At 44.7% G+C, this 272,578-nt stretch overlaps 28 protein-coding genes, 2 long non-coding RNA genes and 7 other non-coding genes across 56 annotated transcripts; 19 read left to right on the top strand and 18 right to left on the bottom strand.

Annotated features, from left to right (window-relative positions):
* Positions 1-15,858: 15,858 nt before the first annotated feature.
* Positions 15,859-15,940, top strand: Trnas-aga. The gene has a single exon. It is a non-coding gene; the product is annotated as a tRNA-Ser (tRNA).
* Positions 15,941-26,903: 10,963 nt separating this feature from the next.
* Trnas-aga lies at positions 26,904-26,985 on the bottom strand. The gene has a single exon. It is a non-coding gene; the product is annotated as a tRNA-Ser (tRNA).
* A 23,549-nt stretch (positions 26,986-50,534) lies between these two features.
* Positions 50,535-50,616, bottom strand: Trnas-cga. The gene has a single exon. It is a non-coding gene; the product is annotated as a tRNA-Ser (tRNA).
* Positions 50,617-50,822: 206 nt separating this feature from the next.
* On the bottom strand, positions 50,823-50,904 carry Trnas-cga. The gene has a single exon. It is a non-coding gene; the product is annotated as a tRNA-Ser (tRNA).
* Positions 50,905-51,091: 187 nt separating this feature from the next.
* On the bottom strand, positions 51,092-51,164 carry Trnar-ucg. The gene has a single exon. It is a non-coding gene; the product is annotated as a tRNA-Arg (tRNA).
* Positions 51,165-51,907: 743 nt separating this feature from the next.
* On the top strand, positions 51,908-51,989 carry Trnas-aga. Its single transcript has one exon. It is a non-coding gene; the product is annotated as a tRNA-Ser (tRNA).
* Positions 51,990-56,943: 4,954 nt separating this feature from the next.
* On the bottom strand, positions 56,944-57,025 carry Trnas-aga. Its single transcript has one exon. It is a non-coding gene; the product is annotated as a tRNA-Ser (tRNA).
* A 4,980-nt stretch (positions 57,026-62,005) lies between these two features.
* Positions 62,006-64,229, top strand: LOC26514084. 5 transcript variants are annotated; one of them, XR_004310290.2, is made up of 13 exons: positions 62,007-62,167; positions 62,260-62,333; positions 62,396-62,539; positions 62,590-62,762; positions 62,824-62,874; positions 62,933-63,063; positions 63,125-63,199; positions 63,257-63,332; positions 63,398-63,485; positions 63,541-63,655; positions 63,714-63,775; positions 63,814-64,020; positions 64,079-64,229. It is a non-coding gene; the product is annotated as an uncharacterized LOC26514084 (long non-coding RNA). The 5 variants fall into 5 exon arrangements; XR_001408301.3 differs by having other exon boundaries at positions 62,008-62,167; positions 63,824-64,020; XR_001408302.3 differs by having other exon boundaries at positions 62,010-62,167; positions 63,834-64,020.
* A 33,177-nt stretch (positions 64,230-97,406) lies between these two features.
* LOC26515498 (angiopoietin-related protein 4) lies at positions 97,407-99,032 on the top strand. The gene is made up of 3 exons (XM_014904223.3): positions 97,407-98,194; positions 98,253-98,754; positions 98,826-99,032. The coding sequence occupies exons 1-3, from the start codon at positions 97,603-97,605 to the stop codon at positions 98,869-98,871; spliced, it is 1,140 nt and encodes a 379-aa protein (XP_014759709.1). The 5' UTR covers positions 97,407-97,602; the 3' UTR covers positions 98,872-99,032.
* Positions 99,033-105,213: 6,181 nt separating this feature from the next.
* On the top strand, positions 105,214-105,787 carry LOC6501997 (MICOS complex subunit Mic10). Its single transcript, XM_001966807.3, has one exon. The coding sequence runs from the start codon at positions 105,377-105,379 to the stop codon at positions 105,599-105,601; it is 225 nt and encodes a 74-aa protein (XP_001966843.1). The 5' UTR covers positions 105,214-105,376; the 3' UTR covers positions 105,602-105,787.
* A 14,546-nt stretch (positions 105,788-120,333) lies between these two features.
* Positions 120,334-121,971, top strand: LOC6501998 (spidroin-2). 2 transcript variants are annotated; one of them, XM_032452278.2, is made up of 3 exons: positions 120,334-120,459; positions 120,558-121,439; positions 121,560-121,969. In XM_032452278.2, the coding sequence occupies exons 1-3, from the start codon at positions 120,457-120,459 to the stop codon at positions 121,926-121,928; spliced, it is 1,254 nt and encodes a 417-aa protein (XP_032308169.1). In that variant the 5' UTR covers positions 120,334-120,456; the 3' UTR covers positions 121,929-121,969. The 2 variants fall into 2 exon arrangements, with proteins under 2 accessions (XP_032308169.1, XP_032308168.1); XM_032452277.2 differs by having other exon boundaries at positions 120,558-121,971.
* A 2,015-nt stretch (positions 121,972-123,986) lies between these two features.
* LOC6501999 (cuticle protein 16.5) lies at positions 123,987-124,980 on the top strand. The gene is made up of 2 exons (XM_001966809.4): positions 123,987-124,096; positions 124,250-124,980. Exons 1-2 carry the CDS (start codon positions 124,094-124,096, stop codon positions 124,850-124,852), a joined length of 606 nt encoding a protein of 201 aa, XP_001966845.1. The 5' UTR covers positions 123,987-124,093; the 3' UTR covers positions 124,853-124,980.
* A 1,981-nt stretch (positions 124,981-126,961) lies between these two features.
* Positions 126,962-127,936, top strand: LOC6502000 (calcium-binding protein P). The gene has a single exon (XM_001966810.1). It carries the CDS (start codon positions 126,962-126,964, stop codon positions 127,934-127,936), a length of 975 nt encoding a protein of 324 aa, XP_001966846.1.
* Positions 127,937-135,636: 7,700 nt separating this feature from the next.
* Positions 135,637-138,097, top strand: LOC6502001 (skin secretory protein xP2). Its single transcript, XM_032452276.2, has 2 exons — positions 135,637-135,884; positions 135,999-138,097. Exons 1-2 carry the CDS (start codon positions 135,786-135,788, stop codon positions 137,733-137,735), a joined length of 1,836 nt encoding a protein of 611 aa, XP_032308167.1. The 5' UTR covers positions 135,637-135,785; the 3' UTR covers positions 137,736-138,097.
* Positions 138,098-139,690: 1,593 nt separating this feature from the next.
* LOC6501828 (moonshiner) lies at positions 139,691-141,216 on the bottom strand. 2 transcript variants are annotated; one of them, XM_014904101.3, is made up of 2 exons: positions 141,086-141,216; positions 139,691-141,030 (listed from the first exon to the last, which is right to left on the bottom strand). In XM_014904101.3, exon 2 carries the CDS (start codon positions 141,022-141,024, stop codon positions 140,380-140,382), a length of 645 nt encoding a protein of 214 aa, XP_014759587.1. In that variant the 5' UTR covers positions 141,025-141,030; positions 141,086-141,216; the 3' UTR covers positions 139,691-140,379. The 2 variants fall into 2 exon arrangements, with proteins under 2 accessions (XP_014759587.1, XP_001966848.1); XM_001966812.4 differs by having other exon boundaries at positions 141,082-141,182.
* A 1,527-nt stretch (positions 141,217-142,743) lies between these two features.
* LOC6502002 (cuticle protein) lies at positions 142,744-144,178 on the top strand. The gene is made up of 2 exons (XM_001966813.4): positions 142,744-142,939; positions 143,050-144,178. Exons 1-2 carry the CDS (start codon positions 142,937-142,939, stop codon positions 144,082-144,084), a joined length of 1,038 nt encoding a protein of 345 aa, XP_001966849.1. The 5' UTR covers positions 142,744-142,936; the 3' UTR covers positions 144,085-144,178.
* Positions 144,179-145,272: 1,094 nt separating this feature from the next.
* On the top strand, positions 145,273-146,096 carry LOC6502003. Its single transcript, XM_001966814.3, has 2 exons — positions 145,273-145,498; positions 145,717-146,096. Exon 2 carries the CDS (start codon positions 145,719-145,721, stop codon positions 146,073-146,075), a length of 357 nt encoding a protein of 118 aa, XP_001966850.1. The 5' UTR covers positions 145,273-145,498; positions 145,717-145,718; the 3' UTR covers positions 146,076-146,096.
* Positions 146,097-147,404: 1,308 nt separating this feature from the next.
* Positions 147,405-149,417, top strand: LOC6502004 (prisilkin-39). Its single transcript, XM_032452411.2, has 2 exons — positions 147,405-147,535; positions 147,625-149,417. The coding sequence occupies exons 1-2, from the start codon at positions 147,533-147,535 to the stop codon at positions 148,654-148,656; spliced, it is 1,035 nt and encodes a 344-aa protein (XP_032308302.1). The 5' UTR covers positions 147,405-147,532; the 3' UTR covers positions 148,657-149,417.
* Positions 149,418-157,950: 8,533 nt separating this feature from the next.
* LOC6501827 (prisilkin-39) lies at positions 157,951-158,848 on the bottom strand. Its single transcript, XM_001966816.4, has 2 exons — positions 158,703-158,848; positions 157,951-158,444 (listed from the first exon to the last, which is right to left on the bottom strand). The coding sequence occupies exons 1-2, from the start codon at positions 158,703-158,705 to the stop codon at positions 158,103-158,105; spliced, it is 345 nt and encodes a 114-aa protein (XP_001966852.2). The 5' UTR covers positions 158,706-158,848; the 3' UTR covers positions 157,951-158,102.
* Positions 158,849-160,451: 1,603 nt separating this feature from the next.
* Positions 160,452-167,024, top strand: LOC6502005 (putative vitellogenin receptor). Its single transcript, XM_001966817.4, has 5 exons — positions 160,452-160,975; positions 161,038-161,442; positions 161,586-164,129; positions 164,197-166,598; positions 166,724-167,024. Exons 1-5 carry the CDS (start codon positions 160,597-160,599, stop codon positions 166,868-166,870), a joined length of 5,877 nt encoding a protein of 1,958 aa, XP_001966853.2. The 5' UTR covers positions 160,452-160,596; the 3' UTR covers positions 166,871-167,024.
* A 360-nt stretch (positions 167,025-167,384) lies between these two features.
* Positions 167,385-174,950, bottom strand: LOC6501826 (alanine--glyoxylate aminotransferase 2-like). Its single transcript, XM_001966818.4, has 4 exons — positions 174,621-174,950; positions 173,604-173,722; positions 169,014-169,248; positions 167,385-168,957 (listed from the first exon to the last, which is right to left on the bottom strand). Exons 1-4 carry the CDS (start codon positions 174,707-174,709, stop codon positions 167,913-167,915), a joined length of 1,488 nt encoding a protein of 495 aa, XP_001966854.1. The 5' UTR covers positions 174,710-174,950; the 3' UTR covers positions 167,385-167,912.
* Positions 174,951-181,837: 6,887 nt separating this feature from the next.
* LOC6501822 (zinc finger SWIM domain-containing protein 8 homolog) lies at positions 181,838-197,192 on the bottom strand. 4 transcript variants are annotated; one of them, XM_032452427.2, is made up of 9 exons: positions 195,362-197,192; positions 188,307-188,549; positions 188,080-188,243; positions 187,709-188,019; positions 183,162-187,650; positions 182,801-183,108; positions 182,391-182,729; positions 182,170-182,319; positions 181,838-182,107 (listed from the first exon to the last, which is right to left on the bottom strand). In XM_032452427.2, exons 1-9 carry the CDS (start codon positions 195,708-195,710, stop codon positions 182,041-182,043), a joined length of 6,420 nt encoding a protein of 2,139 aa, XP_032308318.1. In that variant the 5' UTR covers positions 195,711-197,192; the 3' UTR covers positions 181,838-182,040. The 4 variants fall into 4 exon arrangements, with proteins under 4 accessions (XP_032308318.1, XP_032308319.1, XP_014759586.1 ...); XM_032452428.2 differs by having other exon boundaries at positions 188,307-188,546; XM_014904100.3 differs by having other exon boundaries at positions 182,801-183,087; positions 195,362-197,191.
* LOC123257697 lies at positions 191,717-193,045 on the top strand. Of its 2 annotated transcripts, XR_006507809.1 has the most exons (3): positions 191,717-191,865; positions 191,946-192,691; positions 192,758-193,045. XR_006507809.1 is itself a non-coding variant. In XM_044717570.1 (2 exons), exons 1-2 carry the CDS (start codon positions 191,861-191,863, stop codon positions 192,442-192,444), a joined length of 504 nt encoding a protein of 167 aa, XP_044573505.1. In that variant the 5' UTR covers positions 191,717-191,860; the 3' UTR covers positions 192,445-192,735. The 2 variants fall into 2 exon arrangements, 1 of the variants encoding a protein (XP_044573505.1); XM_044717570.1 differs by lacking the exon at positions 192,758-193,045 and having other exon boundaries at positions 191,946-192,735.
* A 142-nt stretch (positions 197,193-197,334) lies between the features above and the next one.
* Positions 197,335-200,020, top strand: LOC6502007. Its single transcript, XM_001966823.4, has one exon. It carries the CDS (start codon positions 197,507-197,509, stop codon positions 198,980-198,982), a length of 1,476 nt encoding a protein of 491 aa, XP_001966859.1. The 5' UTR covers positions 197,335-197,506; the 3' UTR covers positions 198,983-200,020.
* LOC6501821 lies at positions 199,258-200,755 on the bottom strand. 3 transcript variants are annotated; one of them, XM_032452429.2, is made up of 3 exons: positions 200,493-200,755; positions 200,028-200,438; positions 199,258-199,959 (listed from the first exon to the last, which is right to left on the bottom strand). In XM_032452429.2, the coding sequence occupies exons 1-2, from the start codon at positions 200,643-200,645 to the stop codon at positions 200,037-200,039; spliced, it is 555 nt and encodes a 184-aa protein (XP_032308320.1). In that variant the 5' UTR covers positions 200,646-200,755; the 3' UTR covers positions 199,258-199,959; positions 200,028-200,036. The 3 variants fall into 3 exon arrangements, with proteins under 3 accessions (XP_032308320.1, XP_014759585.1, XP_001966860.1); XM_014904099.3 differs by having other exon boundaries at positions 200,041-200,438; XM_001966824.4 differs by having other exon boundaries at positions 199,258-200,438.
* A 64-nt stretch (positions 200,756-200,819) lies between these two features.
* LOC6501820 (U4/U6.U5 tri-snRNP-associated protein 2) lies at positions 200,820-202,724 on the bottom strand. The gene is made up of 4 exons (XM_001966825.4): positions 202,578-202,724; positions 202,462-202,515; positions 201,254-202,406; positions 200,820-201,192 (listed from the first exon to the last, which is right to left on the bottom strand). Exons 1-4 carry the CDS (start codon positions 202,597-202,599, stop codon positions 200,937-200,939), a joined length of 1,485 nt encoding a protein of 494 aa, XP_001966861.1. The 5' UTR covers positions 202,600-202,724; the 3' UTR covers positions 200,820-200,936.
* Positions 202,725-202,981: 257 nt separating this feature from the next.
* Positions 202,982-204,816, top strand: LOC6502008 (L-xylulose reductase). The gene is made up of 3 exons (XM_014904212.3): positions 202,982-203,085; positions 203,155-203,775; positions 204,326-204,816. Exons 2-3 carry the CDS (start codon positions 203,468-203,470, stop codon positions 204,744-204,746), a joined length of 729 nt encoding a protein of 242 aa, XP_014759698.1. The 5' UTR covers positions 202,982-203,085; positions 203,155-203,467; the 3' UTR covers positions 204,747-204,816.
* Positions 204,817-204,822: 6 nt separating this feature from the next.
* Positions 204,823-216,622, bottom strand: LOC6501819 (proline-rich protein 36). 2 transcript variants are annotated; one of them, XM_014904098.3, is made up of 6 exons: positions 216,523-216,622; positions 216,184-216,443; positions 214,164-216,012; positions 205,539-210,827; positions 205,250-205,480; positions 204,823-205,188 (listed from the first exon to the last, which is right to left on the bottom strand). In XM_014904098.3, exons 2-6 carry the CDS (start codon positions 216,187-216,189, stop codon positions 204,998-205,000), a joined length of 7,566 nt encoding a protein of 2,521 aa, XP_014759584.1. In that variant the 5' UTR covers positions 216,190-216,443; positions 216,523-216,622; the 3' UTR covers positions 204,823-204,997. The 2 variants fall into 2 exon arrangements, with proteins under 2 accessions (XP_014759584.1, XP_001966863.1); XM_001966827.4 differs by lacking the exons at positions 214,164-216,012; positions 216,184-216,443; positions 216,523-216,622 and adding exons at positions 211,099-211,233; positions 211,784-211,906.
* LOC6502009 (sulfite oxidase, mitochondrial) lies at positions 211,921-214,144 on the top strand. The gene is made up of 2 exons (XM_001966828.4): positions 211,921-213,165; positions 213,219-214,144. Exons 1-2 carry the CDS (start codon positions 212,262-212,264, stop codon positions 214,037-214,039), a joined length of 1,725 nt encoding a protein of 574 aa, XP_001966864.1. The 5' UTR covers positions 211,921-212,261; the 3' UTR covers positions 214,040-214,144.
* Positions 216,623-216,737: 115 nt separating the features above from the next.
* LOC6501817 (platelet-derived growth factor subunit A) lies at positions 216,738-226,531 on the bottom strand. Of its 2 annotated transcripts, none has more exons than XM_014904097.3 (6): positions 226,235-226,530; positions 220,392-220,745; positions 218,968-219,055; positions 218,880-218,906; positions 218,331-218,821; positions 216,738-217,357 (listed from the first exon to the last, which is right to left on the bottom strand). In XM_014904097.3, the coding sequence occupies exons 2-6, from the start codon at positions 220,677-220,679 to the stop codon at positions 217,265-217,267; spliced, it is 987 nt and encodes a 328-aa protein (XP_014759583.1). In that variant the 5' UTR covers positions 220,680-220,745; positions 226,235-226,530; the 3' UTR covers positions 216,738-217,264. The 2 variants fall into 2 exon arrangements, with proteins under 2 accessions (XP_014759583.1, XP_044573504.1); XM_044717569.1 differs by lacking the exon at positions 216,738-217,357 and adding an exon at positions 217,630-217,860 and having other exon boundaries at positions 226,235-226,531.
* A 341-nt stretch (positions 226,532-226,872) lies between these two features.
* LOC6501816 (zinc finger protein CKR1) lies at positions 226,873-228,337 on the bottom strand. Its single transcript, XM_001966831.4, has one exon. The coding sequence runs from the start codon at positions 228,211-228,213 to the stop codon at positions 227,149-227,151; it is 1,065 nt and encodes a 354-aa protein (XP_001966867.1). The 5' UTR covers positions 228,214-228,337; the 3' UTR covers positions 226,873-227,148.
* Positions 228,338-228,824: 487 nt separating this feature from the next.
* Positions 228,825-232,300, top strand: LOC6502010 (ubiquitin carboxyl-terminal hydrolase MINDY-3 homolog). Of its 2 annotated transcripts, XM_014904213.3 has the most exons (7): positions 228,826-229,639; positions 230,071-230,204; positions 230,261-230,563; positions 230,642-231,092; positions 231,152-231,311; positions 231,381-231,540; positions 231,707-232,300. In XM_014904213.3, exons 1-7 carry the CDS (start codon positions 229,243-229,245, stop codon positions 231,851-231,853), a joined length of 1,752 nt encoding a protein of 583 aa, XP_014759699.1. In that variant the 5' UTR covers positions 228,826-229,242; the 3' UTR covers positions 231,854-232,300. The 2 variants fall into 2 exon arrangements, with proteins under 2 accessions (XP_044573503.1, XP_014759699.1); XM_044717568.1 differs by having other exon boundaries at positions 228,825-229,639; positions 230,261-231,092.
* Positions 232,301-232,859: 559 nt separating this feature from the next.
* LOC6501815 (fl(2)d-associated complex component) lies at positions 232,860-237,098 on the bottom strand. The gene is made up of 4 exons (XM_001966833.4): positions 235,608-237,098; positions 234,372-235,545; positions 233,911-234,304; positions 232,860-233,850 (listed from the first exon to the last, which is right to left on the bottom strand). Exons 1-4 carry the CDS (start codon positions 236,921-236,923, stop codon positions 233,252-233,254), a joined length of 3,483 nt encoding a protein of 1,160 aa, XP_001966869.2. The 5' UTR covers positions 236,924-237,098; the 3' UTR covers positions 232,860-233,251.
* Positions 237,099-238,394: 1,296 nt separating this feature from the next.
* Positions 238,395-244,757, bottom strand: LOC6501814 (succinate dehydrogenase [ubiquinone] iron-sulfur subunit, mitochondrial). The gene is made up of 3 exons (XM_032452358.2): positions 244,278-244,757; positions 243,395-244,223; positions 238,395-239,274 (listed from the first exon to the last, which is right to left on the bottom strand). The coding sequence occupies exons 1-3, from the start codon at positions 244,696-244,698 to the stop codon at positions 239,067-239,069; spliced, it is 1,458 nt and encodes a 485-aa protein (XP_032308249.1). The 5' UTR covers positions 244,699-244,757; the 3' UTR covers positions 238,395-239,066.
* A 3,504-nt stretch (positions 244,758-248,261) lies between these two features.
* On the top strand, positions 248,262-257,349 carry LOC6502011 (dual specificity protein phosphatase 3). 4 transcript variants are annotated; one of them, XM_014904215.3, is made up of 7 exons: positions 248,262-248,387; positions 248,711-249,025; positions 253,552-253,611; positions 254,803-254,972; positions 255,044-255,172; positions 255,552-255,676; positions 256,105-257,349. In XM_014904215.3, the coding sequence occupies exons 2-7, from the start codon at positions 249,008-249,010 to the stop codon at positions 256,308-256,310; spliced, it is 708 nt and encodes a 235-aa protein (XP_014759701.1). In that variant the 5' UTR covers positions 248,262-248,387; positions 248,711-249,007; the 3' UTR covers positions 256,311-257,349. The 4 variants fall into 4 exon arrangements, with proteins under 4 accessions (XP_014759701.1, XP_014759702.1, XP_001966871.1 ...); XM_001966835.4 differs by having other exon boundaries at positions 248,263-248,387; positions 255,579-255,676; XM_014904216.3 differs by lacking the exon at positions 253,552-253,611.
* LOC116655143 lies at positions 250,738-251,204 on the bottom strand. 2 transcript variants are annotated; one of them, XR_004310308.1, is made up of 2 exons: positions 250,950-251,204; positions 250,738-250,899 (listed from the first exon to the last, which is right to left on the bottom strand). It is a non-coding gene; the product is annotated as an uncharacterized LOC116655143 (long non-coding RNA). The 2 variants fall into 2 exon arrangements; XR_006507808.1 differs by having other exon boundaries at positions 250,738-250,880.
* An 8,740-nt stretch (positions 257,350-266,089) lies between the features above and the next one.
* LOC123257695 (fibrinogen-like protein 1) lies at positions 266,090-267,877 on the bottom strand. Its single transcript, XM_044717567.1, has 3 exons — positions 267,692-267,877; positions 266,641-267,632; positions 266,090-266,555 (listed from the first exon to the last, which is right to left on the bottom strand). The coding sequence occupies exons 1-3, from the start codon at positions 267,761-267,763 to the stop codon at positions 266,501-266,503; spliced, it is 1,119 nt and encodes a 372-aa protein (XP_044573502.1). The 5' UTR covers positions 267,764-267,877; the 3' UTR covers positions 266,090-266,500.
* Between the last annotated feature and the right edge of the window lie 4,701 nt (positions 267,878-272,578).

The following is a 272,578-nucleotide window of genomic DNA, read 5'->3' as shown; positions in this document are numbered from 1 at the left end:
CTTTAAGCCATTAAGTCACCTTTGTGTTTAATCTAGAGCTTTTATTTTTTTACCTCTTGCCCCTTTGACCTTGAGCGGACTGGGTTTAATTCATTTAATGCCTCTCGGCCACAGCGATTCATGTGTTCCACCTCCAATGATCTGTCCCATAATCGGGATGAGCTCCTTAGCCCCAGGACTTAACCCTCTGGTGCCCCCTGTCTTTGTGGTGGCAGAAACGGGTTGAAAATAGAGACGAAACGAGGCCATAAATATGGCATTATTTATGGCCAGAAGTCCACCACCAAAGTGGACAGTGCTGAGGTTTTATTCAAAAAGTTACTAACTTAATATAGATGTTTTTCAAAATGATTCTTATTATTATTTTATTATATTATTTATTGAGTAATTTCTTAATTATATGTCTAAAGGTCTTAAAATGACATTCTTTGCTACATGTTTAACAAAAAAAAGATAAATTTTATAGTTTATAAATAAACTAAAAGAGTAAAAATTATTAAATTATAAATTATATAATATTTTAATATAATCTGATGCCTAATTAATATTTTCACAATTTAATTTAAGCATATTAAAAAATAAATACTACTTTAAGACACCCTTAAGATACAAGAATTCTGTCAAAAATGTCTCATTTCAGTGTTTGAAATTCTTAAAAAAAAGAAAACCGTCCATTTGTCAACACTGGCAGCCCCTGTCCGCCCCCTGGCTGCCCAATTTCCTCCCGTCTTCTTATTGGGGGTGCGTGCGGCCAAGGCAAAGTAAAAGGATATGCCCCTAAAATGTAATGTATTAAATTGTTTTGGCTGAAACCAAAGCATAAATATGGCCAAGAAAAAAAGGGCAATAAAAAGGGGGGAAAGGCAGGCAAGAAAATGGCACAAATACACACACACACACACACACAAACACACACACACTTGAAGGAAAAAACTACCCTTGGCCAGGAAAAAATGCGTTGCGGTAGGTCGGAACTTGGGTCTCACGACTACAGGACTTCAGGACTCCAGGACTCCAGGACCTCGACGCTCCTGCTGTTATTTCTCATTTTCGAGCTGTTACTTTACCTTATTTTCCATTTTCTTTTCGCCGGATTTTTATATACGTTTTAAGTATTTTTTTTCTTATGCTATTTTTGTGTGTGTTTGCTTCTTTTTTTCTGTTTTTTTTTTCGTCAGGTGGGGGTAGGTCGTCAGGCAATGGCCACCCCATGTCGGCCCTTATCCTTTTTGCCGTTTCGCCTAATGGCAACGCAATTTCCGCCCGAAACTGTTTAAAAACTCTGCTGCCGCGCCTATGAAAACAGCTCTGGAGAACAGGCACTGAGAGAAAATCTAGGTGCTACAAAAATGGCACCTAATAGCAAAAATAATATTTATTAATATTTTTATAAGAGCCTTTTTTTGGGACTGCCTTTAGACTCTTTTTAGGTTAATATTTTAAACTTTTAAATACTAGTGCTATTTTTTATTAATCAACCTGTAGATTTCATAAAAATTATGTTCAATAGAGGTCTTTTTCCTTTCTTAAATAATATTTCATAATATACCTTAAGTTTTTCTTGAAATTCCTATGATTTTTATCCTGCTAAAAATGTTGCTAAAAATGCTTATAAATTGTATTTTTAAGGAAAAAATATTTAAAACACAAATTTATCAAAAAGAAGAGGTAAACGATAAATAAATTTAACAATAATAATATAATAATAATAATAATAATAATACCAATAATCAATGAAAATTAATATAAAAGAAATTTAAGAATTATGTTTATTTTTCTTTGAAAACAGATTCCCCCTCCTTAAGTGTTCTTTTAAATTCAAAAATATCTTTAAAAAAACAAAACCAATATTTTTTTAAATTTTTCTTATTTTTTTGTTAGGCTCTTATATTTATTTTTTGTATTAAAATTATTTTAGAATTGAGAAAGAAACCCTTTTTCATTGGAATATTCGCAGTGCAATTGGCAGCCATTTTGTTTCTGGTGCTGCAGCCCTGACAAGTTGCAAGATGCACGGCGCACAGACACCACCGCCACCCGCCACCCGTCACACGCCCCCCCTTTGGCCAGCCGCCCTTGCAACAGAGAACCACCCCCCAACCCCCCGCATTGGCGGGTACAAATGACATGCATGCAATGCTCATTCCCACAAAGGCCCCGCACCCAAAATGGTCGCCTCGCAAATGGCAGTTGCAAGTGGGTGGTGGGTGGTAGGATGGTCTTTGGACTTGTGGGTGGCTGGGTGGCTGGGTGGCTGGGTGGATGGGTGGTGCGACACCACGTGCTTCTAACGGCGCCGGCAGTCGACGCCTACATGTCGGAAATGTTGGCATGTCGTTGTTGTATTTCTGCTCTAATATCCTTTATAGCAAAAGTGCTTGACGTAAATTGACTTGTTTTTACTTTTGACTTTTAAGGCAACTCCCCCCCCCTCTTTACACCCCCCCTTTACCCCCCTTTAGTAGTCACCACCATTTGTTTGTTTGTTTGTTTGTTGTTGTTGTGGTTGCAATTTGAGTACACAGGATGTGCAGGATATACACAGAGCCCAGAGAGACACACACCACACACATGTACATACATATGTATATGTTGGAAATAGAAAAACATTGCAACGAGTCCTTTGCACAGGAAGGCCGTTTAATATTTATTCTATCCATTCATGTTTTTTGTTAGAAGTGGAGCAGGTAGTGCCGGTGGTGCAGGTGCAGGTGCGAAAATCCTGTAAATAGCTGATATGAATATGCCGCACAGCAAGGATATGGGCGAAGGACTCCACCTCGAAATGTGCTTTACAAACTAACGATCTGCATATATTCTATTGTCTATTGTATGTGTGGCTTTTTGGCTTTATTGATTTATATATTTTTTTTAATAAATAATAAGTAAGAATTGAAATTTAAAGCAGTAATCTCTATCTCTCAGCCCTAAAAATCATCTCAATAGCCTTCTCTAAACTATATTAATTTCTAATAATTGGCTCTTACTACATATATATATATAATATATCCTCTGTATGGTATAGGCTCTTGGCTGAAACCCCGAGGGCCCTGGTTTCGGCCAACTGAGCCCGTAGCAAAAAGTTAATTACGTTCAACTGGCTGCAATTTGGAGATGATCTTAATTGAAGGCGCGCGCGTTGAACTCGATGAGAAAATGCAGCTCGAAAATTTCAACACTTCAAGTGGCTGGCTTTGGGCACTGAAAAAAAAACTAAGAGAATATGTTTTAAATAAAATATAAATATATGAAAATAGAAATAGAAATTTCTAAAAATTAAATTTGAAATGATTTGATTTCTCTTCTTAAAGCCTCATGTGTGACCTTTAGTTTCAAATTCTCTATTTAAATACCACCTTTTTCTCTCAGTGCCGCCGTTGTGGCTAGTTCTTGGCCTGCTCGGGCCTGCAGTTTACACGTTTTAAGTTAACAACTTACAGCAACTGCCTATCGGCCAGCACCATCAATTGACCTTTCGCATTGCCCAGTCGTGTCCCCCCCTCCTCGCCCCCTGAAAAGGGGGGTGAAAGGGGGGGGGGGGCATAGGGGAGCTGCACCAAAATGCTCTAAATAAAAAGTCGAAAGTCAGAAGTTCTTTGAGGCTCTGGGTCTCTGAGGTTCCAAGTTCCAAGTACCAAGTACCAAGTCCCAGAGGCTTATCTTCTTAGCCGACGTGCTGGGGGAAAAATCTTCCGGGGGCTGGGAAAATCCACTGCTGTTTTCTTACTCTTCCCCCTCCTCTTTCCCTTTTTCCCCCCTTTTTTGGGGTCCAGCTTCCCGGTCAGGTTTCGTTTCTATTCTTCTCACAGAAATGCAACAAAGTTCGCACAAACTTACGCGCCAAATCAATCTTCCAACTAAAAAATTAAACAAAATACAAATGAAGAGAAACTGTAACTTAAAAGTGATCGATTAGCAGAATATTTAAGTTTAAATTAGAAGAGAAAGCTTACTTGCAGCTGAGCCGGTTCTTAGCAATTGGGCTATATGGGCTATATAGCCTCTTGATACATTTTTGAAGGGGATCCCCCAGAAAATTTGATAAAAAATCGAAAAAATATTTTGATTTGAGATTTTGATGCAGAATGACGGAGAATCGATCCACAAATCTATTAAGGTATTCCGCTCAGGAATCCGAAGGATATCGGCTGAGATATAGCCATTCCAGTGGGCCATATAGCCCCTTCATGGCTTCCTGAAGGGGATCCCCCAGAATATTTGAGAAAAAATCGAAAAAATATTTTGTTGTCAGATTTTGATGCAGAACAATGAAGAATCGATCCACAAATCGATTAAGGTATTCCGCCCAAGATTCGGATAGAAATTAGCAGAGATATAGCCATCCCTATGGGCCATATAGCCCCAGCAAGCATTTTTGAAGGTGACCCCCCAGAAAATTTATGAAAATATCTAAAAAATATTTTGTTTTCGGATTTTGATGCAAAACGATATAGAATCGATCTACCAATCGATTAAGGTATTCCGCTCAAAAATCGGATGGGAATCGGCTAAGATATAGCCATTCCAGTGGGCCATATAGCCCCTTCATGCATTTCTGAAGAGGATCCCCCAGAAAATTTGAGAAAAAATTGAAAAAATATTTTCTTTTAAGATTTTGATGCAGAATGACGGAGAATCGATCCACAAATCGATTGAGGTATTCCGCTGAAGAATCGGATGTGAATCGACTGAGATATAGCCATCCCAGTGGGCCATATAGCCCCTCCATGCCCTTTTGAAGGGGATCTCCCAGAAAATTGCAGAAAAAATCTAAAAAATATTTCGATCTCAGATTTTGATGCAGAACGATGAAGAATCGCTCCACAAATCGGTTAAGGTATTCCGCACATGAATCGGGTAGAAATTGGCCAAGATATGGAAATTCCTATTCTATATACCTGGTATCCCCTGAATTTCAGAAAAAGAGTAGAAATTGTTTTGTTTCTGGCTTTGATGCTTCTCTATTGCGCTTCTCCAAAACTTGGGGTTAAGAGAGTCTTTTAAATACAGAAATATATATAAAAACTACCACAAAATAAGCTCGCTTAAAGGAAATTATGAAAACTAACTCCGCTCACCTTGAATTTCTTTTAGTTTTTCATTATTTTCTCGCTCCCGCCTTGTGGCAACATTAATAACAATTAATTTGTATTTATGGTTGGGCGTTCGAGGCGTTCGCAGTGTGCCCAGAGCAAAATGCAATTGCACAAGTAAATCCTTGTAATCCCCACATTAGTCTCGTCCTTTTGCTCCTTTTCCCTCGTCTCTTCTCTTCTCTTCCTTTTTTCTTGTAAATTTTCCATCTTATACTCCTTTTTTTTGGCTTGTTTTTCTATTTTGGCAGCAGTTTTTCTACAAACTTTCCTCTTTTTCTTTTCTTAGCAAATTACCTTCAGCAGAGCCAGAAGCACATGGGCGTGGGGCGTGGGGCGTGGGTGCTGGAGGGGGGGCCTAAAGAGACGTTTGGTAACAAATCGCTGAAAATATGCGATGCGTGTGTCGCGTTGCCTTTGAAAAGTAGAAACTGCAACAAGCATCAAGGTGATGGAGACTCTTTCCAAAAAAAAAAATAGGTACAGTGTACACCAAATAAAGGGGAAACAAAATAAAAATATTTCAATATTTTAAATTTAAATATTAAATGAAATTTAAGCCAAGTAACCAAGTCATAAAGTTTGAAGTCTAAAGTCTACATTTTTGAAGCTGTTTTAGAGTGACTGTGTGTTTAATATTTGTTTCTAAGACAAACCTGGTCACTTTAATTTTGATATTCTCAGCATTTATCAAGTTTTCCACATTCTCTGCGATATACTTGACAGTTTATTTAAAAAAAGAAACCCACGCTGGCGAGGCAAACAAGTAAAAATCGTTGGCAATTTGAAGAAAAATATGCGAGGAGTAAACTTTTGAAACGACGCATTTTTCCAGCTTAGAGGGGCGGTCTGGGGGGTCTGGTGGGTCAAGGGGGGCTGCCCCCAGAAGAGGGAGGTGGCAGAGGGGAGGTGGTTGGTTGCTCATCATAGCCATGAAATGTGCAAGTGCGTTAGCCCCAAAACCAATTTTCAGTAATGACTGCATTTTGCCGTCGTCTCAGCTTTTTACCCACAAAACTCCCCACTCCCCACTCCCCAGTCCCCAGCCCGGCCCCCAATGTTGTCGGTTTAAATGCACAAAAGCGCGCCAAAGGACATGCCAAGGACAAACGTTAGTTGAACCGAAACAGGATAACCAAGAAGGAGCCAAGGAGCAGGCTGAAGAGACGACGACGCCTTGCGTAATTTGCTGCGGCAATGGCGGCAAAACACATCGCAAAATGGCGACAGATCCAAAAGGGAGCCTCCCCTGCACTACCCTACCCTCCCTTCCTCCCTCCCTCCCTCCCTCCCCCCTAGTTACACCCCTACAGAGGGGAGGAACAAAAAAAATACAAACTGCACCACCCCCTTTGGCCTTTGCGGGTTCTACAATTTTAAGATTTATTTACGTGCTTCGGGGAGTTTTACTTGCATACTTGAAGAAATAGGGGGGAAATCAATATGACAAATCAATGGGGCTTACAAGTTTTTCATTTTAAGCAAAAATTGCTTAAAAGTGTAGTGCGAGATATAAATAAAATATATTTTAGAAATATTTTAAATATTTTCTATCTAAAATAATAGATAGATACAAGGAAGCGCTTGGAATAGGTTCTTAAATTTAATTATATTTAATTATATTTAATATTTTCATATCTCGAATCAAAATGTTAAATAGTTACCACAAATAGTAGGGCCAGGTTTTAATATACTATTAAGTAGTGTGACCATGTAAAATAATAATAGAGAAACTGGTATCATTATTAAAAAGTTTCAAAGCTAAGATTCTAAAGAGTTAAGGATTGTATTACAAATATTCCGTTTCTAGCCTTAAGCCTGAAATAAAATCACAAGATTTAAGCTTAGACTTAAATAATCTCCTATTTAAACTGCCTATTATTTTTGTTCAGTGCACTTTCCCCCACTCATCTCTTGGAGCGGATAAATGCATGCGTTTGTTGGCCGAGACGCGCCAAAAAGTTTTTCCCCAAACACAGGCCCCCGACGACCCTCTTTGGCAGTCGAACGCCAGCTGCATACGAATTGGTGGAAATGGCAACCCTATTTACCCCCCAACCCCCTCTACACCAAACCATTTCTCATCTTCTTCTTGGTGGTCGTCTTCCTCTTTTGGCTGGGACTGCCACTAAGCCAGGGTTGCCATGTGCGTGTGTGCAAAAGTCAGCCTGTGACCTGTTTGTCCTCTAAAGTGAAATATTTTGCAGCAGGCGAAATGCAATTTTCTGTGTGTTGTGTGGGCAGAACTTGCACACTTCCAACTCCATACACATATACATAATATATATATATATAATATAGATGTGTAAGGATGTAGATGTGTATGTGTTTGTGGGTGTGTGGCTAGGAGATGAAAGCCGCAAGGACCAACGTCAAGGGGACTGAGAGCGTGACACGTGAGATATATCGTTAAGATTTGTTTTGTTGGAGAAAATAAATCTTTTAATGAAAATTATAGAGTAATTGTTTGTAGAATTTTATATAATAATTATTTCATTAACTCTTAAAAGAGTTCTAGAAGAATATTGAACTGAAAAATCAGTTTTTGAAATATATTCTTAACAAGAGAATCCTAAACTGTTTCTCTGTGAATGAAAAATAAAGCCAAACTATGATAGTTTTTGGGTACAACTTTATGTTTATTTTGTCACTAGTATTATTTTCTGATTTTTAATATTTTGTGAGTACTTATTGGGGTCTTGGCCACCTCTATTAGCCTTATCCTGGCGCGGCATCGGGCATCCTCGGCCATTGCGTAAGATGTCGCTGGAGCGTCATTTAATGCGCCGCCAGTTGTCTTAGCAGTCGGCACAAAAGGGGCCGGGGGTTGGGGGCCGGGGGCTGGTTGGTGGCCAATGGGGCGCCCAGGGGCTTAGGGTAAAGGGGAGAGGGGGGGCAGAGAAGCTGGCAGACCGGAGACGTCGCTGGCATATTTCATTTTCCAGCTACTTTTTTGCCGCTTCATTTGACAGCGAATGCAGGAGGGACGTGGCCTGGGCATGGGCGTGGGGCAAAAGGGATCTCCATCATAATCTTACCACTGCACAGCTCCCCACCCCCTTCCCCTGCACAGCCAGCCCCCCCCCTCGGGCATTGGGCTCCCCCTTTTCTGGTAGATTTTTGCTCTAAAAACGCAGAATGTATTTGAAATGTTTCAACATTGATAAATAGTTTTTGGCTGTCCTGCGGGGATGCAGTCAGTGCTGTAGCTTTACCAGGACTTTCACCCCTCCTCCCCCCCCTCCCCAAGCCTTGCAGGATGTGTGGGTTGGCTTTCGAAATTAGGAAAATTAATGTGGCAAAATGCTCTGTGCCCCAAAAGTGAGGCAACAGAACGCATTTCATATATCAAGCCAGAGAGTAGGAGATGGGGAATGGGGGTTGGGATGGCCCAGTATTTGGGGAATTTATTCACGGCATTGATTTTCCACTGAGCTATTTCTTTTCCCGAGTCTCTAGTCTAGTCCGACAAGGAAGCCAAATAAAATCATAAATTTCTGTATTATTTTAGCAGGATGTGGTTATTGCAGGAAGACTGGAACAAAAATATTATCTCAATTATTAATAATTTTTGTTAAAGTAAGAAAGAGTAGTGGCTTCCTTGAGCCATTTTCATAATTTATTTTTGAGCCACTCGGCTACTGTCCTGGCCCTCTTCCTCTGGTCGCCTCTGGGCCCGACTTTCAGACCCCAATCTTATTAGCCGTGACAGGTTTTCTCGTCTTCAGTTTCTCGGCCTGACCGCTTGTCAAATCCAATAATCGCTCGCACCTCAACACCGATGGCAATAAAACAGACTAACCAGGCCCGTAAAAAGTCCAGAAAAGTAAAAAAAAAAAAGGAGTTACAAGAAATTGTACTCCAGTTTTGTGGCAAGACAGGGAAGGCAATCGAAAGCAAAAGGAGAAAAAATTGTAAGCAATTTGCACGCGAGGCGATAAAAATCATCTTAAACGCGCGATTAATGTCAATTTTATCAATAAAATTATAAATAAAGACATGAAAACGAGCCGAGTGCGAGATAAGCGCGAATGAAATGCGAACTCAAGTCACAACAACCCGACACTAAGATACAATGCAACAAATGCAACAACCACAGCAACATCATGAGGGGCAACAACAACAACAAGAAGAACCAGCGGAACAGCAGGCAAATTATGGAGTGTGTGGCACAGCTCACGTTGCATGGGGCACAAACCAAAGAGCTTGAGCGAAAAGAAGCTCTTTTTTCAAATACTCTTTAAATTAAAACATTTTAGAAAATATATATTTTAAATAATAATAAACTAGAAACGCAGTTTTAAGGATTATGAAGAACAAGAATTTTAAAGAAACACCAGTGACGAAAGCATCTTCAATCTTTTTGAGACAAAGATCTAGGGGTTTAAGGCACTCTAAGATATAGACTAAGATTCTTGAATTATTTAGCTAGAGCTATAATTTAAGGCTAAAAAACAAACTTCTTGATGAGTTTAAGAATCAGTGACGAAAGCACTTTTAACACAAAAGACAGAATTCATTTAATAATGAATCAAAAATATACCCCTAGTCAGTGTATGATCAGAAAATAAAACGCAGCTGGGCCGGCTGTTAGCCTTAATCCTGGGGAGATTAATCCCAAGAATGGAGGGGCAAGTGGAGTGTGCAACATGGAGTTGCATGCAGTTGGCAGTCTGCAGTTTGCACTTTTCGTTTGATGCAAATGCGCAGCTGCCACATGATCGGGACTCCGGAGACCCTCAGTTCGCTGGTTTTTTGTCTGTTTTCTGGACCAGAAGCCAAGAAGTCAGTTGCCAGTTGCCAGTTGCATTGCGGGTGTGTGTCTTTTTTTCTCCTCTCCTCTCTCTATCTTTTCTTTATTTGCCACCAGAGCGGGGGGGAGGGAAAGTGCCAAAAGCGGCGATTCGGCTAAAAATTTATTTCATTTTATTCAGCATGATTAGCACTGTGGGAGAGAGGCCTAGAGACCTTTTTCTAATAATTATTCACTTTACTCATATTCTAGATTTTATTTTAAGAAACAAAAATATTAAGGAATTTCTTAAAAGGTCTATAATTTTTGTGAAAAATTTAAGAACTAAGTAGACGGCAGTCTACTAGAGAATTCTAAGAGAAAATCTTAAAAAAAATTACCAAAGAATTAGAAAATTAATTGTAATAATTCATTTCCCGGTCTCTCAAGCCCCTATCCATAATTTAAATTATTTAAAGTCCTGTATTAGTTTCAAGATATATTTAGAAAATCAATTGAAACCACAGTGCCTGGAGTGTCTTTCGCATTTCCCACGCCAAACCGCCAGCCAAATGGGCGAGTTCAAAGCGTTTTGTGCCAAGAAAAGGCCAACAAAGATTCCGCTTCCCATTACAAAAAAAAAAAAATAAATAAATTAAATAAAATAAAAAAAGAGTGAAGCAAAAAAAAATTGCTGAGAACTGAAAGTCTAAAACAATTTTCCAGCGAAATGTGCTGCAATGTGTCAGCTGAACTGAAACCAGAACTACCAGAAACACAAAAATCAAATCCCAAATGTAATAAAAAAATATATATCTGCAGAATATATATCTGAAGAAGAGTGATCCGATTACAAGAACAATGACGTCATGACCAGACCCAGACACTTGTTGCAAATTGAAAAATTGCGAGTGCTCGCATGCCAAAATGCCTTTTTCCTACCGATTCGTATTCGTAATTTAAGCGATTTGCATAAACTGTGCGATTTTGGCCTCAAATTATTATGCCTACCTTGTTTTTTGTATCTGCTGTAGTTGAAGTATTTTCCTCCTTTGTCGGCAAGGCGTTTGTCGTCGTTGAAGCGCGCAAAATTTCCTTAATGAGCTACAAACAATGCTCGTAAAAAACGGCCAAGAACTGAAGGAAAAAAAAAAAAAACAGGCCAAAAGAGCCGGTCTACGGATAAATTAATCGCCGGGGAGCATGCGATGCTAATTTGTTATTGTTATGGTTATTGTTGTAGCTAGTTTGTCCGGAGGAGTATGGAGGAATCCGGAGGACTCACACCCCACTCCGGACTCCGAACTCCGGACTCCCAAAGTCAGTGTCGAAATCGGAGTTCTTTGAGTTTTGGTTGAAGGATTTGAAAAAGGAAATTCCAATGGAAATTGCCAAAAAATATGTAGAGCAGAAAAGTGTCACAAAGAAATGTTAATGGGGCTTCGGTTAAGTCATTAAATCATTAATATTTATAATATATATAACTCGATATGACTAGAAATTATATGACTATAAACTTCATAAGACAATATTTAAAAAAGAAAACTCATCAAAGATATTCCAAGAAGGGAATTGGATGTTAAGGAACTAACTAACTAATATTAAAATATTACTTAAATAAAGACAACACAAATGTTTCAAATAATGTTTTTTGAAAAGAGTAAGGAGTAGTCTTTTATTTCCTTGATATATTTATAGACATTGCTATTTACTTGTAATTTCTGTTAATTATTTGAAGAACTAATAAGAAAAAAGAAAAAAAATATAAGAAACCAATTCCAAAACATTCTTTTTTCATTAATCAAAATCCTGAAAAAAGACTAGCCCCTTAAGGAGCATCTCCCAGACACCTCTCTCCAATTGAAATTGGGTTTCGCTTTTTTCGCTTTTTTTAAACCCACTGGCAGCTCAACTGTAATTACACTTTACTAAATCAAAGTGAGGAGGAAACCGCCTTCCCTTCCAATTCAGTTGACAATCGAAAAAAAAAAAGGAAGAAAACTGAGGAGAATCTGAATCAGAATCGGAATCCGAATCAGAAGCCAAAAGATCAATGGAGCAAATGCCGACGATTCGAAGGGATTTTCTTCTAGGTGCGATCCCCCAAACTAGTGGCAACAACGTCAACTGCCACAAGGAAATTGCAACTGGCAGACTGGCAAACAGGCAAACAGGCAGACTGGCCAACTGGCAGCGTGGCAGCGTGGCAGCGTGGCAGGCTAGCCAACTTGCAACGTGCCACATTCAAGTCGCAAAAGCTAAAGCGCAGCAGCAAATTAAAAGCCGATGGCGGGGCGATGGGAGATGGTAGATGGTAGATGGGGCTGTGGCATATTGAAATAAGATCAATATCGCTGTGAGCAGCGCGTAGTTGCGTTTAAAAATATAACTACGATTGTTTCTGCCAACAGCAGGAGCAATAGCAATTGATGTACACTGGAAGAAAGAGGGTTAGTCTTCAAATATCTATCATCTAATAGAGATATAACTGGGTTTCTATAGAGTCTTCGCTATAACTCTTTAGTATCTGGTAGTGAGTGGTACTACTATATATGATCTAAAGTACACCCCCTTTTCTCCCAGTGCACTTACAGCAGCAACAACAACTGTCAAACAAGCAACAAGACATATTACGGGCGCGGGCTGAGAGGTCAGGCCAGACAACGACCCTCGAGACTCATTTACAACTGACCGAATGAGAGCTCTCGAGTATCTTTGTATCCGTATATGTTCGGGCCGAGTATCTAAGTATCTATCATGTGCTAGTGCGCTTGTGTGTGTCCAACACTTTGCGCCAAATCGATTGTCCTGCACCGAACAGATGTCGAGCATGGGATCTTACCAAGGTGTTCCCTCCGCCCATTCGCCAGTGATGATGAGCTTCTTCTTTTGTCTAAAAACAAATAAAAGCTAGAACTGAGTTTAAAGATAGTATACATGTTTGGATTAGGAAGTAGTAGCTGCATTTTAGGGGACTGTAGTCTATAATGATACCTGGTACTCGGCAGAATCAAATTCTCCTTCAGTTGGCTGTCTTTTGGGCCTTTCAAGTTGTTTAATTTTTAAGGGTTTTGATTTATTTTTCATTTATTTAAAATATAATTTGATGTTTAATATGTATGATATTAATATTGAATTTATTTTAATCTTTGAATAACCCAAGAAGGAGAGACTAAAAAGGGATTATATTATTTTTAATCATTTTGAAAGAGGTTTCTATTTAAAGGTTAAATAATCCCTCATCTTAGAAAACGTTTATTTATTTTTTAAAGTTAAGGGAATATTAATTTATCCTTTATTATAATAACTATCTCTCCCATATCCTCAAAACCTTAAACTCGGATTTTTGGCCAGAAACCCTCCAAAATAGTACGAGCTTCTCCAAAGGAAAGAGATATAAAATCCTCTTGTTTATATTTTTTGCTTTTATTTTTATTTCTGGCCTTTTATTTTTTGTGTATGGTTTTTATTGTATTTTTTTTTGACTTTGTTGTTTTTTTTTTTAAGCCGCTTCAGAGGGAATCGCCGCCAACGCTGCCAACGCTTTCATAAAAACAATTGCTGGTGTTGCCAGTGTTGTTTTTGTTGATGTTGCTGCTCTGTTGTTGTTGCTACTACTGTTGGTGTTATTGTTGTTGTTGCTGGTACGCAATTTAAATGGAATTTCTGCTACTGCTACTGAGCCTGGACCTGGGCCTGGGCCTGGGCCCACGAACGCTGATCGCCATAAATAATCGCGCAGTGGCTGCAACTTCAGCTTCAGTTCAGTTCCTGCCTCAACCTGAGCATCAACCAGATGCAACACAAAAGCAACAATTCAAGCAGCAACTACAAGAAATAGCAATAAAATAATATCGCCCCCCAAAAATATCTAAAATATTTCAATAGCTTAAATAAAATGTAAGCTAGAATATCATCTTAAAAGTAGAAGTCTTAAACAATCATAAAATCTATATCTTAAAGATATAAAATTTAAATACGATAACTATCGTAGCAACTGCTTAGCCGATAGTTTTGCCATCTCTAACTGTGGCAGCAGCATGAACAACGTGCAACTGCAACGGCGACCGCATCTCAGATCGCGCGATAAGGTAATTGGACTATTATGTCAAAAAGTATTTGGCGTTTAAGAAATATGGCCTGGCATTTGACATTTCGGCAGCCAGTAGTCGTTGGATACCCCCTTGGATCCGCCGCCCCTGCCCCTGCCCCTGCCGAAGGGGGGGAGGGTGGAGGAACTGTGTGCAACTGATGTTGCAACAGTGGCAGGAGCCAGGAGAGGAAATGCAATTGCCACAAGAACAAAAGGTGCACATTAAAAACTGTTTCGATATCGAGATTGCATTGATCCAGGCGATCCATGGCGAGCTGGGGGCTGTGGAGGGTTAAGGGCAGCGAACGCATTGTCACCACCACAGTCGGTGGCACAAAGTGTTAAGGGGGGGAGGGGTGACGGGCCACCGAAATGATCAAAGCCAATGTGCGTGGTCATGTAATTGATTACGTTGCGATCCCCAGATCCTCGCCAATTCAATGGGAAATGGGCAATGGGAGTCGAGTTTGCAATCGGCATCGGCATCGGCATCGGATAGGATCGCCTTGGATAGGATAATGGATAGTGGAAGGAAAACAAAAAACGGAGGAACTATATAAAACAAGGAACAAGGAGGGACTGCTCTTCCCCCCCCCCCCTCCTCCCAGATTACCAAGATTAATCATTGAATCTCCCCCAAGATCAATGGCGTGTGGAGTTCGGGAGCTTCTGGTTTCAGTTTCTGGCTCTGGGAGGGAGGGTTTTCATTGAACTTCGAGTTGAGTTCCAATTAATAGAAAAGGTGTTCAATAATGCAATTTATTTAATTTATTCTTGAATTCTAAACATATAGGTAGCACTATTCCGATTGGATATTGCAGCCAAACCTGCAAATTATTTCAGGGATTATAATCCCATCTTATTTCTCATGACTGCCGTATAACTGAGCGATCGGAAGCGGGACAACATTGGAGGACTTTATGGCCCACTGCGATGGCCATATCTTGGCCCATTCACATTTGATATGTGAGCGGAATACCTTAATCGATTTGTGGATCGATTCTCCGTCATTCTGCATCAAAATCTCAAAACAAAATACATTTTTTCTCAAATTTCCTGGGGGATCCCCTTCAGAAGGGCATGGAGGGGCTATATGGCCCACTGGGATGGCTATATCTCAGCCGATTTCCATCCGATTCTTGAGCGGAATACCTCAATCGATTTGTGGATCGATTCTCCGTCATTCTGCATCAAAATCTGGAAACAAAATATTTTTTCGATTTTTTCTCAAATTTTCTGGGGGATCCCCTTCAGGAAGGCATGGAGGGGCTATATGGCCTACTGGGATGGCTATATCTCAGCCGATTCCCATCCGATTCTTGAGCGGAATACCTCAATCGATTTGTGGATCGATTCTCCGTCATTCTGCATCAAAGTCTGGAAACAAAATATTTTTTCGATTTTTTCTCAAATTTTCTGGGGGATCCCCTTCAGGAAGACATGGAGGGGCTATATGGCCCACTGGGATGGCTATATCTCAGCTGATTCCCATCCGATTCTTACACGGAGTATCTTAATCGATTTGTGGATCGATTCTCCGTCATTCTGCATCAAAATCTGAAAACAGAATATTTTTTAGATTTTTTCTCAAATTTTCTGGGGCATCGCTCTTTGGTAATTTATGTTGTATCAATATGGCACCTAGCGATATATGGATCTGAATACTTTCTTTGGTACATGAGCCTATATTCTCATATATACTGTTGTCCAATTTATAAGGAAACTATAAATAGCCACTTTAATTCAATTATTAGCTTAAAAATACTTATCTTCCAACAAATATGTTCCTTAATCTCATGAGCCTCTTGAAATAGCCGCAGGAATGAGATATAGAATGCCAGGCCATAGATAATAATGACAATAGTTACATTTATAGATTCTGGCATTAGCCTTGGCCCTGTTAGCAAAAGTTTGCTGGCCGTTTTATGGCCAACACCGAGGCAGTCGTGGCCGAGTGGTTAAGGCGTCTGACTAGAAATCAGATTCCCTCTGGGAGCGTAGGTTCGAATCCTACCGGCTGCGTTAGAGGATTTCATTTTTGATAAAAATTATTTTAAATGAGCATATATTTTTACTAATAAATGAATATTTTGTGGGGCAACCTTTGGACTTCTTGGAAGCCTATAATTTTGTGAAAATGCCTCGCCCGGCCATTTAATTATCCAGAGAGTCGGGGGCCCTCGCCAAATACATATATCCCTCTATATATAGAGTGGAAGGAAGGTGTATGTGTTCGGACTTGTATATATTTTGTATGGGAACAAGATGAATTACCTTTTGCCACTGCACGTGAAACTGACACGCCAAGGTGTGTGTTCTGGCCACTCCAAGTGTGGCAAGAGGGGGCTTTTAAGTGGCAAGTGGGGTGGGGGGGGGGCACACATGGCTTTCAACACGTTTTTGGCCATTTCTTTTAGCCACTGCGTGACGACTGCTGAATGATGGCTTAATTCATTTCAGCTTGCCCGGATCGCCCAAAATGCATTTTTAATTTAATTTCGCTTTGTCCCAGGAGGGCTAAACAAAAAAAAAAAAAAAAAAAGGCAATTGAATTATTTACTTTGCCTCAAAAATAAAAACAAGAAAATAATTTACAAAACATTGCTCTTGTGGAATCCATTAAGAGCTCCGTATACACTTTCGATTTGGATTAAGAAACTAAAAGGCAGGCGGGGCAGGCGGAGCAGGCGGGGCAGGTCGGTGCAACATGGGCAGTCTGGCGGAGACCCTCCTTCCTTCCTCCTCCCTTTGCGGAAACTCCCTTTCAAACTCCAACCCTCCCCCGACCCTTTTAATTGGAAGCCTCAATTATGATAAATAGAAGTTGTGCCTCTTGTGGGGGGAAACTCATATTTTTGCATAATATTTCCTTTCTTGGATTATACGCAAATCGTCATTGTTGCCCCCAGCCTGGGCTAATTTTCATAATAATTTCTGCCCCTTTCGCTCCATATTTTTTTTCGCGTTTTCATGCATTTAATTGGGTTTGGAACCGACTGCGATTACATTCTAATTACAACAAAAAAAAAAAGACTCTTAATAGCCAAATGATACAAGGCGGCATGAAGTCCAGCAAAAACTATATTAATTTGTGGAAATAAAGACAGAGAACAGAGTGGCTAGACTTGGATAATAAAATACTTAAATAACTCATTTGACTAAAAACACAATTGGGCTTAAATGTATCTATAAGATACTGTTTTTTAGCCCCTCGCTTAATTACGCAATTGAAAGTCAATCAAAGACTGGCCACAGTAGTAGCTTGTTGTTATTTTTTTTTACCATGAAATTGTTTTGGCCATTTATGAACTCAACGAAAAAAACTAGAAGTGGCTAGTACTTTATGTATTTGGTCAGGTTGACGTGTTTTTCCCCAAAAGCGCATATCAAGCATCAAACATCAAAATGTGCAACATTTCAACTTCAACTCCGAGTCTGAATTCGAATTCGAATTTAAATTTGAATTTGAATTTGAATGCAACTGCCAAACCATTTGAATATCATAGCCAATGAGTTGAGTTTAAGCCAAAATATTGTCATTTTTTTGTTGGTATTTTGCTTTTTTGGTCCAAATGGCCATTGAATGTTGCAGCAACATGTTGCAGGTGATCTGCACAAAAGTCTATAAATATTTTAAGATTTTTAGTTGATACTCTTTAAAGTGTGTTTTAAAATTAAAAGTAGGCATAAAATATATTTAAAATATAAATTTTTATAAATAAAAAACTTGAATTAAATTTTTATACATTTTTTTTTAGTTTTCTTCCAAGAAAATTAATACTAAAAACTGAGATGATTACTTGGATGAAGATGGCATAAAAATATTAAAAAATAAATGTATACTAATGAACTAAATGAACTAAAGTATTTATTGTTTAATTTTTTATGCAAAATATTTAATAAATCCAGTTGAAATTAAATGAAACCTTTAAGGAAATAAAGCAGCTACTTCTCTCTTTAGCTTCCAATTAAGCTATTTATTCCTTAATAAATTTTATAAAATTTTAAATTGTTATTTAAAAAACGAAATAACTCGGCAAATTGTTAAATAATTCCCATAAGCACTTTAAATAATATTTAGTGTATTCCGACACACGACAATTTCCAATTGCATAATTTCCAAACATTTGACAATTCGGACAAAAAAGCTGGGAATTTCGGACAATGGCAGCGATGACAACGACAAAAATACAACAACTTTTGTGGCAATGTGGCCAAAACAAACAACAACAACAACAATGTGCGTAGCCAGAAGACTTTCAATTCCTTTTAGCGATTTCCTTGCGATTCTGTTCGAGAGAGGTTCGATTTAATTGAAAGATGTCAATTTGCAAACGCACCAAGTGCGTTGCGCAACAGCCAGCAACACAGAGGTAGTGGCAGTGGCAGTGGCAGATGTTGTTATTGCAACTCCAACAACAATAACAAAAACAACAGCAAAAACAACAACAACAACTGAGAGAGCCACAAAGTTGGAACAACAAACGAGGCGACGTCTGCGGGCTCCAAATAAATTTCAACCAAATTGCCAACGTCAGCGACGCTATCAGCGGCATTTATCAGCTGGCCAGCTCCACAGATGAGCATGTATGCACTGAGAAAAAATATGGGAGGGTTAAGAAACATGTCAAGAATAAGAGAAAATAATTATAGATTTTTTGGTTGAGTTTTAAAATATTTTAAAAGGCTTCTTAGTTAAACTTATACATTAATGAGAATAAATAATAATATGGAGGCGTGGAAAATAGAGTATTAATTCTAAATTAAACTTAAAAATATATAAAAAATATAATATCAATTGTTAAGTTATTAAAAAACTTGAGAAATAATCAAGAAAGTAATTCCAATTAGTAATTAGTAGAAATTTAAATATTAAAGGGAATATACTTCACATATCATATACTCATATATACAATCATTTATGCTTCTTATTTCTCTTTACAAATAGCTCCCCAATTTTTCTTCGAGTGTATCTGTGTGTGCGTGTATTTTGTGTATAGGCTGCATGCTTTATCGCAATATTTAATTGGCAAAATATGCGTCTAAACGCACATAAATTGCATTGCTAACGCGTTTGTAGCATCTTCCCCTTTGGCTCTTTCGCCTCCCCCCCTCTCGCTCTCTCTCTTTTGGGGCCATCACTGTTTGTGGTGCCACCGCACGCCAATTATCCGCAGCAATAACAACAACAACAACAACTATAGCAACAACAACAACTATAGCAACAATCTTAACAACAACATCCACACGCAATGTCAAGGCATTTCACTCAACTGTTGCTGCTTTTGGCCATTTTACAGTGATCCTTCGCTAAGATGTCTTAATGTTAAAAATTACATTTAATTCTGGTTAGTGTTTAGAATTTTTTCAAATATTTTTTGGCATAATTTTAAAGTTAGTATTGCTGATAGCTTCTTGAAATCCAACCTACAACTTGAATAACTTTCCCATACAAGTTATCTTTAGGGAATGTTCACTGTACCCATATAGCTTCGGCTATTCCTAGCAACTGGAACTGCTGTTGCAGCGGCATTTGCTGTGTGGTTTGTGCAACAGCGACATCGGCTGTGGCATTAGTCCCTGCTGCTACCTGGGCGATATGGATGGGAGCCGAGAGCTCCACTAACCTGCCGCAAAATGTCACATTGCTCTGAGCATTAAAAAAAAAAGACATGATTCTAGTTATGGTGATAAGTACCGAATTATAGCATACTTTTTCCCAGTGTAGTCTTCTCCCATACGATTTCTGGCCTTTGCGGCTTTGCGGGCTTGTTAAATTGTTGCAAAGTTATGACTCGGACCGAGTTCTCTCTATGTTTTCCGATGGACAGAAAATTATTGGAAGAACTCCAGATCCAGAGGACCTCCAGCTTCATCTAAGAATAACCTTGAAAGCGGTTACTCTTATTTATATAAACTTTATGTATTGCCGACTGGAAAGTGAGTGAGTGAACTTGCCCCCAAAAAACTTTTAACCAGCACAACGACCTTCGGTTAAAGTTGTGAAAAACTGGCAAGGGGATGATGGGAAGGTGTGTGCGGAAAAGGAAAACTTTGTCTTAAAGTCTCAAAACTAGAGCAAAAACTATTTGCCCCAAATGCGGCGGCCACAATGCATTCCGCCAGTTCTTCCATTCTTCCCTCCTCCAGCCACCACCACCGGGATGTGCCCCAAACAAATATATATAGTCTTTCATACATATGTGCCGCACAGTGTCTATATAAATGTGTATATATTTTTATACATATCGGGGGTATATAGCATAAAGCTTGTGCTCCCGACGCGCTTCTCTCCGTCTGTAGTCTGGAGGATGGAGGATGGAGTCTGGAGTCTGGAGTCTGGGTCTGGAGTGTGTATATAACTCTTTTTTATTTGAATGCCAGACAACGGAACAGTGGTCGAGATCATCCTAATTTATGCTTAAAATTTAGTAAAAGGGTGGGGGGTTTTACTTTATATATAAAATAAAATATAGAAATATTTTGAGATAATTTTACAATCGAGATTAGCTTCTATATATTTTCTAATAAAGCCTTGACCGTTTGTTCTTGGTTTTTAAATATAAAAAATATATGATAATTAATTTTGATTAAAATATACTAGAAGATGTTTAATTTGTAATATTTCTAGATTTTTAAACCTTTAATAGAAATCCATAACTCCATTTATTAAAATCTTGACCATCTGTCCCTTAGTTTCTCTATTAATTTGGAAATAAATTATATTTAAATATCCTAATTAAATATTTTGAAGAGTTTTCTTTGCATTTTGAAAACACTGTTCCACCGGCAGAGTCGCAGCTGTTTTCGCGAGCAACGTCCTTGGCCATTCTCCTGCTGGCACTTAAGCCTTTCTCCAGCCACCCCATACCGCCCACCCCATGCCCCATGCCCCATGCCCCATACCCCATCGCAAGGCCCTGGTGTTGTTGGCTCTCTGGCTGTCTGGCGTTGTCTGCAAAGTTTTCCATATTTTTAGTGCCAGTGGGGGAGAGTGGGTGGGGAGTGGCAGTAGTGGGTAGTGGTGGAGTTCTCCAGTTTCCCACTTTGCAATAAGTTTCAAACTTAAATAAGGATAATAAAATGCTGTCGACTGCAGAAGCATCCTGTGACTCTCTCACTATGTATGTGTGTGTGTGTGTGTGAGTGTCTCATTTGTTAGGTACCCGCCATCCAGCCATCCTGCCATCCTGCCATCCTGCCATCCTGCCATCCTGCCAACCACCCACTCTGCCAACCCACTCTCCACCCCACGGAAACGTCCTTGGGTTTGTCTGCGCGCTGTCTGCTGATTTTCTGCTGCTGCTACTGCGAGGCAACAACAACAATAGCAACAACAACAACTAGAGTAAGGAAGAACAAGGACACTGCCTCACCCACCGCCCCCTCCTTCACCCCTCCTCCCCCCGTTTGCCGCATGATTCACAACTTGAACAACTTTTTAACATAATGAAATCAAATAAAATAAAATGTAGGTAACAAGCTGATGCAGCCAAAGATACATTTGTATCTGTGTGCCCCTATGACAGTGGAGGAGGAGCTTTCCATATAAAAATATATATAAATATATATATATATATATATGTATATTTATTCCACTTGTCTGCGGTTCCCAGCTTCAGCTGCTTATTCTATGGAACACTTTCACTTTCCCGCCAAGTGGCTGGGCTTCAAGACCGCTCCCGCAGACACCGATAGGGTTAAAGATATCCCACAGATACATTGGCAAACACCAGATAGAGATACAGTTGCACTTAATGTAAGTCGTTGCGAGGAAGTTATAGAAGGCCAAAAACTTACTATATATTTGTTTATATCTTATAGGATAAGTATTTCTTCTCATGATACTATGATATTATGAGTTTAGTTAGTTAGTTAGTTAGTTAGTATGTTAGTTAGTTAGTTACTTGGGAAATACAAAGATATAATATCCTACATAAAATATAAATGAAACATAACCCCAAGGAGTAACCTATATATGTATATTCTTTATGAGATCCAGAGCTATACGATTTTTGGTACAACTCCTATTCTAATCTATTAGTGCTATTAGTTCTAAGTTTTCCCTGAAACCCCTTGAAGTATGCAATTAATTATTATCCTTAGGAAATAATATTCCAGTCAGGAGTACCAGGTATCATTCAGTAAAGGAACTCCCATTTTTTGCTAAAAACAAAATAATCAGTAACCAAGATAAATTTGATTTTATTTAAGAACTAATTTGTTAGAAATGTTCAATAACAAAAAATGAAACTCGCAACAAGAATTAATGAGAATGAGAGAGCCTTTGTCGTCCGTCCCACAGGGCGTATACTCGTCATTATCCTTTTGCAGCCGTCAGTTGTCCTTCCTGGCAGATGCCTCCAATTGAGCCTGGCCAGAAAAGGCACAAAAGCCAGTTCAGTCTGCAATTTAAATATTTTCCAACAATTTGTTCCACCCCCCCTTCCAATCTTTGAAACAAAAAAGGTTTCAAAATGAAAATTAGAGTGGGTGGCAAGTGGGCGGCAGTTGGCAGTTGCCACAGCTTCCACTCCATCGCTTCCCCCAATGACAATTGCAGTGCAATTGCTACAATTGCCTTCAATGCCTAATATATATATATCTCTATATATATACCCATTCCAGAACTAAATCATACCCAATTCCTAGTTTGTAATTAACTCTTTGAAAGGCAGGAGCTGGCTTGGAGGCTTTGGTTGAGAAGTATTTGATGATTAGACTCTTAAAAGGTATTTAATAATTCCTATAAACATTTAACATTAAGTTTTACTTAATTTTTAAGTAATAGTCTTAAATAAATCAGTTTTTTAAATCCAGTTTCATCTTAGAAGCTGCAGTAAAGATTCTTGAAAGTTTATTTATTCCTGACCTCTTCCAGCTTCCAGTTGCGTGCTTCTCGTTTTAAGCTTGATTTGGCCAACTCCCTGTTGACCCCTCCTCCCTCCTCCCTCCTCCCTCCTCCAACCACCCCCTCCTGCAACCACCCCCCTTGCCCGACCTTTTGGGCCACCCATCCTCCGCTTCATTTCGTGCACTGTCGTCCATCAGTGAAATAAAAATGTCACTCCCATTGCAATCCATCACGTGACAAATGTCCCTCCTCTCCCTTCCCCCCTCTCGTTCTGCCTCGGGGCGTAAATGTGTTGCACAAAAAAAAAAATGAGCAGCTCTGGCACTGAGAAAAATACTTCATTTTTTAATAATCAAGTAAATAATAAGAAATTTATTTAGAAAACAAACTTTTCACACAATAATCATAAAAGAAAGTAGTTACTAAATTAGTTACTCTGCTATTTTAGTTACTATATTAGGCTATACTAATTATAAAATATTTATATATTAATATTTTTTTGTTGTAATAATTTATTTTAATATTTTTAAAAATTAACAGAAACATTCTAGAGCCAACTTTGAGGCCCAAAAACCTCTCTACTCCCCCTTTTTATTAGTGTAGAATCGAAGGGCAGTGAATGGGCTGTGCGGGTGGTGGGCCAGTATCCTAGGGGGCGGTGTGGGCGTGGCAGGCGGCCAAAAGCCAAAAGCCAAAGCCAACAGAAAAGGGAAAATAAAATGGAAAAGAAAGAGCCAAGCCCAACGAATGACGTGACATGGCGAAAACTTTTAGTTTGCCAAAAAGCCAGGCAACACGCAGTGGGCGTGCGACAGGGGGCGTGGCACTCACCCACTCACCCACACACCCACACACACTTACACACAGTGCATTGTTTTTTTTTTTTTTACACATTTTTTAAGTCCATTTTTTTTAGCCCGGTCTGTGTTATTTTTTATTTTTATGTGCCTCATAGTCTGAGTTTGTCTTTTTCCTCGTCCTGGATTTTATTTTTTTTTTTTAGTTTTAGATTGCATCCAAAATTTATGTTGTGTGTGCGGGTGTGTGTGTGTGCGGGGGAGGTCCTGGGCAGGACTTGGCCGCTCCAAAATGGCCGCTCCAAGTCGATTATTTATAAGCACTGACAGCGTCGCGTCAACTTGATGATAAACTATGTTTGCCGCGGCGTCCTAATTGAAAATAATGTTAGCCTGCCCGTCACCCAAAAGCGGAAGCAGCCAGCCCCAGCGCCACGCCCACGCCCAGCCCGGCCCCCTGCACCGCCTACCCCAAACGCCCCCTGCAGCTGAACACTGTAAAATAAAGTTATTGGCTTTTTTAAGAGGTTTTTTTTGGAAAATTAGTTTTAAAATACATTTTAGACTCATTTAGACCTTTTTAAAATATTTCTAGATACAATCGAAAGTTGGTTAGATAGCTATACTATATATATTTAATATTTACTACTATTTAATCATAGCTGTAATATTTAATAAAATATAAACTATATATTTGGTTAATAGACACTTTGGTGTAAGAAATAATAAAAATTTATAAGAAATAATGCCTAAAACCCTCTTGAACAATATTTTTTTATTTTTAAACCTTAAAACATACAATTTTTATCCTTTTTTGTTATTATTTTTAAGGACTAAAGCTTAATATTTAAGTAAGCTTATCTAAAAAGTACTCTCTTGGCCAGAGTTCTATTTAATATTTCGTTCAAAATCATTAATAATATTAAAGATTTAATATTATCAGCTTAAATGATTTAAGATTAAGCTTAAATATGTATCAATTATTTATTTTTTATCAAAAATCTAGTGTAAAATATTATACTTTTTATTTAAAAATGATTTCCTTTTTCAAACACTCAGTTCTTGGCCAAAAATTTTTCTTATTGTGTGCTGGCTAAGAGGGGGAGGGGGCGGGGGCGGTGGCGTTGTTCTTATGGGCCAGGCCGAAACTGCAGGATCTCAAGGAGCTGTAGGCGCACTGGACGTATACGCAATGTCACGTAGGCGGTGGGTGGTGGGTGGTGGGTAGAGGGTGGTTGGTTGGAAAAGCCGAGGGAAAAATGGGAAAAACTAGGAAGGTGAAAAACAACACAGAATAAAAAGTAGAGGAGAAGATAAAGGGGGTGGGAGGAGAAAATGGCGCAGCCCCCGAAAAATTGCAATCAACTGCAAAATTGCCGACGTAAACGATGGCCAAAAAAAAAAAGGATAAAAAAGGATAAAAAAAAAAAGGAAAAGTACAGCAAAAATTTTATATCGCCGGGTGGGAAAATCGAAACTGGCAAAGACTGTGGAAATTTTTTGGTAGGATAACTACAGAGAGGGAGGGAGGGGGGTGAGGCAGGGGAGGAACTGCAACCAGCAGCTGCCAGGACACGTACATCCAACAAGCGTTCGAGGATCCTGACGCTGATGGAGTCAGGAGCCAAAAACGATGTTGGTGGCACTGGCACCCCCTCACCACCCCTCTGGACATGCCCCTCCACCCACCTGACTGCGTTTTTTTGGTGCTGTTTTTTTTATACGTTTTCCTTTTTTTCTTTTCTTTTCTTTTCTTGTTTGAGCCAAGACCGTCGTAAAAACAAACTGAACTGAAAAGCAGCCCAAGGAAGCAGTCATCCTTTCTTCCGCCCTTCCCCCCGCCCCCCCTTGCAGTTGCATCTTGCAGCGGGGGGATGGGGGTGGGTGAAGTGGAGCCACAGGCCCAAGGCCCAAGGATCCCAAGCAAAAGGCCAAGAAAGCGTGGAAATTATTGCCACTGCCAAGTAGTCCCTCCAAATGCTCTAGTATTTGGAGAGGTTCTAATACATAATATTTTACATACTATTTTTAAAGAAAAAAGTATTTAAGAACTATAAAAATTAATAGAACTAATAGAAAATAAATAAGTTTTATATTTTGTATTAAAAGTATTAAAGTTTACTTGCAAAAGGTTGAAAATTTGAATGAAAATGTGGAATAATAAGCCTGTTTAGGTTTTAAAGTTTATTTGAAGTATTTTAAGGTTAAAAAATATATACATTTAAATATAATATTGTATTAAAAAGTAGTTTAATAATAGAACTATTTAAAAGTATAAATATCTCAAAAATTCAAGTAACAAGTATATATATTTACTCGAAAAATATAAAATTTAAATGAAAATGTTTGAAAACAAAGAACATAAGCTTCTATCTTAAGATTTCAGTAGCTTTAAGACTTTAATTATCTTTATAAATTATATTATCTAAAAATAGTCTAAAAACTATAGCCAATACATATTTTTAACACTTTTATTATATATTTTATATCCCAACTAAGGAACCTCATAAGAAATTCTTAGTCTCTGCCATTGGCAGAGTAAACAGAGCCAGAAAAACAGGCAGAAATTCCATTAATTTTTGTCCTTCTTATCGCTCGGTGGCTCAGTGGGTCGCCGATGGTTAGGGATTTCCTTAGGGTGGCCCCAAAAAGCCATCACCTAGCCCACTGCCCGCCCCCTCCCTATGCCAGCCCCCTCTGGAATCTTTGGTTCGTTTTCAGGGTTCCCTGCGTGCTGCTGTGTGGCAGCTTTGGCTTAGCAGCGTCACGTGCTGCAGCGCAAACTTAACGCATTTCCGTGCAACACCCACCCCTCCCCCCCCCCCTGGCCACCCCCTAAAATGAGGGGGGGGGGCAGGGGTGGATGCTGCGTGCACAAGGGCCTTTTATTGATGGCTGCTGCGACATGGCTGCGAAAATTTATTGAAGCGTTAAGTTGCTGCCTTCAGAGACGAGGTTTTAGTTTTATTTTTTACTGTTTTTTTTTTTTTACTATTTTTTGCTATTTTAACTACCCTTGTGTCAGTCCCTATTTTCTTGATTTTTCGCAAACAACCCCTAGACACCCTCCCTACCCATCAGGTATGCTCTTTTGCATGACCCCCTGGCATCCCTGGCATCCCCCCCGAGTGGTTTTCAGTGTACGAGCTCCGACCGTCCAGCTGTTTGGTCAAAATACACGAAAAATGCATTACGACTCTGTAATTCCATTTAATTAGTTGTTTGAACAAAGGCCAGCCAGCAGAAAAGGAAAACAAGGCCAAAAGTATGTGGCAAGGATGGCCAAAAGGATGCAAAAATATTTATTTCGAAGAACAAAAAGTGAACTCCGAACCGCAGCCGGTAGGATTCGAACCTACGCTCCCAGAGGGAATCTGATTTCTAGTCAGACGCCTTAACCACTCGGCCACGACTGCTATATGTTTGGGCCAAATTCGATTATGGCCATGTGGCGGTTATGGCCCAGTTAGCAAAGTGGCTAATTATAGACACATCTGATTGGCTTTCGAGGGGCGGAAGTGTCGCGGCAGATAAGATTATTATTAAACTAAATATTATTAAACAATAAAGATTCTATTTCTTTTAATTTTATTTAATTCAGTGATTAAACTTTAATATTTATATTTATTTTTATATATTCTATATATAAGCATTCAGATTTTCTTATATTTAATATTATTTATGATTTATTTTAAAGAGAAATCGTGAAAAAATCTTGACGAGAAAATTATTTTCAATTTCAAGTCTTAGCAACAAACTTTTAAAGTAAATTAGTAATTATACCTAAATTTAATACATACAAATATTTAATACATAATACATAAATATTATTTACTCAAAATTTATTACTCAATTAATGAACTAAACTATTTTAATTTAAGAATAAGAAGCTTTTTATAATTCTCTCCATAATTACTTTGCATTCTAGTAATTAAATAATAAAATAGAAATATATATGATAAAAAGAATTTATGAACCTTAAATCTTAAATATTTAAATATTAACAACTATAAACTAGCGACCTAAACCCAAAAATGCCTGAAAATAACTCTTCAATTAGTGAGATTTGAGACCCGAATCGAAATGGTTCTGTTTTCCTGTTTGTGTCCTTGTTCTGGCAGTGCAATCCTGCCAATCAAAACTCAATTTATACATAATTTATTTATTTTACTTTAGTTGGGCCAGGACACCCTCGTCCCCTAGCCCCCCCTTACCCCTTTTTAGTGGAAAATGGCAGGCGATTTCCCCGATTTCCCCCGATTTTCCCATTTCCCATTCGATGGGGGGCCAAAAACTGTTTATTTGCCTTCGACTCTTCATGTCTATTAAGGCAAATTAATTGTCTATTTATTTTTTGTTTGCTGCTCCCGCCATCAAAATAATTCGACATTTAACATGGCAGGTGGAATGGCATTCCAGTTTGGGGTAGGGGCAACCAGGGGGGCCTGTGTGGCAAGTTGGAGCAGTGGAACGAAACGAAAAACCACTCGAAAGCAAATAAGAAATTTCCTTCTGTTATTTTGCCATTAAAAATGAATTAAAGATAAGTTTTTTTTTGTTTTTTTTTTTTAGTCCCCTTAAGGGGGCATAAGTGTGTGTGTGTTTTTTGTTTTCGGCGTTGGGCGCCATTTTGTTTTGTTGCATTATCGATGAGGCGCCAAATTGATTCCGATTGCCGTTGCAGTTGCAAGTTGCAAGTTGCATTTCGCAGTTACGTGTCCTTAATTTGCATGGGCCCTAGAGAGGGGGAGGGGACTGAAAATGGGGACACTGAAAAAAATAGCGCTTACATTAATATATAAAAAAATAAAAATTAAATAATTCATTTAAAATTAATGGTAGAAACAGACTTAACAGAGATACGTTTTTTTTTACTTTTAAGTAAATTTTTATAGATTTTCTGACGTAGAATCCCTATAATGGATATAGTCCGCCGATCTCACAGTTTCTAACCGAAACTCTCAAGCGATCGTGCAACTACAAGGTGTTCTTCCCACAACAATCATACCCCCTGCCAGGAATAGCCTCTTTTTTCCCTATTTTTATTGCAACTCACAACGTGCAACATTTGGTGTTGCAGCAGCATAGAAGTGCAACTCAAGAGAGCCACTTCATTCGCTCGCCCAGAAAGAGTCTCGCCAAGACCCCAAAAAGAGAGCAACACAATTGCGAGTCACGGAAGTTACACTCAAGCGTCTCAGTTGGCGGCGCAGTCGGCGTTGCAGTCTCAAGAGCGAAAAGCTGGGCAGCAGAGAAATTGCAATTGAGCCAGAAGAGAAGTGAGTGTAGTGTGCTGGGCCAAAACGCAGAGCGAGAGCGAGAACGCGAGTGCAGTTAGCACAGAAGGTGAGCAGAAATCACAGCTAAAGAGAGAGAGCGAGCTGGAGTGTAATGAGTGCAATTGGCTAAGAAGAGAGCGGAGGACTTTGCTGACCAGCTGTTTGTTTGTGTGGGTGGCCGAAAAGGGTCTAAAAGGGGGCGGAAGGCGAATGCAAGGGTGCAAGGGGGGAGGGTGCATGTAAAAGTAGTTGAGTGTGCGACGTCGACGCCGGCAGAGGCATTGAGCCGGCGCACGTGGCCACGAAACTTCGACAACGTTCGACGTTGCAACGGGTGAAGCCACACCACCCCCACCACCCCAACCCTCGTCGGTGGGGCTCCTTTACAAGACCACCCACCCCCGCCCCTTACGCATTCGCAGCCGCAGCCGCAGCATTTGAGCCCACTGGCCACGCCTACGCAGTGTAGGCGGTGGTGGCAACCAGCGGGGAGTGTCGGGGGCAGGTAGCCGTGGCGGCCACGACGGCGGCAGAGAGGCATCGGTTGGGATTGGTGCGCAAAACTGGACACGACTCGACATGCATGCAAGCTCCCTCTCTCCACTTGCAACTCTCCGTTCCTCTCCTCTTCTCTGCTCTCCTCTCCTCTCTTTCCTTTCTTTTTATTTTCGTAGTTTTCGAACATGGCGCGTAAAAAGCCGCTGTCGTCGTTGGCGCCGGCGCCGGCGTCGCTGTCGACCTTTCCTCTAAAAATTTTTGGGGATTATTGATGCGAGGGGCTCTTCCACTAAAAAAAAAATATAAAAAAAAAAATAATAAAGTGGGAAAAAAAGCAAGAGTGGTAGAGTTGGAAACTGCTATTTTTGTTTTCCTCATACACCCCACCCCCTCCACCTCCACCTCCACCTTACCCACGTGAGCAAGCGCAAAAAGCAAATGAAAAAATAGTAAAAACTATTGATGAAGCACACTCGAAAGAGAGAGGGAGCTGCAGGACAGGACAGGACAGGACAGGGCAGGACAGGACAGGACGAAAGGGACGGCCATAGCCGAAGAGACGGCGCGAGAGACAGGAGAAGAAAGTGAGCGAAAGCGAGAAGGACTGCATGCGGGTGGACATAACATAACGGCATAAATGAGGCTTTAAGCTTGTTAACGGCCAACGCGAGCGTTGACGGCGCTGCCAGCGCTGCAGTCGGCGTTGCCAAAGTTTTTCGTATTAGTTACGAAAACTAATCACACACATGTGTCTGCCTGCGAGTGTGTGTGAGAGTGGGTGTGTGTGAGTGGGGAAGAAGGGGTGTAATGACCCCTGTCAGGTTAATATGAAATTTTTCCCCTTAGTTTACATCTATTTTTTGGGTTAATTACTCGAAAAAAGGGGGGGATTTGGGGAATTATCAAAGAAATATCTCAAATAATTATATTTATGTTCTTTATTCAAATATTTATGGAATGTTTCATGACAAATCTATAAATTCTTAACATAATTAAGGTATTTCATTCAAAAATACCGAAAATTATCTAGAACAACAGTGCGTATGAGTGATATAATGCGGTTAAAATTACTCATACGACCTGTGGCGCAGTTGTCTGTTAATTTTAAAAGCGTTTTATTAATTTAAGGATAAATTTATTTACTTTTTTGATTAATAAAAATAAAAAAAAAAACAAAGAATTCGATTAATATTATTCATACGCTCTGTAGTCCAGTTAGAAATTGTTTCAATGCTTCCCTTTTAATTCTAATAATAAATTAATTCTATTAATTCTAATAATAATATATTATTTATATTATTTCGTTTAGATTTATCCAAAAATAAGGCAGCTTCAAGTCGTTTAAAAGCACAACAGTGCGTATGAGTGATATTATTTTTGAAAGATTACTCATACGACCTGTGTTACCGTTTTACATTTAACATTTTTAAACTAAAAAAAATTGAGATTCCTCTAGATGTTGGAAACCTGGATCAAGTCAACAAACAACAGTGCGTATGAGTGATAAATAACTCATACGCCCTATAGTCCAGCTAAGGTTAAATTTTAATTGATTTTCTAGCCGACAAAGTACGGCTAGTTCCCTTTTAAATGTTCCCCCCAACCTCGACAAACCTCACCTGTTCCGAGCACAACTGTACCTGGGTCCTGGCTGGCATCCTTGTGGCACGTAGTGTGTATCGAATGCTTTTTGGTTCGAAATTCGAATTCGTCGCGACGTGGCAATCGCTCTAAACAAACACAAAATGCAATAAATTCCCCAATTCAAATTTGAGTGTGGGCGCCATCGATTATGGGCCCGAAAATTCACAGACGGACGTGGGACAAAAAGAGCCGGACTGTGGAGTAAGGACTTTGGACTTCAGACTCCCGGACTCCCGAACTTCAGACTTCAGACCAGACCTCTTTGCATGTGTGTTTCGTGGCCCGGAGTCGGAAAAACACAGCCAATGGATACGCATCGATACGGTAACCAGCATGCCGGACCCGGCCCCGGACCCCGACCCGGACCCGGACCCGGCCCAGACGGCCAAAGGTGTGGGCGGAGTAAAGACTCCGGCAACCGAAAACCGTAACCGAATCGGATTCCGAATATGAATCCGAAAACCCGGGTCCAGGTTCCCCCTCTCTTTTTTGTTCCCCCCTCTTACTGTACCCCTCAGTGTCTCCGTCCGGGTGTCCGACCTCTCCGTCCGGCTTTTTCCTTTTGTTAATTAAGTTTCGTTTGTTTTGCGAGCGCCCTCAGACCGCACAGTTGTCGTATTTGAACTTTTGGCCAGGACACGCCAGGATGCGTCGGGACGAGCACAGGAATACTATTAAATCATTGAGAAAAAAATAAAAAAAATATGGAGCATTTTTAAATTGTTTTTAGGCTTAAGTTTTAAGATCTTAGGTTTTGATTTGAAGATCTAATAGTATCTTAGAAGTCCAAGAAGCTAGTATACTATAGTATAGGGATATAGTTATTTTATAGTATTATGTAGTATTACTATTTTTTATATTTTTTTGTTTGATTTAAATATCAAATTTATGTAAAAAATTATAACTATACATTAAGAAGACAGATGTTTATTCTTAATCTTTTTATTTAAATTATTTGTATTTTATTAAAAATAATTATGTATTTTTTACAGTGCACACAAATATATGAATGAGCTAAAAGAGATTTTATTCCACTCCTGGCAGGTGAGTGGAATTTCACTTTATTTGAAAATAAACAGGCGAAAAAAAGGATGAAATGCGGGTGTTTTTGGCCAAATTCCAAACAGTTTGGTTAGGTTCATTAATGCTTATGCCGGGTTGGAAAAAACTGTTGGCCAAAAACAACTACCTGGATGGTCTAATTGTAGAGCCCAGAAAAGGCCCCACGGGGCCCGCCCCAGTGCCACTCCGAAATAGATTGATTTTTACCAATAAAACTTTGGCGGGTGAAAAAAAAATAAAAAAGAAGCTTGGTCAAAAGCAGTGGCAGATGGATGGGAGAGGAGGGGAGTTGGCCAAGAGGGCAGGTTACTTTAATTAATAACTTGTCAGTGTGCAAATGACATGGGAGGAAGCTACCAGCTACCAGTTACTAGCCAGCGACCAACTACCAACTACCAACTGGAGAGCGCCCTTGGGCAGTGCAATCTGAGCCAGGCCAACATCTTCGTTTGCCAAGGCAAAGGTGGCCCAAAAGCTGGAGGGCAGAGGGGCAGCCAAGTGGCTCAACAGTGTTGCCAATGTTGCAGTTGTAATTTAGTGGCCTTCGATTCAATGTTGGCCTGCTTCTGAGGAAGTCATAAATTACGGGAGACAAGTACTTTTGATTTTTTAAGGGTGTTACTCATTTAATTCCATGATTAATTCATATTATTACTAGTACTTGAAGATATGGTCACACTACATTGCTTATTGTTATAATTTATATAATAAAATAATTTATTGAAAAACTTTGACCAAATGTATGATATTTTCTTAATTCATCTCTCTATTAATAACTCATATTATATATTAATTTCATATTTGATAATTTAATATTTGTAAAAAAGAGAGTGTGACCTTATACACAAAAGAAGCCATCATAGATCTGGTCACACTCTCCTTAAAAGAACTGTCAAAGTTCATCAGCAGAAGGTCGTGCCAGCTGAAGTGGAATAAAAATAAATAAAATAGACTTGGCTAAAATAAATAAAAGGGCAAGATATCATGATCTCCCACTAGCCCCGTCCAGTCCCCCTCCCCCTGAAATCCCCCCCTTTTTAGCCATCTCCATGCAGTCATGTTGACCTAATTTTTTAACCCTCTGTCGTTTGTTTGTCCGTCTGTTTGTTTGCTCAAAATGGGTTAAAAGTTCCTCTCCCCATCCTTCACAGCTTAGGGGTTAAGTTAAGTAAGGCAAACTTAGTTTGTGCGCCCCCCTGTCCCCCCTATACCGCAGCCCCTGGCCTCTTCTCTGACCCCCACGCAAAATGTCACACAATGACGCAGCTCTAAAATGGCAAAAAAAAAAATATATATAAGAAGAGTGGCGTCGTTGGGGGAAAGAATGTCAGTATCTTTCAAGGATTCACATCCTGGCACCACCCGCCATGACCCCCCCCCCCCCCCCCTTTTTTTTCTGGTTCTGACTCTGGCGTGACAAATACATGAGGGGGGGGTCCAATGTGCTATCTAATAGAAAAAGTTAAATTAGACGCACTAACGTGGCTCTTCACGGACGATTCCCAAACTATATAGTGCCATAAATTATATCCATTACAGTCCGATATATAATTTGTTTTTTTATGTAATATTTCTACAAAAATAGCCAACGAGTTACAGAATTTTATAAGAAACCCAATCGGAAGGGGCGAAATCGAGTGATATAAGACCTCTGGCCGCCAATCGATGGGGCAAGGATAACCGAGAGGGAACAGGACTCGCCACAGGACAGCAGTAGTGATGTAATCAGTTATGCCACAACTGGGTCCTGGGTCCTGGAGTGATTTAGAACTTTCGCCTTGGACTGACGCACTTTGCAGGAAACAGGACTCCCCACTGTTCCTTTTTACTTTCAAATAAATTATTAATAGATGAAGGTAAGAATGTTATAGAGAGCCAAGTACCAGGTATCATATAGTCTGTTAGCTCTTCAAGACCAGCCTAGAAATCAGTTCTCAAGACGAGTCTCCTTCTTGGCCCCAGCAGACCCATCATCATCCTCATCATAATCGCGATTAAATTGCAATTTTTCTCACTTAAAGAACGTAATTCGCTGCCGACTCGAGGCAATAATGACGGCCAAGTTAATGTTTTCCTTGCCACATTCGTTTTCCACTCGCAACCTCTGGACACGGAACTCTGAAAACTTCCACAAACACAAACAGAAATAGAAACGAAACAGAAAAAAAAGAATAATAAATAAAATTGGAATTCATGGAGAGGAAGGTGGTGGCTCTGGTGGTTCTGGTGGATCCGGTGGCATTTGTGGGAAGGTGCGGAACATAATTAATAACTCAATCCAAGCGGAAACCCTAAGACAGGCATTCAGTGCAGTTTAGTTCAGCTCAGTGGAGTTGAGCTGCAAATGCATTTAAATAGTAGTTGCACTTGAAAGATGACACTGAAAGAAATGAATTATTTTCTTTGCTCCTATATTACTTTCCTTTGAAGAGATACAATACATTTTTCCAACATGTCCCCCCTTTAAGAACTTGATTATTTCAAAATAGTCCGCCAACTTAGAGATGGCATTCGCGTGAGCCGTCACGAACTATCGCCGCGAGACCCACGCACCTCGAAAAGTGGCAATTAAAGCCGGCAAGACATGCGCATGAGGCCAAAACTGGCAACTGGCAACTGGCAACTGGCCAAGGCGGAAGCGTCGGCCTCTTGACGCACTCACTCTGGGCCAACCTGTGATTATATTTTCTTTTAGTTCAGCCTGTAATTAGCAGTTGGATGGAGGAGGCGATGGAGAGTGCGTCTAACGGAGGGACTTTGTTGGTATTTACAAGGAGGCCCGTTCCTGCCCCTGCCCCTGCCCCCGGCCGTGGGCGTTTTCGGGGAGGCGTGTCTGATTGTTCAATCACAGGCGGCTTGGCCGGCTCAGTGCCGTAATCACAGTGCTCCCAACTGCTCTGTTTGCCTTGGCAATTAGCCGGGGGATGGGGGGGACTATGGCCCCCTAGTACCACCAGTACTACCAGGATTATTGGCATCTGCTCGGCGGGGGCTGATCATGATAAACGGCCAATGGATGGGTTTATAATGGCTCACACCTCGGGCCAAAACGCACGAATGATAAGCCAACACAAGGGGCAGAGTGGCGATATTACATAAATTGGTGCAAGTGGCCGTAGGAATAGGGCGGAGGGCGGAAATACAGGTGGAGCTGTACCATAGGCGGTACTCGAGGCTTCTTCAAGCCATTCGGCAAGCGCCACGGTAGCTCTAGGGGAATAATTTGATTACTTTAGATGCAGAATGGCAAATAATTGATCCACAAATCGATTAAGGTATTCCTCGCAAGAATCGGATGGGAATCGACTGAGATATAGCCATCCCAGTGGGCCATATAGCCCCTCCATGCCTTCCTGAAGGGGATCCCCCAGAAAATTTGAGAAAAAATCGAAAAAATATTTTGTTCTCAGATTTTGATGCAGAATGACGGAGAATCGATCCACAAATCGATTAAGGTATTCCGCTCTGGAATCGGATGGGAATCGGCTGAGATATAGCCATCCCAGTGGGCCATATAGCCCCTCCATGCCTTTCTGAATGGGATCCCCCAGGAAATTTGGGAAAAAATCTAAAAAATATTTTGTTCTCAGATTTTGAAGCAGAATGACGGAGAATCGATCCACAAATCGATTAGGTCATTCCGCTCAGGAATCGGATGGAAATCGGCTGAGATATAGCCATCCCAGTGGGCCATATAGCCCCTCCATGCCCATCTGAAGGGAATCCCACAAAAAATTTGAGAAAAAATCGATAAAATATTTTGTTCTCAGATTTTGAAGCAGAATGACGGAGAATCGATCCACAAATCGATTAGGTCATTCCGCTCAGGAATCGGATGGAAATCGGCTGAGATATAGCCATCCCAGTGGGCCATATAGCCCCTCCATGCCCATCTGAAGGGAATCCCACAAAAAATTTGAGAAAAAATCGATAAAATATTTTGTTCTCAGATTTTGATGCAGAATGACGGAGAATCGATCCACAAATCGATTAAGGTATTCCTCGAAAGAATCGGATTGGAATCGGCTGAGATATAGCCATCCCAGTGGGCCATATAGCCCCTCCATGCCTTTCTGAATGGGATCCCCCAGGAAATTTGGGAAAAAATCTAAAAAATATTTTGTTCTCAGATTTTGAAGCAGAATGACGGAGAATCGATCCACAAATCGATTAGGTCATTCCGCTCAGGAATCGGATGGAAATCGGCTGAGATATAGCCATCCCAGTGGGCCATATAGCCCCTCCATGCCTTCCTGAAGGAACAGTTTTAAAAGCTGTGGAATAACTGCACTTTTTAGGCCAAAAACGGGTTAAAAATCAGCGCAAGTGTTGCAAGAATGCCTTACTATTATTAACTTATTAATTTAAGTCCAAACAGAGAAGAAATGTGAGGCTGATCGAGTACCCCCTTGGGGGAATAATGAAAAGTATGAATAGTTACGGATCAGGATTAAGGGATAAACGCTCAAGTTGGCTCGATAGTGGGGCCTAATTATGGGATTTAATTTGGCCAAAAGGCAGACGGGCAGAAGGGCCGAGGGTAATTACCAATTAATTTGAAACGGGCAGCTGCTGTCGGCATGCAACACTGTGCCCCTTGATTGAGTCGCTGAGCTGCAGAGAAAGCCGCGGCAGAGAAATGGTCTTTCAATAGCGAGTGAAACATAAAGATGTATGTATCTAGATACATATATATGTATATATATCTTTTTTTTTATGCATTTCTGTATGTAGATGAGCGTTTAACGCGCCGCTTGCATGTGAAACGAACAAGTTGTTCTGGATGTTATGTTTTCTCTTCGGCTGGGACTGGGACTGGGACTGGGTGCTGGGGACCTACAGCTGCTGCACCTGCAATGCATTTAATTGCTGTTAGAACTTGGCCAGCTCCATAACGGAGTGACTGCTGCCGCATCAGTCCCCAACCCCGTCCGAAACCCCTCCCCTTTTCGGCGATGATGATGAATTGCATTTTGCACACTTTAATTGGATGAATGTGTAATTAAGTTGTGTGCCAGTTCATAAATTGAATGCACCAGATCCGACTGCCAACCTGAGCTGAGAAGCTGAAAGCTGCGAAATGCAAACTGCAAGTTGCCTTTTTTTTTTGTTTTTTTTTGTTTTTTTTTCTTGCCACGTCGAGAGCCTCGTTTCGGCCACAATTTCCATGAAATCTTCAAATCAAACAAGGCACATGCGTTGCGCATGCGCATGTCCGCTCTGCATCTGCAACAGTGCCACGCAAGTCCTGTCGCATCCACTGAAAATTATTTTCTGCAAGTTCAAAATATAAATATCAAAAAAATCTAATTTTTTTTCGATAATTTTCTATTATTTTAAATCATTTTTGGCAACAATTTAGAATTTAAAGTCTAATAGGGTTACACTAAACAGTATTTAATTATGATTTTTGGAACTACCATGGTCCACCCTTTTCTAGGCGCTCCAGAATAACGGGAAAAACAATGGCAGCCACAGCCATGTTCCATAATATTCTCCCATTAAGCCTCAGATTTGCCCCCTCCCCCTTTGACCCTGCTTCCATTGAACAAAACGAAAATGGATAGTTCCAGCACATTTCCAAACTCTCTCCAAATGTCAATTCCAGGAGAGCGTAACTCCGGAATGCACAGGCCCAGGCACGCTCCTTCCCGTTGGAAAGTGCTAGTGCGCTGCAGCTGCGCTCTCTCACACTTTCGCTTTCCGTCGCCGTGATCAGTTCATCTCTCCTCCCACGCCGCGTCAAAAGTTTTACCGTTTGATTTTATTCCCCCGAAAGTGTTTTCAAGCGAAATTCCCGTTAAAATAAAGTAATTCTAATCAATTGGAGTATATATTTTATGGTTAAATAGAAAGAAATGTGAATTAAGAGATTTTCGTGAGAAAGTGCCGTTAATCCGCGTAGGAACGTGCAATGGGGAATAGAAAACTCTAGAATTCCGGACATTTTCGCCGAAAAGTGCCGCAAAGGAAAGCAAGCTCTCAAAAAATATAATCAGTGCTAGTGTTTTAATCAATTTTTATAAAGTTTATAAGTTTTTCATGTTTTTTTTGGTGGAAATATTGTGAAATTCATAATTTGTGCTCCATTTTCCATTTTTGCTGTGTGTGGTGATTGGGAGGCTGCGCGAGAAGAACAAAGCGTAATGCGCAAAGTACTGATAACGGATGACGTCATCCATCTGACTATACCATGAACATACTTGCAATAATGCGCATTAGGCAGCCATTGAAGTACAGTTATAGGTGAGCTTCCATTCTTTTGTATTTTATTCTATCTCTGTCTATTCTACTTATGTCTCTGCTTGTACGTATGTACATGTGGGGAATGTAAATGAGTTTTACATGCAAAAAGAATAAGAAAATGGCCGACATAGTTGGTTTTTATGTACTAGAACCGTTATATTTCGGCATTTTCTTTTCGGAGATTGTTCTTTTTCTTTTTTTTGAAATTATTCAGTTAGGCGGAAAAGGCGGAAGAAATAGGAGATTGCTTATTTTCTACAAATTTTCTATAATTTTCAAATGAAAAAAAACATTTTTTAACAAATAATTATTAAGAACCCATAGAACATGATTATATTTTTAAAATAGAAATAAAACAGAGTATTTTTTGAACTAAAGCTTGATTATAAAATAATATTTTGGGCCTATTTTGGAAAAATTATTGAAAATATAATTAAAATTTAAAAATTAACAAGAAATTGGAAAACAAATATAGGGCCTAAAAAAATACTATATACTATAATATACTAAAATATACTATACTAAATACCCTCTGGCAGCCAAAGAAGTGCTTGTTTTGTGCAGTGTATAGAGTGGGGGGAGAAGAGTGTGTGTGTGGAAGACTTCCTCCTTGGGCCTGGACCTGGGACTGGGCCTGGGCCACCTTGCTGTCGTCGTCGCGTTCCACTTCGTGTTCATTAACGCTCTGCCCATTAACCTGAAGGAGGTGGAGGAGGAGGAGGAGGACTGGTTCCTGGACTTTCGGGAAGCGTTTAATCGCATTTACATAGATTAGGCAGAATTTGTGTGAAATTGAAAATAAAAACAAAACAGAAACAGAAACGGAAAAAAGGGGAAAAAGGAAAATAAATAAATGAAAGGAACAGGCTCAGGGACAGAAATGCAGGTAACTGTTCCAGGTAAAGTGATGGATCGAAGGAAGGAACTCCAGGCTTGGAGTGATTGGGGATTTGAGGGCATGAATCCGAATAAAATAATCAAAAGATTGCATAATATATGATCTATATATCATGGTGCTTAAAGGGTTAAGAAATATAAGATAAATAAATTAAATATTAAAAATTAATAATTTTTTTTATTATTTAGTATTAATTTCTGTATTATATTTAGTATTAAATACCATCCTGGTGTTTAAACTCAATGGGAGGCCCTCTCTTGTGCCACTTTTTGGGGCAACTAGCTAGGCTCCTCCTCCTCACAGTCCTCAGTGCCTATTAGGTCCTGGCTCACTTCGTCCTGGCATTCCCTTTTCATTTCCCTGATAGTTTTCTAGTATTTTTCCTTCCCCTTCCCCTTCCCCTCCTTGCCTTGCTTTTTTTTGTTTTGTATCTCTGCCGAAATTTCTTCATCAATTAAGGACATCAACTCGTTGAAGGACCGCGCCACAGCCAGGACAAAGGATGGGGGGAAAGCGCAGATAAGGAGCGGGAGGAGGAGGAGGCCTGTCCATACATGTTATTATCCTTCGAGAGTCGAGGACGCTGACACTTTTTCGTCATTACTGTTGAAAGCGTTAAGGATGCAGGACGCAGGACGAACAACAAAATGAAAGAGTTTTATCAGCCAAAATAAAAGGATGCAAGGATGCCAAGAAAAAAAATGTGCAAGGAGCTGGCATAAAGTCCTTCCAGAGGGGTCGGGTGGGGAGGGGAGGGGATGCCAGGATGTTTTGTTGGCCAGGGTGCCAAAAATTGAGGTTATCGCCGAGAAGCGACATCGTCGAGGACGAGAACGAGAAAAGGAAGTGCACTGGGAGAACAGGAGCAGGTCCTTTGCCGAGATCCTGATCGGGTCTGGGTTTCTCCAAAATCTGTGCGCGGTAGGTCCTTTTTCTCTCAGTGCACCAGTGCCAGTTACGGAGGCTGAGTGGGCGGGGCTGCAGAAAAAAGGCAAGGCGCGTGGGTCGGCATGTCCTTCGTCAGGCTCATCAGCAGGACCCCCAAGTCATTCCCCTTCCCGGGCTCAGGTCCTGCGTGCTGCACGCCTCGTTGCACTTAAGTGCCAAAATTTAGTCCTTCCATATCCTTATGGATATAGGCTATAGGATGTAGTCTTCGTTTTAGTATTAATGTTGATTAAGTATTTATTTCAGTATTAATTCAAGTTTGGTATTAAAAGGACGAAGGATTCTAGCACTTTATCGACCTTTCCTGCAAAAAATACTCTCCAAATAATACTAAAATATAAAACACTAATTTTAAAACTAAAATAGAAAATAAAAATGCCAAAAAACCTCCTAAAAGTTGCGAATCCTTTGAATCCCCGACCAGCTGGGCTTCCTTTTTATTTTTGGAAGTTCCCCCAAGTTTCTGGCAGAGATTGATGAATTTTGATGATGTTTACGCGCAGAAGGAGAATTTTTCTTTTCTTCAGCTGCATTTGTGGGTCTTTTGGACCGAGGCCACGCCCTCCCTCCCTCCCTTCCTCTCGCCACCCCTGCAAAGGAGGTCCTGCATCCTTGAAATAACCTTAATCCCCGACACGAGGGGCGAAATGAATGATGTTCCGGCGGGGGATTCCTCCTCCAACTTTCCCCCAAAATAAAATAAAAAGAAAATACTAAAAAACTTCCCCCTTATCCTTAGTCCTTGGTGGTGTCAGCGGCCTCCCCCTCCCCCTCCCCCTTCTGGCTTTGTGTTTCAAGGATATCGTTTCATTTTTTACTTTACTCGTTAGATTTTCATTTTCATTGCATTTTCATTTGCCAGGACCCTCTGCAGTTATTGTCCTTTGGTCCTTTGGTCCTTTGGTGCGTGTGCAAGTGCGTCGTGCAAGGACGCATATTAATATCCTTACTTAGCCGCATGAAATGTTTCCACACTTTCGCTCCTTTGGATTTCCTTTTGAGAAAAAATACCAAATAAATACCAGAACTATCTCCAAGCAGATCTCGAAGTTGCAGGTGGCTTCTAAGCGGCTGAAAACTTCTCTCCAGGCATATTATCCTGTACTGTGATGTAATAACTTGAAAAGAAATGAAAACTACTAGATACCAGGATCCAAGATCCTTTCGAACAGCCTTTCCCTTCCCCCTCCACTAGCTCCACTCGCTCCACGAGCAATTAGTGCCTTTGTGAGAGCCGAGAACGGAGCCAATGGCAATCGATGAGAGGCTGCACCAACTGCTGCGGCATCAGCACCCATACAGGCGCAGGACGCAGGACATGCAACAAGGACGACAACACAAAGACGACGTTTATGCAACAGTCATTCGCTGGAAGCTGGAAGTGGCAGGCCGGGCCGGCTGCCGGCCAGAGGGAAATGAACAAAAACATCGCCAGCGCAGAGGGCGAAAAAATGTGAAATAAAGCGAGGAGGACATGGGAGGGATAGATGGGATGGGAGGCGAGGAAATGGGCAAAAAATGAAAAGTACAAACTGCAAAGAGGCGAAAAATTGGGGAGAAAAACTTGGGGAGGACAAGAAAGGACATTTCAACTGGAGGGTGGACGAAGGCTGTATACTCTTATATCTAAACTCTTTATATCTGTACTATAAAATATATACTAAATAATAATATAATATATTATATATTATTCTAAACATTACTTTACTGTCTATAGTATCTTGACTTTCTATACTGTACATATATATAATAATATATAATATATATAATATACCATACCATCTATATAATATACCATCTGTAGTATTCGTACTTTACTGTTCCACAAAATACTATCCATAATATAGTATATTATATCTTACTATCTATACTTTTTGAACTATTCTATACTATACCTTATGCTATACTCTCCATATCTATACCATATTACTCCATAGTTATACTGTAACTATGCTATACTGTACTATGTCTAGTACTTGTACCATCCATACCTATTCCATCATCTATATATCTTATATACTATATCCATAATTATTGTATATTTTACTATCTATACTACTATATCATACCATACTGTTCTATGCTTCACTGTCTATAGTATCTATAACGCTCTATACCGTACTACTCCATAAGCTATACTACATAGACTACACCATACTGTACCACTATATACCACTATACCTCTAGTTTACCATCTATAGTACCTATACTATCTATATCTTGCATACTATCTGTCTGTCTATAGTATCTATAACCACTAATTACTATGATATAGCATTGATTCCCATACCCTACCATACCATAGTGCCTAATACTTCCACTTTTCAGACCTAATCCCAACAGATCCCAACTTTCCTTCTTATAGACGATGGGATACCAGAGTCTCTGGATGATATGAGTGCAGAATAGAACCCGATCCAGATGGCATGATACCAGGATAGCCCTATAGTCCTACTCCCCTCTTCCTAACACGATCTCCTTGAAAACCGACCAGGCCCGACCTTCGGCAGAGTATCTTGGAGTTTGGGGAAAAAAGTCGAGTTGCTGGAAATGGCATGAAAATGAAAACCTACCGAGTTGCAAGTGGATGCTATCTGTGTGTGCACTTTGATGCTCTTATTGCGTTACACACACACACTGGCACACACACTGGCAGTGGCACACACACACATAGGGAGAGTGTAACACCCACACAGGGAACGCAAATCAAATGAAACACCGAAGCACAGGCTGGCCAGGGGGCTGGCAGGAGGGTCAGGGGCAAAAGAATTGAGTGCCGCCCATGCAATTTGCAGTTATTGCCCCAAAGCATCGCTGCCTCATGCCACCATCCCCCTGCCCCCCTCGATAGAGGCCTTCATTCCGACAGAGGTCGGAGATGGGCATTCGTTTTTTGTTTCTGGTTTCTGGGTGTGCGGGTCGGACTCTTCCGCCCAACCAGCATTGCCAAAAAATTGTGAGCCGGACGCAGTTGGTCAGCCAGCTCCCCGGCCAGGCCCCGAATGTATGCAACAGTGCACTGGGAGAAAATTCGGGGGCTGAATTACAGGATTGCATGGAAAAGTTCAAAAGAGATAAGGGAAAAGATAATATAAAGAATAGGAGATATTAGTTCCTGAGGGATAATGATATAGGAGATAATGTGATAGATAAAATGAGAGATAAAATAATAGATAACATGATAGATACAATAAAAGATAACAGAATAATAGATAAAATAGTACATGATAATAGATAAAGATATTAAGTATTCCGAGTATTCTTCCTTTGAAAGTCTGGAAGGACAAGCCCACGACATTATTAGAGAGAAGAAATGAGTAAAATACTATCAAGTATCACAATAGTATCAGATACAATAGCTTCTAAGAGATAATAATATAAAAGATAATAGTAGAATAACAGTATAGTAGAATAACAGTATTCCTACAGTACAACAGTATAGCGTTGGAAAGTCATGATTATATCGATAAACAGTATCAGATACAATAGCTTCTAGATAATAGACAATAAAATAATAGATAAAAGATAGAGAATGGACAGCATAAGAGATAATGGTATTGATATTCCCCTAAAAAGTGTTGAACGATAAGCCCCAGGCCTAGATCATAAACCGATAAACCGATTAATCGCTTTGGGGCGATGCTATCGAAGGTGGTCCATCGCCAGGAAGGAGATCTAGACCCAGAAGCGCCTCGAACTTCTCTCAGTGCCCGGGGAGCACTGGAGACTAGCTACGAAAGTGAAAAAGAAAATGTAAATGAAAGGAGCGTGTGTTGCAAGGACGAAGAAGTGGGCGGAGGAGAAGGGGGAGACACTCGAAACAAAAAGAAAGAAACTAATTCGATTAATCATCAGGCCAAATCGCAGGAACAGAAACAGAAACAGAAACTGAAACAGAAAGAGCAAGAGAGCCATCCTGGCAGGTCCTTTGGCAGCCAGACAACAACAACAACACGAAACAAATAACGGCAAAGGACCAAAGCCCTTCCACACACACATACGCGTGAAGAGAGAGAGAGAGAGAGGGGGGGAGAGAGAGATAGACATGCCATGCAACCCATTGCAGCTGAACGAGTCCTGTTGATGACTGCCTCTAAGCCCCCCCGCCACCCACTTGGCCCACAACCCCCCTTTCGATTCTCGACATTCCCCAAAAAAAATATCAGATTGGGTGTTGGGCGTGGGGGTGGGGGTGGGAAGGGGGGACAGCAATCAGTGGCAGATGCTGCCAGTGGCCAGGATAACCGCGGAATACCCTACTCTCTGAATTCAAAAATACTAAACTTAGTAATTAGTTTTAGTTAAAAATATTATTAAAAAAAAATGCCATCTCTAGAAGGCCTCAGGGACGTGTTAAGCGAATAGCGATTTCCGTCGTGCAAGAGGCCCTTGTTGCCTATCGATTACCGATTACCGATTACCGTTACTTTTGCATAAAAGTCTGGTCGGGTCAGAGAGGCTTCTGGCTCTAGGATTTAATATTTTTTATTTTAATTTTTATTTTTTACTTTATTTTATTTTATTATTATTTATTTTTAAATTATTATTTCTTTTTTAATTTTGTAACTTGCAGTTCCTCCTGGAATACTGGTGCATGTGGCATGTGTTTGGGTTCTCCTTAATAGTTTTTTTTATTTTTTATTTTCCAATTGTTTTTATTTTTTTTTTAAAGCCCGGATGGCATCTCTCTCTAACTCCGGCTCGGACGACGCATGCACAGAGCCATAAACCGGCTAGCATGTGGCATGTGGCATGTGGCAAGTGGGGGCAGCGGAACTGACCAATCTGCAGGCATATATTGCAATAGGCGCATGTTGCAAGGGTGCTGGGTGCACACACAGTGCGTATGCGCAATTCCAGGTGGCAAGTGGCAGGTGGCAGATGGCAGGGGCCTATCTCCTTATTTATTCTGTTGCTTTGATCCAAAAAAAAAGGGGGTAGTGCCATCAAACTGAAATTAGATTCAGATCTAAGGAGTTCAAAAATGATTAGTATTATTAACTAAAAAGGAGGTTGGAATACCAGCCATATCCGTGTTTGTTCGGCCAGGACACTCGTTCTGGCTGGGATTTGGTCCGATTCTAGATACTGGCGAGTTGTCCGAGGTGTCCTTTTGCAGCTGCAGGATCTGGGAGTCCTTCTCGTGGACCTTCTCGAAGTAGCTCAGAGGTAGGAGGCCTGAGGAGTTGGAACTTCAAAGACTCTTAGGAATAAGGGCACTCGAAGGGGCTATTGCCTCGTCTGGTCCTTGGGAGGCGGAGAGAGGAGGACCACTGATGAGATCATTTTCCATTCCTGGGTTGGAGGAGAGTGTCTTCTGGGAGAATCACGGGAAGACTGATAATGGGAGACCCCTATCTCCGGCTTTTTAAAGTCTGGAAAGTGGCTGATAATAGGTCAGAGGTCAGAGTTATCAGTCTGGCCTTATCACTCACTTGTTGTATTCCAAATAAAAATAATTAAAAATAAATATTAGTCTGGGTCTGTGGCTCTCTCTTTTCAAAATAAAAATATTACATTTTGGTGCAAGTGTGTGTGGAAGGTGGTATGTAGTTCTAGTCTCTGGAGGCTAGTCTCGGAGAGGATGCCCCTCCGGACGGGGCCATGCAATTAGTCTAATTGCTAAGCTTGCCCAGCCCCGACTTGGCCATTTCCACTTCCATTTGCATTCCAAATCTGGCCAGGACAGATCGAAGCCAAGTGGCCAACTGGGCAACTGGGCAACTGGCAACTGGGAAACTGGCGCTAATCGTTCAAACGAAATCAGCAACAATTCATTTGCAGAACAAGCGCCCCGCCCGTTGCTGCCTCATATATGTGAGGCACAGAGAAGAGTCCAGTAGCCGAGAAGTTGAGGAGTCGGGAACTGGAGAAGTGCAGTGCCCAGAAACCCCATCCCCATCCCGATCCCCATCCCCATCCCCATTTCCAACCGCAGCAGATTATCTTAATTCACGTTGTGGGAGACTAATGAGTGGCAGAGCCTGGAGTGCCGGAGGGGGCAGGGGCGGTTGCCCCATAAGGGGGCTTCCCAAGGGGGGCCTAATAAAAACACCAAATTAAATTGGAAATAGAAGTGGGATAAAATATCATACCTCATAAAATAATTTTATTTTTTAACTTTATAAAAAATTAATTTTAATTCTAATTCTTTTTTTTCATCTTTTTTAAATAAATCTTTTCATAATTTATAATTTATTTTATTTTTTTCAGAAGGAGCAGCTGCTCATGTAAGTTTATTTAATTTTTTATGTTTCAATAATTAAAAATTAAATAAATTTATTAAAATATTAAATCAAAGAGGCAATAATTAAAAGAAAATATATAAATATATAAGTAATAGATAGTTTTTAAAACTAAAAAATAAACACAGACCCCCCTTTGGAATCTCAGTCCCTGCCCCAGCCCCTACCCCTGCCTCTGCCCCTGCCCCTCCCACTTGGACGCTCCATCTTCCATCCATCGTGCCACTCAACATGCGTGCTGGAAACTGCCTCTTTAATTGAATTAGTGGGACCAGGCCCAGTCCAGTCCCGGCAAGTTTTTCTCTCAGTGTCGTGGCGGCGATCTGTGCGTTTCAAAATCGCATTAATTGTGAGGCCACGACAGGACAGGACAGGAGAGGACCGGACAGGACAGATCTGGACAGGATTCTCTGAAGCTTTATCTCTCGCCCTGCCCCAAGAGGTGTGCGTTGTGCGTTGTGTGCCTGTGGCAGTGGCAGTGGCAGAGGCTGCTACAGGATCTGGTGACTCCTTGTGTCGCTTTTAATTAAGCATAAATTTCATCACACCAGATACCAGTTGGATCTTAGAGTTTTTGGTTTTCGGTCTTCGGTCTTCAGTTGCCAAGTGGCACGCACCTCCCCCCGCCCCAGCACCACTCTTATTGATGTGGCTGCAACATGCAGAGCAGCTGGCAGCCGGCGAGGGGCAACTGGGCAACTGGGGAGGGGGGGCATTATGACAGGCGCCTAATTGATTGGGCCGCTCCATGGCACTGCCCCGAAAACCGAAAACCGAAAACTTTTCCGCCCAAGACTCCCCATTCCTTATCCGAGCCAGCTGCTGGCCCAGGAGCTGGCCAAGACAAATGGTGGCCCATTAGAGCGGGAGAGGGAGCGGGAGCTGGAGGAGAAGACGCTGCGAGTCCTGCGGCTGCCAGTTGCAAGTTACCGCCAGGGAGTGACAGGACATCCAGGCTTCCTAGCAAATAATTCTAATTCTACAAGCAGTTCCGCTGTCGAGGGTTAAGCGGGACTGGAGACAAGTCTCGACAAGTCTCGACAAGTCAGAACAGGTCCTAACAGGATCTAAACAATATTAGGCTTGATAATGGGATTTGGAATAAAAAAATAACAGTTCTGCTAAGTATTAGTACCATAATGGGTTAAAGACAAGTCCTGACAAGTCCTAACACGATCTCACCAAGTTCCAGGCTTCATTAAAGGGACTTTTGTTCAAAAAATAACAGTTCCAGAGGTATTCCTACAATAACGGGTTAAGAGAGACTTGATTTTCGGGTGAAAATTCATGAGACAAGAACGGACAAGTCCAGACCAGTCCGAACAAGATCGAAACACGTCCCAGGAGAGCCTAAGGAGCCTAAAAGTATGCAACTCCTGCTTATCTCTCTTGAAAAAAAAGAAAAGAAAAAGCCCAGCCAGGATGTCCTTTGCGGAACAGGCTCTCTCTGGCCATTTCGGGTCATCGACTTGTGCCTCCTGTTGTTGCCACACACGCCGCAGGGCTCCCCCGTTCCTCAGCCATTATTATTTATATTTTTTTTTTTAGTATTTTTTCGGCGGAGCCCGATAAGAGCGACAGACGCCCCCCTCCGCCCAGGCCTGACAAACACCTGTCTGGGCCAGGAGCAGCGCCTGGACCATGTCCTGCTCCTGTTCCTGCTCTGATTTTTTCTCATCATTTGAAGGATATTGTTTCAAATAATTCCAGAGAGGCTCTGGCGGCGGCACTTTTCAAAAATACTGAACAGGTCTGAACTTGTTTGTTCTGATACCAGAAATTACTAGAAAATACCAGATAACTGGTAGATTGTTAGAGTCAAAAATACTAAACAAGTTTGAACTCGATGGTTCTGATATACCAGAAAATACTAGAATATTTATTTTTTTTTTTTATTAAAATGTTGTTGACTTTTCTCAGTGTAGATTTGACAAAACCCCGCCCCCGCCCACCACCGCCTCCGCAGTTGTGGCGCCAATATTTTGCGGCCAGGTGGGCGGAGGTCCTGATGGCTGGGCCTGGTCAGCCGCGAGGAGTGCGGGAGTCCTGGTGGCGCCTCCATCAGTGGCAGTGGCAGTGGCAGTCACTGTGTGTCCAGTGGAGCGTGATGTCGTCTGACATTTAAGGATATATGTGTACATGGACAGTCGATTACTCACATAGGGAGGGATTTGAGGGGGCTGGAGGGTGGAGGGTGGAGGGTGGTAGGGGAGGCTCTGTAATATTGGCGCGAATGCGGACTTTTCCTCCTCCTCCTGCTCCTCCTCCTCTCTCTATGTATTCCCGTATTTGCGTTTTTCTCGTCATTTCTCCGCTTTTTTTCCCTCCAAAAAATATAGAGGATAACACAGGACACACAAAGGAGCGGGCCAAGGGGGGGGAGGGAGAAGACTTGGCTAAAATTCTGTTAACGTAAAAAGGACTCTTTGTTCCTCTGGCGGCGCAAAAAAAAAGGAAATTTTCGGGTGTCAGGTGGGGCAGGGAGAGGAGGCTCCCAGAGATGGCTCTTCCAACACTCCCAGGAAGTGTATTCCCTCCGTCGTTGTCCTTCCGACTCCCTCGAAGGAGCCACCTTGTCCTCACCCAGCTCTGGTGGCTCTGGAGCTCAGACAGTTGCCTCTGGCAGGCCTCTCTCCTGCCCCCTCGGATGTATCGCCAATATTTTGTACCTTTATCAAAATTAAATTCCGGCCCAGGATCTCTGTTTTGCATGTCTGATGTCTGGGCGGGGGGGGGCTACCTGGTCTGTCTGGCAATCAAGGGAGGAGGATGGACAGGTGGACAGGTGGGCAGGAGGAGAGGTGGCTTCTGCGTTTCACTTTAATTGTGGAATTCGAGGAGATCAAGTCTTTGGCTCTCAACCTGAACTGGAGATAGGCTTCTGGCTTCTGATTGGAGTGCAACGAGTGGGTGGTGGCTCAGTGGGTGGTGGCTACTGAGTGGGTGGTGGCTGCTGAGTGGGTGGTGGCTCGGTGGGTGCTGCAAGGTGCAACCCTCGAACTGCAACGCATGGGAATCACAATCGCTTGATGAATAGCGCTCCTGTCCTGTCCTTCTCTGCACTCTCTGGATGGTTGGATTTTTTTCCATCCTTCATCCTTTATCCTCCATCCTTCATCCTTCATCCTCCATCCTGTTATCCTGCCATGCACCCACCACCTACCACCCACCACCCACCACCCACTGGTGTTCAATACTTCGGCGAACCAATCGGAGAGCGAATGCAGGCAGCGGCACTGCAAAAAAACGCAGCGACCGACTGCTGACCGAAAGGCGACGCCCATGTGCCCCATGTCGTTCGCGATTTGCATGCGTCCTTCCCTTTCCCCCTCCCCTCTCCACCCCACTGGACCGTGCCACCCCCTTGGCCAGAACCCTTTGAGCCCAAAAGGGGTGGCTAGTCGTGCTATGTGCCGCGTGTGCACGTTAATTACTCGCCATCCCTCTCCCGCGGGGCAGGATATGTGCAGGATATACATGCTCCTTGGCATGAGGATGTGTGAGGATGTGAGGATGGGCGGGGAGGTGCAGGGCCACCTATGTGTCCCTTGTGCTCATCGATATCCTGGAAGAGAGGACCACTTTCCACATCGGGATGATGGGAGTAGGTCTGGTAGTCCTGGCCCTATATCCTACCTGGAACTAGCAGGATAATCCAGATCCATGTTCCAACTAGATGATCTCAGGAGGAGATCAGGATTTCGAGACCACATAGTCCTTGAAGCCATAGAGAGAGCACTAATCTCGGTGACATTTACTCGCATTTTTTGCACTTCCACCGAACTACCCCCCTCCAGGAGGGGTGCTCCAGGACACCCACCCCCCACCATCCCCCACAGGAACAAGAAGCACTTCCATCCATAATAATTGAATTGGAAAAGCGGGGGCGGGGGCGACCACAGGACCAAATTGTAATTAAACAGGATATGATGGTGGTCCGAGAGGTCCTGGCGAGAGGGCCTGGCGGGGGAGGGGAAGGGGGTGCATGTGTGCGGCAGGATGTGATGGCTGAACAAACTTGTTGTCTCCTAATTGGGAAGCCGGGAGTCCGCCACCAAATCCCAGGTGGGTTTCAAAATTAGTGACTAATAGGGGGGGGTCCCATGGGTGGTGTTGGGGGGGGAAAAAAAAGGAGCCAGGAGCCACGCAGCCGGTAGGATTCGAACCTACGCTCCCAAAGGGAATCTGATTTCGAGTCAGACGCCTTAACCACTCGGCCACGACTGCTTCCTGGCCCGGGGAAAGGATATTCCAAGGAGGTCCTTGAAGGAATTTTAAATAAAAAATATTAAAAAAGAATATATGAAACATGAAACTAAATCCTGAAGAGATTTCCTTCCAAAGGCCACTAGACTTGCCTCCTAAAGATGTCGCTTTTGCCTCTAAATTTTCAAAACTTAATTTTTAAAAGTAAAAAATAAAAAATAAAGTATCGCAGCCGGTAGGATTCGAACCTACGCTCCCAGAGGGAATCTGATTTCGAGTCAGACGCCTTAACCACTCGGCCACGACTGCCTCCGGGCGGTACGAGGCGGTACAAATTCCAGATGCTACAATTTTTGGATCAAAATCAAAGGGGGTGGGGGGGGACAAAATCATAAAAAGGCCAGGGGAGAAATATTTTAAGAAAATAAGACTGGAGATACTTGCTTAAAATAACAAAAAAAAAATAATAAAATGTTAGAAAAAAAGAGAGGTCCTTCGACCGTGACAGGACTCGAACCTGCAATCTTCGGATCCGAAGTCCGACGCCTTATCCATTAGGCCACACGGTCAGTTGGAGAACTTGCGCCATTTTTCCCAACAAAAGCCGGAAGTCGGGCTTGAAAGGCCGGAAGTGGAGTGTCAAGTGTCAGATGTCAGATTTTAATTTAAAAAAAATGTTAAAAAATTAATATTCAAGAATAGAAAATAGGCACTATTTTGCATCTCACTCCCACGCATGACTTTGGCACGGAAAAGAGGGAGATGGCACTAATATAGAACTATAGAACTATGTAGTTCTGTCTCTCTCTGTCTATAAGGGAACTATACTATATTTTACCAGATATATTAGAGATATTATAGAGCTCCAAAAGGGTGGTCAGTGGAAGTACACTGGAGAAAAAAAACTGGCTTTGAAATTGAAATTTTATTAAAAAAAATATATATAAGAAATATTTCTTACATAACCAGCACTTTTGAGATATATATATATATATACCTATATAAGATTTAAATAATATATTCACTTGAAAGATGAAAAAGATGTGAAAAAGAAAGAGAGGCAGCTATGGTGGGTAGGGGCTGGAAAGAGAGGGGTATACAAGATCATATGGCCTAGAGGGAGATGGAAAATATTCCAAAAATAATTATTCAAAAAAGCCATTAAGACTTCACTCCCCTTTGTTCCTAACTCGCAAAGTTAGATGAGAGACAGAGACCTGCAAGGATCTAAGGATCGTAAAGGATTATAGGGGAGTGATAATGGGAGTACCCCCTAAGATCTGAAGGTCCTCGCCGGCACTGCTTCCATCAAGCAGTCGTGGCCGAGCGGTTAAGGCGTCTGACTAGAAATCAGATTCCCTCTGGGAGCGTAGGTTCGAATCCTACCGGCTGCGAAGGACTTTCTTTTTTAATTTTATTTTTATTTTTATTTCAAAAAAGATTGTAGATTGTAGATTCTAGAGCCAACTCTGGCAGGAGTTGAGGTGCCAAGAGTCCCAGCCCAGACACCGCCGCCCTGCCACTTGGACCTGCCTCTATTTCATATCCTTCGCTCGGATATGCACCTCGTCCTTAATAATTAATTTTTTGGCGTCGAGAGTCGTCCTGCCGCCCTCGGCCACATCCGTTTCAGATTTGAATCTCCTCCGCTGGGGCTCTACTTTCGTTTCGTTCCTGACGACGGATCTGACTGATTAGCCGCATTTAGTGGAACGGCATTAGGCCACTCGACGGAATTAAAGGGATACGGATAAAGGGTCCTGTCCTGTCCTGTCCTGCCCGGTGTCCTGCCCTGACCAAGCTCCTCGGGCGGTCGTGTGTAACGGCGACAGCTGCTAAGACGTGGAAAATAAACAGAAATTCCGACCGAAAATATAATCCGGAAGCAGCCGCCTGGTGACAAACGCCATCGAGTGGGGGAGGTGGTGAGAAGGTGCAGGGGCAGGGGCGCCAGAACGAGACAGACAAAATGCCTTGTTCCCGGCCCAGCCGGGGCCGAAAGGAGGAAAAGGATTATAAAATACGACACACAAAAAATTTGTTCAAAGGCTCTGGTGGCGGAAAATGAATATTTAAATACTCTACTTCGGTTATCAGGGAGAATATTGGGGATATTTTTCAAGGATACAGGATACAGTATTTGAGGAAAGGGACCTCTAGTTTCAAGTACCGGGTATCGTTATTTGAATAAATAAAAGTAATATATAGTAGGGCTGTAAGTCAGAATAGTTCAAAATCTATAGATCTTTAGTTCAGAATCTTTGGTTCTCCATCTATAGATCTATTTTGAAAGGAAGACTCAGATAAAGTACCGGGTATCGTATAAGGACTAAGCTTAGAAAGGTCTTCCTTTACCTATTTTATTGAAGGACCTGAACTAAATATTTCACAAAAGAGTATAGAGCACCTATGGGAATCTTTAGTCTCTGGTCTCTGATCGTATAACGAAAATAGATATAGTCTTCGGAGTCGGAACTTTCAGAGCCTAACTTGGAAAATGAGAGGAAGTTTGTAGGCATTTTAAATATACAGGAAAAATAATAGAATATTAGAAGAGAATAATAACAAAGTCTTCAAAATTCAGAGATCTTTTTGAAGTTAAAGGACTGGGTATCGCATAGCAACCAAAATGGCCTTCAAGGACATATCTTTGGAAGTTTTCTTAACTTTCTCTTGTATATTTTATCCTATAACTCCCATAACTTCCCCCTTTTTATCAAATAGTAGTTATTATTATGCTGTAACCAAGAATAAAATATAATAATATAAGAAGAATAATAGCAATATACCATATAATACCAAATAATACTACACTATATCAAGATATATATGATATGATGATAATAATATTGTAAAATAATAATCATAATAGTAGTGATATACCATATAATACTAAAATATACCAAATAATACTACACTATACTACTACACTACTGTAATACCATGGTATGGATATGGTATGGTATAATATTAGTATGTTATATAAAAATATTAATAATACACTTTAATACAAAGAACAGAACCCTCTGCCAGGTAGAGTATCAAAAGGTGGGAGTACAGGGAGGTGGTAGGAAGGTGAAAAGGCGGCGACCCGGGACGAGGGGGAGAAGGGGCAGGGTAGTCTCGACATCGACATCGACAGGAGCGTCATTTGGCGTGCATAGAAACCGTTAGTCCGGCCCTCGACGGAACACAAGTAAATATATCCCGAAGTACAAAAAAAAAAAATAGGAAGAGAATAAAAAATAATACAAGGGAAAGGAAAAAGGACACGCCGGCAGCAGGGCAAGGGGCCAAGGGGCCAAGGGAGAGGAGTCAGGAGAATGTTTGTACTTTAAATGACATTCCGCAGTAAATTTTACGTTTATGGCCGGCACACAACAAATAAATATCAAGCGTTCGGCGGGGCTGCAAAAGGACCTGCCAGGATTCTCCCCCCTTCCTTCCAAGCCAGGCAAACAATTGAAAGTGGAAACGAAACAGAAAAGAGAAGGAGGAGGAGGAGGAGGCCATGGGGCAGGATCCAGGATCAGCTCCTCCAACCAGCAAAACAATAAAAAATGATTGCTCACAATAATAAAATAAAGTCCTTGGACGGCAGGACTTCCTCGGCGCTTCTCATAAATCGGAATGAGTGGCGAGAGCCATCCCGAAGGGATACCGGAAGATGCAGTTGCCGAGAGGCTCATAGATCCACAATGTGGGCCATAAAGAACCAGAATGTCTAGCAGCCATCACCTGGGAGGCCCTAGGAGCTAGGGGGTAGGGGCTATGGACTAAAAGAGGCTCAAGGGCCACAGTATCGGGTATCAGATAGTCAGGAGGCAAGAAGTTATTCCTCAATCTTGATTCCAAGGACTTGTAGTTCATTTTCAACCAAAACATAGGGAAAAGGAAGAAGGTTTTAAGTTCAAAGTCAACAGAGTAGCAGGTATCATATAGTAATCTACATTATATAGTATCTATATAGCATATATAGTAGCAGATATCATACAGTAATCTACAGTATATAGTACCAGGTAGTAGCATAGTCCTGCTATATAGTATTGGGTCTGTATCCTGTTTCTAAAATATATTCAGTAGTGTAGCTATAGCAATAGTACTAGTATAGTATAGCCTACTAGCAAAGTCTAGTAGGTTCTCAAAGAAAGTATTTTTAAGTATTATTAGAATAGAGTATAGAGTATTATTAGGAACAGAGATTAGGAACAAATAAGATACCAACTAGATAGAATTTAGTAAGGTAGTGAGTTAGAAGTGACTTAGAAATCATACAGTAAGTAGTAATCATCAGTTACAGCTTAGACTGCCAAGTTTCATGGGCTGCTCTTGTTACTTTCCTTGTTATCGATAACTATCGATAACCTGTAGCCACAAACTACCAATCAAAGTCAAATCTTGCCATCCAGTAAAGTAAAGCATTATTGTTTTCAGTGATTAGAAGAACAAATAACAAAAAAATTGATAGCTTAGACTGCAGACTCTCTTCCCTTTCTTTGTTATCGATAACTATCGATAGTTTAGTACCGATATACCCGTAGCTATAAACCACTAATCAAATTAAGGTCTTGGCAATGACTCTTCTCTTTTGTGGAATCTGGGAGGCATGCCACCTGAGCCAGAGCCAGAGCCAGAGCCTCCAAATCGAGAGACTGATCGCAAGACGGACGTATCAGCGGCACTTCATCTTGACTGACATGCGCATTGAGAGCGTTGACATAATGATGGACAGAGCGAGGACCTGGTCCCTGGCTCCCTGGCTCCCTGGCTCCCTGACTCCCTGCCCCCTGCCCTGGTGCTTGATCTGGCCGCAGGAGGAGCTCTCAGGTCTTGGCGCTTGGGAACTGGGATCGGCCTCCGATATGCGTAATGAGGGGAGTTGCCGGCCCAGTTGGCGGCGATTGCGGCCTTTGAGATTCCTTCCAATATCAATTTTCATTGTTTCGGATCCGGGATCCGGAATCCGCTCCCATACCCATACCTCCCATCGGGGCTTTGTCACTCACGATCTCTGAGTTATCGCAGCATTGACATAAATAGACGCCAATTAAAGGGGTTTTCGGGCAAGGAGTTCGCCTCTCCGCCACCACCATCCTTGCATCTTTTTCCTCAATTATATATTAGTCGCAAAAAAAATAAACAAAAAAGAGGGAGGGAATTTTGTTTTGGAACACGATTCGGGGCAGCCACAAAGTAGCAGCAAAACGGAAATAATTTTACAATAAATTATATCAAGAGCGAATCACAGAGGGCGCTGCGGTGGCTGGGGATGGGGATGGGGAGAGGAGAGGCCAGAACAGAACCAGTTTCTTGAAACTTTCCGAGACATAACGGCGTCTGCCGAAAAGAAACGGAAACGGAGAAGCCTCGAGAACAACAACAACAAAAGCAGAAAAAAAGGGCAAAAGTCATGGACGGAGGAAGCGAAGGGGGAGTGACAGAGAGGGTGGTAGGAGGGAGAGAGACAGGAGGGAGGGGAAGACCCTTCAAAACTTTTGTGGCGACAATTTTCCCGACTTGTCATACTCTCTCACCAGCAGGATAAGGCGACTCGCAGGATCCTGGACATCAGTTCCTTATGAATTACTAACGGGAATCGGGTTTTTTAGGTTAGATTTATTTTAGGTTAGTTTTTGAGAGCACATGGTCACTCTAAAGAGTCAAAAGGGTCACTCCAAAGAGTCTTTTATTTAAGAAAAATAAGTAAAGTTTAGATTCTTGAATATTTTTAAGAAATAAAAATTAGATAAAATATTTGAAGAAAGTTTAGAGGCCTGGTCACACTTTTTTTTAGCTTTTGATTGAGGTTTTCAAGGTTAATAAATCACAAAATATATAATTATTCGTAAGAAGAGCATCCCCATTCGGTTGCTATTTTATTTTAATTTTTTTTGGTGCTGCCTCGTCTGGTTTTTTTGTGGCATTTCGGCCTAAATTGCCGCGACCTGTCGAAAAGTTTTTCATCGACTGGCGGGAGTCGAGACTGGTGGTGCCCCAAAAGTGGGGGGCAAGGTGGAAAGTTTGCTTCTGCTTATCGCCAAGTGGCAGGAAATTTGATTCCTTATTTCTTCTAGCCTTTTGATGTTTTATTTTTGCTAAAAAATATAGATTTTTTTGTTCCAGATGATCGGAGCTCTTCTGATTGGTTTTTGAATTAGAAAGAGAGGGCCGCTTCTGATCCATAAATGGCAGTGATGTCATTGTTTTTTATATTTTTTATCGCCAGAGACAGAGATTGGGCCACAAAAAGAATGATATTTACTTATTCGATTGCGGTTGGCTTTCTTTTTTTTATTTTATTCATTTAATTTTGCTTAAAAAAAGATGAAAAAAAGTGAGACTTCCAATCGCAGTCGGTAGGATTCGAACCTACGCTCCCAGAGGGAATCTGATTTCTAGTCAGACGCCTTAACCGCTCGGCCACGACTGCTTCTTGTGGGTCTTGCGACTAAAGATACTTCTTCTACTCAGCAATAGATGGAAATAGTATCTCGTATCTGAAGACTATCTTTCCTGGCACTTTCCTGAAATCTATTTCCAATTCTGGCACTTGCCATCCAAGTGGCCTCCAATTAAAGAGCTCCAGATTGTCAAAACAGTGCCCGGTGCCCGTTGCCCGTTGCCCCAAAAACCAACAACAACAACAACAACAACAGCAAGCATGCCGCAAGTTGAAAGCTTCAATTTACCACCCATTGTGCCTCTGCCAGAGACCAGTTCCAGTCTCCCGATGGCAGCGAGGCACTTGCTCTTGCCACACACACTTTTCTCTCTCTGTAGGGAGCTGTGGTGGCGCGTGGGCTGAGCAAATTTCATGATTTACGTTCTCTGGTTCTCTGGTGGCCGGTTGACAGGCGACGCGAACCCCGAAAAACTCCACAGGATCTCGGTAGGCCAGGCCAGTCGGTATCCCTTGATCTGGACATGGATGTGGACATGGACAGGGATATGGCCAGAAGACTGGAGAGAGCCTGGGCGGGCGCCCCCCCTCAGCTACAAATCGCTGGAATTAATTGCCGGCCGATAAGCAGCTGCCCCTCGCGACTCGGCGTGGCAGCATTCAATTAAGTTGTAGTGCCTGTGGCACGGTGCAGTCTGGTTGCCTGGTTGCCTGGTTGCAGGTGCAAGTGGCCCTAATCCTTTGCGAGGGATATCCTTCCGAAGAGGAGGTGCGAAATCCCCAGCGATCACCAGACAGCCAAAAAATGCCAAAGACCCTTGCGAGATCCGTTACATGGCAGCTGGCACTGGCTGCCTGCCACTTGCCACTTGCCACTTGCCACACTTGCCACTGAGGTAGTCGCATTGGTGGCATGGCCGCGGGGCATGCCAATTTATGGATATGCGTTTAAATACCAAAGGGGAGGACCAGGACCAGGACCAGGTCATTCCCCTCCAAGGATCGCCGCAAATCGATTTATTGCTCGTCGCATTCCACCTCCCCCCTCGCCTATTAGTCTGTAGGCTTTTCTCTCAGTGTACTAGTACTAGAACCTCTTATCCGACGCTTATTAAGAGCATATCTTATCTGGATCTGTATCTGGGTCCAATCTGGAGGAAGATTTCTGCTCCAATTTATGGCCAGGCTCTTCGGGAGAAAGGCCCAGGCAGCCGTACACTGAGAGAAAGTGTTGCGCCGCTTGAGAAAGTATCTATTAGTTTGTTTTTTTTTTCTGGGAAATGTATCTTGGAGTGCAGCTATCGGCTGCCAGAATGTCAAATGCACGCAACACCAGCCAGATGCCATTAGTCCCTCGCTCGCCCACTTTCCGCCCGGCCTTTCTCTTTCTCTTTCTCTACGGCTATCCCCCTCCCTCTCGCTGTCAGTGTCACTGTCTCTCGCTCTGTCCCTGGCCCCCACTGATGCCGTCTCTTTTCAGCGCCACATGGCCCATTACGCTGTCCATTTGAGTGGTCATTAACGTAAATTTGATTTGGACTTGGACTTGGGCGCAGACTTGGCTCGGCGGCAGATGCACTGAGAGAAAATTGGCAGGGATTGGGGGTTTCATAGCCAAAGTGTCTATAGGGTGGGGTGGGAAGAGGAATGAGTAGGGGAAGTCTTGGAGAGATGGTATGATGAGGTGAGATGAGGTTGTATGATGGTATGATGGAATGGAGGGATAGATTGGTAGTATGGTGGTATGATGGTCTGATAGACTGATGGTATGATGGCATGATGGTATGATGGTAGGATAGAATGATTGATAATGTGATTGAATGATGGTATGGAAGAATAATACTATCATATGATGGTAGGATAGAGGGATAGATTGGTAGTATGGTGGGATGATGGTCTGATAGACTGATGGTATGATGGTATGATGGTCTGACAGTATGATGGTTTGATGATCAGTTGGTTGGTTGGTAGGATATGATGGAAGAATAGTATAATAAGATGATGTGATGATGGTATGATGGCGTGATAGAATGATAGAATAAAGTTATAGAATGGTATTATGATGGTGGGATAGTTTTATGAGATGATGGTATGATAAATAATAGAATGATAGTATAATGGAATGATGGTCTGATAGTTTGATAATACGATGCTAGGGTAGTATGATAGTATAATATGATAGAATGAATGAATGATGAGTTGGAATGATTGTATGAAAGAACTATCGGTACTATCGATTGATGGTAGGATAGTATGATGAAATGATGGTCTTTTAGTATGATAGAATGATAGTATGATCTCTTGATGGCATGATAGTACAAGTACTAGTATTTCTCTCAGTGCCCCATCATCAAGAGCTGAGTGACACAGCTGGTGGCCCAGAGGCGGGCCTCCGAAGAGGCCTTGGCTGAAATATCGAACACGTAGTTAATCAATCCATTGGTGGTCCGGGAACACGACGCGCCAGCAATTACTGTTAACTGGATTGTTGCCGTTACCAGTCCCCCTTGCCCCTCCCCCTTCCATACGCACTTTTGGTAAGGTGGGCGGCGGCAGAGCCACATTCGCTCTCTTCCAATTGGGATTCTGGGCCAAAGCAATGGTCTCTGGGCCTCCTGTTGGCCTTGGCCTTTGCAATAAATAGCATGGATGTAGTGGGAGAGGGTGTTGAGAAGCAGTGCCAGGCAATAAATAGACAGGATAAGTGACAGGTGGAGTAGTGATCTCTGAACTTTCCTCATCAGGAATCTATGCCTTGTGATCACTCAGATGGAGGGGTTTAGGGCCTCTGAATCAGTCTGAGTTGGCCAACAGAGCCCCTATTCTCACTACCCATATCCCATTACTTATCTTTTATTGTGAAAGTATGGTGGATTGTATGATGAAAGTATGGCAGTATGATAGTCTGAAAGGTAGTCATAGTACATCAGCATGATAGTATGATGGAATAATAATATTAGTTATATTATGTAGTATAAGAGTCTGAAAGCCATACTATAACAGTATGATAGTACAATGGTTGGAGAGTCTGAAGGTATGATGGAATGGTTTGATGGGATTATAGTCTGAAAGTGTGATGGATTGTATGATGAAAAAATGATAGTCTGAAAGTATGAAAGTATGATAACATCATAGTACCTTGGCATGATAGTTTGATGGAATAATAATATTAGGATTTGAAGTATAAAAGTCTGAAAGTCATACTATAAAAGAATGATAGGTTGGATAGTCTGAAAGTATGATAGATTTTATGATGAAAGTCTTAAAGTATGATAGTCTGGCTCCACTGCTACTCCACTCTTTAGGGACCAAGTGCTGAATAATTTGAATCATCTCATTATAGTCATTACTTGCTTAAGCTTAGCCCTGGATTTTGTTAACAATTCCAAAGGCGGCAGCTTGAAAAGGAGAGTGGGCGTGGCCAGAGTGCATGCCGTAATGGGCCAGCAAGAAGAGCGGCGGTTTTGCATACACGACGATTCGCATAATTACGCGCCGAAGCTTAATTCTAGACTTAATTAAAATTATTAATACTTCGGACCTCACCTGGGTGACTGGGCGACTGAGAAGGGGCCGGAGGGGGGCCGAGGCAGGGCCCGGAAGATGCGTTCAGGCGGCCGGAACTAATAATCCGGTGCATGCAAGGGCGGCGGCAGTTGACCGAGAGAGGGCACATGGCAGTAGTGGTGGCGGCGTGAGTCGTGTCTTGGGAGAAGTCTCTTCTTCTGTTTGGAAGATTTTGTTTCATTATCACTCTTGGTACTATCACCAGACCAGACCCACTCGCCACTGCCACTGCCCCTGCCACTGCGGCAAGCTCCTCGCCGCGTTCCTGAAACCGGCAATCAGCACGCAATTGCGAAATGTTTCTCCTAATAGAATCCCATGTGCGCTTCGGCCCGGCTCGCATGCAAATTGCAACAATTATTTCAGAGCCAGAGCCAGAGCCAGAGCGGAGATCAAATATTTTTATGGAAAACAATTTGAACGCTTTTTTAATAGAAATAATTGCAGGTGAGTGCACTCGAAGCACACACTTGGCTGGCCAAGATTCGCACCTGGAGAAGAGTAGTCCAGAATCTCTTGACCAGAATCAGAAGAAGAGCCACCAAGATGTTCGCACTTCGTAATTTGTGGCAACACCGCCGCTTGTTGCTCCATAAATTTGATGCCCAATTATTGAAATTGCATTAGATGTGCGTAATTGCCACATGCAACAACATGTTGCAAGAATAGAAAACGGCGAGAAGGAGACTTGTTCAATTAACACTTATGTCATCAGATGCGGGGCCTGCGGAGCCAAATGCCTCGAAAGTGGAGCCTTTCGATTTATTTACTGCCCGCTAATTGCGTATATTTTACGCCTTTGCCACGGGTGGGCGTGGCTCGGCAGCTTTCTGCTCAAGGAATGCGATTCGGCGATTTGGCTGCAATTTTCTGCGCGGAAATTGAATGAGTGTCTTGGGAGTCTCTCCTGGCATTTCAGCTAATAGTCATTGCATTCTCGCCCGTAAAGAGCAAACAGTTGTGAATTTTTAGCCTTTCACAGCACTGGTTGTAGAAAGTGCTTGTCATTCGAGTTTCTGTGTTGGTAAGCGGCCTAAAATCCTAGAAATTAGATGACGATTTTATGTAGAATGTGTATCTAGTGACTGTTGGTGCGATTTCTAGGAAGATTCATTGCATTTGTGGCTGTCAAGTTCAAAAAGCTATTAACTTTAAGTCCTACCCAGCACTAAATGAAGTTTCAGTGTTGAAAATGTCCAAAAATCCAAAAGACTTACTCAATAAGTGTCTGGAGTCTTAATATCTCTCTATTTGGGACTTCTTTCTACTACCATTAGTACTTTGTAACTTTTAAACTTAAACAACACTTGAAACAGTGTTGCAAGTCGCTCAATCACCATTTGGCGTTATCGTTTATCGAAAAGTCTTCCATCAAGTGGCCTTCGGAGCTCAACTCATCAGTTTTCGTTGGAAGGAAAATGTGACAAGACCCAGTAGGCTTTGGAGGCCCAAAAACTGTATAAAAAGGGAGCTCCGAGCCCACAAAAATCAGTTACGCACTTGCCTCGGTTGTGAACAGTTAGTCTTCCCAAAAAAAAACCAAAATGTAAAAAAATTGTGAAAAAAAGTGAAAAAAATAATAAAAATTGGTTCCTGATATTCTGAGTAAGTACTAGAGACCTATTTCCCTGAATATTTTTCACTTTCTTTTGTAAAAAATCCCCAAAGCTAGTTACTAACTTATATTTTCTGCCCAGTTTTCTTTTCTTTTGCTTTCTTCTGAGAACTTTTAAGTTGCCTTCCCGTTGGAGAGGCCCTATTTGGCGATGAGGTTCGTAGAAGAAATAATAGTAGTATTATTTAGTTCTTTTGTGAAATATTTCCCCCTTCCAGTCTAATCGGAGGTGAAATCACTGAGGCTTCCTGTTTTTCTGACATTCTTGCATGGAATCTAAGCCAGCGTCACTTGTGGAAGCTTTCCATACCCGGTACTTCTTCGTTTCTTCCTGATTTCCTGATTTCCTTCCTGGTTTCTTGGTAAGTAAGGACTTGACACCAAGGGACTCTTCTAATGTCTAAACTATTAGGTTCTCGGTCCAATACTCTTTATTTTATGGAGAACACTCTGCTCCTCGCTCTTCAGCAATTACTTCCAGTCCTCCAACTCGCATCTATTTTCCACCTGGCTCTGCAACTACTTGGCCGATTGCTCCTTCCCTGTTCACTGCTGACATATCTATTATTATAATTTTTATTATTTGTAAGTCCTTAAGACCAAGGTTGAAGGATTAATAATTTCATTCCAAACACATTACTTTCAGTAGCTCTGGCCTCTTAAGCTCCCGCTCCATTTCTTCCTTATCTTGCAGAACGTAAGTGCTGGACATCCTTCTTGAAATATAAATATCATAATTCCAGTTTCTTCTCCAGGTTCTCCTGATTTCCTCCTATTTATTTTCCTTCTAATCCTTACATTCCTTGGCCCAATCTGAGCCAGCGTCACCTGTGGACACCTTTCTTCTGGTTATCTCCTTAGTTCTGATTCCTTTTCTGATTCTCGTGTAAGTAGACACTTGACCCCTTAACCCTTTCTCCTTTAAACTCAAATGTTACGACTTTCAGGTGTATCCTCCTTTCTTAATTATTATTTTGATTTCAAAGTGCAGTTCTTACCTTCTTCAATGCATTCAGTGTTTGGTAAGTAGTTAATAATATTATATATTATAATAATAATATCTTCCCTCTATTCCATAGGTCCTTCTCTCCAAATCCTTCCAAAAACGGATTATTCTACTTCTGCTCTCCTGGGTTTTTAATGGGCTTGTTGCCCGTAAGTACCACTATAGTCTACAGATTCACTTTCTTCGGACCTAATCTACTATTGCTACTCTACAGATTTTTTTTTTTGTGATCTGGATGCCGATCTCCTTTGCTTCTATAACTATTACTACTATTCCTATTACTACTACTCTATTACTGGCCTGTAAGTATAAACTTTAAACATTAAACTTTTGATGGAATTACAATCTTTCCAAAAGATTTTTCCATATTTTCCAGAGCAGATAATTCTTCTTTCCTCCTTTGGTTCCTATAACCCTTCCATCAGTGGACTCTACCCTAGGAGTTTTCAATAGCTCCCTTGATTTCTCATTAGTGAGTATTTTTTAACTTTAATATTTAATGGTTTTAACTCGACTCCCTTATATTTCAGTCCTTTGTTCCTGTCTCTCCTGCATCTACTGATGGTGTTCTCCTCCTCCTTTCATTTCTTCCGTAATTATGAACTCTGTACCAGTTTTTAAATTCTACAGATCTCCGAAGTACTCCACAGTTCCAAAAATCAAGTCTTGGATCCTCTGGAACTTTGGTTCTTCTTTCCATCATGGGTTCTCTTATCTTTTTATTATTTCAAAATTGAACAGAACAGCCCTGGTTCTCGACTTCATTAGTGTTGGCCTCCGTTTTCCTTCTTTGGTTCCTGTTTCTGGCCTTATTCCATTCAAGAGCTCTAGTCGATGGTGAGTAGTATTATTATAGTATTAAATTAATAACTAATATTAATATATATTCTCTTAGATTCTGATTTCTTCTGATTTATTTTATTATCCCGCCCTGGGTTCTGCTACTTTCTGCTTTGGTTCCTCTCCCTCTGGTCCTGGTCTTTAAATTAAAAATTCTTAAATTGTTCAACTTCTTATTTCTTTTCCATTAAAAAAAAACATTTAAACGAAACTTAAACTCAATTTTTATTGGCCGGACACTTTCTCATTTCAGCTAGCACATCTTGCAAGTTGCAACCTCCAGTGGCATGCCCCAATAAAAATTTATGAAGCCGAGAAGTGAGGACAGCAGCTCCTGCCTCTTCTTCATATATGTATATATATTTTTTTTTAAATTAATAAGAGAAGGCTCTGGTATTGGGAACTCGTTCCTCAAAAGGGGGGGCTCTCAGTCGCTCTCTGGCGTTTATCCAAAAAAGAGGCCCCCCCCCACGACCAGTTTGAGGCGATTCGAGTGAGCCGTGGCAGATGTCACGACGCGCATTGTCAAACAAGAGCTTGCCCCAAAAAAAAAAAAAAGAGCAGCCAGCCTTGCAACAAAAGCGCCAAAAAGCGACTGAAAAAAAATAAAGAACGCAGAGCCCAAAGCTTCGCACAAAAAACAAAATCAAAAAACACAAAAACAAACGCAAAGTTGGCAACATTTTTTCGCTTGGCAGCCACCAAATTGTAACATAAATAGACCGACTAAAGTTAGTTAGAGGCAAGTTGGGGGGCACTGCGAGAAAACGGTGGGAGTGTTAGTTTAGAGGTTAAAAATAGTGCGATTTTTTAACGAATTCTGGCTTAAAAAATATTCAAAAAAGTGTTTAGTTCTCAATCTGGTCTCTTCCATCTGAAAAATATTTAAATAGTAGGATAAGGGGATAGATTGGGATAGATTATTTAAAGTAAAATTGCAAGTAGTTAGTTTTAAAAATAATATTATTAAATAAGTTGATGGGCAAAATAAAGTTAATAGAATTAATTAATTTATACTTGCATAGAAGATATTAAACAAAAAATAATAATAGTTTTAGGTTTATTGGCTAGTTTTATAATTAATATTTAATGTAATATTTGGGAATTAGATAACTTACTTGTTCATTATTTTCTGTTATTTCTTTATATATTTCCTATGTTTAAATACTAAAATACTAAACTACTACTAAATTTTTGAAACTAAACAATGTATGTATATATATTTTTTAAATTAGTAATAACAAGATATATTTATATATTCCTATTCCTTTCTGTGCCAAAAGTCTCAAAAAAGAAGACAGAGACCTTAGTTCTAGGCCTAAAATAAAGTTCCAAGAGACAATTATATAGTATTAAATACTAATACTTAATTACTCATACCTAATTATTAAATATTAACTATAAAAAATGGAAAAATAGTTCGTCTAGTCTGTCAGTGTCTGGTGGGAAGGAGTTCCCGGGGCAGGCTGCTCTTTGGCGGGGGAGTGCAACAGTTGCGCATGTGCAGCAGCAGCAGCAGCAGAAGCAGCACTAGCACTAGCTGCTTGCAACTGCAACATCAGCCAGAAAAGTTCAACATGGCTTGTCGGGCTCTGTGGCGACCATGAAAAACGTGACATTTTTATGTTGCAAACTTGAAATCTTTCATATACTCGTACCACAATATGTATGCTGACTGCCCCAGGGGCGACTGAAGGGTGGCAGGGAGCGTGCGGCAGGGCCTGTTGCACATGCGCAACTGTTGCAACAGCAATATCACAGAAAGCCACAAAAGTTCAACATGTCCCCCTCCGTCGCGCGACCATGAAAAACGTGACACTTTAATGTCGCAAACTGTAAATCTCCCAAATCACAGGCCGAAGTGAATCAGAGCGGCCGAGAGCCTCTTTCAACAAACAGACTGTAGCCTTAATGCCAATATTCCCAGAAGAAAGCGAAAAGGCTCCAAGAAGTGACTGATTACAGGAGGAACTTACTTGGAGCTCTAACTGAAAATGTTATTAGAGAGTGAGGGGGAATCGATCTGCAAATGTTTTCGGACCTCGCCCCCAAGAATCGGAGGAGATACAATCATCTCTGGGGGACGTAATGGGCTGCCATGTACTTTTGAATCTGATTTTGGAAGATTTTAAGAGAAATCGATAGAGAATCGACTTCAATTCCTCTTCAAAATCGTATAATAATTGGCAGAGATATAGACATCTCTCGGGGCTATATTGCCTAGAAAGGTGGTATTATTTCCGATCTGTTATATGGCAGCTACAGGATATATTTGGAAGATTTAGTTGGCCAAGATTGGCAGGGATATAAATCCTTAACTATAAATAGCACTATATACTATACAATACTATATAATATATTATATTTATTTTTTTATTAAATTTAAATCTAAAATCTAAAATATCATATAATTAATATATATTCCACTTTATTTCAGCTTTCATAAAAGTGCTTCAATTAAAACAAGAAAGGAAAGCTAACTTCGGGCGGAGCCGAAGTTTATATACCCTTGCAGTTGAGTTGCAGTCCGCTAGGTGGCGCCACGCATCTTATATTATTAGATATATAGCGGATCGTATATAGTCGGCCGATCCTTATGAAATTTGGCATATCGAATTATTTTGCCAAAAGAGGAATCCATTGAATCTCCCATCCTTCTAACTTGAAAAACAACGAAGTTATAGCATTTCCGATCAATCAGTTATATGACAGCTATAGGATATAGTTGGCCGATCCTTATGAAATTCGACAAATCAGATTGTTTTTCCCAAAATAGAATCTGTACCAAATCCCATCTTTCTAACTTAAAAAACAACAAAGTTATGCCAATTTCGATCGTTCTATGACAGCTATAGGATATAGTCGGCCGATCCTTATGAAATTTTGTACACAAGATATTTTGGTCAAATATAACATGTGTGGAAAGTCTCAACCCTCCAACTTAAAAAACACCAAAGTTATGGCATTTCCGATCAATCAGTTATATGGCAGCTATAGGATATAGTCGACCGATCCCGGCCGTTTCGACTTATATACTGCCTGCAAAGGAAAGAAGGGTGTGTGCAAAGTTTCAACTCGATAGCTTTAAAACTGAGAGACTAGTTTGCGTAGAAACAGACAGACGGACAGACGGACCGACGGACAGACGGACAGACGGACAGACGGACATGCTTATATCGACTCAGGAGGTGATCCTGATCAAGAATATATATACTTTATAGGGTCGGAGATGTCTCCTTCACTGCGTTGCACACTTTTGACCAAAATTATAATACCCTCTGCAAGGGTATAAAAATTGGTAAGTGTTTTAACTATTTTTTTTAGTTACTAAAATATTATACACAAAGTAGGCATTCTTTTTAAGAAAACTAATGAAAGTTTTTAAAGTTTATTTTATGTTTATTAAATAAAAGAAATACAAGTATGATTTAAAATCTAAATTAATATTTAAAAGCTGAAAACCTCTTTAAAGAAAAGCAAGAAAAAACCCAGAAACTACAGTGGAATGTAAGATACCCGATACTCTTGTCCCAAATCCAGCAGCTCCTTCTCTTACACTTGAAATACTAGACTTGGAATACTGGAATCAGAAGCTTTTAATCTTAAAGTTACTTGCTAAATACTAGACTTGAAAAATGTGGAAAAAGATACACGTTTTATCTACTATTATTATTATATTATATTAGATTCTTTTATTCTTCTATAAATTCTATCTCTATATGGCTTCTATTGATTCTTGATTCTTAGAACCTCTTCCGAGAAGGACACATAAGCTCCTTGGAGAGCCCAAGTGGCTCGGAGTCCATTCCACCACCTTGCCACCCCGACTCGCCACCTTGCCACTTACCTTCTGCAATCTGGAATCTGCGGCATTGATTAGCAATTCCATGTAGCAAGTTGTCCTCTCCATTTTTTCTATTTTCTTACTTTAGTTCCGGTTTCTGTTGGGGACATTTAATTAATGCTTGCATGCATTTTTTTTTTTTCTATTTTTTATTGTGGATTTTTTGCTGTTTTTTATGTTTTTTATGTTTTTTGTTTATTGCGGTACATAGGGAGGAAATAAAAAATAAAAATTAAAGAGAGCGCCTGGCAACTACTGGCAACTGGAAAACTGGGCGAGTCCTGGCCAGATCCTTGTGCATTTTTTCGGTTAGTCCTGTTCGATTTTGGTTGGTCAGGACCATCGATGGCATATCCTTCTCCCCCTCCCACCAGAAACGCATCTATAACCATATATCCCACATATCCGAATATCCATATGCATATGGACTGAACTGGACTGGACTGGACTGGATGCCCGTACATATGTAAGTTTCGTTTCTTTTGGCGCGTTTTTTGTGTCCTGGCAATATTTTTCCTTTTTAATTACAAAAGGCAGAAGGAGCAAGAAGGATGAGGAGCGGCAGGAGGAGGTCCTTTCGGGCTGTGCTCCTCTGCAGTGGCAATAATTCGATTAGTGTTTGTGTCTATTTTCAGCCTCCTCTCTAGCCTCTAGCCGGCTATTGCTGTTGCTGTTGGTGTCCTGCCATTATCCTTATTCCTTCTGTTTCTCCTTCTCCTGTTTTTTTTTTTTGCTGCCACTGCAGGCTGCGCTGCAGGACACCCGCGCCTGGACATTGGTCATCATTCATCAAAGTGAAATGTTGATTTAGTGCCCCGAGTTGATGCCACCGAAAAACGGAGGCACGAGGCAGGAGGCAGGAGGCAGGACAAAGAGGAAGAATGGAAAAAAATGGCCACCAATAGAGGTTGCACTTTTTCTTAATATTTTTTTTTTCTTTTTTTTCGTCCTTCTTCCTCTGTGGGCTGTGGGTGGGTGGGCATATCCCGCATATCCTGAGCCTGGTGGCGCCATTTTGTGTTGCCTCTACACTTATTTTATTTTTTTTTTTTTCTGTCGTCGTGGCAGTGGCAGTGGCAGCATCAGAGGCAGCAGCATGTGATGAATTGATGCTGTTTATTCGACTGCAAACATAACCACGGCATGTGCAGTGGGTGGCAGAGTGGCAGGGTGGCAGGGTGGGTGGCAGGAGCAGGAGCAGGAACCCTGCTTCTTGTTATGCTTTTTGATTAGCGGCAGGAGCAGGACGAGAGCAGGACGAAAATAAAAATAAAGAGTCCTGAATGGGGGAAGAAAAGCTCGGACAAGGAAAACATGCAAGCAGGAGGTGGAAAATATTTAAAAAGAATATCACAAAAAAAACACTCTCAAGTGAGAAAAATATTCAAAAATCATAGATCTCTCAGATGGATCTTGTAGATAGAAGTAGTTATGAAGGAAGGATAATGTTATTTTTTAAGAGAAACTAACTATAAAATTCGCAGAAGATTAATGAAATACAGAAGACCACAAAGTTTCAACATACTTGAGATTAAAATGAAAAAGATTTAAGGTCCAAGTCTGCTAATTAATCAATTAATTAAGCCATTAATTAACCAATAATTAATACAAATTTCTTGCCATGCAAATCTCTCTCTCCTTTCTCCCACTCTTTGTGCTTTCATTCTCTGCGTTGTCCTTTTTCGGTGTTTCCATCTTTATGTTTTGTTGCCTTGGTGGCCCATGTCCTTTTTTATTTTTTTTATTTTTTTTTTCACCGTTCCGCTGGCCAATCAAATCGGCGGAGGCGGCGGATGCAGAGGGCGTGGCATGTCGGGCCGATATCGAGGAGCCAGCCACCATATATGTAGGTGCCGCAGATATAGGGGAGTCTAGGGGGTCCTGGTATGAGGGATGTCCTTCACCATATACGAAAATAATGGAAAAAAGGGGCGAAGCTGCTGGTCACATTTACATAGAGGGGCGTGTTGCGAGGTGGGTTATTGGGGGGTGGTGCGAAGGGGACTTTGACAGGCTCTTTGGCATATTGATTGAACGGACCACCCGCATCCAGGTAGAGTCCCCACCTGTCCCCCATTTTTCCACGTAACTGATTCAGGGTTTCCTCTATTTTTTAATTAACACTAATTCCAATCACATATTTCTCGGTTTTGCTTTTTTAAGGCCACATTTAAAGCTATGTTTGAGACTAATTGCTGTTTTTTTTACAGCAACATTTTTAATGTTTTTATTTTTCAAGATATTTATAAAAAATGTATCTTGTTTTTCGTGAAAAGAGTTCAGAGATTCAGGCTGTTTAGATTAAACTATAAATCTAAACTATTAAAATATAAAAAAAGGAGAGATTTTAAATATTATTTATAGCTATTTTCTTATTTTTTTGTGTTTTAATTATTAAAAAAACTCATATCTTAAAAATAAAACTTATTTCCTTTTCAAAGAGTCTTCTCTTGTGTCTCTTATTCTTATTTCTTAAATCTTATTTCTTCTTCTATTTAAATAATAAATTTGTATAGAATATTTATCTATTTTTTAGTGACTTTAAAATAAGTTCTAAAAAGAGAAAAATAAAAAAAGAGGAGATCGGCCAGCAATGCGAATGACATTCGTTGCACTTTTTTCCTTTTTCTTTTTCTAAAAACACTTGCAGAAAAGATTAAAGAGCTCTTAATTTAAATAGGTTAACTTAAAATCTTAAAAGTAAATCTTAATATAAAATATGATATTTAAAACACCCATTTTAGACTCAAAATTCATCTAAAAACTTTACCAAAAAAACCAAAAACCAAGAAACTATAAAATAGGCTGGTTTTTTTGTAAAAACTAGAAAAAAAGATAGAAAGCTAGCTTAATTTAATCATTAATTTAAATTAAAAACAGTGACTAATAGTAAGTGAATTGAAGATTTAAAAACTAAATCAATTTTCGCTGTTGAAAATTGCTCTTCTTTGGGCCTATTTTTATGCATTCCAATGGCACTTGGGGATCGTCGCAAAAAATGCGCAGATTTTTCTTCTTCAGAAGGGGCATTGTGGATCAGGAGGGGGGCAGGGACGGTGGCTGACAGGGGCGAGGGGGTGGCAGTAGGGGAGGGGGGCGGTGGCGGTGGCAAGCAGAAAGCGCAGGCGGGTGGGCGCCGACGGCCCCATCGCGAGAGCCAGGAACGTAAAGAATAATAAAAAGTCGTGCCTTACGTGCAGCAGTTGCAGTCCCCTCCAGCCCCCTGCCCCCTGCCCCCTGCCTCTTGTCCCTCCTCCACCGCCCGCATGGACCACGCCCCCTCCTTCCACCCACAGCGAACTGAAGGCATTTGCCTCTTACAGGGTAGCAGGGGGATTTTGGTCCAACTGGTCTTAGTTTTTGTTAAAAAAAAAGTATTTATTTTTTATTTAGAACGTTTCAGGCTTAGTTTTATAATTAAAAATTATTTTTAAAGATTTATTTTATAATTAAAGTCTAAAAACTCTTTTATTAATAATTTTGTATTTTTTATTTAAATTTTAAACTAAAAACATAATTAAGAATATAAAAAATAAATACATAAAGTATTTATTTAACATAAAATATAATTTATAAATGTTTATTTTTTAATTTTTTAAAGAATAACATTAAGAAGTATAAAAAATCCGCATACCATTCCTTAATTTTTTTTTGGCTGCCTAAGCAAAGCCGTTTTTTAGTGGCTATGGTCACCTGAACACCACCCCCTCCCCCCGCTCTCTGGGCACTCTGGGCCTGACCCTCGCCCCACCCCCCCTCTCGATTTGCTGTTTTTCCGTTTTTTATGAGCGTCTTAAGGGCACGCACGATTTTTGTGATTTTTGCGTGGCGCGTTTCTGGAGTTGGAGTTGGCGCTGGGCCAGGTCTGGAGTCTGGAGATTGGAGACTGGAGACTGGGCTCTGGTGGGTAGAGAGAGTGCGTTATGTGGCACTGATTACCGTTGGCTGTTCCTCCTCCTCCTCTTGCTCCTCCTGGTCCTCCTTCTCCCTGGCGAGCTAAAGGTCAGATCCATGAAAGAAGCTTCCCGGGCATCGCCTTCGAAAATTGAATTTAATTTATTTTTGAAGACGAAGCTGCCAGGTCTCCTCCAGCTCTCCTCCACCTCCCATAGACCTTAATTAACCGAAATGGTTGGGTTCTGGCCTCTTTGCATACGATTTGTGGGCCGGTGGCCCAAGGACTCTGTCTCTAGTCCTCGATCCTTCACTAATTTTAATTTTATTTAAAAAACAAAACACACTTCCTTTAGTTTCAACTCATTTTTGACTTTATTTTCTCATATTATTTCATTTTAGGAACAGCAGGAGCGGCAGGAGTGGAAGTAGAATCCTTGAAAGTCCTCGAATGTCCTGGGGCGTAGAGTGCGGATGGGCCGTTTCAGTATCCTGGGGGCCCTGGCAGGACAGCAAATGTGAATTTAGTTGCCACCAAAACTGCAATAAGCCGGCTGAGAGGACCAGGGAGGGCGGCAGGACCTGCCACAGGACACTGCTATTGCTTCCACTCTTCGGCACTGGAAGAAAGTGCCTGCCACCTGCCTCGTATTTCCGGTGAGTGAGAATCTATTTTATATTTTATTTAATACTTCAGAAAAAGAGTCCTTGAATATCCTTTTTGTAAAGATCCTTGCCCTAAAAAACTCAAACTCCAAAAATTAAAGTCAAGGAAGTCTCAGTTCTCAGTTTCTGTTTAGTGTCCTGCCCAGGCATTGTTGGTCCTTTGAGCATTCTTGTAATCCTGTCAGAGCACGTGTGTGCCTCCTGCCTCTTGCCACTACCCCTTGCCACACTCCCTCTTGCCACTAACTCCCCCCCTTAAAAAAAAAAAAAAACTAAAAAGAGTCCTTGCATTTTATTTTCGTTTATCATTTATTTACTCCTCAATTTTTCTACTACTTTAGTCGCGCAGCTCCTTGGGAGTGGGCGGCCAACCAGGAGGTGGCGCCACACAGTGGGTGGCAAGGGTGGCAGGGTGGCAGGGTGGTGCGGCACAAGTTTATTTCGTATGCCAAGTAACGGCAGCTCAGTGCAGCTGTTGTTGCACGCGACTTTATCCTTCAAATGTCCTTGCGTGCGTTGCAAACGCCGACGACCATTTTACGTGCCACGTCGCTCTTGCTCTTGCTTGCCGCTTGCCACTCCCCCTCTTGCCACACGCCCTCCTCTATTTTTTAGTGCCCTAACCCACCCCCCCTTCTGTTCTACGCCGCTGGCCTGTGGATTTTAATGGCTGCAGCAGCCCTCGGGGAGTCCCCGCAGTGTTGCATCCACATCCACATCCACATCCTTGCATTCGTGATGCGGCCGGCATCGTCCAACTGGGCCTCCCCGCCCCCCTCCCCTCTCCTGGCTTTGCCCTTTGACCCCGCACTGGTGGGAGTCTCTTTTTATTTTTCAATTAATTTTGAAATTAAATAAAGTCACTTTTGAGCTATTTTTTAGTCGGAAATTATATTTAATATAAATAATTAAAATATTAACAATTAAATAATTAAAGTTGGAACTATTTCTCGCCGTGTAGTTGGCTCCTCGTCGCCATTTTAATTTTGCCTGCTGCACAACGTCGAATTTTCTAATCTTGTGCGGACTACGGCTCCCCAGTTGCTGCCTCGTCCTGTTGCAAGGACCCTGCCACATGCCACATGGCCCATGCCCCATGCCCCATGCCCCCCTGTCCCTGCCCCCTTTGGTGCACTCCTGGCTCCTCCTTGTGGCTCCTCTCTTGTTTGTTGCCTTTGGTTCGGGGGTCGCAGCATTTTGGCGCCGGAGGTCGTTTAAAGGACTTTTGCCGCAGGCCTTCTGCTGCCACTACCCCTCCCCCTATGTGTGAGGGAGTGTGCGTGGTTCGTCCTGCATCCTGAATCCATTCTCCTGCACTCCTGCACTCCTGTCCTCCCGTCCTCGCCCAAGATGGATGACGTGTCAGTGGGAATTGATGATGCCGGGGCTGGCCAGAAAACAAAAATGGCGGCTTCCTGCAGGAGCAGGAGCACTCCTCTCCCTTGTCATCCTTGGCCACAGGGCGTATGAGTGATGCAGCCAAAGGATCCAGGATCCACCCTGCAACGAAAATGGCAAACTTTTCAATTATTGGCCAACGAGTTGATGGATTTTATTAAATTAGAATTTAAATAATTAAAATTAAGAGTAAATCAGAACTAAGTTAGTTGAACTTGATCGCCTGGCAGGTGAGGTTCTAGGGACGAGGTGGCCAGGCTCTCCAAGACTCTCTCCCCCTCCTTAGCCACAAAACTTTATGGCCGGAAAAACAATTTGACGATCACTGGTGCCTGGACCTGGACCTGGACTTGGACCTGAACCTGGGCCACAAAATCCAATCACAAATTGCCAGAGTCGTTCAATGTTCAATGTCGTGGTCATGGGCAGGCAGCACAGCGACGACAACATGCCGCAAGAGTGGCAGGAGTGGCAAGAGCGGCAAGAGCGGCAAAATGTGGCAAGCAAGAGCTTTTGGGCATCGAATTGCGAAAATTCGTTGGCCGGTTGGGCCGCCCGTTGTTCGCTGTTTTCGATGTTTGTTGCTGCTCGCCATGGTGCCATGGTGCCATGGTGCCATCGTGTTGCTGTTGCTCCGGGGCACAGAGATGCAACACCAACAACATCCATGCCTCAGATCATGGTGCCTCAGAGTCATGTCGCGAATCGCGCACCTCTCAACTCACCTGGCGAGATTTGTGCCACAAGACAAGTGCGACATGATGTTATGTGTCAACAGCTTAATTCGCAGCGAATCGGGAAACGGGAACAGGGAACAGGGAATCGGGAATCGGGAAAAGTCTGGAGGAGAATCTCCAGCGAAAGAGAACCGCCTGAGATTCGACAGAGAATCTCCACTCTTGACACATCCAGAACGTCGTTGTCCGATTCTAATCTGCCATCAAGCCCAGTCCGAAACGCACACAATTATTTATGGCCCGCTCCTCTCGCCCCCTGAGGCGACATCCCCCCCCCGGAACTCTCACCTCTCCGGAGACAAGGCAGGCCACAAACTCAATTCTCCAACTGCCAATGACCCACATCTTCCGCTACTCCCAAGAAACTGTTCCACCAAAACGCATTTCATTTACTTTTATGAATTATTTATTTTATTTATTATTTATTTACATAATTAATTAACTATTAATTGTATTTATTAATTAATTATTTTATTACAAAAAACATTTAACTCTTCAGTAGCTTGGCTGTCGCTTCCAGCCTGTATCCCGGTTCCAGGAGCCTGTAGCCCGGTTCCAGGAGCCTGTAGCTCGGTTCCAGGGGCCTGCAGCCCGGTTTCAGGGGCCTGTAGCCCGGTTTCAGGGTCCTGTAGGCCGGTTCCAGGAGCCTGTAGCCGGTTCCAGGGGCCTGTAGCCCGGTTCCAGGGGCCTGTAGCCGGTTCCTGCAGCCTGTAGCCCGGTTCCAGGAGCCTGTAGCCGGTTCCTGGAGCCTGTAGCCTGTTCCCGGGCCCTGTAGCCGGTTCCAGGGGCCTGTAGCCCGGTTCCAGGGTCCTGTAGCCGGTTCCTGCAGCCTGTAGCCCGGTTCCAGGAGCCTGTAGCCGGTTCCAGGAGCCTGTAGCCGGTTCCAGGAGCCTGTAGCCCGGTTCCAGGGGCCTGTAGCCGGTTCCAGGAGCCTGTAGCCGGTTGCTGCAGCCTGTAGCCGGTTCCAGGAGCCTGTAGCCCGGTTCCAGGAGCCTGTAGCCCGGCTCCAGGGGCCTGTAGCCTGTTCCCGGGCCCTGTAGCCGGTTCCAGGGGCCTGTAGCCCGGTTCCAGGGTCCTGTAGCCGGTTCCAGGGGCCTGTAGCCCGGTTCCAGGGCTCTGTAGCCGGTTCCAGCAGCCTGTAGCCCGATTCCAGGGCCCTGTAGCCGGTTGCTGCAGCCTGTAGCCGGTTCCAGGAGCCTGTAGCCGGTTCCAGGGGCCTGTAGCCGGTACCAGGGCCCTGTAGCCGGTACCAGGAGCCTGTAGCCCGGTTCCAGGAGCCTGTAGCCGGTTCCAGGGGCCTGTAGCCCGGTTCCAGGGGCCTGTAGCCGGTTCCAGGAGCCTGTAGCCCGGTTCCAGGGCCCTGTACCCCGGTTCCAGGGGCCTGTAGCCGGTTCCAGGGCCCTGTACCCCGGTTCCAGGGGCCTGTAGCCGGTTCCAGGGGCCTATAGCCCGGTTCCAGGAGCCTGTAGCCCGGTTCCAGGGGCCTGTAGCCCGGTTCCAGGAGCCTGTAGCCCGGCTCCAGGGGCCTGTAGCCGGTTCCAGGAGCCTGTAGCCCGGTTCCAGGGCCCTGTAGCCGGTTCCAGGAGCCTGTAGCCCGGTTCCAGGAGCCTGTAGCCGGTTCCAGGGGCCTGTAGCCCGGTTCCAGGGCTCTGTAGCCGGTTCCAGCAGCCTGTAGCCCGATTCCAGGGCCCTGTAGCCGGTTGCTGCAGCCTGTAGCCGGTTCCAGGAGCCTGTAGCCGGTTCCAGGGGCCTGTAGCCGGTACCAGGGCCCTGTAGCCGGTACCAGGAGCCTGTAGCCCGGTTCCAGGAGCCTGTAGCCGGTTCCAGGGGCCTGTAGCCCGGTTCCAGGGGCCTGTAGCCGGTTCCAGGAGCCTGTAGCCCGGTTCCAGGGCCCTGTAGCCGGTTCCAGGAGCCTGTAGCCCGGTTCCAGGAGCCTGTAGCCCGGTTCCAGGAGCCTGTAGCCCGGTTCCAGGGGCCTGTAGCCGGTTCCAGGAGCCTGTAGCCCGGTTCCAGGAGCCTGTAGCCGGTTGCTGCAGCCTGTAGCCGGTTCCAGGAGCCTGTAGCCCGGTTCCAGGGGCCTGTAGCCGGTTCCAGGAGCCTGTAGCCCGGTTCCAGGAGCCTGTAGCCGGTTGCTGCAGCCTGTAGCCCGGTTCCAGGGCTCTGTAGCCGGTTCCAGCAGCCTGTAGCCCGATTCCAGGGCCCTGTAGCCGGTTGCTGCAGCCTGTAGCCGGTTCCAGGAGCCTGTAGCCGGTTCCAGGGGCCTGTAGCCGGTACCAGGGCCCTGTAGCCGGTACCAGGAGCCTGTAGCCCGGTTCCAGGAGCCTGTAGCCGGTTCCAGGGGCCTGTAGCCCGGTTCCAGGGGCCTGTAGCCGGTTCCAGGAGCCTGTAGCCCGGTTCCAGGGCCCTGTAGCCGGTTCCAGGAGCCTGTAGCCCGGTTCCAGGAGCCTGTAGCCCGGTTCCAGGAGCCTGTAGCCCGGTTCCAGGGGCCTGTAGCCGGTTCCAGGGGCCTGTAGCCCGGTTCCAGGGGCCTGTAGCCGGTTCCAGGAGCCTGTAGCCGGTTCCAGGGCCCTGTAGCCGGTTCCAGGAGCCTGTAGCCGGTTCCAGGAGCCTGTAGCCCGGTTCCAGGAGCCTGTAGCCCGGTTCCAGGGCCCTGTAGCCGGTTGCTGCAGCCTGTAGCCGGTTCCAGGAGCCTGTAGCCCGGTTCCAGGAGCCTGTAGCCGGTTGCTGCAGCCTGTAGCCGGTTCCAGGAGCCTGTAGCCCGGTTCCAGGAGCCTGTAGCCGGTTCCAGGAGCCTGTAGCCGGTTCCAGGCGCCTGTAGCCCGGTTCCAGGAGCCTGTAGCCGGTTCCAGGAGCCTGTAGCCGGTTCCAGGCGCCTGTAGCCCGGTTCCAGGAGCCTGTAGCCGGTTCCAGGCGCCTGTAGCCCGGTTCCAGGGGCCTGTAGCCGGTTCCAGGCGCCTGTAGCCCGGTTCCAGGGGCCTGTAGCCGGTTCCAGGGGCCTGTAGCCCGGTTCCAGGAGCCTGTAGCCGGTTCCAGGGGCCTGTAGCCGGTTGCTGCAGCCTGTAGCCGGTTCCAGGGGCCTGTAGCCCGGTTCCAGGGCTCTGTAGCCGATTGCTGCAGCCTGTAGCCGGTTCCAGGCGCCTGTAGCCCGGTTCCAGGAGCCTGTAGCCGGTTCCAGGAGCCTGTAGCCCGGTTCCAGGGGCCTGTAGCCGGTTCCAGGAGCCTGTAGCCCGGTTCCAGGAGCCTGTAGCCCGGTTCCAGGAGCCTGTAGCCCGGTTCCAGGAGCCTGTAGCCCGGTTCCAGGAGCCTGTAGCCGGTTCCAGGGGCCTGTAGCCCGGTTCCAGGGCTCTGTAGCCGATTGCTGCAGCCTGTAGCCGGTTCCAGGAGCCTGTAGCCCGGTTCCAGGCACCTGTAGCCCGGTTCCAGGGGCCTGTAGCCGGTTCCAGGGGCCTGTAGCCCGGTTCCAGGGGCCTGTAGCCGGTTCCAGGAGCCTGTAGCCCGGTTCCAGGAGCCTGTAGCCGGTTCCAGGAGCCTGTAGCCCGGTTCCAGGAGCCTGTAGCCCGGTTCCAGGAGCCTGTAGCCGGTTCCAGGAGCCTGTAGCCCGGTTCCAGGGCCCTGTAGCCGGTTCCAGGAGCCTGTAGCCCGGTTCCAGGAGCCTGTAGCCGGTTCCAGGGCCCTGTAGCCGGTTCCAGGAGCCTGTAGCCCGGTTCCAGGGGCCTGTAGCCGGTTCCAGGGGCCTGTAGCCCGGTTCCAGGGCTCTGTAGCCGATTGCTGCAGCCTGTAGCCGGTTCCAGGAGCCTGTAGCCCGGTTCCAGGCACCTGTAGCCCGGTTCCAGGGGCCTGTAGCCGGTTCCAGGGGCCTGTAGCCCGGTTCCAGGGGCCTGTAGCCGGTTCCAGGAGCCTGTAGCCCGGTTCCAGGAGCCTGTAGCCGGTTCCAGGAGCCTGTAGCCCGGTTCCAGGAGCCTGTAGCCCGGTTCCAGGAGCCTGTAGCCGGTTCCAGGAGCCTGTAGCCCGGTTCCAGGGCCCTGTAGCCGGTTCCAGGAGCCTGTAGCCCGGTTCCAGGAGCCTGTAGCCGGTTCCAGGGCCCTGTAGCCGGTTCCAGGAGCCTGTAGCCCGGTTCCAGGGGCCTGTAGCCGGTTCCAGGGGCCTGTAGCACGGTTCCAGGGCCCTGTAGCCCGGTTCCAGGGGCCTGTAGCCGGTTCCAGGGGCCTGTAGCACGGTTCCAGGGCCCTGTAGCCCGGTTCCAGGGGCCTGTAGCCCGGTTCCAGGGGCCTGCAGCCGGTTCCAGGGGCCTGTAGCCGGTTCCAGGAGCCTGTAGCCCGGTTCCAGGAGCCTGTAGCCGGTTCCAGGAGCCTGTAGCCCGGTTCCAGGAGCCTGTAGCCGGTTCCAGGGCCCTGTAGCCGGTTCCAGGAGCCTGTAGCCCGGTTCCAGGGGCCTGCAGCCGGTTCCAGGGGCCTGTAGCCGGTTCCAGGAGCCTGTAGCCCGGTTCCAGGAGCCTGTAGCCGGTTGCTGCAGCCTGTAGCCGGTTCCAGGGGCCTGTAGCCCGGTTCCAGGGCCCTGTAGCCGGTTCCAGGAGCCTGTAGCCGGTTCCAGGGGCCTGTAGCCCGGTTCCAGGGGCCTGTAGCCGGTTCCAGGGGCCTGTAGCCCGGTTCCAGGGGCCTGTAGCCGGTTCCAGGAGCCTGTAGCCGGTTCCAGGGCCCTGTAGCCGGTTCCAGGAGCCTGTAGCCGGTTCCAGGAGCCTGTAGCCCGGTTCCAGGAGCCTGTAGCCCGGTTCCAGGGCCCTGTAGCCGGTTGCTGCAGCCTGTAGCCGGTTCCAGGAGCCTGTAGCCCGGTTCCAGGAGCCTGTAGCCGGTTGCTGCAGCCTGTAGCCGGTTCCAGGAGCCTGTAGCCCGGTTCCAGGAGCCTGTAGCCCGGTTCCAGGAGCCTGTAGCCCGGTTCCAGGGCCCTGTAGCCGGTTGCTGCAGCCTGTAGCCGGTTCCAGGAGCCTGTAGCCCGGTTCCAGGAGCCTGTAGCCGGTTGCTGCAGCCTGTAGCCGGTTCCAGGAGCCTGTAGCCCGGTTCCAGGAGCCTGTAGCCGGTTGCTGCAGCCTGTAGCCGGTTCCAGGAGCCTGTAGCCCGGTTCCAGGAGCCTGTAGCCGGTTCCAGGGGCCTGTAGCCGGTTGCTGCAGCCTGTAGCCGGTTCCAGGGGCCTGTAGCCCGGTTCCAGGGCTCTGTAGCCGATTGCTGCAGCCTGTAGCCGGTTCCAGGCGCCTGTAGCCCGGTTCCAGGAGCCTGTAGCCGGTTCCAGGAGCCTGTAGCCCGGTTCCAGGGGCCTGTAGCCGGTTCCAGGAGCCTGTAGCCCGGTTCCAGGAGCCTGTAGCCCGGTTCCAGGAGCCTGTAGCCCGGTTCCAGGAGCCTGTAGCCCGGTTCCAGGAGCCTGTAGCCGGTTCCAGGGGCCTGTAGCCCGGTTCCAGGGCTCTGTAGCCGATTGCTGCAGCCTGTAGCCGGTTCCAGGAGCCTGTAGCCCGGTTCCAGGCACCTGTAGCCCGGTTCCAGGGGCCTGTAGCCGGTTCCAGGGGCCTGTAGCCCGGTTCCAGGGGCCTGTAGCCGGTTCCAGGAGCCTGTAGCCCGGTTCCAGGAGCCTGTAGCCGGTTCCAGGAGCCTGTAGCCCGGTTCCAGGAGCCTGTAGCCCGGTTCCAGGAGCCTGTAGCCGGTTCCAGGGGCCTGTAGCCCGGTTCCAGGGCCCTGTAGCCGGTTCCAGGAGCCTGTAGCCCGGTTCCAGGAGCCTGTAGCCGGTTCCAGGGCCCTGTAGCCGGTTCCAGGAGCCTGTAGCCCGGTTCCAGGGGCCTGTAGCCGGTTCCAGGGGCCTGTAGCACGGTTCCAGGGCCCTGTAGCCCGGTTCCAGGGGCCTGTAGCCGGTTCCAGGGGCCTGTAGCACGGTTCCAGGGCCCTGTAGCCCGGTTCCAGGGGCCTGTAGCCGGCTCCAGGGGCCTGTAGCCCGGTTCCAGGGGCCTGCAGCCGGTTCCAGGGGCCTGTAGCCGGTTCCAGGAGCCTGTAGCCCGGTTCCAGGAGCCTGTAGCCGGTTCCAGGAGCCTGTAGCCCGGTTCCAGGAGCCTGTAGCCGGTTCCAGGGCCCTGTAGCCGGTTCCAGGAGCCTGTAGCCCGGTTCCAGGGGCCTGCAGCCGGTTCCAGGGGCCTGTAGCCGGTTCCAGGAGCCTGTAGCCCGGTTCCAGGAGCCTGTAGCCGGTTGCTGCAGCCTGTAGCCGGTTCCAGGGGCCTGTAGCCCGGTTCCAGGGCCCTGTAGCCGGTTCCAGGAGCCTGTAGCCGGTTCCAGGGGCCTGTAGCCCGGTTCCAGGGGCCTGTAGCCGGTTTCAGGCGCCTGTAGCCCGGTTCCAAGGGCCTGTAGCCGGTTCCAGGCGCCTGTAGCCCGGTTCCAGGAGCCTGTAGCCCGGTTCCAGGGGCCTGTAGCCGGTTCCAGGGGCCTGTAGCCCGGTTCCAGGGGCCTGTAGCCGGTTCCAGGCGCCTGTAGCCCGGTTCCAGGGCCCTGTAGCCGGTTCCAGGAGCCTGTAGCCCGGTTCCAGGAGCCTGTAGCCGGTTCCAGGAGCCTGTAGCCCGGTTCCAGGAGCCTGTAGCCGGTTCCAGGAGCCTGTAGCCCGGTTCCAGGAGCCTGTAGCCGGTTCCAGGGGCCTGTAGCCCGGTTCCAGGGGCCTGTAGCCGGTTTCAGGCGCCTGTAGCCCGGTTCCAAGGGCCTGTAGCCGGTTCCAGGCGCCTGTAGCCCGGTTCCAGGAGCCTGTAGCCCGGTTCCAGGGGCCTGTAGTCGGTTCCAGGGGCCTGTAGCCCGGTTCCAGGGGCCTGTAGCCGGTTCCAGGCGCCTGTAGCCCGGTTCCAGGGGCCTGTAGCCCGGTTCCAGGGGCCTGCAGCCGGTTCCAGGGGCCTGTAGCCGGTTCCAGGAGCCTGTAGCCCGGTTCCAGGAGCCTGTAGCCGGTTCCAGGAGCCTGTAGCCCGGTTCCAGGAGCCTGTAGCCGGTTCCAGGGCCCTGTAGCCGGTTCCAGGAGCCTGTAGCCCGGTTCCAGGGGCCTGCAGCCGGTTCCAGGGGCCTGTAGCCGGTTCCAGGAGCCTGTAGCCCGGTTCCAGGAGCCTGTAGCCGGTTGCTGCAGCCTGTAGCCGGTTCCAGGGGCCTGTAGCCCGGTTCCAGGGCCCTGTAGCCGGTTCCAGGAGCCTGTAGCCGGTTCCAGGGGCCTGTAGCCCGGTTCCAGGGGCCTGTAGCCGGTTTCAGGCGCCTGTAGCCCGGTTCCAAGGGCCTGTAGCCGGTTCCAGGCGCCTGTAGCCCGGTTCCAGGAGCCTGTAGCCCGGTTCCAGGAGCCTGTAGCCGGTTCCAGGAGCCTGTAGCCCGGTTCCAGGAGCCTGTAGCCGGTTCCAGGAGCCTGTAGCCCGGTTCCAGGAGCCTGTAGCCGGTTCCAGGGGCCTGTAGCCGGTTCCAGGGGCCTGTAGCCCGGTTCCAGGGGCCTGTAGCCGGTTCCAGGCGCCTGTAGCCCGGTTCCAGGGCCCTGTAGCCGGTTCCAGGAGCCTGTAGCCCGGTTCCAGGAGCCTGTAGCCGGTTCCAGGAGCCTGTAGCCCGGTTCCAGGAGCCTGTAGCCGGTTCCAGGAGCCTGTAGCCCGGTTCCAGGAGCCTGTAGCCGGTTCCAGGGGCCTGTAGCCCGGTTCCAGGGGCCTGTAGCCGGTTTCAGGCGCCTGTAGCCCGGTTCCAAGGGCCTGTAGCCGGTTCCAGGCGCCTGTAGCCCGGTTCCAGGAGCCTGTAGCCCGGTTCCAGGGGCCTGTAGTCGGTTCCAGGGGCCTGTAGCCCGGTTCCAGGGGCCTGTAGCCGGTTCCAGGCGCCTGTAGCCCGGTTCCAGGGCCCTGTAGCCGGTTCCAGGAGCCTGTAGCCCGGTTCCAGGAGCCTGTAGCCCGGTTCCAGGAGCCTGTAGCCGGTTCCAGGGGCCTGTAGCCCGGTTCCAGGGCTCTGTAGCCGATTGCTGCAGCCTGTAGCCGGTTCCAGGAGCCTGTAGCCCGGTTCCAGGCACCTGTAGCCCGGTTCCAGGGGCCTGTAGCCGGTTCCAGGGGCCTGTAGCCCGGTTCCAGGGGCCTGTAGCCGGTTCCAGGAGCCTGTAGCCCGGTTCCAGGAGCCTGTAGCCGGTTCCAGGAGCCTGTAGCCGGTTCCAGGGGCCTGTAGCCCGGTTCCAGGGCCCTGTAGCCGGTTCCAGGAGCCTGTAGCCCGGTTCCAGGAGCCTGTAGCCGGTTCCAGGGCCCTGTAGCCGGTTCCAGGAGCCTGTAGCCCGGTTCCAGGGGCCTGTAGCCGGTTCCAGGGGCCTGTAGCACGGTTCCAGGGCCCTGTAGCCCGGTTCCAGGGGCCTGTAGCCGGTTCCAGGGGCCTGTAGCCCGGTTCCAGGGGCCTGCAGCCGGTTCCAGGGGCCTGTAGCCGGTTCCAGGAGCCTGTAGCCCGGTTCCAGGAGCCTGTAGCCGGTTCCAGGAGCCTGTAGCCCGGTTCCAGGAGCCTGTAGCCGGTTCCAGGGCCCTGTAGCCGGTTCCAGGAGCCTGTAGCCCGGTTCCAGGGGCCTGCAGCCGGTTCCAGGGGCCTGTAGCCGGTTCCAGGAGCCTGTAGCCCGGTTCCAGGAGCCTGTAGCCGGTTCCAGGCGCCTGTAGCCCGGTTCCAGGGGCCTGTAGCCCGGTTCCAGGGGCCTGTAGCCGGTTCCAGGCGCCTGTAGCCCGGTTCCAGGGCCCTGTAGCCGGTTCCAGGAGCCTGTAGCCCGGTTCCAGGAGCCTGTAGCCGGTTCCAGGGGCCTGTAGCCGGTTGCTGCAGCCTGTAGCCGGTTCCAGGAGCCTGTAGCCCGGTTCCAGGGCCCTGTAGCCGGTTCCAGGAGCCTGTAGCCCGGTTCCAGGGCCCTGTAGCCGGTTCCAGGAGCCTGTAGCCCGGTTCCAGGAGCATGTAGCCGGTTCCAGGGGCCTGTAGCCCGGTTCCAGGGCCCTGTAGCCGGTTGCTGCAGCCTGTAGCCGGTTCCAGGAGTCTGTAGCCGGTTCCAGGGGCCTGTAGCCCGGTTCCAGGGCCCTGTAGCCGGTTCCAGGGGCCTGTAGCCCGGTTCCAGGGGCCTGTAGCCGGTTCCAGGCGCCTGTAGCCCGGTTCCAGGGCCCTGTAGCCGGTTCCAGGAGCCTGTAGCCCGGTTCCAGGAGCCTGTAGCCGGTTCCAGGGGCCTGTAGCCGGTTGCTGCAGCCTGTAGCCGGTTCCAGGAGCCTGTAGCCCGGTTCCAGGGCCCTGTAGCCGGTTCCAGGAGCCTGTAGCCCGGTTCCAGGGCCCTGTAGCCGGTTCCAGGAGCCTGTAGCCCGGTTCCAGGGGCCTGCAGCCCGGTTCCAGGGGCCTGTAGCCGGTTCCAGGGGCCTGCAGCCCGGTTCCAGGGCTCTGTAGCCGGTTCCAGCAGCCTGTAGCCCGGTTCCAGGGCCCTGTAGCCGGTTGCTGCAGCCTGTAGCCGGTTCCAGGAGCCTGTAGCCCGGTTCCAGGAGCCTGTAGCCGGTTCCAGGGGCCTGTAGCCCGGTTCCAGGGCCCTGTAGCCGGTTCCAGGAGCCTGTAGCCCGGTTCCAGGAGCCTGTAGCCCGGTTCCAGGGGCCTGTAGCCGGTTCCAGGGGCCTGTAGCCCGGTTCCAGGGGCCTGTAGCCGGTTCCAGGGGCCTGTAGCCGGTTCCAGGAGCCTGTAGCCCGGTTCCAGGGCCCTGTAGCCGGTTGCTGCAGCCTGTAGCCGGTTCCAGGAGCCTGTAGCCCGGTTCCAGGAGCATGTAGCCGGTTCCAGGGGCCTGTAGCCCGGTTCCAGGGCCCTGTAGCCGGTTGCTGCAGCCTGTAGCCGGTTCCAGGAGCCTGTAGCCGGTTCCAGGGGCCTGTAGCCCGGTTCCAGGGCCCTGTAGCCGGTTCCAGGGTCCTGTAGCCCGGTTCCAGGAGCCTGTAGCCCGGTTCCAGGGGCCTGTAGCCGGTTCCAGGGGCCTGTAGCCCGGTTCCAGGAGCCTGTAGCCGGTTCCAGGGGCCTGTAGCCGGTTCCAGGGGCCTGTAGCCCGGTTCCAGGGGCCTGTAGCCGGTTCCAGGAGCCTGTAGCCCGGTTCCAGGAGCCTGTAGCCCGGTTCCAGGGGCCTGTAGCCCGGTTCCAGGAGCCTGTAGCCGGTTCCAGCATCCTGTAGCCGGTTCCAGGAGCCTGTAGCCCGGTTCCAGGGGCCTGTAGCCCGGTTCCAGGGTCCTGTAGCCCGGTTCCAGGAGCCTGTAGCCCGGTTCCAGGGGCCTGTAGCCGGTTCCAGGGGCCTATAGCCCGGTTCCAGGAGCCTGTAGCCGGTTCCAGGGGCCTGTAGCCGGTTCCAGGGGCCTGTAGCCCGGTTCCAGGGCCCTGTAGCCGGTTCCAGGAGCCTGTAGCCCGGTTCCAGGAGCCTGTAGCCCGGTTCCAGGGGCCTGTAGCCCGGTTCCAGGAGCCTGTAGCCGGTTCCAGCATCCTGTAGCCGGTTCCAGGGGCCTGTAGCCCGGTTCCAGGAGCCTGTAGCCGGTTCCAGGAGCCTGTAGCCGGTTCCAGGAGCCTGTAGCCGGTTCCAGGGCCCTGTAGCCGGTTCCAGGAGCCTGTAGCCCGGTTCCAGTTCCCTGTAGCCGGTTCCAGGAGCCTGTAGCCGGTTCCAGGGCCCTGTAGCCGGTTCCAGGAGCCTGTAGCCCGGTTCCAGTTCCCTGTAGCCGGTTCCAGGAGCCTGTAGCCCGGTTCCAGGGGCCTTTAGCCCGGTTCCAGGAGCCTGTAGCGGGTTCCAGGGGCCTGTAGCCGGTTCCAGGAACCTGTAGCCCGGTTCCAGGGCCCTGTAGCCGGTTCCTGGAGCCTGTGGCCGGTTCCAAGAGCTATGTCTGTAGAAATGAAATAATATTTTTAAAATTAAATAATAAAAATTAAAAAGAACGATTGAAGAAGAAAGCTGGTATGACGCATAGATGGAGAGGGGGATCGAGCGAATGAGGGGGGCGGTTGGAGGGGCAACAATGAAACTCATAAATCAAAGGAGACAAAAGACTCGGGGCGAACGCAGGACACGAAAAAGGAAAGCTAGCGTGCGTCGCTGCCTGACACTCCCCCAGCACAGTGCACTGAGAAAAAAGTGTAGTGGCATAGAGAATAATATATAATAATACTATGTAAATATTATACTTTAATATACATAATACATAATATATATAATACATAATATTACATAATACTATACATAGTTCTAAACTGTTTCTTTCAGTGTACGAGGTTCTAGGCTGTGTAGCTTGTAGAACGCAATATTGAACCACGAACTGCGAACAATGGGAGCAAATAACTGGCAGGCATTTCGCAGTCCCGAAGTCCCCAACTTCCCAGTCGCCAAATCCAAATTCGAAGACATAGACATAGACGTAGATGGTCTCCCAGATGAGACACGAAGCGGAGGATCCAGCCAACATTCAACATTCAACATCCGACTGGCAACTGGCAACTGGCAACTGGCAACGGGCAACTGGCAACTTGCAACATCCATCGACCACCGAAGCAGCAACAGTTGCTGCGAGTAGTCAGCGATTTTCAAGGTAAGACAAACACTCCTGGCAAGATCGCAGGATCACGAATTGTGGATACACTTGGAGCAGAAAATGATGTTGCCAGCCGGAGGTGGAGGTGCTGGTGGTGGAGGTGGAGGTGGAGAAAGGCTACTACTGACTTGGCCCAGGAGCTTCTGGCACCAACCATGGTTGGGAACAAAAATATGACAAGACTTGGACTTGGTAACAAGAAAGAATGAAATGAAATGTAAAGAGATCTGACAATAAAGTATATATAATTATAAAATGTTAACTATTTCATTAAAAAATAAACAATTATGAGAATAAGAAACCCCTTTTCTTGCCTTCCTTCCTCAAAGATTAAAAGTCACCAGAATGAAGCACAAGTGTCGCTTTGGGAATGAGTCTGGACTGGGGAATGGTAAATGGGATAAGAAAATGGGTCCAGGCACCCGAAGAAGAGTCTTTAGTAGAGTCTGGGAGAAGACTATTCAAGGGCAAGAGCACTGGCACTGGCACTAGGCACTCAGCACCGGCTGTGATTTTCTGAGATTCCGAGTGGCCAGCGACAAGATGAATTTCCAACGTATTTTGCTTTGTTATTTTTTGGTTTCATTTCGGTCATGCCAGCCCCCCACTAGATCTCTATATATATTTTGGTATATATAGTAACTATTTATATATATATATATATATATATATGTATATAGAATGATTTTTTTTGGGCGCTTCGTTACACAAAATCACGAAGCGAATCGTGCACGACTATTTTGCGTGAGCTGAGAGCATGATCGGTGGAGTGACTTCGGTCCTTTTGGCTTTTTGGTTGCTAGATTGGTAATGGTGGTGCAAGTGGTGCCTGGTGGTGCAACTGGTGGTTACAGCTGCGACCTGTTTGCCTATAGACCCTATCCCAGCCGCCTATCCCACTTTTGACAGAAATAAAAGAATTGCCAAATTGGTTCTTCCTTTTTTTTTTTAGAAACTAATGTCCAAGAATTAAAATATAAGCCACTAATATAGTTTAGTATTAGTCCGCTCAACAACCTTCTTATAAAACTTCTTCAATAACTTCTCTTCATTTCTCCGTAGCTGTTTTATTTCTCACGCCTTGAACTTGACCAGAGTATTTAACCTTTAAGACTTTTGTCTTGAAGAAAAAAACGAGGAGAAAAAAGCAAGAAACTACAAGGAAAACGGTCCGAGTGTGTCAGTCAGGCTAATAAAAATAGCATCATGTTGCAGTTTCAGTTGCAGTTGCAAAGGAGGTAGCTGTTGCAGCTTAACACCAGAAACTACAGAAACTACAGAAAGAGCAACACAGCAACTTAACAAGTGCCAGCCAACCAGCAGCAGAGTTAATGAACATAAGAAATTCGTTTACATTTTTGCCATTTGTGCGAATTAGAGACAGGACAAGGCATCCATGCTCCTGCACTTTTATTGCACCCGACTAACTATTTAAGAAGCAACATGCAACAGCTATGGAAGCAACACCAGACACTAGACACTAGACACTAAGTACTAACTTTAGTTTATTAAAATTAAAACTATATAAGTACTAAGACCAACTGCCAGACAAAATATGCTATTTTTAGGCTTCTTAATTTATTAATTCTATTGTTAATCAATTAACCCTTTAACCCTTTAATAAATCTTCAAGTAAATTTAATAAAAACAACTCCCCCGAAAAGAAAAAAAAATAAAATCAAGTGCATTTCCGCTTCGGTTCGGAAGCCACTCATTCCCAACAGATGTGTCTTTTATTTCTTATTTTTTTCCTTTCTTTGGCACACACGTTAGCGGTGCATCGATATGTGTTTACTGTACAGTGGACACACGAAAAAAATTAGAAGCCTTGCGCGCCTGTCTGCGAAAATGCTGACTGAGGCAGAAGAACAAAGGCGTTTGAGTTCCGGGCCAGGAGATGTCAGCAGGTGCCATGACATTAGGGGGGGACCTCGTCAGCAATGGGGGGCAGGGACTGGCGAGGCTTCACTGTATGTGCAAGTGTTTTCCAGCTGATGTAACATTACTTTGAAATCTTTGAAAAATAAAAAGCAAAGAGAAGATGCCCGTTTCAGGCCAAAGGAAACAAAATGCCCCCAGATCGGTGGAAATTGGCTTAACCCATTGGGTGTTTTGGGTCTTCAAAAGTATACATTTTAACACTTTAAATAATTGTAACAATAATTAAAAAAGAAATCTTTAAAATTAGTTGTTAAATAATTAGGTTCTGGAAAGAAAACCTGCAGAATGGCCTGAAAGAGTGGGTTAAGCGGCTGATAAGGGGGGTCTCTGGAAATATCTATTTCCTAGGGGGGGTTGGGTGGCCCAACTGCCGTTGGGACAACGAGTGGGGGGGTACTCGGCTTAATTTCAGTAGCTCGCTCTCTCTGTTGGTCAAACTGGCCAAACAAAGTTGGCTGTTGTCTTTTTGGTTTCTGTGTTTTTGCTTTTTTTATTGCTTGGCCCCCCTTTTTTTTTGTTGGTGGCCTTTAAGGAGGAAGCACAGAGGCGTGGGCCGACAGGGGGAGGGGGAGGGAGAGGGGGAGGGGGATGGGGAGGGGTGGCGATGCACGCGAAACGCTTCGCTGGACAATGAACAAGCGAAATTAGAGAATGTAAACAGCGAATTTTATCCTGTTCGCTGCTTTGCAAAACACCAGCAGCTAGGACACAAGCAACAACACCAAGCCACACACCCCAGGTCAAGGATATAGCTATAAGGTATAAGGATAGCAAAAGAGTAACTCAATTAGAGAGATACAAGATACAAGAGATTCAAAATCATGAGATTCTGCTTCTAAAACCATACTCTTTCAAGAAATATTATTTAATAAATTAAATTTGAAGTCCTATTCCCTCAAACACCACTGTCTCTTCACACAACAACAAGATGGACAAGGCTCCAATGAAACGTGGACCATTTTTCTTTGTCTGAGCCTTGGGACCTGTCCGTCGGAGCCACCATGGGTCGGTGCAAGAGATGGGAGGCGAGCTGGAGCCTCTACAGCAGGAACGGCGCCAGTTGACACGTCTTCTCCTTTGACAAGCGTTTAAAGAGGCGCTGCAGCAGCCCAGCAGGAACAACAGGAACAATTACAAGCCATTCCATTCCCCAGCTCCGCCTTAACCTTCGACTTGGACCCACCTAATAGAAGCCGGGCCATAAAGACCAACAGCAGCAACAGGGCTCTGACGTCATAACAATAAATTAGCGGAAAATCGAAGAGGACTTCTTTAAATTGTTGTTCCATTTATCAAATTAAAGAGGCAGAAGGTCCTGGCAGATGATAATGAGAAGAGTAGCACAGAAAGGATACTTTCATCCAGGAGCCTGGGTGTTTATAGAAATCCCTGACTAGACGTAAAATCCAACCAGCATTTGGAGAGCGGGCTGCAGACATGGCCAAATAGCGAAACCATTTCGGGCACTTGGCTGAAGGAAGCAGGACGAGAGCAGGGCAGGGACAAGGGACAGGGACAAGGGACAAAGGACGAATGCCAAAGATAGGAGAAGGACGAGGTTATTGTTGGCGGTTGGAACACCATAGCCCGCCCCCGCCTTGGCTCATGTGAGGCCACCAACGTGTTCTCTAAAATAAATATTGAAAAAAAATAAGGAAATAGTTTACAATTTTTAATTAATTAAGAAATATTTAAGGCATATTAGAGCTAAAATTAATAGCCAGGTACTTGAGGAGAGAAGAGTTTAGAAGAGAGTCTCTTTTCTCTTCCCTTTTCTACCAAAAGGACAAGAGGGCTTTAATTTTCTTTTTAAATATTATTGAAACTACTTGGCTCCTTGATTTTCTTCCAGTGTAGGCATTACATCTGAACGTTTGTCGGTCTGCTGCCGCTTCATCAATTCAGTTCATGTCCGACCAACAGAAACAAAACATCAACCAGGAGGGCATGGGGATGATGGGGACTGGCAGGGACGACAGGACGACAGGACTCGAGCAGTGGCCAAAAGGATTGCCAAAGCGAACAGTTAACAGCCAGGGGGGTGGGGCTAGAGGGGTGGAGTTCGAGGCCAGGACGACATTTCCACATTTCCATTTGAATAATTTAGACATTTTCGTTGATGAATAACCGAAAGCACATTGATAGATATTCGTTCGCATCCTTCTCCATTTTACGCAGGACCTGTGCCGAAGCACATATCCATATCCTTTATAGAACACACACACACACACTCGCTCTCCTGTCTGTCTGGAGTCAAGTGGCAGGATAGGAAAAGGATAACCAGGGGCAGGGGCAAGCCAAATACTATCCCTACATTGTCGATATGCCTTTTGTGCCCAAAACGAACAAACGACCCAGCAACCCTTCTGTTTCACATTTTTGGCTCTTAAAGCAATTCCCGAATTTAATTCGAAACTATTTAAAATCGAGCTGGCCCGGCCCTTAATGAGTTATTTCATATCAGGTCGTTCTGCCCACAAACTGTTCCCAGCTCGCCTTACTTCAGATTACTCGCAGCAACTTGTAACTTATCTCTGCTCGACTAACTTTTGCATTTTCCCGCATTTTTTCACGCCTTTGGTGCTTGAATATGATGGATTTATGAGCCGCTGTCTTGTAGAACAACGCCATTCGGCAAATTGTTGCCGGCTTGATTGTGAAATATGTGGGTGTTTGCAGATCGCTGCCTCTGCTGCGAAACACTTGGAACTAATTCTTGCGCGTTTCTCCTCCATTTTCTTCTAGTTCTAGTCTAATTGGTAGAACTATCAAGAAAAGAGCTATCCGAACAGTAACTAGCTGATCCACAAACCTTTTAAGACATTCCGATCCAGAATCGGATGGAAAATGCCAAAGATATAGACATCCCAGTGGCACCATTGGGCGAAACCAGGATTTCGCAAGGGGTTCCCCCAGAAAAAGTGGGAAAAAATTCAAAAAATATTTCGTTCTCCGATTTTGATGCAGATCGATGGGGAATCGATCTACGAGTCTTTCAAGACATTCCGATCAAGAATCGAAAGGAAGTTGGCCAAGATATAGCCATCGTTGTGAGCCACATAGGCCAAAAAGAAAAAAAAGAAAAAGGCATAAAATATATTAAAATTAAAATGAATACAGAAATGGACTTTCTAGCAGATACACAAATAGAAGAAGCTGGATTTCCCTTCTTTCCAATAGGTCCAATGAATTAAAATAAAAAATAAAGGCAAAAAATTTCAGTTGAATTAAAAAATGAAATATCCAGAGACCTCATAATTATAATTAAATTGAACTCAAATAAAAAGAATAAGTTATATTCCAATAATCCTATTGAAATATACAGGCAGTTGGGGGTCAACAAGTCCATATGCGACAACAACAGAGGCCACTGTACTGGTTACACAAATAATAAAAATAATTTAAATTAAAAAACAAAAATAATAAATATGAGGACCCAAACACGGCCATGGGTGCTGGTAAAAAACATAATTAAATATATAAATAAAGAAGTATCAGCATAAGACGCTGTTCAAACGCCAAGTTGGCCAAGATATAGCCATCTTTGTGGGCCATATAGGCCAAAAAGAAAAAAGAAGGCATAGCCATATGGGAATAGAGATACGAAAATAAATTATAAAATTAAAATGAATAAAGAAATTGAAACACTTTCTAGCAGATACACAAATAGAAAAAGCTGGAGTTCCCTTCCTTCCAATAGGTCCAATGAATTAAAATAAAAAATAAAGGTAAAAATTGCAGTTAAAATGAAAAATAAAATACCCAAAGACCTCATAATTATTATAATTAGAATAAGTAATATTCCTAAAATACAGGAACATGTGCACATGCGCCAGGTTCAGAAACCACTGTACTGGTTTCTCAAAAAAAATAAAATTAAATAATTTTAAAAAAAATAAAGAAAAAATAAATAACGAACTATCAGCATAAGACGCTGTTCAAACGTCGGCACTCGATAGTCCACTGTACTTGTTAGTCATAAAAAAAAATAAAATAAATAAATGAAAATAAAATAAAATATTTATTCAGAAACTGGACTGTCCTACTGGTCGGACTGAACTGATTCTGATTTAGAGAATCCACGGACTTATATACAAAATTCAGCTTTCTAGGCCTACTTGGCTAGGAGGTCTAAAAATTTTGAGCAAAAGTAATCGATAGGTTTAGAGCTCTTTGCACTACTATAATCGATATTCGGCTCTAGTTTTTCTTATACTATTACTAGTTTTGATTTTAATTTTTAAGAATGGTAATAAATAATATTATATTTTATCTTTAAAGTCATTGTATTCAAGGTTCGTATAGTTCGTATAGCAATCTGTCTTTTTCTTGAAGGATTTAAGCACTTCTATCTCAAGCTTCCTGCCTATGCTGGCCATAATTTAGGCTTCCCAATAGTACCCCCCTTTTTTTCAGTGCCTTTTTCCAGTTGATGGCTGGGCATGAGGCGTGAGGCATGAGGCATGAGGCATGAGGCATCCAAAGATCTTGTAATGAGGCAGCGCTAATTAATTTGTATAATGTGCTGACTGGGAGACGACCGACCACCGACCACCGACAAGTGGCCGTAAACATACAAGGGTCTATTCTATTTATGAAGGTAGGTAGGTAGGTAGGTAGGTATGTTGGTATGCATGGAGCCCCTTGGCAGGGACGCCCCTGGTCGGCCAATCAATTAGAGGACCCAGGCCCTCCTCGGTCGCCCCTCGAGGCTGCGCTCGCGTGGTGCGAAGACCAAAGCGTTTATAGTGCGTGTAATCAGCTCTTAACTATAATTTATAAAACTGCATTTCTTGCACCCGTCTATGCGGAGGCCCCCCCTTCGTGGGGTTAGTTCGCAGTTTAGCGCGAGAAACAAGGGGAGAACGGAATATCGGAACGCATCGGCCCGGCGGAAGCAATAAACTTCTGTATAATTAAATAAAATAAAATTAAAAATGTTAATGAGAACAACAAAAGAAAAAAGAAGTAGGAGGGGCTGGGGACTGAGGACTGAGGACTTGGTAATCATGGTCGTCTCGAATGGGTCTCGTCGCCCCCCTTTCGGCCAACGCCTCTGGCCGGCTTGTAAACAATTTAGCGTGTCTCTCCATATTATATCATTAAAATTAATACGAATTTGGCGTGCCGCAAGTTATTCACTTTAGCCGGCTGTCAAAGTGCGTCCAGCAATGCGATCCATTCTGTTTTTATTATTTTTTTCCTTTCTCATAGCTGGGCTTCAAGCCTGTTGCTCTTATTTTGGAGGAAGTGCGGCCAGAAGAGCTAGTTGTCTTAGCTGAATCTCAAGATCCCCTGGCCGACTATGCCGATTCCGACTATGATCTTCGGGTTTATGCAAATTAGAAACTGTCCCCAGCTACTGCTCTTTTATGGCCTGGCTGCGGGGCATTGTTTCTGGCTTCTTGCTTTATTTTTTATTCATTTTTAGCGACTTCATTCCGGCCTAACACGACACTGACAAATGTTAATCCATTTGGGCCCTGTCAATGGCCAAATCTGTCACAAAGTGAAAGAAAAAACAGTCCAGAGAGAGAAATAATGTGTGGGAACTATAACTATATATTATATTCATATAGGAATGGTATATAGTTATAAAAATTATCAAAAACCCTCTTCAGAAACCCCTAGAAGTAGGCTACAAAGTGAAAAGACAGGAGTACCGCCTATCATACTATAATATTGAAACTGTCATTGAATAGTACCAGGTAGTAGAGTCCCATAGTTCTACTGTAGCTACAGTGAAGCTTAGTAGTAAGCCTGAACGGAAAGTGCAACTTAATTGGTGCAAGGCCCCTTCTGGATGGCACTCCCCTGGGATTCAGAAAGACAAATGCGAATGCTAAACTTGGCCAACAACAAATTGGCAATCAGGCCGCTCCGGCAGGCCAACTGCCCACTGGGCAGGTGTTGGACAACTTAATGCGAAATGGCCGAAAGGCGTCAGCAAGGAGGGCGAGGAGCCAAGGAGCCAAGGAGCTGCGTAGAGCGCGTGCCGGGCAACATTTTTTAAGTGCCTGCTCATTAATCGTAATCTTCTGGAGGACAGAGATGCCCCTACTCCTTGGCAACTCTGTTTCTGGCAGTGTATTATGCTTTCTTTCGATTTCTTTCGATTGGGAAGCTGGGACTGATCCCGGCCAGGTGACACAGGTGCCAGACGGAGGAGGGACATCGCCCAGTGGCCAGGGCCCTGCTCGTCTGTCTAATTGCAAACTGGATAAGCACCAGAGGCGCCACAACCAGGAGGCTTTGGGCACTGGCCCGCCCCTCTTCCCAATTCCCATTTGTCAGAGTTCGCTTTTTAGGTGTAAATATGTTAATGAGTGTGAGTAATTTCCTAGAATTTCCTGCCACTCGATTGTCGATAGTCACAGGAGCAGGAGCAGGAGCAGGAGGAGCTGCTAGAACTGGAGGAGCAGTAGGCACAGGTCTTAATTGGAATTCGAATGACGTATGCCGGCGATTAATTTCGCTCAGTGCGTAATCAAGTCGAAAATTTATTGAAGTTGCAATAATTGCGCCAGCGGCATTACTGCGGTATTTGGCATTAAAAGCGGGCTGGGGCATAAAGGGTTAAATAGGGAGTCGCTCATTAGAAAGGCTTCAAGAGCATTCGCCTGCGTGCGTTTTGATTTTGAAGCCGCAGACGATGGGGATGACGATATGGCTTCCAGAACAGACCTTTTCCCGCAAAACTGCACTTGCAGAAACATTCTATACTCATTTTCAGATACTAGCAATCTCTAAGAAGAGGAAATAGTCTATTTATTTCATTATTTTCAGTGCATATTATAGCCTGCCACACTCCCTTGCCACGTCTGTGGTCGCCCTGCCTCGGAAATCCGCGAGAGTCATGTTTCATGCATGAATTGTAGCATAAAGCCCGTTGTTGCCGCGCAATCGAGTCAAGTGGCTCGCATTGGGGCCAAAATATGCCGCATTTAATGCCAGGAGCAGGTGGAGGATCCAGGAGAACCTACGCACATGCCTGGAGGTGTCTGGAGGAACTTAAACTGACGTTGGAACTATATCCTACCTACTACTGACTTAAGGCCTGACTAGAACTCAAAGTGAGATACTCATTAAACAAAAAACAAACACAAAGAAGGGTCTCTTGGTGGCGCAACCAAAAGCCAAATAAAAAACAAGAGGCACTTAACCCTGCTGGGTCAGTGAGGCATTTCCAAATGGCCCGGGGCCAGAGCAGTTAGTCTGGACTCCTCCGCAGTCGAACCTGGCGTTAAATTTATTGCCCAAAAAAGGTGACCCAAAAAGAGCAAATAACAAGCCAAAAAAATAAAATAAAAAAGGGAAAACGCAACACCAATTGGACCCTCCTTATTCTAAGAAGGAATTAAAACAATTGCATAGTTTGCATAATTTTTGTAAACAAAGTGGTGGCTCGGAAGGGGAGCCGAGATACACAGAGAACTTTCGGGGACAAGAAAGTCTCAAAATACTCCTTGTATTTGACTTTAAAATCGAATTATCTCTCAGTGCGTTGAGGCTCAGAGGATCTGGGGGTTGGATCAGCAGAAGCTGCCAAGAAACGCGCGAAAATGCGAATTAATCCACAGGCCGTCCCTGGCTTTGTTTAGGCTTCGCTGACGCTGCCCCCTCCTCCGCTTCCCGCCCACTTAACCCCCCTATCGATTTACCAAATCAGCTAAGCCCCCAACCCCCTTCGACCTTCCCCAAGCCATTTGGGTAAAAAAAAAAAATGAGGAAAAAAGAACCGCAAAACCCTCTCCCTTGACTCTGTCAGTTATTCAATTTTAGCCATTTTATCGCTCCGACATGGAAAACCTTTTAAAATCGCAGCACACTGCGAGAAAATCAGGGGGGCCAACCGACCGGGTGGGTGGTCGGTGCTCAGTGGGTTGTGCTCAGTGGGTTGTGGGTTGTGGCAGCTAGGCCCCTCCTTATCAATTGTTATCGATAGGCCGTCGCCGTCGCCGCAAAACGAACTGCAACAGGAACCAGAGCCAGAGCTGGAGCTTACCAGGCCCAGAAGCGGGGCATGCCACACACACACACACACACTCCCTCTGCCACTGCCACTGCGACAACTATAATTGGCCAAAAAACATTTTCGCGGGCCGTTGACTGACATTTCAATAGCTGAAGGCCCAGCCTGGCCCAGTCTGCCTTTCCAAACAAATCCCAAAAAATGTGCAACAAAAATGCAGATTTCATTAAAAAACAAACTAAAAAAGAAAGTGTTGACAAAAATAGCCACTTATAAAATAAGCAATAATTTTTAAAGCCAAGCAAAAGTTAAGAAAAGCCCAAGAACTTGTTTCTTTTTTCCCTAACTTCTTCTCCTGGAAGAGAGACACTTTTTTGGAATTTTTTGTTAACACTTTCGGGAAACTTTGTTGACGGCCAAGTTAATGGCAGTTGTTGGCCAAAGGATACGCACTGACACGCACCCCTAATTACTGCTCTCTTTTTTATATGGTGCAGTGAAGTAGGGCCCCCCCTTTTGGAGGTACAACCATGACTCCTCCCCTCGGGGCCATTGATGGTCTATCATTTTGTTAAAACTTTTCAATTAAATGTTAATTATGCGAAATTGACATTGACCATTATGACGGGTTGCGGCCAACTTTGGCCCCACCTTTTTAGCCATGACTGTGGGGCCCCCCCTCTCCACCTCTCCACCTCTCCCGGCCCCTGGCGCACGCCCCTTCCAAACCGGCAACTACAAATTTAATTTAATTGCATTTCATACGCCCATTTGGCTGCCACTTTGAGGCTCTTCTCCGGCCTGGCCTGTCTTGTGTGTTTTTTTTTTTATGTTTTTTGTTTAGTTTTTGGTTCTTGTTGCAACACTTGACTTATTTAGACGGAGGAGCTTTCAGGAGAGCAGCTTTCGTGGCAAAGGGGCAGCCAGCAGACACCGGGTTCGGTGCAAAATTTTAATTGCCTCGCAACTGACTCGGACTCGGTCGAAATTTGCTTCCTTCCACTTTTTATTTTTTATCAATTTATTAAAAAATACAAAAAAATAGAGTGGATTTTTTGAGTAATTCCTTGGCATTCAAGAGAGATATAGGACTTAACTAAAATAAGCTTAATTAATTTCAAATAATAATATAATTTGGAAACTTTCTACTCGCTACTCTGCGCAGAAAAGTACAATCATCGTATAATATATTACGAATATTAATTTGAAGCCAAATATGAATGTTAGGAATGTAAGAAACGCTGAATGTTGGCATGTTTTTATCGCAAAAAGTGTGTAGTTATTTTTAAAAATATTTAATATTCGGGAGCAGCCCACAGTAGGAGAAACCGCCTACATTCTATACTTTAGAACGAAATTGCCTTCAGCGGAACCCAATCCGATAGCGACTTTTATGGAACTCGGCGTATCAGCCACAATTCCGAAAACAAAAAACAAAAGTTCTTATCGGAACTCTCCAGCTCTCCAGCTCTCCAGCTAAAAAGCTGGAGCCATCAGTCTCCCCGCATCAGTTTTAATTCTTCCAGCGACTCTTCAGGAAGCAAGCTTTGTCCAAGCCCAAAAAATGATCCTCCGCGTGATCCTCCTTATTGGCTCTTTTTTATTTTCCGCTTCTCTAGGATGGGAAGCTTCGGCATCAAATTACTTGGACCTACTGAAGAGGCATACGGACTTGCAGGATAGGTATTTGGCGTTTCACGAAAGCTGCTCGGAATTGCAGAAAAAGTATTTGGACTTGCGGGGAAGGGATGTGGATGAATGTGCTGCGAAATCAGAGTTACAAAAGGACTACTCGGACTTGCAGAAAAATTATACAGACCTACAGGAAAAAGACGGCGAAATATATGACCAAATAGGGAAGCTGCAAAAGGACTATTGGGACTTGCAGAAGAGGTATGCGGAGGTCCAGAACAACAATACGGAAGTACTGCGCCAACTCAATGATGTGAATGTTAGATTCGCAAAGTTGCAGTCACAGCACCTGGAAGTCGGCCATCTCAACGACCTGATAGATCAGAAAAATAGGGAAATTAAATTATTAAACGATAAAATCAGCGATCTACAGGCAAATAGTGATCTTGCGGAGCTAACACGTAAGCTCAGCGTAGAGATTGACAAAGTTGGAGAAATAGTGAAGTCGCAACCAGAGACCAGAGGTGAGTTGGCCAAGGTGAGAGCCTAATAGATTGCAGAATAATACGTAGAGTTTCCCAGCCCTTCCAGATCACTGCCCACGAAACCGAAATGAAACACATATTCTTCAAGAAATCCAAATCAGAGGCTCAGACCCGTTCAAAGTGGTCTGTAGGTCTGATGACGAGATGGGATCTGGTTGGATGAACGTTTATCGCAAAACGTTTTCCTCAACTTCTTTTAATCGCACTTATGATGAATACGTAACTGGCTTTGGGAATGTTGGAACGGAGGATGAGGACGAGTTCTTCATCGGACTCCAGCGATTGCACCTTCTGACGAATGGAGAGCCTCATGAAATGATGATTTACTTCTCTGAAAGGTTTCTAAGATGCGGAAACTTTGTTATCGGCCATCGAAGCGAAGGATATGTGGTTAAAAGTACTAGCAAGTGTCCTGAAAGCATTATAAGCTTCACGCAGGGCACTAAGTTTTCTACATTTGATCGAGACGAGGATACACGTCCTGATAGTAATTTGGCAAGTCTATTTGGATTTGGATGGTGGTTCCATACTCTTTATGGGTGTGTATTCCAAACTTCCTTTCTAATTTATATTATTTATCATTTTTTAATTCCATTATTTTATTTGATAGATTTCATTTCCATAGAATATTACGTATGTTCATTCGAAAGATCTAATGGGAAAAACAGCCAGGCCTTTTGGAAAATGAGAATTTTGAGAAAAATATCTCGGAATATGGGAATATTCACTAAATAACTATGCTATGATTAGGAGCGAAGATGCACTGTTTTATTTTTTCAAAAAATGTTTAATAAAAAGAGAATTCATTTAAAGAAGATTGATGGCAGTCTACGCCCTTTTTCTCCTTCAGGCGACAAGTGGATTGAAGAAAGAAAGCGAAGTACTTCATTTGATAGAGTACTTTTTTCACATTTATGAGGATATTATTAAGTTCATCCGAAGAAGGGGAAACAAACAGGACTTCTGACAGACTTAAACTGTGCTCTTAATTATCTTAACTATCTTGAAAAGAATTAAGAAGGAAATGAAGTTTCTCACTTGCTCTTTTTTACTTTTGGGAAGCAGGAACCAGTCTGGCCCAAAAGAAGCAGACAACACCGTACAGGCCACCAATTAAATCGATTACCATCCCAATGCAACTTGCAACTTGCAACACCGATCTACCGATTTGCCCTCACACACATTTTCACTGTCATTTCCAATTGGGCATTGCCACAATGCCCCTCTTGCCACAAGCCAGTTGCCACTTACCACTTGCTTGGCCAACGTGCCCCCTTGGCCGCCAGTTAGTTATTTTCCTTTCGTTTCGCTGGATTGTCACTTGTTGCAATAAATTGAAATTGACCAAAAGCGTGCGGCAATGTGCAGCATGCAACTTGCAACGTGCAACGTGCAACGTGCGACGCGTATCTTGTTGCAAGTGCTGACCGACCAACCGACCGACCGACCGGGACCGGGAATTCAGTTTCAGTTTCGGTTTCGAATCGACTTTTCGCTTTTTTTGGGGCTCGGCTTGACAATAAATGTCAACACTTGGCGGTCGCTAATTTATTGGCGCGCCCGATGCGTTCACTTTATGTCTTGAGAGGATCGGCGCTATATATGTATGTATGTGTGCTTAATGCCACAAAAATAAATAAATTGGGATGGGCTTTTCGATTCGGTTTTACAAAGAAGGGAAAATGCTATGGCTCCATCTCTGGCAAGAGTTTTGAACTCATATGCAAGCAAATACCAACTGAAAAATACTAAAACACGAAGTATTTACCATTTTGCAACACTGATGGGTGAACTTTTGCCAAGCCAGTGCTGAAAAACAAAATAATAAATCTCTAAAAACAGTACATGGCCTAAGTAATTATTTCAAATAATTATTATAAAGAAAGCTATTATTAAAAGCAAGTTATTTATTTATTAGCTATGTTGCCAGTGTTGCAAAGTCCTATTATTTTAATGAAAGTCAGTGCTGCAAAGTAAAGAAATCTCCGAAAAGAACATCTCCCTTGGCGATTAAGAGAAACTCTTGTCAAAACTGCTCTGCCATTTGGTCTTTGAGGAAGTAAGGTCAAGAGCATCTTCGGCCCAGGTGGGAGCCCCATCTACTCCCACATGTCTGGCATTAAAGAGCCAAAATTAACCTCTATCCCTGCACCTCCCCCGCTCCTGCGTCTCCTTCCGGGGCTGTCTCCCACCTTTATGATGAAGGCCAAGCCGGTTGAGGTGGGTTAATTTTATTGGCCAAATAAGTGGGTATCAAATTTAATGGCCAACAGCGCCAGGGAAGAAAACAAAACAAAAGGTGTATGGGGCTAGGGGGTGGTGGTACCTGGATGGTTGGTGGCTGGCTGGTGGCTTCCAGGGGGAAGGAAGCAGTGCGCGCAGTGCATAAAGCGTAAAAATGAGCCAAAATAAATAAGAAGCCGCAAAACGAAGCCACGAAACAAAATCGCCAAAGACACGGCCGAAATAAGACCACGACGGAGCTGGAAAAAGTGGTAAGGAAATGGAGTTAAGGGCCCTTTGATTGATTGGCTGACAGCGGAAGCGTGACGTCACTGCCAGTTGCTGCAAAATATACACAGAATATATATATTCTGATATCTTCGGAGAACAAAAGAACACCTTAAGCTCAACTCTGGCACGATTTTTTAAAGGTATTGTTACCAAAAAAAAATAGGTATATATTGTATTTATTTTTCCAAACAGTTATCAGTTTATAAAATATGTTCTAATTTATTTTATTAATTAGGATTTTATAAAAAACAAAAGACCAACAGCTTCTGATCTTTAGGAGCATTGGAATAAATATTATTTTAGTTGAAATTTCTGCTTGAAATATTTAAAAAAATAATAGTAATAATAAAATCTTAAATCGTGAGTAATAATTGAAAGAATTTCACACAAAAATAAATAACATTATAAAGATCTAGCTTTAAATTTCAAATTTCAAATACAAAAGTGAAGATTGTTTCTTTTTTAAAAACTAAACTTTAAATACGAGACTCTAAGGAGTATATTATTCTTTTAAATATTTATAAACCCCTTTTGAATCAGGAGATATTTGAAATATTAAAATATGTTCTCCTCCTAAATATTCCTTTAAATACCAAACAAACAAGCAACTCCAATGGATCCAGCTTGTCTCCAGCTAGGTCAGGAATTTTGTGGCTCTGGGTGCTGGGATACTGGGATGTTGGGATATTGGGATGCTGGGATGGTTGGAAATTACCTTAACCTACTTCCCACTTAGCACCACCCCAGCCAGCTCCGATTGCCGGCCAATTGCCTTCGGACCTGGCTCACTGTTGGTTTACATTAGTTTAGTTTGGTTTGAGTTGCAGTTTGCTTTTGATTTTTTCTTTTTTTTTTGCTTATTTTGTAGCTGTGGCTTTGGCTTTAGCTTCCATCTACTAACAAGCCGCCGCACGAAATTCTTCCGCAATTTTCACATAACTCAGTCGTCGGTGGGTTTGGGGGCGGGGATTGGCAATTTTCACGCTGATTTTCTATTGCACTCCGGTTTTTTGCGTATCAGGATCGTGTGATCTGCTCCTCCCGCCAAAGCCAAAGCCAGAGCCAGAGCTAGAGCCAGAGCCAGAGCCAGAGCAGGAGAATAAAAAACGCATGATCACGGCTTGGCTTACGCATCATTTAATGGGTTCGTGAAGCCGGCCGGCCAAGAGCTGGCCTCTGGAGCCGTTGATGGAAAAGCCAGAAGGGGCCGGCAGCCAAGGCTGGCCAAGACTAGGAAGGCACCCACCAACTGGGCATACAACTTTATCACTTGCCCACAAAATATCTTCAATTGGTTCCATTAAACTTAAGCTGCGATCCCCGAGCACGTTTCTTTCTTTCTCCTGGCTCCTGGCCCCACTCCTGCTCCTCACTCACCACCTACCTGGCCAGCTACCAGGCCGCCTCGGCACTGGGAGAAACAGTGTGGCTGCTGGACTGCCCCTCCTCCGATCTGTACCTTACTTTTCTGACAGTGCCCCCAATAGCCGTCGCTGCCTTCGTGCGTTGCCATCATCATCGTCATCCACATGGCCGCGTGGTCGTGCCCAAAATTAACCTGACCAGGGCATGATCATGGAGGCAGCAGCAGGCAGTAACCCAAACAGAAACAAAAAACCAAAAAAAAAAAACAGAGAAGATAGAAACGCAGTCCGAGAGTCGCTATAAATTCTATTGGCGTATCTATCTACACTATTTCTAATTTGGAACTCCTTAGTTCTCCTCCCGGAGAGCCCCCTTGGAAGCGGCTCCCTGCCCTGGGAACTGTTGTTGGGAGCTGGGATCTCGACGGGATCGGGAATCGGGCATCAGGCATCAGGCATCAAGCACTAGGCTCCTCGGCCCAGAGCTCACTTTTGGCCAATTTAAGTTTAAGTGCTTTGGTAACAGTTTCGCGCTTTCGAAACCCGAGTCGTGATTTATTTTTCTCAGCCTCTTCTCGGCCGTGGAATGGAATTCCCTACCTTTTAGCCCCGCCCCCTTTTAGAGCCGCAGCCTCCTCAGCCTCCTTGGCCATACAATTTTCTGTGGGTTTTCCTCAAGTGCCGTTTTTCACGCCAAGACACGCAATCGCCGCCGCCAAGTAAATTAGGAAAATTGATCTAAATTTTCTTGGGAACCTTTGCCTCTCCACGACAGATCGTTTTTCTCCCTCATGGAAAGAAAAGCCAATCGGCATAGCTGGAATATGTTTTAAGCGACAAACAGTCCAAGTCGAAACCCATTCGTCAACCAATTAAAATTCAATAAAAATTGAAAGCCAACTTCTGCGAAAGCTTATCACAAAATTGCGAATCTCCGGATCGGGGGCATGACTAGAAGCAATCAGTACAAGTTCCATGTAAACAGTATCGCCATCGGAATATACATATAGAATATATATACTGGGGAGTGTGTATGGTATGGTATATAGAAGCCCCAACTGCCCCAACTGGCAGCAACAAGTTCGAGTTAAAAATCTTGGCCGGGTCAGCGACAAAGTCAAGTGCAAGTTGCAGTCAGTTGCAGGAACCTCAAGGAGGAGGCACTGCGAGAAATTGGATACTGATTACTAAACTAGAGCTAACTATTTTGTCTTTTAAGTCAAGGACTATAAATAATTAGCTAGACAATCATGAATAAAAAATATACAACTCTTGATCTTGAAAATGATTTTTGAAATATTTCAATAAATGAAAGACAACTAGCCTTTCTCCCTCTGTAAGATGAGAGTACCACCAACCACCAGTAGCCAGTGTGGCATGCAACCTGAACTTGCAACGTTCGCCTCCTCGTTCGGCCGTCACCTAATCTGCTCCAAATCAAAATTGCTTATTAAACGTGGCGAGGAGCGACGACTATTGGCCATGGCCCCAGCCCAGTCTCCCTGCTCTTCCCGGCCAGAGCCGAGTATCTGGATCTCTGTGGGCCAGAAGCTGGCACAGTTGGCCGAGACCGAGCCCGAGACCGAGACCGAGGCTGGGGGTTCCAGGAACTAGTTCGCCAAAGGACCAAGCTTGTTGCCGGAAATGTAAGGCGCTAATTAGGGTTTCATGAAAATTGTTTTGGGAAATTATACAAAAATATTCATAAACTAAGAAGACTTATATTTAATATTTAAGCAATTAAAGAAATATAATAATTAAATACAAAACTAGTAACACAAGTTGTGAAAATGAATAGTTCCTGACTAGTTCCTCATAATATATGGATCATATAATATAAAATTTTTAAAACAAACCACCAACTTTTGAACCAAAAAGCCCAAACCAGCCACCAGAATCCAGAGTTCGCTTCGATCACGATTGGCTTCTCCGCCAGAATCGAAAATCGGGGATCGGAAATTGGCGATCAAGGGCGGAGGAGGAGGAGAGCCACTGGGGACCAGGAGGGGGCCTACGCCTATCTTGATGGGCCTGGGATTGGGTTTTGGGTTGGGGGGCCTGCGATCGGGTTCTGGGATGCGGCGCTACAGGCTCGGAGCCAAGAGCCAAAAACTGAGCGGTGATCGACGATGACGATGACGATGCCGATGACGTCGTTGTCGTTGGCCAGTGCTGGCTATTTGGCCAAAAAAACAGTCAGCAGTTTAGAAAACAGCTAAGGTTTTGAAAGTTTTTAAACCAGGCTTGAAGTAGAAGCAAGTGGGAGTGTCTTTGGAGAGTATTTTCTGTTACTAGATCTAAAATAAAGTTGATTTTTAAAAGCCTTCTTGAAAGCAACTCTATGAGTTACAAAATCACAACTAATAGTTTTGTTAACTTGGCTTGAAAGGCAAGAAACGCATTCCTCTTGGCCGCAAAAAGCAACTCGCAAAGCTGCCAATGAACCACATCCAGTTTCCCGCCTCCAGCCTCCAGCCTCCAGCCATAGTGGCCTCCACTATCTCAATTTCTACATTCGACCTCTGAACCGTAATGGGTTCTGTATATATTATAATTGCCGACCGTGCTACACACAATCTCCTCCAGGTTGCGATTTTGGCTTTTCCGATTTTGGTTTCTGGTTTCTGGACTCTGGACTGAAGGAAAGTAAAGTGGAGTGGAGTGGAGTGGAGTGGAGTGGAGTGGAGTGGATTGGCGATCAAGCGATTGCCTCGGAAGCCTCGAACTGGATTCGTCTCGACCATATCATCGCAAATCGCAATCTTTCCAGGAATATTCAAGAGGGAAGCCAGGGACAGAGTGGCAGAGAGAGATGGCCAAGTGGACTTGTCGCATTAGCACCAGGCCGGTGCAAAAAGCATTAGGATTAGGATCGCACATTTGGCAGCAGAACTCGGTTAACATGAAAGGGTCAGCAGGCCTTGGATGAAAATAATTTAGTCGGAGGATACTCAAAGGAGGGTAGTTGGGATCTAGAGCCTACTGGCACCTGTTTTAGTCAACTAATAAGGCTTAAAGGGCAACCTAATAGGTCTATGAGCCAACTTACGGGCACAATAGGTCTCTCCTTTCAGTTAAAACACAAAACTGAGACCTGTTCCCGTCAACTCCATAACCAGAACCCAGTCCCCATAGACTCTTCCGTAACAGAACCTCTAAGGTTGTTTTGTTTTCGGTCGCTGTCATCACATCAACTGACGACAGATAAAATTTGTATAAATTCGAAATAAAAAAAAGCAGAGGCAGAGGACTCCCATCAGAATCTGAGAGCGAAGAGAAGGACATGTCGACGGCTCCCGAGGATCGATTGCGGGAGAACCTGAACCGCTGCCTATCGGATGCTCTGGTTAAGGGAATCGGGGGGCTGGTGATCGGATCGGTGGTCACCCTGCTCTTCTTCCGTCGCAGGATCTGGCCCATTTGGCTGGGCACCGGATTCGGAGTGGGCATGGCCTACAGGGGCTGCGAGAAGGAGCTCAACTCCCTCAAGTACAATCCCCACGAGTGACGAGCTCACATCACCGATGCTCTCACTTAACTGATGACGAACTTGGACTTGGACTTGGACTTGGACTAGTGGCATGTGGCATGTGGCGTGTGATTGGCAAACTATTTTGTTTTTAATTCTGGATGCCTCTGTGGAAGCAAATGCAAATTAATATTTCACTTCAAAGCATTACATTTCTTGTATTTATTTATTATTTTTCCACTGTGTGGATTTATTTGTGGAGAATTCCTGTTGGCACATTAACAGCTCCGAAGGGGAATCCCCTTTAAGGCTCGGCTGGCACTTAACCTTGTTCGCTCTGCTCAGCATAAATCGATCACGATCGATTCCTGCCAAAATAGATAATAATCGATGCTCGATCTGCAATCTGCAGCAATCTCATCGATCCATATGGTCATGCGGCATGCGAGCCAGTTTACTTATGTATACTCCATAGCACTTTGCACTGGCACTGGCACCACAAGTGGGCATTTATTTGTAAGAAGGACAAACTGGCGAAGCTTTCGACACCTGCCTATTGGGTTATAACATAAAAATACCTAATACATAACTATAATAATAACTATCTTAACAGACATCTCCCAAATACTCAAACTCAAAAGATTAGTCCTGAATTAAAAGTTGAAGTATTTTATACATTTTTTCTCAGTGCACTTGCCAACTAACATTCAACCTACAATTTTGTATTCTCTGGCTTTAAACTTTGATTTCTTTTAGGATTAAGTCTAAACTTAAATGTCTCAACAATCATTAGGCCATGGACTCTTGTTTATTGCCAAAAAAAAAAAAAAAAAAATATATAATAAAAGATTAAATAACGTAGCTAGAAGATAGATCTCTCTAATTTCTTTATTTAAAAGATCAAAATAATGCAAAAAAAACCATAAAAAACATGAAAACAAAAGCCTCTAAGCAAAAAGCCCAGCCCTCCCACCAGAAATGGCTGGGAAAACAGTGTCGGCGGCGGCCGTGTTGACGTGTTAAGTGTTTTGGCCAAGAGATGGCCCCAAAACAGGCCGAAAAAAACACAAATGGGGAAAAATGGGAGAAGAAAAGCCAGACAGCCAACGGAAAAAAGGCAGCTCAGTGAACTTGGTCCGCTTCTTCCACTTGCCTGGACCTGGGATATATAATTTCGACTTGCCGCCCACAATTTTTTTTTGCTTTTTTTTTTTGGGGGGGCGCAACTGAAGCCTAACTCGAAAATTGCAAATTCGGGTGTTCAATCGAGTCAAATCCTTTTCTATTACCAACTCAGCCGCTGTGCCAGAGCTCTGTGTTTAAAGAAATTGTCGGCCTCATGAGCAATTTAATGCCTGATTTGCCTTTTTCCCTGCCCCTGCCCCTGCCCCTGACTCCGACTTGGCCAACTCTAAGTTCTGGGACTCCGATTGCGGTCTCTGTTCTCTGGATGTTGGCCTCGGGGCTTCCTCAGGGGCACGTAGACGTTTTCCCAATCGGATTGCTGGCACAGTTTTCACGCTTTGCCAGTTTCTAATATGATTTACAAGGTTTTGGTTCAGATAAGAGGGACTTGCAAATGTCACCTGGGCTTGGAGTTTAGAGACAACTGCTTGGCCTTTCAAATTAATAAATAATTGGTTTGAACACAGGATGGAAGTTGGCCAAGATATAGACATCGTTGTGGGCCACATAGGCCAAAAAGAAAATAAAGAAAAAAAGGAAGGCATAAAATATATTATAAAATTAAAATGAATACAGAAATGAAAACACTTTCTAGCAGATACACAAATAGAAGAAGCTGGATTTCCCTTCTTTCCAATAGGTCCAATGAATTAAAATAAAAAATAAAGGTAAACGTTTCATTTAAGATAAAAAATAAAATATCCAGTGAGCTCATAATTATTAAATTGAACTCAAATAAAAAGAATAAGTTATATTGCAATGGGGGTCAACAAGTCCATATGCGACAACAACAGAGGCCACTGTACTGGTTACCCACAAATAATAAAAATAATTTAAAATAAAAAACAAAAATAATAAATATGAGGACCCAAACACGGCCACGGGTGCTGGCAAAAAACAAAATTAAATAAAAATTAAATAAAGAAATATCCGCATAAGACGCTGTTCAAACGCCGTCCTTCTATAGTCCACTGTACTTGTTACTCCCCAAAAATTAAATAAAATAAATAAATGAAAATAAAATATTTATCCAAAAACTGGACTGTCCTACTGGTCGGACTGAACTGATTCTGATTCACAGAATCCACGGACTTATATACAAAATTCAGCTTTCTATGCCTACTTGGCTAGGTCTAAAAATTTTGAGAAAACGTAATCGATAGGTTTAGAGCTCTTTGGAGGACTGAAATCGAATTCAAAATAATTTACTCTCAGAATTTGATGCACATTGATGGGGAATCGGTCTACGAGTCTTTTAAGACATTCCGATCAAGAATCGGATAGAAATTGCCAAAGATATAGACATCCTAGAGGCCATATAGGGCGAAACCAGGATTTCGCAAGGGGTTCCCCCAGAAAAAGTGGGAAAAAATTGAAAAAATATTTCGTTCTCAGATTTTGATGCAGATCGATGGGGAATTGATCTACGAGTCTTTTAAGAAATTCCGATTAGGAATCGGATGGGAATTGCCAAAGATATAGACATCCTAGAGGCCATATAGGGCGAAACCAGGATTTCGCAAGGGGTTCCCCCAGAAAAAGTGGGAAAAAATTGAAAAAATATTTCGTTCTCAGATTTTGATGCAGATCGATGGGGAATTGATCTACGAGTCTTTTAAGACATTTCGATCAAGAATCGGATGGGAATTGCCAAAGATATAGACATCCTAGTGGCCATATAGGGCGAAACCAGGATTTCGCAAGGGGTTCCCCCAGAAAAAGTGGGAAAAAATTGAAAAAATATTTCGTTCTCAGATTTTGATGCAGATCGATGGGGAATTGATCTACGAGTCTTTTAAGAAATTCCGATTAGGAATCGGATGGGAATTGCCAAAGATATAGACATCCTAGAGGCCATATAGGGCGAAACCAGGATTTCGCAAGGGGTTCCCCCAGAAAAAGTGGGAAAAAATTGAAAAAATATTTCGTTCTCAGATTTTGATGCAGATCGATGGGGAATTGATCTACGAGTCTTTTAAGAAATTCCGATTAGGAATCGGATGGGAATTGCCAAAGATATAGACATCCTAGAGGCCATATAGGGCGAAACCAGGATTTCGCAAGGGGTTCCCCCAGAAAAAGTGGGAAAAAATTGAAAAAATATTTCGTTCTCAGATTTTTATGCAGATCGATGGGGAATTGATCTACGAGTCTTTTAAGACATTTCGATCAAGAATCGGATGGGAATTGCCAAAGATATAGACATCCTAGTGGCCATATAGGGCGAAACCAGGATTTCGCAAGGGGTTCCCCCAGAAAAAGTGGGAAAAAATTTAAAAAATATTTCGTTCTCAGATTTTGATGCAGATCGATGGGGAATTGATCTACGAGTCTTTCAAGACATTCCGCTCAAGAATCGGATGGGAATTCGCAAAGATATAGACATCCTAGTGGCCCATATAGGGCGAAACCAGGATTTCATAAGGGGTTGCCCCAGAAAAAGTAAGGAAAAATCGAAGAAAAATATAATAAGATAGAAAATTTAAGATTCTTTAGACATTAAACAGCTATGTTACATAAGTCCTATAAACAAAACCTAACCAGCTTAGAAAAAGAAACAAAAAAGCATTTATTTCCCAGCTTGAGAATCTCTCCCAGTTGGTCAGCAAATTGGCCAAAACTACTCAGAATCATAATAAAGACATTTATGGACCCGCGACTGGATTCAATTGTGCGGCATTCAACAATTTTTGCAATCAATGCGATGCGCAATGGCCCAAAGCAAATGGCCTACAGTCGAGGCCAAGATTATATGGACCAAGAAGGAATTAAAATTAAAAAAATAACAAGCTCTTCAATAAAAGTTTAAATTTCTACAAGCTGAGAGTATATTTTGGAGATTTTGGAAAGATCTTGCCTATTTATCTTGCCTAGAACTGTTGAAATACGTGTGCGTTGGGTGGGTGTCCCTTTTGAGATGATCGTGATCCGCAAGAAAATCAGGGGCGGAGATCCCCAAAAAGGGGATCAGGAGGGGATCGGGTACTCCTGGTACAACTCAATGAGGCACATGCAAGTCAAAACACTGGACCCCGGTCTTGGCCAAATGCCGTTGGCCATATGCTTGCCCCGCTCTCATCAATTCCGACGACTTTAGGCCTGTTTTATTAATACTCTTTCCCAAGAGCTTCTTGGTTTTGTGAGGAAGTTTGGATGGAAATACTACTCTTCTGTACTTTACTCTAGAGGTGCTACTTCCTTAGTCTTCAAGATAGTGGGCTGAAGGTAGAAGATTAGATACCTATATCCTAGTCATCTGAATCGCTTCTGGAATCAGTATAACTTTGTCCGTCTGTCCTTTGGTCCGCCAGAAGACTTGCCAGACAAACTAGATTCCTATTTCTAGAGGTATCAAGTTGAAATGGAGTATAGGCTCTAGAAGACCCCCCCTGAAGAGCATCTGAACTTCGATGTCCCCTTAATTTCCTGCCTTTCCTTCTAGACCGGCTAGCTGGCCCAGCTCGGCCTCATTATAGATGCAGCGCCGATTTGTTTTGTTGTCCCCCCATTTGACTTTGAATTGATAGCATCGGGCAGCATCCAACATCCAACATCCAACATTCAACATTCAAGATCCAACAGCCGACGGCCTTTGGCGTTTAGAAGGCTAGTGTTCCCCCACCCGTGTTCCTCCCCTGACTTTTTCCCGCATTTAAGATATATAAACGTATTTGAACAATTGAGTTGGCCGGGCATGCGCTTGGCCAGTGAAAATATTTCAGATTCGCATAAACTTTGCATAGTTTTCTGCCAGTGCACAGTGGTTAGCCGAGCGAATTGCGGGCCATAAACTTTGGTAATTAAGTGTTTAAGTAGTTCTTATTAAAGCCATAAAGTCTCTTAATAAATTTATGACTGGCACTTATTGTTACGATTTTTCTCGATGGAATCTGCTTAAAGTTTGCCCTCTCAGGGAGAACTTTAAAGTAATTCCAAATAATAATAGCGCTTAGTTCTCCCAACTGCCCAATATGACTTGCTAATATAATCTAATATTTCTTTTCCTTTTCATAAAAATGATGCCAGCTTCCCCATCACTCTCCCTTCATAATTCTGCATTACTTAATTCGATTTTTATAATTAACACTTTACAAGAAGCAATATAGTTGGGAAAAGAGCAGTGATTGCGGCTCACTGTTCATGCCAATTTTTTTTTGTAGCCTCTCTGCTCCTGCGGCTGTCCACGCACTCTTTGCAGTCACTGTGGCTGCAGTGGTTGGCTTTCTTGTCTTCTTGCGGTGCCTGGGGCTGTTTAGCTGCGCATTTTATTTAACATATCATTTAAAATTCATGTAAAACACATGTAGCTGGGCCTCGGACTGCTTTGCATACGGTGGGCATAAAGTACAAGCCGGCGGACATGCACTGGGAGAAGTTAGGACCGGGAAAGGAAGTCCAAGTGGTGGGAAATTCAAGTTATTTCATGAAGAAACAGCGTGCTATTTGAAGCCATCTTCCATTAATAAAATTTAGATAAAATTATTATATTCTCTTGACCTTAAAGGACTTGAAAAGTCCCCTAGTTTCCCTCTATGTACGGACAGACGGACAACCAACGGACACATCACACCCAAGCGCCAGGAGGCGGATTGCGTTTCTTTTATTTTTCTGCTTTTTTGGGACGATCGAGGACCTTAGCGGGGATTTGTCCGGTGAATTCATAAGTAAAAAGAAATATATACAAAAAATAAAATAAAAAGAGTGGAGAGAAGAAAAGCTCTACGGGCCAAGCTCCAGTGTATCTGTATCTCGAGTGGAATATCTGCAGAGTGGCTGCGGCCAGTTGGCCAGTTGAGCTCCAGATGAAGATGTCGCTTGTTGCATGCTGCATTTAATTTGTAAACAAAGTCTTTAGTTTATGACTGGAGTTGAAATTTTAGCATATCTCTATCCGGCTAGCTCTATCGGACTGCCATCCTCCCGCTAGCATTTTGTACGGAAATTTGTAAACAATTCGAGAATTCCAGAACGCAGAAACGCGAATCAAAATTTGCATAGAGATCGGGTGGGGATTCTGGATACTGGATACTGGATACAGGAGCCATTGTTGAAGAAAGAGGCCTAGAAAGCGTAGAGCTTGACCTTTTGGCCCGCTCCCTCCAGATACATATGTATATGTTTCTGTAGCACCACCAATTCCATCCCATAACCGTGCCAGCCGTAACAAATCAGCAATGACGTGGCCCGACACTAAATGCAATTTATAACACTTTTTTTCTTGGGGCTGGCTGGCTGGTTGTTCCTTGCGAAGATTGTGAAACAACTTGACTTAAAGGCAAGTTAACGAGCAGCTCCCCCAGGTCCACCAGCTCTCCCCCAGTCCTCACACTCTCCATGCCATCCTTAACCCATGAACGACAACTTCATCATGACGGCGACGTTGTCTACTCTTCAGCTCCTGTCATCAGCATCACAACACACGATGGCGATGGCGATGGCGATGGCGATGGCGATGGCGATGGAATGGCTTTCGGGGATGGGATCAAGCTGGGAGCAGCTAGAAGCTACAAACTGGGAAGCAGGCAGTTGGAAGCTAGAAATTGGGAGGAGCTGGAGCTGGACCAACCAAAAAAAAAAAAAAGAAACCCATCAAAAGCGTTCAGCCAGCGAACGTAAAATGCAACAAGAATGAATGCCGAGGAGCACATGGGCGTCCGGGAAGGGTTAATAGGAATAGGGGGGTGGCCACGGGACAGGACAGTTAAGCCATCCAGGGTAGTGAGGGGGTAGATGGGGCCAGGGGCGTTTGAGTTTATTAAACAGGGAGAGAGGCTTTCACTTCTGAGGGCCAACAAAGGCCAAACAAATGCCCTAACTCATTATTCAAAAATAATATTTGGATAAAAGATAATTAAAGAATTTAGATTTAGTTAATCTATCCAACTAGCCAGTTAGTCATAATACTATTTATCAATGGAGTATATTATAAGGCTTCTAATATTTAAACAAATAATGATTAATTATCTTATTCAATATTCATAGTTCATTAACGCCTGAAAGTCTTAATGAATAATGATTTGGGGGATTGCTGGCCTATACTATAATAAATATGTAGTAAATTATTAATTAATTCAGCTAAGCCATGTTAAATTAATAGAGATACAAACTGAAGTTGTTAGAAATAGATACTAGACTGTCCAACAGATCAATAAATAATCGATAATATAATCGATAAAATAAGCTAATTAAGTATCTGTAATCTGTTCTGTTCTGTTTAATTTTCAAAGCAAATATCATAATGAGATAAAAGCCATACTTATCGATAAATTGCAGCAATCTCCACCGATTATGGCCCGATTACAGAGTATAAATATGTGCAGCCCACGCCCCCTTTTTGTCAACGCCCATAGCCTCCAACGACAGCGAACTGCACTTGTCTGGGTTTTTGGTTTTTATGAACATTTGGGCTTTAAAATAAAACTACCGCGGCCATCACCACCCCACCCCACCCCACCCCAGTCCAGTCCAGCCCAGTCCAGCCCACTCCTCGCTGACAGCACATGAATAATGCAAATGCCCAAGAAGACGAAGCATACATTTGCACACTGAGAGAAACTATACCTTAAGAGCACTTTAAACAATGTTTTGAGAAAGAAAAGACTTCTCTACCGTGTAACCTTTTTTCTCTCAGTGTATAGATAGTCGCATCTGGGCTTAATGCCCCATAACTCACCCACCCACGCTGACACACTGACACTAACACTAACACTAACACCATCACTAACACTAACACCGAGGCAGCTGCCCAAACAAAAACAAAATGTCAGCCCAAAAATAAAAAGGATATAGAAGGGAATCTCATCTAATATGACCGCCCGTCACTCATTAAGCTCTCTCGGTGTCGTCCTTTATTGTTGTTTATATTATATATCCTCCGATACGTATAGGATATATATATTTAGAGAAACTGCTCGTAGCCGCCGGTTATCAGAGGCCCAGGAAATTGCGATTTTTCATTTCTGGCTTTCTTTTTTTTTTTTTGGGGAAAATGCGCCCAGGCATTAGAGGCAGGCCTTTTGGGGCTGGGGATTGCTGGGTGGGGAAAGTGGGGAAAGGACACATCAGATTTTGTCAAATTTTTCCTCGTTTTTGTTGCATTATTTTAGCAAAATAATTAACACGAACCCAGCATCCATCCAGCCATCCTCCCATCCATTTATCCTTCATTTCAGTTCAGTTCGAGACTGCAACTTTTGGCCAAAAAAGGCTAAAGGAGAAACTTGAGCTTTTAAGAAAAGAAGAAACTTAAAATGCCACAAGTTTCTACCTTTTTCCATTCATATTTAGAGTTTGAAGAAGCAATATGTATTTATCGTAAAGGTTTCAGATCTAAATACTTATTCATTTCATACTTTACAAGCTTTTCTATTTGAAGAAACAATATCAATAATTATCGATTTATTTTAGTTGGTTTTAAAGTTATTTTATTATACTTATTTACTTAAATACTTATTATTAACAAACTCTTTCAATTATAGCCAAATTTTAACAGAAAATATCTATCACAAACTCAGACAATCTACCTTTGTTTCAACAAACATATCGATACTTATCGATATTTATAAAGTTTTTTTTTCTAATTATTTTTTTAAATACTTGTTCTTAACAAACGTCTCTCAATTGTCGCCAAATTGCACTGCCAAATTTCTTCCCAACACAGGCACTCTGCCTTTTCCCTGATTTCTATTTTTTTTTTTTTTTTTTAGCTTTCTGCATCCTCCCGTGTGTCCTGTGTGTCCTGGGGCATTTATTTATAGTCCCTCCTAAGCAGCCGCATTATATGCAACATTTTGTCGCCTTGTGATTATTTTTGGGCCTTTCCGGCGAAAATCCGAAACGAAACAAGGAAAGCCATCGCCGTCGCATCGCCGTCATTTTGCTTGATTGCTTTGGGCTCGAGGCTTTGGCAACTTGATTTTTTGTTTTCTATTTTTTATTTTTTACATTTTATTTGTGGCATCCATCGTCTTGGGCTCCGTCATCTGCCGTCTTTTCCGTCTTTTGGACGGCAAGGATGATGAGGATGCCACATGTGCACGTAATATTTTAGTGTCCTTTTACTTTGGCGGTGGCAGCCTTCGCTCCGAACTACTTTTCGTTTATTTGTTTGATATTTGCTTAATTTTTAATGGACGGTTTTGGCTTCGGTGGGCTTTTTACAGCCTCGGCAGCACTTGGCTTAATTGAAAGGGGGGGGTGGGGCAGCTGCACCGCCTTAAGGCCATAATAACTAATTTATTGTAGTGCACTTCAAAAGAAGACGAGAGACTCGGCCGGCCGGCCGGCTTGGACGAGAGACAGCGGCGAAGAATACTTTTAGGCTTTGGCCTCTCCAAGCCGAGAAACGTGAAATTTTAAGCCAGCTTAGGGGCTTGCACGGAAAATAGTGGTTCGGAACTAATACCAAATGCTATTTAAGCGGTTTAGTTGTTTGGGAAAGCGGGCGAATTGAAAAAGTTTCATTAAAAAGTGTTTCAAGGAGTTTATATAGAGAGGTTAATGGAAAAAAAGGCAGAAGCATTAAGGTTCATGGGCCATGAGTGCCAAAAAGGTATAGTTATGAAGAGCTCATACAAAGAAGGATAACTTGTCCTTCTATTTTAATATTTAAATAATTTATATAAAGTTTCCTTTAGATTCCTTCAAAGTCTATTCACGTAAAGCCCATACTCCATTATAATGATATATTACAATTAATTCTAACCTAAAATCTAATAGGAACTACAGTTCAAGCACAACTTCTTCAGAAACCGTTTAAACTAATTATTCAAATCAGCCATGAACCAAAAATGGTTTTCCGAGAACCACAAGACCCACAAAGCCTTTTTAATGAAGTTTACACAAATCGATAACCATCAAGAGGCAGCCAAAAATTATATAATTATGACAAAATTATGTTAATCGCGGACAAGAACATGGGGGTCTGACTTTGGACTGGCGAGGCTACGTCAATGGGAATCCCCCGAACATGGTCATAAATCATATTAATAAGTACCCAACAAAAAAAAGACAAAACTATAAGTTGGAAGTGTGTAAACACCCAAGTGTGAACAAAAATATGAGGCAAAAAAGCCGCAGAGAAAAATAGAGAAGAGGGCATACGCTATGTAGGTTATATTTATGAAAATATTGAAGTAGTTCAGTCTTCGAAAAGTCTTAGCCTTCAAGACTCAGGCCTAAAATGAAAAGGAAACCCCCTTTTTACCAAATTTACATAGTTTATTGTAGAAGCAATCTCATTAGGAGTGGAACTGCCCATTTAAGTCGTTTAGTTATGGCTCGGGAATGAGAATCTTGATCGGATTCAGTTTCCCAGAGCTGGCAGCCACTTCCCGGTGATTGAAATATTCGATTCGATCACCGATCGTAAAGTCGTTTGACAAATTGAATGACAATCGACGATGACAGCAGAAATGTCACTAATTATGCCAACACTATGTACAGGTACAGGTACAGGTGCGCTGGCAGAAACTTGATTTTGTAATTGACGAGCAAATTACGCGATGGCCCAGAGTTAATCAAACTAGTTTCTGGAAGTTTATGCGAAGATGTCACTTGGCTTGAAAGCCAGATGGCTTTATTATGCTCCAATGGGAAGAAAACTGTCAACAAAAGTACTCATTTGTGGCTATTGTTGTTCTGGATCTGAGGATAAAAATAATTTTAATCAAAGACAAAAAGGTTAAAAGTCTTCAAGCCTCTCCTCGGCTATTTGTTTAAAGTGTTTCAATACAGTTTTTATTTTAATTAGCCAACTTTAGTCGTTAAGCTACCACCTCCAACAACCAGACCAAATTAAAAAAAAAAAACCCAATTGCTGATCTCAGCAGACGACCGACTGCCCGACTGACAGACTTCCTTCGATTGCCCTTCACTTTCGCGGATTATGACCGTAAAACAATGATTAAATTTAATTCCATTTCGTCTCTGTGGACTCTGACACGTTTCGGCGCAGAGAAGGTCAGGGACGGAGCTCCGGCTCCAGCCCGAATTGAAACCAAATTTCTGCCAAGTAATCAAACAAGTACGAGTACAAGAAACCTTCGCATCCGCCGATCTTCGTTTTCGTTTCTGGCCAATTAACAATAGATGGAAACTAAAAGTTCCCTTTCGATTTTTCAATATTTGTCTTGGCAATTAATACCTGATACTGATTTTTCCAGTTTTTTAAAACAAAAAAAGCAAACTATCGATGAAACAGGTGCCTAGCTCCGTTTCTCATCTACCAGATTCTCATCTACCAGTGTTTACTTTCGGGGAGTTTACGGAACAAATATGTGGAATGATGAATTCTAGCATTGGGAAGCGAGCACATATTTGCGATGTCAACTAGTATGATGGGATTACAAATGCCAATAATGACAAACAATACACGGACTCAAGAGCTCCGAGTGCCCGTTTCATTCACTCGCTTATATTGCGAATAAAAATCAAATAAAACGAACTGGTTTAGCCATCAATTAGTTAGAATTTCTCACACCCAAGTGTCGAAATCAGACGGAAATACTACTGTGATTCAAAATCGAAAATTCTGATTCAAGACAAGCGGCAAGACATCGCCCGCATCTGAAGAAGTTGCCCAACAGCTTTGGGCTTTTTGCAAAACGTTCAGTTCAAAACGCTAAACAAAAATGCAATTTGGCAAACTTTATTTAAGAGCTCAGCTCACCGTGCCCGTCTTATTTGAGCATCGTTTTCAGTCATAACGATCTTACGGACAACCATCTCGTACACCCAACAGCCCAACAGGGTACATGGCAAATATTAATATGTGTGGCCAAAATGCATGTGAAAAAGGCGGCCAAGCTGCTTCTGCTGCTGCTCCATCGGGGGCCAGACAATTTGTCGCGTTTGTTCCGCGGAGTGTTTTATGGTCCCAGAGGCCGAAACCCCACAAAAAATACATGTATATTTGTTGCCGGCAAACAGACCTCTGGACAAGACAAATATTTGGGAAGCTACCGCAGAAGAATCAACTTTATCAGGGTGGATTGCCAAAGATTCAAGGAAGAAAACTACTTATTTCCAACAAGAGATTAGATATTCAGATTTTACTGAAAACTTTTCGATTACAGCATGCTTTCGATATGTTTTTCAATCCTATACGATAGGTTCTTGAAATGCTTTGCGATGAAAACACTTTGCAGCACTTCAGACAGTCTATAGACAGATAGTCTATAGACGGATAGTCTCTTTAAAGAAACCTGACAAGTATAATTGAGGGCCTGGACATTATCTGCTGGCGAGTCCACACCTCTATTAAGTCACCAACAAGTTAGTCCCGCCAAAGGCCAATCAATATCAATAAATGTTTTGTGAGGCGGTCGTACAAACTTGATCTATTGTTTCGCCGCAAAAAGAGAAAGAACGAAAACAAATAAAAGTATATAGACTCTGCGATCGAGCCAAAATTATAAATCTTTTGTGGCCCAACCAGATTGTCGCTGGCATTTGATTTTGATTTTGATTTTGATTTTTACACAAAACACATGAATATATTTATAGCCAGAATGCCAAATATGGGGGCTATATATTTAATAGTGTGTTCTTTTTTAATTACAGAACTCGAAGCATAAATTTTCATAATTAAGTCGGCGAAACAAAACAGACGGTCGGGCCTAAAACTAGTTTCTCATCGTTGGGGCGTGAATCAGACACCAGACTGATGCCTGCCGGCTGGCCAGACGGACTTTTGCCAATTTGCATTCGAATGCCGAGGGTCTAAAAATACACGCCCCAAAAGATATGGCTCCCAAAGATATAGCCCCTAATATTCATGAGATGGTACAGCCTGACGTCACTGGCGCCGTCAAAATATAGAAATAGAATTTGTTAGATTGGAAAAAACCTGGAGGAGAAAGATCTGGAATTGTGTCATTTCTATTCTGGTTTAGGGCTCTGCCTTTTCTGACATATTTTAGCTATTTTATTGGCCTACTAATTAGCAGTGCACTTGCCTTCAGTAATCAAACTATCAATCTGACAAATGACCAACATTTCAATTCCAAAGCCATTAATAATTGCTCAGAAGACTTACGATCATTTTTCAAACAATTAAGCCAACTGAGCTCCATTGACAGACCTATTGGTCTATTGGCCATTTTGCGGCGACAAAAGCAAATCAATAAACAAATATTAAGTTTTTGGCAAAAACGAGTTCCCAACGTCCAGTTCAATGATCGTTAATTATGCTAGATCAGATTCTGGCCCGCCTAAGAACTCACCGGCCGCCAAATACCCTCTAAGCCAAGTTATGAAAAGCAGAGTCGGTTCGTTAATTTAAACTAATTTAAACAAGTGATGGCCATAACTATTTGCTAAGCGCGCAAGTTCATCCATAAAATATTTTCTGCCACTTTTTGCAAACTTTGTGAAACTCTAAATTGGCCAACCGACCTCTGAATATGCATTTTAGTAAATTTTGATTGGAATCACTTACCCCGACACCGTTGTAGGGCAGGCGGAAAGATTTAGAAGCCGGGCCAGTAGCTGATAAAATAGATGTGTTTTGATGGAGAATCGCCCGATTGATCCGTCTTGAGGCCCAATTAGTCGACTCTCCGGCAGATCTGGCCGAAACTTGGCCAAGAGGAGACGAAACTGGTTTCTGGAGCCGATTATGACACCGGGGCCTGAACTTGCCAGGCGCTAATCAGTGACTCCATTTAGCGTTTCATCGGGAGGATGGCCAAACACTGACAGAAATTGTACAAGGTATTAGTTGTGGGCTTTAAAATCAAAGTTTCAAAGGTAATAACTCACCTGTTTAAGTGAAATTAAAAAGGAACAAGTATCATATAGTCTCTGAGATAGACTCCAAGAAGTCTCTAGAGTCTAAGTCTTAATAGATCATCTGGAAATCGATCTTATACCATCATATATCAGTACATAAATACTGATACTGATAAATAGTTCCTTCTATAGACTTTAAGTAGTCTCTTATTCGCTAAATAGATCATCTTGAAACCTAAAGGAAAGCTTTAAAGTTAGTTTATTATAATATTAAGAGAGATAATTACAAGTACCTGGTATCATTTAGTCTCTCAGCCAGACTCCAAGCAGTCTCTCTTAATAGATCATCTTGAAACCTAAATATAAGAATAAAAGTTAAAGCATCGTAATATTAAGAGAGAGAAGAGGTAATGATAAGTACTGGGTATCATTTAGTCACTCAACTAGACTGAAGTCTCTTATTATCTTAGTAGATTATCTAGAAACTATCAATTGAAGCTTAAAACTAGATATTTCCTTCCATAAAGTGAACTGAGTGAGTACCAGGTATCATATAGCCTCCAATCTAGACCTCTTGGCTCATATCTCATTCCGTAACAGGACTAAAGACTAAGAATTCAATTCCATTTCTTAGATACTTTTCCTAAATATCTCCCAGTGTACTATCTAAACTATAGTTTAATTGCCAAAAAGGCCAAGGCGCTCCAACTCGTCTCGGGTTCTAATAAATTCGATAACATCTCCGCTTTGTTATTTTTTCTATGCAAATTCGCCTTCTGGCACCTCCCTGCCCCACGGAGCCCTATCTACTGGGAGGAAGCGTTGAAAAACAGGCTGGATGAACGGTTGGATGAACTGTTGTAGGAACCAACTCGATCGAAGATCAAAACAAACCCCAATTAGCATAGACCCATTATATTTTTGTGGGTATAAAAACCTGAAACACCCCTCGGTGTGCCAACAGATTTGGCACAAACATGGTAAGTCTCGGTTCTAGGGGGATTCACCGCAGCACCCAGTGACGCCCTACGCCCTTTGACGCAATTCTAATTGGCCCAATTTCCTTCCAATCTTCCAGAAGCTCTTCCTCATTGCTGTGGCCCTTGTGGGCCTGGTGGCCGCCGATGTCAGTCACCTCAAGCTGGGCCAGGCCGCCGATGGCGGCTACGGCTTCTCGACTTCCTCCTCATCCTCATCCTCGTCGTACTCCTCGGGCTCTGTGGTTCCTGGAGGCGATTCCAGCTCCTACCAGCCCGCCGAATACACTCCCGCTCACCTGAAGGCTTCTGTGGCCTATGGAGCTTCTGTGGCTTCTGGATCTTCCGAGGCTGCTGAGGTCGTTCCTGGAGGCGATTCCAGCTCCTACCAGCCCGCTGAGTACACTCCCGCTCACCTGAAGGCTTCCTATGGAGCTTCTGGATCTTCCGAGGCTGCAGAGGTTGTTCCTGGTGGAGATTCCAGCTCCTATCAACCCGCTGAATACACCCCCGCTCATCTGAAGGCTTCCTACGGAGCATCTGGATCCTCTGAGGCCTCCGCAGTGGCCCCTGGAAGCGACTCGAGCTCCTACCAGCCCGCTGAATACACCCCAGCTCATCTAAAGGCTTCCTATGGAGCTTCTGTGGCGTCTGGATCTTCCGAGGCTACTGAGGTTGTTCCCGGAGGAGATTCCAGCTCCTATCAACCCGCTGAATACACCCCCGCTCACCTGAAGGCTTCCTATGGAGCTTCTGGAGCGTCTGAGGCCTCCGAGGTTGTTCCTGGAGGAGACTCCAGCTCCTACCAGCCGGAAGAGTACACTCCCGCCTATCTGAAGACTTCAGTTCCAGCTCCCATTGGCGCTGATACCGTTGCTCCGGTTCCTGCCGCCATTGGAGCCGACACTTACACCCCCGAGAAGTTCATTTCCAAATCCGATCGTCAGGCCCACTACAAGTACATCCAAGAGCAGCAGCAGGTCGTCGTTCCTGGCGGAGATTCCAGCTCCTACCAGCCCGCTGAATACACTCCTGCTCACTTAAAGACTGCCTCCGTCGCTTATGGAGCTTCTGTGGTTTCTGGAGCCTCTCAAGCTGCCGAGGTCGTTCCTGGCGGAGATTCCAGCTCCTACCAGCCCGCTGAGTACACTCCCGCCCACCTCAAGTCCTCCGCCGTGGTGCAGAGCTCCTCCTTCGTGCAGGCCGCTCCCCAGGCCAGTCTGATCCCAGCCTACGTCCAGGGCCAGGTGGTGTCCGCCATCAGCAAGCAGCTCCAGGCCCCGGCTGTCATTGGAGCCAACACCATCACACCGGCCCACCTGTACGAGGAGCCCGCCACCAACGGCATCGAGGAGTTCAACCCGGAGACCCATGTGCCCGTGGTGATTGGACGCGACACCATCACCCCGGCCCACCTCCTGAAGACTAGCCAGGGCACTCAGTACGCCGCCAACGGAGGTTACGTCTACTAATTTAAGTCTGTCCCCGCCGAAGAGTCTAATAAATATAACTATCCCCCCTTTTTTTTTAAATCTTCAGTGTTTTCTTCTCTTATTTCGGTTTAGTCTTCAAAGAGGAGCTCTTTGAAAGCGTCATGACGTTTCAGAAAAAAAGTTTCCCATTTACAGTTCTCAGAAGCTTCACGATGAACTTAAAATGTTGCAACTTCAGCCCTGAGAGTGCCGCAGGTTGCATCAACTTGTTGTTGGCTTTTTGAACATCTTCCCACACTGCACTGTCAGAAATTATTGCTACTACTACTGACAAGATGCATATTTATTAAAAAATTAAACATAGAGAGTACCGGGTATGAATTCTACTATGATTTCAGGAGTTTTAAAGGAATATGTTATAGTGAAAGTAACCTTTAGAACCTTAAGCCTCATATTTAAATGGAAATTATTTATTTTTCTCATACACTTTCCATTTAAATCTCAACTTAAAGCCCCGGGTTCCTCTCAGTGCACTTGCCTGAAAGGCTGGACTGCATTTCAAGTTCACGGACAAGAGATGCGACACAAGCAAGAGCAAAAGCAGCTTGTGGCAGTAAAAGTTGATCTGGCCGACCGGATCCGGACCATTTAGCTGTTACTTATTATGTAAAGCCCGCTCTGGGAGTCGTAACTCTCTAGGCGCTTCGGATCGGTTCTCAAGGCCAGTTCCCGGCCAGGCCAGGCCAGTCTTCTCACCAGATGGCTTTATGGCTTTTTAGAAAGTGAACCCCAAGACATTCTCGGGGGAACCGGAGCCCATCAATCTGACTTCCCCGACACGGCCTCGGTGTATCTTCGGCCGGCGCCCATGGATTGCGGTTGAGCGCCGCGACAGCCCCAAGACAAATGAAACAGAAAGCTCTGAGCCTCCTATTTTAATGTGTTAAATTGAATGTTAATTAGCTGGAGACCCTCTTCACTAAATAAGCCTGATTGAAGACCCCCACAACTGAAACCAAAACCCCCAAAAAAAAAGAGGTGTCTCAAAGTAGTTCACTCGTCCGTCCACAGAAAACCCGTTGGGTTTTGGGTCTAAAAAAAAAAATATATATATATATATATATATATATATAATTTTTGTAAATGAGACATGAAACCCGTTTGGCTGTACGATTTCATTCGGTTTATGTTGAATTTAATTTTTATGTGATTTTCCGTCTGCCACACACACTATTTTTGTTGTAACTCCCGCCTCAAGTGTAATAGTGTTGCTATTTTGGAGATTTTTTTGCCAAAAAAAAAAAAGGAGAAATATAATATTAAACATGCATAGCGATTTCGATCGCGAAAATGCAATAAAATAATTTGCACAAGCTTAATTAGGCGGGAATTAAGAGTTTGCCTTTTGATTAGGAAGATGTGTGGTTTTGGCCTTTTATGATGCTTTTTGATAGTTTTAAAACTTAAATGGCGGTTTAATAAAAAATATATAAAAAAAATAAACTGTATAAGTAAGCTAAATAGCTTTGTAGGGTATTCTGGAGTATTATTAACCTTTAAAATAGTTCAATTTTTTATTATTAAACATTTTATAAATTGTTGAAATGGAAAACTAGATACTAGTTACTACTACAGCCTCTTTTTTACTTAAAAAAATCCAAATAAATTGAACTAGTTAGCTTCTTCTTATTATTTTTACAGATAAAATATATGTTTTCATATTTTAAATATTTTTGAAGCTTAACAAAAAGTTAGTCAAGACTTTAAGTAATTTTTGGATTAAAATGTAGGGAAATATTATCAACAATTTAATAAAAAATCGTTTTCAAATACGTTATTTAACTTTTTAAATGTGAAATATTTTTTGAAGATTTCTAAGAGGCTCCCAAGACACCTCTAGTCTCTTCTATGGAAAATTTAGCTCTTCAAACATTTTGTCACCACAAGCCACAAGGTGTTGTTGAATTTATTGCGACCACACCGGCCGCTTCTTCTGCTTTATTTATTTATTAATGATTTTTTTCGTATGTTTTTTTTACATTTTTCAGCTGCTGCAGTTTGAAACCGCTTTTTGAGCTAAAGCCGGGGGCTTTTCTTAAAGCCGGCCGGCGGGGCTATAAATTGAAAGCCCGCTCTAGGGACCGGCATCAGTCGCAGCCTCAAGCTCATCCAGCCCAGTCGCTCCAGCCCAAACAATAACCAAAATGGTCAGTGAAGGATCAGGCCTAGCTTTGGAGAATAATTTGAGAACTCCCATCAGAGTTTTAAAAGCCTATTCTTTTTTTTACAATTTTTTTGAGAAAGATTTTGAGTGATTTTGCAAACAGTGTTCTAATGTGAAGTGTTGTCCTTAATTGCAGAAATTCCTGATTGTGTTCGCCCTGTTCGCCTGCGCGGCCGCCGACGTCAGCCACCTGAGCAAGTACCTGCCCCCCAGCAACGAGTACCTGCCCCCCGTCCAGAACACCTACTCCGCCCCCGCCATCCAGCAGACCTACTCGGCACCCGCCGTCAGCTACTCGGCCCCGGCTGTCCAGCAGACCTACTCGGCTCCCTCGGTGAGCTACTCCGCCCCGGCTGCTCCTTCGGTGAGCTACTCGGCCCCCTCGGTCAGCTACTCCGCTCCCAGCAACGAGTACCTGCCCCCCGTCCAGCAGACCTACTCCGCCCCCGTCGTCCAGAAGACCTACTCCGCTCCCTCGGTTAGCTACTCCGCCCCGGCTGTCCAGCAGAGCTACGCCGCTCCTTCCGTCAGCTACTCTGCTCCCTCCGTGAGCTACTCTGCCCCATCCGTCAGCTACTCGGCTCCGGCTGTCCAGCAGACCTACTCCGCTCCCTCGGTGAGCTACTCCGCCCCGGCTGTCCAGCAGAGCTACTCCGCTCCCTCCGTCAGCTACTCGGCCCCCGCCGTCGATGTGGGCACCCAGTACGCCTCCAACGGCGGCTACGTCTACAGGAAGTAAGAGGCCTGCTCCCAAAAACTGATCCAGTGTACATACATACTGCCACAAAATCACTTTTTTTTTAAAAAAACATCTTTTGTAAAATGTTGTGAACAAAATTCAATAAAACCATAATTTAACAACGAAAATAAATGGAGTTTAAAAAGGGAGGGATTCAAAAAGGATGGCATCTATAAGATATAGTCCTTATGATCCCAGAAAACAAACAATAGTTTATGAAAACTAAAAGATATAATCAATTCCCTCACTCTCACTTGTTGTCTTGGTTTTAAGTATAAACATAAGACCTAAAGGATAATATCTCTAAAGCTTATAGACTAGTCTCTTCAGTAGCTTAGAAGAACAAAAGGAGATCCCTTAAATCTGATGAAAAAACACAAGAAATATTATATATTAAGAAATTGTTACTTTCCCTCGGATTTTAGGTCTATAAGGTCTTGAAAAGAAGCACTTTTTTAAGATACTAACCAAAACTAGACTCTTTAATTTATTGGAACTTCCTGATAATATCTATAAAATAATACCAAGTCAGGAGTCTAAAATTGAAAGTAAACATTGAAGATGCAAACAAAAGTAATCACTCGAAGGTTGATTCGAAGGACTATAAGTATTTGAAGGTTGTAAGCAAATTGAAAAATAAAATACTAAAGACCATAAAGGGTCTACTCAAATGTCTATCAAGCAATCTATCTTTATTTATTGCTTCTGAAACTAATCGTATCGCCCATAGGCCCTTACGCACGTCATAAAACCTAAAGAGACTACCAAAGCCCACAAAATATGTAAATAGTTTCCTGATAATGTCCGTCTTAATGGCTTAATGGAAAAAACAATCAAATTAAAAACAAAACCATTTGAAAGCGAAACTGGTTGTGGGCTGGGAGCATGTAGGCTTGTCTGACGCATTACTAGTCCAAAAGTGTGCAAAGAATCTGCATATAACTCATGAATTCCTGTTCCAAACTATGAATATATTTTCGAAAGCCAGGATTTATATTCTTTTGTTCTCGGAAACTAAACACAAAAGTTCTAGAGCTGCAAAGACAATGAAACTGTCGCCCATTAGTTTCACAACTATAATCTTAGACAGACAATCAAATAAATGTCCAATAAAGAACCTGATCTGGACAGTTTCTTGTTTTCAAAATAGTTTCATTTCATTAAAATAAACACAAGCTTCAACTAAACACTAACCTGTGACTAATTTTAAACGGCATAAAGCTTTCCACAAGCTTGGAAGCTCTTTAGAGTTTAGTGGTTGATTTTAAAACCTTTTTGTGCAACTTTTGTTTGCATAAAAGCTTATGTTTTGCTTTGGCTTTGCTCCTTTTTGAAGCTTTTGCTTCATAAGTGATTAGCCAACACTGCCAAGTAATATCAGTCTTTTGCTTAAAAGTTTAATGGATTTTAATCAGTTTCTAACTGGGGTTTCATTAGCTGCTCTATTGTTTTAGGCTTATTATTTCATTTAATTCGAACTAAAAGTATTTTCGGATTGTTTTTTTATTAAGCTTTTGTTTTGAAATGAATTTACCAACACTTTTCTGCAAAAATGCAAGCTTGCAAGTTTAAAATAAGATTTGTAACACGTTTCTTGAACATTATCTCACTTTTATATGATTTTTGTATTAAGCTTTTGTGTTTAAATAAATTTACCAACACTTTTCTGCAAAAATGCAAGCCTGCAAGTTCCGAGAGGAGGTTTGTAAAATGTATACTGTTCCCAAAAGCATATAATATACTTCATGCCTATTATCTTTACCGAAAGCTCAATTTAAATATTTCTTTGGCCATTTCTCCCAATTTCTTTTATCGCAGCTTTATGCAAAACTGGTGGGCATTCGATTTATGCAAAACTGAGCCCCCAATTAATTTTTATAGTTCAAAGTTTTGGAACTATGGCTTGGTTGCTCATTCGATCCATGTCTATTTATGGAACCTTTGTGCTGCCGATCGCGACGACGATGATGATGATGATGCAAAGCAATTTCCGTTTCTTCGCCAAATGGGAAAGTGAAATGAAATGCGAAATGATCCGGCCGTGCTTTATGTAATACGGGTGTCTTATAAGCGCCGGACCAGAGGCCCCTGGCCGCATACTCTTCCCAGATGCAGTTGTGGATCGTTCTAGTCTTGATCGCCTTTCCCCTGGCCACCCACGGCGACGTGCGGCACCTGGCTCAGGGCGAGGGCGAGAACGGGGGCGGAGGCGTGGAGCCGCCAAAGGAGCAGCAGGATCCGTCCTCAGGATTTTATCCCTCGACAGGACTTCCGTTGCCGCCGGGCTATGCCATTCCCACGGGCGTTAATCTCCCGCCATCTCCGGCCCAGCCACCCAACTTTCCGCTGCCCATTTATCCGCCATTCTTCGGCTTTGGCGGCGGGGAGCCGGGTCCAGGATTGGTCCCAGGTCCCGGAGCTGTTCCTTCTGCCTATCCCAATGGTGTGGCCGGTGGTTTCCCCACAAATGCCGCGATTCAGCAGCCAGGAATTGGTCCATTCGGAGCACCAGAGGGAGCTGGTTTTCCTGGTCAGGGAGGAGGTTTTCCCGGACCAGTAGGAGCTTATCCTGGTCAAGGAGCAGGCTTTCCACCCCAAGGAGCCGGTTTTCCTCCCCAAGGAGCAGGCTTTCCGACTCAAGGAGCTGGCTTTCCTCCCCAAGGAGTACCCTTCCCAGGTCAGGGAGCTTTTCCTGGACAGGGAGTGCCTTTCCCAGGACAGGGAGCGGCGTTTCCTCAAGGAGTACCATTTCCCGGACAAGGAGCGCCCTTCCCCGGACAAGGATCAGCCTTCCCACCACCAGAATTCCTTTACAATCAAGGTCTGCCCATGACCAATGCCCCCGGAAGCTTCCAACCACCCGGTTTCAATGTCCCCGCTGGATTTGGAGGACCCATCGGTCCAGGACAGCAATTCCCGCCCGGCTTCGGCGGTTCAGCTCCGCCCGGCTACTCCGACGAGCCGCAAAAGGACGAGGAAGCCCCCAAGCCGGTAGAGATCAGTGTGGCGGCCGACGATCCAAAATCCGGAGCAGACACCCTTTATGCCACCAACGGTGGCTATGTCTACCAAAAAGCCAAATGATGCGGTGCGTCGACGACATGTTCACTATAAATTATCAATCATTTCTTTTCTTTTCGTATTTTTCCGTTTGTGTTTTAATTTGTATTTATTCGCTAGTTTTGGCTTAGTCTCTTGGGCGTCTTGGTTTGTGGTTTTGGGCCATAAAGTCGCAGACGGACAGACAAAGCGCTTGTCTCTATGCTAATCAAAGCGTCATCGTAAATGATGACAGTCTATCGCCCGGACTGATACACATATACGGCCGGATTTGTATCACTGTGGACGGAAGTCCACGAGGTGACGACCTGCATGCCTAGGCGTGCGCGAGGAAACTCTATATATAGCCGAAGAATTAAAAATTTTCTGTAGGCAACCGATCTAAATGAATGATATACCAATCGAAAGGTATTGTTTCAATTAGATAATTTTTGTCAAAACATATTCCAAAAGTTATTTGGTTTGGGAGAAATTAGGGTGAAAGTAAAAAAAAATTTTATCACTAAAATGAGGCTGGTGGACACATTTTAGCCCGCAGATAGAATATTTTTATATATTCGCATTCTAGAGCTAAATACGCGTCGATTGGTACCTCAATCGACCCGATCCGACATTTCTTTCAGAAGTTATTCGAAAAATTCGATTTTTTCTTCTTCTTCAAAATGAAGCCAGTTGTCTGTTTGTCGGTTTGTCTGTTTGCACTATTTTTTACTTAACAATTCTGAAAAAAATTGGAAAATGTTTATTACTATCATATGAGCAACTATTGTTCTACAACTTTTTGAAATACCTTAAGCTTACGTCAAAAAATTAAAAAAACTTTGTTAATGAAAAAATTCATAACTTTATAATTAAGAAAGATATTAAAAAGAGCTTTACACCGTTGAAAGGGGTTTTTAAATATCTATTTCACTTTCTTTGGGACCAAACGTCTATATAGTACACAAAAAAAAATACACTGAAAATAAACTTTTTTTTTAAGAAAAAAAATTATTTTTCAAAATTTAGTCGACTGACCCTTTTTTTTTTTTGCACGTGTAGATAGCTTTTGAGATGACGCAACTTTTGACATATCGCTCATATCTGGCAAAATCCGTTAACTCAAGATATAGTCCTGTAAGTGCAGCTACCCATTTTGTGCAGCCTCCTGTGAAGCTTGCATTTACTTATACATGTGTGTGTATTTGATTGGCAACTTTGCTTTTTGGAGTCTGCATATATTTGGTCTATACCCTAAAAAATATGGAGTATATCTTTTCAGATTTTAGATAATTTATTTAAAAATAAAATCCAAATAAAAAAGGGCTTAAAAAAGTAAAACGTAAACATTGACTCAAGTTGGACTCGAACCCAGGCCCTCCGTGTTAGGAACCACGACGCTCTCCACTCAGCTATCCTCGAACTTTGTTGCTTAATGGCAACTTTTGATGTAATTCTACTTTGTGTTTCAGTGTCTCATGTCTTAATGAGAAGACTCAGAAGATTGGTACTTCAACCGACCCGGTCCGACATTCCTTTCAGAAGTTATTCAAGAAATTCGATTTTTACAGTTTTTTTTAAATTAAGCCAGTGGGTTTGTTTGTCTATATTTTTATACCCTTGCAGAGGGTATTATAATTTTGGTCAAAAGTGTGCAACGCAGTGAAGGAGACATCTCCGACCCTATAAAGTATATATATTCTTGATCAGGATCACCTCCTGAGTCGATATGAGCATGTCCGTCTGTCCGTCTGTCCGTCTGTCCGTTTCTACGCAAACTAGTCTCTCAGTTTTAAAGCTATCGAGTTGAAACTTTGCACACACCCTTCTTTCCTTTGCAGGTAGTATATAAGTCGGAACGGCCGGGATCGGTCGACTATATCCTATAGCTGCCATATAACTGATTGATCGGAAATGCCATAACTTTGGTGTTTTTTAAGTTAGAAAGATGGGACTTGGTACAGATTCTATTTTGGACAAAATAATCTGATTTGCCAAATTTCATAAGGATCGGCCGACTATATACGATCTTCTATATATCTAATAATATAAGATGCGTGGCGCCACCTAGCGGACTGCGACTGAACTGCAAGGGTATATCAACTTCGGCTCCGCCCGAAGTTAGCTTTCCTTTCTTGTTTTCTTTGCAATACTGAATAAAATTGGAGATTTTTGTTAATGTCATATGACTCATATGATATGAGCAATTATTGTTCTACAACTTTTTGAAAAAGCTGTAAAAATCTAATTTCTTGAATAACTTCTGAAAGAAATGTCGGACGGGTCGGTTGAGGTACCAATCTTGAGGTCCCAAAGAAAAACAAGAAAAGAAAGCTAACTTCGGGCGAAGCCGAAGTTGATATATCCTTGCAGTTGTGCCATTTCCGATCGTTCAGTTATATGGCGGCTATTGGATATAGTTGGCCGATCCCTATGAAATTTGGCCAATAAGATTATTTTGCCCAAAATGGAATCTGTACCAAGTCCCATCTTTCTAACTTAAAAAACACCAAAGTTATGCCAATTCCGATCGTTCTATGATAGCTATAGGATATAGTCGGCCCATCCTTATGAAAGTTTGTATATAAGATATTTTCAAATATTTCAAAAATAAAATCCAAATAAAAAAGGGCTTAAAAAGTAAAACGTAAACATTGACTCAACTAGGATTAGAACTCAGGCCCTCCCGTATTAGAAACTCTCCACTCGGCTAATCTCGAACTTTTTTGCTTGATGGGAAATTTTGATGTAATTCTGCTTTATGTTTCAGTGTCTCATGTCTTAATGAGAAGAATGCAAAATTTTATGAGTAGAACGCTTTATATGCATATGCCCCTACTGAGCATATAATGCATATAAATAAATGCAGCCACCACCGTTTTGGGCCAAATCATGGATTAAAAGCTAAAAAAAAACCAGGCAAACCAACTCCGCCAATACTTTTCTAATATTTATTATTTTATATCGCACACCCAAAATAAATTGTTACATTCAACAATTGGTTTAACTAGAAAAACTGGAAAAACGTAATTTCCATTTTTTTTTAATTTTTTATCTTTGCGCATTTTTTTTTAGATATAATACATGTTTATTATATGATTGATCGGATATGCCATACATTTTTTTTTTGTTATAAGTTAGAAGGAAGGAACTTAGTACAGATTGCATTTTGGGCAATCTTATCCGATTTGCAAAATTTTATTAGGATAATTGGCTTAACTTTGTTGATTTTGAAGCTAGAATGATGGGACTTTTTATGGTTTCCGTTTTGGGCAATCTAATCCTATGTTCATAAGAATCGGCCAACTATATCCTATACCTGCCATATAACTGAACGATCGGAAATGGCACAACCTTTCTATTTTTAAAGATGCTTGGGGTGTTTCCAATATTTTTATTAGAAATTTTGTTGATGGTGAAATTCTCATAAGGATCGGACAACTATATAGGATCCGATATATATAATAATAATATAAGCTTCTGCTTAACTGCAAGGGTATTTCAACTTCGGCTCCGCTTGAAGTTAGCTTTCCTTTTTTGTTTTTTTTTTATAATTTATTATATAGTGGAACTCTCATAAGGATAGGCCTCTCATCTGTTAATTTGTTAAAAAAAATTGGTTTCCCACAACTACGAAAAAATGTTGGATCTTAAATACATTTTTGGGCAAATTTTTAATTAAAATTTTTAAACTAACCAAATTCCAAAACCTTTGTAAATTAAAAATACGTATAACTTCAGAGCCACTGAAGCTATCGAAAAATTCTTTACGTCTTTGGAAAGGTTTTTAAATTTTCCACCTTCTTGAATTTCAAAATCTATAGAGTTAAAAAAAAAAGAGTTTTGATGTTTATCCTTACAATTAAAGTATTGCTAACTGTGTGAATCGCCTGTCCAGAGGTTACTTCCATATATATATATTCTATATATTATGCGTTCTGTTTTAAATAATTGAAGATCAATATATACAAAAAAACCACTGATATCATATAAAAAAACCTCTTGACGAGGTAAAGTACCGGTGACGAACCTGCATGCGAAACCCAAAATATCTGATATCAATTTTAGTGACGATAATATGCTATATAGGTGTAAAAAATTGCATATAAAAAATATTCTTGTTCGGCACGTGCAAGAAAAACAAAAAACAAATCAGTCACGTGCCGAACAAGAATATTTTTTATATGCAATTTTTTACACCTATATAGCATATTATCGTCACTAAAATTGATATCAGATATTTTGGGTTTCGCATGCAGGTTCGTCACCGGTACTTTACCTCGTCAAGAGGTTTTTTTATATGATAAATGTATGCTTTATTTATGCATATATCATTCACGTTGGATTTTGGCCAGTCTCTCTGGCCAGGCTTCATAAATTATCGAGTTGTCTGCAAAAAGTCAGATCAGGGCGATAAATATCTTGCCGAAACACGCCGATCGACTTTTTCGGCCCAACACTCGGCTTGTAATTCCAGAAAAGCATAAATAATAGATCGATTAAGGGGCGGAGGTGTAGACTTGAAGGGTTATTCAACTTAAAAGTCAAATCGATTTGGATTTATCAGAAAGTTAAGTTCAAACTGAAGAGTGGTCTTTCTACAGCTTAATACACAGAAGTTATACCTATACGAAAGTTATATCTTTGTAGTTCGTGAGTTTTGTATCGAAACTATCGAAATAAAGTCATGTCATTAAGCTTGACAAATTATAAATATTTAAAGGCTTTCCCAATAACATTTTCTATAGTTTATCCTCATATAAACAATGTAGAAACCCTGATTGTATTTAATTTAGCAGTTCTATCCTTTTAAATTATGAATTTTATACCGTGAGTCTGTTTTTCTAATCGGAATTATCGAAATAAAGTCATATTCCTTCAATCCAACAATTCTAAAACAATTTAAAGCTTCTTCAATGTATGACTTTCTTTATAAAGTATATTTAATTAAAAAATATAAATGTCTTCAATTTAAAAGCTTTTAATTTAGAATTTCTGTCTCTGCGAATAATTTATTTTGTATCGAAAGCTTATTTCAGTTATCAAAATTATCGAAATAATGACAAATTACAAAAATATATGAAATAGCTAACTGAAAAGCATCCCTTGTGCAACTATTTATAAAATATCTCAAATAAAAAATACCTATCTATGTAAATAAACCAACACAAAAGAAACTACCATGTCTAGTCTAACTATTTTTTTATGCAAAATAAAAAAAGTTGATGACGTCAAAAGAGTTTCTTCATAAAAAGAACTTTTATGGTAAAATACACCATTATTTTTTCTTCTTTTTAGGGATAACCTTTGGGGTATTTTTCCATAGATTATATCCAGATCTATTCAAAAATCGTGTATGGGCATTTCATTTCCAAACACACAATCGAAATTGTAGCAGACAAACTCTATAGATGATATGACTCTATAGAGTCCCAGTCCCAACTTGTCCGAATTGATTTCTATTCATCTTTTAGTTTTTATGTCTCCACTGAATTATTTATTATTTGCTTTCGGTAAACAGATTTAAAAGCTTTTATGACATATTTTTTATGGGTTTCCAAGCATCTGCAAAAGGGAAGATCTTTGTGAGATCTTGTTAACTTTTTGATTGTTTTTCAGGTTTTTCTTTTGGCGAGATGCATAATCTGGGGAGTTACATAAATTCCCAGAGGGTCACCCACTCACTTCCAGATGCGATTCTTCACTTTCTGCAAGTCTCGGGGGGCTTTTTTGGGGGCTTAAGCCTTTCACAGATCGTTTTTCAGCTTTTAACCTTTTGCTACTCTTTTGGCTTTATGCAAATCACTTAGGACTATCAGTTTTCACGACACTCGAAAAAATACTTTACCTTAAATCAAGATATTGTTGGACATTCTGCTTTAAAATATGATTTTTTCGAAATTAAAGCAAAATTTTAAATTTCTAGCTGGTTTTGCAAGAATCGACATCACTACTTTATCGATTTTTGTATTCGATTAAAGCGGTTATCGACTAGTATTCGACATAAGCAGTAATCGAATAGTTTTCGATATAAGCATTAATCGAATATTATTCGATATCAGCAGTAATCGACTAGTAGTACTCGATTTGAGCGGAAATAGACTGACAGCACTAAATCGATTTTTAAAACCGTCATCGACTAAAAATCGATAGTTATCAACATATTCGATAACCACAAAAAACCCCCAAAATTAAAACACATTTTCTCGCAGTGCCCAGGCACATCTAATTGAATTTATGGCTTTGTTGCAACTTTACATTTCGCGGCCAGCAGCTTGAATATTCATGCGGAGGTGCCAGAAGACGAAAGGTGGCCAAAATGGCCAAGTGACCAACAGACAGATGTCCGGATGGATTGGGGCTGTTCGCAGAATAATTAGTCATAATTAAGCCAACACTGTGCCCGCCGGTTGTCGGAGGCCCTCAACTTGACATTTTCTTTTGTGCGAACCTTGTTTTCAATTTGTCACTATTTTCTCGTTTATTTTTTGGGACATTGTTTAGAGGCGCGTGGTGGAGCTATGGCCTCTGCAAAATCCGCATTATCCGAGACGAGTCTGTATTATCTTGTATCGGTTATAAGCCTATAATGGTGCTTATCATAATCTCCGACACACGCCTACAAAATGCATGCATAAGTTTGGAAATCAATAACCATATTGAGACGAACCGAGTCCATGTAGAGCCGAACAATCGGTGGCCCTTGATTGACCATAAAATATGGCCCATTGAAAGTGTCCGAAGGTTGGACACATGTCTGCCACCGCCTTGGCCATTGGGAAATCTAATGCCCGATAACCATCTTTTGGCCATAAGTTTCATCTTAAACGGCAGTCGGTCACAAGAGTGGGGGAAAGTTGGCCATAATCTGTTGGCTTTTAAACTTGTGAGAACTTGTAGTAATATTTTACTAAAGTTGTGGCTCAAATGGGAGCACAAGTCATTGCACTTTCGGCCAAGGTGTCAATTGGCCAAATGGACACCAACCATCATGCAACCAACTTTGATAAATATTTACACACTTTTCGCACACCCAATGCAATATGTTTCAAGACTGCTTTTGGGTTGTCCAGTGACACTTGGAGAAAAGATACTACACTACTGATAATAGCTCCACTATATAGCAATTATTTCAAAAATATTCATGCACAAACATACGAGAAATAGACACTATAAGTTTTGAAACTCTACTTTAAATTTACTTTGCATTTAAACCCTCTAATTTTAATTAATTTCTATGATAGTTAAGATTGAAATTTAGAAAACTCAAGTCGACAGTTTTTTGAAGAAAGAAATAAGAGAATTAGAACGAGTACTTTACTTTAAAAAAAGCAATTATTCATTTATTAGTTTAGAGAAGCAATATAACATTTTAAATAAATGAATTTAAAGCTCAGAGATCTACTTACTTTCCTCGAATATTATTGTCGTGTAATGTTACGACTTTCTCTCATTAAAACAATGTCTAAAGCGCAGAACCAGAAGCGTAGTTTTTATTTCAGAATATTATTTAACCCAAGCGCCATAAATAAGTGCATAAATACCCACAAATGAGCCGATGAGCTGCTGATTAAAATAAAATAAGAAAATTTAAAATTCATATTAAAATTTGATGTGTTGGAAGACACAGCAGATGTTGCGGGAAATTTGGGTTTTGTTTGTTTTGTCTCTTTTTTTTTGTTTGTTGAAGTCGTGCTGGCCATTTGATAATCCGCACCGAAATGAGATGTGTTTTGCATGATTTCATTGTTGGCCCTCTGCATTAGCATTCCCCCTGCTGGCCCTGCTCCCACCGATCCCCGCCAGCTGAGATCTCCGGCCAGATGCCATCTACCATCTGCCATCCACCATCCACCAATCCGCACCAATTTCGGGCGAGAGCCGCCAACTATAAATGCAGACTGGGGCTCCGAGTTCATCATCAGTTAATCGGTTACGTTCGCTAGGTGCACCTCATCCACTCCCAGACTCGCTTGTGACCTCAGTGAAGATGGTAAGTGACCCCAGACGGTCACTTTCTGGCCCTCCTTTTTTTTTCAAGTGTCAATTTGTGATTAAGAACTTGTGATGGACATTTTTTTTTCCTTCAACCGTTTCCTCCGACCAGAAACCCTTCGCCTTTGTTGTTCTGGCTGCCCTCTGCCTGACCTTTGCCCAAGGTCGTCCGGCCCATCACTACCTTCCGCCCCTGCCGGTCAAGGAGGCGGTGTCGGTGGCGCCCACCTTCCAGCAGGTGGTCCAGCCCCAGATCCAGAGCCAGGTGCAGCAGGTGGTGCAGCAGGTCCACCACCAGATCCATCCCCAGGTGGAGTCCATTCAGGCCTCCATTCCCCTGGCCAGCTTCACCATCCAGTCGGGCGGACAGTACCAAAGTGCTCCAGCTCCGATCTCGATCCCAGCTCCAGCTCCGATCTCGGTCCCAGCTCCGGCTCCTGCTCCTGTTGTGATTAATGCTCCAGCTCCAGTTGTGATCCCAGCTCCTGCTCCCGCTCCCGTCGAGATTCCCCAGCCAGCTCCCCAGGTGATCTATGAGGCTCCCAAGCCCATTGTGGCCACCCAGACGGCTGTGCAGAACGCCTACCTGCCTCCTGCTCCCGTCCAGCAGTTTGTTCCAGCGCCCGAGCCCGTCGTAGAGACCATTGTCCAGCAGCCAGCTCCTCAGGAGACCATCGCCTACTCGGCACCAGCTCCAGCTCCAGTTGTAGTGTCCGCACCAGCTCCAGTGCCAGTTCCGGTGCCCGTGCCCGTTGTCCATGAGCAGCACCAGGTGGTGCAGCAGACCTACTCTGCTCCTGTCCAGCAGACCTACTCCGCTCCAGCTCCTGTCCAGCAGACCTACTCCGCTCCTGCTCCTGTCCAGCAGACCTACTCCGCTCCAGCTCCTGTCCAGCAGACCTACTCCGCGCCAGCACCAGTGGTTCAACAGTATTCCGCACCAGCTCCAGCTCCAGCTCCAGTAGTCCAGCAAACATACTCTGCTCCTGCCCCTGCTCCAGTCCAGATCCAGGAGCCAGTCTACACGGCCCCTGCTCCCGCTCCTGTGCAGGTCCAGGAATCAGTTTACACTGCCCCAGCTCCAGTGGCTCAGCAGACATACTCATACCCCGCCCCTGTGGTCCAACAGGCTCCAGTCATTCAGCAAGCTCCAGTGGTCCAGGAGGTGACCCAGCAGGCTCCCATTCAGGAGGTCGTTCAGCAGGCTCCAGTCATCCAACAAGCTCCAGTGATCCAACAGGCCGCTCCAGCTCCAGTGGTTCAACCGTATTCCGCACCAGCTCCTGCTCCAGTCGTCCAACAAACTTACGCAGCTCCTGAGCCTGTTCAGCAGGTCATCCCACAGCAGCAGTACAGTGGTTACTCCTACCAGGCTCCTCAGCCTGCTCCAGTGGTGATTCCCGCTCCTGCTCCAGCTCCAGTTGTGATCCCCGCTCCTGCTCCAGCTCCAGTGGTTACCCCAGCTCCTGCTCCAGCTCCAGTTGTGATTCCCGCTCCTGCTCCAGTTGTGATCCCAGCTCCTGCTCCAGCTCCAGTGGTTATCCCAGCTCCTGCTCCAGCTCCAGTGGTGATCCCCGCTCCTGCTCCAGCTCCAGTGGTTATCCCAGCTCCTGCTCCAGCTCCAGTTGTAATCCCAGCTCCTGCTCCAGCTCCAGTGGTGATCCCTGCTCCTGCTCCAATCCAACTGCAGCAGTCATTTGTGCCCGCCCCACCGGCTCCCATCGAAATCCAAGCCCAGCCCGCACCCCAGCCCATCGTACAGTACACTCCTTCCGTTTCTATTCCCGCTCCCGCTCCCGTGGAGGTCGGCACCACCTACGCCGCCAACGGAGGATACCTGTACAAATAAGAGATGCCCGTGAACGGACCCCGGGCGGAGGTCCGAACTCGCATCGAGTTGGGGCGCCGAAGGCCAACCAGGCCGATGGGTTCATCCGAACTTAATGTTACGTAGCCAATTTCTAGCACCAATTTTTTTGTTACTCTTTTTGTTAAACACATTTTTGTTAACAATAAAGTGTTTTTTGTTATATAAGAGAGGAAACTTATTGGGGAGGAAGACCAACAGGGGAGACAAGCTCTCGAGGATCTATCCTCGGACATACAGAAGTTGTGGCATTCTCAGTTACTTAGTTGAAGGATACAGAAAATGAAACAAGAATAGATGTGTGGGCAGACGGACAAGATTAATACTTTCTACTTCCGAATCGATAAAAGAGATTAGTATGCAGGAGTATAACTAGAGGAATATACAAAAGGACTAGAGGAATATGCAAAAACTATTCAATTCACAGATGGATTTCGTTGAAACGGAAGTGTTCCCACTGCGGGCTAGGAATCGAAAGGAAAGTTAACTTCGGGAGAAGCCGAAGTTGATAATACTTTGCAGTAGAGAGGCATTAGCTATGGGATATAGCTTCTTATATACTGCACAGAAACAAAAGATGGATGTGTGCAAAGTTTTAAGTAGATAGCTTTGGAACTAGGAGAATAGTTCGCGTAGAAACAGACAGACGGGCAGAAGGACGGACAAACCGAAATGCTTGTATCAACTTAGCTTAGCTGGTGGACTATGTTCTGTCCCGTACGGACTACAAATACAAGCAGCTGATCGCAGAAGCTCTAATAGTGAAGGATCTTCAGCGAAGTGTCAATGAAAATGTTAATCGAAAGGCCAACAAAGCACACTACCTCCAAATCAAGAATATTAACTAACTTAGAACATGCTTTCCTATTTAAGGTACAATATTTGACTTGAGATCTAGATCTAGGTCCTGTAGGATCGAAAGAATAAAAAACACAAAGCAATAGAAGGCAGGGATATGTGGGTTTAGGAGACATAAGTACTACAAAGCTTGGAAAAGCCTAAGTGGGCTCCATAAATATACTCTACATTCTTATAGGTAAGAAAAAGTTATAGTTATATGCAAGAATATAAATAAAAAGAATATGTGGGTTCTAGCCACCACCAAAACATTACAAATATGTGATTCCTAGTTTGGAATGTCTATGTTCCCCTGGGACACTCATAAAATACCCAAATACTAGTCGAGTACTCACAAATGCCAATGGGGATAATGAATATTAAAGGGATTTAAGCTACCTTGTACTATTTGATCATTTCTTTAGTTTCTTGATGTAGATCGTTGCTGGCTGGCTAGTTCAATGCTTTGCTGCTAAACAAATGGCTTTTAATAAAGTTGAGGATCCTCTGGTTCAGTATATTTCCAATAAGCCATGAGTTCAAGTTACTCAGGTGGCAGTTCTCCTCCGACTGTATATGCCCGTGGCGTGGCATCCTTTTTATGACTGCGTAAGTTCTTAGTAGTTGGAGTACGTCCAACATGTCTCTAGCTGTCTGGGCATAGCGGAAGAGGAAGAGGCATATGCGTCTGTTACGCAATCCCACGGTGCGCTCGCGCAACGTTCTGGTGGCAGTAGTTTCTTTAGATTCCAACACAAAATCATTATTGAAGTCTCCTAGTTGGAGTTCGGAATGATTAAATGGCCTTTAAAGTGTTCGGCACTTACCTTTCAACCGAAAGTTTTCCTTTTTCGCCAAATATTTTCTAAGATTCTAAAAGCTTAAGTTGGCTGCGCTTATTATTTTTCCCATTCTTGAGGTGGGGTAACACTGATCTCCCGGCCAGGCTTGGTCCATTCACTATGGGCTTAATTGGAAATGAATACATATTTTTTAATTATCCTACGATTTTAATTATCTTAAAATACTCTACCTTGACATTCGTTATGGATGTTGCAGTTTTTAAGCTTCAGTACAGTTAATAACAACATATGTACAGATCAGTGTCTGCGGCATCCTGAAGCTGCAGTTTATTGATTGCTTACAAATTACTTTAAAAAAGGCAGTTCAGCATTATCCTCGTCTTCAGAATGGTCTCCAGCATAATAAATCTTAAAATTAGAGTCACTTACAGGGGGATGCGGCCATGATCCGGGACACGTGTGGCTGATGCTTCGCTATTACGTCACTACCCACATGAAACATCTGCACCTGGCTGTGGATTTTGTTCTTGAAAAATTACGCCCTTGGGTCTTGGGGATACTTGGAATTCTTCTTGTTGTATTTTTACGTGTTTTAATGGTCTATTTTTTACCTTTTAACCGAAAGTTCTCCGCCCACGCTTTCTCCTTCCAAACTTTTTCTTCTATAGTTCTGACTAAAGTTGGCTGCGCTTGCCAAAATTTCCTTTGGCAGTGTGTGTACACACTGTTCTTCTAGGGTGGGCTTGATCAAACTTCATGAAAGTTTTTTAAAGCTTTTGGTAATGAGATTTAAAATAACTAATTACATTACATTTCATACTCAGCAAAATAAAAAAATCCCTGCCACCAAACAAAAACTGTATGACAATGATGTTAAGTTAAGTTCTTCATAAAATATGAACATTAATTTAAAAAAATGCAATCCCACGGATAATTATTTCCATCAAGAATGATAAGTGATACATATATAGGATTTAGGCTACCTGCTACCACTCGATCAGCGCACCATCCCGGTCGTAGCACCTTTTGAGCTTCAGCACGTCTTCCACCAGCTTCTGGAGAATGGCAGTGGCCTCCTGATCACTGGAGGCCATGAGACTGTTAATGATATCACGCTTGAGAAACGTATCGAGGATCCTGCGCTTGAGGACGAACGCCGGCATGATAACCTCGAAGTACCGGGGCCGATAGGTCGGCGGATGCGGCGGCATGAAAATGCGATTTCGGACAAGCACATGGTCTGGCACGTTGTAGACATTCTCAACGCGGGGCTCAACCTCAGCCGGCGGTGCCACGGGAGCAACGGGTGCCACGGGCTTGACGGGGCAACGCCGTTTGCGGGGCGGTGGTGGCGTAGGTCTCCGGCGATTGGAGTCCGGCTGGTGGTTCGTAGAGTTCAGTTTTTGGGCCCAGACACTCTCCAGCTTGTTGAGCGCCCTGCGCTCATTGCCATCCAATTCAGGGAGCTCCTCTTTACAGGCTTTCATTGTGTCCTGGAAGACTTCATGGGGGAAAGCCCACGACTCTGCGATCCAACTCTCCGCCGCGTTCTGTCGATGGCGCCTGCGCGTCGTCGGGACAGTTTCCTCTGGTTCTGGCTTTATTTTGCCCACAGTATTTGTGCGCACCATGTCTGACTGTTGAGTTTTGGAGTGATTACAAAGGCTTAATATATATTTATTACTAACCTACAAAGTTTAAGTTTTAATCGAGTTCTCCTCCATGCGCCAACGCGGAAAATTTTCTTCGAAACAAGTGAAGTTGGCTGCGGTTGTGCGCTGGAAGGAGCTCACATGGCTGCAAGGCGGCTTACAACACTGTTCGTGGAAAGCTTTGTTTATTATTATTTGAATTAAGGATGGCAGTTGGTATTTGAAATAGAACAATTAGAGCGGAAAGAGATTTCAAATTCAAGACTCTTCTTGGTCCAATCTCTTGATTACTTTTGACAATAGTAATTGTAATTGTATACTCAATTTGTTTACTTAAAAAGCTTAATAATTACTTATATTAATTTCAATTATTTTATAGATATATTTAACATTTAATTTAGTACTTTTATATATATTTTTTATTTAAACAATAATCCAATATACATATTTTAAGCTAGAAATATATTCTTAGAGATAAGATGACTATTATGTCATTTAAATTAGTTTAAAATGTAATTAGCAGAACGTTTAATTTTAAAATTAAGCAAGAAAGGAAAGCTAGCCGAAGTCAAAATACCCTTCTTCCCCTTCTCTTTTGTGTTGAAATTGCTGCATTTATAAAAAAAATAAACGGAATAATAAATTATTTGTGGTTTTCATAAATTATGAACCAAAAACAGTTAATGGCTTTAAAATGTGTTGGCAAAACCGAGAATTTATAGACAACGTATTGAATAATGAGCAAAAATTTAAAAATAAACTTATAAATAAGGCGGCAGACTGAAAAAATTGAATTCAAAGTTTTCATTTTGAAACGGATTTTGGAAACAGAATCTCCTGCCCTGCAAAGGTCTTTGAATCTTTGTATTTCTAGGTAATTCCCCCGATTATGATTAATGGTTTAGAACTCGATCGACGTCACAGATCGTCTTTCTTTAGGGTCTCTTGAGCTTTTTGCTTTTCTGATTTCTGAATTCAGTTTTTGTTCTTTATTTTTTTTGCCTTGATGGATGAGCAAGTGACGGAACTGAATTATGAATGGAGTTCCATAACGAGTTTCTCTGCCCATTTCACATGTATAACATTTCTCTGTCCCCTCCTCTTGGCCGGCCTGTTATCGGATTTATCTCCGAATCGTTTTCGGATCGAGAATCAAAATCACAATCAAAAGAATCACCTGGACCGGGGATGGGGATGGGGTAGGGGTTCAGTCTCTGGGTTTCGAATATTATGGTTCGACTAATGAGCCGACTTTGCCCGCCAAGTGCTTCATTATTATTTCTCCCGTCTGCTTTATAGCCGATATATAGTTTGTGGCTTTATGCACAGAAAGAAATAACAACAAGATGACAATGGGATTATTGTTAAACTAAGTTATACACTCGAACCAGTCAAGGGTGTTTTTGAGTATTTATGGTTCAGACTTTGAAATCAAAGCTTATTCTTACAAGGTTTTGTATTTGGGTTTCATTTTCCTAAACATTTTCTGTACAAATTAGGGTCTTTTGATTCAAAAACTCCTTTTTTGATTGGAAAACAAGTACTATTATATAATTCAATTTATGATTGATTAGAAATCTTTTTTTTATTACAAAAGTTTCCATTTAGAAGTAGAGTTCAGAGTAGAAATTAATCAAAATATTTTGATTAAATATTTGCCTCATCCCTCATCTATTTCTCTCAGTGCCCAATACCTTTTCGCCAAAAACACAAAACAAAAATCTAAATCTAAATCACCCATCCCATTCGCCGGCATTTGTTCTGGTTTCGTAGCACCTTTTGACATTCGTGTATCAAGTTGGCGGGGCGTTTTGGCCATTTCGGCTATAAATATGTTGGCTCGTGGCCAGTTCTTCACTAGTGTTCTCCCGTCTCTGGAAACAGCAACAGCATGGTGAGTTCCACCACCCAGTTACCCAGTTACCCAGTTACCCCGACATCCTGACATCCTGATCCTCTCCTGGTACTCCAACTTGCTGACCCTATTTCGATTCTTTTTTGCAGAAATTCTTCGCCGTCTTGTCTCTGGCCCTCCTGGCTCTGGCCTCCGCCGATGTCAGCCACCTGACCAACACCTACCTGCCACCCCACTCCGGCGCTGCCTCCACCAGCTACGAGTCCTACCAGGAGGCTCCAGTCGAGGCCACCAACTCGGTGGAGACCTACGAGTCCGCCCCCGCCGCCGAGGCCAGCTACGAGTCCGAGTCCTACTCCGCTCCTGCCGCCTCCTACACCAGCGAGTCCTACGCCGCTCCAGCTGCTGCTGCCGCCGAGGAGTCCGTCTCCTACGAGCAGCCCGCCGCCTCCTATGTGGCTCCTGTGGTGGCCAAGACCACCTACGTGGCTCCCGCTGTCTCCAAGGCCTACATTGCTCCCGCCGTCACCTCCACCTACACTGCTCCAGTTCTGGGCAAGAGCTACACCAGCTACTCGGCTCCCGCCGTCGTCAAGACCTACTCGGCTCCAGCTGTGACTTCCTACACTGCTCCCGTTGTGGCTAAGACCTACACTGCTCCTGCTGTCTCCACCTACTCGGCTCCTGCTGTGGTCAAGACCTACACTGCCCCAGTTGTGGCCAAGACCTACACTGCCCCAGTTGTGACCAAGACCTACACTGCCCCAGTTGTGGCCAAGACCTACACTGCTCCTGCTGTGGTCAAGACCTACACCGCTCCTGTGGTGGCCAAGACCTACACCGCTCCCGCCGTGGTCAAGACCTACTCCGCCCCCGCCGTCTCCACCTACACCGCTCCCGCTGTGGTGGCTAAGACCTACTCCGCCCCGGCTGTGTCCACCTACACTGCCCCCGCCGTCTCCGCCTACACCGCCCCAGTGGTGACCAAGGCCTACACCGCTCCCGCCGTGGTCAAGAGCTACTCCGCCCCGGCTGTGTCCACCTACTCCAGCTACTCTGCTCCCGCTGTGGTGGCCAAGACCTACTCCGCCCCGGCTGTCGCCTCCTACACCGCTCCCTCGGTGGTCAGCAGCTACTCCGGAGCCGGTACCGTCTACGGATCCAACGGTGGCTATGTCTACTAGATGCCAAGTCCACCAGAAACGAAGCTAATCATACAACGAACCTTTTTTTTTTTGAAGTGAAATAAAATAAATCATAAATAATGTGCTAAAAAAACAAGCAAATCTTTAAATCAAGATTAGGGGATATAATACAAGAATAATTTAAAAGAAATTTCATAGAAAATCAGAGAAGAAAAGATCAAAGATCAGAACAGTTTCAGCCTCTTATCGGATATCGATTAAAATCGAGGAAAAGTTCAAATGAATGATCTAAGATTAGGGATTGTTTGTGGCTTGTATCGGTTATCGAATAAAAGTTTTTGTTAAAAATACTGACAAGTCTAAAGGATTATTTTTATATATTTATTATATTATCAAATCTTGGCTCAAGGACCTCTATAGTTTTATTTTAGTTCCCAAGCCTCTTGCTTTTCAAATCTTAAATTAAAAATCAATCTAAAAGCCACAAAAACTCAACTCCATCTACTAAACTTTCGACAGCTGTAAGGGAAACAAGTTTATAAAAATTAGCCAATTGTTCGTTTCACAAAAAAACTGAAATTTTATTGCCACAGCTTCCAACTGCCATAAAATGTGTGTGTTTTGTCACCCAAAGTCGGACTCCCCGAAAATCGCATTAAAAGGCCATTAGATCCTCAATAAAAAGACAGATTTTTATTGGAAATCAAGTATTTCCGTCCCATCCTCCTAAAGTGAAAAGTTCTGGAAAAATAATTAACTTAAAACTATAAATCGAACGGAATGATGTTTATAAACAAACTAGCAAACATTTATTTGCCATTAGGGGAGCAGAGCTTATTAATTATACATCGAATAGCCAATCGAATCGAAAGCAATCTAATCGAAGCTGTCGCCGGGCGAATATGACTCCATATATATAAATTGAAATAAATATGTAGCTCCAATACGGATATATATGCACTCCATATGGTCGCATAAAATTTGCATTTCGATTCGCCTCTGTTTCTCGTGAATGGACCTGGACCAAAAAAATAAAATAAAAATAAAAATAAAAACAAAGTTATATACAGAGCGATGCATATGTTTATAAATTGTATCGGTTAGTGCGAAATCGAAATCGGGTTAATGTCCAAAACTTGTTATGCCCAAAACGGGCCACGAAAAATAAATGAAAATAAAAATAAAAATAAAAGTTAACAATTGGCAGAAGCCAGCAGAAAACAATCGAAAGCTGGTCGGGAAGGGGCCTCACAAAAGTCGGGAGAGAGCTCTTCCTGGAGGTTCAGAATCCCAGCTCAGGATATAAAAGAATGCAGCTGGACCAGCAAGAATCGCATTACGGAATTGCCAGCAGAAGGAATCGCATTTCAAGCCAACTATAGGGCTCAGAAACCTTCTAAGGATTACAAGGAAAGGAGGGCAAGGACTTGGATTCAATCTATCTGAAATAGGGGTGAGTTTAATATTATTTTTATATAATTCTTGTGAATCAGTATCTTATACTTTATAATTATATTAGCAATAATTAAGTAAGTTTAGTTAACCCATCGATAGGTATGCTTTCTATCCAGAATACTTAGCCTACTTTTCAGTGTCTTCCCGTTTACATCCCATACTATAATTCTCATTCAAGAATTTGCTTCTAATAATTATTTTTAATGTCCTTTTTAGCCATGAATTACCTTAAGATTATAGCCTATTTTTTAATAATAACGGTGGCCGAAAATGGAGCCCAACCACTTTCGATAGGCGGCCAAATGGATACGGAAGCCATGACTAAGACCACCACCAGGCCCAAGCTCATCATTGAGGAAACGGAGCCCATGATGTACCACTTCATCACCGAGCACCGACCCACTTCGTTGGGCCAAAACTATTACCTGAAGCCCGGCCAGTTGGTGGGGACCTTCACCCTGAACTCTGGTAGCCTGCAAGTCCGGCACGATGAGAACGACGGGAAGCCGGTGGCCAGCAAACAGAACATACTGTTTGTGGCATACGCCAAGGATGTGCCACAGAAGAGCAAATAAAACTAATTTATTTTGAAAGGTTTTCGTTGAGTCTTTAATTTCTATTGTTGGGCCAACATCTTTGTGGCTTCGAAGCCAGAAGGCAACTGATCTTTTCTCGAGATAGCTATTAAGAGTCTATTCGAAAAATCAATTAAATTACGCACCTCGCCAGGTGGGGAGCAAAAAAAAATTAAATTGCTTTGTGATTTTTTACGCTGAAAAAAAAAGAGTAGAGAAATTAGTTAGTTAAAGGCATTATTTTTAGAAACCTGACTTAATTCTATTATTTATGTAGCATGGCATAAAAAAGTGAATGCTAAATTGAATGATTTTTAAAACGATATTGCCATAAATTTATCAAACACAGAATTTTAGCCATTTTTATGCAAATCGCAGCTTTGTTTTTGTCAAATTTTTTGTTTGTTGTCAGTTCTTTTAGACTCTTGTCTCAAGATTCAAACATTTTATTTTTAATTACATAAACTTACGCATTTAAGCTGGGAATATATGGGGGATTTAAGGGGAAATCCGACCATTAAGCCCGCCGATATGTGGGGACTTATAATTAATGGGAGTGATGAGTAATCGTTTGGCGTGCGAGAAGCGGGCTCACAATTCGCTTTTCAGATGGAAGATTGGGATTTCGAATCTCGGATTTCAGTTACCCAAGCCCCTCCCCTTCCTCCATATCGCTTTGTGTCGGATTCTGGCGGGGATTGGGGGCGATTATCCGGCGAACTTCGCACCCGCGGCACACAAGCCGCGGCCACAGAACGACGGGCATCATTAATTACTCTCGGCGACTTCCGAAATGGACAGGGCTAAAAATAAGTATAAACGCTCGAAATAAATAGAGGCTACGACATCCTCCAATCGCGCTATTCTTCATCTACACTGGACAGCAGCGTTTTGGGCTAAGAGACTGGAGCTTATGGCCATAACTAGTTATCCTATAGCCCATGGAAGTAGTAAGCCTATAGAAAACTATTAAATAATTATTTGTTAATAATAATCCAAGATACTGGGAGTGTCAATAAGTTATAGTATTTATAAGATAAGTATTTATAAGACTAGTATTTATGAGAATCTCTTTAAATTAAACACCTTGAATGGTATAATTATTTCCCAATTCTGTTCCCCTATTTTGTAGCTCAGTGTTGTTTAAACCAAGAGCCACCAGCGAGTAAGCGAAACTATCATCATTGCGTTCTAAGACTTTTGCTATTTATTTATTATTTTTATTTTATCTTTTTTTTTTTTGGTTTTTTAATTCTTTTGTGTTTTTGGTGTGCGTCTCTCTGGGGGAACTGGGGGACTGGGGGACTGGGGAATGGCAAGTGCCTCGGAAGAGCCGCACTGCCATTGTCCGAAGATCTCCTATAAAAGTCTTGGCCCACAGGTCTTGGCTCACAGAGTTCCATCTGCCTCCTGAGAAGCTGGAACAGCGCTTGAAAGACAAATCGAAAATAGCAAAAATGGTAAGTGACTTGGACTATTCCTGAGATGCTTTTTGAAGGGGAATTACCTTTCATTTTCGGGGATTCAACTTCAATTCTCTACTTTGCAGAATTCTATTGGATTTACTTTGTTTCTGGCCATGGCCTTCGTGGGATCGGTGATGCCGTTGAGTAACACCTACCTGCCGCCCAAGGTTGGCGCCCAGAGCGGCTACAGTGCGGCGGCCAGCAGCTCCTCCGGTTCCTATGCCTCGGCTCCGGCTGCCACTTATGCTCGGAGAGCTCCTGCTGTCACTTACTCCGCTCCGGCGGCCTCCCATGGATCTTACTCCTCGGGCGGATCGTCCCATGGATCCTACTCGGCTCCGGTTGCTTCCTACTCCTCGGGATCTGCTTCTCATGGCTCCTATTCCTCGGGCGGTGCTTCCCACGGATCTTACTCGGCTCCTGCTGCCTCCCTGGGATCCTACTCCTCTGGCTCCGCTTCCCATGGATCTTATGCCGCTCCTGTGGCCTCGTACTCCTCGGGATCTTCCTACTCTGCTCCAGCTGCCTCGCATAGAAGCTACTCTGCTCCCGTGGCTGCTCCTTCCAGGCAGTACCTGGCACCTGCCAAGAGCTATGCCGCACCAGCTGCCTCCTATTCCAGTGGAGCATCGTCTGGTTCCTCCTACTCCCTTTCCGGTGGATCCAGTGGCTCATATTCGGCTCCAGCTGCCTCACATAGAAGTTATTCCGCTCCAGTGGCTGCTCCCTCCAGGCAGTATCTTGCTCCGGCCGCCTCCCATAAAGGATATAGCACTGGAGGATCTTCCTACGCCGCTCCTGCTACTGCATACTCGGCTCCTGCTGCCACCTACTCCGCTCCCGTCTCCACCTACTCGGCTCCAGCTGCCTCCTACTCCTCATCTGGCGCCTCCTACTCCGCGCCAGCCGCCTCTTACTCCTCCTATTCAGCTGCTCCCAGGAAGACCTACTCCGCTCCAGCAGTTTCTCACGTCAGCTACTCCGGCTCTAGCCACGGCTCTGGTTACGGCCATGGCTCCGGCTCAGGTCACCTCCAAGGATCCGGTCTCCGCGGTGGACACAAGTCCGGAAGCTACGCCCCCAACGGTGGCTACGAGTACCGTCTGAAACACTAAGAGCACCTCTACAAGACAGAGTTCAAATCGATATTTTATACGAAAAATCTTTTTTTTTTTATATTAATTGAAATAAAATTAAATAAATAAAAAATTAAAAGTGTTTTTAAAAATAATAGAAGAAGAAAGCCTCAGCAAGTTAAAAGAGAAGAAGCTGGATTTCCCTTCTTTCCAAGATCCAATGTATTAAAATAAAAAATTAAAAATATAGAGTAACCACATAATATTTAAATTGAAATAAAATAAAAAGAATAAGTTAGAGCATCTCTACAAGACCGAGTTCAAATCGATATTTTATACGAAAAATCTTTTTTTTTTTATATTAATTGAAATAAAATTAAATAAATAAAAAATTAAAAGTGTTTTTAAAAATAATAGAAGAAAAAAAACCTCAGCAAGGTAAAAAAGAAGAAGCTGGATTTCCCTTCTTTCCAAGATCCAATGTATTAAAATAAAAAATTAAAAATATAGAGTAACCACATAATATTTAAATTGAAATAAATTAAAAATAATAGGAAATAAATAGGCAGTTGGGGGGTGAACATGTGGACATGCGTCAGCAACAGAACCATTGTACTGATTACAAATAAAAGTAAAAAATAAATAAAAAATATAATGAGGACTCGATCACTGCCACATGCACCAGCACTCTAGAAAGGCCAAAATAAAAATAAATAAAAAAAATAAAGGCACTCTATAATCCACTGCGGTGGTTATTCACAAAAAATAAAATAAAAATTATTTATCCAGAAGCTGGACTGTCCTACTGACCGGACAAAACTGATACTGCTTCACAGAATCCACGGACTTATATACAAAATTCAGCTTTCAAGGCCAACTTGGTTAGGAGGCCTACTTGGTTAGGAAGCCTACTTGGTCAAGAGGAACAAATTTTAAGAAAAAGTAATCGATAGTTAAGAGATTCTTGCACGACTGCAATCAATCTAAAAAAATATTTCACTCACAGATTTTGATGCAGATAAATGGGGAATTTATCTAAAATCTTGTTAAATATTCCGCTTGGGAATCGGTTAAAAATTGGCAGAGATATAGACATCCCAGTGGCCCATAGGGGGGTTTTTAGGGATTTCGAGGGGATCCTATGGGAAAAGTTGAGAAAAAATGTGAAAAATATTTCGCATTGAGATTTTGATGCAGAATGGCGGGGAATCAATATAGAAATCGATTAAAACACTCCGCTTGAGAATCGGATGAGAATTGGCAGAGATATAGACATCCCAGTGGCCCATAGGGGGGTTTCGAGGACTTCCGAGGGGATCCTATGGGAAAAGTTGAGAAAAAATGTGAAAAATATTTCGCATTGAGATTTTGATGCAGATTGATGGCAAATCAATATAGAAATCGATTAAAACACTCCGCTTGAGAATCGGATGAGAATTGGCAGAGATATAGACATCCCAGTGGCCCATAGGGGGGTTTCTAGGACTTCCGAGGGGATCCTATGGGAAAAGTTGAGAAAAAATGTGAAAAATATTTCGCATTGAGATTTTGATGCAGATTGATGGCAAATCAATATAGAAATCGATTAAAACACTCCGCTTGAGAATCGGATGAGAATTGGCTAAGATATAGCCATCCCAGTGGCCCATAGGGGGGTTTCTAGGACTTCCGAGGGGATCCTATGAGAAAAGTTGAGAAAAAATGTGAAAAATATTTCGCATTGAGATTTTGATGCAGATTGATGGCAAATCAATATAGAAATCGATTAAAACACTCCGCATGAGAATCGGATGAGAATTGGCAGAGATATAGACATCCCAGTGGCCCATAGGGGGGTTTCGAGGACTTCCGAGGGGATCCTATGGGAAAAGTTGAGAAAAAATGTGAAAAATATTTTGCATTGAGATTTTAATGCAGAATGACGGGGAATCAATACAGAAATCGATTAAAACACTCCGCTTGAGAATCGGATGAGAATTGGCAGAGATATAGACATCCCAGTGGCCCATAGGGGGGTTTCGAGGACTTCCGAGGGGATCCTATGGGAAAAGTTGAGAAAAAATGTGAAAAATATTTCGCATTGAGATTTTGATGCAGATTGATGGCAAATCAATATAGAAATCGATTAAAACACTCCGCTTGAGAATCGGATGAGAATTGGCAGAGATATAGACATCCCAGTGGCCCATAGGGGGGTTTCTAGGACTTCCGAGGGGATCCTATGGGAAAAGTTGAGAAAAAATGTGAAAAATATTTCGCATTGAGATTTTGATGCAGATTGATGGCAAATCAATATAGAAATCGATTAAAACACTCCGCATGAGAATCGGATGAGAATTGGCAGAGATATAGACATCCCAGTGGCCCATAGGGGGGTTTCGAGGACTTCCGAGGGGATCCTATGGGAAAAGTTGAGAAAAAATGTGAAAAATATTTTGCATTGAGATTTTAATGCAGAATGACGGGGAATCAATACAGAAATCGATTAAAACACTCCGCTTGAGCATCGGATGAGAATTGGCAGAGATATAGACATCCCAGTGGCCCATAGGGGGGTTTCGAGGACTTCCGAGGGGATCCTATGGGAAAAGTTGAGAAAAAATGTGAAAAATATTTTGCATTGAGATTTTAATGCAGAATGACGGGGAATCAATACAGAAATCGATTAAAACACTCCGCTTGAGAATCGGATGAGAATTGGCAGAGATATAGACATCCCAGTGGCCCATAGGGGGGTTTCGAGGACTTCCGAGGGGATCCTATGGGAAAAGTTGAGAAAAAATGTGAAAAATATTTTGCATTGAGATTTTAATGCAGAATGACGGGGAATCAATACAGAAATCGATTAAAACACTCCGCTTGAGCATCGGATGAGAATTGGCAGAGATATAGACATCCCAGTGGCCCATAGGGGGGTTTCGAGGACTTCCGAGGGGATCCTATGGGAAAAGTTGAGAAAAAATGTGAAAAATATTTCGCATTGAGATTTTGATGCAGATTGATGGCAAATCAATATAGAAATCGATTAAAACACTCCGCTTGAGAATCGGATGAGAATTGGCAGAGATATAGACATCCCAGTGGCCCATAGGGGGGTTTCGAGGACTTCCGAGGGGATCCTATGGGAAAAGTTGAGAAAAAATGTGAAAAATATTTTGCATTGAGATTTTAATGCAGAATGACGGGGAATCAATACAGAAATCGATTAAAACACTCCGCTTGAGCATCGGATGAGAATTGGCAGAGATATAGACATCCCAGTGGCCCATAGGGGGGTTTCGAGGACTTCCGAGGGGATCCTATGGGAAAAGTTGAGAAAAAATGTGAAAAATATTTTGAATTGAGATTTTGATGCAGAATGGCGGGGAATCAATATAGAAATCGATTAAAACACTCCGCATGAGAATCGGATGAGAATTGGCAGAGATATAGACATCCCAGTGGCCCATAGGGGGGTTTCGAGGACTTCCGAGGGGATCCTATGGGAAAAGTTGAGAAAAAATGTGAAAAATATTTTGCATTGAGATTTTAATGCAGAATGACGGGGAATCAATACAGAAATCGATTAAAACACTCCGCTTGAGCATCGGATGAGAATTGGCAGAGATATAGACATCCCAGTGGCCCATAGGGGGGTTTCGAGGACTTCCGAGGGGATCCTATGGGAAAAGTTGAGAAAAAATGTGAAAAATATTTCGCATTGAGATTTTGATGCAGATTGATGGCAAATCAATATAGAAATCGATTAAAACACTCCGCTTGAGAATCGGATGAGAATTGGCAGAGATATAGACATCCCAGTGGCCCATAGGGGGGTTTCTAGGACTTCCGAGGGGATCCTATGGGAAAAGTTGAGAAAAAATGTGAAAAATATTTCGCATTGAGATTTTGATGCAGATTGATGGCAAATCAATATAGAAATCGATTAAAACACTCCGCTTGAGAATCGGATGAGAATTGGCTAAGATATAGCCATCCCAGTGGCCCATAGGGGGGTTTCTAGGACTTCCGAGGGGATCCTATGAGAAAAGTTGAGAAAAAATGTGAAAAATATTTCGCATTGAGATTTTGATGCAGATTGATGGCAAATCAATATAGAAATCGATTAAAACACTCCGCATGAGAATCGGATGAGAATTGGCAGAGATATAGACATCCCAGTGGCCCATAGGGGGGTTTCGAGGACTTCCGAGGGGATCCTATGGGAAAAGTTGAGAAAAAATGTGAAAAATATTTTGCATTGAGATTTTAATGCAGAATGACGGGGAATCAATACAGAAATCGATTAAAACACTCCGCTTGAGAATCGGATGAGAATTGGCAGAGATATAGACATCCCAGTGGCCCATAGGGGGGTTTCGAGGACTTCCGAGGGGATCCTATGGGAAAAGTTGAGAAAAAATGTGAAAAATATTTCGCATTGAGATTTTGATGCAGATTGATGGCAAATCAATATAGAAATCGATTAAAACACTCCGCTTGAGAATCGGATGAGAATTGGCAGAGATATAGACATCCCAGTGGCCCATAGGGGGGTTTCTAGGACTTCCGAGGGGATCCTATGGGAAAAGTTGAGAAAAAATGTGAAAAATATTTCGCATTGAGATTTTGATGCAGATTGATGGCAAATCAATATAGAAATCGATTAAAACACTCCGCATGAGAATCGGATGAGAATTGGCAGAGATATAGACATCCCAGTGGCCCATAGGGGGGTTTCGAGGACTTCCGAGGGGATCCTATGGGAAAAGTTGAGAAAAAATGTGAAAAATATTTTGCATTGAGATTTTAATGCAGAATGACGGGGAATCAATACAGAAATCGATTAAAACACTCCGCTTGAGCATCGGATGAGAATTGGCAGAGATATAGACATCCCAGTGGCCCATAGGGGGGTTTCGAGGACTTCCGAGGGGATCCTATGGGAAAAGTTGAGAAAAAATGTGAAAAATATTTTGCATTGAGATTTTAATGCAGAATGACGGGGAATCAATACAGAAATCGATTAAAACACTCCGCTTGAGAATCGGATGAGAATTGGCAGAGATATAGACATCCCAGTGGCCCATAGGGGGGTTTCGAGGACTTCCGAGGGGATCCTATGGGAAAAGTTGAGAAAAAATGTGAAAAATATTTTGCATTGAGATTTTAATGCAGAATGACGGGGAATCAATACAGAAATCGATTAAAACACTCCGCTTGAGCATCGGATGAGAATTGGCAGAGATATAGACATCCCAGTGGCCCATAGGGGGGTTTCGAGGACTTCCGAGGGGATCCTATGGGAAAAGTTGAGAAAAAATGTGAAAAATATTTCGCATTGAGATTTTGATGCAGATTGATGGCAAATCAATATAGAAATCGATTAAAACACTCCGCTTGAGAATCGGATGAGAATTGGCAGAGATATAGACATCCCAGTGGCCCATAGGGGGGTTTCGAGGACTTCCGAGGGGATCCTATGGGAAAAGTTGAGAAAAAATGTGAAAAATATTTTGCATTGAGATTTTAATGCAGAATGACGGGGAATCAATACAGAAATCGATTAAAACACTCCGCTTGAGCATCGGATGAGAATTGGCAGAGATATAGACATCCCAGTGGCCCATAGGGGGGTTTCGAGGACTTCCGAGGGGATCCTATGGGAAAAGTTGAGAAAAAATGTGAAAAATATTTTGAATTGAGATTTTGATGCAGAATGGCGGGGAATCAATATAGAAATCGATTAAAACACTCCGCATGAGAATCGGATGAGAATTGGCAGAGATATAGACATCCCAGTGGCCCATAGGGGGGTTTCGAGGACTTCCGAGGGGATCCTATGGGAAAAGTTGAGAAAAAATGTGAAAAATATTTTGCATTGAGATTTTAATGCAGAATGACGGGGAATCAATACAGAAATCGATTAAAACACTCCGCTTGAGCATCGGATGAGAATTGGCAGAGATATAGACATCCCAGTGGCCCATAGGGGGGTTTCGAGGACTTCCGAGGGGATCCTATGGGAAAAGTTGAGAAAAAATGTGAAAAATATTTCGCATTGAGATTTTGATGCAGATTGATGGCAAATCAATATAGAAATCGATTAAAACACTCCGCGTGAGAATCGGATGAGAATTGGCAGAGATATAGACATCCCAGTGGCCCATAGGGGGGTTTCGAGGACTTCCGAGGGGATCCTATGGGAAAAGTTGAGAAAAAATGTGAAAAATATTTTGCATTGAGATTTTGATGCAGAATGGCGGGGAATCAATATAGAAATCGATTAAAACACTCCGCATGAGAATCGGATGAGAATTGGCAGAGATATAGACATCCCAGTGGCCCATAGGGGGGTTTCGAGGACTTCCGAGGGGATCCTATGGGAAAAGTTGAGAAAAAATGTGAAAAATATTTTGCATTGAGATTTTGATGCAGAATGGCGGGGAATCAATATAGAAATCGATTAAAACACTCCGCATGAGAATCGGATGAGAATTGGCAGAGATATAGACATCCCAGTGGCCCATAGGGGGGTTTCGAGGACTTCCGAGGGGATCCTATGGGAAAAGTTGAGAAAAAATGTGAAAAATATTTTGCATTGAGATTTTAATGCAGATTGATGGCAAATCAATATAGAAATCGATTAAAACACTCCGCTTGAGAATCGGATGAGAATTGGCTAAGATATAGCCATCCCAGTGGCCCATAGGGGGTTTCTAGGACTTCCGAGGGGATTCTATGAGAAAAGTTGAGAAAAAATGTGAAAAATATTTCGCATTGAGATTTTGATGCAGATTGGTGGCAAATCAATACAGAAATCGATTAAACCACTCCGCTTGAGAATCGGATGAGAATTGGCTAAGATATAGCCATCCCAGTGGCCCATAGGGGGGTTTCGAGGACTTCCGAGGGGATCCTATGGGAAAAGTTGAGAAAAAATGTGAAAAATATTTTGCATTGAGATTTTAATGCAGAATGACGGGGAATCAATACAGAAATCGATTAAAACACTCCGCTTGAGAATCGGATGAGAATTGGCAGAGATATAGACATCCCAGTGGCCCATAGGGGGGTTTCGAGGACTTCCGAGGGGATCCTATGGGAAAAGTTGAGAAAAAATGTGAAAAATATTTTGCATTGAGATTTTAATGCAGATTGATGGCAAATCAATATAGAAATCGATTAAAACACTCCGCTTGAGAATCGGATGAGAATTGGCTAAGATATAGCCATCCCAGTGGCCCATAGGGGGTTTCTAGGACTTCCGAGGGGATTCTATGAGAAAAGTTGAGAAAAAATGTGAAAAATATTTCGCATTGAGATTTTGATGCAGATTGATGGCAAATCAATACAGAAATCGATTAAACCACTCCGCTTGAGAATCGGATGAGAATTGGCAGAGATATAGACATCCCAGTGGCCCATAGGGGGTTTCGAGGACTTCCGAGGGGATCCTATGGGAAAAGTTGAGAAAAAATGTGAAAAATATTTCGCATTGAGATTTTGATGCAGATTGATGGCAAATCAATATAGAAATCGATTAAAACACTCCGCTTGAGAATCGGATGAGAATTGGCTAAGATATAGCCATCCCAGTGGCCCATAGGGGGGTTTCTAGGACTTCCGAGGGGATCCTATGAGAAAAGTTGAGAAAAAATGTGAAAAATATTTTGCATTGAGATTTTAATGCAGAATGATGGGGAATCAATACAGAAATCGATTAAAACACTCCGCTTGAGAATCGGATGAGAATTGGCAGAGATATAGACATCCCAGTGGCCCATAGGGGGTTTCGAGGACTTCCGAGGGGATCCTATGGGAAAAGTTGAGAAAAAATGTGAAAAATATTTCGCATTGAGATTTTGATGCAGATTGATGGCAAATCAATATAGAAATCGATTAAAACACTCCGCTTGAGAATCGGATGAGAATTGGCTAAGATATAGCCATCCCAGTGGCCCATAGGGGGGTTTCGAGGACTTCCGAGGGGATCCTATGGGAAAAGTTGAGAAAAAATGTGAAAAATATTTTGAATTGAGATTTTGATGCAGAATGGCGGGGAATCAATATAGAAATCGATTAAAACACTCCGCATGAGAATCGGATGAGAATTGGCAGAGATATAGACATCCCAGTGGCCCATAGGGGGGTTTCGAGGACTTCCGAGGGGATCCTATGGGAAAAGTTGAGAAAAAATGTGAAAAATATTTTGCATTGAGATTTTAATGCAGAATGACGGGGAATCAATACAGAAATCGATTAAAACACTCCGCTTGAGCATCGGATGAGAATTGGCAGAGATATAGACATCCCAGTGGCCCATAGGGGGGTTTCGAGGACTTCCGAGGGGATCCTATGGGAAAAGTTGAGAAAAAATGTGAAAAATATTTCGCATTGAGATTTTGATGCAGATTGATGGCAAATCAATATAGAAATCGATTAAAACACTCCGCGTGAGAATCGGATGAGAATTGGCAGAGATATAGACATCCCAGTGGCCCATAGGGGGGTTTCTAGGACTTCCGAGGGGATCCTATGGGAAAAGTTGAGAAAAAATGTGAAAAATATTTCGCATTGAGATTTTGATGCAGATTGATGGCAAATCAATATAGAAATCGATTAAAACACTCCGCTTGAGAATCGGATGAGAATTGGCTAAGATATAGCCATCCCAGTGGCCCATAGGGGGTTTCTAGGACTTCCGAGGGGATCCTATGAGAAAAGTTGAGAAAAAATGTGAAAAATATTTCGCATTGAGATTTTGATGCAGATTGATGGCAAATCAATATAGAAATCGATTAAAACACTCCGCTTGAGAATCGGATGAGAATTGGCAGAGATATAGACATCCCAGTGGCCCATAGGGGGGTTTCTAGGACTTCCGAGGGGATCCTATGGGAAAAGTTGAGAAAAAATGTGAAAAATATTTCGCATTGAGATTTTGATGCAGATTGATGGCAAATCAATATAGAAATCGATTAAAACACTCCGCTTGAGAATCGGATGAGAATTGGCTAAGATATAGCCATCCCAGTGGCCCATAGGGGGGTTTCTAGGACTTCCGAGGGGATCCTATGAGAAAAGTTGAGAAAAAATGTGAAAAATATTTCGCATTGAGATTTTGATGCAGATTGATGGCAAATCAATACAGAAATCGATTAAAACACCCCGCATGAGAATCGGATGTGAATTGGCAGAGATATAGACATCCCAGTGGCCCATAGGGGGGATTCTAGGACTTCCGAGGGGATCCTATGGGATTCTTCCCATGTGATTTATAGAAATTTAGAGTACTAGTTGGTACATTTGGTCGATTTTTGATTTAAAAAATGTTTCATACAAATTTTCGTATTAGGTTCCATGGATTTCGAGTTTGTTTATTTATTAAAAAGCACTCAAATTATTTTTTAGTAAAAAAAAAGCTTACTGCCTAGTGGGCAAAAAAAAAAGTTAAGTGGTTGGAGGACGTGTCCATTGTTGCTTCTGGAAAGAGGACATAGATCCTAGTATACGTATCCGCCGTTGCTGCCGTATTGGGTGTCCAGGCCGTTGTAGCCGCCATAGCCGGCATCTGCTGGAAGGTAGGAGCGGGATGGCGTCACATACGAGGTGTACTGGGGCACTGCGTAGCTCTTGTAGCTGGAGGAGATCACCGGCGAGGCGTAGCTGCCACCGGTGGAATAGTAGCCTCCGCCGCTGGAGTACGAGGGGTAGGAGGAGTAGCCGGAGGAGTAACCGGAGTATCCTCCAGCCAGAGGAGGCAGGTAGCTGCGGGACAAGTGGGACACATCGCCGGCGCAGAAGGCCACGGTGGCAGCAAGGATGACCAGTACGGTGAGGGAGTTCTGAGGCGTTAGATTATTATAATTAAAAATAAATAATTAATTAGAGATTTGAGGCAACGAGAAAGGGGAACTTTTTAAAGAAAGTTTCTATGAAAAATCTAGTTTAAAAAAAATAGTGAAAATTAGTTTCAAAACTATTAAATTTAACCCAATATTTTTAAAAATTTATTAGCTTTGTTTATTTTATTATCTCCTAAATTAACAACCCATTGCTATTTAATTTTTTTAACTATTACTAACTAAGAGTCAGTTACTTACCATTTTTGAGATATTTTCAATTTTTTTGCAGATTCTTTTCGAAAGAGTCCTTTGGGAGAATTCTTCTCACTGGTCTGGTCTAAGCACCGCGATTGGAAGACGACGACGAGCAACTGCTGATGATCGGCTTGAAGCCTCTAGTTTTTATATAGGTACGCTTCTAAGCCCGGTTTGTGCAACCAAATCAGATGCCATACTTTACAACCAACACCGATCCGGAACGCCTTGGTGCGGACATGTCGCCGGACGCTGAGCTCATTACTCAACGTGCACAACCCGTTGGACAGAAGACGGTGGACCCGGGGGACAGAAGACTTCTCCCTCTTAGTTACCCAGCTCCCCTGCTCCCCCGGGCTCGGAGCTCGTCATGTTCGGCTGTCATCGTCGTGTGAGCACCATGGTATGTATCCCACGACTCATCCGGCCCGGCCGGCGAAGCTTCCAAATTGTCTGGCCCTGGAAAAACCACGTTCATAGAGGGTAATGCACTGCAAAAAATTATTATTAAAAAATTAGAATCATTTTTCATTCAAGTGTAGTTATTATTGTCTTTATTTTATCTTCAGTTTCAATAAAAACGTGATACTAGATGGATATTTTTCTCAGTGCCATGTGTCATAGCCTTTATGAGTGCGCCACGCCCCCTACGGCGTGAGAAGTCGCTCCTCTTCCTAAATTATACAATTTGTGAGTGAGTTTAAGGTTTCGGTTTCTAGACAATTCGGGTTTTTGTTTCTGTTTCTGTTTCTGTGACTACCTCTGCCGTTTTGTATCGGTATCACTGTTTATTATTATTATTATTATTTTTTTTGTTATGACTTTTTGCGGTCTTGTTTATATGTCGTCGCTCATAAATCTCGGGGGGCATAGCCGTTATTAATGGATGCAGTGGGTCATTCCAGGTGTTTCGGGTTTCTCGGGTTCCCACTGCAGCCGCCCAACTCCGAGTATCAGTCGCAAGCTAAATCCAAAGCTAATGATGGAGCCAAAATTAAATCCAAAAACCAAGTATTTCAATCCAAAACGATGGCGAATAGCTGACATCATGATGACATCGCCGGGCAATTAATCAATCTGTATTTGGTGCAGTTCTCACCTCGGTCCTTTTCTGAAATTCCAAAACAAACTCTACAATATGATGGACTTTCGTTTTATTTAAATAGATCAGCTTTTGATATCGTTTTGCACTGGAAGAAATTTTTTAAAGAATTTGCATTGATTTTGAAGAAAAGAAACCAGCAATTAACATTTTTTTAAAAATGTTTTTGAATATTTTGAAGAAAATATTTTGATAGAAATATTGAAAAACTTAAGAGATCTGAATCTTAACCACTTAACAGCCTTAAAAACTAGACCAAATTGTTCAATTATTTGAAAAATTAGTAGCTTTTATTGTTTCAACTAATCAGATTTGAAAAACAGCTTTTTTGAACTTTTCAAAGTCTGATATTTTGTATATTTATGTAACTATTAAGAAAAATAACAAAGCTTTAAATAAAAAAGGTTAAAAATAGTCACTAACTTAACAAATCAACCAAAAAATGATTTTCTGAAGCTCTTTAAATCAAAAACTCGTTTAAAATTCAAATAAAATAGAAAGCTTTACAATTAAAGTGACCATAATGGAGCTATAGAGTGGCCAGCTGCGAGTTAAGCTTTTTAGCGCCATAAGGTATATATTTGAAAAGTAGCCGAAGGGCCCTAACGGTGGCCTTCCAGGGCCGATCTGGGCGGGAACCTTCTGCGAGAACCTTGAACTCTTTCAATTAGCTTTCAGCTTCCCAAGCTGCTAGCCGTGATTTGTCCACGTTTTTCCCTTTTTTGTTGCCCGTTTTTTTTTCCGTGTATTTTGCGTGGTATTTGTGGCGTTTTAATCTCAGTGTATTTGCGTTGAATGTTCCCGCGGGTGGAGGAGCACTTCCACTCACTGGAGAGCCAGGAGGAGATCGCAGGGCCGGGACCCAAGATGAGAGCCGGCGGCGGCCAGAGATTCAACCTAACCTCCATTGCCAACCAGACACGCGCTCGCCATCTGGCCAAGTCGCCCAGGATCGCTCAGAATGGATATGGACACGGATGCGGAGTCGGGCATGGATGTGTGGCAGCGATGCTACTACTATGCGGTGCGATTCTTGCCACCGCGGCGGGATCACAGGACGCGGGGACATGCGAGGCAGGACAATTCCGGTGCAGAGATGGCGGCTGCATCTTACTGGCGAAGATGTGCGACGGACATGGAGACTGCAAGGACGGCACAGACGAATTGGACTGCGGTAAGGCCCCCTCTTCTTCCTAATCCCCTCCAGCGTATGATACGATTGGTAATCCCTTCCAGACTACCGACTGTGCCGAGAGCCACATTGGTTCCCGTGTGCCCCGCCACACGGCGCCTGCCTGGCAGCGGAACTAATGTGCAACGGCATCGACAACTGTCCTGGCGGCGAGGATGAGCTCAACTGTCCCGGCCGGACCCTGTTCCCCCAGCGGCGGCGCAACTGCTCCAGCTCGGAGTGGACCTGCCAGCAGGACCGCACCTGCCTGCCCCTGGAACTGATGTGCGACGGCCGGGCGGACTGTTCGGACCGATCCGACGAGCTGGCCGGCTGCGAGCGCCAGAAAACGGAGGCCAACTGCCCCCCGGAGGGCCATCTCTGTCCCAATGGACGGTGTCTGAGGCGGAGGCAGTGGCTCTGCGACGGCCACGACGACTGCGGCGACGGGAGCGATGAGAAGGGTTGCGGTAAGTCCGTAGGGTAGCCTTTTCCAGGAAGGGTCTTTCATTTAAACACCACCTCCACCACAAAAAAAGAAATTTCTTAAAATAGTTTTCAAAATTTGAAATATTTTTCCCAAGACCTAACCCCGGTTCTACTCCCCCGACAGAAAACCTGTGCCAGCCGCAGATGGGGAAGTTCATGTGCCGGAACAAGGAGGCCTGCCTGCCCCTGAGCGACGCCTGCGATGGGCACCGGGACTGCTCCGATGACAGCGACGAGGCGGAAGGATGCCACTCGCCACCGGACTGCAAGACGAAGAAGTGTCCCCCGAACGCCACCTGCCACATGATGCCCAGCGGAGGAGCCGAGTGCCACTGTCCGGTGGGCTTCCGGCAGGCCAAGTTCGAGGACAAGTGCGTGGACATCGACGAGTGCCAGGAGAGCGAGCAGGAGCAGAGGGACGTGTGCAGTCAGAAGTGCGAGAACCAGAGCGGAGGATTCCAGTGCGTCTGCGACGAGGGCTACCACCTGGCCAGGGACAACAGGACGTGCCGGGCCATGGCAACCTCTTCCTCGACGGACCAGGCGCCACTGCTCCTCTACACGACCCAGATGACGGTGATGGGCATGCACCTGCAGGAGGACAACGACCGGAACCATGTCTTCCTGGTGGCCGGCAACCTGACCAAAGTGATCGGCGTGGCCTACGACGGCAGTCACATCTACTGGACGAACATCCAGAACGAGGCCGAGAGCCTGGTGCGGGCGAAGGGCGATGGCTCCCAGGCGGAGACTCTCCTGACCTCCGGACTGGATGCGCCCGAGGACCTGGCCGTGGACTGGCTGACCCAGAACATCTACTTCTCGGACAACGCCATGCGGCACATTGCCGTGTGCTCCCATGACGGACTCAACTGCGCCGTCCTGGTCACCCAGGACGTCCACCAGCCGCGCTCCCTCGCCCTATGGCCCCAGCGGGGTCTCATGTTCTGGACGGACTGGGGCGTCCGCCCGATGATAGCCAGGGCCTCCATGGACGGGACTCGCTCCCGGCCGATTGTCAGCGACAACATCCACTGGCCGAACGGCATCGCCCTGGACATGCACCAGCAGCAGGGCAGGATCTACTGGGTGGACGCCAAGCTGGGCAGCGTCCAGACCGTCCGGATAGACGGCTCCGGCCGGCGCACCATCCTCGACGGCGTCCTGAAGCATCCCTACGGGCTGGCCCTGTTCGAGGACCAGCTGTTCTGGTCCGACTGGGTCACCAAGAGCGTCCACTCGTGCCACAAGTTCACCGGCAAGGGACACCGCGTCCTGGCCAAGGATCGCACCATCTACGCCGTACACGTCTACCATCCGGCCAAGCAGCCGCAGTCCTCGCACGGCTGCCAGACGGCCAGCTGCTCCCACTTCTGCCTCCTGGCCGAGCCGGAGGCGGGCGGGCACAGCTGCGCCTGCCCGGACGGGATGCGGCTGGCGGCCGACCAGCAGCGCTGCATCCGGACGGAGAAGCGCCAGCGACTGTTCATCGGAATGCAGCGCGTCCTCCTAGAGATCGAGCACACGGCCTTTGGCCGGCACTCGGTCAGCGCCTCGCACGTCCTGGACGGGTTCATCGACGAGATGGTCTTCAATCCGGTGAACGGAAGCCTCATCATCGCGGACAACAGGCAGCGGATCATCTTCGAGTACCATCCGGCGGTGAAGTACATGGAGCGCCTGGTCAGCAACCTGGGCAATGTCAGTGCCCTGGCCTTCGACCATCTCAGCCGGAATATCTACTGGGCGGATGCGGAGAAGGGCGTGGTGGAGCTGCTCTCCCTCCAGACCCGGGAACGGGCGCTGATCCGTCTCTTCCCCGGCCAAGAGTGGCCCGTGGGCCTGGCCGTTGTACCCGGCGAGGGTCACCTGTACGTGCTCCTCAAGTCCCGGAGGCGCAGCCACATAGACCGGATCCCGCTGAGCGGCAAGGGCGAGCAGGTGCATGTGGTGGAGGACGACCTGGGCGACGACGACTTCAAGCTGGCCGTGGACCCGGAAACGCACACTCTCTTCTGGTCGGACAGCGACCTGGGCCGGATCAGCTACACGGACTACCGGACGGTCCAGCCGCAGATCTTCCGCGGCAAGCTGCGGCGTCCCTACGCCCTGGCCCTCGTCCAGCAGGACCTGTTTTGGAGCGAGATGAACTCCAATGGCATCTACTGGGCGCACAAGAACAACCTGGGTCCCCGCAAGCGGATCAACGTTGAGCCCAAGGATGGGCCCGTATCGGCCCCCCGTATGATTCCCCTGGCCGCCAGTTCCTTGCCCCCCAGGGACTCCCATCCCTGCCAGCAGCAGAACGGCGGCTGCTCCCACATCTGTGTGGGCGAGGGCGCCTACCACACCGTCTGCCTCTGTCCGGCGGGCTTCGTGTTCCGAGATGCCGGCAATCGCACCTGCATGGAGGCCCTGGACTGCGAGTTCCGGTGCGGGAGCGGCGAGTGCCTGACGATGGCCCATCGGTGCAACGGCCACCGGGACTGCCTGGACAGCTCCGACGAGACGGACTGCGACGAGGAGCACCGCCGGCGGACGAAGGTGATGTGCTCGGGGCGGCAGTTCGCCTGCCACAGTGGCGACCAGTGCGTCGACAAGGAGCGGCGCTGCGACGGCCGCAAGGACTGCCAGGACCAGTCCGACGAACAGCACTGCGAGAAGTTCGGTGAGTCTTTGAAGAGGATTCGAGTCCAAGAGATTAGTAGATTAACAGATCTTCTGTATCATTCCAGACAAGACCAAGAAGTGCCACGCCCACCAGCACGCCTGCGACAACGGCAAGTGCGTGGACGCCAGTCTGCGGTGCGACGGGATGAACGACTGCGGCGACGACTCGGACGAGATGCACTGCGGCGACTCGGCCGTGGGGTGCGAGGAGGGGATGTTCCGGTGCAGCAGCGGCTCCTGCCTGCCGGCCGGGTGGGAGTGCGACGGGAAGATCGACTGCAGCGACGGCTCGGACGAGCACGACAAGTGCGGACGACGCAGCTGCCCGCCGGAGATGCATCGCTGCCTGCTGGGCCAGTGCCTGGACAAGAAGCTCATCTGCAACGGGCACAACGACTGCGGCGATGGCTCCGACGAACTGAACTGCAGCGACGAGGCCAAGTCGAACCTATCCTGTCCCGCGGAGAAGTTCCAGTGCACCAGCAATCCGAGGATCTGCCTGCCGGGAAGGACGCGATGCAATGGGACGGCCGAGTGCCCGCGCGGCGAGGACGAGGCGGACTGCGGCGACATGTGCGGAATTGAGGAGTTCCAGTGCCGGTCCGGTGGCCAGTGCATCCGGCGGGAGTTCCGCTGCGACGGCGACCGTGACTGCACTGACGGATCCGACGAACTGGCCTGCGAACTGGTGATCAAGAACCGCAACCAGACGGAGGGCATCCGACCGGAGGCCAGTCCCTCGGGCAGGCCGTGCCGGGCCAGCTTGTTCGACTGCCGGGATGGGCAGGAGTGCGTGGACATGTCCCGGGTGTGCAACGGCTTCCCCGACTGCTCCAACGGAATGGACGAGGGCCCCCAGTGCACCACTGCCTGCTCCAAGAGCTCCTGCCAGCACAAGTGCCGGGCCACGCCCTCCGGCGCCATATGCTCCTGCCACGACGGCTACCGCCTGGACGGCGATCAGCGCAGCTGTGTGGACGTGGACGAGTGCCAGGAGCAGCAGCCGTGCGCCCAGCTCTGCGAGAACACCCTCGGCTCGTACCAGTGCCAGTGCCATGCCGACTTCATGCTGCGCCAGGACAGGGTCAGCTGCAAGAGCCTCCACGCCGCCTCCGCCCTGCTCTTCACCAGCTACAACGAGGTGAGGAACATGACGGAGCAGCCGGTGATGCTGGAGGTGGCCTGGTCGGCCAACGACTCGCGCATCTCCGGCTTCGACGTGGACGTGAAGCGGCAGGTGGGCTACTTCTCCTCCGAGGAGGATGGCCTCCTCTACCAGATCGACCTGAAGAACAAGCAACGCATCCGTGGTCTGGCCGTGGACGCACCCACCAAGCTCTCCCTCGACTGGGCCACCGGAAATGTGTACATCCTGAGCGGGGGCAGTGGCGCCCTGGAGGTCCAGGTCTGCAGCTTCGAGGCGGGCATGTGCGGACGGATCGTGAAGGTGAAGAGCCCGCGGCATCTCAAGCACCTGGCCGTCGATGGCTATCATTCCCGGCTCTTCTATGTGGCCCTGCGATCCGAGAGCCTGGGCCACTCCCAGTCGGAGCTGCACATGTCCCGGCTGGACGGCAGTCGCCACGAGTTGCTCCTCCAGCGCAGCGACAGCTATGTCTCCGCCCTGACCACCGATCCCCACCAGCAGCTGCTCTACTTCGTGGACCTGCACACCCGCACATTGGAGCGGATGCCGTACAGGCCGCGGAACGGGCCTCAGAGGCGGCCGGAGGTGATGCTCCAGAAGTCGAACGCCCTGCTCCAGCCCTCCGGCCTGAGTGTCTTCGAGAACCACGTCTACCTCGTCAATCTGGGCGCCAAGGAGGCGGTGCGCTGTCGGATGTACGGCTCCCGCGTCTGCAACTTCATCAATCTGAACGTCCTGAATGCCCAGGATGTGGTGGTGGCCGCCGCCTCCCGCCAGCCCCAGCCCGCTGCCCATCCCTGCGTCCACGCCCACTGCCGGGGTATGTGCATCCAGGCGGACTACGGCTACGAGTGCATGTGTGGCCACCAGAAGGTGGCCGAGGGCGAGCACTGTCCCCATGGCTCCGGCAATGAAGTCTTCCTGGAGTCCAAGTACTCTGCCTCCGAGTCGTCCCCTTCCTCATCCGATAACCAGGGAACGTCCTTCCACTGGTGGCTGGCCCTGCTCATCCTGGCAATCGGATCCCTGGTGGCCGGACTCGGGTACATGTACTTCCAGTACCGGCGACGCGGTCACAGGGATCTCAACATTAACCTGCACTTCCAGAATCCGTTGGCGACGCTCGCCCGCGCCGATCCCAAAGCCACCGAGTCCTCCGCTGTCGTGGAGTTTGCCCCGGAGCAGGGCTACGGATCCGAGGAGCCGGCGAGTCAACCGCCTGCCGGCATGGCTGCTCCGAACGTGTTCCAGCGATTCATGCGCTCCCGACAGTCGAGGGACGACCCCATGGCCACCGAACTGCTGCTCGATACCCCGAGAGTGAGTTAAATAGGTAGACTGGGTTTTACGGGTTTTGGGGATTAGGGTTAAGGGGTTTAAGGATCAGGGACTTGGCTAGAAGGACCAAAGGACTTAAGAACTAACAAAAATTCACCATTCCACAGGCAAGCACGGTACACTCGCTGGAGGGAGGACGACAAAGGATCGGAGTACCGGACATCCTGGTGGCAGAATTTGAGGACACTGCCCCTCCGGACTGTCCGGCCGGACAGTACGGCGGACGCTTCCCAGGCGATGATCCGCATGCATGACCTGTGTCGTAAATAGCTTCAATTCGCTGCGCTTTTATGTTAATTGTTAAATTTAATTTAAATGTTAAATGGTTTGGCTTAAATGTATTTCCTAGATATGTCTACAAGATCTATAAAGATAATCAGAAATCAGTAATAAAAAATATATAACATACTTTGAGGCTTTTGTTTTTAGTTTTTTTGGTTGTGGAACTGACTAAATGACTTATTTTGAGTGCTTCTGAGTTTTTAGCTTTAATATTTAATATTTTCTTATCTATTTTCATTATTTTTAGGCTGAACTTTTAAATATTTAAAGATCATTTAACTTTAAAATATTTTTTTTTTAATTTCAATACTTTTCAAAAACAATCTGCTATTTTCGAATAGACTACTGTTATTTAAATTATTTAAATCTAACCTTTAAATCTAATCTAAACCTTCTAAAAACTAAGTCTTTATTCCAAAGGCCCCCCTTTCAGACTCCAAATTCCAAGTTTATATTTAAGAAACCCCCAAAAAAACACCCATTAAATTGCAGTTAAAAAAATATACATAACATTTTAATAACATTTTCAACATTTTGTACTTAATTTATCAAAAAAAAAATGTATATATATATATATTTATGTATAATCTGTTATAACAATGGAAGAAATTCGTTTGGGACTTCCCTAAGTTTCTAGATACTAGAAGATAATTGACGAACGAATAGTGGTTATATAAGCTCTACATAGTGTTCTCTATATATAGTTTTTTTCAGTGTATATATCAGATGCGGATAATGGGATGTAGTTGGGACTGTTAGCCTAAAATAATATTGAATTTTCAACAACCCTATGACTTAGAATTAACAAAAAAAAATTAATGAAATTAAATCTTTAAAAAAGTGAGGAATTTAGAATTAAGGATATGGATAAGGATGGGGTTGCTTTGGAATAATTTAAATGTCCTTGGTGGCTAAAGCTATTTTGTGCCCTGGAGCAGCGGAAACAGAGGAGGAGGATGAGGAGGAGATGCTGGAGGAGATGCTGGATCTGGAGGACCAGCTGGATGCACTGCCTCAGACAGACTTGATGAGACGATCCTGGCGCTCGAAGAGTTTCGTTTTATTTGCCAGAGTCTCGGCGGCGGTGGCTATCACGCCATTGGTGGTGGTGGTGGCACTGGCCATGGCCGCGCTGGCCAGACGATCCTGCATCAGGGTGGTGAGGCACTCCCGGAACGCCAGCAGGAACTCATCGGCGTTCTCCCGGTTGAAGCACATGGGCGGTTTTAGCTTGATGACGTTGTCGTTGGGGCCGTCGGAGGAGACAAGGACGTGGTGGAGCTGCTTCATCCGGTTGACCACCCAGTGGGCGGACTTCTTGTCCGGAGTACGGGCCTCCCTCTCCCGGACCAGTTCGATACCGACAAACAGACCCGCACCTCGCACATCCCCGATGCACTCGAAGTCCTGCTTGAGACGGTTGCACTCCCGGATCAGGTAGTCGCCCAGGACGTGGGCCTTCTGCTGCAGGTTCTCCTCGTCGATGATCCGCATCACGGCATTGGCGATGGCACATGACACTGGATTTCCGCCGTACGTATTAAAGTAGGCCACTCCGGTGGCGTGGAAGGCCTGAGCGATCTCCGGCGTGGTGACCACCGCACCCACAGGATGTCCGTTGCCCATCGGCTTGGCCACGCTCACGATGTCGGGGACAACGCCCTGTGTCTCGAACGCCCAGTAGTGGCTGCCCACCCGGCCGAATCCCACCTGCACCTCGTCGGCGATGCAGACGCCTCCGGCGGAACGCACCGCCTCGTAGACGGCCTGGAAGTAGCCGGCCGGGGGCAGGATCTGTCCGCCGCAGCTCTGGAGGCTCTCGGCAATGAAGGCGGCCACGCCCTCGCCCTTGGCCAGCTGCCTCTCGCAGATCTCCTCGATGGGCCGGGCATACAGGGCGCCCATATCCGCGTCCGGATGCATCTTGTCCGTGAACTGGCCGCCGTAGACGTCCGGGCAGGGGGCCACGTGGACGTAGTCGGGCTTCTTTTCGCCTCCGGGCTGGTTGAATTTGTAGGGCGACACCTCCATTACCGACTGCAAGTGTCCATGATAGGCACTGCAGGAAAAAGGGAGTCAGCTTGCGGTTATAAAATAGGAATGAAGTGGACTTACTGGTCCAGAGTGATGACATCCTGGCGCTTGGTGAAGTTCCTGGCCAGGCGCAGGGCCAGATCGTTGGCCTCCGACCCGGAGTTGACGAAGAAACAGACGGAGAGCGGCTCCGGCATCTTGCTGGTCAGGGTCCTGGCGCACTGGACTAGTTCGTCGTGGAGGAAGCGGTTGTTGGTGGAAATGGTGGCCATCTGGAGGGCCCCAGCACGCACCACCTCCGGATGACAGTGACCCACTGCGGAAGGAAGAGAATAACACAAATTAGTGGAATAATAGGGGGAGTATGGATCAAAAAGACCCACCCACGACTACCAGAAACCTATTTTTGGAGTCCTAAGTTTGGTGATTAGCTTCGAGATTAGGAATCTCACTTCTCGAGAGGCCTGACCAAAAATAAAACCCAATCAGGCACGTGATTTTACGCTGTCCGTTCAATTGCCCCTCTGTCCGTATGTCCGCCTGTCCGCCTGTCCGCTTGTCCGCTTGTCCGTCTGTTTGATTATCGCACCGTTTGCGCATCAAGAGACCCGAATAGAAAACACCCACAGACAGGCCCGGGTCCGTATTGTGGGCACTCGTCATCATCAGCCCATCATCATCATCGGCGGCGTGAGTAGGCCCCGACGGATGAGCGATAAGTCCGCCGTATACCCCGCGGACTGCCACCATTCCGGCCCTCATTGCTTCCAACGTTTGGGGGTCAACTACTCGACGCCGATTGTGCTTCTAATTCTGTCACGGATTTATTGCGGTCGGCGTCGTAGTCGTAGTCGTTGGCCTCCTCCGGATGATAAGGCACAGAGACTGGCACTACGGATCACGTGAAGTACACGCGATGCCTTCACGTTTCTAGTTTTCTGTGATATCACTTTTTTTTTAGTGCCATAAGGCTCCAAAGCGGGGGAATGGGGAGTGACCATGGCGGAGTTTCCCCGGGAGGGGTTATGTCGACTGTCGATGTCGATGGCAAGAGTACAGTTGTGCTGGCGGCAACTAAGAACTGATCTTACCCAACAGGCTCTACAATAAAGAAGCTATAATCAAGAGACTTTTTTCTATTTTTTTATTTTTAATACTAGACGTTATCAACCCACTTGTAGGGCTCACAGGGCTCTCTTGATAACCGAAAGTTGAGTGCAAAATAGTTCCTACAATGTTGCTGTTTGAATTTATCTTCAACCCAAATATTGTCTAGTTTTAGCTTTTTATTTTCCAAATTAATTATCAATTAACTTTTCGCAACTGCTTCTGTGGCCCCTATTTTATATCATTTGTTTGACTTTTCCTCTGAGCGCCTCCGAAGTGTTTTTCCGATTATCTCAACAGAATTTTCCACTCGCAATGTGTGCTGAGTGGCACAGCTGATTGCTCAGATCGCCGGGTGTAGTCCGACAAATATTGAAACTAGACTACGGACAAGAGGACAGACGGACAAGTGGACAAGCGGACAAGCGGACAAGCGGACAAATAGACTGTACCCCCCAACTACCTCCTGTTTTGAGAGAGAGGGCCTATATCTCGAGTACATTTCCATTCGGCACGAGACGTTCACATGTTTTTCTGACTTCCCCGGGAGGAGGAGGAGGAGGCACTGATAAGCCCCGGTACGGCACTCTATGGAAAAAGTAGCACGAGATTATACGGAACGTGGTTCCTTAAGTTATTATAAAAACTAGGAAAATAACAACAACTTGTTATTGCCAACGATCTCGTCAACACGTGCACTCCTCTTATCACGTTCGGTGGTTCTATTTTCTGTGTGGCTCTGTGTTCTGGGCTCCTTGGGTTTTATTATAGATTGCCAGATCCACACACTGTTATTGATGGGTCTTATATGAGGGGCATTACATAAGCACTAAGGGGGAATCATCAATCGCACGATCCAATTCCAAAGTGGACCAACTATTATGGCAGTTATTAAGTGGGTTATGGAGTGTGTCTCCGATTAGAAGTCCCTGGGGGTGATCTAGAGATTGCAGAGTACCCCTGCAACAGTAACCCCTGGAAAAGGGCTCATCTTGGCTTTAAAAATAGCAAATAATAATCAGCAAACTGATTCGACTGATTCGAGGCACTGTAAACAAATTTCGCACCTAGTGACACCGAAATATAATCTATTTAAATAAACTATTTAAAAAAAAAACAAGAAAGGAAAGCTAACTTCGGGCGGAGCCGAAGTTTATATACCCTTGCAGCTGAGTCGCAGTCCGCTAGGTGGCGCCACCCATCTTATATTATTAGATATATAGCGGATCGTATATAGTTGGCCGATCCTTATGAAACTTGGAAAATCGAATTTTTTTGCCAAAAGAGGAATCCATTGAAACTCCCATCCTTCTAACTTGAAAAACAACGAAGTTATAGCATTTCCGATCAATCAGTTATATGACAGCTATAGGATATAGACGGCCGATCCTGATGACATTTAGCAGATCATATAAGTTGGCCCAAATTAGAATGCACAGAAAGTCCCATCCTTCTAACTTGAAAAACAACGAAGTTATAGCATTTCCGATAAATCAGTTATATGGCAGCTATAGGATATAGTTGGCCGATCCTTATGAAATTCGACAAATCAGATTGTTTTTCCCAAAATAGAATCTCTACCAAATCCCATCTTTCTAACTTAAAAAACACCAAAGTTATGCCAATTTCGATCGTTCTATGACAGCTATAGGATATAGTCGGCCGATCCTTACGAAATTTTGTACATAAGATATTCTGGTCAAATATAACATGTGTAGAAACTCCCAACCCTCTAACTTAAAAAACACCAAAGTTATGGCATTTCCGATCAATCAGTTATATGGCAGCTATAGGATATAGTCGACCGATCCCGGCCGTTCCGACTTATATACTGCCTGCAAAGGAAAGAAGGGTGTGTGCAAAGTTTCAACTCGATAGCTTTAAAACTGAGAGACTAGTTTGCGTAGAAACAGACAGACGGACAGACGGACAGACGGACAGACGGACCGACGGACAGACGGACAGACGGACAGACGGACATGCTCATATCGACTCAGGAGGTGATCCTGATCAGGAATATATATACTTTATAGGGTCGGAGATGTCTCCTTCACTGCGTTGCACACTTTTGACCAAAATTATAATACCCTCTGCAAGGGTATAACAAAAGAGTCATTATGAATATAGGCACATCATGATTACATTCGCAAAGCCAATGGCCTTCTTATCAAAAATAAATATTTATAAAGAAACATAGAAATGGCTAAATAAATTTAAATTAAATTTATAAATAAATAATCAAAATTAAATTGGATAATTAATAGACTAAAAGTGAAGAAAGGGAAAATAACTAACAAAAGGCTTTAAATTTAGACTAAAGTTTAATGATAAATATTTGGAAAAGATAGTTTGTAATTTTATGTAAAATATTTGTTTGATTTTTAATATATATTTTTTTAACTTTATTTCAAAGAAGAAGTCGATTTTTAAATACAATTGCGAATTGTGAAAAAATTCCATTGTAAGTGGAAAATTTTGTTATGGGAGGTAGGCTTTAAAAATAAAAAATAATCAAATCAAATACAAAAATAAAAAATAAAATGAGTTCCCAGATTTTTGTACAAAATCAGCAAATTGGCAAATTGGTCGCCAGGCGCGACGTCAATCTTTGTTGTTTTTTTGTTTTCATTTTTTTGATGATAAAGATGATACGGCTAGGCACCCCCCAGGGAGGAGATATAGTATCATAGTACTATGTGCCCTATACTATATGCGACAAATCATATATAAACATGATGCGATTTGTATATTTTATACGTAAGTGCCACCGTAGAATTATTATTATTGTTATTGTCGGGATGACACTTGTGCTTTTTTGTTATTTTTTAATCGCCAGTTATTGCACTTGTAGTCCCGGGGCCCGAAACTCAACCGGGGCCCGAAATACCGAAATCAGATCCAAGGGGCCGGATCCGAATTCCGGGGGCAGCATCTAAAATTTAAATCATCGTTGTACATTTGTTATTTTTTGCTTTTTTTTTTTTTTTGATAAGCCAATAGGGACGTGGAGCTCTCCAGAGCCCAGACCTCAGACCGCAGACCCCATAGAGCTGACTCAGTCACCAATCGGGGCCTGAACATGCCCTCGACGTCTGGCTCTCTATATCTACCGTATCTATACCGTTGGGCCTTGAACTTGTTGCCAAATGATCGGGAATTATGGCTACTTGCACTACCTATGATACCAAACCTGCACTTTGCATCCACTCCTCGGTGGAGGTGTGCCGTTCGCTAATCAGCCTCTAGTCCAGAAATGGGTATAAATAGGTTTTCGAGTCGAAATCTATATCTCGGAGGCAACATCATCAGGCCCCGGTTCCCGAAATGGAGCCAATTAGCTCAGATAGTCTATCATTTTTGGGGTTTTGAGGCCTAAACTTGTACTAATTATTTAAAATTAATAGATTTTAGTAGAAAGAGAGCCTGGCATCTGGCAGCCCTGAGAAACCCAATCCTGGCCAGAAAATATGTTTTGAAATTTAAATGAAATGCAAACTCCTATAAGTAGTTGTTCACCAGAAATGTGGAAATATTTTTTATAGGAAAAGGCAGCAATTAACTCACCGTGAGCCACATTATTGATGCAGTCCAGGTATCGGGTTCCCTCCTCGTCGAACATGTACTGGCCCTGGCCGCGTACGATTTTGAGGGGATCGGAGCGGTAGAACAGCTGGCAGGCTTGTCTGGAAAAAAACAGCAAGTATTATTAAATAGGCGCTGTAAAGTTGGTAATTGTTATGGGAGTGCAACAAAGGAAGGGCAGGCACTAGACACGAGACACTAGACAAACGGCCTGGAAGAGTCGCCCTATCTGGCAAGAAAGTAACTCGTAATGCCCTAATGACGTATTATAGCGCCGAATAATACCACTAAACGGGGCCCTGGGCTCTTAGCCAACTAACAACAAAAAGGGCCAACAATTTCTTTTAAGCCAACTAATCGGAAAACAAAGCATCCGCCGCCTGTTTGATAAAAATTATATATTTTAACTCGTAAGATCTTGGGGGAATAAAATATAGTGATTTTTGGGAGTTGGGTTGGGCTTTTTAAAAAAGAAATTATTTTTATATTTTTTAGATTTTATGCTTTGTAAGATTTATCCTTCTTACCATTTAAAATTTTTTCAAAAAAGAAACTAATAATTTCCTTCCTCTTTCTTTAATTATTTAAAATTGAGAAAATAATTTAAAAAATGTTGCAGGACTCGTGGCTGTTTAGATTATTGTTTTATGTTGTTGTCAGGCGTTAAAAAAAAAAAAAACAGCAAACAAAACAAATAATCAATAAAGGCCAAAAATAAATAGGAAGCCGCTACTTTTCGGCCAATTTCTCGCCTTGTTGTTGTTTTTTTGCGGGATGGCAACAGAGCCAAAAATACAAAAACAAACTAGAACAAGAGCGGGCGGGAGGAGGAGCAGAAAGAGGGTGGGGCCGACGCTGACTGGGCTGGGCGGTGGGCGATGGGCGATGGGGGATGCCCAAGTGACCTTGACAGCCAAAGCGAATTCAAGGCAAGGTCGCAGGCACACGCGGCGGATTAGTAACAAGGATGAGAGATAAAGGATAAAGGATAATGCTCACCCGATGTGCTGGTTGCGCAGCTTTATTGTCTCCGATTTGGTCAACTGCTCGCTGGCCACGGACTTTAGTTGTTCATTTGCAAAAGGCATCTTTTTTTGTTTTTTTTTTTGAAATTTATTTACGTACTTTACGCGCACTTTTCAAATTTTTGCGGAGGACTTCCTGTTTTGGGTGGCAGGAGATCTCTGGGTTGGCTTGCAAATTGCCGGCAAGGATGTCACTGAGCTGTGAGCTGAGCTGGGCTGGACAGGCCTTGCTTTTCACTTGATTGCTGCTGCTTTCAAATATGTTCGCATTTCCCACCGACCACCAGCTCTTATGTAGTTTTCCCCTCCCACCCACTGGCACCTAGCTCAGCGCTCTCGTGAGCAGGCCACTACCAGAAATACCCTAACGCCTCGCCCTGGCTCATTTTTCCCTCAACGCAGCGGTGTGGCAACACTTTTCTTAAGCGAGGGAGATTTAAACTGTTTCTTTTATTTATTAATTAAAGCTAGGACAGTCTTCGAAATTAGAATTATATGTAGGTTTTAAGCTATTAAAAAGTAACACTTTTTGGGGAAAACATAAAATAAAAGAAGTAAATAACACAACAAAAATACAAGCTCTAATTATATTATTTTTGAGTTTTTAAAACTTGAAATTTAAAAGGTTTATAGAAAAAAGTTATAGAAAATAAATCGGCAGCTCAGAATTTCTTAGTTAATTAAACTAATTACTGGTAATTTAAAAATTTTAAAAATCACCCTTTAATCCTAAAAAATAATATAATAATATACAACCCTTTAAAAAACAATACAAAGATATTTATGTTTTTTTTTCTGTTTTCTCTTTTGTTTTTTTTATTCGAGTGTTTTTTTTTATATTTTTTCCGTTTCATTGTTTTTGTTTTTTTTTTTTTTTTGTTAAAATGTATTCATTTTAAGTTTCGCTCTTGCTGTGTATATTTTAATTTTCTCCCCTTAATCCTTTTTTAATATATATTTTTTTTCATTTTCGATTTTTTTTAATATAGTAGATATATGTATATGTATATACTATATTCATAATGCGTGTATATATATAGTATATTGCATATTAAATTAAGTTTAATAATAATGCGCGTCTCTCGCCCTGCCTGCCAGCTAATTTTTGTCACTTTTTCCTTCGGGCCGTTTTTGGAAAAACTATTAAAAGTTGAAAAGGATCTCGCGTTAAAAATCATTTAAGTATATTTTGTATATATTTATACTAAATATATATATGAGAGTGGGTGTGTGTATATGTATTTCTGTTCGTATATATCATTTTTTATTTTTTATTTTCATTTAAATGGTCATTTCGGTTTATGTTTATTGTTGTTGTATGTTTGAATATATAAAATAAGCTTTTTGTTTTTAACTTCTGCTTTCTCGGATCTCCTTTTCGATTTATTTTTTATTATTAGTAAATATTTTAGGTGTATAATTAGTTAGTTTCTGTATTATTTTCATTGTTTACAATTTGTTGCTATTTTTTTTTTTTGAAGAGAAAATTTTCAATTATTATTCATTTGCTTTTTTTCAATTACTTTTTATTTTTATTATTATTAGCTTGATTTTTGGCAGATTTTCTGTATAAAGTTTTATTTTTATTCTTTTAGACTTAAGAGAAATGTATATTTTTTTTGCGTGAATTGGTGTGTGTTTAAAGCACTTTAGCATCGCTGTGTGGTTGCTGTTGTTGTTTTCTGTTTTAATGAATTAAAGCTTTTGCATTTTTAAGGGGCTCGATTTTTTTTAAAGAGGGACTTCGAAATATTTCAAAATGAAATGAAAACAGATGGAAATAAAGATGAAAAACCCGCCAGAAAAGTGTGATTCTTTTTTTTCGTTTCATTTGTTGGCTAAATATTTACAGCGATTGGTAAAAAATTGTCGTTTTTTTCTGTTTTTTTTTTTGTAAAATTAGTTAGTCAATTACATATTGATTTTTATTCTCGATTTTTTATTTTTTCTGTATTTTTCTTTTACCTTCTCTTTAAGCTTTCAACATGCTGTTGCATTTCCGTGTATAAATATTTCTGTTGCTTATTTGTAATTTCCTATTTTTTCGCTCTTCTTTAAATTTCATATATATATATAATATTTTTTTATTAAAAGAACACTTTTGTAGCGTTTCTACGATTTTCTTTTTATTTTTTTTTGTTTATTTTCCAATGTTGAATAAAACGCTAAAATACGCAATGTAAATAAGTATTGTATATATATTCTGCTTGTTGTATATAATAGTTTTTTTTTTTATTTCTTGCATATTTCTGTAGGCGTATATATAAATAACGTCGTTTTTTTCAGTGTATATATAATATATATAATAATATATATATATATGTGTGTGTGTGTGTGTGTGTGTGTGTGAGAGAATGTATGTATGTCCGTGTGTGGGTAAAAATGTCCTTGTGTTTGTATATAATTTTTTATTTTATTTTTTATGATAAACTTTTTTGCGCGTTTTTTCATTCGTTCTTTTTAAACTTTTGTGTTTAGCAAGCAATTTTCTTATATTTTTCCGCCATATATATTTATGTTTTATATATGCCTTACTGGTTTTTTACAGTGCATAAATTTTTACAAAGAGCAAAGAATAGTTTATATAAATATTTTCATTTTCACTCAAAGAAATCTTGGGTAAATATTTAAATGAAATAGATTTTTTATTTTATTATTTTCTTTTTTTTTTTATTCTGTCATAAAGCCTAAGTTCGATTGCTACAAAAAAATGTCCTAAATTTATGCGTGTATATATTGTATATTTATGTTTATATATATATATAATATATATATATATAAATGTATATATAGATTTAGATTTAGATTTAGATTTCGAGTGTTCTACTGGTAACTGTCTTCATAAGTTTTTAAAGTATGAGGTAATGCTTTATTTCCGACTTAAGATTAATATTAAATTATGTCCGTGTCTGTTTGAATCTGTATCTGTATCTGTAAATAGATATATGTATATATATAGAGAGTGCAGATCTTTAAGGTTCCAGAAGATGTTTTCCAGTGTAGCTATATACACGTCTGTGTGCGGTGATATATAGTCTTTATTCGCATTCGGATTTTAGGGGAGAGGGTCTTGAGGGTTTTATTTCTGAGGAAATCCAAGAAGGTATAGGGCTATATATTATATACACCCAGTTTTTTTCAGTGGCAGTCAAATGATATGGAAATTGTATTAAGGGAATTACTGAGAATTTTTATATGATTTTTGATTCCTTTCTCTTTTTTTTTGTTTTAAATTTTTTTTTTAATTTTTTAGATGTTGGGGAGGGAAGGATTGGGATTCCGATTGAAATTATTATTCTGTATTTTTTGATCAGTCGAATTTTCGTTTATGGGCGTCTTTTGGAAATTGCTTCTATAATTTCTGTTTCCTGATTTGTCAAATGTCGTTTTCCATTCAAAATTTCTTTAGTTTTGAGATTTTCCTCAGTTCGCTTGCAATATGCAATTATGGTCTCAGCTTTAAATATTATTTTTCTCTGATTTCTATGATTTCTCTGATTTGTATTATTATTTTTTAAGTTTACGGGATTGTGAAGTGTGTTTCGGTTTTTGTTATAAATTTTGTTTGTTTTTGGAAATTGGTTCACTACGCTCGTGTAAAATATGCGCTAAATGTGATCTAAAGGCTAATCTCGGCTACGTTAACATTATGTTTGCATTTATTATTTACTTTTTATTATTAAATTTCCTTTTCTGCATTATGAAATGTTAGTTTACACGTTTCGCTTCTCAGTTATTGTTATTGTGTGATTTCAAGTCATTGGATTCTATTGTTTGTCCTTCCACGTCCATGTCCTTCGATCCTGTTTTCGATTCTATTTGTTAGCTAATTGGTTGATTAATTTTTTTTTTTTTCATTTTATATAATTTACAAATTTCGGTGAACAAAGCTTCTGGTTTTTCTCATTTCATTTTTGTTTTTTTTTTTTTTCATGGAAAAAAGTCAACTATTTTATAGATTTAGTTTTTAAAAACATTATCTTCTTTACGTTTAATATACAGATTGCGTTCGTTCACAATATAAATAGGTTAAGTATATTATTTCAGTTTTTATGACTTACGTTTTTTTTTTGGGGTTTTCTTTGTATAAAACACTGCCTACGAAAAGTTTACAGTTTTACGCGATTGCTTACAGGACTCGAACCCGCACCTTAATCGGGATTCGATGTAGTTTTTTTTAATATTTATAAAAACACAAATGAGTTACAATATTTATATATATATGATTTTTTTTTGTTTTTTTGTTTTAAGATCCGTATTTACAACCTCCAAGCGGGGACAGGGAGGGGTCTGAGGGGGATGAGGGTTTAGCATAATCTTTTATATAACTATATTTGTTTAAATTTAGTGGTTTTTAAAATTACTGAATCCTCAAGAAAGTGGCAGTTTCATTTTATAGTTTAATTTAGATTTAATTTTTAGTTTTTAACAGCTAGAGGAATTGGAATACTGGAATAAAAAACCTAAAAGTAAAAATAACTGAAAGAAAGAAAAATGATTTTTCAGAAAACTCACAATTATCTGAAAAAGAATAAGAACCAATTGAAAATAAAACAAACTTTTCTTCATTTTGGTTTTTTTGTTTCTTTTTTTTCCGTTTTTCTTGTTTTTGTTTTTTTTTTGTTTGTGTTTTTTTTTTGTTGTTTTAATTTGCGTTTTGAAATAAATCGAAAAAAACATATTTACTCAAAACAGCATTTATGTGTATATATAAAAAAAATATTTTGTTCATCTTTTTTTGCTTTTTTCCTTGCTTTTGTGTGTGTATGTATAAATATATATATATATACCATTACATATATATATAGAATTAAATATTTCTAAAAAAATATGTATGTATAAGCAGTTACATAAAGCATTTAAGAAAATATTTAAATAAAATTGGTAAACAAAATTGTTTGTAAAGCATAAATATATCTGTATTTTTCGGATTTTTTTTTTTTGTTTAGTTTTTAAATGTAATGTAAAAAATATATAGACTCCTCTCTGATACGAAACTTACGATCTAAACCAACAAAAAAAAACGATATAATCAAGGGTGTGTGTGTATATATGTGAACATAATGGGGTTTCTTTTAAATTAAATATCAAAAAAAAATCTGTTCGATCTGTTTGTTCTCGGAGGAAAAACAGTAGGTCTCAGTCGAAGCCGAAGAAAGTCTGGCAGTTTGTCCAAAATATTTTCTATATATATATTTCAGTTATATAGACCTAGACAATATATATATCCCTTAATAGAAGCTGCTTGAACAATATCTATATAGTATATTGGATTTTACATTTAAAAAAACGTTTCAAAATCAACTTACAAGTTACTTTCGAAGCGATTTTAAAATTCATCTGAGTTTCTGAGTTTTTCTGTTTCTGTTTGTCTGTTTTTTGTTTTTTTGTTTTTTGCGGAAATGCATTTAGACTTATTTTGAAAAAAAAAATAACGAATTCAGTTTTGAGATTGTTTGAGATCTTATTTTCTAGTTTTAAATATTCAAAACAAACTGCTCTACTTTGAATTTCTTCTGCGTCGAATCGGATTTGGATTTTGTGTTTCTGGTTCCTTTTGAATTTGAAAATCCTAAAAAGTTCTTAAATATATATATGTATATAGATCTACTCAAACTAATTAAAAAAAAAAATATATGTAAACGGGTGTTTGTGGATTTTTTGTTTTCCTTTAGAGACACAATGAATGAAGATTTTTCGAAAATGTAAAATCAAAAAAAAAAAAAAAGAGTTGTACATGATTTAAAATTATATATATATATAAACTTAATGTATAAATCGAATTCTATATATATATATATAACTGTAAATGTAACTGTAACTGTAACTGTAACTGTAGAAAACTATTTGATAGATCGTCTATAAATACGTTAGTTTAACTGAACACATTTTCTGAAAATCCAACAGAGCTCTCGCATTTCTTTCTTTTTCTCAATATTTTGGGGGTGATTTGTTGCAGTGTGTGTTTGTGGTTTTGCTCTCGACATACATACATCTCAGTCTAAAAAAAAGTCTCGGCACATATACACACTCGAAGAAAGTATCTTAGCTTTGAAAATGATGAAATTACAAAATCTACACCCGAACCAAACAATAAATTGGAAAAACAAAAAAATTCAAAAACAATGTTATTCCAAAATCAACTGAAAGCGGTGGTGGTTTCTGGCGGGGATTCGGACAGCCGGGTACGACATGGATTACTATTTTAGAGGAGCAGCAGGATCGTGAAGAGCACCACCATCAGCACCACGAACACCACAAACATGCGACAGAGCGAAGTCCGGAACTCCTCCACGTACCGCCGCTGCTCGGCTATGGCCTCCGCCGACAGATGCTGGAGCTGCCGCCGCCGCTCCATGCCCTCAACGTCATCCTCCAGGAAGTAGGAGCCCAGCAGGAGGAACATCATGCGCACCACCCGTTCGAACATCGATGCCGTGTTAAAGATGCTGATGGTAGTGGCCCAAAGTCTGCAGCTGGTACTGGGCCGGGTGGGCGGCCGGCTGATGGTGGGGCGTGGCTGGCGGCAGTACGTGTGGATGTGGATGCGGATGAGGCTGCGGCTGGTTGTGGGGATGTGGGTGTGGATGCGGATGCGGATGCGGGTGAGGGTGTGGGTGTGGGTGCTGGAGCGGATGCGGATGCGGATGCGGAAGGCCAGTCCTCGAGCTGGCATGGGCGTGCAAGTGCTGCATCTGCCGCGAACTGGGATAGTAGTTCGGCATCAGCGAGTGGTAGGCAATGGCTGCTGCTGCTGCGGCCGCTGCTGCCGCCGACCTGCTGTTGGTGGAGAGGCTGCTGTTGCCGTTGCTGAGTGGCGGTGGAGGCGGTGCTCCCAGCAACGGTGGCCTTCGTTCGCTGGCCGTTGCACCCGCAACCGGTGTTGCAGGTTGATTGGCAACTGCCACCGCTGCTGCTGCTGCTGCTGCAGCATCCGCTCCAGCTCCTAGTCCGGTTCCGGTTCCTATTCCTATTCCATTTGATGGTGTCTCCAGCAAATGATGGTGCCTGCTGTGGTGCTGGAGCTGGAGCTGGTGGTGATGATGGTGATTGTGTACGCTGGCTGGATCGCTGTTGCTCCCGCTTAGGTTGTTGCTGTTGCCGCTTGTGGCGCTGGTGGTGGTGTTGTTGTTGCCGTTGCTAATGTTGCTGTTGCTGTGATTGTTGCTCATCGCGTTGATGTTGATGTTGTTGCCGTTTATGGCTGCCATTGCCGGCGGCTTGGCAACCATCTGTGGAGCTGTCGTCTCTGCTGTTGCTGTCGCTGCTGCTACTGCTGCCGTTGCTGTTGCCGTTGATGTTGCTGTTGCTGTTGCAGCTGCCGCCGCCGCTGCAGCTGCTGCTGCTTGCGCCGTTGCCACCGCCGTCATCAGGTTGCAGGAGTCAAGTCTTTGTCATTTGGAGTTGCTCTGTAGCGCCGCATTGATCTGCGTCCACAGTTCCTTTTTGCACGACTTGGAACTGTTGCAAAACAGGTCGGATATTATTACGCATTTCTCGAAGAGATTCCCCCCTTAACTTACCGCTTGATGGACTGCAGCCAGTCCTTGAACTGGGCACTGCCCTCGGGTGTGATCTGGAAGGCGGCACGAGCGGCCACCACAATGCTGGCGAACTCCTCGTAGTCACCCTGCGTCAGGTGGTACAGCTTCTGGTGGATGCACTGGATGTACCTACGGAATGAAACCCACAAACCCAACAATTAGCCGAATCTCAGAGGATAACCATCGTTCGGTAAGCTCACATTTGCTGGCACTTCTGGACGAGCGGCGTCAGGGCCGATCGCAGGTGCTGCATCACCAGCTGGTGGTTGTTCCTGCCCAGGTAGTGGGCCGATTCGATGGCCACGTCGTGCAGGACGAACGGGCTGACGATCGAGTTGACGGCACAGATGCAGAACTGGTGGAGGTACTGCGTTCCGAGCTTCTTGCTGATCCTGAGCAGCCATTTGACATCCTCGCCGTACGGCGGGTTCCGGGCGTACTTGGCCTGCGGCCGATCGTCGTGCACTCTCCGGGCCAGGGTCTCCATGGCCAGCATGCCCACGTTGTAGGCGGCCAGCAGATAGCGCAGCTGGGTTTGCCTGTTCAAGTACAATAAGTAGAGGGATTACAAGGCTGGGCTATAGCTGGAGATGTCCTGGAGGGCACTTACGTGAACTGATGCGGCTGTCGCTGTCGCACCGGCGGCTGGGAGGGCGGCGCCTGCTGCTGCTGCTGCGGCGGTGGGGGCGGGGCCTGTTGCATGAACGAGTAGACGGGATGCTGATGCTGATTGTGGTGCTGGCGCATGGGCATCACTCCCACGCCGACTCCAACGCCCACGCCTACGGGCGGACCATTGGGCGGTGGTGGCGGCGGCGGACCGTAGTAGCCGGGCGGACCCATCGGCGGCCCCGGAGGACCGGCCTGTAGTGCCTGATAGGCCTGGGGCGGCAGTGCCTGGAAATACGATGACATTTTCTGGGGTTATTCTATAGGGATATCTACTACTTGAGTGCTTCAATGGATCTTACCTGGAAGGGACCTGGTGGCGGCGGTTGCGGCTGGAAGCCGGCGGGCGGCTGACCCGGATGCCCCGGTGGCGCCTGTCCGGCCATCGGAACCTGCTGCTGGACAACCTGCTGTTGCTGCTGCTGCACCTGGACCTGAACCTGCTGCTGTTGCTGCTGCTGGACTTGCTGCACCTGCTGCTGTTGCTGGGGATTCGGTGGCTGTTGCTGCGGCGGGGGTGCCTGCTGGTAGCCGGCGTAGGCCTGGGAGGGTGGCGGCGGGCCCGCCGAGATGTACATCTGCATCTGGCCGGGCGGATAGCTGAGATTGTGCGCATGATGGGCGTACAGGCCCTGGCAGAAGCTGTAGGGCGGATACGGGGCCAGTCCGATGGGCGCCAGCTGGAACTGGGCCTGGGGATTGCCCACCGAGGGGGGCACTGCCACTGGCGGACCTCCTCCGACGCCCCCGCCACCGGGCACTCCCACCGGATTGCCCAGACCCATTTGCTGCTGTTGCTGCACCACCTGCTGCTGCTGCTGTTGCTGCTGCTGCACCACCTGCTGCTGCTGTTGTTGCTGCTGCTGCTGTTGCTGCTGCTGCTGCACAACCTGTTGCTGCAGCTCGTGCTGCTGCTGCGACTCGATCAGCGCACTCAGACTGACGGCCGAGTGGTCCAGGCCGTCGTCGTGGGGCTCGTGGTCGCTGTTGTTGGGGGTGTTGCGCATGTGGAGCTCGTACCAGTAGCGCGCCACCTGGAACAGCACCTCCGGATAGACGCCGCCTCCCTTGGCGGCCGTTTCCACGGTGAGGCAGGCGCGCTCCAGCATCAGATCGCTCTGCTCCTTGCACTGCAGTATGGCGCGCTGGATCTCGTTGGGATTTAAGGCGGCCGCATGTGGCAGCACCGAGAGCGCCAGCTCTGCCGCCGGATACACCATGTTGTTGTCCCAGCCACGCGAGGCCCGATCCGCCATGCCGGCCGCTTCCGGCGGCGTCAGATGCGCCTCCCAGGTGTCGATCAGGAAACTGATGGCCGGCGCTCCAATCTCCATGGCCTGGCCGAGGATCCAAGAGACGTGCGAGGAGTACGTCCGGGACAGCCAGTTCGGACTGACGCAGTTGTGGAGGCCGAGGGCGTACAGTCCCAGCTGGAAGGCGCACATGTGGAGGGCGCGGTGGGGTCCATGGTGGTTCTGGTTGGTGCTGGCCTGGGTGAAGAGCGAGGTGGAGCTGTTGCCGCCCGCCTTGGTCAGCACATTCTTGGCCAGCTCGAACATGAAGTGGGCGCTGGCCTCCGACGGCTGGTTGGGTATCGAGGGATACGCCCGCTTGCCCTTGTAGCGGCTCTCCTTGCTGCGGCTGCTGCTGGTGCTTCCGCCGCCAGTTCCGCCGGCACCACCATTGCCGCCGCCACCGTTTCCGCCAGCGCCGCCGCCAGCTCCTCCGCCACCGTTGCTGCCGTTTCCGCCGGCCGTGCCACTCGAATTGCCGCTTGTGCTGGCAGAGCTGGCGGTCGTCGTCCCGCCACCTGCCGTGCCAGCCGTCGGCACCATGCCCGACTGGCTGCTGGCCATGCTCAGGGCGCACATGCTCAGCTCCAGCTCGGCGCTGGTGGAGCTGTGCGGCCGACTGTTGCCGCCGACGCTGCCGTAGTCCGTGGGCAGGAGCTCGCACAGATTGGCCATCGGGTTGCACCCGGACGAGGCACATCCTCCGCCGCCGTACTCGTGATCCTCGCGCCGCATCGGCTGGTTGCTGGGCGTCCGCACCGGCGGATTGCTGGAGTAGTAGGCCGGCAGGAGCGGCGCCTTCAGCAGCGTGTGTATGTCCCTGTCCAGCAGCTTCTCCATGATCTTGGCTATCTTCCGCGGCTCGTCCTTGTAGTGGTAAAGCAGCGTCAGGGCGAGATCGCCGCGCTGCCGCCGCGTTCCCTCGCAGAGCAGCGGATGCTCCGCCTCGGAGACGTTCGCCTTCAGGCCCAGAGCAGCCACTGCGGCATCGAAGCCGAGATTCTCGTCGTTGTGCTGCTTGTACATCAGCAACCGAGCTCCGGACGCGACCAGGCCAGACTTGCCGGCTCCGCTAGATGCCGCTCCGGATCCACCGGCTCCCAGGTTGACGTTGGAGGAACCGCCGGCCGAGCTGAAGGTGACCAGGGCGTCGAATATGAACGTGGCCAGGTTGATGGGCAGCAGGGCCTCGCCGCGTGTCTTGAAGGTTCCGCTGCGCAACTGTTCCGCCCTCTCGCGGATCACCTGCAGCTCCGCCGAGCCGAGCGGGAGGCGCTTGAGCAGCGCCAGTATGTCCGCCTCCTGGTTGGCCAGCTTCACCTCCAGCGGCTTGGTGCTGGCCGGCGGACGCGGCATCTCCAGCGCGAACAGGCATATCCGGAAGCCGATGTGATAGTGCTCCGAGTTCTCCGACAGCACCGTGCACAGGAAGGCGCACTTGCTCAGCGTGGCGGAGGCCACCACTGTCAGCTGGTGCGAGATGGGATTCACGTTCTGCTTCTTGCCCTTGCGCTTCGGTGCCGGCGGCAGTTCCAGCAGCAGGTTGGGCGGATTGGCCAGCATCTGCTCCGCCAGGCGAACGGCTAGGATGCAGGCCTCCCGCCCGTGTCCGTGGGCGTGCAGACCCTCGGCGCGGGCCAGGAGTATGTCCCAGGCGTCCTCCGTGGGACGCACGTTGGAGAAGACGTGCGGCTTGTTCGAGGCCACGGCATTCTGGTGAGCCGCCGCTCTCTGGGCGGCCACGGACGAAGTGCTGGGCTGATCCACGACTGCTCCCAATCCGGCCAAGCCCTCAGCGGCGTGGGGCGTCGGTGCCGTGGTGGCACCCGAACTGGCGGCCAAAGCGGCTCTGGCTGCCGCCGAGGTGCTCGGCACGGGCGTCAGATCTCCGCCAGCTGTGGAGCCAGAGCCTCCCTCTGCTGGGCCTGAGGGGGAACTTGCTCCGCCCGCTTCTGCTCCGACTCCACCGACGCCTGCTCCCGCTCCTGCTCCACCTGGCCCGGATCTGCCCACTCCACTGGCTGCCTGGTTGAACTCATCGCTGCTACTGCTGAAGGATTCGTCCTTGCTGAGTCGACGCGGCGCCTGTTGGCCGCCCGACACTCCGCCTACCGCCTCCTGGCCGGCCATCAGCATGGAGGAGGTGGAGCTGTTGGAGCTGCCCGATGCCGTCGAGGCCGACAGGGAGGCGGACGAGGCCGACGAGGTGTCGGAGGTGGAGCAGCCGGCCTGCTCCTGGCCGCCCACGGGCGGGTCGTCCTTGCTCTGCTGGGAGACGGCGTCGAAACTGCTCTGCGAGTCGGACTCGGTGAGGGCCGACTTCTGGCCGGGCACATTGGGCTGGCCGGGCAGGCAGTAGTTGTGGCTGCTGCTGGTGTCGCCGCCGAAGTCGTCGTTCTCGCAGAAGCCCTCGCTGCTGGCGCTCGACCTGTTGCCGTCGCCGGGCGCGGCCACCCCTGCTCCCACTCCCTTGGAATGGCCCACGGAGCTGCCGCCGGGCCCCTTCTGCTGTTGCTGCTTCTGGGAGGGATTCATGTCTCCGGATGCGGCTCCTCCGCCGCCACCGCCCACAGCCACACCGCTGCCGCCCATCTGCTGACCACCAGCCCCGAGCACGGCCACCGAGAACTGCCTGCCCATGGAAGCGGCGCCGCCGTTGGCGCCGGCGGGCAGGGGGCCCATCGGGTCCATGTCCCCGCCACCGAGAAGGTAGCGCGACACCAGGAACGGTCGCTCCATGCGCTGGTTGAAGGCGCCGGCAAGGAGGCCATGGTCGCTGGAGGAGCTGAAGTAGTTGTAGTGCTTGTTGTTCTTCATGAGCGCCTGGGTGGCGTTCAGCTGGCCGGGATTGTTGAGATCCGTGTGCTTGAAGCAGGTGAACGGCGAGTAGTAAATGGGATTGGTGTCGTGGGTGTGCGTCACTCCCGGTATGGGGTAGTCCTCCCAGTCCAGATAGCACGCCTCAATGGCCGGCTTAAATCCAATGAAGAGTTCCGTTTCGGAGCGAGAGTTCTGCTGGTGCTTGTTGGTGTACGAGGGCGGCATCATCCGGCTCTTGACCACCCGGTCGAGGATCTTCAGATGCCAGGCGGTGAACTGGGCGTGCAGCATGTCCCTTTCGTCCGGCGCCAGTCCGGGATTGAGGGCGGCCAGTCGCCACAGGGCCACGATCTCGTCGCACAGCGAACTGCATGCGTGCTGCAGGGCCGTGGAGTTGGAGTGGGTGTTCGAGTGCTTGCCGCCGGAGTGGCCGTGGGAGCCCATCATGAGGGTCAGCTTGGTCTGGAACCACCAGGTCAGTATCTGGTCGCAGGACATGCACTCCTCCGTTATGATCTCCAGCAGCCGGACAGCATTCCGGTCGCACCGCCTGTACATTTCCCGTACAATCGACAGCAGATTCCACATGCCCTCCGGTTCGCGACCTCGCAGTGGCCGCAGCAGGGAGCTCCACTCCGCCGCCGCCGGAGGAGCCGAGTTCGTCAGATAGTTGACATCGCTGTGAAGGACATTCTCGGGTTATTCCACTGAAAGGATAGGAGGAGGAGCCAACTCACCTGAAGACTATCGGCGCCGGCAAGCAGAACTTGATGAGGATCCGCTTGATGTTGTTGTGCAGCGTCTTCTCGTCCAGATACCAGCTGGTCTGGTCGTTGATCGAGGCCCCAGCAGTGGGATCTGGAGCACCGCACACCGTATTGATGGCCGTCGGCTGGGCGCTAAGGAGCTCGTCCAGGAGGCGCTGGGCCGTGGGCAGAATCTGTTGGGGCAGCTCGCTGATGAGATATTGGGCGAACTTCTGCAACTGGTCGCGTTGGAGGCGCGTCAGGGACTCTGAGACGGGAGCCCGCAGGCACACTTCCTGGGGCTGCAATGAGGAGGAGAGCAATGGAGTTGGTGGGCAATGAATCCCCCATGAAATACTCACGCAATGGATGCGATGCAGACAGACGGCCACCACGTGGGAGCACCAGTAGGCGGAGGAGGTGCAGGTGCAGTTGCAGGAGGAGATGCGTCGCCGATCGAAGGTGACGGCCACGTTGAAGTAGACCCTCGGCGTCTGGTTGACCACGCTGGCCGAAAGATGAAAGCCTTAACAGGAAAAGGGAAATGTCAGTCGACCTGGAGAATCAGCCTGGAGGATGGACCACTCACCTATCTGCAATGGATCCTTGACGGCCCGCATCCTGAACAGCTGGTCGCCGCGATTGAACTCATCCGCCGAGCTGTTGGCCAGGCAGGAGTACAGCCGTATGTCCTCCTCGTTGTCCGGGAAGCTCCAGAAGGCGATGCGCAGCTGCAGCTGCTCCGGCACCGGTGGATACACATGCTCCACCAGCTCGAACGGTATGTACGAGGCCACACATCGGGCAGCCAGTTCTGCCAATGTGGAAACTTCTGGGCGAAAAAAGGATACAAGTTAGATTTTATTTCATTTAAAAATTTGTTTAGGTATTCCTCTCGAGGATCAGACCCAAATTAACAGATATAGCCATTCTAGCGAGACCTATGCCTATAGGTTTTGATGCAGAAATCGATTAAGATACTCCGCTTAAGGATCGGATGAGAATTGACAGAGATATAGACATCCCAGTTGGCCATATAGGGGTTTCTGGCACTTTCCAAGGGGATCCCATGGAGAAAAGTGAGAAAAAATCTAAAAAATATTTTGTTATCAGATTTTGATGCAGAATTATCGGCAATCGATATAGAAATCGATTAAAACAATCCGCTTAAGGATCAGATGAGAATTGGCAGAGATATAGACATCCCAGTGGGCCATATAGGGGTTTCTGGCACTTTCCAAGGGGAACCCATGGAGAAAAGAGAGAAAAAATGTAAAAAATATTTTGCAATGAGATTTTGATGCAGAATTATCGGAAATCGATATAGAAATCGATTAAGATACTCCGCTAAAGGATCGGATGAGAATTGGCAGAGATATAGACATCCCAGTGGGCCATATAGGGGTTTCTGGCACTTTCCAAGGGGATCCCATGGAGAAAAGTGAGAAAAAATCTAGAATATATTTTGTAATCAGATTTTGATGCAGAATTATCGGCAATCGATATAGAAATCGATTAAAACACTCCGCTTGAGAATCGGATGAGAATTGGTAGAGATATAGACATCCAAGTGGGCCAAATAGGGGTTTCTGGCACTTTCCAAGGGGATCCCATGGAGAAAAGTGAGAAAAAATGTAAAAAATATTTTGCATTGAGATTTTGATGCAGAATTATCGGAAATCGATATAGTAATCGATTAAGATACTCCGCTTAAGGATCGGATGAGAATTGGAAGAGATATAGACATCCCAGTGGGCCAAATAGGGGTTTCTGCCACTTTCCAAGGGTATCCCATGGAGAAAAGTGAGAAAAAATCTAAAAAATATTTTGTGATCAGATTTTGATGCAGGATTATCGGGGAAATCGATGTGGAGATGATTTAAGGTCCTCTGCTCAAGGATCGGACGAAAGGCGATGAAGATTTGAACACCGCCGTGGACGCTATCGATGATCGGAGTTTGTGATGGCCATTCATCGGGAAGTAGTGAGAGGAACTGCGCTGTGGAATCGCCTGTAAGATGGCCTGATGAATAATATAACTAAGAAGCTCTTTCCACCGTCGAGCCAGTAGCCAGTTGTATGCCTTTCCCCGATGGAGAGCATGATTAATTGAAGGAGGGACCAGACCAAGTGAATAATTCCGTAGTTCTGGGGCCGCAATTAGGCGATGCAGGCGGTCGCAGAAACAAAAGACTGAGGCGACGCAACCACACATGTCCGGCCAGTTTATTAATTAAAGAACTTTCCACTTTTTGTGTGTGCTTGCGGCGCTCGGCCAATGACCAGGAGCTGGACACAAAGAAGAGGGATCGCAGCGCAGGCTATCTGGACAGAGGCGGACGGAGCAGGAGCTAATCGCTGCAACGCAATTGAGTTGTCCTACAGATAAATAAAGAAATCGGAGGAGCACAAACAGGAACTCATCGAACTGGCCTGCAAATAAACAAATGGGCGGCGGGAAGACCCCAAAGAGCAGTGGCCTGCATTTTAAAGGTCTTGGGCCCCCCATCCCACATGCCTTTTGAGCGTAAGCGTAAATGCTTAAAAATAAAAAAATAAATAAATAAAAAAGCTAAAAATACAAGAAACAACAAACTCTTCAAGAGTAGCCTTTGTTATTATTTTGATTGGCAGGATATTGTGTTTCAGATCGGAAATAACAAACAGTGTCAGAGCTTCTCCCTTGGGGTTTCAGTTCTCCACTGGAACCACTCGAGGTTTTGTAGGTTTGTGTGTGCTTGTTGGGGGATATTCTATAAGATAGAGTGACAGAGGGCCTTACGGACAGGTGGACAGTAAGTCTGGCAGACAGAGGAACAAACGTCTATGACCACTTTGACCCACGTGGTGACCCCGACGCGACACCTCTTTTGTTCCACCATCAAGGTCTCTCGAATGTTTAAAAAATTATGAACAAAACCGAAGCGCAAACCGAAAATTAAAACCAAAATAAAAGCTGCTCGGGAAAGAGCTCCATTGTTTTACTTTTTTGTTTGTTTTCTCGCTCGGTTTGTTTTCCTTCGCTGGTTCGTCGGCTGGCTCGTTTTGTCTGGTTCTTCGTGCTGTCATGTCCCAACCCCGAGCCCCAGACACTTTGGCACCTATGTATGTATCTCCCCCAGCCCCAGCACCAGCCCCAGCCCCACTCTCAGGTCCAGGGGGCGGCTAAAAATTAGTAATTATACTCTCGCCATAAACGCGATTAGGAGCAGGGCCGCGAAAATAATTAATAAAAGGTGATCAGCAGGGGAAGTAGCGCCCCCGAGTGCCTCGACCCTGTGTATGTTTTAAGGAGTAACCATATAGGACCATCCTCCTCATGCTCCAGTTACTTTTAATCCAGACAGTACCACCTCACTCCCCAACAAGCAATCGCAACGGCTTGCTGCGTTTGAGAATATATGCTTAGATTTTCCTCCGAGCTCCCCCCCCTAAAGGCATTACTCATAGGTATTTCCCGAATAATAATCAGCGCTGACTCACAAACCTGGCATGCCAGTTGGGCTGAGGCAGTAGTGAACTAGGAGCCCCAAGTTAGGCGACAACTTCAGGTCGGATGTGCAACAAAAAGCGAAACAAAGGGAGGCACTAGGCCCAAGAAGCGTCTGGCAGAGAAAGGGGGTCAACTGGCATGCCAACTAGCACTTCTGGCGCCAAACTGGAAATTATTCGGGCTGGGAGCTAGGGCGCCTGTCCTCTAAGGCATATGGCATTGATTATCCCCCTTTCGAAGCTATATCCATGAGATCCATCTATTCCCGCTATCAGCTCAGTGTACTATATATTATAAACTATACAAACAAGTTCTGGTTGCTAATCAACTGTGCCCTGACCTCTGACATCTCCTCCTCTACAATAAACTGGCACGTGTAGCCCAATTCGGAAGAAAACACTCGCAGGAGACCAATCTTCTTATCAGAGACTCTTCTTATCAGACTCTTCTTATCAGAGGCTCTAAAAAGAAGCCAAAGCTCGGTGATGATTTAAAAAGCCGGCCTCATGGGTCTCCCAGCCTCAGTTTTAATTCTTCCTGTGATTCTTCCAGAAGACAGTCTCGTCCAACCCATGAATAGACAATGCTCTTTCCAGTGGTCCTGCTTTCTGTGACTTTTCTCGGACTTTTCTCCGCCTCCCGCGGATCGGATGAGGTAACAGCCCCTTGGAGTGCTTCTATTCCGAAGATTGAAACTGCAACTCCACAGGCCTGCTACCTATCGGTGGACCACAGGGACGACTGCCCTGCTGTTTGCTATCCAATTGTGAAGCCCTTGCTGAGATACTTCGAGAAGGTCCACGAGAAGGACTCCCACATACTACAGTTGCAGAAGGATAACTCGGAGTTGCTGAAGAAGTACGCGGAAGTCCAAAAGAACAATACGGAAGTGCTGCGCCAACTCAATGATCTGAATGTTAGATACGCAAAGTTTCAATCCCAGAACCTGGAAGTCAGCCATCTCCACGACCTGATAGGTCAGAAAAGTGGGGAAATCGAGCAACTGAAAGAGCGAATTACTGACCTTAAAAGAACAAGTGATCTAGGAGTGCTATCAAGTCAATTTCGCGAAAGTATTGCCAAGCTGGAAGAAATGGTAAAAAAGGGAGTAAAATCTCCCACCAAAGTTGCGAATAAAAGTAATCGGAGGAAGTCGCAGATGGAAACTCCCGTAAAAACTGGAGATGAGACAGAGACCAGTTCTTCATCGGACTCCAGCGATTGCACCTTCTGACTTCTGGAGTGCCTCATGAGGTGCGTGTCGCCCAATTTCAAGGGGGTGTAATATGCGGCAACTTTGTTATCGGCAATCGGAGCGAGGGATATATGATTAGGAGTATGGGCAGTTGTGCTGGAGAGACATGGTTGAGCTTCAAACAGGGCAACAGGTTCTCCACCTTCGATCGGGATGAGGACGACCAGGATGATCGCAATTTGGCAATGGAATGGGGACATGGTTGGTGGTTCGACTCTACTTGAAGGTGCGTATTCCCAGATTCTATTTGAAATAATTCTCTTTTAATTCCATTTCCATTTGATTTCCATAGAATGGATGAATCTATTCCGAAAATAGAGTTACATGTACAGATCCGAAGATCCAACGGAACATAAATACGCATGAGGATTTAATTATTTTAGAATAAGGATTTAAGGATCCATAAGGATCGAATCGGACCGGATATCCTGTCATATACACCACCATATCATATATATCTGTATCTAGATACAGAATGTATACATGCCTGAGGGAAGGAGCCTCGACCCACTAATTAGACGATGACATGCGGCAACGCCGACCACTTAAAACACGCAGCAGCAAAAAGGCAAAAGAGCAAAAAAAATAAATAAATAAAATAATAATAGTATGGGCAGTAGTAGCCCATAGTAGTAGTTGCGTTGCATTGTCAGCAGTGCAGCAGCGTGACCATTCGGGGTCATTGCATGCGATGCGTTCATGCGGCAACAATATCACGAAGCCACAAACACAACAAGCCTATCCATCAGATAGAAGGAAATCAGGCAATAAGATACACCCCACAGATACATCCACTTTTCTGGCCATAAACGGAGGGTCTGGCCTTTCAGAAAGTGTCGTAGAGTCGTATTGGAAATCAAAAATGACAATCCTGGATCATCATCCGGAGAGTGGAGTGGTGTGGAGAAGGTGTGTGGAGTGGCAAGGTGTGATGGGAATAATGGAGGAGGACTTGCTGCGACGTCGTCGTCTTTATTTTTATTACATCCCCCTCGGGCAGGCAGGCAGGCTGGCAGGCAGGTTGTGGTGGTATCCTTGAAAAGGTTCTTTGACACAACGAGGCCCATGCCAAGGCGCAAAAGAAGGAGAACATGACGATAAAGAAGAAGCACACCAGCAGCTGAAGAACATGAACAAGAAGAAGCAGTTGGTGGAAAAAAAGACGAGGCTACGCGATGCATTTTGAGACTATTCCATAGTTATTGTTGTTGTTTCGGTTATTATGCCTTTCGAGCATGAAAGTGCAGCTGGCATTGGTTTTAGGAATTACACACACACACACACTCACACACACACTCGCCTAGACTGGTGTTGTCTTTTCAGCTGTTTTTCCTAACAAGTCTGGGTCTGGGGGCCTCGCCAAGACATTTTCCAGCCAAGACAGTCCCTCAGATGCAGCTCCCAGCACTAGCTATCTTGTAGATTGGTGGCTGGTGGAGTAATAATTCCAAAAACCCTAAAATAGGTCAAATATAACGGGGAATAACAGCTGTACTAGAATCTTACTAGAAAAAAAAACTAATCTATAAGATTGAAATCTATTCTGGAAACTGAAATAAACATCTTAAATAATAATGCTTATCTGGTAGATTGAAAAAGTAATAGATACTTCTTCAAAACACCTAGAATGGGTAACAAGTTAACGGTAAATAACAGCAGTAATAGAATCCCAATGACACAGGCCAAAAAACTATCTTATAGATTCGAATCTAGTATAAGAAACGGCAAGAAATGTATCTAAAAAAAAGAACCATCTTGTAGATAGAACTACATATAGCACTTTACGGTAAATAACAGCTGTTGAGCGAGGATAGCGAGCCAAAAAGGGACAAGCAATGTAACAGACAGGTAAGATACTTTTGTATCTTGAAGTTTGAAAGGCAATTAAGGGAAGATACAAACTACCAAGTACTATTAGTTTTCTTCTAAAAACTATAAAGAAGAAGACATTTATGGCGTTCCCAAAGGTCATAGCTCCGTTCTCCCTCATCCCTCACCCTCTTCCTTACACGCCTGTGGAACAAAGGAACCCTGGCCAGGCAAGGGCGAACGTGTGGCGAAGAAGGAGAATGAGAATGGAAGAGGGAGAGGAAGAGGACTAGCTGCGCAGTCGCAGCCAGATTACATGATAATGGAGGAGAGCAGCACAGGATACCAGAGGCAACTGCTACGTGTAGGAACGTCTCTTCTTCTTTTTTTTCTCTTTTTGTTTGTGTTTTTTTTTTTAGCGGGCTTGTTCCCAGGTTCCCAAAAAACAATGCCCTCTCGCAGAAGGTACACGGGGATACGGATACACAGCAGACACAAAATGTAATAGGCCACAAACCAAAAGACAAAGGAGAACCGAAAACGAAGTGGAACAAAAAACAAAAAAAGAGAGAACTTGGCCATCACGTAAAGTCGTGATTTTGACTTTAGCGATAAGCGGAGGACACACCAAGGAGCGGAGGAGGGGGCATGGTAAAGAGAAGAAAAACAAAAGACAATTGCAGACCAGGCACAGTCGCAATTACAGCCTTGTTGTTGTTGTTGTTGCTGTTGTTGCACATAAGCCAATTTTACAGAATTTACAAACAGCGAAAGGTCACGCGTACAATTTCAGCCAGGGTTGCCACATCGATCCTTGTCGGAGAGAGCGGAGAATAACAGGATATGTACATATGTGTACTTACTACATCCTATGCATATCCAACATGACCAAACATGATTCTCCCACGAAAATTATCTAGATAACGGTCTTAGCCTCCGTTCATTCTTGTCTGAGCCATCATGACCATTCTTGTCTCAAGCAAGAAACTAAAAATCACATACATATGTAGATAACGGTATCAACCGCATCATGACCATTCCTGTCCGAAAACATGCATAAAGGCTACTAAAGTACTAAAGCACTCACCACAATATCGACCGCAGGCGGATACCGAGGACATTGCCGACGAACTGCCATTGGCGCCGCCCACACCGCCCGGGGTGCATGAGCCATTAGGTCCGGATCCGGGGACACCGCTGCCGCCCGTTGAACCGTAGGGTGGACCACCGCCGGCACCGCCAATGCCCAGGCCGTTGGCGCCACCTAGGCCGCCGGGACCGCCGCCGCCGGAGGCACTGCCTGCCCCGCTGCCCGCAGCGTTGCTGGGCTTCTTCCAGCCGCGCCAGTTGTTGCACAGCGATTCCGGCTCGGAACTCCAGCTGCACAGTGAGTCCTCCTCGAAGCGTATGGAGTCATCGAAGCTGAAGCGATCCATTTCCTCGGGATTCCATTCGTTGCCTCCACCGGCGCCACCACCACCTCCAGCACCGCCACCGCCGCCATTTCCGTTACCTCCTGCTGCTCCTTCGGCGCCAGCGCCGACTGCAGCCGCTCCTCCGGCTCCACCTCCACCTCCATTTCCATTATTGTTTCGAGCAGAGGCGGCTACTGCACCGCCCCCGCCACCGCCGGCTCCTGCTCCCGCGCCAGCACCAGCTCCAGCTCCAGCACCTCCAGCGGCACCTGCATCGCCTCCTCTGCCGTTTCGATTCGCCAGCGTGTCTGTGTGAGTGGGTATGCGCGTGTGTGTGTGTGTGTGTCTGTGTGTTTACTGTTATTCCTTCAGCTGCTACTGATAATGCTTCCTCTTTCTATATTCCACCTCGGTGTGTTTTGTTTATTTTCGTCACTCGTGCTTTGACTTTTCTGCCTTTCTCCGTCTCTCCGCCGTCCTCTCTCCGTCCTATCCGTCTCTTAGTTTCTCCTGGTTTTTTTTCTGGATCTCTGAATATCTGAACTCCTGGATGGATGCTTAATGTGCTATTTATTTATGATTTTATTTGGGTCTCTTGCTGGATGTGCCAAACCGCTCAATTGAAAAATCGTGTAAAAGGCGAATTTTGCTGAGCGTTCCCTCTCTCTCGCTGCGTCTCCTCTCTTTCGTCGCGTTGTTCTCTCCAGCCGTCGCGATGCTCTCCCGTATCGAATTAGTGTTAATTAGTTATTATTACTTTTATTTACGTTTATATTGTATATTTATGCTTAAAGATTTCTTTTAAATTGATTTAAAAACTACGTTGTTTTTTTTTTTTTAATTTCTTTTTTTTTCTTTTATTAATTATAATTTTGTTGTATTTCTCGTTTTCTTTATTTTATGTACAAAACATTTAGTGCGTCGACGGCTCTGCCGCTGCCGCTGTCGCTGCCGTTGCTTCTGCTTCTGCTTCTGCCACTGCCTCTACCTCTGTCCGCGTCGACGGCGGCGCTGCTGCAGCACACAACATCAATATATTGGATATATATTAACACTTTTCCCCCCTATTCCGTCAAATTTTCTATTTTTCACTTTTGGGAAATTGATGAATCGACTAGCAACGGCCAAATGAATGATGTAAAATGTAAAAATGTTAAATGTAAAAATGGCTTTTTGCCTTCTTTCTTTGTGTATATGTGCCTTTGCCTTTTTTTTTTGTTTTGTCGCTTCGATCTCGATCTCGCTCCGCTACCCGTTACCGTTACGAAATTGATCCGCATTCGCATCCGCACTCGACGCCCAAGCTCCCTAGCCGTCGATTGGGGCCCCAAAATTACGATTTGTTTGATTTTAAACACGCTTTTCGAACACTTTTGCAGGGGGCTTTGTTTTTACCCATCGTTGTCGCGCAGTCCACTTTGCTTCCTATATTCCACAGCTGTCTGTGTGGCCGTCTGTCAGTTGGCACTAGGGTTGTTGATAATGTATCTTTCGATACATCGATACCAATCTTCTGATATATCGATATACTTAGTATAACAATAATGTATATATATCGTGATTGTCCATTTTGTCAAATTTTTTATATTTTAAGATATTTTTTGAATAAATAAATCTATGTTTATTTCATAAATGTTATTCTTTAGATCTTCTGACAGTTACTGTGTGTGCCCAGCAGAAACTTGAAACTTGATCTGCCATCAGATAGTTACACCTGGTCACACTAGATCCAAATTGCATTTTAGCTTCAAAACAAAAAACAACGAATATCCTGATCGTGTGTTCAGGAAACCCAGGAAAGGACTGTCCACAGGAGGATGCCGTTGGAGGGGCTGTGCATCGAGCTGCGCCCGAACCTGCGCAGTGGCGTGGTGTTCCTGCAATTCGACCATGACATTGGCACCTGTAATCAGACGCGCCTCGTCATAAGGGAGCACAATGTTTACATTTCCGAGGGTCCCGTCAAGACGTCCACGCCCCGATCAGATAGCGACAGTGAGGAGGAGTACCACGAGGAGGATGAGGAGAACTCGCTGGTGATCAGGCACGACTGCTTCGGCATGGACATTGGCTGCATCTCGGTGTTCGTAGTCACTGGGAGTCACATCAGCTTCCGCTTCAACTATTCCCAGATAGACCTCGACGCTCTGGATGCTGGCTCCGTGCAAGTGGCCATGGAGCCACTGCTTCTCTCCTGCCGGGAGGACGATCCCTTCGCCCTCACCTGTCGCAATTGTAGCGCTGAGTTGGTGGAGAATCGAGGATACCGGAGGCTTCGGGAGTTTCCCAGCTGTGTGGTTGATCCCGGGGAGTTCTTCTGCCACAATCATGGATCGGGATGTGACAGCAAGCCGCCCAGCCTGGTGCCAGCGGAGACAGATCTCTTCTACGGCCTCAACTATGTGGTGGTGAGTCTGAGCCAGACCAATCCCAACATCCTGATACGCGAGGATCATCTGTATTGTCGACGCTGCATGCGGTTCCTAGGCCTGGCCATCTTCAACGGAGCGGCTGCCCGACTCTGGGCGGATGCTGTGAGCTGGCTGCCAAGCGGTGGAGGCAGTACATCCCTGCCCAGACACTTCTTCAAGAGCTCCTCGCTGACGCAGCTGGTGAAGAGGCTGCTCCACTCCCTGTGGCCCCAGCCGCTGCCGCAGCTCTGCCTAAGCACAAGTCGGGCGGCGCTGGTCACGTCGATGCCCAACCGCTGCCACCGCTACATGCTTATCCACGTGGTGGAGTCCCAGCTGCGAGTTCTGCGCCGCGTCCAGCCTCATTCGAATAAACTCCGCTGCTATCGCGCCTGCAAGCTATACTTTGGGCTCTTCGGATCCTCTTCCAGCCAGGAGCAGCCGGAACTGATGCAGCAGTGGCAGACGGAGCAGACGCTGCCCCAAATGGAGATATCGCCGGACATGTTCCAGGCCCTGCAGGAGCGACTCGAGGCTAATAGCCAGCTCATACCATTGGCCTGGCGCTTCAACGCGCCGGATCAGCAACTGCAGATGTCGTACTTCTTCTACGAGAACGAAGAGGACCCGGCGGAGAATGTGCAAGTGGATTTGATGGCTTTGACCAAAATGAAGCTCGAGGACCAGTACGAGACTGACGCGGGGCATGCCAGTGAGAGCGATGACGAGCACTCGGACACGGACTCGGATGCGGGGCACTCGGATGCGAACAGAAAACGTCCCATTAAGCGCTATCCGCCCACTCCGCCCCGCCTCAGTCTCAATCTGTCGCAGTCCTCCTCTACCTCTTCCTCTTCCGCCTTCTCGGAGGGAAGGAAGTAGTCTCTAGACTAGTTTAATTTTTTATTTTTGAGTTTTTTTTTTGTTTTTTTCGGTTTGGTTGTACAATGTACATAGTTTTTAGATCAAACTTGATCCTTTTTAAGTTTTCCACAACCAGGTTCTAAGTTCTTGGTGTTAGTTTAAGAAGAAAGTTGAATTTCGATTGATATTTTGATATTTATTCGTAAATACGAAAGATTTCTAAACTCCCCATATCGAAGAACCAGATCTGTTCTTTGGTTTTCCGAATTTCAAAACAAGGTGCGAGATATTTCTTAGTTTAAGAAGAAAGTTTTGATTTATTACTCGACACAATACATAATTTTTTCTAGTATAGTTTAACAAACGGTTTGCAACAAGTATTAGCTGGATAAACACTTTCGCGACTGTCCTTACAGCCGTGAAACGCACTGCTTACAATCGAAAAAATATTGCTTTTGTTTTCTGTACAGACTTCGGTTCAAGTTTCCAATCCCTCACACCATGATATCCAAAAGGAAGAGCAATTCTATGAGATATTTCGAAAAAAGAACTGAAATAGTTTTCCAAAATGTGACTTATGAGGTGGTTAGCTTCGAAAACGATACAAAAAATGAAGAAATCTTCACGAGGAGGGGCTAAGCCCCGCCAGGACTAAGAAGAAAATATATATGTATTTATCGAAAATACGAAACTATTATTGTCAAATGTTCGAGAGAAGGATGTAGAACGGGATTTTTTTCGAGAACTCTGATGTTAACTAAACTATATGTATACTAACTATATTTATGGAAAGCCAGGGGGACGAATGTGAGGAGTACAGTGGAGTACGGTAGTCCACTAGTCCAGAAGAACTGCATCATGGCCCGCACACTCGACAAAATGTGATTGAAGACGCTTCGGGTAATCCCAACTTGTGTTTAGTTTTAAGCGAAACTCATGTGTTCATCCAAAACAGAGGAGAGAGTGAGGAGAGGGCGATGGCTGGCCGGGATTACCTGGCAGCGGAGAGGGGAATAAGTCAATAAAGTCGGATTCATGTAATCATTGTAGTAGAAACCCCAACTGGTGCTATTTACTTGGCCAGGCGGCGCATCTGCTGCGTCTGCTCGCTCATGGCGATCTGGGCGTTGTCCGCCTGGTTGATGAGCGTGTCCAGCTTGTCCAGCTGCGAGTCCATGCGCTTTGCCTTGGCCGCTTTGGCGGCGGCCACCTCGGCAGCCGTCGGCGGGGGCTTGGCCGCCGGCTGCTCCCTCACCGGTGGCGGCGGCTGGTCCGGTGGAGCTGGTCCAGGGCCTCCAGCTGCGCCTGTCAGATCCACCGATCCGGAACTGGCCCGGGCGAAAATATTCGTCAGGCTGCCACAAGCGGTCTGCTTGAAGCGATTCAACTTCTGCTGAGTGCTGGACAGGATGCTGTTGAGTTCGCCCAGCTTGCCGCCAACGTTGCCCAGCGATTCGTCCTGTTGCTCCAGCAGCTAAACGGACGGTATGCTTGAATTCTGGAGGGGATTGCCACAACAGACACTCACCACCGCCTCGGCGGCCTCCTGCTCGGCCATTTCATGCTCCAACCGTGCCTGGCGCTTCCGCTCAAAGTCCGCTTTGTCTGGCGGCTGGAGGCCGAGGAGCTCCGCCCGTTGGCACTCTTGCTCGTAGCTGCTAATCTCCGTGGGCTCCGACATGCTTCCTGGCCCTCAAACGCCCAACGACTAACGATGCCATCGATTTTCTTGGCCCCGTTTCCAGAGCCACTCGACGCATGCGCTTCTGCATCTGCCCATCTGGGCTTCCCCGCTCAGCTGGCACACCATCCTCGCCCAAATCCTCCTCGAAAACCGAAAAAAACCCGCAACTAATTGTCTAAAAAAATCGAAAATTATATTAAAGGACTTCGTATAGTCGCTGGATTCGACTAAAACGTTCCAAGGATTCTCAAGGATTTTTACAATGAAAACACAGAGGGGGAAGGAGGATCACGAGGAGTCGGGACTGCGCTCGTAGATTTGGATGTAGGACTCGGTAAGCGTGATCATCTGGGGCAGGATCTCGGTGACATGGAGGTCCTGCATCTCGTACCACTGGCCGTTGGCCTTGTGCAGAATATGGGCGCGATAGGTGCCCTTCTTGGGGTCGCCGTCGTGGACAATGTTGGCCACCAGATTGTATTTTGTATCCTTGACATTCTTGTCCCTCTGCCGCATGCCCAGTATGTCTCCAAAGTCCACATTTCTGCAAGGGATTCGATCGTAAAACGAAAATTCCAAAATGAGAAAAAGAGAAGTCCACTTACTTGATGGGAAAGTTGACAATGGTGGGATTCTTCTCCAGGAAGAAGGTGTTCTTCGTGAAGCGCTTTATGTACAATATGATGAACTGCGGTAGGCGGGTGATCTCGAAGCGCTTCATAAAGTTGTCCTTGTACGTCTTGTACTCCTTCTCCGCACTGCCATTGAACTTGCCCAGCAGCTGGTAGAGATTCACCTGCGGAATGATGTTCTCGCGGAACTCGTCCGTAAAGAGCGGCGGCGGCGGCAGATCGCAGGTCAGATAGATGAAGTTCGTCTGCTCCACCTGGTCCTTGTACTCGTCAGTGGCCAGCAGCTGCTGCTTGGCCGCATCGTCCAGTTCCACGGGCGGGATCTTTCTCGTGTAGATCTGCATTTCGCCGAGAAAGATCTTGTAGAGAATGGACGAGTTGGGTTGCTTGTTGCCCTTCATGGCGCGATGCAGGGTGTTGAGGAACCAGGAGAGAAAGTCGATGGGGTCGCCCTGCTCTGTGATCTGGAACCGTTTGCTGGACCACAGCACCACCGCCTGCAGCATTTCGTGGGGCGACACGTGGGCCTTGAAGTTGCGCGGATTCCACATCTTTCGCATCAGCTCGCCGAAACGCTGGACCAGCGTGAACATGGAGTCGCCGGGCGGGCGCTTGATGTGGGCGTAGTTTTGCTCCCGCAGGAAGTAGTCCCGCAGCGGACCCACATGGGACAGGGCGTGCAGCACCACGTTGCAGTAGTCGTTCGCCTTGATGTTATTCAGGCCCACCACTCCGGGCAAATACAGCACCCCGTCCACCGTGCGCGAGTGCTTGGGCAGCACCTTGTCCAGCTTGGCTATCTCCTGCCGCGTGAACGTCGGATTCAGAACGTACTTGATGTCGTCTAGCGAGGAGTCGATGATCTCGTAGTTGTCCGGCAGGCAGTAGAACCGTAGCGTGTGCAGGTTGAGGAACACGTGGTGGGCCTCGCCCACGGAATGGGTGTAGGCGTGGGTGTTGGTGCCTCGGCCCTGGAAGTACTTGCCGCACACCAGGCACGCGTACACATTGATCCTCGTCAGCGAAATGGAGCACAGCTTCTCGAAGTCAAAGTCCAACAGGTTGCGGTTGATGGTGTCCAGGTAGGGGCATACCCTGTACTTGGGATTGAAGACCGAGGGTGTTTCTGTGGGATAAAATAGGCTAACAAGCTTATAATCGCCATATTCGTTCATATTTACCATCATCCTCAAGCAGATTTGCCGGCTTGTTCTCCAGCTTCACGCGTTTGGCGGCTAATATGGACAAAAAAACTTATTTATATAATGTTTGGGCAAAATGATCTTATTACCCGTACCTGAGGCTTGGTTTTGAGCCATTTTTCTGTTTAGGTTTCAGTCAGAAACTCATTTAAACAAACAAATTTGTTGATTTTCAGCTTGTTTTGGTCGCTACAGTGCTAGAAAGTGAAGTTGTCTGAAGCCATCAGTGTTGTAAAGCACTATCGATCGACTATCGATAACAAATAAAGTGTGTGTGATATTTTTTAAAAAGCGTAAAAATAATTTAATTTTTATTATTAATTTTTTATTTGTTCTATTATTTTTTATTTTTCTTAAGTGGAACTAATGAGAAGCGAGGAGGAGGGCGCTTTTTTCAAATTAATTTTATATGAATTTCAGTTAATATTTGTTCCGTTAATTTTAATTGATCTATAGATAAGACAAATTTAAAATCTTAGTTTTCTAAAAATACTCGTAGATTGAAAAAGAAGCAGGCTTTTTTTAAATTTCTAAGTCAGGTTTCTAAATTTAAACCATTTTTTAGGCCGGTCGCCTAATTAAAGAACAAGTTGGGCTTGAAAGGTTGGCACTTCGTATCCGGATTCTTTGGCTTATCACCGGCGCCCCTAATAACTGTATTTTGTTTATCAGCTAGGTGGGGCCTCATGCCGCCACGGCTCCGCCAACTCCCTCGCCACCAGCCACCAGCCACCTGCTGTGGAGAAACGACCTTGAACGCCCTAGCCCAGAGAGAGCTCAAAGCTTTCGCTCCACACTCTCCCATCTACCATCTACCATCTCCCAGCTCCAATCTTCGCTCTTTGAAGAAAGCTTCCTCCGAAGATTAGTGCCCCGATAAGGGGCGTAAACACAATTTGTTTCCATCAGTTTGGAGAGCGATCCCAATCAGCTTGGAACGGAATCTTCCACGGACGTGCAGCGAACAAACCGGACGATTAGAACGATGTGGGGCGATCTGAAGGGCAAGGTGATCCTGGTGACCGGCGCCGGAGCCGGCATTGGGCAGGCTCTGGTCAAGCAGCTGGCTAGCGTGGGAGCCACCGTGATAGCGGTGGCCCGGAAGGAGGCCCAGCTGGAGGAGCTGGTCTGCTTCGATCCGGAGCACATTAAGCCGCTGAAGCTGGATCTCTCCTCCTGGCAGAAGGTCCGCGAGACGGTGGCGAAGGGCCCCAAGCTGGACGGCCTGGTGAACAACGCGGGCGTGGCCATCATAAAGCCCTTCGAGGAGCTCACCGAGGAGGATTTCGACAGGTAGGTCACAGGGGATTAGAAGCAGAATTTAAAAAAGAGCCCTAATTTGTATTTATTTTATTTTTAAAATTAAAATAACCGGGGCCTATAAACCGGATCTAGTGTTGTTTATAAACTATAACCCTAATTATAATACCTGTCTTACAAAAAATAATAATATTTAAAACGCATTTATATTGAGAACTTTTCAAAAACTATTCAAGTTATAAGAAAAATGGTACAAACTTTGAAAATAGTTTCCAAAAACTCTATATTAGCTCTTCAATCGGAAGCTATTTTTAACTCAATCCCCCCCTTGAAGATAATCTATTTTGTTTATAAGCCATTTGATTATCTTTTCTAAATTTTAATTTCAAATACGATCCCCGTAACTTTTATGAAATGCCATGCTGATAAGGACTATCGCCCGGAGATTGTTGGAAACTTCCACCGACCTCTAAAAAAGCGAATCATTCTCTTAAATAAAAATAAAAAATTAAGCAATTATAATTATAATTATATTGATTTTTTAATTAGTCAGTAATTAGTTTTGAATCCTTTGTTCCAACAGCCACTTCAATGTCAACATCAAGGCCGTCTTCAATGTGACCCAGGCCCTGCTGCCCCGCCTCAAGGACGGCGCCTCCATCGTGAACGTCTCCTCGATCGCCTCGAGCCGCTCCTTTGGCGGCCACACCGCCTACAGCGCCACCAAGGCGGCCCTGGACTCGCTGACCAAGTCCCTGGCCCTGGAGCTGGGTCCGCGCAAGATCCGCGTCAACTCCGTCAATCCCACCGTCGTCCTGACCAAAATGGGTCGCGACAACTGGTCCGAACCGGAGAAGTCCGGCCCCCTGCTGGCCCACATCCCCCTCAACCGGTTCTGCGAGGTCCAGGAGGTGGTCGACGCCACCGGCTACCTGCTGAGCAGCAAGTCCAGCTTCGTCAACGGCCACCACATTCTCCTCGAGGGCGGCTACTCAGTGTCATAGTAGAGGACTCTACTCCTCCCACTGGAGTGTCTTAAAAATAAAAACAAAATCCTTTTTCTTTTTAAAATTACACACATACATCTTACGAAATGTATTTTTTGGAAACCTCTCTCGGTTTCGGTTCGAACATGGTTATTGCGCTTAAGACTAGTTCATTACGATCTACACACTAGGCATCCAAAAAAAAGTCACCACTTCGAGGCTTTATACAATGTGATCTTTGTAATGTATGTTGCCGGTTCTGGCCGGGATTAGGCACAGACCTTGCCCTGCTGCTGGCTCTGCAACTGGTGCTGTTTCTTCTCGCGCTCCCGCCGCCGCAGCTTCTTCCGCCGCCGATCGATGACGGAGAGCTCCGCCTTGATGGTGTTGTAGGCCTTCCTCAGGTCCTGGATCTGCTTGCGCAGAATGGTGATGCACTCGTCGGAGCTGAGAGCGGGATCTGCAGGAAAGAGGATCAGAGATAAGAGATGAATTTCCACAAGAACCGAAGAAAACCTTACCTAGCTCCACGAGGAAGTTGTAGGGGCACGGACGCACTCCCGACTGGCTGCTGGCCAGGGAAGCCTGCAGCGCCGCCTGCTGCTGGGCCAGGTGCTGGGCCTGGGCCTGCTGCTGCTGCTGCTGTTGGGGATTGCTCTGCGGCATCAGCTGCTGGCGTGCACTCTGCCGCTGCTGCGTCTGCCCGGAACTGGGCGCCAGGTTGTCCGAATTGTCATCCGTGTCGGAGCCGGCTGGGGAGGAAGGAGGAGTGTGAGCTAATCCCGTAATGGCTTCCAATGAGCAACTTACCTGTGGCCGTGGCGGTCTTCTGGTTGCGCATGCCGGACACTTGGCGGCGGCGCTTGCTCAGCGACTGCAGCTGAGCGGCGACCGCAGCCTGGGCCGCCTGGCTGAGGGGAACCTGCTTGCGGGTGCGCTTCCTCTTGTTGAGGACGCCCATTCCACCCGCCTCCAGGTCGTGCTCCAGTTCGGCGTGCTTCTTGGTCTCCTCCCCGCTCTCGTCCTGGCTGGCCGAGTCCGGCGAGCTGGTCGCCGCCGAAGGAATCACTTCCGAACCCGTTGCGGCCGCCGTCGACTGCTGGGGATTGGTGGTTTGGATCTGGATCTGTTGCTGGATGGCGGGCACGGCTCCCGGCGGCGGAGTGTCGGGCGGCAGGGGAGCTATGCCCGAGAGTCCGGCCAAAGCCGGGTTGGTCAGCTGGTCGTCCTTGCCGCCGTAGAGGGGCGCCGGGCTGCCCGGAATCGTCTCCTCGCAGAGCAGGTTGATGGACTCGTTGTGGGGATCGCTGATGAGCGGAGAACTGGCCGCGGGCGCCACCACATTGCCGAAGATCTCCTTGCCCACGGCGTGCATGACGAAGGGGCGCGCCACCACCGGGGAGCTGGTGCTGGAAGTCTCTCCGGCATCCTGGTCGGCTATGTAGCTGGTGGGGATTTCGGCGGGCATCGGTTGATCCTGCTGGAAGCTCGTCGCGGCTGCAGGTGCTCCGGATGTGGCTACTCCGGCTGCCACTCCCGTAACTCCGGCAATCAGTCCCGATCCCATGGGAGTGGAATAGGTCTTCAGGAGCAGACCGCCAGCCGGGGATTCGGCCAGTTTTGGGGATGGCTGGAAGCCCTTGGGCGAGGCCAAGGCCTGAGCCGGAGATCCGGGACTGTGACGCATCACGGTGGCCATCGCCGCCGCCATTGCCGCCTCGGAGGACTCGGCCGCCGCCGTGGAGGCCACCATTAGGGCTGGCGTGGCCACCACCACGGAGGCGGGAATCTCGGGCAGCACTATGGGGATGCCGAAGGAGCTAAGGCTGCCCTTGGCCTTGGATGCCTCCGCCTCGGATGCCTGGAGCTTGGCCAGGGGCGGTGGTTGCTGCGTCACCGCCGACAGCTTGCCGGCGAAGGAACTCTCCGTCAGCTTGACCGGAATGGGTGCCTGGATGCCGGGCTGCGCCTTGCCGCCCACGTCCAGTTTCACGGGAGCCGGGTCGCTGCTGCTGGTGGCCTCCGTCTCCGCCGTCAGGGTGGAAATGTTCTGGCCATCCTCCTGCCCGGAGCCGGGACTCTTCTGCTCGCCCGTCGTCGTCGTCGTTGTCTGCTCCTCGGCAATCACATCCTCGATGACCAGCCGCTGCTCCGAATCGGTGCTGTCCATGGACTCGTCCGAGAAGCCGCCGGCGCCGGCCGTCACCGTGGAGTTGGGGGTGTTGGCTGCCGGCGGTGTGCCGGCCGTGGAGCTGGCCAGGGAGAGGGCGCCGCCCACCGGCGTCTTGCGCTGCTGGATGGCGCACTCCAGCTTCTGGATGGTCTCGCTCAGCTCGCTGTTCTTCGCCGGCAGCGAGGACTCCAGAATGGACTTGGTCTCGGGACTGCTGGTGGCCGGGCCGGGTCGATAGATCTCGCCCAGAAGCGGGCCGGCTGTTTGGATCTTCAGGGGCAGCATCATGGTCTCCCACGGCACCACCACAGCGGCTGTCGGTGGCGCCGACTGCACATCAGCTCCTCCTCCAGCTGCCGATGCTGCTGCTCCTCCAGCTGCTGCTCCCGTTCCGGTTGCTCCTCCCGCTGTTCCGCCCGATGCCGCGGTAATCTTCGCCGGCATCTCCACCACCGGTGGCACTGGCACCGCAACCGGCGGCTTGCTCTTGTTCTGCTCCACCTCCTCCTTCTTCTGGCTGATCGCCTTCAGCACCTTGTCCGCTATGGAGGTGGTCTTCTGCTTGCCCGCCCCCGCATCCAGGCCGAACACGGCCGTCGCTCCCGCCAGCAGGATCTTCACGTTCTCCAGCTGCTCCAGCTTGTTGTCCTTGGAGCCCTCGCCGGAGCTGTAGCCGCTGCCCTCGTTGGAGGTGCTCAGCTCGAAGACGTTGCGGGTCTCGATGAAGGGACTGCCCACAATGTGGGGCGCTGGTGCCGGCTTCACGGGATTGGGCGGTGTGCTGAGTTTGGGTGTGGCGGTGCCTCCGCCCGCGGGCGGCGTACTGGGACATATCGGGCCGGAGGACGGGGCCAGGGGTGCGGCAATCACGGGAGGGGCCACGGGCGATATTGGTGGCACATTGCTGCTGCTGCTGCTGCCACTGGCTGGTGGCGTGGCTGGCGGCGGTGGTCCCGGCGGCTGCAGGGCATCCGTGAGGGCCCTCGTGGTTTCCTGGACCGTCTGGGCGAGTTCCTCGTTCAGAGCCAGGATGTTCAGATTGAAGCTGGGCGACTTGCGGAGGGCATCGAAGGGCGTGGCATGATGTGGCGGCGCCAGTTGGGCGGGACTGGACGCACCCGGAATACCTCCTCCACCTCCGGCTCCCGGCGGCGTGGTGTGTACCTTGATTTGGGTGCCCACTGGTCCAGCTGGCTGGTTCACCTTCAGATTGGGCGGCGACTGCTGCTGTTGTTGCTGTTGCTGCTGCTGCACTTGCTCCTTGTCCAGCTTGTAGATCTTGGGCTTCTCCAGGCCTTGCGGCGGCTCCTTCAGCGGCGAGCCTCGTTTCTTGATCTTGGTGGGGGCCTGGCCCCCGGACAGTCCGCTGTATGCGGCGGCGGGCGGCAGCTGGTGAGGCTCCTGGCCAGCCGGTTGGATCGACTTGAGGGTCTGCTTCCTGGGCATGCCACCGACCACCGTGGCCATTATGGTGGTGAACACCGATGGTGGCGCGGCCGGAGCAGTGGGCACGAGCACCGATCCCGAGCCCCCTCCGGTAGCTCCGGCCATGGGCGAGATGCGCTTCTCGAACTCGAACGGTTCCGTGTCCTTGAACTCGTACACGTCCGAGGAGAGCGACTTGCTCATGCCCAGGCCGGACGAGCCGGCGGAGGTGGTGGCGGCGGCGCTGCTGCTACTGCTGCTGTACTTGCTCTCCTTGGAGCTGGCGGCTGGTGGGTTCGGGGGCTGGGAGGTCGATGGACCGGGCGCAGCACCTGGCGCTGCAGCTGCAGTGCCACTGCTGATCTCCAGCTTGCTCATGTCCGGCAGAGATCGAGTGGCCGAGCTGGAGCTGCCGCCGGAGGCACTCGAGCAGAACGAGCTGGAGGACGAGGACGAGGAGGAGGGCGAGCAGGCCGCCGGCAGCTCCACCTTCAGACTGGCCACCGGCTCGGCGAACTTCTTGGCCTCCATGGCGGCGCCACTTGCTCCGGCTCCCGTCGGCTTCTTCAGCAGCTCGGCCTTCTTCGCGGAATGCTGTTCTCCGGACTTCTTGCCGCCCACGGTCAGCGGCTTCTCCACTATCACCGAGGTGTACTTGGCCGATACGGATGGGCCGCTGCTACTGCTGATACCACTGGCTCCCAAGTTGGTTCCGAATCTGGCCGGGGCTATCAGGCTGGAGGTGGTGGGCTTTATGTCCGGCCCGGAGAGGAAGGGCTTCCCTGGCTTGGTCGCCTCCTCAGCCTCTTGTTTCGGTTCCACCTTGGGCTCCGCTTTGACGGCCGCATGGGGCTGCTCCTCCCGCTTGGACACCTGCTGCTCCGCGTGATGGGAGAGCTTCCGTGGCGGCTCCTTCTTGGCCCCCATCTTGGGCTGCTTGCGATAGTCCGATGACTGCGAGTCCTCGTCCACAAATGACTCCGTTTCCGAGGACAGCTCGGTCGAGCTGCTCTTCGCCGAGGACTCCACCTTGGGCTCCTTCTTGACCGCCTCCTGTCCCGGCTCTGTGCTGGGTTCGCTCTTCACCACCACGTCCTTGCGCTCCTCGCCCGTCAGCAACTGGGGCTGGAAGCCCTTCAGTTCCGAGCGAATCTCGCTGAGATCATAGTCGCGGCCTTTGGTGGAAGCGGCGCCACTGCTCATGGCGCGATTGCCGCCGGCTCGGGATCCCCGCGGTTGTTTGGCCGGCTCTGGCGCAGGTCCGCTTGCTCCTCCTGCCCCTGCCGCGGTCGAGTCCTCCTCCTCGTCGGCGTCTGAGTCGTCGCTGGCATTTCGCGGCGGTGCTGTCACGGTCGCCACTCTCCCCGCCTTTCCAGACGACTGGGCAGCATGAGCCTTGCCCACGGGTGTGGGCTTCTCCTTGGCATTCTGCCGCTTGGGACGCCGTACCGGCTCATCCGAGTCCGAGTCCGATTCGGTGGCCATGGACGCGTCCGACGGACGGCGCGGATTCGCAGCACTCGGCGGGACGCGAGTGGGCCGCTTCTTCTGCTGCTGGAGCTGTGGCTGGGAGGCAGCTGGCGATTTGGTGCGACTGGCCCCAGAGACCACTGAGGACGGGGTCGTGGAACGCGGCGGCATGGAGTCACTGCGTCCGCGGCCTCGCTTGGCTCCGCTGGCGGTGCTGCTATTGCCGGAGTTGGCACTGTTGGGCGTCTTCAGCACCCCGCCGGAGATCGAGGCGGGCGTGGAGATGACTCCGCCCATGTTGGGGGCTCCTGTTCCGGTGGCCGCTCCTCCTGAGGCGGACACCCCAGCCGACGGTGGAATCTTCGAACTGCCATCCTTTCCTGATAGTTGCTTGTCACCTGGTCCTGGCGGCTGTTGCCCCGAAAGAGAGCCAGTGCCGCAGCCGCCTCCTCCTCCGCTGCCACCTGATCCGCCGCCTCCTCCTCCAGAACCGCCGCCGGATCCTCCACCACCGCCGCCGCTGCCACTGTTGGCCGAGGAGGTGCTCACTGTGCGCGTCTTCTGCTTGGAGCCCTTGGTGAGATTCTCGGCGATGCGCTCGCGGGGCACCCACTCGTCGTAGCGATTATTCCAGCCGGTGTAGTGGACGAGGTACATGGGCACGCCCCTCTGGACGCTGATCTCGATGACCTTCGCCTCGTAGGTGCTGCCGTGGGAGCTGGGCGACTTCTTCTCGTGGTAGTTGACCTTCAGCTTGTCCCCGATGCCCACGACAAAGTCGCCGGTGTCGATCTTCTCCACGCTGATCTTCTCCTTCTTGCGCTTTCCGCTGCCCGCCGTCTGCTTCTCCTCCTTATCCTTGTCCTTGTCCTTGTCTTTGTCCTTCTCCTTATCCTTATCCTTCTCCTTGTCTTTGTCCTTGTCCTTGTCTTTATCTTTGTCGGCCTGCTTGGTCCGCTGGTGCTTCTCCTTCTTGGTTGAGGTGGGCTGGGATGCGGCCGGAGGGGCTGTGGCTGAAGGGGCTCCAGGAACTGTCCGGAAAAAAAGGAATATGATGAAATTAGTTGTTGTCTTCAGTGTTGTTTTATCAAAAGTTTATTGGGGGTTCCCCTCAAATGTGTTCTGATAAGAATTCTTCCAAGAAATCCCTAATTTGGACAACATTTTCGAGCCAAGGTCACACTTTTTTTAAGAACACGCTAACGGGAGTTTGATTTTGATGAGTTTTTACTAAAAAGGTATTAACATCGATGTGATTAGAAAGATTTGAGTTAAGATAGCAATAAATATTTAATATTTTACCTAAAATCATGTTGGAGCATCATCATGGGACTTTCAATCCGAATTCCTTTTTATGTCTTATATATTTTTAAGATTTTTTTTCATTATTTACAAACAGTTTAATTAATAAATCCCTTAAAAATCCCTTAAACAACTCTGATAGTCGAAAGAAGTAAATAATTTACATTTTTTTTAAACAGACTTCATGCGATATATTATAGAAACATTATCTCTTCCTCCATCTATATCACAGACTAACTAAATCGGGCAATAAGGCGCCCATATAGAACATAAAATCATAATCAACATATATTAATATCGGATAATTATATACATATATCCGCGTAATATATGCGATTTGTTTTCTTTTTTTACCCAAAAGCTTCCCCAGTTAGAGGGAGAGGGGTATACAGTTGATAAATGGAAGTTTCGCTCTACAATAACAAAAGCCAAATAGCTGGCAAATAAAATAAACAACAGAGCTTGAACAAAGGCACATTTGTTGCATTAACTCTCTATAGCCCCCCGTATAACCCATCGTTGTTTACAAAAGCAATTTTTCACCAGATTCTACGGATCGGAGTGAGAGGGAAGATGATAACTTGTATTTTTGTCCAAAATAAACGGCACTTGTTGCTTTCTTTTCCAGTCATTTGTTTACTATTTTTATCATCCTTTTGTTTATTTATTTTTGCAATCTACCCACTTGTGCGAATTTACAAGCCTACAGCGTTTAACTTGCATCTTTCTATATATTTTTTTATTAATTGCTTTTCGCCGACCCGATACTCGTGCCTGGCTATTGACCGATGCGATAGCTGTTATCGATAGCAGCCGGCACGGCAAACAGGTGTGTCGGCGTGCGTGCGTGCGTGTACTGCGTGCCTGCGTCAATAAGAAGAAAACAAACAGAATCAACAAGAAATTAGCGTTGCCCAGATTGCTTATCAATAAACTGATGGCCGGGGGGTTCTGGGGTCACCGCAGAACACCGAAAACCATATCATTAGCTAGAGGAGCAGCCAAGTGTCCAGCTGTGCGGCGACGGCACCGGTAGTTGTTAAAAAAAGCGAAGAAGAAGAAGACGCGGGGGAGCGACCCCCGGATAAGCTTGGAATCAAATCAAATTTTGGCAAGATTACTGCCGAGCCAGGGAGGAGGGGATCTGCCCGGGTTACATAACCATGCGCTTGCTGTGGCGCACCTTTCAGGGACTGGCCAAGTCCAGGAACCGTCGGCTTCTGGCAACCACAACCACCAGGTGGAGTGGCCGGAACCAGGAGGAGAGGGAGCAGCGGCAGGATCACCAATGGAGCCACCCTGACAGTCGGCTGGAGCAGCTCCTGTACGCCACCTACTGGGCCGGAGGTCTGGCTCTGGCCTACCATTGGCTGGGCCCCAAGAAGACCGACCTGCTGGCCAAGGAAGCGCCCGCCGGGAAGGACGACGAAGAGGAGGTGGCCCGTCTGTGGCACGTAACAGTGAGAAGCGACCTGCCCACCTACAAGCAGGCGCAGGTGGAGAGCCACAACTCGGCGGAGGCACGCATCTGGGTCACCTACGGCCTGGGGGTGTACGATGTCACCGACTTTGCGGAGAACCATCCGGGCGGAGACAAGATCATGATGGCCGCCGGCAGTGCCATCGATCCGTTCTGGGCCATCTACCAGCAACACAACACCCTGGAGGTGCTGGAGCTGCTGGAGGGCTTCCGGATCGGCAACCTCGAGGGCGGCCTGGCCGAGACCAGTGTGGAGACCGAGCTGGGCTCACCCTGGGCCCAGGAGCCCCAGCGACACGCCCTGCTGAAGCCCGCCTCCAAGCGGCCCTTCAACGCGGAGCCGCCCATCGGAATGCTGGCGGAGAACTTCCTGACCCCCAACGAACTCTTCTACGTGCGCAACCACCTGCCCGTCCCGGTCATCACGGAGGCGGAGTACGAGCTGGAGATTGAAACGGGCTGCGCGAAGCCGCCCCTGACTCTGACCCTGGCGGGGATCAGGGCCCTGCCCAAGCACTCGGTCACCGCGGCCATCATGTGCGGCGGCAACCGGCGCTCGGAGATGACCAAGTTCAAGGCGGTCAAGGGTGAGTGATGGCATGTGTTCGGATCTTCTCATTTTCCTAAACCAAATCCGCAGGTCTGTCGTGGGGCGCCGGAGCCGTGGGAAACGCCAAGTGGTCGGGAGCCAGGCTCTGCGATGTCCTGGCCCAGCAGGGCGTCAAGCCGGACGAGACCCGGCACGTCATCTTCGAGGGCGCCGACCTGGACCCCACTTCCCACCCGTACGGAGCCTCCATTCCCCTGGCCAAAGCTTTGGATCCGCGCGGAGACGTCCTGCTCGCCTACGAAATGAACGACGAGCCCCTGAGCCGGGATCACGGCTATCCCATACGGGTGATAGTGCCCGGCACGGTGGGGGCCCGCAACGTCAAGTGGCTGACCCGGATCGTGGTGGCCGACCAGGAATCGGACTCGCACTGGCAGCAAAACGACTACAAGGGCTTCAGTCCGAGCACGGACTGGGACACCGTGGACTTCAGCAAGTCGGATGCCATCCAGGCCATGCCCGTGACCTCGGCTATCTGCACACCGCAGCCGGGATCCCGGGTCAGGGTGGACGAGGACAAGGACGGGGGACACGTCACCGTGAGGGGCTATGCGTGGAGCGGGGGCGGACGGAAGATAGTGCGCGTGGACCTCACCAACGACGAGGGCCAGAGCTGGCACGTGGCCGAGCTGGAGCAGGAGGACCAGCCCGACGGCCGGCACTACGGCTGGTCCCTGTGGACGGCCAGGCTGCCGGTAACGGAGGCCCAACGCAAGGGCGGCGACCTAGAGATCTGGGCCAAGGCCGTGGACTCGGCGTACAATGTCCAGCCGGAGAAGTTCGAGCACATTTGGAACCTGCGCGGAGTTCTGGCCAACGCCTACCACAAGGTCAGGGTGAAGCTCGTCTAGGACGCTTGTCGGGACTGTGCCCGGAGAACCATTAAAGATATTTTAGTCTCATGAAGATGTGACTTTGGCGGGGGAATCCCAATAAACAGAAACTGGCAGTTAGAAGGGGAATCTTTGGACTTACCCGACGGCGAGGCATCTCGACTGCGCTGCAGCTCCGTGGAGTTGGCCTTGCTGGAGGCGGAGGCGCTGCTGCCGGAGCTGATGTTGGTCTCCTTTTCGGCACTGTTCCTGGTGGCCGCCGCGGCTGCAGCAGCCGCTTTAATCTTGGCCAGCGGCAGGTCCGCCTCCGTGTCCTTGCTGGACGATCCAGTAGCGGCCGATCCGCTGGCAGAGGATGTGCCTCCTGCTGCCGATGCCGAGGCTGTGGCAGCCGTGCCAGTGGAGGCCTGAACTGTGGCCGCTGCCGGCGATGCTCCTCGTGCCGCGCCGGCTCCAGACCCTGGTGGCCCCGTGGATGACTTCTCCTCGTACTTCTCCACCAGACTCTTCACCTTGCCCTGCTGGCTGCTGGCCGCCGAGCCCTTGCGCTGCTTCTTGGTGGTGGGCTCCACCACCACGCTGGATTCGCTCGTGTTCTCCGACTCCTCGGCCGCCGACTGGGACGCCGTGGAGGCCGCCCTGGCCGGCGTGGAGGCTGCTGCCGCCGAGGCTGAGCTGGAGGTGCTGGCCAACTGATTCGGCTGGGCGAGCTTGCTAATGGTTTCGGTCTTTGTGGTTTCCGTGGGCTTCGGCGAGGCCACCGAGTTGGCCCGCACCAGGCTCCGGCCCTTGCTGCGGTTGGAGTTGCGGGAGGTCATCAGCATGGAGCAGCCCAGCTTGCGGTGGAAGTCGCCGTAGGGCTGCAGGAACTTCTTGTACGCCTGCTTCACGAGATTCATGACGCTGACGGTGCAGGGCGTGAATCCCAGCCGGACGGCGATCAGCTTCCATTGGTTCTGGGAGGTGACGCGATTGTAGCCACCGCGCTTCTGCACCGCCCGGAAGAGTCGGTACAGGTCCACGTCCCGGCTCTGGATGGAGGGCACCTTGTTCAGCGGGGTGCCGCGATCATCCATATACTTGTACAGTTGGGCCACGAAGCGATCCTTCTCCTCGTGCGGCTCGTCGTCGGAGGAGTCCGAATCGATCTCGCCCTCATCGTCGCTGGAGAGATTGGAGAGGCCGAACAGGGAGTCGCGATCCCAGTGCGGCGGCAGGATGCTGCTGTCGAGGAACTCCAAGGCCGCCTGCACTGCAGGCACGTCCTGTTTGCTGGCCACTTCGCGCGTGAACTCGGTGGCCTCCTTCTTGGGCACCGTGTAGTAGCGTCCGTCCTTGAACGATCGCACCAGGTACTCGTCCTTCACCCGAATCCTGACCGTGGCCTGGGCTGTGGGCGCCACCACGAGGGCGGGGAACCACTTCTCCTTGTCCTTCTTCTTCGACTCGGTCTCCACGCACACCACCTTGCCGATGTTCTCCTCCTTCTCGTTGACCACCTCCTTGGCATCGCTCTCGTCATCGTCGTCGGAGCTGTCCTCGTTTAGCTGGCCGCGCCTTCGGCCCCTTCTGCCGCCCACCACGGGATTCCCGAAGTGCTCCGGATGGGTGAGGGGCAGCTGGTCCAGCGTTTCGCTCTCGTTGAAGTGCCGCCCGCTCTTCAGGCACAGCGCCGTCCGCCGCAGGGTGGTGATGTCCCCGTCATCGAAGACCACCGTGTACTGCGAGCAGTCCTGGATCTTGGTTATGGTCGCCTCCACGGTCTCCTTGCGATCCGGATGCCGTACTTCGACAACGGCGCCGACACGCAGCTGGCCTGTGGGTGCCTTGATGGCGTCATCCGAGACGATTCCCGAGCCCAGGCCCTGCTTGTAGGCCACCTTCACCTTGATGTTGCGCACCACCTTGCTGACCTTGGCCTCGCAGAAGGCTCCCTTGTACTTGGCACTCACTTCCGTGCCCACCGGCAGCGATGGCGGATCGTCCACTTGCTGGAAGTGCAAAAAAAAAAAGGCATTATTGTTGGTTCTATGTCTGGACAAGCCCTTTCTGGTGCTGACGCGCTTTCTAGAAAGCACCATCTCCCCCCCAGAAGTCTCTGGAGCGTGGGTGCAGTCTCCGCCTCCCCTCCGATGACTTTGTTTTGGTTCTCCGCCTCTCACCTGCATCTTTTGCTGATTATCTCGTTCGTTGCTTCGATTATCCGGTACTGGAGCGGACTTTAAACACTCCACTTTATCATTGCCACCATTTATTTCTCACTTAATTCCCTTTATTGTTTATAATTTTTTTTTTTATTCGGTTGCAGCGTTGTCGCTCTTCTTCTTCCTTTGCTGCGCCACCCCCCCGATGAGGAGATGATTGTTTATATCCAGGACGATTTTTTACTGAGAATTCGGTGTCCTTCACGTTATTTCAACAGCTGGAATAATAATGCATTAATTCGAAATATATTCCACGGCTAACCGACTCCAAGAACACTCTAATTTGACAAAATTTACTTTAGTTTATGTTTTTGGCGCATGAAATTTTCTCTAGAGATGAACGACTGTCGATAACACTAGCGCTGTTATCGGTATATTCAATGTTTTGTACAGTGTACAGTGTACTGTTACAGGGGATGCTGACTAACATTCTGTTATATTACACTGTTAAGGTTAACATTTCATGTTTATGTTAAATTTAAATTCCCATTTAATACAATATTTTCAATATATTTTATAATTGGTATTTACTTTTTATTCAAAAATTGTAGACTAACCTTAAATTTAACATTTTCGTACAAGAGTTGTTAGAAAGAAATCAAGACACTAGTCAACATAAGTACACTTTTGATTTCTATAATTTTCTAATTTTGTGATACACATAAAGTTTTATTTAATAATTATAACATTTTTGTATTAATATTAACATCAAAGTGGTGCTTGATAGAATTTTTGGGAGTGGTTTTTAACAATTTTTACATTTTAAAACGCAAACATGAAACAATACCTAGTTTATACAATTGAATTTTTAAAAAAATGTATTGTAATTTTTCGAAGGGGAGGAAAATACTGAAAACAAACTTGTTTTGTTTCGTAAATAGCCTAAGATTAATCAATAACTATAAATAATAAAGTACATGTGGTTGATTTCTTGGTTGGTTTTCTTCTCAGTACTCGGGGATTCCATGCCCCTCCAGGAAGTGGTCGTTCCTTCTCCATCCTCGTACTTCTCGTACTCCTTAATCCTAGAATTTTGCTCTCAGACACTGTACAGGGTGGTGTTATCGGTTTCCACCGATATGGCCTGGACAATAAAGCGTTTTCGATCCAACACGTCGACGGGTGCCATCGGCTAAGGGATTGAAAAACATACAAATTAAATAAAATAGTGATAGGTTGTAATCATAAAGGGAGACGACCACACTAGCATTCCAGTGTGACCAGCAAGCTAAGAGGTTCAGGAAGCCGTTATTGGGAGGATCGCGGAGTGGAAGCAAGCCGAGTCGTTTTTAGTGGCATTTATGAGGGAGGAACTGTTAGGAGCATGCATTTAAATAATAGCAGGATTTAAATTATATTATAATAAAATATTAATATTACATTTAAGCAAGACAAGTACTCACATCACAATCTGTGCCTCAACTCAGCTACATAAGCTACGTATTTCATCCTACTCCCTAGGCTCTAGTTCTAGTTACTAGTTCTAGTTAGTTATTGTTACTTTAACAATATCACAAATGGCTTAAGTTTCAAAAGAGTTCTTAAAAACGTTTACAAAATTGATCTTAACGAGAGTAAGTGGTAAGTGGTAAGTGTGGAGTGTAGTTTCTATGTGTAATACTGGACATTTTTGATCTAAAATGAAACACAAAAGAAACAAGAGTAAGAACATTTAGAAAGTGGACAAATTTTAAATTCAAAAACAGGGACAGCTGGACAAACAAATGGAACGAGTTCAGGTTGGATTAGAACACTTGAACAAATTCAAATAAAGTATTAGTGAAGAGAAGGGGTGTACTCTAGCTTGTATTTTTAAATAAATAATATTGAGTTTTTAATACAAATAAATAAATAAAGAAGAAGCCTCAAACTGGGAACTTGGAAGCCTCAAAAATTATGGAAAAATATATCCTTGTCGATTGGAAGTGGAGGGAAGCGGTCTTAAGATAGATAACCACCACCGTTAACCAACCGCAAACCAACCAAGTACAGCACACCCGACCAGACCACATCCCAGACTAGCAGGAGGAGCAGGCAGGAGACAGGAGACAGGAGACAGGAGCCTCGGGTAACCGCATCGCCTAACGGGTTGTGGGGGCACTCACGTCGGTGCATTTGCACTGCGTCTCATCGAAGACGGTGCCGGTGGTGCAGCTCAGGTTGTAGCGGCACGCACAGGTGCAGTTGGCATCGTCCCAGTACTTGACGTCCAGCTGCTCCAGGCACTTGTCCTTGGCGTCCGTGTTGTGGCACTCGCACCGGCACAGCTCCTGCCGATACGACTGGTAGGCGTTGCAGTCGCCCTCCTTGATCCGGCAGCCACAGCGGCACGCCAGATGCTGTTCCACATCCACGATGGTCACCTTGCGGCGGGGCTCGGCTCCACTACGGTCCCCCCTCCACACGCGCATCTGGACGATCTCGGTTTCCGTCGGCTGGCAGGTTATCAGCGTCGATCCGCAGCAGCCGCTGCACCGGTTCACCCTGGTGCAGGCCGGGGTGTAGAAGAAGTTGCTGCTCTCGGCTCCCGGCGGCTTCAGTTCCACGATCGTCGGCTGGGGGGAGCAGCTCGCGGCACTGGCGAACCTGATGGCAGCTGGGGAGTGGAGGAGTCATTAGGTTTCTTTCTTTCTTCAAATTATTAAAAATCTCACCTCTGGGGACATGACGCTTCACATTTTCTGCAAAAAGGAGCATAAATCAGTTAATATATTGGGAGTTGGGGAAAGAATGTGGACTCACCCTTGGAGGAGGCTTCCCCGGAGACATCGTAGTCCACAGCAGTGACGTTGCCCAGCTCCGAGCTGGAGACTCCCTCCAGCGGCAGCAGCTGTGGAAGATCATTAGACGCTCGATTAAACCGAAAAAATTAATCGAAAAACATTCATTCGGTGTTAGTCATGGGACCCGGGGGCACTACTACCGACTGGAGAGTGGGGCTTGGATGGCCGGATTGACGTAGGAAGGCGGACGTTCACTGAATGGAAGTGGTGGCTTAATATGTCAGTTGGGATCTGGAGATGCGTCACCTGTTTGTTACATTATATTAATACAAATTTATTTATTTGTTAGCCACGTGCCGGGGCTGTAGATTTTGTTTTGGAATTCATGCTCCGACCAATTCGCACGTCGCCTTAGCCAAGTTAGCCATTCTAGCCACTCCAGCCACTCCAGCCACTCTAGCCACTTGGCCGTGATTCATTAGCGATGTATGATTGTTAATTGCTGTTCGGCCGGAGAAAGTTCAAGGGCAGGTGACAAATGATCTGCGAAATGAATTCACAAATCGCAGATAAAAGATACTGAACAGGAAGAGATTACAGAAGATCCGCCCCATTCCACCTACTCTATTTTCGTTCTGATAAACTGGCATTCTTTGGACAGGAAATGAAGCCGCATCGCAATTACAATTGGCTCGAATTAAACCCTAATTGCAAACTGATATCGGACTGTGTTATTGTTTAGACTTCTGTTCTGGCAAGTGTTTATCCAGCCGGGAGCCAGAGCCACCTCCAGAGGGCAGTTCTCCTGTTTATCTTGGCATTGACGCAAACAAAATAAGAGCTGGGAGCCACGGGGCGTATGAGTAACGTAACACCCAATTAAAAACCAACTATTTGTCTTGGAATCAAGACAAGTGGGGTGCTATCAATGCCGCAGAAACACAAACACTGCCAGAATACACCAGAAAAGATACTATTTAGAAAGAATTTCCCTCAGTGTAGGCAACGGCGCCAGGGTGCCGAGGTTTCGAGGCTTCCATGTCGGGGGTCTAGCTTTGGGGGATGGGGTTGTGATTTGTGATTTGGGATGAGGAGCCGGTGAAGCCTCTGTGTTGGCTGGATTGGATGGTGCTTCTTATCAGAAGGCAAATAGCAGCGAGATGACGCCGAGATGACGAGTCTGACCTAAAAATGCAGTGTCTGGGACCTACAGACGCCTTCATTTTAAAATAAATCGAAAAGGGTGTTGGAAGCAGTTCAGTAAGTCGCAAAATAGACCATAGTAGGTGTTGTGAAATAAACTACAATGACGTGAACAAGCGTTGCGGTAAAGCTTCCGGTCGAAAAAAGGCACGTACTGCAGAAGCTACTACCCGCTTTTATTTCACTTTAATGAGATAAGTTTTATTGTTTATTAATATTTATTATGTGTATTATATTCACCGAAGAGTCCGAGGGGGTAGAGCTGGCCCCCTGGCAACAGCTGCCCTCTTCCGCCGGCGCAGCAGCTCCGTCCACCTGCCGCAGAAGACGCACCTTCGTCTGTGTGGACTCGGCGGCGGCAGATCCCGATCCTGATGCTGGCCCGGAGGCGTAGAAGAAGCGCTGAGCGGCCTGGGCACTGTTGGTGTTGGATAGCGCCACGCCCACTGTCCTGCTGGCCAGGGGCAGGATCAGCAGGAGCAGCAGCGGCAGAGTCTTCGGGGGTTTCCTATTTCTGGTTTGTGTCATGGCTAGTTGACTGTTAGCTGGTCTGTTAACTTCTAGAGGTTGCTGTTAAGCCTTAAATTAAGGTTTCTGTAAAAAAAAGGGTTCCATTTAAATTAATTGTTTTTACATTAAAAAGGCTAAAATAGGCATAGTTTTTAGGAAAACCTACTTAAAATAGATGATACTTTTTTGATATATTGTTTTTTTTTAAATATTTTTTAGTCTTAAAGGGCTTAAATAAATGTTTTTTTAGATGTTAGCTGGTCTGTTAACTTCTAGAGGTTGCTGTTAAAAATGGTATTATTTTAATTAATTGTTTTTTGAATAAAAACGGCTTAAATATAAAGATTTAGGAAAAACTACTTAAAATAGATCATACTTTTTTTGAATAATGCTTTTCTCAAATATTTCTTACACTTAAAGGGCTTAAATAAATGTTTTTTTTTCTAAAAACTTTTCAAAACTAGAAAAATAAATGTTCCCAGTCTCTCCACTGTCTTGAAGATTTACGACTTGATTTATTATGTCAGAGTCTGAGATTTGTTTTTGTTTGAGTTTACTTTTGCCGGCTTCTTCTCCCCCAGTTCTACAATGTCAGATCAGAGCACTTCTGGGGGAACAGGTGGGCGGGCGGGCACCTGTCGAATTGGGGTCAGATCGGTGGTTATGAATGCGCCGTTAAATGTTGACCAACGACAAAATCTTTTTATGGCCAACTTGACATTGATACCAAAATAAAAAGCGAACAAACAGATAGTATAAAAGAAGTCTTATCAACACCCCCGGCACTCGAATAGTGTGTGCACATACATAATGGTGCGTCAGGCATATCAATAAGACACTTCGGCCGCCCGATTGCATGACAATGGCCATAAAGCCAGGAGGCCAGGAGGGTGGAGGAGGTGACTCAGAGTCTCGTAAAGATATACCCCTTGATCGCAAATCCAACTAACAAATAGCGGAAGTCTCTAAATTGGCCAATAAAGTGGGGAATTATTAGTTGTTTCAGGAAGTAGTCTAAATATTTGTTGGAAAATGAAATATTTCTTGAAAAAAAGTACTTTTGGCCATTTGCGGGGGTCGAAATCTAGACTATAGTTTCAAAAAATGCTAATTTTAGGAGCTATTTGATGGGAAAAAGTGACTAAAATAGTGTGTGTTTCTATCATTTATACAATTTTTTAATCTTTATAGCTATTATTCCACCCATCACCTCTATCCATTTCATACAACCCTCTAGAAAACAGAAATTACAGGGTATCTTTAAGACAATGCACTGCCACATTTGGCTATGAATGGGCCCCGATTGTTCGTGGCTTGTTTGTCCGATTCTCTAGTTTATTATATGAGTGTTATGGCCAGTCCTATGGCCTGGGGACCTGACTCATAGGACAGGTCAGAAGAAAAGCGGCCCTACAGCCGACAGGATTTCGAAGTTTCCCGTCTCTGAATGTGAATAGAATCTAAAAAATATCCATTTCCTGTCTCGTAGATTCAGAAACGGTTGTTGTTTATTTGAAGAACTCAGAGTTCTCAGGTTCGGCACTCTTTTTTCCTGCTGATCCATTGAAATTCGTTTCGTTATTTGTTATTATTCCCGTTCCGATTTGCGATTTCTGATTTCAGACTCTTTTTAGAGTACTGCTCGAATATGAAAATTCTTATTATAGGTCAGTTCGCGTTTCCCTTTCAGTTTCTTGTTGTTTCTGTCGATAGCGGAACGCACGCCAGCAGATAGTGGCCTATGCCATATGGAATATGATTCTATATAGTGGCTCCGGCTCTGGCTCTGGTCAAGGCGCTTTATCAGCTCGGCAAACACCATAGAAAAGCTCATAGTGATTTGCCATTCATTCATAAAAATGCAAAACAATAATAATTGGAATATAGAGGCCTGGGAAGCAGAGGAAATCCCGAAGAAGAACTATAAACATTCGCCGGAATCGGCACCCCCATGGAGAAAACTATATAGCACCAATATAATGCTCCGGATGATTGCAATACACTTCTTAGGAGCTGTATTAAATATAAAATGAGAAGTTGTCATTAAAAATGATCAAGAACAGCATTATTTTAGGAAATTAAATCATTTTATTTCTGCCAAGAAATATTTTTATTTTTCATCAGAAGGTTCTCAAAAAATTGTTCATGGAAATTTATATAATTAATTTCTAACTAAGAAAGTTATAAGAACTTCTCAGAATTTAGCACAGAACTTCTTAATTCTTAGATTTTTTCTTAAAACTGACTCATTTCAAGATTTTCAAATAAGTTTCCAAGTCCTAATTCCTTCCTTATTCTCAGAATCTTATAGAAAAGTATATATTTTATACTATAGTTTATATTATATTATAGTTATATATTTTTAACCTTTAAAAAAGAGTCTAGCTTAGAACTAGAATAGAACTTAGATTAAGTGAATGTCATGAGATACTTTTTTCATAGAACTAGTTGCGAATTATAGTGCCCTTTAGGGAAAAATCTTAAAAAGAGACTAGAAAGAAACAAGAAAAACTTAAATTATTAATCTAATCTAATAGTACGTTTAATTATAATTATAACAAAAACCGAGATAAATATTTTTAGTTTATTATTTAAGGTCTAAAATTATTATATATATCTTTAAACATTTTTGTATAGAAAAATGTAAGAAAAAGAGACAAGGACAAATGTGAATAACGGAATAAGATATATAACTGTACAACTCATTAAACATTGTAATGTTGAACAAATTTAAAAACAGTCCCCGTATCCGTGTATCCACAAGTAAAACCAAAACAAACTCCATGGAGAGTATCTGGAGGGGACGGCAAAGACGGTAACTGTAAATAAGCACAAACAACAGTACAGGAAAGGAGATAGTCGCCAAGAGAGGAGGCTGGGAGGCTGGAAGGCGAGTGAGGAGATCAACTGCTGTTTAAAAATAGCTCACGGCTCCCCCCACTCTCTCTCTTGTAACAGTAAATTTTTGCTCCTTTTATTCCACTCTGTGTTTGTTTTTGTTTTTTTTTTTTCTCTCTCCTCTTTTTTTTTGATCAAGAGTTGTAGGTGTAATGGGAGTTGGGGGGGCGGGGAAGTGTTTGTTTGTGAACTGTAATCAAGAGAGCCTCGTATCAGCACGCGCTCTGGCTTTCCATTGTTTCCCCCCTCCCCCTCTGCTCTTCTAACTCTGGCTCTGGCTTTCCTTAACAGTTAACCAAATGCCGATTGATATGACAGCTGAACAGTTGTTATTGTTATTGTTATTGACAGTTTTTGTTTTTTCTTCCTACTCTGCTTTCTGCCGGTGGAGCTGCTGCTGCTGCTGCTGCTACTGCTGCTGTTACCGGGTGCCCATTTCATTAACTTTATTTTTCTTGCCGCTTGCACACACCTGTGTGATTCATCTTGACATTCCTTTGCCCCCTTGCTTTTGCTTTTGCTTCTGCCTTTGATATTTGCTTTTGATCTTTGCCTTTGGAATGCGTGTCTCTCTGTCTTTGCTTCTGCCTTTTGGCTCCAGACTCCACAAATGTCAACAAGAGATGGCTCTTTGGGAGTTATTTGGTCTAGAATCTGGAATCTAGATTCGTGAACCTGTCAAAGGTCTCCTTAACCCGCTTAACGGTTAACTGTCTGGGCCGCTCTTATCAGCTGTGTTTTCTGTTGCTGTTGTTGTTGTTGTTTTTGTCACTGGAAAGAGACGCCACTACACGGCTAGAAAGAGGGGCAAGCATCGAAGGCTGACTGATTACAAAATTTAGCACGTTTTTTAATTATTAAGTACAAGCATTAATATTTATGGCGTAAGCAGTGAGGTTTTTTTTTATATTTCTTATCCAACAGGGTATTCTGGGGGATATTGGGTTTTAAAAATATATATAGAATTAAATTAAAGGCTTAAAAAAATAAATTTTTATAATAAAAAAAAAATAATAATTGGCCCATTTAAGCTACTTAAATAAGCTAAAATTAAGTTTTAGGCCAACAAAATAAATATTTGATGAAAAATAATAATATTTTCCTGACAGAGTCGAACCCTGAGCCTCAATCTTTATGTAGTTTATTACAGTTTATTAATATTTATTTTTAAATTCCGCCTTTGCAGGTGTCTTGTGCCTCGAATTGTTGCACAGTGCGTCACTGGAAGACTTTTAAGATTGAGTTTTAAGCGAAATCGAAAGGAATCATCAGAGTCCTACCGACATGGGCGGTCCTCAGAGGGAGTGTTTCTTCATTACTGAGGAATTTCAATGATAAGGATGGGCGGAAGAGGGGAGAGGCACTAGAGGGCGTGGCACCACCAGGGAAGAGTCACAGAGCTTGTCTCCTCTGGGTCTTTGGCTCAGGCAAATCAATTACAATATAGGAATGGAGATAACTCCGGAGCATCCATGGGACGGATGATGGGATGGGTTGATGGGATGGGATGATGGGATGGGGCGACATCATCAACAACAAAAACAATAATAAAGAACAAATAGGAGGAGGAGGAAGGAGGCCCAGGAGGACAAGGGCCAGAAGGGTAGCGGTTGCAACAAGATAAATTATGGATCTGATGACCCCCCTAGGGGTGTCTGTCTGTGGAATGTGGTTTGAAGATAAACAAAAAAATTGGAAAAAAATAGTTACTGACACTTCTAATTATAAAGAAATTAATAAGCAACTAAGCAGAACTAAGTTTAGTCAGAATAGATCACTAAAAAATAGTTGACAAATAAAATAACTTAAAGTGACTAACTAAAATACATTTTTATATTACTAATTATGAGAATATAACAATTCGCAGAATATAAAAATGATTAGTTATCTGAATTCTTGACTTTTCATTGATGGGTTTTTTCTCTCAATAATATTAGTAATTTATTTTTGATGTAATTTAGTTTAATCAGCTGATTTGTAAGCAATTCACATAATTCACACACGAGGCTTGACTTTTATTTTGAATATTGATTAAAGCCAGGTTTAGACTTTGTGGCTTAAATCCATTTTTTTTCTGAGCTGGGCAAGTCAAGCGAGACTATTTTCACAAGGGGGGTTTTCCACAAACACACACTCACACACCAACACACACACACACACAGTCACACGAATCGGAATAATTTAAAAAAAAAAAAAAACGTTAATTACAAATGTACTTTTCATGTATTTTTTTATTGTAACAACTTTGTTCTCGTTTTAGTCAAAAGCTGTTATATTTGTTTTAACAATAAAACGTCATACACTTGAAAAAAAGAGTTGGAGAGAAAAACAACTATCTCAAATATATTTAAAAAATTTTATAATTTTTTTTTATAAAATTTCCAATATTTTGAACAGATTTTTCCCTTTTTTTAATTTTGAAAGTTTAAAAATTTAAATAATTTCTCTCTCTGTACCAAAAGCTTGACTTTCAGGCCCGGCTTGAATGAATTCAAAAAAACATTCAAAAAAACGAAAAAAAAAAATTAAAATCAACAAAAACAACAAACAATAACAAAAAGCGGTTTTTGTTTAAATGTTGAGGGTCGCTGGCTTGAATTTGTTTTTAATTTTAACTGTTTTTTTTTTGCAGGTGCACAGACTTAAATATTAAAAACCTTAAAGATTTTACTCACTTTTTGGAAAACACTCGAAAAACTTTCGGTTGACAGAAATATCAAAAATATTGGCGAAGAACAGAACAAAAAAGTGGAAAAAATATGAAAACAGAAAAACAGTTAACAGAAACGGAAACCACGAAAAAATTGTTATTTTCTTGTCTCTGATAAACGAACGCGACTGCCGTGAGGGCGGAGGAGGCGTGGCGATCGTTAACGGCGAGCGGGGTTCACGCGGAGAAGCGGTTAAAAAATGGTTAAAAAAAAGTGCGATCGCCGTAGCAGAGAGTGTTGGAGCTTTTATACTAGGGTTGTTGATAACTTATCAATATATCGATACATCGATATGCCCCATATCAAAGTCTAGCGAAGTACTTTGCCTATCGAATAACGATATTTTTGGAGTTTTGTGGTTCGTGACTTGGCTTTTCTACGCCACTGATCTTTAAAGTACTTTACGAGAGAAGAAATTTTGAATTTTTTGAAAATATTTAGTAATATTAAGTAATAGAAGGCGTTGGCCTTGATCTACAATAGATATAGTAGGACGATCCTTACGGCAGTTACTGAAACAATAAAAGTTCTTCAGAAGATAGCTATGGGATATACTTCGCCGATCCCAGATAGTTTTGGATCTTCGAAACTAGTTGGCATAGAATGGAGCAAAATAACTGGCTCATAAACCTATCTCTTCATTTATTAATTTAATTTTCTATTTAACTGAAATAGGAACTAAAACAAGCGATAGTTATTAGTTTTAAGGTTAGTGTAGTTTATAGTTATTAGTTATTAGTTTAAAAAATAATTAACATAGCCCTATAATTATTCATAAGCCCTGAACACACATTTCCTTAAGACTCTAAATATCTAATATACAAGGCCTCGAAGAATAATAAAGTTAATCTCTGGTCCGGAACACAGACTCTCACCTCCTAGGCATGCTTCTCGTTGACATGTCGCTCCAGGTCGGTGGCCCGGTAGAAGGGCCACTGGCACAGCTGGCAGACAAACTGGTTCCGGCCGTGGCCCCGGTCCGTCTTCAGGTGCTGGACGAGATGGCCGCGCTGGGCGAAGGTCTTGCCGCAGAGGAGGCACTGGTGCGGCCGGTGGTCCAGGTGCTGGCTGTTGACATGCTTGCGCAGGTGGTCGGCGGTGGCAAAGTCCGCCTGGCAGACGCCGCACACGTGCTGGCGCACCAGGATGTGGACGCGCTGCAGGTGAGATCGCACCGCCTCCCGGGTGTTGTGCGTCCGGCCGCAGAAGCAGCACTCCAGGGGGTTGCGCTGATGGGATCGCTCCATGTGCCTGATGAGACTCAGGCTGCCGGAGAAGCCGTTGGCGCAGACGGGGCACACAAATACGCTGGGCTTGGCATCCGAGATGCAGGCGTCCTTGTCCAGGTCCGTGGGCCAGTCGAAGGCGAGGTCGTCGCCCCAGTCTATGTTGGGCAGCATGTCCTCGATGTTCTCCTCCAGCATCTCCAGGTCCTCGGTATCGTCCAGCAGACTCTCCGCCTCGCTGCCGGCCTCGTCGAGGGCGGTACTGCCCAGTTGGTGGACCTCGGCGGCGTGCTCCTGGAGCTGCCGCATTCCGGCAAAGGTTTTGGCGTCGTTGCAGTTGTCGGCGCACAGGGAGCAGTAGAAGATGGCATGGTTGCCATGCCAGGAGACTACGTGCCGGTACAGGAACGTGGCCGAAGAGTATCGCTTACCGCACTGCAGGCAGAGGAACTGCCCGTCCTGATGCTTCCTCTCCCGGTGACGCTGCAGTCGGGCCTCGTCGCCATAGAGCGTCAGGCAGTGCCGGCAGACGTGCAGCTTCCTCAACTTGGCTTCGCATTGCTGTTCGTGACGCTTGGTGGCCAAATGGCGGGAAAATTCCGCCAAACAAACGCCGCACCTGTAAGTCCGTGGTGGCGCCTTCTTCTTCAGCGGCGCGGGCTTGGAGCGGTTGTTTTCGTGACCAGTAGGCTTCGGGAGGATGGCTCGGGGTAGCATCCTTCTCGTGTTATCTCAAATTTGGCCGGTCACCCATGGTATTGAAAGGATTTGGCCAATTGGTTTCCGTAGTTTCTGCAAAACGTTCTTCTATTCCGGCGGTGTGGTCACACTATTTTACTAGCAGTGCTGCCAAGCATTTCACTTTTTTGATTTTACGATATTTATAATTTAAAATCGTAACTAAAATTAAATATTTGTTTAATTATATTTTTAAATATTAAATATAATTAACCAGAAATGATTATTTTTTAAAAATAATTTTAGGGTTTTCATTTTGTATATTATTTTTGTGGGCAAGTAGGCTGTGTGTTTAGTTTTCTATATATATTCCGCATCGACTCGGAATATTTCATTCTTACGGCTGCTATCCAAGAAACAACAGCTCCAGAAAGTGAAAAATATTGTTCATTTTGATTTTTCTACTCCATCTACAATTTTTTAGATAGGAAAAGTAAATTAAAAAGTTGATCAAAAAATTTTGGTAGGAGAATAATAATCAAGAAAGGTAAGAAAACACAAAGTGATAAATAAAATATTTAAATTCAAACAGAACTGTGGTAAATAAATTTAAAAATATAAATATTTTTTTTAAGCTTTTAGCCTGGTTCGTGTGACCGTGCGTCTTTTGGTGACCCGCCCCTTTGCCAGTATTTGAGCTTGCGTCGGCACCTGGCCACACTGATCCTACACTGTTGCATTTGCATTCGCCCCACAAACTTGAAGGAAAAACGAAAATAAGCTGGGCAGAAATGCCAAGCAAATGGTAGGCCAGAGCAGTGCTTCTTTTCAAAAGTGAACGCGAATCGAGCCGAGCGACGCGAAAGACGGAGACGGAGAGTCAGGTAGGGAAAGTGCATCGAAGTGGCAGCGCGACGGTAGGCGGTGCAACCGGATCGGACAGGAACGAGCAGGCACAAGTGGCTGACGAGCGGAACTGCACTCGGGACGCAGGGCGCAGGAAGTAGCAGGGGAAGGAAGGTAGGGCAGCAGCAGCAGAAGAGTCTATCAGCAGTAGGGTCTGCCGACATGAACGAGCAGCGCAGCGGCGGAGCGGAGGAGCCCGCCTCGCCGAAAGGTGCATCCGCGTCGATGACGCTGGCCGCGGCAGCCTTGGAATCGCACAACACGCCAGAACGTGCATCCGATGCAGCTGCAGATGGCGCTGATGCGTTGGGTGCTGATGCGGTCAGTGGCGGTGGCGGTGGCGGTGGTGCATCGGCCAGTGCATCCCAGGCGAGCACCAGTGCCAGTGCCAGTGCAGTGGGACGCGGCGTTGGAGGCGGTGCATCTGGAGGTGGCAGCAAGATGCAGCAGCAGCAGCAACCGCAGCTGAATGCCACTGATGTGCGCGAACTGCGCGAGATAAAGCAACTCCTTTGGGGCGATAATGTGCGCGAAGATGTATTCAAGCGTTGGTCTCAAGGTAACACCCCACCCCCTTTTTTAGTATTTATTTTTGTTTTTTTTTTCCGAATCATTTACCCCCTCTCTACCTACCCCCCATCCCCCTCGCGCATCTATGCCCCAAAAGCGCGCCCTTTTTTCGACCGCATTCCAGTTCAAAACATTTTCGTTCATGTTTTTTCATGATTTTTCATGACAGAGCCACCAAGTAGTTCCCATTGGACTCTGGCGGAGATGCGGATAATGATTCTGCAACTTTCCGGACGTCATTTTGTTTTTTTTTTCAAGTTCTTGAATATTTTTGGCAATTGGCAGCCCGGCGTTGCCACTCTTTCCAATCTTTTCGGCCAAGCCGAAAATCACCATCCTAACCTCAAAAATTATACCGTTTTTTATTTTTTTTTTCTGGATTTCTTTTGCGTTTTCCATTCGTAATCGGAATCCTCGCAGGATTCGAGTTCAGCGAAGTCGAGCCAACTGCCTTGGTACAGAAACAGGGAGGTCCTTGTGCTGTGATAGCGCCCGTGCAGGCGTACTTGCTTAAGATAATTATCATGGACATGCCAGGCATCAAGCTAACGGAGGTGGGTATACTTCTATTCTAGTATTCTTGGCCATTCTCACCTATATCCTTCGACAGGTTTCCTACGACAAGTGCCAGAGCCTGTTGATCCAGGCGCTGTGCAACATCCTGAAGAACTGTCGGACGCCGCGCTATCGCATCGTGCACCTGATGCGCCGGCGTGGAGTCGCCTCTGCCGAGCCGGCAACCAAAGAGCGCTCGCCATCAGCAACGGCCGAGTCGGCGGCGGCAGCAGCAGCAGCAGCAGCAGCAGCAGCAGCTTTAGAGACTGGAGTGGCGTCTGGACAAGCTGAGGGCGGAGGAGGCCAGGACTTGACTGGCGCTGACATCGATCTGGCCACGGAGGCCACGCCCGCTTCGGTGAGGGAACTGCTGTCCCAGCAGCTAGACTCTGGCAACAGTCCAACACAAGTAGCTTCACTCGATCCCGATCCACAGCTATCGAGCGAGCTATCGCCCGAGGAGTTCCACAATCGCCTGCACACGCTGCACTTTGACGACTACGACTCCCTGGCCCGCTACTACATGGACAACTACGACCAGCTGGCCCACACCTACGGCGTCCTGCTCTTCATGTATTCGGTGTTCCTCACCAAGGGCTCGGAGCAGGTGGCCGCCGAGGTATCGGACACATCGGAGCCGCTAATACACAGCACCTACGGCTATGGCGCCCAATCGCTAATCAATCTGATGCTAACCGGACGGGCGGTGGCACATGTCTGGGACAACGAACAGGACGTCGGTGGCCTCAAGCTGCGCGGCATCTGTGAGCAGAGCGACATCGGCTTCATTACATTGATGGAGCAGATGCGCTACTGCACTGTGGGTTCCTTCTTCAAGAATCCCCGCTTCCCCGTCTGGGTTATGGGATCTGATACGCATTTAACTGGTGGGTAGCTGGTCCTCCTCTTGATTCTTCTTTTTTTAATTGTACTTTCCCGCCCTCAGTTCTATTTAGCAACGAAAAGAGGCTTGTCTCGCCGGAGACGCCCTCGGAGACGGGTCGCCGCATCTTCAAGTCGTACGACCCGGAGGGCAACAACTTCATATCGAGCACCATGCTCCGAGACGTGCTCGCCGCTCTCAACTTGGTCAGCGAGCCGGGCTAGTGAGTCATGATCGTCCTTTCTTTTGTGATTCTTCTCTTAAATGGCAATTTGTATCGTGTTTCTTTTAGTGTAAGTCTCATGCAGAAGCGTTTGGACCCGGAGAACCTGGGCATCATCTTGCTGAACGCCTTCATGGACGAGTTCTTCCCGCTGGAGCGCCGCTCCACGCCGGACACCTTCGAGTTGTTGCACTACAACGGTATTCCCGGATCCAATGAGAACAATAAGGTGGGGTTCAGTGGCCCTCTTTGTGAGTCAGTCGGGCAGTGTAATCAGTTGGCAATCAACGTTCCATTTTGTTATCATTCCGACTCCCGACTCCCCCCGATTTCCGATGAAACGACCGCCTATATATCGTCTTACCTGTTTACTAATCTGGCTTGTTCTCTTGCAGGTGCGCTACTACTGCGGCTCCGCCATACTGCTGGAGGGCGATCTGAAGTCGATCTGCACCTCCAACCCGATGGTCACTTGCCTGCAGACCAAGTGGCCCAACATCGAGATCAACTGGCACGACACCCACATGCCGTCGCTGAATTGACGCCGTCAACGGAGCAGGAGCAGCAGGTGGCAGGAGGAGAGAAGAGATCCACGGATGGAGCCACAACAGTAGGAGAGTAGAAGCGAGATGATGAGAAGGGGGTGGATCAGAGCGGAACGGAGAGGATGGCACGTTTTTATTTCAAACACCTTTCAATTGTTTTGCCCTTAATTTATTGACGAGAGCGTAGAAACGAGAGCAAGGAGGAGGAGGAACCCTACACACCATACACCACACACCACACACACTATACTCTACACACCACATCCCCCAACTACTAACCAAGCCGCTTGGGAGATGCAGCGGTCTGCCATGTTGAAGAATCGCTGGAGAAGATCGGACGGAAGAAGCCGGAAGAAATACGCCAAGCGTTGACACCCAAAAATCTGCATAATCGATATGCAAAAAAAAATTAAAAAAAAAAAAAAACAAAACTAATTTAAAAAATCTCAAAGAATCGGGGTTAAAAACAAGAAAGAAAAGAAAAAGAATTAATTTTTTAAATTTTACGTTTATAATTGCATTACAAGGAAACCAAGAGAAACTCGACCTTAGGATACAGGCGACACACCACAGAACACACACACACACACACTCACTCACACACACAAACATTATAATTAAAATATGAATAAATTAAACAACAAAAAATTAAAAAAAAAAAAAAGAAACTTAAACTAAAACTTATTTAAAAATTAGACGAAAGCAAGCAAGACACATTTGTTTTTGGCCTTTTAACAAATAACTTGTAGTGTTAAACGATTTAATAAAATTAAACAAAAAAGAGAAAGGATAAAATATAAAAAATGCGAAAGGCTAAAGAATTAACAGCAAGTAGAAAGAGACAGGGCGAGCAGGCCGAGAGGCGTGCGAAAGAGAGAGAGAGAGAGCAGAGCAAAGATTATTTCAGCGCGAAACAAAAACTAAAAACTAAATAGAAATTAACAATAATTCAATTTAAAAATAAACAAAAAATCTCATCAAAATTAAGGTCTTTTCTTTTCTATTTTCTTTTCCACAATTAAAGCGCATTTATTTCAAGTTTAATGTTACAATCTAGGGAATTTAAAATTAAAATTTAGCAAATTTCTACAATAATTGGATGTCTGCACATCCCACATGGGGGATCCATCCTCAAGGACTAAGGCTACACGTCCCACCAGCTGTAGAACCCGTCCAGAATCATTGGTCCTCCGGATCGCCCATGTAGAGCCGGATGTCCAGGCGGTAGGGAATGGGCTGGACCAGCTCCACTGCGCCCGCATGGTCCAAATGATCTGGCTCCTCCTCATCATCATCCTCATTGTCATCATCATCGTCGTCATCGTCATCGTCGTCGTCATCGTCGTCGTCGCCCTCGCCGGACTCCGGTGCTCTCTCCTCCGCCGCTTCACGATCTCATTTGACATCCAGGAGACTGCGCTGGAACATCTCCATGGCCAGGCTGCGCAGCCCGTCGCTCACCTCGGGAGCGCTGCGCGGGAATTCGCATTCGCGGGCGGGCAGGCCGCACAGTTGCCGCCGCAGCCGCAGATCCTGGCGGGCACACAACGCCCGGCTGCCGGGGCCGCACACATTCCCCACCAGACGCTGGCGTTCGGCGGCGGCCGCCCGGAGGCCCATTTGCACGCAGGCCAGCGGCTCCATTTGAGCCGGACTGGCCAGCAGCAGGTCCCGGTAGTCCAGCAGCGGAGTGGGCGTCGTGGACGTTGTCGACGGCACCGGCACTGGGAGCTTCACTTCCTGGCCCTCCTGCTCGCGCTCCTTCTCCAGTATCAGATGCTGGCGCGCCTCGTCCATCACGCGGCGGGCATATTCCTCGCCAGCCATGCCGAAGGAGATGCCCATGTCGAGGAGCACCCGGTGCGGCTGCCAGCGCTGCTTGGCGGAGGTGCCGCGCTGGTCCACGCCCTGCTGGGCGGCCTGGGCGTCGGAGGCCTGCTGCCGGGTCTCGGCGATCAGTCCCTGCCAGTCCACGCCCAAGGCGTCGCCAATGCCTGCCAAGGATTCACGGATTAAACGGGTTTCTTTCGGGCGGGCATCCACTCGCATCTTACCTTTGTGCCTGGCGTCCTCCTCCAGTTCGCCGTCGGATATCTCCTCAAAGTCCAGCACCTCGTCCACTTCCTCCACCTTGATGGCCGCTCCGCCCGACCCGTTGAGCGCCTCGTTCTTGATCTCCTCCGCATTGCTGTCCACGTCCTGGGACGCCTCCAGCGGCAGCTCGCTCTTCGGCCGCACCTTGTCCGTCTTGTTCAGGATGTCGTCGTCGCTGTCGCTGATCTCGCTCAGCTCCCCCTCGCCGGTGCTGGGCCGTGGCTCGAGCTTCACCGGATCGCCCCCGCAGCCCAGGATCTGGGCCGGTGAGTCCTGGGCGCCCAGTTCCGGTGTGCCGGCCGAGTCCTCCGAGGCTTCCTCTTGCTTGATATTCGACGTGTTCAGCTTGCTGACCTGGTGGGCGGAAGAGGGCGTTAATAGGACGTGGAATCCTTTAGAGGATTCCTCCTCCTCCACTTACCTGTGCCAGAATTCCCGGATTTGTGGTGGCATTCGCGGCACTTTGGGCAGCCGCTTTGGCGGCAGCCACTGCCGTGGTGGCGGCGGCCACAACACTGGCCTGGGCGGCGTTATTCGACTTCCCGCCGGGTCCCAGCGGATTCAGGAGCGGCGACTGGGTGGGCGAGGCCAGCGGCGGGTGGGGATGTTTCTTGAGGAAGCCCGAGGAGCCGGAGGCCCCACCTCCATCTCTTCCGGAGCCGCCATCGCGTCCTCCTCCACCGCCACCGCCACCGCCGTAGGGCAACCGCTTGTGGGGGAAGCCGCGGGAGTAGCCGCCGGGTGGCTGCACTGGCAACGTCATCAGAGGCGGAGGATGGGACCTGTAGCCGGGTCGATCGCCGTGATCGCCTCCATGGCCGCCGTGCCCGCCGCGTCGGAAGCCACGACTCGATCCCCGCTCGCCACGCGGATGGACGTGGTGGTGCGGCGAGGCGGGATGGGGATGGGTGGAGGGTCCGCCGCCGTCTTCGTTGTCGCGCCAATCTCCGCCGGAAGCGGCCGACGATGTCTGCTGCTGCTGCTGCCAGGAGCGGGGCTTGTCCCGCTGGTCGTGCTCCAGCCAGGCGGGTTCGTTCTTGATATTTATGGCGGACCTGTCGTTGCCACCCGCATCCGGTCGATCCTCCCGATCTCTGTCCCGCTCGCGGTCCCTCTCCCGCTCCCTCTCACGCTCTCGCTCCCGTTCGCGCTCCCTCTCCCTCTCGTCCGCATCCCAGTCCGGCTCCGAGGCCGAGTGGTGTTGCTGCTGCTGCGGTGGCGGTCCGCCTCCGGGCTTGCCGCGCTTGGGACCGCCCACAAAGCCGCTGGGCCGGCCGGGCGTGCCGCTAGCTCCTCCCGGACCACCGCCGGCGCCGCCGTCCTCGTCCCAGTCACGGTCCCAGTCCGGCCGATAGTCGCCTCGCGGTCTCAGGTTGCGCTCCCGCTCCCGGTCGCGCTCTCTCTCCCGTTCCCTCTCCCGCTCGCGCATCAGGCGCTCGCGTTCGTCCGGATAGAGGCCATCCTCCGGTTCCAGTTCGCGGTAGTCGCGCTCCTGCAACTCCTGCAGCTCCCGCTCTCTCAGTTCGCGCGCCTCCAGCCAGGCTTCCCGTTCCCGGGACGAGTACCTGGCATCCAGGAACGCTCGTTTGTAGGCCCTGAAAAAGGAGGATTAGGGATTGCTACGTCCACTTGGAATACTGGGACTTGTCCAACTCACCGCTCCCTTTCATCTTCGGTGTAGAGATCGCGTGGATCCCGCATCCGCGGCTCGTAGTGCTCGGCCAGTTCCCGCCTGCGATAGCGCCTCATTTCATCCATCAGGCCATGGCCATGTCGCTCCTCCAGATACTCCTGCTCCCGCTCGTAGGGGTCCAGCTCGCGCTTGTCTCGCCGGCCGCCCCGTTCCCGTTCGCGCTCCCGCTCCCTCTCCACGGCGTCCAGGGACCGTTCCCGGCTGCCGTACGGCGGCATATCCAAGTCGCGCCCGGGGGCGCCGCGTTTGCCGCCCTGCTCCTCCTCCTGCTCCTGGCGACGCAGCTTCTCGCGGGCCAGACGCTCGCGCTCCCGCTGCCGCTCCTGGCATCGCGCCAACGCCTCGGCCCTCTCCTTGTCCCGGGCCGCCTCCCGCTCGGCTCGCTCGCGCTCCCGATCCCGGCGATCCCGTTCGCGCAGGGACAGGTCGTGTCGCTCCCGCTCTCGTTCCCGCTCCCTCTCACGTTCTCGCTCCCGCTCCCTCTCGAGCGATGGCGTGCGTCCGCGTGCCCTGGTCTGGATGATGATCTTCTCGCGGGACATTAGTTGGTGGTGCATTCGCGACGAGGAGCTGCTGGCGCCGGGACTCTTCTGCCGCTTGCCCACGATGTCCTGGTGGATGCGTATCTTGGTGGTGGTGGTGGTGCTGCTACTGGGCGGACTCCGGCTGCTGCCCAGCCGATGGTGGTCGCGCTCTCTGTCCCGCTGGACGGCCCTGAGCTTCTCCCGCTCCCTCTGTTCCTTGCTGGCGGCCCGCAGGCGCTTCCGCTCCGCCAGTTTCTTCAGCTTGGCCCGCGTGGCTGGCGACAGGGAACGATGGACATGGCCGCTGAGGACGGCAGCGGCACGCTTCTTCAAACGGGCCTCCTTCAGTTTGCGTTTTATGTGATTCCTTTTCGCCACCAGCTTCTTCTGGACGTGGTCTCGCTTGTCCCGCTTCCGGCGGGAATGTTCGTCGCCGGAGGAACTACCGCCTCGCCGGGAGCTCTTCTTTTTCCGGTGGTGTCTCTCCGCGGACCTCGGATGATGCCCGTGACCGTGCGGTCCGTGGGGATGGACGCCGATGCCGGATCCACCGCCGCCGCCTCCGTTGCCGCCGCCGCCGCCAACACCTCCGCCACCGACTCCCACGCCCCCGCCTCCAACGCCTACGCCCTGCTCGCTGTCTGTGCTGCTGTACGAGCTGCTGCCGCTGTCCGAGTCCGAGGTAGAATCGGAGCTGCTTGAGTGGCGCGCCGACTTTTTGTAGCGTCGCAGCGTCTCCTTGGCCTTTTTATCCATCGCCAAGATGAGGATGGAGTAGTCACCTTATGTTTGGGCCAGTTTCTTGTATGTGCTTTATATTTATGTTAATTTGTTCAACTTTTTCTTCGTTTTCTGTTGCACTGCTTCTTCCCAGCCAGCTTGTAATTTTTGTTTCTAGTGTTGGAAAACGAGCGTGATAATTATCGATAGTACATCGATAATTAAAATACTAGATTAGGCCAAATGTTGTTAAATAAGTATTGAAAAGGTTTTAAATTTCATTTAAATATATTTATTCTTCCTCGGAGGTTCGTTAACCTCTTAATCCTCTTCTAGAGGTTCCATGAATTTCTAAACACTTTTTAAAGAGAAAACCTCCACACAGGAAAAAGGTTACACAATAAAATATTTAAAAAAAAAATATTCGAGTATTGAAAAAAAATGCTGTTTTTATTTTGAGTAATATATAAATATATTTAAATATATTTAAAACTGCATAAATCTCTTAAATTGTTACTTTCTTTTATTTACAGCTCCTTAGAATTCTTAATAATTTAATAGAGTTTGGATGGATAGAATTGGAGGACCAGCACCGTGCGTACAAAAACGAGGGTAATACAGAAAATGAGAATAAAAAAAAAAACAAAAATAAAGATAAATGAGAAGAAAAATCCACTCCTAATCGAAGGACCACAAATTAAATCACAGCAGATATCGACATGGATATGGCTCCGGTTCCCGCACTCGAAAACTAAATGTTTTCAATGAAGACAAAAATAATAATTAAAAAAAATTATAAAAATAAAAATAGACCAAGTTAAAATATAGAAGGTAAGAAGGAAGGAGGAATAGAAGAAGGAGACGATCACGCTCAAGATCCGGCTCTCGTTCAAAAACCCAGTCTTAATCGAAAGAACACATACTCAACTGATAAAATTAATATAATAAAATGAATGAGAAATCTGTTTTCTTAAATAAAAAAATTAAATTATAATAAGAACCCCAAGCACGCTCTAGATCCGGCTCTCGTTCAAAAAACCATTCCTAGCCGACATTCATATTTAAAAAGAAAAAAAAATGATATAGTACAGCAAAGTACTTCCCGTTTACCAATTTATTTCTTGGTAAGCAGATTATAAAAATAAAAGAAAAAATAAAAATAATTTGAAAATAAAAAAGATTTTAAATAAATTAAATAAACAAAAGATGTCTTGCTGCTACAAGCGGCGGTGAAGTAATGATTTCATTTTTGGGTTTAGAGACCACTTCGATGGGCTAGTGTTGAAAGGTCCTAAACAGTCCTAAACAGTGTTGAAAGGTGCTAAATTCTAATGATTTAAAAGCTAATAAGGGTTGCCATCTAATTTAAACAAATTTAAAGGGTCTGCCAGATATACTTTTTATAATTAAAAGCAATTTTTATTTTATTTTATTTGTTATTTTACTTTTAATGGGATATTCTACTCTGAATATCTTAATATGGAAGAAAGGTAATGAAAATAAACGATTTTACATTAGCATTATGCATTTTATTCGTTGCTCTCGATTCTTTCCGATATACAGCACATATTTTGATTAAGTACGTAAAATGCATCCATAGGCATCCATCCATATCGTAGCATCGGCCAAGTAATGTGGGCAAAATGTTGGGCTTCGTTTAAATCAGGATCATATCAGGATGCGTTAGTGTTGGGCGCGATTCCTCGTTTCCAATTACATAAGTATTATCGTATAGTGCTATCTAAATCTAGTCGATATTGATGAACTATGAAATAGCAATCCAAATTGCGAAAGGCGCAGTATGTTGTGCACATTTGTCAGTATAATTGTTCAGTGTTTGGGTATAGCGCTCTGTTTTGAGTTCGATAGGAAATTGTTTTGAATGTTGTCCCATTAACGTTATGTCGAATTCCCTACCTAAATATTCGTCTATGACGGGGTCACTGTGTAACTTCTCTATGCACTTAATGTTCTCAATGTTGTTAAAATTAATAATATACGTAATGTCCCTAAAGTCCCTTTTGTCCCTGATGTTAATAATTTTTCTGGTCTTCCAAATATTTCTAATATATACCTTATATACCTAATTGATGTTTTGTCAAACAGTGTCCCTTCTTGTGATTTGAGTGTTGTGATTTGGTGAGTGTCATTTGGGTGTTTAGGTTTTCTATTGATGTCCCTATTTCTTGCCCTGGAATAGGGCGTCTGTCTTCATCTGGGGCTTGTCCTTTTTCTTCATTCCGACGCAGAGCTGTTTCAGGGCGATGATCGCCCGGGCGGGGTTCAGGTGTTTCGGACAGGTGTTGGTGCAGTTCATGATGGTGTGGCACCTGTACAGCTTCCACGGATCCTTGAGAAAGCCTAAGCGCTGTTCCGTAGCCTCGTCCCTGTTTGAATAAAATTGAATAAGAAATATTATAAAGTATAAATTATGAAACAATGTAGTTAAAACATAAAACAAAAGCAATAAATAATGCAAGAAATAGTACGCATTCCTAACCGAATAGTAGCAATTTTTAATCCGAATTTAAAATAAAAATTTTTTCTTGAAAAAAAAATTTCGTCTCTGACGCGTCCCTTTATATAGGATCGGCCAGAACCGATTGCGAATTATAAAAAATGGGCCACTTGAAAAAATCCTTTTTCGGCTTAAAATAACGTTTATAATTAAGATTTTAATAGAGATTGATGGGAAACCCATATTAAAATCGATTAAGGCATTCCGCTCAAGAATCGGACACGAAAAAATCTAAAAAAAACTTGGCATTGAGATTTTGATGCAGAATGACTAAGAATAAGAATCGGATGCAAAATGGCAGAGATATAGCCATCCCAGTGGGCCATAGGGGGGATTCTAGGACTTCCGAGGGGATCCTATGAGAAAAGTTGAGAAAAAATGTGAAAAATATTTCGCATTGAGGTTTTGATGCAGAATGACGAGGAATCGATACAGAAATCGATTAAAACAGTCCGCAAGAGAATCGGATAGGAATTGGCTAAGATATAGCCATCCCAGTGGGCCATAGGGGGGTTTCTAGGACTTCCAAGGGGATCCCATGGGAAAAGTTGGGAAAAAATCTAAAAAATATTTTGCATTGAGGTTTTGATGCAGAATGACGAGGAATCGATACAGAAATCGATTAAAACAGTCCGCAAGAGAATCGGATAGGAATTGACAGAGATATAGACATCCCAGTGGGCCATAAGGGGGTTTCTAGGACTTCCAAGGGGATCCCATGGGAAAAGTTGGGAAAAAATCTAAAAAATATTTCGCATTGAGGTTTTGATGCAGAATGATGGGTAATCGATGTAGAAATCGATTAAAACCATCCGCTTGAGGATCGGATGAGAATTGGCAGAGATATAGCCATCCCAGTGGGCCATAGGGGGGTTTCTAGGACTTCCAAGGGGATCCCATGGGAAAAGTTGGGAAAAAATCTAAAAAATATTTTGCATTGAGGTTTTGATGCAGAATGATGGGTAATCGATGTAGAAATCGATTAAAACAGTCCGCATGAGAATCGGATGAGAATTGGCAGAGATATAGCTGTCCCAGTGGGCCATAAGGAGGTTTCTAGGACTTCCAAAGGGATCCCATGGGAAAAGTTGGGAAAAAATCTAAAAAATATTTCGCGTTGAGGTTTTGATGCAGAATGACGAGGAATCGATACAGAAATCGATTAAAACCATCCGCTTGAGGATCGGATGAGAATTGGCAGAGATATAGCTGTCCCAGTGGACCATATGGGGGTTTCTAGGACTTCCAAGGGGATCCCATGGGAAAAGTTGGGAAAAAATCTAAAAAATATTTCGCATTGAGGTTTTGATGCAGAATGGTGAAAAATCAATATAGAAATCGATTAAAACACTCCGCATGAGAATCGGATGAGAATTGGCAGAGATATAGACATCCCAGTGGCCCATAGGGGGGATTCGAGGACTTCCGAGGGGATCCTATGAGAAAAGTTGAGAAAAAATGTGAAAAATATTTCGCATTGAGATTTTGATGCAGAATGATGGCAAATCAATATAGAAATCGATTAAAACACTCCGCATGAGAATCGGATGAGAATTGGCAGAGATATAGACATCCCAGTGGCCCATAGGGGGGATTCGAGGACTTCCGAGGGGATCCTATGAGAAAAGTTGAGAAAAAATGTGAAAAATATTTCGCATTGAGATTTTGATGCAGATTGATGGCAAATCAATATAGAAATCGATTAAAACACTCCGCATGAGAATCGGATGAGAATTGGCAGAGATATAGACATCCCAGTGGCCCATAGGGGGGATTCTAGGACTTCCGAGGGGATCCTATGAGAAAAGTTGAGAAAAAATGTGAAAAATATTTCGCATTGAAATTTTGATGCAGAATGGTGGCAAATCAATATAGAAATCGATTAAAACACTCCGCATGAGAATCGGATGAGAATTGGCAGAGATATAGACATCCCAGTGGCCCATAGGGGGGATTCGAGGACTTCCGAGGGGATCCTATGAGAAAAGTTGAGAAAAAATGTGAAAAATATTTCGCATTGAGATTTTGATGCAGAATGGCGGGGAATCAATATAGAAATCGATTAAAACACTCCGCATGAGAATCGGATGAGAATTGGCAGAGATATAGACATCCCAGTGGCCCATAGGGGGGATTCGAGGACTTCCGAGGGGATCCTATGAGAAAAGTTGAGAAAAAATGTGAAAAATATTTCGCATTGAGATTTTGATGCAGAATGGCGGGGAATCAATATAGAAATCGATTAAAACACTCCGCATGAGAATCGGATGAGAATTGGCAGAGATATAGACATCCCAGTGGCCCATAGGGGGGATTCGAGGACTTCCGAGGGGATCCTATGAGAAAAGTTGAGAAAAAATGTGAAAAATATTTCGCATTGAGGTTTTGATGCAGAATGACGAGGAATCGATACAGAAATCGATTAAAACCATCCGCTTGAGGATCGGATGAGAATTGGCAGAGATATAGCTGTCCCAGTGGGCCATAAGGAGGTTTCTAGGACTTCCAAAGGGATCCCATGGGAAAAGTTGGGAAAAAATCTAAAAAATATTTCGCGTTGAGGTTTTGATGCAGAATGACGAGGAATCGATACAGAAATCGATTAAAACCATCCGCTTGAGGATCGGATGAGAATTGGCAGAGATATAGCTGTCCCAGTGGACCATATGGGGGTTTCTAGGACTTCCAAGGGGATCCCATGGGAAAAGTTGGGAAAAAATCTAAAAAATATTTCGCATTGAGGTTTTGATGCAGAATGACGAGGAATCGATACAGAAATCGATTAAAACCATCCGCTTGAGGATCGGATGAGAATTGGCAGAGATATAGCTGTCCCAGTGGACCATATGGGGGTTTCTAGGACTTCCAAGGGGATCCCATGGGAAAAGTTGGGAAAAAATCTAAAAAATATTTCGCATTGAGGTTTTGATGCAGAATGACGAGGAATCGATACAGAAATCGATTAAAACCATCCGCTTGAGGATCGGATGAGAATTGGCAGAGATATAGCTGTCCCAGTGGACCATATGGGGGTTTCTAGGACTTCCAAGGGGATCCCATGGGAAAAGTTGGGAAAAAATCTAAAAAATATTTCGCATTGAGGTTTTGATGCAGAATGACGAGGAATCGATACAGAAATCGATTAAAACCATCCGCTTGAGGATCGGATGAGAATTGGCAGAGATATAGCTGTCCCAGTGGACCATATGGGGGTTTCTAGGACTTCCAAGGGGATCCCATGGGAAAAGTTGGGAAAAAATCTAAAAAATATTTCGCATTGAGGTTTTGATGCAGAATGACGAGGAATCGATACAGAAATCGATTAAAACCATCCGCTTGAGGATCGGATGAGAATTGGCAGAGATATAGCTGTCCCAGTGGACCATATGGGGGTTTCTAGGACTTCCAAGGGGATCCCATGGGAAAAGTTGGGAAAAAATCTAAAAAATATTTCGCATTGAGGTTTTGATGCAGAATGACGAGGAATCGATACAGAAATCGATTAAAACCATCCGCTTGAGGATCGGATGAGAATTGGCAGAGATATAGCTGTCCCAGTGGACCATATGGGGGTTTCTAGGACTTCCAAGGGGATCCCATGGGAAAAGTTGGGAAAAAATCTAAAAAATATTTCGCATTGAGGTTTTGATGCAGAATGGTGAAAAATCGATAAAGAAATCGATTAAAACAGTCCGCATGAGAATCGGAGAGGAATTGACAGAGATATAGCTGTCCCAGTGGGCCATAAAGGGGTTTCTAGGACATCCAAGGGGATCCCATGGAGAAAAGTGAGAAAAAATCTAAAAAATATTTCGCATTGAGGTTTTGATGCAGAATGACGAGGAATCGATACAGAAATCGATTAAAACAACCCGCATGAGAATCGGATGAGAATTGGCTAAGATATAGCCATCCCAGTGGGCCATATGGGGGTTTCTAGGACTTCCAAGGGGGTCGGATAAAAAGGACAAGAAGTGGGAACATCCTACCTGGAATCTATGACCCATCGGTAGGCCTGCATGAGGACGGCGGGTCCCAGGTACTTGTCGCTGTTCCACCAATACGACGGACACGACGTCTGGCAGCAGGCGCACAGGATGCACTCGTACAGCCCATCCAGAACAGCCCGGTCCTCGACGGATTGCAGGTACTGGGCCGTGCCCGCCTCGTGCTTCATGTTCTTGCGCTGCAGCCAGGGCTGGATGGAGCGGTACTGGTCGTAGAACTGGGTGAGATCCGGGACGAGGTCCCTGATCACATAGAGATGTGGCAGCGGATAGATGCGGCAGCATCGGGACTCGTTCTGGTCGATGGGCGCCAGACACGCCAGGGTATTGGTGCCATTGATGTTCATGGCACAGGATCCGCAGATGCCTTCGCGGCAGGAGCGCCGGAATGTGAGGGTCGGGTCCAGGTCCGTCTTGATCTTGATGAGGGCGTCCAGGACCATGGCGCCGCACTTCTCCAGATCGAGCTCGTAGGTCTGGGTCTGGGGCTGATCGCCCGGCTTCCAGCGATAGATCTCGAAGGTCTTCATGCGCGGCGGCTTGGGGGCCGCTGGTGGGGGTGGTGGGGATGCTGGTTTTCCTCCGGCTGGGGGGGCGGGGGCGGCGGCGCCGGCGCCGGGTGGTTTTCCTTTATCCTTTCCACCACCGTCTCCTCCTCCTGACTTGGCGGCGGCGGGCGGGGCGTTTCCTCCTCCTGACTTGGCGGCGGGCGGGGGGCTGCTCTTTCCTCCATCCGATTTGGCGGAGGGTGGGGGGCTGCTGGTTCCTCCACCCTTTGCCGCTCCCTTGGATGGTGGTGCATTTCCTCCGGCTGAGTGATGGCTTCTTAGATTTTTTTATTTAAAATTAAAAAGCAAGTCCTTACCCTTTCCTGAGGTGGCGGCTCCTCTGGCGATGGTTCTTGCGGGGGCTGATCCGGCTGCTCTGGCTGTTCCGGCTGCTCCGGCTCCTTCGAATCCTCCTGCTCCTCCTTGTCCTCTTTCACCTCTTGATCCGGCTCCTGATCCTTTCTCTTGTCCGTGCGCCCCTCGGGATAGGGATAGTTGGGATGCGGATACCAGGGGTACGGCGGATACTGGGGATATGGCGGAGGCAGCGGCGGAGTTGGATAGCGCTGATGTGGTGGACATAAGCGCCGCAGCACCGGCAACGGGTTGGGGCACATCCTGGAGCTGGGGCCTCCTGGTCAGGACCGGTGTACCCAGCACCGATATGGCCAGCTGGCCCTGCTCCTTCCACGCCGTACGGAGCAACTGCAGCCTAGGCTGCCGGCGCATTAAGTTCATTGGCACTTTTAACTCGCGATTCCGATACCGATTCCGATTGCGATTGCGATTGCGTTTCAACTTTTATTTCCAGACCCGGAGAATAATTTACTTTTCTGTCTCACTTTTTTTATGTTTTTTTTGTGTATTTTTATTTATTGGTTTTTGGGGGGAAAACAATGTATATACTGGATATTTTTTGGTGAGTAATGTATATTTTAGTTTAGTTTGTGGGAGTGGAGGGAATGTGGTGTTGTTATGTCGAACGATGTATCAAAACTGAGGGTACTGGGGGCTACGAGATGTCAGGACAACTGGACCCTAAAGGCATGGACTGCTTGTTTTATGAATTTTTCTAAATTTTCAAAAAAGTAAAATCTAGTGTTGGAATATTGGGAAGCGAAATGCTACAAGAAGTACCAGACTTCCATCCTCAAAACCCCCAAGATGGCTATCTGGTGGCTGGAATCTTCAGTGAATCCCTGGAATTTGTGATAGACCTCCTCCCCATGGCCATGTCTGCTTAAGTGGGGGAAGTGCAGCAACTATGTGGATGTTAATGTGGATGTCTGCACCAGACCCATCCAAATTCAGAGGAACAAAGAGTCCAATCGCAACTTGCCACACTGCAAAAAAATATCATCCGATTGTTCACAGATTTCTAATAAAATAGTAATAAAAATTAAGATGTTTCTATGTCATTTAGGAAAAACAACAAGGAGCTCCCAACAAAATACATATTAAAATTAAATAAATATTCCAAGCAAAGTGCAGTAGTGGCTGTGAATGAAACCAACTGTGAAAACGGTCTTCGAAAGGGTGCTCTAAAAATAATTCCTGCCAACCGAAGAATGGATACGGATTTGGATTGAGGAATACTTGACTTGAATACTTGAATGGTGTTTTCTTTAAAAATAACACATGTCCCCAAAAGGCCCCCCCTCCCACCCCACTCCAAACTTGTCAGCAGTCTTGGCCAGAAAAGCCAGAAAAGTGGGAAATGTTGTCACGTTTTCCTTCCAACAACTTGCACTTTTCTTCAAGTTGTTTTTTAGACTTTTCGAAAACAAGAAATTGAATAGTTCTTCCATTACAGATAAATCAATAAGCCTCAATCTCTTCGATTTAATTTTAGCTCCAATAGCACTCCGATCGCCGTTGACAGATTTCGTCACGAAATTAGATGAAAAGCCATGGGATTGGAGGAGCTCCTGGCTTCCAAGATAAACTAAAGCCTGTTGATCCAGGGCTTTCCTACTCCAGCAGAGGAGTGTGTCGGTGAGGAGTGTGTCTCCTCCGGATAGGAGACAATTAAAAGGCAATTCCAGCAATGCGCCTGTTTGCACCTGCCGACCAGATATCAGCGACAAACGACATTGTCAACAATGAGCCGACGAACATGATGATTACACTGGTCAGCAAAACATGAGCCCCATATACCTTATACCCAATAACATATCTCATATATCTATACTAGCATCTATACAATGCTTATATATCTAATAAATAAAATTGTATCTAATAAATACACGAAGTTTTCTTCACTTCTTTGTCGAAGATCTTAAAATTTATTTTAAAAAAATATATATATAATATTAAAAGAAGTTTAAAGGAGTCAAAAATATTATAAATAACTCTAGTAAGCTTTATTTTTTTAGTACAAAATTTATAAAATAGATATAATTTTATTTTGAAGCCACTATTACTTTTTACAACTTTTCAAAAATATTATTTTTTAAGGCTTGTCTTTTTGGAGTTTACTGTCTTGAGTTTAAAATTTAAACATTAAATAACATTTAAACATTTAATAAACATTTAAACAAATAAATGTTTGAATTAGTAAGAAACCTTAACCCTGCAGCTTAGTGTTATTAAAAATAAATATATCACAAACACACTCTTGGAAATACTTGGGGCAAATTATGTGGGGCTGGGGAGTGGTTCTTGCCGCATTTCCAAGGCATTTCGGTTCTGGTGACAATGTGGAGCATCTGCCCCATCCCTCCCGGCGACGCCCCTCTTATTATTTAAGCTGTTAAGTCGCCGTTGACGGCTGACAGGTGGCAAGAAGTAACTAAAAAAAAAATACAAGAAAATATTCCGTCATAGACGCGTGCTGGAATTAGCCTGGATGATCGCCAGGTGTGACTTGAGGTAAAAAAAAAATAGTAGTAGTGATATATTATTTTCCATATAAATTACACAAAAAATAAATTTACAATTTAATTTTGACAGACTTTAAATGGCCTTTTTTTTTAATTTTTAATGGCACTTTTCAAGGCTAAAATGTGTCTAAAATTAAGCTCAAAAATAGCTAAAAAGACAGCACTATCAGAATAGCAATCATCAATGATTGCCACGCTGTTGCATGCCACAGATTTAGGGATCAGGATTTATGGGTTTTAAATTTTCATTCATGCCAGGATCTCATTGAGGTTTTCGCTTTTAAAGTCTCATAAAAAGCGAGAAAGAAGGCCATTAAAAACTAGTTAATCCATAAAAAATAAATAGATTTTAATTTAATTTTATTTATTTATTTAAATATGTTTGAAGGAGGATTTAATTAATTTATGTAAATATTATAATCTATGAGAAAAGTGTACTCTCAGAAAAGAAATTATTGTTTTAAATGAGATTCTTAAATTTTCAAAAATATTCTCAAATTTTCTTAAATTTTCTCATTATGACTGTGAGATGCAAAAATAGAATAGAAAATATATTTTCGAAAAAAGCGATTAGAGAGCTTATTGAACTTATTCTGTTCAATGGCAATAGTGACTCACTAAAAGAAATTCTAAAGGGGATTCTCGTTCAAAAATATAATTTTAAGAAAATATATAATTTGAAACAGAATTTTAGACTTTTTTTTCCAAATAAACTATTTAAAAAACAGTTTTTTGAAATTATCTCAGAACTAAGCTCCTTCTAAGGTGAATACCATTTTCTTTTGAACTTGGCCGATAACTTTGGGCCAAAAAGCTTTCTGTCTTAACCCACGCCAGGGCTACGCCTCTCTCACTCTATCCTGCTATTGCCCCCTTTCTCAGCAGACCGATATTTGGCTTTTCTCGCTCTCTCTCTCTCTCGCTCTCGGCCTGGCTAAAATATGTAAATGAATTACTCGTAAATAGCCAGTGTAACTACGAAAATATTTACATATGCGTAAGTGGGTGTCGGCAAGCCAGGCAAACAAACAGAGTCTCTACACTGCGCGAAATACATATGTATTAGTTTATATATATGTACTAATTATTTAGGATTTAACAACCTTTTTTCCGTTAATTAATATTTAAATTTAATTTTAATTACATTTATAAGCTAACTCTAAATTTAATATATTACAAATAAACATACTATATATTTTTTTCAAGTGCAGAGAGGCACGGTCGCCACGTGGAAGAGCGCTCCGAAAAGCGTCCCCCACCGTTAGAGAGAGGGACGATGTGAGAGAGAGCCTCTCGGTTGGGGAGAGGGTTAGAACCTAGATTGGTCGTGGGGCGTGGGGTGGGGTGGTGTTGTGTGGTAGGTGGTAGATGGAGCTTTTGTGGCGGCGCCTACGTCACAGTGGAGAGCTTTCGGACGCCTACAAAACAACCCCAAAGCGGCATCGCGAATCAGTCGCAAAAAAGTGTCCGTCGCCAGAACGCCAGAAAAACAGCAAATAATTCAACACGAATTTCAAATCAAATTTCAGACCAAACGCCAAACAAGTAAATTAAATTCGAAAATTCGAAATAGAAACTAATACTTTTAGAGGCGAGAGGCGAGGGGCGAGAGGAAGAGGCTGCCGATGAAGAAAAATAAAGAAAATTCAAAGAAAATTAATTGAAATCTGACTGAGAGGAGATTTGGTGACAAAAGTACCTAATGTCCTTAATATTTGATGTTTTTTTTTTTTGCTGTGTCTGTCAGTGTGTGTGTGTGTGGATAAGTGTGTGTGTGGATAAGTGTGTGTACTAGGCAGCCTCTACTTGTTCTTCTTCTCGCATTTTAATTCCATTATCCAACTAATAAGTCCACTCTTCAAATCAAGGAACCAAGCTGCCCCAACAAGGACCTACGACTTCTCCGCATCTCCTCCACCTTCCTCCATTTTTTTCAATCAATCCATAAAAACACAACAACAACAACAAACAACAAGAATCCCGAAAATCCAGGTTAATTCCAGGATAGCACGGTGACGAAAGCAGGCGAGCGGTAGCAGGAGTGTGAGCGAGAGAGCGTGCGAGAGAGAGAAAGAGAGAGTGAGGCAGCAGGAGCAGGAGCAGGAGCAGGAGCAGGATCCAGGACAAACACAACAAACACTCACACACACACAAACAAAACAAAGATGTCATGGAGATATGCGGTAAGTGGAGAAAAGGGGGGTAGCAGAGGGGCAGGGAGGTCGGGACTAAAGGGGGTCACTCCAACAGGAAGTGGGAGGGGGGGCTTAGTCAAGTGTCCTGTACACTGGGAAAAATTATAAATGAATAAAAGAGAGCAGGAATTTCTGAATTTTTTGTCTATTTCAAAAACTGTTTTTTAAACAAAACTTAGGTTAAGTTTTTTTAATCAAATATAAATTTAATTTATAATTTACAAATTAAAAATATAAATAATTTATTTAAAATTATTCAAATATTTTTCAAAATTTAAACTCTTTAAATCTTGTTATATTTTCATTTTTTTCCCTAAATACATACTTTTCAAGTTTAAAAGTTAAAATAAAATATTAAGTATTAAATTAAGCAGAATTAGTAGAATTTAGTAGATTTTCTAATAGATTTTTTAACTTAAAAAGTCTTTATTTAGTTTAAGGTTTGAAAGATCTAGAGTTTTTTAAACATTTTTCCAAAAAAAACTTTTAAATTCCAATTTTCAATAATTCAATTATTAATTTTCACAGTTCCTTCTTTCACTGAAAGCCTTAAGTAAAAGTTACTAAGCTTAATTATAAAAATTATGAACTCTGTCCTGGGCTAAGGATAATGACAGGGGCGTAGGCCCAAGGGGGGTGCAGGGTTGGCCGCCAAGTGCCGCGTGGCAGACTTCTCGACGCTGGCCTGGCCATCTGTCAGAGGCAGAGGCAGATGATGACCTTGACTTGTGTCTCCACTCTCCCCATGTCTCCCAGCGCTCTGGTGACCCAATTTTTCCCCACGCCCCCCTCCTAGGCACTCCCCCCAAAACACACACACACACCCACACTGAAGTGGCAAGAAAGAGGTAAAAATTTTCAGAGAAAGAAAATAGAATTTGTTCTATTTTTTGTTTGTGGGACAGTGGCCTTGGCACATGTGTCTTCCGCCCACCACCACCCACCACCCACTACGCCCACTACGCCCACTTGAAGGCCTCTAAATGCAAATGCAAAGTTCAAGTGCCTTTCCAAGGCGTGGCACTAGCACCACCACCGCCCACTCATGGCCCAGAAAGCCACAGAGCCACACACTTTTTGTCATTTATCGGCCGATTATCCTGGCATTATCCTCGCCTTGGCGCCCTTTCCGACTTTTTCGGGTCACCCTTGCAGGGTTTTGGGCCACCTTTTCTGAACTGGCTTTAAATCAGGTCCTAAGCCCTTTTTTTTGTTATATATTTAATTGTTTATTTTTTTATTCAACATTTTATTATATTTTTTTTTAAAGAAGAACTCTATTTTGGAGTTGTTTTAGGGAAGGGCTTTAAAGAGTTAGTTGGAAGTCCTGTTTTAGCCAAGGAATTTATATTTTTATTACTTAATCTTAGTCTTAATTAGTTTCTTCTTCCAATAATTGCTTAAAAGTAGACTTTCTTGAGTATATTTCCTTTAAAGTTGGACTCTAGTTGGATTATTCTTAATTGACTTTATATTTCAAGGCTTACTTGGAAAGGGGGCTTCCATGTACATATGTCTTATGGACTCTTATCAAATAGTTTATTAAAAAAATGTCCTAAAAATTAAAGAAATAATAAAAGAATTTTAATATTAGTGCTAGGAGTTATGGGATTTCCTTCTTTTTCCTTAAAATACTGTGGCCCAACTTACTCACAAGCCCATTAGTATGTGATAGCTCTTAAATAAAACCCCTAAAAAAATCTATAAAATAAACCAATTATTTATTTGTTTATACCAATTATTATTGTAATTATTAGTTAGTAGTTTCTTAGTAGTTCTTCCTAACTTGCTTCCTTAAAGTCCAGATTACTCATCCGCCACGTGGGCTGAATGCCCTGATCGCCTGAACGAAACAAAGAGCCCTTAAATACAAAAAAAAAATATATGTGGCCAAAACCATTAGAATATCTACCAAATTAATCCAGAATTTGAATCGATTCAGAGCCAGTGAAGCGGAGCAAGTGGCTGCCCCCGCCCACGCTCGAATTAATTGCTCGGCTTCCGTGTAAAGGCCATTGTCGAGCGTTACAAGCCCTCCATATATATATACCCATTCCCATTCCCATTATATAGATATCTGTTTATCTGGCTGTTGTTGCTGATGCAAGTATAAGCCCAACAGCTTAGCTGAAATGTCAATGTCATCAGTGTTTTCCGCTGCCACTGCCACTGCCACTGGCACTGGCTCAGTGTCAAGCCCATCGGGAGCGCTAATTGAACAATCGATAGAGCACTGTAGGCTCACACATCTATACAGATATATCTATATATATAATATATAATATAATGGCTAGAGAGAGATATAGGTGTGTAGGCATATATACTATATATAGACTATGGCTCTGAGTCGGTTGTGGGCGTGCCGCATCGCAGCTGTTGCGCCTCAATGAGCAGAAAGCGAAAGGCAACTTCCACTTGAAAAAAAAATGTTTAAAATTATTATTTGTTAAATATCTATAATTTATAATGGCATAAATGAAAATAGAGGCTATTGGTCCTCAATCTCCTATTAAAAACTAACAAAAAACTGTCTTAAAACTCGTATTTGTTTTCTCTCAGTGCCTTGGCGGGCACTTGAAAGCGTTTTCCCCTTTTGGCTCTGAGCTGGAGCAGCCCACCCACTTTCCCCCCCCCCCCAAGCTCAAGGTCGATCATGGGCGATCTGGAAGCAAGATGGCCTTGAAGAAGCTCACAAAAATTCTAGTCATAATTTAAAAAGTTAAACTGCCTTCCCTGAATGAGTAATTAACTCACATACAGTTGCATTAATTCTTAAATCTATAATATATTTAAAAATAAAAACAAATAGCACCTTAAATGGCAAATTGCGCATTTAATTGAAAAGTAGTTGGCTGCCAAAGTTTCGAAATATTTCGAAATCCGGCTGCAGGAATGTTTCTTTTTATTTTTTTTTTTCATAATTATTTTTTTTTGGGAATTTTGTTTACATTATTGTTGGTTGGTTGGGGGGCGGGGGAGGGTTGGGGCGTGGCAGAGACTCGTCGACTGTTAAATCAATAAGGGGAAAAAAAATAAAAACAGGAAACTGGCTTGCATGTCAATGCTACTCGTCTCTAGAGCCCGAAAACTACACAGATTGTTCAGATACACACAGAGATTTCATAGATACATAGATACAGATACATGTGCCATTTAATATATACATATGTAGATACATCAATGCCAGAAGTGATTATTAATTGTTGCTCTCTGGCCACCGAGAATTTTCACACATTTTCATTTTGGGAATAAAACAGCACCGCTTTTCGGTACATATTTTTTGAATTTTTCTATTTTTGGTCCGAGTTTCGAAGGCCAAGTGGCCAAGTGGCCAAGTAATGCTATAGAAATTAGAACAAAACCCACACCCAGTTGATATCCTTTGGAAAGTGGCTCCTTTTGCATCCATCGACTGACCCACATCCGCTCCACATGTTGCAGGTATATCGTGCCTCGTGGCACTTGCAACAGTTTGCAGTACAAAGGCTTGACCCGTGGGCCTCTGGCACAGTTCTCTGCTTTTATTTTCCCTCTATCTGCAGGAAGTGCAGAAAACTAAACTGTGTCAGGGAGGGAGGAGTGCCACCAAGTGGCAAGTGGCAAGTGGCGGCTAGACAATGCAATCAACTGGCCACCAGGAGGGGCAGTTCCTCCGCCAATTCACTTTTTGTGGAGGTTCAGAGGTTTCTAAAAAGTATAGTATTCTTCAGACAATAAATATTATTTAAAATATTATTTTTCAAATGTTTCTTTTAAGAAAGTCACTCAAATTGAACCTTAACTTCAAAAGTCTATTAGTATCTTTTGAATATATTAATTTATAATATTTATAATATATTTTCCTGGTCAGCAGTAGTCCTAGACTAAGTCCTAGATCCTAGGCAGTAGTCCTAGAGATCCCTTAAGTAGAACCCCCTTCTCTTAAAACACTACAGACGCCCCTGTTCGATGGCTCACCTCTCAGGTATTTTCGGTCTTATTTTTCCCATCCATCGAGTCTTTTGTTTCGAGCTTTTAGTTAATCGCTCTCATAGTTAGTCTATGGGATATATAGGCTATATGCTGGCGATTAGTCGACATGCCATTGCCTCTTGGCATTACGAGTGTTTTCTATCTTTTTTTTTTTTTTTTTTTGGGGAAAATATATATTTTTCGTGTCCAGCTAATTGTCTTGTCATGCGGGCTTCACATTTCAAAAAAATAATATAAATATATTTTGTTTTTGGGGGATGGGGAGTATCTAAGGATGAGTCAGACTGACAATAACTTGTTTCCAAATGCATAGGTGAGTAATATTGTTTATAATTTATTTTTCCCCACTCTCTCACTCGATTCTATTTAGACGGTATTTTTAGACGAAAATCACCATTTTCTTGGCAAGGGGGACAAGGTCAAGGGAGCTCTCTATTCTCACCTGAGAAGCTTTTTTCCGTTCACTCTATTTCCGTTTTTAGTTCTCCTATATTGCATTACGGACTATTTATTTTTTACCTTTATTATTTTATAATTTCCAGCTACTCACCGACAGATACAGCAGCAGTATTGGCGACAGATATAGTCCCCACTACTATCAGGTTTGGCCAAAAAAACTCATTTCTATTGGCATGATTCTGTTTAGAGTTAAAAAAAAAAATAAAGTTTCAACTTTAAACTAATGAAAGAGTTAAAAACTAACCCGATATAAGCCAAGGCATCGAGAGCAGGCCCAAAATAGCCAAGCTTTTCATCCGAAAATATTTTTAAAACAATTAACCCACACACACCTCACTCTCGCTCTATATAATTCTATATATTATATTTAGACATATATCCGCCGCAGATCAGTCACAATAGATTGGATGCTTTCTCTAAAAATTTTCACATCATTTTCTTAAATATATTTATTTTTGTTCAATTTTTTTTTCCCGAGTTCATTTTCATTTTCAGGGTCGCATGCCGGCAGAAAAAGCAAAAGTTTTCTGAAACGTGAACACCTTTAGTATCTCGGATTGTATTTTGACAACTCAGACAGCCAATATCCACCAAAAAACATTCACATATATCTATAAAAAAATCACAAAAAAAATAAACATGAAAGTAACTGCGAGGAGGCAAAGTTTTCACTTTTTTCGTCCCTGAAATTATTTGTCAGACGGCCATAAAAAAAATATGGCCTTTTTGTACATTTTTTTTATTGGTTTATTTTATTTTCCCGCTGCTGTCTGATTTGTCATCTTTTGTAACCAAACTGCGACCTTCGCCTTGCCATAAATCTGCCCTGTAAGCCATTTCTTTCGGTCTTTTGGCCGAATTGGCAATTGGCGCTGTGATGTCACTGTTCGTGGGGGAATCCTTGCAGAGAGAAGCCTGCCAGGATACCACACAGAATCTAATTACCAAAAGGATATGTGTGTGGCATAGTGGTTATGGAGGTTTTAGGGGGGGTCTATACTCAAAAATAGCTCGCAAAACAGCCATTTGAAGCTAAGGAATCTAAAGAAATATTCCAAAAAAGGGCTTTTTAAAATACTAACTATCTGCTGGAAAAAATATTGAAATGAAAATTAATGTATTTTCAATTTTTAATTGTTTTTCGTAAATATTTTAATATATAATATATATGTTTTTGCTAATTGCATTTGCTTTTGAATAATATTGGGATTTATGTTGAATTTTGAATCCAAAACCTTGTCCTTTTGTCCGCCTGCTTACTTTCCAACCCATTACTATTTAAACTATTTAAAATATTATAAAAATATTTAATTATTTATCAATTTTAATTTCAGTCGCCCAGCCGCTTGGAGACCTCCGAACAGACCACAGGACGCCAGTTGCAGCGAGTCCTTCACTATTCGATGGCTCCTAGCCGGGCGCTGCCGGGACTGAGGCGGGCCGAGTGCGCCATCCACGATGTTGACTGTGATGAGGTCTACCCGGGCATCTACATTGGAGATGCGTAAGCTCTAAAATAAAATTCAATTAAAATATATATGGTAGTAATAAATCGAAAAAATATATCCTTGACAGTGCGGCGGCCAAAAATAAAACCTATCTGAGATTGATGGGAATTACCCATGTCCTGAACGCGGCCGAGGGCTGTCGCTACGGCCAGGTGGACACTGGCCACAGTTACTACAGGGACATGCCCAGCATCAGGTAAGGACATCCAGGACATCCGGGACATCGCAGGGAGACCCACCCACAAAATGCAACAATAATGAACAATGAAAAAGCACTTTCGTTCAAAATTTGTTCATTTTTTTTTCAATTTATTTTTAGTTTATTTTTTATTTAACTCTTTTTTTTATCACTCTCTCTCTTGGCACATTTCAAAATTTCTTTCTTTTTTTCCCCATTTCTTTCTATTTTCTTTTATGTACATATCCTTTTTGGCACACACTCAAAAAAAAAATCACATATTATTTGGAAACATTTCACTTGCACCTTGATTTTGGCTCAACTTTGGTGTTGTTGTTGTGCGTGTGTGTGTGGGTGTTATTTTGTGGTGTTGTGTTGTGTTGTGTTTGTGGTGTAGACGCAACCATAAGGACTGTGTTTTTAGGTACATGGGCTTCCCCATGATCGACGCCCCCACGACAGACATCTCCCGGTACTTCTACGTGGCCTCCAAGTTCATCGACAGCGCCATCAGCAGCGGCGGTAAGTGGTTCGGTAATGGGTTCCCCAGTAATCTATAGGGTAATTCGAGTAGTGTATTTGCATTTTTGTTTTATTTTTGTAGGTTATTGTTCGTTTTTTCTCAAGTTTTTTCATAATTATAAAGAAAAGGATTAATTTTGAATCTAAAATATCTTTTCTTGTAATCTATCTAAGTTTTGAGGCTTTTTTTATTCTTTTTTCGAGTAAGGATAACTCAAGATCCTTTTCCATTTGAATGAAAATTTCCACTGCCTACTTTCAGGCTGCAATTAAAATTTTCATACTCGGTACTGCAGATCTCTACCACTTTTAAGGATAATAGTTACAAATATCTAATCAAAAAAAAAAACCCAAAAATTACTGAGGAACTCTGCCTTTTCTTAAAATTTTTAAAACAAATATTAATATATTTTCACTATGTATTTCAGGAAAAATCCTGGTGCACTGCTTGGTGGGAATGTCCCGCTCGGCCACCTGTGTCCTGGCCTACCTGATGATCTGCCGGAAAATGTCCGCCGTGGACGCGATACGCACGGTCCGGATGCGGCGGGACATTCGTCCCAACGACGGATTCCTCCAGCAGCTGGCCGACCTGGACATGGAGCTCAAGCGCAAGAACCTGTATCCCTATTAGGACGAAATATTTTTGGCTAAAAAAAACGAAAGCAAACCAAAGATCAAAAAAAAAGGACAAGAGGGAGAATCTTCAGGGGGAGCTTTGTAGGGCGGGGGGAGGGTGGGATTTTTGATTCCCCATCGAAGGAAAGAAGGGGAACTTTGGATCTAAACCAAAAATAAAAAATTGATCCAACAAACTAACCAACAAAAAAAAAAAATAAAAAAAAAGATTTAAATGAAGCGTTGTTCTAAACAAAAATAATAAGATATTGAAGCCGAAAAGCTAACGACTTATAATGGTAACTTGGTCTTCTGATCTGATATATAGAGAGATATGTTCATCCCAGAAATGAGAATGAAAATGAGAATGATAATGAAATTATATAATCACCGCATATACCCATATATACACAGTTATATACACAATTATATAGAAGGGAGGGAATCAAGTTATCACTGTCACTGTCTCACCATACACTGAAAGAAACACTTAGCGACCTAGATTGTTAGAGCCACGATCGAAGCAATAATACCAGATCCCAGATCTACATATATATAATATATATGTATATGAGTCGAACCTATATACCTTGCCTATACCCTAGACATACAGATTTATATACATGTATTCCGGAACCACGACTATACTCGAATTTTAGTTCATTTCCGTTTCCGTTTCAGTTTTCGTTTCAGTTTCCGTTTTAAATCCATTTCCTAGAAATTACATACATAAGTATATAAGAAGTATATAAGATGAGCTGAATACCTAGATCGAGATCGTGTTTACATTATATATACATATATCCATTAACTGATATATGAAAACTGTATACACCTATACCATATATATACGACGATATATATATACTATATATATATATATACTATATATAAAACAAATTCATATTTTCTAGAACATGTATGGAGTGCAACAACAACAAGTAACTAAACCAAAAATCAAATGAGCAAACAACAACTAAAACCAAAACTAAAACTATGTTTAAGAAACGATTAATAATAAAAGGAATCATTTAAAAAATCAAGAACAAACTGAATCGAAATATTTTATTTATTCCAGTGTAGAATATGAGACTGGACTGGGGAAAGTGTAGACTTTATGGTAAAAACTAATCTCTCAGTTCTACTGAGCTTCTCTCACTCACAAGATTAAAAGATAAGAATTTTGACCAATCAAATACCATTTAATTTCTCTAACTGTTCAAACTATAAAAGTGATCTCCCTTTTATACTCCCCAAACCACCTACTCTCTGCAGCCTCCGCTCACGTTCATCCTTTCTCTCTCCTGTCGGCTGCAGTTCAAGAAAAGTAACTGTTTCCTTTTGGGGAGTGCAATTGGGGAGAGCCCTCCACCTCTCATTTACATTCACTCTCTCCTTCTGGTAGTGCAAACTGTCGCCTCCTTACGGCACCTGCTCTCATTCCCACTTGCGCTCTCCATTACTGGAAGGTGGGCAAATGGTGTGACTTTCTAGGGGAGATTAGCACGTTCTTACAGCCCCTGCTCTCTTTCGCGTTTTCGCGCTCGGCCGGGTCGGACGATCGGCGTCTTAGTCCGTGTTTCCGCGTTTTCTGGTGTCTCGAGTGTCCGGTGTTCCGTTTTGTGCTTGGTTGTGGACCAAATTCAAGCGTAAAGTGCCGTTAGTCGCGTGTTTTCGGGTGTTTGTCGGTGTTTCGCGTCGGTTTTGTGAATAAAAGTACTCCGTTTCGTATTGAAAGCCAGGATTGAAAGCCATTTGAATAGTTTTCAGTGGAATTGCTGAGAAATGGCGAGTTTAATGGCGGCTGGCCATCAACGCGTGCGCGTGAGTGAGACAGAACATGGCCGATGGCCGATGGCCGCTCTGAGCTGCGTACGCAGTGCAAAGTACCGCTAAACTAAGCGGCCATTCCCTTGCGTACATTTTCTTACGTAAGACAATAAAACGTATGACAGTTATTACGTATGGCGTAAAATTACACGTGTAGATAGACATTGTAGATCGGTGGAGCTATGTAGATAAAGTGGCAGGTGAGTTTTAATATTTATATTCTGTTTTTATTGCTATTTATATAATTTATTTGATTATTATTGTTTTATTCATAATTACCATTTAATTCGAATTATTTCACCTTCCCTAATGTGTGAAGAAATGAAAACCGATTTCCTTTGGAGAAGAAAATGCTCCATTTTCCCCTAGCCCCTGTTTTTGTGGGGTCTTGGCCATTAAGTGCGATGCTAACTGCCTGTGGAAACACCTGCAGAGGCCCATTAGAGCCATCATCTTATCGTCTTCCGCAGCTCACCTCGCCGCGCAATTAAAACAGATGATATTGGCTACCTGGCGCTGGATCTAGGCTGGATCTGGACCTGAATCTAACTGACTCTGAAACCGCATAGTTGACCCTAATTTGGAACTATCAATAACTGATTTGGGAAGAGAGCGGAGCAGCCAACAAAAGACTAGAATTCCGATCGTGCGCTCAGTCAAAACAATAAAATTAATGTCTCCGCTTTCGGGTTCACGGGGTCTGCTGGGACTGGGACTGCAACTGGGACTGGGACTGGGCTCGGGGTCAGAACCAGCACCATAACCAGAACCAGCGGGTGCCACTTAAGTGATCCCGAAACGAAATGCCACTAAGCCCTAAACAGGTAGCAGTTGTTTTAAGTCGTTGAACAACAAATGGAACAACAAATCCAAGGGGTTTACTTTTAAAGCCAAAATAGTGTATAATTTAAATTTAAAAAAAAAAGGATAAAAAAGGATATAGAGGAGCATGGAGGGTTTTTATTGATTAAATTACAGTATTTTTCATCACAATACTTGTTTCAGGCATTCGTCACTAGTAGTTTTGCCTCAAAAACCAGTTTTTTAATTCAAAAAATGATTAAAAAATGATTTAATTTTAAAATAAATAATAAAACTAGACAGAAACTGATGGAAATATTCATTTTCAAATATTTTCAAATATATCCCATAAAAAATAATAGAAAAATAGGCCTTGCAGAGCAGTTCCCCCCCTTTCTGGTCAAATGCCAGCAGAGCCGATGTCCAGCGGCGTCTGTCGAGAGGGAGTGGGCACTGTGGAGGGCTAAACTAGTTTTTTTTTGGTCACTTTCCCAGGCCCCTGGACGCACTGCCACTAGGCACTGGCACTGGAACTCGCACTCTTCCTCGTAAGCCGCTAAAAATCATTTTTCAAAGCCCGGGTGACACATGTTTGTTGTGGCGGCACTGGTGGGGGTAAATGGATGGAAGGACTTTGGTGCACATGAAACAATTATTATTATTAATAAGTTAGTTTTTCTCCACGTGATCCTGCTCCTCCTCCTCCTCCTCCTCCCTTCTATTTATTCCAAAAATTGCGCTACAAGATTAAGGATGAAAAATGTTACGAATATTCCTCTCTGATAATTAATCTTCATCTAGGGTACTGTGAGGATAGTGGAGGGGGGTGGTGGTGAAGGGAGGGAGGGATAACATGCAAAAGAGTTAAATAATTATAAGTACACACACACACACACACTCGCACACTCGCACACACACCAGCCACATGGGGGATGAGGTTCCAAACCCAACCCTTGCAGGGCACTTGGAGAAATTCCATAAAAAAAATTCATAAAAAAAACTAAAATATTTAAACTTAAAATTAGTATAGAATTATTAGACTACAAGGACATACAAGGATATCCTGTATTTTAAGTGAAACTTCGCTCAGTGTAGCTCTCTGTCTGCGTGGAAAGTGTCCTCTTAAGCTCTCTACAAATAGTTGAAGGACCTGCAGCTGGGTCCTGTCGAATCAGGAGCAGATAGATGGCGCTGCCGAGCACTCCTGGAGGACCTTAAATATTTATTTTTTTAAGAAATAAAAATTACAATAAAGAGTTGCAAGTTTTCAATTAAATTATTCATTTTAGAAATTATTTATAGACCTTTGGGGTTAATTCTTTTTGGGAAATATTCACGAAGGACCTGCTGTTTGTGTGGTGGAAAATACAATAAATAATGCAGCCAATTAAGAGTTTGGGGTTTCACTTCAAATCCAACAGCAACTAATTGACAAACGAGAGCAAATTGAAGGCAATAAAGCACATAGTACTGTACTCTGGACACAGTACTCTGTCTTTGGAATGGACAGAGCGCAGAGCCATCCATCTGTGATGGACTGACAATCAATTAAAAAAAGGAACAAAAAATAATAGAATCACTATCAAGTCGAATAGTCTAGATACTCTATAGGGAAGACTTTAAAATGTTGATTTTTTTTATAATTTTATTTTTTTAATCTTTGTCTTGATTGGCAATCTAATTGCTTGAGTTATTTTCTTATAAAAAACTACTATCCACCAACCATTCTGTAGAGTTTTGTATTATTTCAGAGTATTTCAGATCGAGTAGCCTTTTTTTCATGAAGAGCACCAGGAACGGGTCTCGGCTACTCGAAATTATTATTACAAACTTCTTCACTTTTAATGGAATTGTTATCAAAACACATTAAAAGCGACAGACAAGCGAAATGAGTGAGTGCTGGGGGAAAAGGGGTGGGCGGCCAGGGCTGTGGGCTGTTATTTTTGTAAAGGGGGTTTCAAGAAGTTATTTCCGTTCTTAGTTTATATTTTATAATTTTGGTTTAAAGTTTAAGAGTTTGTTTATAATTTTTGTATTTTTTTTAAGGGGGTATTTAAGGAGTACTTGGGAGTAGTCTTATTTCAAAGGGAAAAATTAATCAAAAAATAGTTTTATTGCAGTTCCAAGTCTATTTCTTTAAATTATAATTTATTATTCTTAAATCTACTGAGAAATAAGGATTAAAAAAGGGCTATCGTATGGTTTTAAAAATAATACCAGAACTAGTAATACTAGTAGCAGGAAATAATAATGGAGATCATTTGATTTTAAAATAATTCCTGAGGGATATAAGTACTTGAAACTATACTTTTTTTTTTTAACTAAAAAATACAAGAAAAGCAGTATAGTATTAGAAAAATACTAGTACTAAAAAATACTACAAATAGTAGTGGTATTAATACCAGTTTACAAGTTCATCTCAGAAATAATCACTATTTTTTGCTCAAAAGAGTGGCTGGCCCCCTTTTAGACTCCGCCCCTGGGTCTGTTGCACTTTGCTGATTGGGGAGGGGGAGGCGGGCTAGGGGGTGGGGACTGAAGCGGACACGCAACCCGAACGCATCCCAGCGAGAACCAATCAAGTGCACTTTGTCAATGCCAATTCGCACAATAAATCCCGAGGCAGATAGCGGAGGGCCAGAGCGGGGAATAAAGGGGTAACCTGAGGAGATGGGGGATTATTTTAGAGGCTTTTTCGGGTTTAAAAATAAAATAAAATGATGAAATACATGATTTTTTATGAAGGACTTGGGCAGAAAAGTGGGCCTGAGACTGAGCCTGCCAAAAGTCCATCCTTTCTGCCAGGAATCCTGGCCAGCCATTGAACCCCGACGTGCCACGTGCCCCAAGGCCAAAGGATCTAAAACCCGCCACATGGCATCCACAATTGGGGATTGGGAATTGGGGATTTTTGGGGCTTTTGTTACCTGTCCCAGTACCTGTCTCTAAAAATTGCCGGCACGCCCCCTTCACGGCTGGCGAGGGGGAGGGGGTGCGAGGGGGGGAAGATCAGCCTGCTGACACCTTGGATTTCGGGGCCAAGACAGCTGCGGCCATTAGAGATCATTATGGGCTGCCACTGGCAGGGCACTCGGACACTCTGTTGATTTTGCACTTCCCGCCTCGGACAAGACAAGAAATAAAAAAACTAACAAAGCCTGCCACTCGACACGCTCCGTCGCCACCAAAAAAAGGGGGGGACGACACCTTAAATTAATGTTGAAAATTAAAAACTTCACACGCACCTTCCTCGACCATGAATTCTCGACAAAAAAAATAAAATACAAATAAAGTGATAGGAAAGTAGATCCAAGAGAGACTCCAGGCCAGTCTGATCGACGGGAGGACAGCTCGATAAGAGCCATAAACCCAGGAATCCGGGGAAAAAGTGCCCATAAAACAGGGAAAATCTGATGAATATCTCCAAGCTGAAGTTCATTTGCACTCGAGGTGGTGGTTCCCCAGTGCTTCCCCAGTTCATTACAGATCCCAAATGGAGTGTTAGTTGGGGCTTCTTTCTTGTGCACTTGCCACAGTGAGGGCCTAAAAGTCTAAATTTATTGGAGGACTAGAGACTAGATTGCTACTATTATGTACTACATGATACCATGTACTTCTATGAGGTAGGGGGTACTGGGTATCTACAGAAATCATGAGAAATGGTATGATACCCTGTACTTGAGTCTCTTTGTTTGTTGGTTTTTGGAGTTTTGGAGGAGTTATGATCAGATATACCTTTAAAGCATTAGTTGAAATAAAATAATATACTATATGATACCCGGTACTTCTACAAGACACAAGAAATCCTAAGAAATAGTATCATACCTGGTACTACTACAAGATACAAGTTATTTATAGAAATCATGAGAAACTATATGATACCCGGTACTTGTGTCTCTTTGTTTGTTGGTTTTTGAAGGAGTTATGAACAAATATCCCTTTTTTTATCCAAAAAGCATCAATTAGAATAAAATAATATAGAATATTGTATAATAATATAGTATATTGATACCCGGTACTTCTACAAGGTACAAGGTATCAATAGAAATCATGAGAAATGGTATGATACCCGGTACTTGTGTCTCTTTGTTTGTTGGTTTTTGGGGGAGTTGTGCTCAGAAATCCCTATTTTTCTATAGTATCTTTAGAAAAAATGAGAAATGGTATGATATATATCTTTGGTGGAATAAGATTATGATACCAGGTACTTCTATAAGGTGTAATGGAACAAGGTGTCTGTAAGAATCATGAGAAACTACATGATACCCTGTACAACTATGGTTTCTTGGGAAAGCAGGATCAAGTTGCGAATACCCAGGAACTTATCCTTTCTGATAGGATACTCCTTGGATGAACTGCAGTCTGAATATTTCATTATGGAATGACAGCAGCCCCCTTTTCTTGCCGTGTATAGCCCCGAGGCTCTCCTGGGCCTACTAATTAACCAAATCGACGGCAAGTGCGTGTTCCACCTTCACATCCGTGGGAGGTGGGTGGGGGTGTCATGCGTCAGCGGAGAAACTGAGAAAAAAAGCGAGGGGGGGGAGGGAGGTTGCAGCCACAAATGGGGAAACAATGGGAATGCGTGTCTGATGGATTACTGGTAGTGGAGGGGAGTGGAGGGGAGTGGAGTGTGAACCCGAACGGGTGTCTCCCGTTCCGATGAGAAGGTCAGTGGTGGTGTCAAAGGTGATTCGCCACCAGGAGCTTCGAGGATCCCAATGGAGGCAGGACTGGGACTAGGAGGAGCTCTTATAGCTCTTAGTTTCTAAGCCAAAACTAATAATTTGGCAGGACCTTTGATGGATGGACTGGGAGGTCCAGTCCTCCCCAGCTCTCGTTAATAAGTTGGTTTGAAATAAAAAAAAAAGCAAGCCTGAAATGTTAACTGCAAGTGGCCCAAAAAACTCAACTCAACTCGCGACAAATGCAATTTGGGGAGTGCAGTTTCTGGGCCCTCGATTTGGCCAACGAGTTGGCCAACAGAGTCCGCCTTAATAGCCATTAGCTGGCAATTTTCTCAGCCCAGACTGGCGTGTGTGTGTGTGGTGTGTCGAGTGTGTATGAAAAATTGGCAGGAACGCATAAAAAACAGCGCCAGAAAGAGCGGATATTCATCTATCGACGCGGGGAGTACTGTGGAAGGTCTGGTAAAGTCTATATACTCTATATACTATACTAGATATATAACAGATACCAGATATCTTAAGGATCTGCTAGTACGGGGTATCATATAGTCTTTTTAAATGTCCAATAGAGTCTTCTTTTAGAAGAAATATAGTCACAATATACATGATTCTCCCTTTAAAATTATTAAATTTAATGGTAATCAATGTAATAATATTAATAAATATTCTCGAATTTTTCTGATATAAAATATCTGACTATATCTGATGTAATTATATATTTTTAATTATATATTATATATAATTATGTATATATTTTTTTTTTTAAATGAGGATTAAATGCAATATTTACTGATCTACTGACCAATAAGCTTTTAGAGGACTGGTTAAGGGGACGGCTGGTTCCATCATGCCCCGAAAAAACTGCGTCCAGGGTGGGAGGAGAGCTGGGGCAACCAGATATCCTCGACCAGCTGCAATCTATCAGCCGACAAAGCGCCTGCAGACAGAAACAGAAGGAAGCAAACTGCAAACAAACAAAAAATAAATGAAAAATACAAAATACAAAATACAAAACAAAAATATTATTTGGGAATAAAAAATGGGAGTAAAAAATAAAGAAGAAAGCAAGCATCGCTGCGCTTGGAAGTTGTGGCCAAATGGGATTTATGTAAATATTAATAAAGTAACAAAAATTCGGCCATTGCCATTTGTATTCAACGACTGACTGCCCGGCCCGGTCCGAGTGACAAATATGCCAATTAAATAAATGCCAAAAAATAAAGGGCTTAATGCCAGTGGAATATGCAAATAAAGATCCGTGTTATGAAGCCAAATCACGCAGTGAGGCTATTATTTTTTATGATTTCCAAAAATTCCCTGGGGGACTTGGCTTATTCTTATTGTTTAATTGTTAAAAAATAATTATTTTTTTGAAAATAAAACATCAAAGTGGAGAGAAGTTAGAAATTAACTCTCCCAAGAAGTCATTGGAGACTCTTTTGTTCCCTCTCTCTATCTCCATTTCCAAGATTTGGAAGCTTGGAGAGTGCCGAGTTATTAGAGGCTATAGCTCTTAGCCATATCTCTTAGCCATATTTATGGCCCGCATTCCACATTATCAGCATTTATTCTTCTCTTTCGTTTTATTTCGTTATTTCTGCCAGCGTAATTTCATAGCCCAGTTAAGAGGGCAGGGGGTGTGGCTGATAACAATGTCGAATGATGAAAGCCATTGATGGAAGCTGCTGCCCGAATGACAATCATGATGATAACGATAATGACGATGTCTGGCACACCCACACACCCACACACTCCCCCCCCCCCCCCCCCCCCCCCCCCCCCCCCGAGAGACACTCTCGGAGCTTCATATAAAACATATAAAGTTGCTTTTTATCAACAATGTGTCCAATTTATGGGCGGCGGTGAGAGAGAGGCACTGTACACTGAAACAAGAGCTTTAAGCAGAAGAGAGGATCCTTGGCTTTAAGGGCCAATATGATTTCCCCACCATACCCCCCCCACACTGCAATCTGGCACTCTTCCGACTCGCTCTTATTGCTTTTATGGCCCGTCTCGGACGCACTTGGGGAGAGTGCAGTAACCCCACCCCCTCTCCCACTAACGGCCCATTTGCAGTTGTCACGTGCAGGCTCCCCCTCCCCCTGAGACGAGATAAGAGAAGAGAGAGGGAGAGAGAGAGAGCCGTGAAACGACTTGGGGGGGATACGAAATGGATCTCTTTTGGAGAGAATGGGGTGAGTGGGGAGAGTACGATGTGATTGTCTCCACTACTGGGCCTCATATAACCCACTGACCACAGACCCCACTGCTCCGTGTTCTAAACACCTTTTTGACGCAAATAATATTAATTATATATTTTTATTCGGGCATAAATTGGAGCAATGAGAAGCCAATAAGAGCGACAGATGGAGCGACCGATGGCAGCCGCTGTCAATTAACTCAAATATGATCGAGTGCGCGGTGTCATAAATCTCAGGCGACTGTCAGGCACTGCACTCTGCACTGAACAAAAAAATGAGTCAGTTGTTGGGCTTGGGCTAGGGGGCTTCGGAGCTTAGGGAGTCTGGGAATCGAATCGCAGAATGTTTAATTGTTTCGACTTTTGATTTATTCGAGCTGTGGAAGTGCTTGGCCGCCGGAGGTCTGCAAGGGGAAGCCAATAGCTATACTGTTGTGGTCCGAGATCAGTTTACAGAAAATAGGATCCACAGAAAGTTCCAAAAAAGTTGCGGGTTTCTTCAAATTCATATTTTAAGAAGTTTTTACAAAAAACGGAAGTCCAACATTTTTAACAATAAGAGTTCAGCTTAAAGCTTAATTTTAAAAAAGTTCCTTTTTAATGCTAATTTATTTTCGATATTTCCCATCACTTTTCATCCTCCAAAGTCCATTTCCCATTTCCATTTCCCAGTTCTGCTGGTTTCTTTTATGCCTTTCTTCGGATCATCATTTTTTTAACAGGAAACCCAAACGCATAATTGCTATTAAATGAAAATTAAATAAGAAAAATGATTTTCTCACATTAGTTGTTTGGAACAAAAGGAAACACAAAGTCAAAATACTTACTCTCTTGTGTGCCACCAGCCAAAGCCCCTAAGCTTCGCAATATTAACAGGAGAAAATCCATCCTCATCTCGATCAAAGGTCGAAAATTTTATGCCCGGTTTAAGAGCATACGATTGAAATCCCGTACACTTGCCAATACTTTCCACCATAAACCCTTTTCTTCGATTGCCGATGACAAAGTTGTCGCATCTTCGTGTGTCTCTAGAAGTGGAATATATGTACTCTAAATGCACCTCATAAGGCTCTCCATTCGTTAGAAGGTGCAATCGCTGGAGTCCGATGAAAAACTCATCCTCATCCGCCGTTCCGACATCCCCGAATCCAGATACGTATTCCTCAAACGGGCGATTAAATTTATTTGAGCCGGGAACTTTGTTATAAACAATTATCCAACCAGATCCTCTCTTCTTATCAGAGTAACAGACCACTTTGAACGGGTCTGCGCCTCCGATTTGGATTTTTTGGATGACCTTTTCTTCCTCTTGGCTTCCTGGACAATGATCTGGAAGAGATGGGCCTTTGGCCTGGGCGGTAGCTTCAGGGTTTGACCTTTCTCCACTCCTTCCCAGGCTCCGCAGCTTCTCAATTTCTTCGCGAAGTTGGTTCGCCAACATCTCCCCGTTTTTCACTACTGCCAGCTCACTTGTTTTATTCAGGGCTCTAATTTGCTCTTCCAATAATTTGATTTGGGCTTTGAGACTTTCAACATCCTGGATCCTGGACTGCAACTGTTGGAACTTGTCCTGCACATCCCAGTGCCTCTTCTGCAACTCCAAATAGGCAGTTTCCAACTTGGATATGTGGGCATATTTTTCCAGATCCTTTTGCTGCGAGTCCGCAAACTTCTTGTGCAGCTCCGAGTTATCCTTTTGCAACTGTAATATCTGGGAGTCCTTCTCGTTGATCTTCTCAAAGTACCTCAGCAATGGCTTGACTATCGGATAGCAGACGGCAGCGCAGTCGTCCTCCTGTTCCTCCGATAGGTAGCAGGACTGTGGAATTGAAATTTCAATCACTCTTCGGAACAGAAGCACTCAAAAGGGGCTATTACCTCGTCCGATCCTTGGGAGGCGGAGAAAAGTCCGAGGAAAGTCACAGAAAGGAGCACCACTGGAAAGATCATTTTCTATTTTTTTTGGTTTTTGGCACGAGACTGTCTTCTGGAAGAATCACTGGAAGAATTGAAACTGAGGCTGGGAGACCCATGGGTCCGGCTTTTTAAATCATCCCCGCGAGCTTTAGCTTCTTTTTAGAGCCTCTGATAAGAAGAGTCTCTGATGAGAAGAGTCTCTGATTAGAAGATCGGTCTTCTGTGAGTGCTTTCTTCCGGATTGCCAGCCCATTGGAGAGGGGAGATGTCAGGGGTGAGGACACAGATGATTGGCAACAAGAACCTCTCATGTGATGAGCCCCAAGGGCAAGTTTTGAAATTGATCAGTCGCCTTATCGCTAAAAATGAATTTCAAGACTAAAATATTTGTACAAAGTAACTAAAAAAAGTGGCATAAAACTATTTATTACTAAATTACTAAAAGTAATGGTCAATTTTTATTTATTATTACTATTATTTAAAGTAAAGTACCATTTTGAAAACTATCCCCAGAAGTAGGCCTTTATTTATTTGTTAAAAAATAGTTCAGATTCTATAAGAAGTGGAGGAAAGGAGTACAGGGTATCCCATAGTCTTCACATTCATCAGAACAAGATTTGTTTAATAAAAATATATATACAGATATTATTTTGTTGAAAAGAGATGGGAAAGTACAGGGAATATTTATTATTTCCTTTTTTCAAATATGTCTTAATTTTTTAAATCAATTATTTCTAGTTCCATTCACTAAAAAATCGGTAGCACTTGTGCCTTCTTGTGGGCGTGACTGAGTGACTGAGTGAATGGCAAAATAAAATTGAACTTTGAATTTAATTACACTGGTTAACAAATAAAATATTTGGTTAAATTTGAAGTGAAAATGGCAAGAGACTTGAAGCCTGCTGGGGCCAGTTTCTTGGCCAGGTTTCTTGGCCAGGTTCTTGGCAACGGGGCCAAGATCGCAGCAGCCACGATACTGATCATCAGAAGGCGACCGGAGCTCGGGCTGAGAGTGCATTTTGCGATTTGATTGGATTGATTGAATCGCTTTACACGACCTCCCAGGCCAGGGGCGGACAGGGGCTAATGGGGCGGATAGGGCCTCAGCACAGTGGGCCACATAGAAGTGAGAGCCAAGTCCGGCCCAGTCTCTGATCTGTAGGCTGGAGTGCGGCCACTGTGCCTCTGCATCCGAAACTGTTTGTGAACAGCATGATGCCATCAAACAAAAAACAAAAAACAAAAAATACAAAAATAAAAAAATACAAATTCCAAATGGAATATCAAAGTGGAAAGTCAGGGTTATCTCCCAGCGGCCTTCAGTTGGGGCCTGGCCAGGAGAGACCAGAGCTACAGAGTTTCAGATCTCCAGAGGAGTTCTAGCCAACAAGTTGCCAGACACTGCAAGAAATCTTTGAAGCTTCAACCCCAAATATTTCAATTGAAAATTCCAAAAATTCTATCTTTCAGATAAGAAATTTGAGAAGATCTAGAACTCTCAAAACAGAATCTTACAAGTAACTGAATAATAAGCTTGAATAATTAAATATTTAAATAATAATACCAAATAATACCATGGTAAATCTTAATTTTAAATTCTAACACTCCAATCTAACACTCCTCCGCGCCCTGCTTCTCCGGATCTATTCTTAAAAATATTTATTTAAATATTTTATGTATTTGGAGCTCATTGGGGATACTATGTACTTGGAATATGGCTCGTGATTCATCTGGAGGGGAGGCAGGGACTCGGAGGCACATGATTCATGAGCTCCAGCGGTACTGAGTGCCAGCTGGCCCCTTCAGACCGCCCTCCGCCAGCCGCCCCTGGCCAATGGAGCTACTTTTTGGTCCTAGTCTTTGAGGTCCTTAGAGCACTTTCAACTGGAAAACTTCCCATGGAAAAGTTGGGAGAAAATTCTACCTCTAGATTTTTATACAGATTTATCGGAAATCGATACAGAAATCGATTGAGACACTCCGCTTAAGGATCGGATGGGAATTGGCCAAGATATAGACTTCCCTTCTCGGTTCTAATATTTTTCAGGAATTTCGGTGAGTTTTGTGGCCTCAGGAAAAATTGAACAACTTCTCTGATGAATTATGGAACCAAAGACAAAGTGTTTCTGTGACTCCCCTAGGGGCAGGTCTTTGTGGGGTTAAGAGCCATGATTGAATGGGTTAAAGTAAGTCACCGGCTGCCCTTGAAAATGGCAAAAACACATGCCTGGCTCTGGCTCTGGCCAGTCGCCAGTCGCCAGTCGCTGGTCGATTTGATGTGGGTATTGTGACTACTTATATGTGTGTATATAGCCACATATCTGTATATATATATATATATATATATATATATTTATATGGAGTGGAGCAAGTGAAGTAACAAACTGTCAGTGAGTGGCACACAAAAGATGCAGACAGAATGGAGTGAACTGCCATGTACCATGTAGATGTGACCACAAAACGGCAATTACGATGCCACATTGCCATTGAGGCAACAAAACAAATACACTCATAAACAATATGATTATGATACCACATTGTGGCACACACACATACCCATTCCTGCCACTGCGCAGGCGCAACTTGCATTCTAAAGAGCCAGAGTCTCAGTCTCAGTCTCATTTGACAAAAAAACAAGCAAAGATGAGGAATGGAATGCCTCTGGCGTTGTTGCACGTTTCGTTTTGAGAAACTATGCCGCATAAAGTCACATATATTTCAGATACTTTTCACCCAAAGCATGTACTATAAGATATATTATTCCTGCTACTAGGACTATAAAGTGTATTACTTAATATTATTATTGGAGGTAAGGGTATAGGCCATGCCATAAGCCATGTTATTTCACTATCTTGCCATGACAATCAGTCGGCAGGGGCCTGAGCCACTTTTGGATGACTGGCCGACTGACTGACTGACTCTTTGCTGGCCACCTTGTTCTCGGGTGTTGGCTATTCTGTTGGACACGATCGGGCCAAGAGCCAAGAGCCAAGAGCCAAGAGCCATGAGTAATATTTGTTCCACAGCCACGCCCTTTTTTGTCGGCTCCACCAATTATAAAAAATACAAAAATTAAAACATGAAATAAATGAATGAAAAAAATGAAAATCTTTAAGCAGAAACTTTAATAAATTTTATAAATTAAAAATAACTATGTCTTTTTGATTCGTTTTTTTTGGGGAGTGGTCGAGACATACTTTCACGTTTGTTTTTTGGAAATTAAAATTCAAAACGTTTAAACTTTAAGTAAATAACAAAAAAAAGTGAAGAGAAATTAGTTGGAAATTAAAAAAAAGGTTTTAAAAAAATGTATTTAAAGGGAAATTGAAAAGTTTTCAGGGGAAAGTAGGGATGGGAAGGTATGTAGCTTGAAGAGGTTTTACTTCAAAGATTTTTTGAATCATTTAACTTATTAGTTAGTTTATTTTTTTTTCAACTAACTTGTATCTTATTCTTATTCCATTTGTTTTTTAAATATTTTTTTTACTTAAAACGCAGCTGCTGTGGCATTTTTCAAATTTGCGCATTTGTCTGCGCTTTGCATAATTTTTGTCGTATTTATTTTGCGGTTTTTTCGCTTTGTTTATTTTTGTTGCCACCGTCGCTTGTTTCGTTTCCCTTTTTTTTATACTTTTGTTAATTTTTTTAGGTCATATTTTTTGTATTTCGTTTTTTTTTTCTGTGGTGCGCAGCAGATTTTCGAGTGTTTTGTTTGCTTCTAAGTGGCCAGACCCAAGCCAGAGCCAGAGCCAGAGCCAGAGCCAGAGCCAGCCGATCCGAGGCAATGAAAAGCGAAAACCAAACCGCAGAACAATAAATGCGGCCTAAATGATACCGAAATACCAACCGAAATAATAAAGTTCAGAGTTCGGCCTCCAAACGGCAAACTTCAAACTCCAAAATGGCCAGCCAAGTCAGTCAGTACAAATATTAATTATTTTTAGGCACAATTACTACTATTATTTTAATTAAAAAATGTCATTTATTCGGCATTTTTATTTGAAACTTCTTAATAATAATTCAATAATAAAATAAACAATAAACAATAAAAAATGCAAAACTAATAAATGAAATAAAATAATTAATAAATAATTTTTTTATAAGGAAATAATATTAAAAAAATGACAAAAACTAAAAAATAAAAACAACTAATGTCAAACTTAAAATATATAAACAAAATAATTATTAAAAAATAAAATAAAAATACTAAATTTAATACTAAAGAGATTAATATTGAAATAATAATTAATAAAATTTAATACTGAAAAAAATCATAAAAATTGTAACAAAAAAAAATAAAATAAAATAAACAATAAGTTTGTTAAGAAAGGAACCGCTACCTGGTCCCTATTCCCCCTTCATCCCTCTAAGCCACCTCTCCTCCGTAGCCACCCATCCCACCCATCCTCCCATCACCCGTTTACCGTTTTTTGGGGTGGCTCGAGAGTTTCGGTTCACCTAAAAAAGTTCGCGGACTTGCAGGCCGCAGCGGTCCGCAACATTTGACCCCGCTGTCCCCCGCTGGCCCCCTCCCACCACTCGTCGTAGCGTCGTGTAACAGTAATCCAGTTGCAGGCCCGAGCTTTTGTTGCAACACGCTTTTGTGGCACGTTCGTTGCTTAAGTCTTTTGTTTGCCACGCAGATTTATGTCATACCTTTGGGTCTGTGGCGCCGCAAGGGGGCTGGGGGAGGGAGCAGGGGGTGCGCCGGGGAGTCGGGCTGACCAACAGTGAAGCTTAAATAAAAAATAAAATTTACAAATTATTTTTCATAAATTTTATTAGTTATTTATTTTAAATATATAATTATCCAATTATATTTTCTAATTTTTATTTTTTATACAATAT

Source organism: Drosophila ananassae, chromosome XR, assembly GCF_017639315.1.
Source record: "Drosophila ananassae strain 14024-0371.13 chromosome XR, ASM1763931v2, whole genome shotgun sequence".
NCBI classification, from domain to species: domain Eukaryota; kingdom Metazoa; phylum Arthropoda; class Insecta; order Diptera; family Drosophilidae; genus Drosophila; species Drosophila ananassae.
Note: the sequence above shows the minus strand (reverse complement) of the source record. Positions and strands in the feature narration are given on the sequence as shown.

What these genes read in the sequence shown, in the direction of transcription:
- LOC6502007 (XM_001966823.4), top strand. Translation starts at nt 197,507, where the DNA reads ATGCCGTTGGAGGGGCTGTGCATCGAGCTGCGCCCGAACCTGCGCAGT.
- LOC6502008 (XM_014904212.3), top strand. Translation starts at nt 203,468, where the DNA reads ATGTGGGGCGATCTGAAGGGCAAGGTGATCCTGGTGACCGGCGCCGGA. An exon ending in ACCGAGGAGGATTTCGACAG is followed by an intron (nt 203,776 to 204,325) that starts GTAGGTCACAGG and finishes TTGTTCCAACAG; the next exon opens with CCACTTCAATGTCAACATCA.
- LOC6501826 (XM_001966818.4), bottom strand. Translation starts at nt 174,709, where the DNA reads ATGCCTTTTGCAAATGAACAACTAAAGTCCGTGGCCAGCGAGCAGTTG. An exon ending in CATCAATAATGTGGCTCACG is followed by an intron (nt 169,249 to 173,603) that starts GTGAGTTAATTG and finishes TTCCTTCCGCAG; the next exon opens with TGGGTCACTGTCATCCGGAG. An exon ending in GATGTCATCACTCTGGACCA is followed by an intron (nt 168,958 to 169,013) that starts GTAAGTCCACTT and finishes TTTTTCCTGCAG; the next exon opens with TGCCTATCATGGACACTTGC.
- LOC6501819 (XM_014904098.3), bottom strand. An exon ending in GAAGACCGCCACGGCCACAG is followed by an intron (nt 205,481 to 205,538) that starts GTAAGTTGCTCA and finishes CTTCCTCCCCAG; the next exon opens with CCGGCTCCGACACGGATGAC. An exon ending in CAACTTCCTCGTGGAGCTAG is followed by an intron (nt 205,189 to 205,249) that starts GTAAGGTTTTCT and finishes TCTTTCCTGCAG; the next exon opens with ATCCCGCTCTCAGCTCCGAC.
- LOC6501821 (XM_001966824.4), bottom strand. Translation starts at nt 200,645, where the DNA reads ATGTCGGAGCCCACGGAGATTAGCAGCTACGAGCAAGAGTGCCAACGG. An exon ending in AGGAGGCCGCCGAGGCGGTG is followed by an intron (nt 200,439 to 200,492) that starts GTGAGTGTCTGT and finishes CCGTCCGTTTAG; the next exon opens with CTGCTGGAGCAACAGGACGA.
- LOC6501820 (XM_001966825.4), bottom strand. Translation starts at nt 202,599, where the DNA reads ATGGCTCAAAACCAAGCCTCAG. An exon ending in GGCTCAAAACCAAGCCTCAG is followed by an intron (nt 202,516 to 202,577) that starts GTACGGGTAATA and finishes TGTCCATATTAG; the next exon opens with CCGCCAAACGCGTGAAGCTG. An exon ending in ATTGTCAACTTTCCCATCAA is followed by an intron (nt 201,193 to 201,253) that starts GTAAGTGGACTT and finishes AATCCCTTGCAG; the next exon opens with AAATGTGGACTTTGGAGACA.
- LOC6502010 (XM_044717568.1), top strand. Translation starts at nt 229,243, where the DNA reads ATGAACGAGCAGCGCAGCGGCGGAGCGGAGGAGCCCGCCTCGCCGAAA. An exon ending in ATTCAAGCGTTGGTCTCAAG is followed by an intron (nt 229,640 to 230,070) that starts GTAACACCCCAC and finishes GAATCCTCGCAG; the next exon opens with GATTCGAGTTCAGCGAAGTC. An exon ending in CAGGCATCAAGCTAACGGAG is followed by an intron (nt 230,205 to 230,260) that starts GTGGGTATACTT and finishes ATCCTTCGACAG; the next exon opens with GTTTCCTACGACAAGTGCCA.
- LOC6502000 (XM_001966810.1), top strand. Translation starts at nt 126,962, where the DNA reads ATGCAGTTGTGGATCGTTCTAGTCTTGATCGCCTTTCCCCTGGCCACC.
- LOC6501828 (XM_014904101.3), bottom strand. Translation starts at nt 141,024, where the DNA reads ATGGTGCGCACAAATACTGTGGGCAAAATAAAGCCAGAACCAGAGGAA.
- LOC26515498 (XM_014904223.3), top strand. Translation starts at nt 97,603, where the DNA reads ATGATCCTCCGCGTGATCCTCCTTATTGGCTCTTTTTTATTTTCCGCT. An exon ending in GTCGCAACCAGAGACCAGAG is followed by an intron (nt 98,195 to 98,252) that starts GTGAGTTGGCCA and finishes AGAGTTTCCCAG; the next exon opens with CCCTTCCAGATCACTGCCCA. An exon ending in TGGTTCCATACTCTTTATGG is followed by an intron (nt 98,755 to 98,825) that starts GTGTGTATTCCA and finishes TTTATTTGATAG; the next exon opens with ATTTCATTTCCATAGAATAT.
- LOC6501815 (XM_001966833.4), bottom strand. Translation starts at nt 236,923, where the DNA reads ATGGATAAAAAGGCCAAGGAGACGCTGCGACGCTACAAAAAGTCGGCG. An exon ending in ACCGAAGATGAAAGGGAGCG is followed by an intron (nt 235,546 to 235,607) that starts GTGAGTTGGACA and finishes CTCCTTTTTCAG; the next exon opens with GGCCTACAAACGAGCGTTCC. An exon ending in ATCCGGGAATTCTGGCACAG is followed by an intron (nt 234,305 to 234,371) that starts GTAAGTGGAGGA and finishes TCCGCCCACCAG; the next exon opens with GTCAGCAAGCTGAACACGTC.
- LOC123257695 (XM_044717567.1), bottom strand. Translation starts at nt 267,763, where the DNA reads ATGATCTTTCCAGTGGTGCTCCTTTCTGTGACTTTCCTCGGACTTTTC. An exon ending in CCTCCCAAGGATCGGACGAG is followed by an intron (nt 267,633 to 267,691) that starts GTAATAGCCCCT and finishes TCAATTCCACAG; the next exon opens with TCCTGCTACCTATCGGAGGA. An exon ending in GGCTGGTGGCACACAAGAGA is followed by an intron (nt 266,556 to 266,640) that starts GTAAGTATTTTG and finishes TTCATTTAATAG; the next exon opens with CAATTATGCGTTTGGGTTTC.
- LOC6502001 (XM_032452276.2), top strand. Translation starts at nt 135,786, where the DNA reads ATGCAGACTGGGGCTCCGAGTTCATCATCAGTTAATCGGTTACGTTCG. An exon ending in TTGTGACCTCAGTGAAGATG is followed by an intron (nt 135,885 to 135,998) that starts GTAAGTGACCCC and finishes TCCTCCGACCAG; the next exon opens with AAACCCTTCGCCTTTGTTGT.
- LOC6501997 (XM_001966807.3), top strand. Translation starts at nt 105,377, where the DNA reads ATGTCGACGGCTCCCGAGGATCGATTGCGGGAGAACCTGAACCGCTGC.
- LOC6501816 (XM_001966831.4), bottom strand. Translation starts at nt 228,213, where the DNA reads ATGCTACCCCGAGCCATCCTCCCGAAGCCTACTGGTCACGAAAACAAC.
- LOC6502009 (XM_001966828.4), top strand. Translation starts at nt 212,262, where the DNA reads ATGCGCTTGCTGTGGCGCACCTTTCAGGGACTGGCCAAGTCCAGGAAC. An exon ending in CAAGTTCAAGGCGGTCAAGG is followed by an intron (nt 213,166 to 213,218) that starts GTGAGTGATGGC and finishes CCAAATCCGCAG; the next exon opens with GTCTGTCGTGGGGCGCCGGA.
- LOC6502003 (XM_001966814.3), top strand. Translation starts at nt 145,719, where the DNA reads ATGAATTACCTTAAGATTATAGCCTATTTTTTAATAATAACGGTGGCC.
- LOC6502005 (XM_001966817.4), top strand. Translation starts at nt 160,597, where the DNA reads ATGTTCCCGCGGGTGGAGGAGCACTTCCACTCACTGGAGAGCCAGGAG. An exon ending in ACAGCACTGCGAGAAGTTCG is followed by an intron (nt 164,130 to 164,196) that starts GTGAGTCTTTGA and finishes GTATCATTCCAG; the next exon opens with ACAAGACCAAGAAGTGCCAC. An exon ending in TGCTGCTCGATACCCCGAGA is followed by an intron (nt 166,599 to 166,723) that starts GTGAGTTAAATA and finishes ACCATTCCACAG; the next exon opens with GCAAGCACGGTACACTCGCT.
- LOC6502011 (XM_014904215.3), top strand. An exon ending in AGGGACATGCCCAGCATCAG is followed by an intron (nt 255,173 to 255,551) that starts GTAAGGACATCC and finishes TTTGTGGTGTAG; the next exon opens with ACGCAACCATAAGGACTGTG. An exon ending in CAGCGCCATCAGCAGCGGCG is followed by an intron (nt 255,677 to 256,104) that starts GTAAGTGGTTCG and finishes TATGTATTTCAG; the next exon opens with GAAAAATCCTGGTGCACTGC.
- LOC6501814 (XM_032452358.2), bottom strand. Translation starts at nt 244,698, where the DNA reads ATGAACTTAATGCGCCGGCAGCCTAGGCTGCAGTTGCTCCGTACGGCG. An exon ending in AGCCGCCACCTCAGGAAAGG is followed by an intron (nt 244,224 to 244,277) that starts GTAAGGACTTGC and finishes GCCATCACTCAG; the next exon opens with CCGGAGGAAATGCACCACCA. An exon ending in CGATGGGTCATAGATTCCAG is followed by an intron (nt 239,275 to 243,394) that starts GTAGGATGTTCC and finishes TTATTCAAACAG; the next exon opens with GGACGAGGCTACGGAACAGC.
- LOC6501822 (XM_032452427.2), bottom strand. Translation starts at nt 195,710, where the DNA reads ATGGATCGCTTCAGCTTCGATGACTCCATACGCTTCGAGGAGGACTCA. An exon ending in CGCCTGCGGTCGATATTGTG is followed by an intron (nt 188,550 to 195,361) that starts GTGAGTGCTTTA and finishes TTTTTCGCCCAG; the next exon opens with AAGTTTCCACATTGGCAGAA. An exon ending in TGGCTGCAGTCCATCAAGCG is followed by an intron (nt 182,108 to 182,169) that starts GTAAGTTAAGGG and finishes GTTTTGCAACAG; the next exon opens with TTCCAAGTCGTGCAAAAAGG.
- LOC6501817 (XM_014904097.3), bottom strand. Translation starts at nt 220,679, where the DNA reads ATGACACAAACCAGAAATAGGAAACCCCCGAAGACTCTGCCGCTGCTG. An exon ending in CTACCCCCTCGGACTCTTCG is followed by an intron (nt 219,056 to 220,391) that starts GTGAATATAATA and finishes GATCTTCCACAG; the next exon opens with CTGCTGCCGCTGGAGGGAGT. An exon ending in GAAGCGTCATGTCCCCAGAG is followed by an intron (nt 218,822 to 218,879) that starts GTGAGATTTTTA and finishes TCCACTCCCCAG; the next exon opens with CTGCCATCAGGTTCGCCAGT.